A 243793-nucleotide genomic window follows, 5' to 3' on the forward strand; every position below is an offset into this window, starting at 1 on the left:
GTGTTCTCCTGATGGTGGACTCGTGAACATTAACATTAGCCAATGTGAGAGAGGCCTTCAGTTGCTTAGAAGTTACCCTGGGGTCCTTTGTGACCTCGCCAACTATTACATGCCTTGCTCTTGGAGTGATCTTTGTTGGTCCACCACTCCTGGGGAGGGTAACAATGGTCATGAATTTCCTCCATTTGTACACAGTCTGTCTGACTGTGGACTGGTGGAGTCCAAACTCTTTAGAGATGGTTTTGTAATCTTTTCCCGCCTGATGAGCATCAACAAAGCTTTTTCTGAGGTCCTCAGAAATCTCTTTTGTTCGTGCCATGATACACTTCCACAAATGTGTTGTGAAGATCAGACTTTGATAGATCCCTGTTCTTTAAATAAAACAGGGTGCCCACTCACACCTGATTGTCATCCCATTGATTGAATACACCTGACTCTAATTTCATCTTCAAATTAACTGCTAATCCTAGAGGTTCACATACTTTTGCCACTCACAAATATGTAATATTGGATCATTTTCCTCAATAAATAAATGACCAAGTATGATATTTTTGTCTCATTTGTTTAACTGGGTTATCTTTATCTACTTTTAGGACTTGTGTGAAAATCTGATGATGTTTTAGGTCATATTTATGCAGAAATATAGAAAATTCTAAAGGGTTCACACAAATGTCAAGCACCACTGTGCAGCTGTGGAAATTTCTCTTCCTTCAGCTTTATGTCAATATGATTGCCATTTTCAGGTGATATACTGTAATTTACATGAAGTAAGAAGAGTTATTTGGCTAGAAAGATTCAACATCATGTTTGCACTAGTTGACTCAAAGCTTAAGTATTTCTAAACATGGTAGTGAATCGTTATTGCTATGAGCCGCCATCTCATGAGAGTAGTTAGGTTGGATAATTGCTTTTCATGGTCATATAACACTGAAGGAAGGAACAAGCTCATTTTCCAGGGCCAGGTGTTCGGCACACAGCATGTCCTTACAGTTTATTTTTATTTTCTATTTTTGTACACCACGGCACTGTTAAAGTATTAAAGCAAAAAAAAAAAAAAAAATCCTGGGGAGGGGTCATATTTCCAGTGTTTGATGATGATGATGTTGGTCTTTATGTATGAGTTTGCCTTAGACGGTCCTTTATTAGTTCAGTTGTGTGCAGTCAGTGTTTTATTCTGGCAGTGGATAACGAGATGCCAGTGTATAGCATTGCAGGAAATCCCAGCATTCCCTACATGCCAATTCATGTCTCCATACAGACAGTAACCTGAGCACAGGATCACCCTGGGGAACCTGGATCTGTCACACGTCATCTCAAACTTCAAATTATATTCCAAACTGATGTGTTTCTCTATCAGACTGTATCCTCAGAGACTCTTCCCACCCAGCCAACAGACTCTTTCAGCTCCTCCCGTCCAGGAGGCAATTCAGGAGTCTGCAGACCAAAACAAGCAGATACAGGAATAGCTTCTTCCCCACAGCCGTCACCCTACTGAACTCTGCCAGCAGATGATCCCACACCCTCCTTCTACCTGTGTTGACTCTTATTGCACTTGATAACTGCACATCTGGTTCCATAGCTGTACATATTCATCAATATTCTCTACTGTTGGATCTATTTACACAGTCAGTCCTGCATGTGTGTGTATATATGTATATGCTTACATCCACACTTGAGTTTAGGTGTGCATGTATAGGTGTATATATGTATGTGGGGTTAAATTGGGCCGGGGCTCTCCGGGGCTGAGCCCCGGCACATAAGCTCGGAGCGGATGGCATATGATCACGCACACATCAAAAGCAACAAACCCTTTTCACGATTTTCAGTTCTGAATAATTAAATATCGTTTTATTAATCAATAAACCCATGACTTTTATGAGATAGATCATAGTTTTCCTGATAACAAGACGACCTGTCAAAGCTATTTAGAACAGAACTTGCGATCAGAGATTCTGGTTTCTGGAACACTGCGTGGGTTGCCAATTCCGCTTTTTATAAGCGACTTTGGGGTTTCTTTTTTTGTGAGCTCGCTTTAAAAAAAAAATCAGAAGTCGTGGTTTGCGGGTTTTTGGGCTTGTGTTTCAGCGTTGTGACTTGTTTATAATTTTCTCCGTACACCGTCTCCCCTTTTACCTGCATACGATCCTAATCCATCAGAGGTGCTTGAACGAACTGTCTGTGCATTTGGCGAGTTCAATTTCCATAGTCCCCAGTTATCGACAGAAATTAGCCAGGGGGAAGGGGGAGATGTCAGTTAAAGTTAGCTACTGAGATTGACCAAAAGTTGAGCCTAACGTTGCCTCAAGTTAGCTACCTTTGGCAAACATAAACAAAACACTCGTCTTGTGCTCTAGCCTTAATTAACTGTCGATACAGTCAATTTCACTTTTATACAAGAAGGTTAATAAATTGTTTTGTTGTCTTGGATTTTTAGAGGTCAGCAGCTAAAGGTTAAAAATGAGGAAAGCAAAGAGGAGGAAGCTTACAGATTTCTTCAAAAGGTGGGCAGCATCATATTTTTTATTATTAAAAACAAAATATCAAATAATACTGAAGAGGGGAAAAAAGAATACTGATCTAAATATGTCGTGTTTTTATTTTTAGACAGTATGTGTTTAGCAAAACACATACTGTCTAAAAATAAAAACACAACATATTTAGATCAGTATTATTTTTTCCCCTCTTCAGTATTATTTGATATTTTGTTTTTAATAATAAAAAATATGATAATGATTGTTCACTGTATTGTTAATATTATTAGTGTTTTATTATTCATTGTTAATATTTAATTTAATGTTAATTTATTATTATTTATTGTTAATATTATTAGTGTATTATTAGTGTAATTATTATTGTTATTATGTATTCAATTATTTATTTGGCATGTGGTGCTTTTTGTATTGTCTAGAACATACATAAGATGAGCATATTATAGCAGCAAAATAGAAGCACAATCATTTGAATGCAGCAAAACTTTTGCTGCATTCAAATGATTGTGCTTCTATTTTGCTGCTATAATATGCTCATCTTATGTATGTTCTAGACAATACAAAAAGCACCACATGCCAAATAAATAATTGAATACATAATAATAACAATAATAATAAATGCTTCCAGTGTTATAGTGTTGTTTGTATTTGGTTGCATTCACTGCATGAATATATTTGATTGACAATTTGACTGACAGTGTTTTGGCATATTTAACATTTATCCTCCAAAATAAATCAACTGTTTTGGTTTAAGATTGTGCAAGCCTTCAAATTTTCTCACTGAACATTTCTCCTTCACATTTTTTACCTGTAGGCATGTGACAGGATTTAACATGATATTGCTCAACCTACCTCTGTAAAGTCAGCTAACAACTTATTAAAATGCACCAGAATTCAGCAAATAACATGTATGATAATAAAAAACTTCTGGGGGAGGACCCCCAGACCCCCCACTAATCATTTCCTTCAAACCAATGTACAACAACCTGTACAATCTGTTACATTGGCCAACCAATCTACATTCAAACTGCCATAATGTGTAGGGGGGCACTACAAGACACACATAGGCCTACAACACACAGATAAGGTGTATATCTCTGTGCAATATGATATGGTTATCAAATTAGAGGGTTATTTTCCAAAAAGTATACTGGGGCAGGGCGGCAGGGGCAGGGGCGGGTACGAGGCAGAGCCCCCCCACATAACCAATCCCAATTTAACCCCTGTGTATATGTGTATATTCTGAATGCCTATTTAACTCTTATTGTTTGTATATTCACTAGACATCTGTATTGCAAGATAGTTCTTCTGTATATAGCCTTAAGGATAATTATAACCACCCCTTTTTTATAGCCTTACCTGGACATACTTCTCCCATAACTTTTGTACATATACTGCACAGATGTATATGTGTATATTCTGTATGCCTATTTAACTCTTATTATTTTATATTCACTAGACATCTGCATAGCAAGTTAGCTACTTCTGTATATAGCCTTAAGGATAATTATAATTATAACCACCCTTTTTTATAGCCCTACCTGTAGTTACTTCTCCCTTAACTACCGTACATATACTGCACAGAACTATTGAACATCCTATTTATTTATCTGTACATTCTCTACTCACTATAACCATCTCATTTGCACTAGCTGTCCATAACTGCATTCATCTGTACATATTGCTTATCTGTATTATACTGCACTTCTGCTATTTGCACTTCTGATTAGATGCTAACTGCATTTCGTTACCCTGTATTTATACTGAGTAATGACAATAAAGTTGAATCTAATCTAATCTAATCTAATCTAATCTAATCATTTCACAACATCACAAACCAGTCTTGTGACAAAATTCACCAGCTGAATGTTAGTTCAGATTGTAAAGTCAGGGGTAATCCACACATTATAAGAAGATGAAAAAGCCTTTATTTATCCCACATATACTCAAGCCCAGACTTAAGCACAGTGAAAGTCTTCCTCTGCATTTAATCCACCTGAAGCAGTGAACACACGCATGCACTGAGCACACACACATACTGTACCCAGAGCAGTGGGCAGCTATGCTGCTACAGAAAGCAGTTGGGGGTTAGATGCCCTTGCTCAAGGGCAATTCAGCCATGATACAGAGGGAGGGGCAGGTGCTGCTGATTCACTCAACTGCCCTTACATTTTTCCTGCTGGTCCTGGGAATCAACCCAGTGACCCTTTGGGCCCAAGGCTGCTTCTCTAACCTTTAGGCCATGGCTGCCCCCACTGCCCCACAGCCTTATACATAGAGGAGTTAGGTTTGAATAAGGACAATTTCACACTTGGTCCAAATACTCAAGTCCACACATGGAACATGTGCGGGAAAAACATTGTTTTCCCTGACAGAATTCCTTCAGTTGCTTCAAACAGATAGATCTTTTTCTGCTTCTTCATTAGATGTCGTCAGTCAGGTCACCACCAGTCATCAACTGTTTCAACTTTTAGACCTGGTACAGTCTCTTGGCAATGAGTCGAAAGTGACTGTCCAAGTCACTGCCCATCTGAGCAAGGCTTCCAGCTATGGCTATGGAGCTTCCACTACAGCCAACTTGGCACCTTTTCAGCCGTGGCACCCAGTCTCTTCAATGCATCTCTTTTGCCCTTTTCCTTCACACCAACTGCCATCAGTAGCTTATAAGCTGATCTTCCAGGGAAGCCCCTTGCACCAACCCCGATGGGAAATGTCCAGACTGCTCATCCCTTCATCCTCACCATTTCTTCCAATTCATCTTCTATACTGCATTTCTTCCTTTCATATGCTTCTTCAAAGGCCTCTTCCCATGGAACTGTGAGTTTGATCATTATCAACTTCTTCCCTGATTCAGACCAAAGAACAATGTCAGGCAGTAGGTTGGTTGCAACAATGTCAGGGAACACTAGTCTTGTACCCAAGTGCCCAAGGAATCATACACTCCCCAGCCACTTTAATAGGAACTTGTTCTTGATGCTAAGATTCCTGTTCTTCACTGCAGGAGTGGAAGCCAATGTGGTCTTCTGCTGTTGCATGCTGAGATGCTTTTCTGCTCACCATGGTTGTAAAGAGTGATTGTATGAGTTACTATATTCTTCCTAGCAAAAAAGCTCGAGCCAATCTGGCCATTTTCCTCTGACCTCTCTTATCAACAAGATGTTTGTTTCCACCCGCAGAATTCTCACTTGCTCAAAGTTTTTTGTTTTCCACACCATTCTGTGTAAACTCGAGAGACTATTGTGTGTGATCACACCCCAGGAGATCAGCAGTTTCTGAAATACTCAAACTAGTCCATCTGGCTCAAACCAACACCCATGCCACAGTGAAAGTCACACTTTGAGATGACAATTTTTCCCATTCTGATTTTTGAAATGAACATTATCTGAAGCTTTTGATTTGTATCTGCATGATTTTATGCATTGTGCTGCTGTCAAGGGATTGGCTGATTAGAGAACTGTATAAAGGATGGGTGTTCCTAATAAAATGGCCAGTGAGTATAGCTTGTGCAATTCCATGCCTTCCTTTTGTGCACACAGGAATACAAAATGGTAGACACTTGCTTCATCTTTACTGTTTAAGCAGTGAAGAATAGCGCTGTTTGGATGCCTGAAGACATTTCCATGTAAGATCAGGCCCATCTATTTTTCACGATGTTTTCAGCACATGTGCTCGCACTGCAAACATGAGCTCAGTAGAACACTCCAGTCTTATAAAAGTCTAGTTTTAAATATCAATCAGGTTTTCTGTTTTCTCACATATGTAGACCGACCCTTTCTCCACCATCACCAAACTTCAAACAGGGCAAATTGAACAAGTCATATTACTCTGTATGACGAGTAATCAGGGTTCGGTTCTCTGGACCAGGCTTGACTTCAAAAACAACTTTCACACTTCAGTAAACATATCAAACTGTCAGAAAAAGTATGGTGGAGTCTGGAAACATAGAATTTCATAAAATTTCACTTATGGTATGTTACAGATACAAAGCACATCGTAACAAACAACAATAAATGTAACTATAAAGAGACTAAAAATATGGCAGGCTGTTCATTACTAAATTTAAAAATTAAAAACTAATCGTAGGCAAAGAACATCCTGTTATTTGAAATTAATCATCCATGGGGGGAGATAAAAGTAACTCCACTTCATCCCATCACCCATCATTGATTGTTTTTTTATAGCTGCATGACATACAGTGTTTTATTCCTATACTATCCAAATTAAGTGTTTGTTAATAGCAAATGGTGTGATTTTTTATTCTTGTTCTACAACCTCGATTCCAAGAAAGCTGGGACAAAGTACAAATTGTAAATAAAAGCGGAATGCAATGATGTGGAAGTTTCAAAATTCCATATTTTAATCAGAATAGAACATAGATGACATATCAAATGTTTAAACTGAGAAAATGTATCATTTAAAGAGAAAAATTAGGTGATTTTAAATTTCATGACAACAACACATCTCAAAAAAGTTGGGACAAGGCCATGTTTACCACTGTGAGACATCCCCTTTTCTCTTTACAACAGTCTGTAAACGTCTGGGGACTGAGGAGACAAGTTGCTCAAGTTTAGGGATAGGAATGTTAACCCATTCTTGTCTAATGTAAGATTCTAGTTGCTCAACTGTCTTAGGTCTTTTTTTTTGTCATATCTTCTGTTTTATGATGCGCCAAATGTTTTCTATGGGTGAAGGATCTGGACTGCAGGCTGGCCAGTTCAGTACCCGGACCCTTCTTCTATGCAGCCATGATGCTGTAATTGATGCAGTATGTGGTTTGGCATTGTCATGTTGGAAAATGCAAGGTCTTCCCTGAAAGAGACGTTGTCTGGATGGGAGCATATGTTGCTCTCAAACCTGGATATACCTTTCAGCATTGATGGTGTCTTTCCAGATGTGTAAGCTGCCCATGCCACATGCACTAATGCAACCCCATACCATCAGAGATGCAGGCTTCTGAACTGAGCGCTGATAACAACTTGGGTCGTCCTTCTCCTCTTTAGTCCGAATGACACGGTGTCCCTGATTTCCATAAAGAACTTCAAATTTTGATTTGTCTGACCACAGACCAGTTTTCCACATTGCCACAGTCCATTTTAAATGAGCCTTGGCCCAGAGAAGACGTCTGCGCTTCTGGATCATGTTTAGATACGGCTTCTTCTTTGAACTATAGAGTTTTAGCTGGCAACGGCGGATGGCACGATGAATTGTGTTCACAGATAATGTTCTCTGGAAATATTCCTGAGCCCATTTTGTGATTTCCAATACAGAAGCATGCCTGTATGTGATGCAGTGCCGTCTAAGGGCCCGAAGATCACGGGCACCAAGTATGGTTTTCCGGCCTTGACCCTTACGCACAGAGATTCTTCCAGCTTCTCTGAATCTTTTGATATTATGCACTGTAGATGATGATATGTTCAAACTCTGCAATTTTACACTGTCGAACTCCTTTCTGATATTGCTCCACTATTTGTTGGCGCAGAATTAGGGGGATTGGTGATCCTCTTCCCATCTTTACTTCTGAAAGCCGCTGCCACTCCGAGATGCTCTTTTTATACCCAGTCATGTTAATGACCTATTGCCAATTGACCGAATGAGTTGCAATTTGGTCCTCCAGCTGTTCCTTTTTTGTACCGTTAACTTTTCCAGCCTCTTATTGCCCCTGTCCCAACTTTTTTGAGATGTGTTGCTGTCATTAAATTTCAAATGAGCCAATATTTGGCATGAAATTTCAAAATGTCTCACTTTTGACATTTGATATGTTGTCTATGTTCTATTGTGAATTATTGAGATTTGTAAATTATTGCATTCCATTTTTATTTACAATTTGTACTTTGTCCCAACTTTTTTGGAATCGGCATTGTATAATTCTTTATTCTACCAAATTTATTTGATTTCTGATTTCATATCCAAATTCAGGGAATGGCAAGATATTGTATTGCAGGGCAAGATGATGATTTTTAAATGGTCATAATACTCTTCAGAGATTATGTCTTTTAATATTTTAATAGTTACAATGCCATTTTATTTATTTATTTGTTTGTTTATTTATTTATTTATTTTACTCACTGAAATTTTGAAAAGGTTTGAGTCTTAAAAACTGATTGAAGAAATTATTAATTAAAGATTTTATTTAGTAGACGTTTGAATAACCTTTAAGTAGAACTTAAGTAAGTAGATTCAGTAGAACTCTACTTATTTAATCTACTTTAGTAGATTAGTAGACAAGAAAATATCTACTAATGAGTAGACCTTTTTTACTTTTAAATATAACACGATAATGGTACAACCCCAAATCAGAAAAAAAATTGGCACACTATGTTGAAATTGAAATTAAAACTGAAAACAAAGATTTGTAAAAAAAAAAAATTGACCTGTATTGCACTCAAAACAATACAACAGCACATTATTTGATGTTTTACCTCATGGATTTCATTATTATTTTTAATACACTTCAGTTCTGATTCTTGCAACATATTTCAAAAAAGTTGTCACAGTAAAGCATTTATCACTTTATAATGTTTCTATTCCTTCTCACAACACTTAAAATATGTTTAGGGACTGAAGGCACCAAGTGATGAAGTGTTTCAGGTGTTATTTTGTCCCATTCTTCCTGCAAACAGATGCAACAGTATGGGGTCGTCGTTGTCATATTTTTTCGTTTCAGTATTTTCCACACATTCTCTATTGGGGACAGAGGGGACAGACACCCTCTTCTTCCACAGCCACGCCTTTGTAATGTGAGCAGAATGTGTTTTTGCAATGTCTTGTTGAAATCTCATCTCATCTCATTATCTCTAGCCGCTTTATCCTGTTCTGCAGGGTCGCAGGCAAGCTGGAGCCTATCCCAGCTGACTATGGGCAAAAGGCGGGGTACACCCTGGACAAGTCGCCAGGTCATCACAGGGCTGACACATAGACACAGACAACCATTCACACTCACGGTCAATTTAGAGTCACCAGTTAACCTAACCTGCATGTCTTTGGACTGTGGGGGAAACCGGAGCACCCGGAGGAAACCCACGTGGATAACATGCAAACTCTGCACAGAAAAGCCCTCGCCGGCCATGGGGCTCAAACCCAGAACCTTCTTACTGTGAGGCGACAGCTCTAACCACTACACCACCGTGCCGCCTTGTTGAAATCTTCCTAGAAAAGATGGAAGGCAGCATACGGTATGTTACTCCATACTTTTCTGCATTAATGCTCCATCACAGAAACATAAGTTACCTTTTCCAAGGGCACTGACACAACCCCATATCATAACATACCCTGGATTTTGGACTTGTTGCTGGTAACAGTCTGGCTGGTCCTTTTTGTCTTTGGTCCGGAGCACACGGTGTCCATTTCTGACAAAAAAGACTTGGAATACTGGTTTGTCTGACCACAACACATGTTTCCACTGTGTGATGGTCCATCCCAGATGCCTCCAAGCCCAGAGAAGTTGACTGTGCTTCTGGACACAGTTAACATAAGGCTTCCTTTTTGCACCGTAAAGTTTTAACTGGTGTTTGTGGATGTAACTCTGTATTGTAGCTTAAAAAAGGTTTGCCAGAGTAATCTCGAGCCCATGTGGTTCTATCAGCTATAGATGAATGACAGTTCTTGATGCAGTGCCGTCTGAGGGATCGGAGACCACGGGTGTTCAGATTAGGCTTGAGCCCTTGTCCTTTATGCGCCAAAATTCCTCCAGTTTCCTTGAATTGTTTAATGATGTTATTCACCATAGAGGGTGAAATATCCAAATCCCTTCCTATCTTTCCTTAATTTTTTAATGCATTTTTGACAAACTGGAGATCCTCAGCCCATCTTTGCTTTTCAATGACTAGGCCTTTCTTGGATACTGATTTTGAACCAAATCATGATTACAATCACCTGTTGACATCACCTGTTTCAAATCACATCATTATGTAAAAGTTTTACCTCATTACTAGCCCTTAATTACCCCTGTCCCAACTTTTTGGAAATGTGTTTCAGGCCTGAAACACAGGAATTGATGTATATTAGCAAATGAAATGAAGTTGACCAACAAAACATGAAATATCTTGGGTTCATACTGTCTGTAATGAAATACAAGTCAAAGTACACTTAGAAATCACTGCTTTCTTTTTTATTTTTATTTGCATTTTCCATACCGTCCCAACTTTTTCTGATTTGAGGTTGTAGTTTATTAGCAAACCTTCCTTTACAATATTCTATTTAATATTTTCATGATCCATATCATACATCTGTATCATAGAAACGTCTTGAAGTATCATGATATGACATTTTTGTCACATCGATCAGCCTTAGAACAAAGTCATGCTAATTATTACCTTTGCTTCTTCCTCACTTCACTTCTTCCTCTTTTTCTTAAATAATAGTCACCAGATTTCTGCACATGTTTATTCAAATGAGCTCTGAGCACAATATCAAGTGTTCTGTGCATGCTATTTATGTGTTATCATGGTAGATGGAGAACCCTGGGGTTTCTAATCCAACCGCAAGGCATTTTACAGTGAAATGAAAAAGTAAAGAGAATTGTTTTCTCTCTTCACAAGGTGATATTTGAGGACAACAACAACAATAAAAATAACTTCAAATGATCTTTTTTCCCTGAGAGTGTTTTTGAGAGTAGTTGATAATAAACAGCCGAGAACAGTGAATTGCTTCTGATGTATTTTTCATTGCCCTGCTAGGGAAGAAGTACTTTTTGCTTTTTGCCAACCCAGAACTACACTCCTCTGTTTGGGTATAAAACAGTGAAATCTAGCTGTCAATCTGATTATGGCCTGACAGCCAGTAGGCTAAGTGAGGAACAGTGATGTAGCATTTAGACGCTTCTCTCTCAGACAATCCTCTGCAGTGGCAGAAAGAAGACGAAATGCACTGACAAGTGAAAGCACTGTTACTGTCCCAATAATTCACTCAAGTAAAAGTAAAAGCAGGAAAATGACTCCGCTAACAGGAAGTAAATCAACTGATGAAAACCTACTTACTTTACAAATTATTTTAATGTGTGTTTGACACAACTAATTTGAACATGTTCTATATTCTTTTTCTCTTACTAAGCTATGGTAAAGTGAACAACTCCATTATCACAGAATATTTAACAGTTATTCCATGAAATTGAGTCGTACATGAGCCATGTACGATGAGATTGAGTGGAATAACTGTTTTATTCCATCCACATTCACTGGATGTTGAGAAACAGAGCATTTTTATTTTTATTTTTTACAAATTCGATAAATAAAAACTTCATACAAAACGTCCGACAAAATAATTTTGGCTAAGAATGTAAACAGACTGGCAAAATGATAGTAGCAATTTGTGAAAAATGCTACGATAATAATTCTTGAAAAATAAAAAAGATATGTTCATACTATCAAATACTTTCATTCCATAATTTGTTGCTTTTTTGGGGGGGTCTTCTTCCTCTTCTTCTTCTTCTGGGTCTTCCTCTCTTCTTCTTCTTCAGGGTTTTTTTGGCAGTTGGCAAACCAACTTAAAGCTACATTCCTGCCACCGACTGGGCTGGAGTGTAGACCAGGACTGGGGAAAAAAAGCAACAAAAAAGTATATTCTTTTAGCTATTTCTGTTTCTTTTAAACACTTGATAACAATTTTTGGGGTTTTGTTTTCAAGTAAAGTACAGCAACATGTGCCACCATTTTGTTTTTCTCTACTCATGGTATATGAACTGATATCCTAGTAGTAGAGTAGCCAATCAGAGCGCACAATTGCTCATATCCAGTGAATGTGGATAGAATAAAAAGAAATGTAACATTAGCTGACTAGCTAAACTAGCCAAATGATATTGGGGTTTTGCTAGCTTGCTAGGTCACAATTTTACATACACCTAATTTAAATACATTCAAACTCAATTTTACACAATCCATGCAACACATTTTCTGTATTAGGTCAGTTAGAATACAGCCCCAATTCCAAAAAAGTTTGGACAATGTCTAAAACATGAATGAAAACAGAATGTGAAGATTTGCAAATCATGGAAACCCTACATTTAATTGAAAATAGTACAAAGACAACATATCAGATATTGAAACTGAGACATTTTATGTTTTTTTGAAAAATATATGCTCATTTTAAATTTGATGTCAGCAACACGTTTCAAAAACGTTAGGACAGGGGCATGTTTACCACTGTGTTGCATCACCTCTACTTTTAACAACACTCTGTAAACATCTAGGAACTGAGGAGACCAATTACTGTGGTTTTGAAAGAGAAATGTTGTCCCATTCTTGCTGGATATACAATTTCAGTTGCTCAACAGTTTGGGGTCTCCTTTGTCATATTTTGTGCTTCAAAACAGGTCTGGACTGCAGGCAGGCCAGTTTAGCACCTGGACTCTTTTACTACAGAGCCATGCAGTTTTAATATGTGCAGAAAGTGGTGTGGCATTGTCTTGCTGAAAGAAGGAAGGCTTTCCCTGAAAAAAGATTTTGTCTGGATGACAGCATATTGCTCTGAAATGTGTATATATCATTCAGCATTAATGATGCCTTCCCAGATGTACAAGCTCCCCATGTCATGTGCCCTAATGCCCCTTCATACCATCACAGATGCCAGCTTTTGAGCTGTGCACTGATAACAAGCTGGATGGTCCCTTTCCTCTTTAGTCTGGAGGATGTTGCATCCATGATTTCTAAAAAGAATTTCTACTTTTTGTTCATCATACCTTGGGACAATTTTCCACTTTGCCTCAGTCCATCATAAAAGAGCTCAGGCCCAGAGAAGGTGGCAGTGTTTCTGGATATTATTTACAACCATGATTCCAAAAAAGTTGGGACAAAGTACAAATTGTAAATAAAAATGGAATGCAATAATTTACAAATCTCAATAACTGATATTGTATTCACAATAGAACATAGACAACATATCAAATGTCAAAAGTGAGACATTTTGAAATTTCATGCCAAATATTGGCTCATTTGAAATTTCATGACAGCAACACATCTCAAAAAAGTTGGGACAGGGGCAATAAGAGGCTGGAAAAGTTAAAGGTACAAAAAAGGAACAGCTGGAGGACCAAATTGCAACTCATTCGGTCAATTGGCAATAGGTCATTAACATGACTGGGTATAAAAAGAGCATCTTGGAGTGGCAGCAGCTCTCGGAAGTAAAGATGGGAAGAAGATCACCAATCCCCCTAATTCTGTGTCGACAAATAGTGGAGCAATATCAGAAAGGAGTTTGACAGTGTAAAATTGCAAAGAGTTTGAATATATCATCATCTACATTGCATAATATCATCAAAAGATTCAGAGAATCTGGAAGAATCTCTGTGCGTAAGGGTCAAGGCCAGAAAACCATACTGGGTGCCTGTGATCTTCGGGCCCTTAGACAGCACTGCATCACATACAGGCATGCTTCTGTATTGGAAATCACAAAATGGGCTCAGAAATATTTCCAGAGAACATTACCTGTGAACACAATTCACCGTGCCATCTGCCGTTGCCAGCTAAAACTCTGTAGTTCAAAGAAGAAGCCGTATCTAAACATGATCCAGAAGCGCAGACGTCTTCTCTGGGCCAAGGCTCATTTAAAATGGACTGTGTCAATGTGGAAAACTGTTCTGTGGTCAGACGAATCAAAATTTGAAGTTCTTTATGGAAATCAGGGACGCCATGTCATTCGGACTAAAGAGGAGAAGGACGACCCAAGTTGTTATCAGCGCACAGTTCAGAAGCCTGCATCTCTGATGGTATGGGGTTGCATTAGTGTGTGTGGCATAGGCAGCTTACCCATCTGGAAAGACACCATCAATGCTGAAAGGTATATCCAGGTTCTAGAGCAACATATGCTCCCATCCAGACGACGTCTCTTTCAGGGAAGACCTTGCATTTTCCAACATGACGATGCCAAACCACATACTGCATCAATTACAGCACCATGGCTGCGTAGAAGAAGGGTCCGGGTACTGAATTGGCCAGCCTGCGGTCCAGATCTTTCATCCATAGAAAACATTTGGCGCATCATAAAGCGGAAGATACGACAAAAAAGACCTAAGACAGTTGAGCAACTAGAATCCTACATTAGACAAGAATGAGTTAACATTCCTATCCCTAAACTAGAGCAACTTGTCTCCTCAGTCCCCAGACGTTTACAGACTGTTGTAAAGAGAAAAGGGGATGTCTCACAGTGGTAAACATGGCCTTGTCCCAACTTTTTTGAGATGTGTTGTTGTCATGAAATTTAAAATCACCTAATTTTTCTCTTTAAAGGATACATTTTCTCAGTTTAAACATTTGATATGTCATCTATGTTCTATTCTGAATAAAAAATGGAATTTTGAAACTTCCACATCATTGCATTCCGTTTTTATTTACAATTTGTACTTTGTCCCAACTTTTTTGGAATCGGGGTTGTAAAACTGCCTTTTACAACAGCTTAATTTATCTGGTATTTGACTTTATTTTGGTTTTTGACTCAATTCAGTCTGTCTTGAAATTAACTCTTGTACTATTTTACTCAGTTCAGAGCCACAAGCAACTCTGTTATACAATTACTCTGTAATTTTGCTCCCACTCCAACTCCAGATTTTACTCTCTAAACTTAAAATTGAGCAAAATTAACTATTTTTGAAGAAAATACTTTTAACTCTAGAAAAAATTGCTCAGTCATTTTTTCCTGTGTGTGCACTACAGCGCACGCATACCAACTGATCTGCTCATAATAAATAGAAGAAATATTTACACTTACTCGAGTTGATCTTTGGCTGGGTCAAGTCGAAGTAAGAAAAAAAGGTACCACTCATCACCAGTGTCACAATTCTCAAGATTGAATTGAATCGCTGTCCTGAATCATGAAATGAATCATGAATTGAATCACTGTCCTGAATCATCCGAAGCACATAAAATCCCCATGCCATCTCACAACAAGTTTTACCTCCAAATAGCCTGAACTATGTCTGACAGATTTTACCCTATTTATGGTGGGTGTTCCCACTGTGAAAGAGAAACCAATCGAAACTGAAAGACTGAAAGTGATTATCATGTCGTTACCATGTGAATAGTCTTTTATGAATGTCTAAGTGGGTGCTCAGTGCTTCGACTCCGGTGTGACTGAGTAAGGTGATAAGTTTTATGTTTCATCTAATTTAGGTAATTTAAAATATATTATTTGCCAGTGGTCACATAGGAAAGTGTAAAGTATAAACATTCTGTCAATATGTTTATTATGCTTGTATGATGAAAAACTCGCGAAGATATTTATCTTCATTACAGAGAAGAGGAGCTCCCCGACCCCAATGCACAGAAGTACAGAAGCACGGCAGGCGAGAGTTGATGTTCACATACACACTTTTTATTTGGTTATTTTGGCTTTTCAGTTTCATCCATTCATTCATTCAGTCACACAGATGCATTGGGGTCGGGGAGCTCCTCTTCTCTGCTCTCCCCCTCCTTTTCTGCTCAATCCCTGTGACAAACAAACAAACAAACACACCCACACACATTAATGACACCAGGTGTAATGACTTAGCCACTTACCTTCCCCGACCCCACCCTCCATTCACAAACTGTCGCTTGGCCACACCCCCGTTGCCACAGTTATGTTTGGAGAAAGGAAAACACTGCATTCCAGCATAAGAACCTTATCCCATCTGTGAAACATGGTGGTGGTAGTGTCATGGTTTGGGCCTGTTTTGCTGCATCTGGGCCAGGATGGCTTGCCATCATTGATGGAACAATGAATTCTGAATTATACCAGCGAGTTCTAAAGGAAAATGTCAGGACATCTGTCCATGAACTGAATCTCAAGAGAAGGCGGGTCACGCAGCAAGACAATGACCCTAAGCACACAAGTTGTTCTACCAAAGAATGGTTAAAGAAGAATAAAGTTAATGTTTTGGAATGGCCAAGTCAAAGTCCTGACCTTAATCAAATCGAAATGCTATGGAAGGACCTGAAGCAAGCAGTTCATGTGAGGAAACCCACCAACATCCCAGAGTTGAAGCTGTTCTGTATGGAGGAATGGGCTAAAATTCCTCCAAGCCGGTGTGCAGGACTGATCAACAGTTACTGGAAACCTTTAGTTGCAGTTATTGCTGCACAAGGGGGTCACACCAGATACTGAAAGCAAAGGTTCACATACTTTTGCCACTCACAGATATGTAATATTGGATCATTTTCCTCTATAAATAAATGACCAAGTATAATATTTTTGTCTCATTTGTTTAACTGGGTTCTCTTTATCTACTTTAAGGACTTCTGTGAAAATCTGATGATGTTTTAGGTCATATTTATGCAGAAATATAGAAAATTCTAAATGTTTCACAAACTTTCAAGCACCACTGTACATATTAAATAGATATTATTGTAGCTGAACCTGTGCTGAATACTAAAAGTCATGTGACTTTGAAAATATTGCTTAGATTTGTTGAAATTGATAACAAAATCAGAACACGCCAAAATCATTAGAGTGCCAGAAAATACCCTCAGACCCCAGAGAGTTCATGTGAAGATAATTAACAGATAATTAACAGATTTAAGTTGTTCTTTTTTTTAAGATTGTACATATATTTAATCTTTTGTATTTGTAATTATTTGTATCTGTACACAACCCCACCAGCTCTGCTGATCAACTTATCGTGTTTAAATAAATTTATTCATTTATTAATTATGAATTGGAAAATTATCCATGTTTTGAGTCCCCCAACATCTCAAACTACCTGGTGCTGCAGACATCATTCTACATGGACAAACAGATGAAAACCTGTAAGAGCATGGAGCCGTACAACTTGTTATATGTGGCTGGGTAAAAGATCTGGGGATTAGGACACTACGAGACAAATCCTGTATCATTTTTACCCGGGGAAATAGGAGTTTCTGGGATTTTTGTGCGTATCTTTCAGAAGGTTGCTAGGACACTACAAGTTTTAGTATCAGGTGTAAACAAACCACAGCCGCTCAATTCTCAATCTTCCCTGCTCTTCTCTTCCAGCAGGTATCACAGATCCATATAATTTACCCACAAATGTATTCATTTATTCAGCCCGCTACTCAGTGCAAAATGTATACTGTTCTTACTCATCAAGTGACACTGGGCATACCTAACAACCTGTGTTCTCTCTCTCTCTCTTCCCTCCCCCAACTCTGTCTGTCTCTCTGAGTTACATGTCAATCCTGAGATCGAGATGCTGACCTCTTCTGCTCCTCGGACCTGCCTGATCCATCCTGATGCCCTATGTCTGGTTGAAGTCTCATCACATCGCTCCTGTGGAGGACAGCTCCATATGGACAGTCGAAAGTCACACTTGGAAGATGGCTCTGGACACTTACAGTAATACTTTTATGGCTGAGGACTACAGGTGACTTGCTAACTTTAGGACTGCAGTTGTCATGAACAGTTTTGCACTTAAGTTTCCATCAATGAACAGTTTATAACATCAACAAAACAGACTTCATTTTAAAACTGTTAAAATGTTATAATCACGCTATCTGTTATCACCAAAATGAGGGTGGGTTCCGTTTGAGTCTGGTTCCTCTCGAGGTTTCTTCCTCATGTCGTCTGAGGGAGTTTTTCCTTGCCACCGACGGCACAGACTTGCTCATTGAGGATAGATTAGGGATAAAATTAGCTTATGTTTAAAGCATATACGCAGAGCCATGGCCTCACTTTCATTTATAAATGCTTTGAGACCTCAAGAATAGCACAGGAATAGTTTTAAGCATTAACAATAAATCTAATATAGTAATTTTTATGATTAAATTGATTTATATAGGTAGCGGTCTGAGTGAATGACCTTGACGTCCGTAACATCACAACGGAAGTCTATCGGTCTCATCGCTATTTCCACTATACTAAAACACAGAGCTGACTGCAACTCCAATCCTCCATTTTGAGCTAATTTATTGCCATGCCACGTAGATGTGTTGCTGGCTGGTACAGCAACACGACAGAAGGTGGATTTACATTGCATTCCTGGCCCAAGAATGTTCAAACTGCGAAGATTTGGACGCATATTTATTTATTATTATTTTTTATTTTATTTTTTTAAAGGAAAGTGAGTTCAATTGCACCAGTCCTCCTGGGGTGAGCCGAGGGTTGTTGGTAAAACCCGGGATGGAACAGGACGGGACATATCGCTCGGGCAGTGACCTCCTTGCAGTTGTTGTTAAAACCAGTGACACCGTTCCGTCCCGGGTTTTAGTAATTGCCTGAGCCCAGCAGTAATGGTGGACTACACAGTATGAAAAAAGGTGAATGAGAGGAGCAGCTGTCTTATTTCTAAACTGGATATTGCTGCCATCTCACCCTTACATGGAAGACGCGAATGAACGGAGAACTGAACAAACAACTGAAAGTCAGATTGTTTCAAAAACAATCAGCCTTCAAGAAGCAAGAACACAGACGGGTAAGCTCTGACTCTCATTTGGATTAAAAAAAAGCAAAACACGTTGTTTACCTGAATTTAGATTAATACATGTAACTTGTATTGTGTGTTTAAGTTACCGGTAAAAGATTATTTAATTTGCTTCAGAATGTGATCGTCTCAGTTCATCTGATTATTTAATTAGCCTTTTACGTTTTGTCAGTGAAAATGCATGCATGTACTGTACATGTATGTTGCATAAGTTATAACATCTATCCTGTTTTAATTAGAGTCAACCCACAATCAATGAAGTCAAATCAGTCTTAGTTGAGCAAGTCGGTAACGGTATTTCTGACTTTCACCATAAATTTTTATTTATATGACTTTGGTCTATAGCTGTAAAAGGCCTCGGCCTTAAAACCGGTTCCTGCTGTGATGTCACTCACTCAGGGCTGGCTGGCTCAGCAGGGCAGCTCGAATGCCAACTTAGCAGTCGATTTTAGTTCTCAAAAATATATATATTTTTTTATTCCTATTTATGCAGCATACAAGAGTCAAGGATGGAGATACCATCCACTCAGAAATTTATTTAAAAATAAAGGTTCTGCGTATCTCCTTTAAAGTCACTAAAATTCTGTAAAGCTGCTTTGTGACAATGTCTATTGTTAAAAGTGCTATAAAAATTAACTTGACTTGAGGTTAAGCCTCAAAGGGTAACAGTGATGATGATGATGATGATGATGATGATGGTGGTGATATTGTTTAGAAATTGTGCCTTAGGAGGAACTTGTTGAAATCCACAGTTTCTTCTGAGGTCTTGGCTAAGTTACTTGGATATTTCCACATTCACTGGATTTGAGCAATCACGTGCTCTGACTGGCTACTCTACTACTAGGCTATCAGATCATATACTGTGAGTAGAGAAAAACAAAATGGCAGAGCGTGTTACTGAACCAACCGAGGACAAAATAAAAACTACTCAAAAACAAAACCCTCAAAAATACAAAAAAGCAACAAAATATGGAATGAAAATACGTGATGGTAAAAACATATTTTTTTTATTTTTCAAAAATGATTATTATAGCATTTTTCATAAATTGCTATTGTCATTCTGATAGTTTAGATTAGATTAGATTAGATTCACTTTATTGATCCCACATCGGGGAAATTCACGTTACAGTAGCAAGAAAATGTCATACAGATAACAAATAAAAACTGAAATAAAAATTAGACAAACGAAAGATTAAATACAGAGGGCTATTTGCATTATCTACCTTGAAAAGTATAGAAATATTTCCTTATTGAGAGGCTCAGAAAAAAAATTGCACATTACAGGTAGACTCTGTGTGTAATATATATATAAATATATATATATATATATATATATATATATATATATATATATATATATATATATATATGTGTGTAAAAAATATGTATGTAAAAAATAATTTAAGACCTCAATGCATCGATGAGGTAGAGGTAGTAGTGGTGAAGTAATGCAAATAAAACTGACAAACAGGTTATTGGTGCTACATTACAAGTTGTGGGTGTTATACAGTCTGACAGCAGCAGGTATGAATGACCTGCGGTATCTCTCCTTCTTACACTGTGGATGTAGCAGTCTACTACTAAAAGAGCTGCTTAAAGCCCCCACAGCCTCATGTAGGGGGTGAGAGGGGTTATCCATGATTGATGTCAGCTTGGTTAACATCCTCCTCTCACCCACCTCCTCAATGGAGTCCAGAGGACAGTCCAAGACTGAGCCAGCCCTTCTGGCCAGTTTATTAAGTTTCTTCCTGTCCCTCTCTGAACTTCCACAGCCCCAGCAGACCACAGCGTAGAAAATCGCTGATGCCACCACAGAGTCATAAAAAGTCCTAAGTAGTGTCCTGCACACACCAAAAGACCTCAGTCTTCTCAACAGGTGGAGACGACTTTGGCCCTTCTTGTACAGGACATCTGTGTTGTTTGTCCAGCCCAGTTTGTTGTTGAGGTGAATGCCCAGGTATTTGTACTCCTCCACGATCTCAATGTCCAAACCCTGGATGTTCACTGGTGCAATTTGAGGAGCCGTCCTTCTGAAATCGATCACCACCTCCTTTGTCTTGCTGGCGTTGATGTGCAGGTGGTTCAGTTCGCACCAGGAGACAAAGTTGTTGATGACCTCGCTGTACTCCAGATCATCCCCCTCTGACACACGTCCAACGATGGCTGTATCGTCAGAGAACTTCCGGAGGTGGCAGCTGTCTGTGTTGTAGCTGAAGTCAGATGTGTAAAGTGTAAAGAGGAAAGGAGAGAGCACTGTACCCTGTGGAGCCCCCGTGCTGTAGACTACCACATCAGACACACAGTCGCGGAGCCTCATATACTGCGGCCTGTTAATGAGGTAGTCGATGATACATGCAGCCAGGTGGCAGTTGACACCAGCTCCCTCCAGCTTTCCCCTAAGCAGTGATGGCTGGATTGTGTTGAAAGCACTGGAGAAGTCAAAGAGCATGACTCTCACAGTGCTCCCAGTGCCCTCCAGGTGTAAAAGTGACCGGTGTAGCAGGTAGATGACAGCGTCATCTACAACCCCGATTCCAAAAAAGTTGGGACAAAGTACAAATTGTAAATAAAAATGGAATGCAATAATTTACAAATCTCAAAAACTGATATTGTATTCACAATAGAACATAGACAACATATCAAATGTTGAAAGTGAGACATTTTGAAATTTCATGCCAAATATTGGCTCATTTGAAATTTCATGACAGCAACACATCTCAAAAAAGTTGGGACAGGGGCAATAAGAGGCTGGAAAAGTTAAAGGTACAAAAAAGGAACAGCTGGAGGACCAAATTGCAACTCATTCGGTCAACTGGCTAGGTCATTAACATGACTGGGTATAAAAAGAGCATCTTGGAGTGGCAGCAGCTCTTGGAAGTAAAGATGGAAAGAGGATCACCAATCCCCCTAATTCTGTGCTGACAAATAGTGGAGCAATATCAGAAAGGAGTTCAACAGTGTAAAATTGCAAAGAGTTTGAACATATCATCATCTACAGTGCATAATATCATCAAAAGATTCAGAGAATCTGGAAGAATCTCTGTGCGTAAGGGTCAAGGCCGGAAAACCATACTTGGTGCCCGTGATCTTCGGGCCCTTAGACGGCACTGCATCACATACAGGCATGCTTCTGTATTGGAAATCACAAAATGGGCTCAGGAATATTTCCAGAGAACATTATCTGTGAACACAATTCACCGTGCCATCCGCTGTTGCCAGCTAAAACTCTATAGTTCAAAGAAGAAGCCGTATCTAAACATGATCCAGAAGCGCAGACGTCTTCTCTGGGCCAAGGCTCATTTAAAATGGACTGTGACAAAGTGGAAAACTGTTCTGTGGTCAGACGAATCAAAATTTGAAGTTTTTTATGGAAATCAGGGATGCCGTGTCATTCGGACTAAAGAGGAGAAGGACGACCCAAGTTGTTATCAGCGCTCAGTTCAGAAGCCTGCATCTCTGATGGTATGGGGTTGCATTAGTGCGTGTGACATGGGCAGCTTACACATCTGGAAAGACACCATCAATGCTGAAAGGTACAGTATATCCAGGTTCTAGAGCAACATATGCTCCCATCCAGATGACGTCTCTTTCAGGAAAGACCTTGCATTTTCCAACATGACAATGCCAAACCACATACTGCATCAATTACAGCATCATGGCTGCGTAGAAGAGGGGTCCGGGTACTGAACTGGCCAGCCTGCAGTCCAGATCTTTCACCCATAGAAAACATTTGGCGCATCATAAAACGGAAGATACGACAAGAAAGACCTAAGACAGTTGAGCAACTAGAATCCTACATTAGACAAGAATGGGTTAACATTCCTATCCCTAAACTTGAGCAACTTGTCTCCTCAGTCCCCAGACGTTTACAGACTGTTGTAAAGAGAAAAGGGGATGTCTCACAGTGGTAAACATGGCCTTGTCCCAACTTTTTTGAGATGTGTTGTTGTCATGAATTTTAAAATCACCTAATTTTTCTCTTTAAATGATATATTTCCTCAGTTTAAACATTTGATATGTCATCTATGTTCTATTCTGAATAAAATATGGAATTTTGAAACTTCCACACATTGCATTCCATTTTTATTTACAATTTGTACTTTGTCCCAACTTTTTTGGAATCGGGGTTGTAAAACTGCCTTTTACAACAGCTTAATTTATCTGGTATTTGGCTTTATTTTGGTTTTTGACTCAATTCAGTCTGTCTTGAAATTAACTCTTGTACTATTTTACTTTGTCCCAACTTTTTTGGAATCGGGGTTGTACACCAATGCCCGGTCAGTATGCGAACTGCAGGTGGTCCATCTTCACCAGGTGTCGGAGGTGGGAGAGAACAATCCTCTCCATGATCTTCATCAGGTGAGACGTTAAAGCTACTGGCCTAAAGTGGTTGAGCTCCCTGGGGAGCTCTTGGGAAGTGGAACCACATATGATGTTTTCCACAGAAGTGGAACTCTCTCCAGACTGAGGCTCAGGTTGAAGATGTACAGAAGTATGTTTGTTTACATTCTAAGCGGAAATGATTTTGTCAGATGTTTTGTATCAAATTTTTATTTAGCAAATTTGCAAAAAATAAAAATGCTCTGTTTCTCAAAATCCAGTAAATGTGGATAGAATAAAACAGTTATTCCACTCAATGTGGAATAACTGGCTTACATGGAATACATGGCTTCTAGACAACTTGCTGCTACATACCTCGTTGGCTATCAGCTCATGTGCGACTCAAATTCTTGGAATAAATGTTAATTATTAAGTGCAAAAAGGCATTAACTCTAAAGTTAGGTGCTTAAATTCAGTCCCTGGTGCACTCCTAATTAACATCTACTTATGACAATTGGCCAATCAGAAACCTCTAAAAGTCATAACAATTTCTGGTACCATCCAGACTGTTTAAAGAGACAGTCAACTTGGTGTATGTAAACTTTTGAGGCCCTGGAATACAGATGAAGTGAATTAAATCTGAAATAAACCTGTTGATTGTTATAAAATGACCTGTGATATGAATCACAGTGACTGTGATATTGTGGGAAAAATCTGGGATGAGGGATGGGGAATGTTCATCTGTCTCCACTTGTCTCAGACATTCACTACACTGAAAATGACAAGGCCATAAATAATATGGAGGATGTGGTGAATGGTTTTAACCAATTCTTTGTAAATGTGGGACCAGATTTAGCGGCAAAAATAAAGGAACCCGAGACAACACAATGTGGTGACATAGAAGATATGGGGGACAGAAATCCAAGTACAATTTTTCTAACTGCAACTGATGATGAAGAAATTATGCAAATTGTAAGAAAATGTAAAAACAAAACCTCTGCAGACTGGAATGATATAGACATGTTAACAGTAAAGACAGTTATTGAGGGAATTGTGAAACCACTCACCCACATCTGCAATTTATCTTTTCAATCAGGTACATTTCCAGACAAAATGAAAATTGCAAAAGTGATACCATTGCTTAAAACCGGAGATAGACACCATTTCACAAACTACAGGCCTGTTTCTTTACTCCCCCAATTCTCCAAAATACTCGAAAAACTTTTTTCAGATAGACTGGACAAATTCATTGAAAAACACAACCTCCTTACAGACAGTCAATATGAATTCAGAACGGACAGATCAACATCGATGGCACTAATGGAACTAATAGAGGAAATCACAAATTGTATAGACAATAAAAAAATAGCAATTGGACTATTTGTGGACCTAAAAAAAAGCATTTGATACCATTGATCATAGTATATTATTAAGTAAACTAGAAGTGTGGTGTTAGGGGAGTTGGGTGGAGCTGGCTGTCGAGCTATCTAAGAAACAGGCAACAGTTTGTGCAGATAGGTGACCATAAATCTAATTTCATGAACATTACATGCGGGGTACCACAGGGGTCAATATTAGGTCCGAAATTATTCATATTATATATCAATGACATATGTAGAATTTCACAAGTACTGAAATTTGTTTTGTTTGCAGACGACACCAATATTTTTTGTTCCGGTGAGAATTTGCAGCAGACTTTGGAGACAATCACGACTGAAATAAATAAACTAAAACTATGGTTTGACAAAAATAAATTATCATTAAATCTAAGCAAAACAAAGATCATGTTGTTTGGGAAACACAAAATAGATTGTAATGTAGAATTGATAATAGACAATACTAAGATAGAAATGGTACAGGAAATTAAATTTCTTGGTGTGATTTTGGATCATAAAGTCTGCTGGAAACCTCATGTAGGATACATACAAGCAAAACCGGCAAAGTGCTCGGCAGTTCTGTGGAAAACAAAACCTATTCTTGATTGCAAATCTTTGCATACTTTATATTACTCGTTATTTTTGCCATATCTGACTTACTGTGTCGAAGTCTGGGGAAACACCTACAAAACCACTCTGCAGCCGATATGTACAATACAGAAAAGAGCAACGAGGACAATAAACAAAACAGGATATAGAGATCACACAAACTCACTATTCATAAAATCACACATGTTGAAATGTATGGATCTGGTCAAATTCAGAACAGCACAAATAATGTACAAAGCGAGAAATAATCTATTGCCAAAAAATATACAAGGAAGGTTTAGTGAGAGAGAGGGGGGATATAATCTAAGGGGAGACATAAATTTAAAAAAAAACAAAGGTTCGAACAAATATGAAAAACATGTGCGTATCGAGCTGTGGGGTAACTTTATGGAACAGACTGGAGACAGAAATAAAACAAAGTGCAAATATAAATCTGTTTAAAAAAAGGTACAAAAAATATTTTTAAACAAGTATATAGAAGAGGAAGTATGTTAATGGAGGATGATGAGAGATAAATAGAATAGGGTTGATTGTTATATTAGAACTAACTTATGCCGCTTTTCCACTACAAACGCGGCTGAGCCGTGCCGTGCCGAGTCGAGCTGAGTCGAGCTGAGCGGGGCTATTGAAGTTGCATTTCGACTACAACCGCGCTGAACCGTGCTGGCTGGAAGTGGGTGGACACATTGGGTGGAGTTAGCGAAAGTGGGTGGACGTCATGTGATGTCGTTAAGCAGCGCAAACAGTGACATCAGTGACAGTGGCGGAACAAGTCAGAGCCGGGCCGGGGGCGGGGCAAATGACCGGGCCCTTTATTAAAGCTTATCATAACATCATTTTAGGCTACAAAATGTCCGCAACTGCGGTGTTTACCAATTTCAACACTACCGGGTGCAACTATGTTATTTAGTACATCAAGTCCTTCAAACGAACATGTAACTCAGAAACAAAAAACATTAGGATACTGTACATGGCTCATAATAAAACATCAATAGCCTATACTGCGCACATTATTTGAAGGGCATACGAATGAGCGCTCAGAGTGGTGACAGGAAGAGTCAGAAATAAAAGGAGGGCGGTGCAAACCTCACTGAATGCACTGTGTTTACCAATTTCAACACTCCGGGGTGCAACTATGTTATTTAGTACATCAAGTCCTTCAAACGAACATGTAACTCAGAAACAAAAAACATTAGGATACTGTACATGGCTCATAATAAAACATCAATAGCCTATACTGCGCACATTATTTGAAGGGCATACGAATGAGCGCTCAGAGTGGTGACAGGAAGAGTCAGAAATAAAAGGAGGCCGGTGCAAACCTCACTGAATGCACTGTGTTTACCAATTTCAACACTCCGGGGTGCAACTATGTTATTTTGTACATTAAGTCCTTCAAACGAACATGTAACTCAGAAACAAAAAAACATTAGGTGACATACTGTACATGGCTCATAATAAAACATCAATAGCCTACTGCGCGCATTATTTGAAGGGCATACGACGAGCCTTGCGCTCCGCGAACTCGTGCACGATGCTCTGTATGTCACTGATTCAGTGAGCTTTTAAGCGGTAGTCTCACGACCCGAATAGTAAACAATAAACATGGAGGACATGGAGTCGTTAGTGTTGCTGGTCTTGGTGCTGTGGCTTGTTGTCACCGACAACGCCAACAGATACTGGCAAGAGCGTATAGATGAGGCGAGGCGCATAAGGCTTCAGAAATTCTCGTAATTCATAATTATTCTCCTTCCGGGTTTGCGGTGTTTACAGATCCCAGCGCGCTCGCGGGGCGTGTGTGGGCATGTGAGGACACGCCTCCTCACCAATCAGTGCACAGGGGAGTGTCTGCTCACGCCTCCAGCCTCAGTCGGCTCGCTTTGGCTCGCTTCAGCCCTACTCTAAAACGGTGCGAGTTTTAGGGGCTAAGCAGGGCTGAAACGAGCTGAGTCGTGCTGGTTTTTGGTAGTCGAAACGCGAGCCGTGTCGGGCTGAAGTGAGCTGAAGCGAGCTGAAGTGAGCTGAAAAAGGGTAGTGGAAAAGGGCCATTAGTATATGGTATATATGGTATATATTTATTTATGGGGATAGTTTATATATTCATATTTATAGGGATAGGTATGTAGTAGATATTTATTTTTGTAATTATATATTTATATAGATATTTATGAAGTGTATATATGGTATCTCATCTCATCTCATTATCTCTGGCTGCTTTATCCTGTTCTACAGGGTCGCAGGCAAGCTGGAGCCTATCCCAGCTGACTACGGGCGAAAGGTGGGGTACACCCTGGACAAGTCGCCAGGTCATCACAGGGCTGACACATAGACACAGACAACCATTCACACTCACACCTATGGTCAATTTAGAGTCACCAGTTAACCTAACCTGCATGTCTTTGGACTGTGGGGGAAACCGGAGCACCCGGAGGAAACCCACGCGGACACGGGGAGAACATGCAAACTCCACACAGAAAGGCCCTCGACGGCCACGGGGCTCGAACCCGGACCTTCTTGCTGTGAGGCGACAGCACTAACCACTACACCACCGTGCCTCCCTGTATATATGGTATGTAGCATATATTTATATTTGTAATTAAATATTTATATAGATATTTATGAAGTGTATATATATGGTATGTAGCAGTGGCGGCTGCTGGTTTTTAAAACAGGGGAAGCCCATTTTACGCATTCATCATAAAACCTGTAGGCCGGATATCAAAGCATAGAAAGGTGTGCCCCATTAGCATAGTGAACTAGACAACCCTACCTAGTGGCAGAAAGTATTTTTGCTTGTACATTTCATGTTATAGTCTGGCTTGCCAGGCTAGTGCCTCATATCCTTAATCAAAAATATCAAACATCCAAAAATCACTGGCTATTCAACGAAGAGCCTTGAACATCATACCCTGATATGCAACACAGAGTCTTTAACACAACACCCAGCTGTGCAACACATCCTTGAACATCTTCTGCAACACAGTCTGGAAATTCATAACCAGGTAGGCTATGCAACACAGAGAACCTTGAATATTATACCCAGGTATAACCTATAACAGAGCCCACCATTCTCTTAACATTACTGAACAATATACACACTTCAGATTCATGAACATGAACACTATTTATACACAAATTCTGCCCTCCGCTCCTTTTCCAGAAAATGGTCTGTGACCCTGTCATACCAGCTGGTTGTGCTTTCCAGAGACTTTACCAATTTCTGTTAGCAGCTAGCACTGCAGATCCCAATAAGGCTCAAGCTAGCCTACAACCAGATTGAACTACAAATGAAATAAACGAGTGAATTCACGAATGATCAAACTGATAGAATGGATGAAAGTTAACAGAGCACAACAAGTAATATTTACATTTATTTACAGAGTAATGTACAGAGACATCAATGAGAAGAACCGTTTATATGAAAAGAAATTCGGACAGCATTTTAGCACACGACTACACTTTCTCGGCATCCGCTAGGGACTGACTGATCATGCTTCCGTGTTCCTCGCCGAAGTACCGCCCTCCTCATGTCTTTCAAACACTAGCTCCAATAATCCTTTATCAGCCCGGCTTCTTGTCCCTTCCACTGTCTCGTTTAGTCCCAGAGAAGCCCGGCTTCCCTGGAAGTGACGATTTTGTTGATTTTAACCAATAACAACTAGCCGAAATTGGCTGTTCAAAGCCATCTCGTAGACTGCAACGGATACCCGGCTGCCAGTCAGTGTTGCCAGATACTGCTGACGTTTTCCACCCAAAATATGTTCTAAACCCGCCAAAATGCACTTAAAACTGCCCAATCTGGCAACACTGCTGCCAGTCCATAGAGCCCATTGAAATAAGAAAGGTTACAGCCTGGCAGCAAAGGTGATTCTCTTAGCGAACTGCAAGTTCGTCAGACATCACTAAAATAAGTTACAGGATAGTTATGAACATAAATACAATCTTGGGCATATATTATGTTATGCAAGTTATTGTTTTAATGAGAATTCAACATCGTAGACGCCGCAGTTTGGGGAGAGAATTTTAGGGGAAGCTCGGCTTCCCTTGTTGTCTCTGAGAAATCGCCCCGGTATGTAGTATATATTTGTTTTTGTAATTATATATTTATATAGATATTCATGAAGTGTATATATGGTATATATTTTTATAGGTGTATTAATGTAGTTTGGATTTCGGGGTAGTTAAAAAGGGGTGGGAAATTAAAAAAGTATTGTACTTCTTCCCACTCCTTTTTCAAACAATGTGCAGTGTTTTGTAATGTCTTAGCTCTTGAGGTTATTTTTATTTTTTTTTATTTCTCGTTTTCTTTCTTTTGTATGTACAAATAGTTACATACATTTTTTATACATGTTCGAAATAAAAATAAATGTATTTATTCATTCATTCATTCATACATTGCTGCTAAGCATGTGGCATGTAGACTTTCAACCGGATTTATTTTGATTGGTTCTTGAAATATATTTAAAATCCACACATACTCTCTTTGGGTGGCACGGTGGTGTAGTGGTTAGCACTGTCACCTCACAGCGAGAAGGTCCGGGTTCGAGTCCCGTGGACGGCGAGGGCCTTTCTGTGCGGAGTTTGCATGTTCTCCCTGTGTCCGCATGGGTTTCCTCCGGGTGCTCCGGTTTCCTCCACAGTCCAAAGACATGCAGGTTAGGTCAACTGGTGACTCCAAATTGACTGTAGGTGTGAATGGTTGTCTGTGTCTATGTGTCAGCCCTGTGATGACCTGGCAACTTGTCCAGGGTGTACCCCGCCTTTCGCCCGTAGTCAGCTGGGATAGGCTCCAGCTTGCCTGCGACCCTGGAGAACAGGATAAACCGGCTAGAGATAATGAAATGAGACATACTCTCTTTTAATTGGCTTACAGTCTTCCAGAGGAAAACGCTGAATATTTTATTTTTAAAACCATAAAAGGACTATGATTTAATTATAGTTAAAAAAAATAAAAAAGGAGGTTCTGTCTGAGTGAACCATGAACTCAAGTACAGTAACTACAGGACATGTGGTTTGTTACTTTCCATTCTCGGTCCTCAGTGAGTTAAAGTGATGTGTGTAGAAGGCCAGGGGTTTTCGGTCCTGTACATTCTCACACATAAGAACCCAATCTGAGCTCTTTTGTCAGGACAGAGGATGAGGCACTGTCTTTTATTCTGTGAATGATGTGAATATTTGAGAGAATGTCCAATTTACAGAGACAGGCTCGTATTTTTCTGCTACAGCACACAATCATGTTTGAACCCTAATTGTAGTGTACGGACACAGAGTGTTTACAACCTACAGTCTTCGCTTTTATTGTAATAATTTTCCCTACTTTTCTATTTATCTGTTTATTTCACTAGCTAACTAACATGATGTAATACACCATGAGTTGAAATATACTGTGTGCACTTCCACATGCTTATTATTATTATTATTATTATTATTATTATTCTGTAGCACTTCGTATGGGTGGGTGGAGCACAGAAGGACAACAGGCCAGAACTGAGTTCACAAAACTTTTATTGTTGCTTTTCAGCTTTCTTTCACACTCTCCCAGTCACTTGCGCGTACACACACACACAAGTCGTCTGGTTGGGGAGAGAGCTCCCTTCCTCTACTCTCTCTCCTTATGTAAAGCGCGGTCACTGGGGAAGACACACAAACACATGTGAATAGACATCAGGTACAGTGATTCTGCCACCTACCTTCTCTGACTCCGCCTTCCATTCACAGACTGACACTTGACCACGCCCCCGCTGCCACATACCCCCACTGCCCGACTCAGGCCGGGCGGCCGTCTGGCCTGCAGCCGACTCCACCCCCCCCCTTGACAGGAGAGGAAGTCCGCCACGACCATCTGCGCTCCTGGCCTGTGGATCACCTTGAAGTTAAAGGGCTGGAGTGGCAGATACCAATGGGTGATCTGCATGTTGGCATCCTTCATGCAGTGGAGCCACTGGAGGGGCGCGTGGTCCGAACAGAGGGTGAAAGGGCGTCCCAGCAGGTAGTAGCGGAGGGTGAGGACCACCCACTTGATGGCAAGGCACTCTTTCTCGATGGTGCTGTAGCGCCCCTCATGCACCGACAGCTTTCTGCTGATATACAGCACTGCATGGTCCTCCCCCTCCACCTCCTGGGACAAAACAGCCCCCAGCCCTCTGTCCGACGCATCCATCTGTAACATAAAGGGGAGAGAAAAGTCAGGGGAGTGTAACAGTGGCCTCCCACACAGTGCAGCCTTCACCTCAGAGAAAGCCCGCTGGCATTGCTCCGTCCACTGGACCGGATCTGGTGCCCCCTTTTTAGTGAGATCAGTCAGCGGGCTGGTGACGTCCGAATAATTAGGTATAAACCTATGATAATAGTCAGCCAGCTCCAGGAACTGTCTCACCCCCTTTTTGGTCTTGGGCCTCGGGCAGGCCGCAATCGCTGCTGTCTTGTTAATTTGGGGACGCACCTGCCCATTGCCCAAGTGGAAGCCCAGATACCGTACTTCCACCCGCCCAATCGCGCACTTCTTTGGGTTGGCCATGAGACCCACTCGCCTCAGCGACCTAAGGACGGCCCTCAGGTGTTGCAGATGCCACGGCCAGTCATTACTATAGATTATTATGTCATCTAAGTATGCGACCGCGTAGGTGGCGTGGGGGCGGAGGACCCTGTCCATAAGCCGCTGGAATGTAGCAGGTGCCCCAAACAGCCCAAAAGGAAGTGTAACAAATTGATGTAAGCCAAACGGTGTGGAAAAGGTGGGGTTTTTTGGGATAGTGGAGTCAAGGGGCTCTGCCAATAACCCTTTGTCAAATCCAGTGTCGAGTAAAAGTGAGCCGTGCCTAGTCAATCCAGCAACTCATCAATATGAGGCATTGGGTATGCATTGAATTTAGACACCACGTTGACTTTTTTATAGTCTACACAGAACCGGGCCGACCCATCGGCCTTGAGCACAAAGACCACCGGGCTGCTCCAGTCACTGTGGGACTCCTCGACGATGCCCATTTCGAGCATGGCCTCGAGTTCTTCCCGAACCACTTTTTTCTTGTGTTCGGGTAGCCTGTAAGGGCAGCTGCGCACTACCACCCCCGGGGGCATCTCGATGTGGTGTTCTATGAGGTTGGTGTGGCCGGACAGGGGCGAGAACACGTCCGAAAATTCGGTCTGCAACTGGGCAACCTCCGCGAGTTGGGTCGGAGAGAGGTGGTCTCCACAGGGGACCGGAGAGGTATGCGATGTCAATGTTCCCTTTTGAACCTCCGGCCCCAGCTCCGCCTTCTCTGGAACCATGACACCAACACCATGGGGACCTCCTCATTCCAGAGTTTGAGCAGATTGAGGTGGTAAATCTGTAGCGCCCCACCCCTGTCCATTTGCCTCACCTCATAGTCGATGTCCCCGACTCGCTGTGTGACCTCAAAGGGTCCTTGCCATTTGGCGATCAATTTGGAGCTCGATGTGGGCAATAGTACGAGTACTTTATCTCCCGGTGCGAACTCCCTAAGGTGCATACCCCTGTCGTACAGGCGGGTTTGCCATTCTTGGGCCTGCCGCAAATTCTCCTGGGTTAGGTGTGAGTGTGTGGAGTTTTGCGCGCAGGTCAATAACATATTTAATTTCATTTTTGCTTGGGGAAGGTCCCTCCTCCCAATTTTCTCGCAGTACATCTAGGATGCCACGCGGCTTACACCCATATAATAATTCGAATGGGGAGAACCCCGTGGAGGCTTGTGGGACCTCTCGCACTGCAAGGGTTCGAGCCATTTATCCCAATTACGTGCATCCTTGTGAACAAATTTTTTCATTATATTCTTGAGTGTGCGATTGAACCATTTGACTAAACCGTCCATTTGTGGGTGATAAACGCTGGTGCGGATTGGCTTAATTCCCGATAACCCATACAGTTCGCTCAGTGTGCATGACATAAACGAGGTGCCTTGATCAGTCAGAATCTCTTTGGGGATTCCAACTCGTGAGATGACACGGAAGAGCGCCTCCGCAACACTGTGTGCTGAGATATTGTGAAGAGGCACTGCTTCCGGGTATCACGTTGCATAGTCCACCAGAACTAAAATAAAGCGGTACCCTCGTGTTGACCAATCTAATGGCCCGACGAGATCCATCCCAATTCTTTTGAATGGGGTCTCGATTAATGGGAGAGGGTGCAAAGGCACTTTTGGAATGGCCGCTGGATTTACTAACTGACATTTGCGGCATGCCATACACCACCTATGGATGTTGCTGTGAATCCCTGGCCAATAGAACTGGGCCATTATTCGGGCCAGTGTCTTATCCTGCCCCAAGTGTCCAGCCATGGGATTAAAGTGAGCCACCTGGAATACTAATTCCTGGCAACTCTTTGGAATCAAAAGCTGTGTAATCGGCTCCTTAGTCTGAGTGTCCTGCGTCACTCGGTATAATCTATCCCTCATAATGGACAAATAGGGGAAGGACGGGGTGGCGTTTGGCTGGAGCATTTGACCATCGATTACTCTCACTTGGTCAAACGCATGCCACAGAGTCGCGTCCCGCGACTGTTCTAACGGGAAATCCGCAAGGGATTCCCCGAGAGAAGGCTGACGCAGTGATGATGTAGACCGCTCTGTGACAGCTGCTCCTGCCAATGCCACACCGGGACCTCCCCCTGCTGAACAACAGCAGGACCCACTCTTCACTAAATGCCTCATTAAGTCCCAAAATCTCGGCCAGTCAGTCCCCAAAATTATCGAGTGGGTAAGGCGAGGATTAACCGCCACCTTTACACTAAATTTTTCCCCTCGAAAAAGAATGTGGACCGACACTAAAGGGTAGTTGTGAACATCCCCGTGCACACACACAACACCTTCACCAATTGTGCTCCCCCCAGTGCCTCGTCTTGCACCAGGCTTTGGTGGATTGAGGTCTGATTACAGCCAGAGTCCACCAATGCCTGATATATCCCCTTGGACACTCACTGGTATGCAATACGCTCCGGCCTGATCGAGGGCGGCTCCTGGTGCGTCGGGGATCTGAACCACCGCGCCCACCTCCATTGCCGAGCACTGCTGCTGGAGGTGGCCCGGCTCCCCGCAGCGCCAGCAAACCGGCCCGGGCTTTCTCTCTGCACCGGTGCTCTGGGGCTCACTCACCTGAGGGGGGGAAGAGGCAGACACAGAAGTGGGAAACGGGAGGGCACCATGGGTACGGCGGGCCGGCTGGGGTGGAGCCAGCCCCTGCCTCTGCGGTGGGGGAACGGGGCGAGGTCAAGGCACAGAAGGGGAGGGGGAGAGAGAGCGAGAGGAGAGGGGAAGGGAGAAGAGAAGATCTGCTGTCCTGCCATCGGAACAGCCGCCAAATGGTCCTCCTCCAGCTTCATGGCCTGATCCAGCGACACCGGGCGATGGCACTGGACCCACTTTGTGGTCCCTTTGGGTAGTCGGGCGATGAACTCTTCCAGTACCACCTGATCGATGATTCCCTCGGTGTTGCGGTTGTCAGCCCTCAGCCACTGCCAGCAGGCGTCCCGGAGTTGCTGGCCAAACACGAACGGCTGGCCAACTTCTTCCAGGCGCAGAGCACGGAAGCGCTGTCGGTGTTGTTCGGGGGTGCACCCCACACGCTGGAGGACGGCCTGGCAGAGGTCTGCGTAGACCAGCCGGCTGTCGGCGGGGACCTGTAGTGCGGCCAGCTGTGCCTTGCCCGTCAGCAGGGGGAGGAGGCACACCACGCGCTGTTCCACCGGCCAGCCCGAGGCCTCTGCTGCCTGCTCAAAGAGTGTGAGGAAGGCCTCGGGGTCGTCATGCGGGCCCATCTTCGTTAGGGTGAGGTGGGAAGGGCCCGCAGCGGTGGAGGTGGTGGACCCCGCCAACGCGAGGAGGTGCCGGAATGCCTGTCGATCTTCCTGCTGCGCCAGCACCAGGGCTTCAAACCTTTGCTCCTGCTCCTTCCGGAGGGCGATTAGCACCTAGTGCTGGCTCTGCTGGGCCGTGGCGAGGGTGTGGACCAGGTCCGCGAAGGGGGAGGACTCCATGGGGCTGTTCTTCTCTGTGCTCCGTCCCGGGTTTCGGCACCACTTTAGCACTTCGTATGGGTGGGTGGAGCACAGAAGGACGGCAGGCCAGAACTGAGTTCACAAAACTTTTATTGTTGCTTTTCAGTTTTCTTTCACACTCTCCCAGTCACCCGCGCACACACACACACAAGTCATCTGGTTGGGGAGAGAGCTCCCTTCCTCTACTCTCTCTCTCCTTATGTAGAGCGCGGTCACTGGGGAAAACACATGTTAATAGACATCAGGTGCAGTGATTCTGCCACCTACCTTCCCTGACTCCGCCCTCCGGCCACAGACAGACGCTTGACCACACCCCCGCTGCCACATATTCAAAATCACATATACAAACTGAAAAGAAGAAAAAAGTTTGTGATTCTCAAAACTGTATTATTGTATTTAAACTGACAATATCTAATGATGTAATGTTAATTTAATATACACTCACTGGGCATTTTATTAGGAACACTCATCCACCTGTTTGTTTCTTTCTTTTTTCTTTTTCCCCAGCTTTATTGCCCTTCAAAACAACAAAACTACAAATGTACAAGATGTGCAAATGAAACAAAACCAAAAAAAAAAAGGAAGGTCCAAAAGGGTAGGCGCAAACGGGACCGAGAGTCCCATACAAGGCACTTCCCTACTAAAACGTTAAAAATCTCAAAGGACTTAGGCAAAAGAAAAACAAGTAAAATCTATTGTTGCCAATGGCAATCACAATTATGACAGAGGTTCAACGAGTAAAGCCTATCAGTATCAAAAACATTAATTAACTGATCCTTGTACACATTAATAACACAAACCTTGAAAGACTTAAACTATGAAAATTACTAGGTGTAGCTAATTTTCATATGAGGTTCAAGAGTTTAGTACCACAATTGAAAAAAGAAGACTGAAAAGCAGCGGTTTAATAAAAAGGTGTTTCTAAGTACTTAATTTTACTAGCCTGGGATTGTTGTGTGTGACCATACTGTATTTTAAGAAACAAGTATCAGTGTCAATATGTCCAAATGAAGCCTTATAAAGAAAAACTAAGACCCTGACTTTGTGGTCATGGGTAAGAGGTAACAGATCCAATTAAATCAGTCTTTCTATGCAATTATCTCATCAGCCAATCCCTTGACAGCAGCAGAATGCATAAAATCATGCAGATCCAAATCAAGAGCTTCAGTTCATGTTCACTTCAAACATCAGAATGGGAAAAATTGTGATCTCAAAGTGTGACTTTCACTGTTGCATGGGTGTTGGTTTGAGCCAGATGGACTGGTTTGACTTTTTCAGAAACTGCTGATCTCCTGGGGTTTTCACACACAACTGTTAGGACTGGGACTGTTTTGGCCTCTAGAGGCCACTGTTATTTCCATCTTGTCATGTTTGTTTTGGCCTCTAGAGGCCGCCACTGTGTTTTTGTGTTTGTCTTCATTGCCTGTTTCCTGCCCCGCCCTGTTCCTTAATTAGTGTGTGTATAAATACCCCTCTGTTTGTTCCCTTGTCACGGAGTCTTTTTCCTATGCTATGCCTGTTAGTGCTAGTTCCCTCTGTTCCATGTTCCTTGCCTGTGTCTTTGTGGTTATTGTACTTTGCTTTCTTTTTGGACCTTTTTGAATTTTGTTTATACCATTTTTGAGATCTTCTGAGCGTTTGCATTTTTGCCTTTTCTTTTCTTATTTTTGGACTTTGAACTTTTGGATATTTTTTATTTTCCCTTTATCTTCTGAGCTTTTGGATTACTTTTGTTTTTTGCCATGGATTGTACATTTTGTAAATAAATTTTCTGATACTTTTTACTTCTGCCTCACGCCTCTGCACTTGAGTCATCCCCCTGGTGGCCTAGTGGGGGTTTGCTGGATTATCACACCAGCGAACCAGGTTCGAATCCCAGCAAAACCCTAACAGAAAGACTCCGTCATGACCGACTCAGCAGAGGCTTCTTCATCTGTCTACCCGGCCAACGATGGCTGCGTTAACGCGCCTTGGATCCACCATGGACACTCATGGACGGACTCTCGCAAGCCAACGTGAGACCCTTGCTCGCCACAAGGTACTGCTTCAGCAGATTGGGAAAACCCTGGCACAGCTGACTTCTCTGCCCCCATCTCCTCTGCCTGATTCTGCTCCTGCTCCACCATCCGCTCCTGCTCCAGTGCCTCCTGCCAGGCTGCCTTCTTCACCTCACTAACCCAGCCTTCCTGCACCATAGAGGTATGACGGCAAGCACAGTGAGTGTCGAGAGTTCCTTACCCAGTGCCAACTCACCTTTGAGCTTCAGCCTACCACCTACACTACGGATCGCCGCAAGATTGCCTTTGTGATAACCTTGTTAGCTGGTAAGGCGCGGGCCTGGGCCACTGCTATCTGGCAGAGACAGGGACCCGAGTGCTCTGATTTCCAGTTGTTTACTGAGGAGATGCTTCGTGTCTTCGATCAAGCAGACATCAGTAAAGACGCAGCCAGAAAGCTCATGTCCATCCGGCAAGGGGGAAGCGTCGCAGACTAAACCATCTCGTTCCGGACGCTCGCAGCAGTAAGTGGATTGAACGAGACTGCCCTGGTGTCAGCCTTCCACCATGGTCTGTCTGACCCCATCAAAGACGGTCTGGCTTCTATCGGATGCCCTAATGACCTCGAAACACTGATCTCACATTCTACTCGTCTGGACAACAGGATGAGAGAACGCTGCCAAGTCCTGAGCCTCCCCGGCCTCCCTGCCTCTACCTGGAGCCCGTCTACCTCCTCCAGTGACTGTCCAGAACCCATGCAAGTGGGTCGTACTTGCCTCTCCGCATCTGAGAGGGAGCGCAGAAGGAGGGACAAGTGCTGCATCTACTGTGGCAAGCCTGGTCACTTCCGAGCATCTTGTCTCGAACTCTCGGGAAAAGGACCGCCCCATCCAGCCGAGGGAGGGTTGTGACGGGGCCTACCCTCTCTCCTGAACTTCCTGGCCAAGGAGTTTACATCCCGGTCTCCATCTCCTGGGGTGAGTCCGTCCACTCTTGTCAAGCCTTGTTAGACTCCGGGGCGGCTGGAAACTTTATGGATGTTCACTTCGCCCAAAGTATCAATGTCCCGACTGCACCTCTTGAAGTCCCACTGTCTGTGTCTGCCCTGGATGGCCAAGCCTTAGGTGACGGAAGAGTCACCCAAGTAACTTCTCCAGTCTTCCTCCAGTCTCAAGGTCACAAGGAAGAAATATCCCTGCACCTGATTCCTTCACCAGAGTTCCCAGTGATTCTAGGCCTTCCTTGGCTTACCCGCCACAACCCTCGCATAGACTGGGTAAGAAGCCAGGTTGTGGAATGGGGCCCTGCGTGCGTGCCATGCCTCTTGTCTGCTCTCTAGCTCTCCTGTGTCTCTTGCCGAGCCCCCTGATCTCACCGAGCTATCTCAAGTTCCCACAGAGTACTGGGATTTGAAGGAGGTATTCAAATCCCAGTACTCCGAGTACTTACCGAGTGTTTTGGTAAACTGGGATGTATGGATGCTGTCAGTCCCCACTCGTTTGCTCACTCGAGTTTGTTGACGGTGTAGTGGCTGGCTGCTTTATGTCCCGGGGCTCCCTCATGCCTGTGTTACCTTCTGGCTCTCTCCTTTTAGTTATGTTGTCATAGTTAGTTGCCGGAGTCCCTGCTTGTACTCGGTGCAATATGTATACTGCTCCTACTTATTCAGGTGACATTGGGCATACCTAACAACCTGTGTTTTCTTTCCCTCCCCCCCACCCCAAATCTGTCCCTCTGAGTTACATGGAGTCAACAGGAAATCTTTTGGTGGAGAGGGTGGAGACCTCAACTGGCTATCGTAGCCTGCAGGGAATCGGCCGTCAGACATTCTGTCGCATGTCCCAGACCCGGTGAAATGTAACTGAATTGTCTTGGCCAGCCCTAAGGGTCCCATCTGCATCTCATCATTGCTGAGGAGTGTGCTCCCATCACCCAATCAAGCATCCAGCCAGAGCAGGTCATGATATTTTTTACCATATTAACATGCCATTGTTGTGTGTTATGCCTGATGTAAAGACTCTCGTCTCTGCGAGCCTGCCACACAGATTTAATACTTGTCATTTTTAGGGCATACCTAGCAACCTGTGTTTTCTTTCTCTCTCTCTTCCCCCCCCCCCAGTCTGTCCCTCTGAGTTACATGTTGATCCTGGGATTGAGATGCTGGCCTCTTCTGCCCCTTGGACCTGCTTGATCCATCCTGGTGCCCTGTGTCTGGTCGGAGTTTTATTGCACCGCTCCTGTGAAGGACGGCCCCATGAGGACAGTTGAGGGTTATACCTGTTAAAACTGTTAATATTATAGTCAGGCTGTCTGTTGTTGCCCAAATGAGGATGGGTTCCCTTTTGAATCTGGTTCCTCTCAAGGTTTCTTCCTCATGTTGTCTGAGGGAGTTTTTCCTTGCCACCGTCGCCACAGGCTTGCTCATTGGGGATAGATTAGGGATAAAATTAGCTCATGTTTTAAGTCGTTCAAATTCTGTAAAGCTGCTTTGCAACAATGTTTATTGTTAAAAGCGCTATACAAATAAACTTGATTTGATTTGATTTATTCAGCAAAAGCAGGGCTGCCGTTCTTCCTCCGCACCAGGCCTACGACTGTGCCATCGACTTGCTCCCTGGGACTACCCCTCCTCGTGGCAGACTGTTTTCCCTCTCTCAGCCAGAATGCAAGGCCATGGAGGAATACCTCAAAGATGCCCTGGTCTCTGGGTTCATTCGACCCTCCACCTCACCTGCTGGTGCCGGCTTCTTCTTTGTCAGCAAGAAGGATGGGGGGCTCCAACCATGTATTGACTCCAGGGGCCTGAACAAGATCACTGGGCGCAACCGATATCCCCTTCCGCTGATGTCCACAGCATTCGACCTGCTCCAAGGTGCCACCGTCTTCACCAAGTTGGACCTACGGAACGCATACCACCTCATCCGTATCCGACAGGGAGACGAGTGGAAGACTGCCTTTAACACCCCGTCTGGGCACTACAAATACCAGATGATGCCCTTCGGACTCACCAACGCACCAGCTGTTTTTCAGGCCCTAATCAACGACGTCTTGAGGGACATGATTAACCTGTACGTTTTTGCCTACCTCGATGACATCCTTATCTTTTCCAAGACCGTGCAGGAGCACCGCCACCATGTCCACCAGGTTCTCCAGAGGCTGCTACAGAACAATCTGTTCGCCAAGGCCCAGAAATGCGAATTTCATGTTCCCGAGGTCTCCTTTCTGGGTTTTATTATACGGACAGGCCAACTCCAAATGGACCCAGCCAAGACCCTGGCCGTCTGGGACTGGCCCACTCCCAAGTCCGTCAAAGAGGTTCAGCGGTTCTTAGGATTTGCTAACTTCTACCGCAAGTTTATCAGGAACTTTAGTTCTGTAGCAGCACCCATGTCGGACCTCACCAAAGGGACAGGTGGATTTTATGTCTGGTCTCCTCAGGCAGAAAAGGCATTCAAAGACCTCAAGCACCGCTTCTGCGCAGCACCCATTCTGGTCCTCCCGGACACCTCCCAACCATTCATTGTGGAGGTGGACGCCTCGGACAGTGGTGTCAGCGCGGTGCTCTCTCAACGTTCGGAAGGAAAGCTGCACCCCTGTACATACTTCTCCCACCGCCTGAGTCCTGCGGAGTCCCGGTACAATGTGGGGGATCGAGAACTGCTAGCGGTCAAACTGGCCCTTGAGGAGTGGAGGCACTGGCTGGAGGGAGCGCAACATCCATTCCTGGTTTGGACAGACCACAAGAACCTGGAGTACCTCCAGCAAGCCAAGAGACTGAACCCACGACAGGCTAGGTGGGCCCTGTTTTTCAGTCGGTTTGACTTCACCCTATCGTACCGCCCCGGCTCCAAGAACACCAAACCTGACGCACTGTCCAGGCTGTTCTCTGCCACTAACAGGGAGAGTGAAGTCGGGCTTATTATCCCTGTGTCCCGGATTGTGGCCCCTGTCCGCTGGGGTATTGAGGAGGCCGTCTGACAAGCCCAACGCCAGGACCCCGGTCCTGGGACGGGGCCACTGGGCCTCTTGTACGTCCCACATCAAGCCCGGGCCAAGGTTCTCCAGTGGGGTCACTTGTCCCCTCTCACCGCCCACCCGGGAGCTTGAAGGACCCTGGACTTTTTGAGAAGGAGCTTCTGGTGGCCTAGCATGGAGAAGGAAGTGAGGTCATTCGTCCTTTCCTGTGAAGTGTGCACCAGAAGCAAGAACCCATGACAGCACCCCCAGGGTCTCCTGCATCCTCTGACCATTCCCCGGCGTCCCTGGTCCCACGTGGCAGTCGACTTCATCACGGGTCTCCCTGAGTCACAAGGTAACACTGTCATATTGGTCATCGTTGACAGATTCTCCAAGGCCTGCCGCTTTTTACCACTGTGCAAGCTCCCTTCTGCTCTTGAAACTGCTAAACTATTATTCACTCATGTCTTCCAAGTCTTTGGTCTCCCGCAGGACATTGTCTCAGACTGAGGGCCCCAGTTCTCCTCCCGAGTGTGGCATGGGTTCTGCAAGGTCATCGGAGCCACTGCCAGCCTCTCCTCTGGGTTTCACCCACAGTCCAATGGCCAGACGGAGAGGCTCAACCAGGACCTGGAAACCACCCTGCGAGGCCTGGCTATGGATAACCCGACATCGTGGAGCACTTGGCTGCCATGGGCAGAGTACGCCCACAACACCCTGCAGTCATCGGCCACCAAGCTGTCACCATTCCAGTGCCAATTCGGGTTCCAGCCACTTCTGTTCCCGGACCAGGAGGAGGACGCGGGGGTGCCCTCGGTCAACCAATATGTGAGACGGTGTCGCAAGACCTGGAGCAAGGTCAGGAAGACCCTCATCCAGACCTCCAGAACCAACCAGACTCAGGCCAACCGCCATAGAAGACCTGCCCATGCTTTCCGCCCTGGGCAGCGGGTTTGGCTGTCCACTAAGGACCTTCCACTGCAGGTGGAGAACCGCAAGCTTGCTCCTCGCTACATTGGCCCCTTCAAGGTGGTGCGCAGGGTGAACCCTGTCGCCTACCGGCTCCAGTTGCCCCGGACTCTGAGGATCAACCCCACATTCCATGTTTCCCTGTTTTGGCCCATACTGACGTCCATGTATGCCCCTGCCCCTAGGAACCCCCCACCCCCCCCCCGCATCTTCCAGGGTCAGACTGTGTTCGCCATGCATCGCCTGCTTGACTCCCGCTGGGTCCGCAGCAGGCTTCAATATCTAGTAGATTGGGAGGGCTATGGCCCTGAGGAATGCTGTTGAGTCCCCGCCTGGGACATTCTAGATAAAGGACTATGCCGGGACTTCCATTCGGCCCATCCGGATCGCCATGGGAACGTCAGGAGACGCTCCTGGGGAGGGGTCCTGTTAGGACTGGGACTGTTTTGGCCTCTAGAGGCCGCTGTTATTTCCATCTTGTCATGTTTGTTTTGACCACTAGAGGCCGCCACTGTGTTTTTGTGTTTGTCTTCATTGCCTGTTTCCTGCCCCGCCCTGTTCCTTAATTAGTGTGTGTATAAATACCCCTCTGTTTGTTCCCTTGTCACGGAGTCTTTTTCCTATGCTATGCCTGTTAGTGCTAGTTCCCTCTGTTCCATGTTCCTTGCCTGTGTCTTTGTGGTTATTGTACTTTGCTTTCTTTTTGGACCTTTTTGAATTTTGTTTTTACCATTTTTGAGATCTTCTGAGCGTTTGCATTTTTGCCTTTTCTTTTCTTATTTTTGGACTTTGAACTTTTGGATATTTTTTATTTTCCCTTTATCTTCTGAGCTTTTGGTTACTTTTGTTTTTTGCCGTGGATTGTACATTTTGTAAATAAACTTTTTGATACTTTTCTACTTCCGCCTCACGCCTCTGCACTTGAGTCATCCCCCTGGTGGCCTAGTGGGGGTTTGCTGGATTATCACACCAGTGAACCAAGTTTGAATCCCAGCAAAATCCTAACAACAGCAGTCTCTAGAGTTTGCACAGAATGGTGCAAAAAAACATTGAGTGAGTGATTCCTGTTAAAAAAACATCTGTGAGTGAGCTACAGTCCTATGGATGGAAACAAATGCCTTGTTGATAAGAGAGGTCAGTAGAAAATGGCCAGATTGGTTCGAGCTTTTTTGCCAGGAAGGATATAGTAGATCACAGTGGCGGCTGGTAGTCTTTCAAACAGGGGAGGCTGGTCGGTTACGATATTTCCAGATTTTAAAAGAAAAAACATCAATTTTGCCCATACTCTTGCCTCTGATCTGGCTGATTGTTGGCAGCGTCACAAACTGTGAAATAACAGGTTCTTTTGGCCCATTAGCCTACTGTCCAATATACATGATGGTGGTGTTCGGGGGGGATATTTTAACATTTTATATTTTAAAATTATGGCATGTTGTTTAAAAATTGATCATTATTGAAAGCAGCTCTTTGTCAGGAACCTCAGCAGTAGAGCTGGGTGCCACACATTTCATTCAGTGACACTTTCCCTATATTTTACTTATTTTGACTGAGATGTTTTATTGACAATTTTGATAACCCTTCACTTTTAATCCAGGTCTGTAGTGTGAAATGTTCTCGGCTGTGTTTTTGTTTAAAAATGTTTTCCAAATTGTAGCTGCGTTTAATTCATATCCAGAAAAATATATATTCCAATATAATATACTCAGCACAAACATTTTAAATAGATTCTATATTTTTGGTCCATCCATGACATATTACTAAAGTAGCCTATTTACTGTTGTTGATGTGGGTCACTTGCTGTTAGCCAATTCACTTTCTCGTACCAGGAGAGCTGAAAGGAACAAGTATTATTCCCTACCTTTTTCACCAAGTCAATTTGAGGCGTTGGTCTCTTTAATTTTAATTTTTTCCTCGAAAGGAAGACTGGCAAATGGCTTCGCCAAAATTAAATCAGCAATGCTTGGCATCCGTACACAGCTTTCTTGCTAGCTGACTAGCCCCCTCAAGTTCAAGTTCAGTCACTCAAATAAACAAAATTTCTGGAACTAAGATAGCAAACTTGACAACACTATATTTACACTTTATTTACAATGAAAATATATACAAACTAAAAAAGCTGGTAGCAACCGTATGTAATGAATGAAATCGAAATGTAAGTCGATCTCTTACAATACACCACAGCACTTGCGAATCCGCATGTGACTGAACTGATGTTGCCAGATACTGCTGACGTTATCCAGCCCAAAATATGTTCAAAACCCGCCAAAATGCACTTAAAACTGCTCAATTGAGCGGGAAACCCCCCAATCTGGCAACACTGTACCGCTGCCTGTCTATAGTTGAAACGAGCTGTCAATCAAAGAAAATATCCGGCAGCTTTCACCAATCACCAGTCTCCTCGCGGAAACTGCCATGTCCCTCCCATGTGAGGCTGGGAGTCCGTGGGTGGGCATTTTCGCAGTATTTGTCCAATAACCGTCTTGCATTTTGATATTGAAAAGCACATAGCTCCCAAATGCCGTTGAAGTCCATTGAGGCTGGGAGTCCGTGAGACTCCGTGGGCGGGCATTTTCACAGTATTTGTCCAATAATTGTCTTGCATTTTGAGATTGACAAGCACATAGCTCCCAATCCACTGAGGCTGGGCTGCATCGCGCTGTCACGAGGGGGAAAAACTCACGCACACATTAGGCGAACTGGGGAAAGTTATAACGGAATGATTTCACACTGTAGTGAGTTGAGCACATATATTTCTATGATTCTGGATCTGAAATAGCAATGTTATAAGGTCGGCTATAACATAAGCCCAGCGCAATTCATCCTACATGATGTTCGTCATTTTTAGAGGAGGCTGAGCCTCCCTTGTTGTCTTAGAGCAATCGCCCGTGGTAGATCATACAATCACGGTTTACAACCACAGTGAGCAGAAAAGCATCTCAGCATGCAACAGCAAAAGACCGCATTGGGTTCCACTCCTGCTGATCACCCAGGGTTTTCACACACAACAGCTAGTTTACACAGGATGGTACAAAAACCAAAAAATATTGAGTGAGTGATTCCTGTTAAAAATCAGGAATCTTAGAGTCAGGAACAAGTTCCTTTTAAAGTGTTACATGTTCTAACTTTTTTTGTTTTTTTTTTCTCTTTAGCCTAAAAATTAGTTTCTTTAAATCTCTATGCTGATTACTGACACTGGAGACTCCTTCCATAAATGTTAAATAAACATCTCCTTCCTGAACATTTGAAAATGCTAGTGAAAGTGCTTGTGTTTATAAGTGCTAGTTTCTAGTTTCTTGATGCGATTGAAAATCTCCATCTTGGTTGCTTCTACTCTACAAAAGCTTACCCAGGCAACCTTGGCAGCATGAACTACACACAGATGATTTTAAAAATCTGAATGCTTTACTCGGGGCGACACGGTGGTGTAGTGGTTAGAGCTGTCGCCTCACAGCAAGAAGGTCCAGGTTCAAGCCCTGTGGCCGGCGAGGGCATTTCTGTGTGGAGTTTGCATGTTCTCCCCGTGTCTGCATGGGTTTCCCCCACAGTCCAAAGACATGCAGGTTAGGTTAACTGGTGACTCTAAATTGACCGTAGGTGTGAATGGTTGTCTGTGTCTATGTGTCAGCCCTGTGATGACCTGGCAACTTGTCCAGGGTGTACCCCACCTTTCACCCGTAGTCAGCTGGGATAGGCTCCAGCTTGCCTGCGACCCTGTAGAACAGGATAAAGTGGCTAGAGATAATGAGATGAGATGAATGCTTTACTCAGAAAATCAACTGAAGCAGGTGTGTAACCCAACTCTGAATATGCATAACTTTCCCTGTTTAACCCCTTCAGACATAATGTGTACAATTGTACACATGAAGTTTCATAGCATTTTTCCTTGTGTCCAAAGAGATTAAATACTAACAGAATTTCTGACACAAAATCACCAACTCTAAATGTAAAAAGGACCTGTTAGGAAGTCTTATAGCTTGTGAATAGACATGACTCCTGAGGATTTCTGTGTGATGTATGAATGGAGGCTATCCAGATGTTCCAGGCCCTTCTTATACACCATTCCATATAGATGCTACATGACATTACATTGATGGTATTTAGCAGATGTGCTTATCCAAAGTAACCTACAACATACCCAAAGCAGCCTGGGGAGCATTTGGGAGTTAGGTACTGGTACCTTACTCAAGGGCACTTCAGCCATTCCTGCTGGTCCAGGGACTCAAACCAACAACCTTTTAGTTCCAAAGCTACTTCTCTAACCATTAAGCCATGGCTTCTGTTAACAAGTTACTAATATCAGGCAGACTGGTGCTCTTGACTCTCTGGGCATTCTTCACCACCCTCTGGAGTGTCTCCCGATCTGATTCAGTACTGTTACCATACCAGACTTTAATACCGTGGGTCAGGGCAAACTCAGTGATACTCAAAAGAAGGTAGAGGCATTGCTTTGCCTTTTGAGCTGAAAGTGAAGAGTTCAGATTCCTTATCTCCAGAACAGTCTGAGTCTAAGCAGGTCCATTTTATTTTCAAACAAGAGACCATTACCCAGAAAAATTGAAGGAACCTCCACTTTAATAGAATAGCCTTTTAGCCTAACCTTAGCTCCACTACACTAAACACAGTTCCATCTCCGCTCACACTGTCTGCAATGCTTTGTCATTTGGAAAAGCTGCTTATGAAAGGCCATGGATGTTGGACCTGGTGTATGGAGAAGCCCAAGGCTACTTAGTTTTTCACTAATTCCTCTGGTACCACCTGTTCCAGAGAACTGTCACTACATCTTTCCTTTATGTTCAACAGCTACTTGTGATTGTATGGATTCCTGAGTGCACTGTTGCCTGATATTTTGGGTATCAACTGGTGTAAAAACACCCATGTTGGGACCCAGAGTCGCCACTGCAACCATGCACAATGCATACATAGGATTCTATCTATCCTTATAGGCTGTAAAGTTGGTCAAATTCATAAGGTTTAACTTATGCTTCTATTTGGACCATTTTGACAGTGATGTTAAAATTTAATGTGCTGGTTCATCCAGAAAGTCAAGATCAAAACAGCAGAGGGGAAAAAGAAAAGAAAAAAACACATCTGTCTTCCTTGGAGTAAGTTTTGAATCCCTGTGCCAAATGGTTATGTATGTATGTATGTATGTATGTATGTATGTATGTATGTATGTATGTATGTATGTATTTGTAAATTATGAGTTATCTGGAAGAGGCTTTTGGAGAGGCTTTTGATGTCTTGTTCTGTGGAAATGTCTCTAGATCTAACCTCTTTTTTTTGGGGGGAAAGAAAAAAATATGTTCTGCCCACTCTATAATTAATGGTTTTGCATGACATTGACATTTCTGTTTAGACAGAAAGATAGAGAGATTGATAGACAGATAGACAGACATATAACCTTCATTTATGCAGAGCATTTGTTTTCATTTAACAGGAAAACAAGTTACAAAAAATGGACTTGGAATAGGATCAGAAATTGTATGCTGGAAGATGACTATCATAATGTTACAGGAAAATAATCAAGGACAGGGTAGTGTGATGAAGTGGTGTTACTGTAACTATCACATTTTTGAATACTTTCCTATAACTGGAAGTGTTTTATTCATCTTACACCAAACACATTTGCCAGTGGTTAGTTTATTTTAGTTAAGTTACTTACAATATAGCAGCTATTCACTCGCCGGCCTCATTTTTTTTTTTTTAATAAGACAAAAGAAAAAATATTAAATAAACATCTCCTGACTAAAAACTTCATATTAACAATTGGCAATCTGTTTATAATTTATAATTAGTGATGCATCCACTATATAAGTCCTTGTGAATGAGCTGTTTCTATAGAAACCATAACGTATTCCACACACCGGCCACTTTATTAGGAATGCCCAACCATCCACCTACTGTTTTGTACAGTTCTCTCATCAGCCAATCCCTTGACAGCAGTATGATGCATAAAATCATACAGATACAAATCAAGAGCTTCAGTTAATGTTCACTTCAAACATCAGAATGGGAAAAACTGTGATCTCAAAGTGTGACTTTCACTGTTAGTGTAGCAGATAACTGAAACAATCTTTCAAATGGTGATACAAGCACCAAACTTGGCACAAATACTCCTTAGACATTATTCTTTTGAAAAAGTACGCGGGCCACCTGAAATTCAAGATGGCTGCTTATTTTCAAGATGGCCACCGCTGCAGACTTGAAAATGGGATATAATCTGGCCACTTTGACCGATTTGAATGATCTTGGTGTCTAAAAGTAGGTTTTTGACTATGAGAAATCTAAAAATCCCACTCTTAACGTTCTAGGGAGCTCCTTTCTGCCATTTCTAGCAAAAGTATGATGAAAAATATACATAGACCAGAACATATCCTACAAACTATTTTATTTATTTGTTATTTTTAAATGCACAACTGGAATGTTTAGTTATGGTCAATGTTTGTCACTGCAGAGTGCAATGAGTCAAATACAGAGCTCACAAATGCACTGTTCACCCCAGCAGTGAGCTGCATGGTTTCACTTGTCCTCACATTTGCAGCTACATAGTCCAGTGCAGGTGAGACTGAATTGGTAGCATTTGCACCTTCCACGGCATTCAGATTTGCATCTACATTTGGTCAGCTGTTGGCAACTCTCGGCAATAGGTGGAAGCGTTGTCCAGAAGACCTTCCATGTGTCTCCACTCTTTGTCCATCCCCAGTCCGCAGGACTTTGTGTTTCTGGTTGGCGCAGTGTTGACTGACTCCATATACAGCCTGCTTGATAGGCAGCGCACTTTGCATGCTGAAGTAGTGCTACTTGAGTTGGAGGGATGGCCTCTGCTTTCGAGCAAACATATCCAGCCTGGCATCATCAACATGTGCAACTGTACTGGACCTGTCACACATTGTCACCACAAACTTCTCCAGGACCTCCAGATCATCATCTACTGTTGGTGGGTACTGGCTGAGCTTGGCAAAGACATCAGAAGCTTCAGCATACACATCCCAGGTTTGCCATGCAGACTTCTTCCCTTTGCTGCGGAAGCCTGATACAACATCGCAACCAGTGAAGGCATGGAAGAAGAGTATTCCTTTTCTCTTCTCCAGTCCTAAAGAGAGGTGCAGGTCATGTACAGGAATCCATCTCAGGTTCTGTCCTTGGCCAAAGGCCACCCACAACTGGTGCAGACCAATCCCTTGAAGGAGAGGCAGAACACTGATTGCTATGACAAGGACATCCTCTACCTCTACTGCTACACCCTACACCCCAAACTATAATTATTGCTACAGTCTATACAAACATGCATGCTAGCTATGTTAGTGGACTATTTTACAAAAGGCCAAAGTAAGCTTCTGAGTGATTTTATTCTCCCAGATTTGGATTCTACATGGTCAAAAATGTATAATTTGATGCCAGAATCATCCATATCGGACAAGTCTGTGCATAGTTATGGCAAAACGATATATTTCTGTTCTGGACGTGGCGGCCATCTTTAAAATGGGTAGCCATCTTGAATTTCAAGTGGCCCGCATACTTTTTCAAAAGAATAATGTCTAAGGAGTATCTGTGCCGAATTTGGTGCTTGTATCACAATTTGAAAGATTCCTCTGAAATATTATGTTATCTGCTGCACTATGTGGCATGGGTGTTGGGTTGAGCCAGATGGACTGATTTGAGTATTTCAGAAACTGCTGATCTCCTGGGGTTTTCACACACAACAGTCTCTAAAGTTTACACAGAATGGTGCAAAAAAACTAAAAACATAGACTGAGTGAGTGACAGTTCTGTGGGTGGAAACAAATGCCTTGTTGATAAGAGAGGTCAGAGGAAAATGGCCAGGCCTGAGTTATCCAGAAGCACTGCAGTACAAAGATAATCATTAAATGGTAGTGTGAGCAGCACAATGAACACTCTCTCTCCTAGTTTAGATGCTGTTAGCGTTAAGAGGCTTTTGGGAAACCCACCCCAGATTGGTTTGAGCTTTTTTGCCAGGAAGGTTATAGCAACTCATATAATCACTCTTTACAACCGTGGTGAGCAGAAAAGCATCTCAGCATGCAACAGCAGAAGACCACATTGGGTTCCACTCCTGCAGCCAAGAACAGGGACCTGAGAATCAAGATTCAAGATGTTTATTTGTCATATACACAATAACAGACACAGCGGTTTATTATTGGGTAATGAAATTCTTATTTTGCAACTGCCCGACCAAACTATGCTTACTAATATAAAAAGAAATATATATAAAATACGAAATATAAAATATAAAGTGCATATGGAATGCAAAATATAAAAGTAGAATGAAAATAAACGAAGATAACAAAAAAAGGCAATCAAACAATATGCAAACATAGTGGTAGATATACTGTGCAATGTGCAATGTCTTGTGCAAAACTGCAAATATAGAGGTAGATGGTGATTATAATCCATGGTTCAAAAGCCTCAAGAACAAGTTCCTATTAAAGTGTTACTTAAGACTCCATGCTGTATTTTGCAAATGAACAGAAATCCGGTATACACAGTATAGGGTTCATAAAATCAGGTGCATCATGCCATATACCATCACATCCTTTCTAACATAAACTGGTTCACTGAAAACTTCATTGTGATAGAAGAAGGCATTCCTTATTAAATCCCCCTTAACTTGCTTTCAATAAGCATCAACTAATGTCACAAGAAATTACAAAAAAGAAAAAAAAAGATCTGCATGATCTGCTTCTTTGTACCGGTTGCTGCCCTCGTGGTCCTCAGCATCAGTGAAAAACAAACTGCACGCCTTCACAGCATGGTTTGTGAAGCTGATGGGCATGAGCTCATGTCCTGTGTTGAAATTCTCATAATGAGGAAGGCTGTGACCTCAAACAGACGCAAAACGCAAGGAGGCTGAAGCCAATTAGACTCGCATCATTTTCAACAAACTGACATGCTCTGGAATAACCTCATTATACAGAGACCGTATCATCAACCTAGCACTTGATGTGGCTTAAAGTAAGTGACTGTTGACTCAAGAAGAAGCCTTAGCATCTGCATCTGTGCTTCAGTGTTTGGTCATGAATTAGCCAATGTATAAACTCCAATTTCTAAATTTCCATCACTAAATAAGCATGCTGGGTACTTCAGATGAAACATCAATATTAAGTTTAAACACAGCAGGTCCTGACACACAAACCAGAATGTTTGTGCTGTTTGATGGCGATATTGAATTTACCCTTCTTGATTGCTGCATCTGTTACTCATTATTAGCCCATCCGGCTGACAGGCTATGAGTTTATGCCCATCACGTGTTGTCCGGCGTCCATCCGGCATCATCCACATTTCACGAAAATCACTTCTTCTCTCTCGATTCTTCACGGATTTTATTCTTTTTGGCAGGAAGGTAGGTCTGCCTGGGGTGCATATAGCTTCTACCCAAATTTGCATAATTGCAATTAATAATGAGGATATGGAGTAATTAAGCCCTAACAAGTAGTTTCCACACAAATTACTTCTTCTCCCTCAGTTCTTCACCGATTTTGATTCTTTCTGGCATGAAGGTAGCGGTAGCTAGGGTGAATATAACTTCTACCCAGATTTGCTTAATTACAATTATTAATGAAGTTATGGACTAATTAAACCTTAATGAGCAGTTCAACAAAAATCGCTTCTTGGTCAATTCCTCACCATTTTGGATTGTTTCTGGTAAATAGGTTGGTATTCCTTGGGTGGATATCACTTCTATATATAGCTTGTACAGTATATAGTATATATAGCTTACAACATTTATTGCACAAAGTGGCCCACTTTAGATCATTCCTTCTGGACTAGACAGGGCCAGAGTGAGCTACACGGTCACTGACGGTCTCATTTATTTATTTTTTTTAACAAATCCACCCTGCATTTTCATGCAACACATGCTGTATTTCTGATCTGCAAAGGTACGCAGATCCTTTTAGCTCCACTTTTGTGTTGGAGTTGCTGGGATTTATTTGATAAGCTGCACCTTCATCCAACTCAAATGCTTCTTCAAGCACAGCCACCTCTGCAAAAGCTGCTTCTCTCTTTTCTTGTTGCACTTCTGACTCCGCTTTTAGTAGCTTCCTCTACTTCAGAATTCTCTCTCTCTCTCTCTCTCTCTCTCTCTCTCTCTCCTTTGATGTCTATCTTTTGTTATACAAAAACTTAAAAAAAAACTTATCTGAGGCCATTTTTTCCGTGCTCCATTAAAAACATCCTCACACTTGCTTCAAATGCAATCTGTTGCCAATGTAAAAAATGATGAAACAATATGGCTGTAATTACGACACTAAATTGAATGAAAAGAACGCCTTCTTTAATTCATGCACTTGTAATTTAGCCAGACAAAAAAATTATTTATTTTTATTATTTATTTATCTCATCTCATCTCATTATCTCTAGCCGCTTTATCCTTCTACAGGGTCGCAGGCAAGCTGGAGCCTATCCCAGCTGACTACGGGCGAAAGGCGGGGTACACCCTGGACAAGTCGCCAGGTCATCACAGGGCTTTATTTATTTATTTATTTATTTTATCAATTAATTAAGCTCAGTTGTATTCAGAGTAGGGATGAGTTAATACCGGAACGTGCGCACATTGGTATTCAGACCTCAAATGATTTTTACGGTACCTGAACTCTAATCTTCCCACTTTCTTCCTCTGCACTTCTAGTTAGTGTTTTAGTCAACTGATCTCGTGTGGAAATCTGAGTTACAATCCACATACCAGATTTGGCATAGGTTTCAGCAAGAGCTTCAGTTAATGTTCACATCAAACATCAGAATGGAGAGAAGCTGTGATCTCTGGGACTCCAGATCTCCGTGGCTTGGTTGATGGCACCAGATGGGCTGGTTGGAGTATTTCAGAAACTGTTGATCACCTGAGATTTTCACACACAACATTCTTGAGAGTTTACACAGAACTGTGTGAAAATAAATCCTGTGAGTGGAGGATTTTCAGGCTGAAACACTTTGTTGATGACTGATGAGAAGGATCAAGGGAGAAGGACCAGACTGGCCTGTGCTGACAGAAACTCAAATAAGCACTCTTTACAACTGTCAAAAGCATCTCAGAACACACAATACATCAAACTTTGAGGTGGATGGCCTCCCACAGCAAAAGACATCATCAGATTCCACTCTTATCAGCTAAGATCAGGAATCCGAGGCGATCATGAACACTGACTCACTGAAACTGGAAAGTTGAAGACAAGGTGGGGTTTTTTTCTCTAATCATTTATAAATGTTTCCCATAAGAAATATCATGCTGTGGTCCTCAAGTGATAAATCATGTCTGATTAAGATACAGCTCTAAGCTTATCCATGCTCTTAAAAAATTATTTCAATGAGCAATTCATACAAGAAATATATGATATTACATGGTGGTGCAAAGATATGAAGTTTATCTTCGAGTGGTGAATGTATATATTTTCCAACACGAGAAGATAAACTTCGTATCTTCATGCCACCGTGTAATGTTCTTGACATTGTATGGACACATCCACAAAAAAAAAAAAAAAACAATCAGAAGAATTAATTAGAATTAATTAATCAGAAGAATTTTAATTGTGAACCAGTTTGCCGTTTTGACAACACATGTCTAGTTAGTGGGAAAACACTGGGAGTGATGTCATCAGAGTGAAATATCAGAAATTATTATACATATGGGCCACTTTTTCCATGGAATAAAAATATGTATTCTGTTCCCTTCTAGTGGGTTTATTAATGGCATACAATATTATCATATCACTTATCCTCCATGTATTATGCCACTCTCCCCAATGAGCATGCAATATTGTTATAATATTGCATGTTGTCAAGACAACACAATGTCACACATCAGAACTCATGCAAAGATCAAGTGACAATTTTTTTTCTGCTGCACATGTGCACAATCATTTCTTTGTCTGCTGGGAAAGAGAGAAGATGGGGCTAAACCAGTGTTAGATTTAAGCACTAAATAAATAAACTGGAAACTGAAGACGTGCTGAACATCCAAAAGACTGCCAAAACTTTATTATATATTCTTCACACATATTTACAAGAAAAAAAAGCATACCAACAGGCATTGAAAAACTGGAAAAGAGACATGTCAGAGATGTAAAACTTCCACACTAGCGAGTGACTATTTGAAAACAAACATTGCTGCGAGGTTTGCTTTGTTGAAAGCGGAAGAGTTTGAGAGAATTTTGGATGCCAGGTTGCTCTGTTGTGTGTAGTTGTCGATGTTGAATTTAAAAGTAAATTACACAGGGAAAATAATAATAATATTTGGCTTGACTGTGCCAGCATTAACCTGCATTAGCATTGGCCTGCACTAACACTATGCCGGCTAGAAGGCAACTGGACTGCTGTGGTAACAGTGCCAAGTCACAGGTAAGCTCATGTTGGCCTTCGAGAATGCTGATATGAAGAGAGTATGTATGTATAATAATTAAATAATATTGGCTTGCTTTTTTTCATGATCGACCAGATATATTCCATTCAGCTAGCATGATATTAAACTCGTCTTCAACTCATTCAGCATCATGCTAGCTGAATGGAATATATCTGATAGACCACGAAAAAAAGCCAGCCAATATGATTTAATTATTATACATACAGGACACTTTTTAAGAAGAAGCCAACATTTGTCACACGTACTGTACACTCAAGCATAGACTTAAAGGTCATAGGCAAGGGTCGGAGGTGGAATGTAGAATATCCACTTTATTTTCTAGAACAACCACCCAAAAAGCGAATTCAATCTTCCTGGTGTCTAATTTGCACCCTAAAATTGAATAAAACGGTTAAAATATACTGGTTTGCGCAAGTTCCGAAGGTTTGTTTACATCTCACTTACGAACACTTTTATCACCAGGGGGCAGTCGTTGTGACATCATTCAAGGCAAACAGACTGGGAGCAGTTCTGTGTTTACTTGAGAACTGAGCACACATGTACAGACTTTGGTCGTGAGAGTTTGTGTAAAATGTATGAAAGCGATAGCGATTTTGAAGTAGGAACTCTCAAAATTGAATATCGAGAGGTGAAACCATGTATGAACCTATGGCCGTTGCGAAGCCATAGTGGATATAGGTAACAATTATTTGACAGTGTGCTGGTAGGCCACATTAGCCTGCCATCCGCGGTATTTCCCGGTGTCAATATATCGGGCTTGACATCTCATCTTGTCTATCAATGATTTTTTTTCAACTACCGAGCATTTAAATGAAAAAGGTAAAAGGTAAAAATGTTTACCTCCAATCTTCTCCTTTTTGCTTGAGCGTTGCTGGTCCATTTCTCCTTTGTTGACTGCTTGATTTTGTGCTCGAATTTTGTCAGAACAGCGTCAGTTTTGAGCCTTCTCTGTCCGACACTGACACCTAAACTCTCCAACAGATGGGGATTCTTCAAAAATGAATCATCGTCGAAGTGATCGGAGCACAGAGTGGTGTATTTATCCGGCTGCCAACCCTCTCGCTTCACGCACATAATCCACTCTCTCCGCCTCTTCTTCTCTTTTGGAAGAAGCCAACCCTTTCGCTTCACGCACACAACCCATTCTCTCCGCCTCTTCTCCTCTCTCGGAAAAAGGTAAAAACTTCTTTCTGAACCAGTCCCATTGTTACAGTTCACTGCACAACAATAAGGCATGGGGTTTTTTCTTTGGAAATTCCCGAACGCACATCTGCACTCAAGCCGAACGGCAATGCAAGTAAACGGAAGTGGACTCAACTCAAGCAGTTTGTTTGTCTTAAATGACATCATGTGCCGAGTGGTCACGAAAATCGCTGAACAGAAATATGCCGCAATCCGCGCTAACTTATTTTAATTATTACTGATTAACAATACCTCTTGGGACCAGAAGAAAATTACAGAGGGATTTTTTTAACATATAAAGTTTCAAATGTGCATAAATTGAAAACCGTTGCCTATGATCTTTAAGCACATAGTAAAATTTAACATCTACATTTAATCCAACTGAAGCAGTGAACACACACATGCACACACAAGTGAGCAATGAGCACACACACATACCCAGAGCAGTGAGCAGCTATGCTACAGCACCCAGGGAGCAGTTGTATGTTAGATGCCCTTGCTCAAGGGCACTTCAGCCCAACCTCAGGCCAGGGCTGCCCCATGTTAACCTAACTGCATGTCTTTGAACTGCAGGGTAAAGCCGAGCACCCGGAGGAAGCCCACGCAGACACGGGGAGAACATGCAAACTCCACACAGACAGGCCCCCGTCATCCACTGGGCCGAACACAGAACCCTAAACCTTATTTCTGTGAGGCAAGAGTGCTAACCACTACACCACCATGCCACCCGCTTTTTCGATGGAAAAAGCGGGTGGCAGTATTCTATTCCCTTCTAGCGGGTTTCATTCATCTGGTTTGATAGCATGGAATATTGTTCGCATATCGCTTATCCTACATGTATTATGTCACTCTACCCAGTGGAGAATGAGCTTGAAATATAGTTTACGATATTGCATGCTTGTCAAGGCAACATCATGCCACACATCGGAGACATAAAACTTCTGCGCTAGCGAGCGATTGTGACAATTTGTAAACAAACATGGCTGGCAGGTTTGCTTGGTTAAATACGGAAGATTTTGAGAGAATTTTGAAAGAGAACGACGCACTGAACACCCAAAAGGAATGTATAATAATAATAATAATAATAATAATAATAATAGCTGGCTTTTTTTCATGGTATATCAGATATATTCCATTCAGCTACTCGTCTTCAACTTGTTCGATATCATGCTAGCTGAATGGAATATATCTGATATACCACTCAGCGCCAGCCAATATTATTTAAATATGCCACTCAGATCCACGATGAATTTCATGTGAAAAATACGAGTTTTTCAACATGAGAAGATAAACGTCATATGTTCAAGCCAATGTGTGATTTTCTTTTTATTATATTGACACATTCACAAAAAAAAGTACCCAAATTTATCAAAACAGTTCATCGATTTCCTCATGAAGGACATATAGAGATTTATGTCATGGTTTTGGTTCTCCATGTTCCAGATGGAGTTTATATGAAAAATACAAGTGGTGTATTTCCCAGTAAAATACTTGTATCTATGTAATGTTGATTTATATGATTCAGACTTAAGTTCAAGGTCAGAATCAGTTCTTGGAAAGTCTTGGAAAGTACATCCAGGAGCATTTCTAGTGATTAGAAAGACGAGGGGCTAAGTCCAGTTTTCCTGGTGCTTGTATTTTTTTAAGGGAGATTGGCATCGAAAGGTTGGGGAAGTGATATCTAGCTTTACAAGAAATATTATCACCCATGCACATTCAAAGGTTATGACATCTTTATTACTGATTTTTGCACTGCTCTTTTTAAATTTATGTAGTTCACTTCAGCTTCTCTCTCCTTATTATTAAGTTATTATCAACACCCATAATGTCTCAGGAAACTGACGCATGTGTCAACTGACTATTAAATATCACTAGTAAAATTTATCATCAGTTTAATAAAACTATATAATTTCTCACTCACATATACGGTATGTCCTTTAGGACCACAAAGACACACAGTCTAAGCTACATTACTATATTATAACATTCAAAATCCTAGATGGCATCCCATCTCACAAGACTATGAGCATATAAATATGCCTTCGAAGTTTCTCTCACACACACACACACACACACACACACACAATGCCATTTTCTCCAATGCATCCGGCTCAGTTGGCTGCAGCAGCTTAGTTGTAGTGTCTGGTCAACACAAATTTATGTTGAAATTAATACTGCATAACAAAACGAAACAAATATTTTATCCCTATATGTGACTAATATGCCAAAGGCTGGCTTTGGTATGGAGGCTGGCTTGTTCTGCATAGGCTACATAAAACTTTAAATGAAAACTGAAGTCATTTTTAAACTTGCTTTATTTCTTATTTAACATGTTATTCAGTTATGTTTTTGGTTTTAGTAACCTTATATTGTGACTCGTATTGGCAAGTAACTGCAATTAAATATTGTACTTATCGGCCTACAGTGGTGCTTGAAAGTTTGTGAACCCTTTAAATTTTCTATATTGCTGCATAAATATGACCTAAAACATCAATCAAATTTTCACACAAGTCCTAAAAGTAGATAAAGAGAGCCCAGTTAAACAAATGAGACAAAAATATTATACTTGGTCATTTATTTATTGAGGAAAATGATCCAGTATTACATATCTGTGAGTGGCAAAAGTATGTGAACCTCTAGGATTAGCAGTTAATTTGAAGGTGAAATTAGAGTCAGGTGTTTTCAATCTATGGGATGACAATCAGATGTGAGTGGGCACCTTGTTTTATTTAAAGAACAGGGATCTATCAAACTCTGATCTTCACAACACATATTTATGGAAGTGTATCATGGCACGAAGAAAGGAGATTTCTGAGAACCTCAGAAAAAGCCGTGTTGATGCTGGAAAAGGTCACAAAACCATCTCCAAGGAGTTTGGACTCCACCAATCCACAATCAGAAAGACTATATAAAAATGGAGGAAATTCAAGACCATTGTTACCCTCCCCAGGAATGATCGACCAACAAAGATCACTTCAAGAGCAAGGCGTGTAATAGTTGGCAAGGTCACAAAGGACCCCAGGGTAACTTCTAAGCAACTGAAGGCCTCTCTCACATTGGCTAATGTTAATGTTCATGAGTCCACCATCAGGAGAACACTGAACAACAATGGTGTGCATGGCAGGGTTGCAAGGAGAAAGCTACTGCTCTCCAAAAAGAACATTGCTGCTCGTCTGCAGTTTGCTAAAGATCACATGAACAAGCCAGAAGGCTACTGGAAAAATGTTTTGTGGACGGATGAGACCAAAATAGAACTTTTTGGTTTAAATGAGAAGCGTTATGTTTGGAAAAAGGAAAACATTGCATTCCCGCATAAGAACCTTATCCCAACTGTGAAACATGGTGGTGGTAGTATCATGATTTGGGCCTGTTTTGCTGCATCTGGGCCAGGACGGCTTGCCATCATTGATGGAACAATGAATTCTGATTTATACCAGCAAATTCTAAAGGAAAATGTCAGGACATCTGTCCATGAACTGAATCTCAAGAGAAGGTGGGTCATGCAGCAAGACAACGACCCTAAGCTCACAAGTCATTCTACCAAAAAAATGGTTAAAGAAGAATAAAGTTAATGTTTTGGAATGGCCAAGTCAAAGTACTGACCTTAATCCAATTGAAATGTTGTGGAAGGACCTGAAGCAAGCAGTTCATGTGAGGAAACCCACCAACATCCCAGAGTTCAAGCTGTTCTGTATGCAGGAACAGACTAAAATTCCTCCAAGCCAGTGTGCAGGACTGATCAACAGTTACTGGAAACATTTAGTTGCAGTTATTGCTGCACAAGGGGGTAACACCAGATACTGAAAGCAAAGGTTCACATACTTTTGCCACTCATAGATATGTAATATTGGATAATTTTCCTCAATAATTAAATGACCAAGTATAATATTTTTGTCTCATTTGTTTAACTGGGTTCTCTTTATCTACTTTTAAGACTTGTGTGAAAATCTGATGATGTTTTAGGTCATATTTATGCAGAAATATAGAAAATTCTAAAGGGTTCACATATTTTCAAGCACCACTGTATTCAGTTTTTAGCCATGTTGAATTTAGTTCATTTGGTCCATGGCAGGCGTCACTTATCTGCGCGATCTTCACGAGACTTGTGTGAGACTTTGAAACGTGAAGTGTCAGCCAGGTGTCAGTGTCAAATTTTGAAAACTGCTTTCCAAACAAAATATTGCACAAAAATGAGTTTAAATAATGATTACTGCCTACTTTTTTCAAACTTTCCTAATTGCTATCAAAACAAACAAAACTTCTGGCTTGATTACATCAGCATTCGAAAGAGGGCGGGCGCATCTTTTGACAATGTTGGCAGATGTTGGTCACTTTGATTTCCGCTGTACGTTTTATTTCAGTCCTACGATGTCTTGCACATGTAGGTACAATACACAGTCCGTTTAAGAACTACAACAGTCCCTTTAAGGACCACAACTCCCATCACCAGCTTCCGCATTGACCTGCGTCATGCGGGGGCGGGATCACCAACGTCACATCCTACATGAAGGCATAAGAAACCCGGGAACTCCTAGCTCCACCTCTTTTGGCGCCGTGATTCAACACAGACACAAGGAGGAATCGCTCGCTCCATGAGCAAACCCAAAAAGACGTCTTTTTTTTCTTGCAAGAATCAGAGTTTCGCGCTTTTCTTTGTTTACCTTTGGCCATGGTAGACTCTAAGATCGCGCGATTTCAAACTCAGTTTGAGTTTACAACCAGTTTTTCATTTGTTCCTTATAAGTACGTACAACACTGCAACCAGGCAGTTATTTTAAAGTTAAGAAGTGATTGAATCCTTTTTAACTCAAAAGCTGTGCACAGTATTTAATCAGTGACTTTCTTTTCATCACGAGCGACCACGTGTCGTCGGATCAAGAAGTTCTCTGCTCCACGGATTCGATTCACGGAGACCTCCACAACGGCGAAACTCCAAAGTCTCGGAACATCTCTTCATAATCTTGCTAGAGGCAAGATACTGAGTAAGACTTGGCATTTGGGCAAAACCTAGTCTTAGGAATTTAGCTTTTATTGAAATAGTGTGAATTTTAAACTCAGGAACGTTTATTTGTTACACTATAGACACGCAGCGTGTTGAATTGTTGATTGTTCTGTTTTGTTTAATCTCTCAATTGTTTAATAGATAGGCTGTGCATGCTTCTCTTTATTCCTACTAACATATTTAATTCTCTTATTATACATCTTGACCACATCAAGATTTCAGTGGATTCAGTATTGTTATAAGCTAGTGAAATTAGTCTACGGCTAATTCTTTTGTCTACTTAGCAACACAAAGCTAATCTAGGCCTCACCACGTGCTCAAACACACCTCAGTTAGCATCCCATGCTAGCTTCTTTCTTTTGCTAGGCCATAGGCCTAACCACGTGGTCAACTCCTCCCCCACAAACACACCTTTAGCTAGCAACCAGAGCTAAATCCTTTGTTCTCAAACCACATGTGGTGACACACACACCTTAGCTAGCATTCCTTTGTCTTAGCTTAGCCACACGAGGCTAATCTAGGGCCTTTCACACACACAGGCCACACACACAAGCACACATTAGCAACACGTGCTAATCCTTTTGTTCTACTTAGATAACATTCCTTTGTCTCAGCTAGCAACCAAGCTAGGCCTCCACCACGTACACACACACACACACACACACACACACACACACACCATATCATATTTGTATATAATGATTCCATCTGCTATTATCCATTTTTATCTTTGTTATAATAAATTCCATTATTATTGAAACTGTGTGTATTTATTTGTTGTGCTTAATATACTCGAAGTCACACAATCTCCCAAAGAATTCAGAAAGGTGCATATAAGTTATGTAATACGGTAAGTGATCATAATAATTTGGAATATACCATAATTTAGCTGTTTGGTAATTTATTATTAAGCACCAAAATTAATGGTATTAATTAATGAGACTGATTCCATGAGTGATTTAATGATAATATGAGACTGATTCAATTTAAACGATTCAAATGAGACTGATTCAATTTAATTATTAACCTTCAAAATTTAATGAGACTGATTTAATGAGATTGATCACTTAATAATTACCAAATGTACCTACACACAGGTCTCAACAAATCTTGTTTACGGCCATTGCTTTGACATATGGACTGATATATTACATAGCATATTTCAAACACTCATAACTTGCTATAGCAGTGACAAAATAGCTATCAAACATTCATTCCTATATTTAATAAAATGAGATAAAGAGAATTTTGATAATAAAAAAAAATTGCCTTCAGTTCTCCTTTAAAACATATAATTAAATGATGTCAGGGCAACTATTGGTGTCTACATGAACACAAATTGTTGTTGACCTGTTAAATAAACTTACTTGGGGCAAATAGCCCACCACTGTAGATATCCATTAAACCACTTGATCTTTTGCACTCACCTGGCTCACTAATCATACAGACCCTACACTGTAAATACAACATCAGTGGGCTACACGTAGCGGTTTCTGTGCATCAGTATAATTCGATAGGTTATATTGTTGATACATTCTATACACACATCCACAGCCAATGACTTACCATCTGTTTTGATCTTGAAAAATCCAACAATAGTGGGGTTTTTTTGGTTAATTTTAAGTCATCTTCCAACCAGTTCTGAATGTTCTTCTGTTGGTGGTTACCAAAATTTTGAATATGCACTGTGCAGCACTCAATTATATCCCCCTCCATCTTCAGATGCTGCAAGTCAAGTTCCGATCTGTTTCAGTCAGTTGTTTTTTATTAATTTCTTTTTTTTTTGAAGGTGAAAATACCTGGGGCTAGGCTCAAAATATCTGGGGCTATAGCCTATAGCCTGGAGTGATAGGGCCAAATGATGCCACTGAGTACATCTGAGGTCTGACTACCGATGTGTCAAGGACAATTTCATTCTTAAATACACACTATGCACTTAACTCTACTCTGATTACGGCCCTCTGAGAAGTAGATCAATTTGAATTTATTTGATCAAATTATTTAATATCATAGTCTCTTGTATTATCAATTACAAGCATCCAATGAATGCATTTGTAACAAGGCACTGAAAGGCAATACTGTATCTCATCTTTAATTTTGTAAACATATGCTATCAACTCTATTGTGTCTTGAGGGGTATTTTAATTTTATTTCAGGCACAGTCTCTCTCTCTCTCTCTCTCTCTCTCTCTCTCTCACACACACACACACACACACACACACACACACACACACACAGACGTTTATACCTACTGATTCATTCTCTGTTCATTTTTCAGGAGCCATTTGCAATGCCTGAAACGAGCGTCAATCGCTTTGTCAATATCTGTTCAGGCAATGTGATTTTTTTTTTTTGGACAAGCTTTAATTCATACAGTAGATCTTTAAAAACTCACTCCATTTTTTTTCCCTGCAGGAAGAAAACTGAGTATTTAAAGCAGCCCTAAAACCTCACCTAACTGAATACAGATTAAGCGAAATTAAAGACTATATATGCTCATAAAACACAAGTCACAATGAGCTGCTGTGTTCTGTCCTCGCTTTGCATGTAAAATATCTTGCACTCTGGATAGCATGTCTATGTTCTCTTCACATGTTTTAACACAAGATGACTGCATGATGTGCTAGCAGGAGCATTATGGGAGAGCAGGGAGACTTGGGACAAGTTTTCAGCTTTTGTAGATTGTGTGAAAATCTTTGAAGGTAGCATCACATTCATATTGCATTAGAGAGTATTCACTATACCCTCTTACCACAACATTAGTTTCTCAGCTTGACACATGCACTGACCTTCAGGCTTCACCGTTTCTGTCATTATTTTTTCTAGGGAAACATGAGACATTAAGGGAAGACATGGGACTTTATTTTGGGAGACTTGAAACAAAAATAAAATCTCATCTCATTATCTCTAGTCGCTTTATCCTGTTCTACAGGGTCGCAGGCAAGCTGGAGCCTATCCCAGCTGACTATGGGCGAAAGGCGGGGTACACCCTGGACAAGTCGCCAGGTCATCACAGGGCTGATACATAGACACACAACCATTCACACTCACATTCACACCTACGGTCAATTTAGAGTCACCAGTTAACCTAACCTGCATGTCTTTGGACTGTGGGGGAAACCGGAGCACCCGGAGGAAACCCACGCGGACATGGGGAGAACATGCAAACTCCACACAGAAAGGCCCTCGTCGGCCACGGGGCTCGAATCCGGACCTTCGTGCTGTGAGGTGACAGCGCTAACCACTACACCACCGTGCCGCCCCCAAAAATAAAGTCTCATCTCATCTCATTATCTCTAGCCGCTTTATCCTTCTACAGGGTCGCAGGCAAGCTGGAGCCTATCCCAGCTGACTACGGGCGAAAGGCGGGGTACACCCAGGACAAGTCGCCAGGTCATCACAGGGCTGACACATAGACACAGACAACCATTCACATTCACACCTACGGTCAATTTAGAGTCACCAGTTAACCTAACCTGCATGTCTTTGGACTGTGGGGGAAACCGGAGCACCCGGAGGAAACCCACGTGGACATGGGGAGAACATGCAAACTCCACACAGAAAGGCCCTTGTCGGCCACGGGGCTCGAACCCGGACCTTCGTGCTGTGAGGTGACAGCGCTAACCACTACACCACCGTGCCGCCCCCAAAAATAAAGTATCTAGCTTAATCTGACATGTTACATTAATCTGACATGTTACAAGAAGGAATTAAATAAGATAAATCCTCATGCAGGGACACGCCCACATTTTTAACAAAAAAATGTTTAAACAATTTTATATTTGTAAACCACAAAAAAAGAAGAATCTGTAACATGATGAACTGTCCCAACTCTCCCTATCTGGGCATTTTGGAAAAAAAAAAGTCCTTAATTTTTTTTCCTCAGAATTTGTTGAATAAATAATATTATATATGGTAACTCTTGGCTACATACTTTAATTCTTAACAAATCCCCAATTCACCAGCATATACACTACCGTTCAAAAGTTTGGGGTCGCCCAGACAATTTTGTGTTTTCCATGAAAAGTCACACTTTTATTTACCACCATAAGGCCCACTTTACACGGGGACGGTCTGAAACAAAAACACAAAAGTCCGTTTTCATTCTCACTTTTTTCTGCGTCTACACGACCGTTTTCAAGGAGGAAATCTGCGTCTATACGGTGACGCATAAATGTGTGGAATTCAATTGGATGTGCATGCCAGGTGGCTAGGTGGTGCTGTGAAAGACCTCCGTTATGTCTGCACGCATGCGCAACGCCTTCCGTCTTGTCTGATCTGCACATCTGCGCCGCGAGAACTTTGACTACTCTGGCTATGGTAAGTAAGAAAGTAAGTAAAAAAGTAAGAGCATACTATACCCGCCTCTGTTCATTAACGGTTACAGTGGTGCTTGAAAGTTTGTGAACCCTTTAGAATTTTCTATATTTCTGCATAAATATGACCTAAAACATCATCAGATTTTCACACAAGTCCTAAAAGTAGATAAAGAGAACCCAGTTAAACAAATGAGACAAAAATATTATACTTGGTCATTTATTTATTGAGGAAAATGATCCAACATTACATATCTGTGAGTGGCAAAAGTATGTGAACCTCTAGGATTAGCAGTAAATTTAAAGGTGAAATTAGAGTCAGGTGTTTTCAATCAATGGGATGACAATCAGGTGTGAGTGGGCACCCTGTTTTATTTAAAGAACAGGGATCTATCAAAGTCTGATCTTCACAACACATGTTTGTGGAAGTGTATCATGGCACGAACAAAGGAGATTTCTGAGGACCTCAGAAAAAGCATTGTTGATGCACATCAGGCTGGAAAAGGTTACAGAACCATCTCTAAAGAGTTTGGACTCCACCAATCCACAGTCAGACAGATTGTGTACAAATGGAGGAAATACAAGACCATTGTTACCCTCCCCAGGAGTGGTCGACCAGCAAAGATCACTCCAAGAGCAAGGTGTTTAATAGTCAGCGAGGTCACAAAAGACCCCAGGGTAACTTCTAAGCAACTGAAGGCCTCTCTCACATTGGCTAATGTTAATGTTCATGAGTCCACCATCAGGAGAACACTGAACAAAAATGGTGTGCATGGCAGGGTTGCAAGGGGAAAGCCACTGCTCTCCAAAAAGAACATTGCTGCTCGTCTACAGTTTGCAAAAGATCACGTGGACAAGCCAGAAGGTCATTGGAAAAATGTTTTGTGGACGGATGAGAACAAAATAGAACTTTTTGGTTTAAATGAGAAGCGTTATGTTTGGAGAAAGGAAAGCACTGCATTCCAGCATCAGAACCTTATCCCATCTGTGAAACATGGTGGTGGCAGTATCATGGTTTGGGCCTGTTTTACTGCATCTGGGCCAGGACGGCTTGTCATCATTGATGGAACAATGAATTCTGAATTATACCAGCGAATTCTAAAGGAAAATGTCATGACATCTGTCCATGAACTGAATCTCAAGAGAAGGTGGATCATGCAGCAAGACAGCAACCCTAAGCACACAAGTTGTTTTACCAAAGAATGGTTAAAGAGGGATAAAGTTAATGTTTTGGAATGGCCAAGTCAAAGTCCTGACCTTAATCCAATCGAAATGTTGTGGAAGGACCTGAAGCGAGCAGTTCATGTGAGGAAACCCACCAACATCCCAGAGTTGAAGCTGTTCTGTATGGACGAATGGGCTAAAATTCCTCCAAGCCGGTGTGCAGGACTGATCAACAGTTACCGCAAATGTTTAGTTGCAGTTATTGCTGCACAAGGGGGTCACACCAGATACTGAAAGCAAAGGTTCACATACTTTTGCCACTAACAGATGTGTAATATTGGATCATTTTCCTCAATAAATAAATGACCAAGTATAATGTTTTTGTCTCATTTGTTTAACTGGGTTCTCTTTATCTACTTTTGGGACTTGTGTGAAAATCTGATGATGTTTTAGGTCATATTTATGCAGAAATATAGAAAATTCTAAAGGGTTCACAAACTTTCAAGCACCACTGTATATGTGCAGATTCGGTATAGATGTTCAAAGGACTCCTGAATGTTTATTAAAGCTGCCAGAGCAGCTTGAAGGTCCGTTGGATCGATGTAATCAGACATGCTCTTACTTTTTTACTTACTTTCTTACTTCCCGGGCTGGCATGTACAGTATATGACATATGTATGACGTAAACGCGTACCCAACGTGAGCAGATCCGAGCAGAGTTTCGCGTATTGGGTAGTTTAGACGGATATGCAACGGGGGCTGTTTTTAACTTATCCACTCTGGAAGGCGTTTTCAATTTTTTTCCGTTTTTCAGCCTCGGAAATGCCATCCCCGTGTAGATGAAAGGCACTTCCAATAAAATATTTAGTCGTTTTTACCCGACAGCGTCCTCGTGTAAATGGGCCCTAAGTTGTAAAATGAATAGAAAATATAGTCAAGACATTTTTCTGGCTATTTTGAGCATTTAATCGACCCCACAAATGTGATGCTCCAGAAACTCAATCTGCTCAAAGGAAGGTCAGTTTTATAGCTTCTCTAAAGAGCTAAACTGTTTTCAGCTGTGCTAACATGATTGTACAAGGGTTTTCTAATCATCCATTCTGAGGCAATGAGCAAACACATTGTACCATTAGAACACTGGAGTGATAGTTGCTGGAAATGGGCCTCTATACACCTATGTAGATATTGCACCAAAAACCAGACATTTAGTAGAATTTAGCTAGAATAGTTATTTACCACATTAGCAATGTATAGAGTGTATTTCTGATTAGTTTAAAGTGATCTTCATTGAAAAGAACAGTGCTTTTCTTTCAAAAATAAGGAAACTTCAAAGTGACCCCAAACTTTTGAACAGTAGTGTATAACACCATAGAATGGAGGTGGAGCCGAAGTAGAAAATACTTTTAAAGTTTTGGTTGATAAAATATCAAACTGCACAAACCTTACTGCAGTGTCCAGCTTCATGGCTCCAAAAGAAGTAGGTTAGTCTATTGGGGCAACATCTAACTTCTTATATTATCTAAAATCTGATTGGTTTAAATTAATTTTAGGAATACAAACTGTCCCAAGTCTCCCCCATCGCAAGTCTTCCTGCTCTCCCCTACAGTGGGATTTATTTTCCTCAGTTCTGTCAGTGTTTCCACAATTTTTCATGTTCCTGATTCTGAAAAGATCATGTCATCTGTGTCTGCTAATTAATTCACAGAATAAAAATAGATCGTCTAGAACACCTTGGCTGATGTGTGTAGTGCAGCAGGTGGTAAGATTTATGAAAGAGTAGCTCACACTATAGTACAGAATCAATGTGATTCACATCCATCTACAAACAAAAAGAACTAATAGCTTGGATATGAAAGAAATCTGCTGGTCCCAGGGACCAGGGCTACTGATTTGTCAACATCTGTACTTGATTTATGCTGTCCAAGACAACAGCTAAATCTTTAACACTCTGCATATCCCAATAATATCCTGAATCATGTGTCTATGCAGAGCCTACAAGATGTTAATGAAGGGGCAAAGAATCCAAGTCACATCCCCTGATGCTTGATGTACCTCAAGTATCCTTCCTCTATAAACTGCTTCTGTTAAGATCAGTCAACTATTACAGTTAATGTAGTACATGATGATTATACTCTGCTCTATCTGTCCTTCAGTCCAGAGCACAGTCTCAGCATCTTACCTGACAGATTATCACCTCCAAATTAAGCTGAGCTTTTTGTCATCCTGGCAAGTCCATCAATCAAAGACAGTACCAGTGACTAACTTGATTCATTAGCACCACGACTATCAAGGAACCTTGGGGTGACAATAGTGTGGTGTGTTCTGGACTGAAGGATGGGTAGAGCTGAGTATCATCAACATATTAGGGAGGAAAGAAAATCTTGTGAACCTTGATGGCTGAGCCTAAAACTGTGGCATACAGTAGGAAGAAAAGATGATCAAACATAGATACTTGAGGTACAGTACATCCAGGGTGTATTCCCAGCTTATGACCAGTATTTCTGGAATAGCCTCCAGATCCATTGTTACCCTGACCAGGATAATGTGCTTACTGAAGATAAATTAATTATGAATCTTTAGGTGTCATGGCTATAATATTTATATGCTGATTACTGGATTATTGAGGGGGTTTTTTTTCCATTTTTGTAAGTCTCCTATGTAATAGCGGAGGAATGGAGCACCATACTTAAGAAAATATGGTAATACATCGATCTGATTTTTGATGGCTTTTGTGAACAAATGTGTACCACCACAGGGAACCGGATCGTAAGTGCAAGGCAGCATATCTCCTAAACATCTGACCACTGAACAGTGAATTTGTATCTTTATTTATATAAGATACATCAGTTTTTATCCAGCGCTTATTTTTAACTTACTTTTTAAAAATAATGTGGGATTATTTATGAACACATTTTATGGAAAATAGTCACGCGAGTTTCATATAAAACTAGTTAAAAGTTTTATTAGTCCACTATCTTGTTGGACAGGTGACATTTGAACCAGACAACAGTTTGAAATATCAAAATCGCAGCTCAGACCCTCGGAGCTCATGACATATGCTGCATTTGGTCGAGGAGGAAGATGTTCTCCAGTAGGTTTTTTTCCTGAAGCTTTTTAGCCTCCTGGGTTTGTTTGTTTGTTTGTTTGTTTGTTTGTTTGTTTGTTCTTTTCATAGTGGGCAATGTGTCTTTGCATTGTATGCTTTTTTATGTGAATGATTTCTTACTTCGTACACTTGTGTAAACATAATTATTGTATAGCTTAATAGCAATTGTGAGCATCTTTCCTTAGTTGTAGATCATCCAAAACTACTGTGGATTGATATCGATTAGTTCTTATGTCTGATAACACTCAATCGTAACTATATAGTAATGGTGTAAACTGAAAGCTCTGGTCACTGCTGTCCATCAGGCACCCAGCAGAGTCACACCATAATAAATGTTGTGGTGTTGTTTCTGGTGCATGGCATGTGGCATCAAATAAAGGAATATTGATGTATTCATAACTGCGATGTGTTTCTCATTATTGGCCTCACTGTTACAAGACAGTGCAGTGATTTATTGAGGTGAAATACACGACACCTACATAATTCGATGTTTCATATGCTATAATATTCTTATTCTATTCAGGTTGATTTTGTGCCCTTGCAAATATTTTACTGATAAACTCATCAGGAGTTCTGCTTGTAGGCACTGACTAAATATCTATATTATTACTTCATCTAGTTTTTCCATTGGTTCTTGATTAAGGTGTCTTTTACATGCCTCAAATCCCTTGGTGGATCCTCGGTTCCACTTTTAATACTTGTATTGATGCAACTGCTATACACTTGGATTGTAAATTCTTTTAAATAAAACCGTCTGCAAAATTAATAAATTGTAAATGTAATAATTTGATCCAATAATCTACATTGTTTATTACGTTCAAAGACCTATTTTAAATCACTCCTTGGTCTATTTTTCCCCCAATTATCTCCTATACCACATATTATCCTCTGCTCCATAAAAAGCAACCTTACATTTCCTCCAAATGCAGCAACGCAGTGGCCCCTATGGGCCGCCATCTCAAAATCAGCTTCTTTTAATTTCTGTGCATTCCTTCATTGTTTTTCACACATGGTCTGTGGAGATGACATGTTCAGATTGATCGATTGTGGCCTTTTGATTTTATCTGTGTATTACGCTATCTCTGCTAAGAGGGTTTGGATTTTTTTTTAATCATTTTACTTTTTTTTTTCTTTAACCAAAGAGCAACACTGGCAAGAATGGGGCAGAAGTGCACAAGTACAAGTTTCCAGCAGAGTACACACTTCTGGAACTGTGTGTTTTCCTCAGTGGTTTCCCAAAGGCAGGAACAATTCCCTCATTCAGGCTACACTGTTGGTCGGGTTGCCAGATTTCATGCTGTTGTTTCTCTACCTACCTATAGCTTGCACCAAAGGAGTTTATGGATTTTTTTCCAGCAAATGAAATACAGTATTAAACAATGAACTTTTCACAACATCAGGTAGCATGGTGGTGTAGTGGTTAGCACTGTTGCCTCACAGCAAGAAGGTTTGAATTCCATGGTCGACAGGGGTCTTTCTGTATGGAGTTTGCATGTTCTCCCTGTGTCTGCATGGTTTCCTCCCACAGTTCAAAGACACACAGGTAAAATACCCAGCCACTGAGGTTGCACAAGCCAGTGCATACTTAGTGCTGGTCCCAAGCCTGGATAGATTGGGGATTAGGTCCTGTCAGGAAGGGCATATATGCCAATTTGAATATGCAGAACAGATCTGCTGTGGTGACCCCTAAGAGGAGCAGCTGAAAGAAGAAGAAGTGTAAAATCAGTACAGATGGAACAAACAGACTTTAAATAATCATACAGACAATAATTAACCATCACAATAAATGTCACCCAGTGTCTTCTTTCTATCTAATACCATTTCTGTACACTAATATGAAGAATATTTATTTATAGAAATATATTTCAGCATGAATATGATAATATTCAACATTCAGGAATTCTATTCAAAATAATTAAAAATACATATTTTATACTGTTTAATTTAATTACATTTATTTGCCTATTTATTTTTCTTACCATTTAAGTCAGATCACTGGAAACAAATCCACAGGAAAGAACTGAAGATAATGACATCAATGGCAATCGATTGATGACAACTGAATGCAACTATGTATCTCATCTCATCTCATCTCTAGCCGCTTTATCCTTCTACAGGGTCGCAGGCAAGCTGGAGCCTATCCCAGCTGACTACGGGCGAAAGGCGGGGTTCACCCTGGACAAGTCGCCAGGTCATCACAGGGCTGACACATAGACACAGACAACCATTCACACTCACATTCACACCTACGGTCAATTTAGAGTCACCAGTTAACCTAACCTGCATGTCTTTGGACTGTGGGGGAAACCGGAGCACCCGGAGGAAACCCACGCGGACACGGGGAGAACATGCAAACTCCACACAGAAAGGCCCTCGCCGGCCCCGGGGCTCGAACCCAAGACCTTCTTGCTGTGAGGCGACAGCGCTAACCACTACACCACCGTGCCGCCCGCAACTATGTATAATATATTTTAAAAAATTAAAGCCAGACATAGTACTCTGTATTCAATGATATCAGAGTTCTTATGACCCTACGAAGAGTTTGTTGTTGTTGTTGTTGTTAGCCATCTTTGCTGTTTGGTGCAATCTGTACAACCCGCACATATTCATTCGTTAATTTCCTCTGTGATTTAGTGTGGACTGAATTTTTTTTTGTTTTTTTGTTTTATAAAAATCCTGATGTAGATGTCAAGACATCATCTGGGATCAAGTGCAGCTGGTATAGTATATGGGCTCGTCGGGCTAAGTGCCAATTTCAAACAAAAACACATCAGTATCAGATAATTTACTCTTAACAAATGTCTTATTCTAGATTTCTGTGACACGGAGCACCACCAAAGTTCGTAAGAAAACTACACAGATTGAAATGAAGAAGGGAGAAGTGAGGTTGGGGCTGATTTATTTTTAGCCCAGACTGTACTGTAGATTCATTCAGCCTATCAGTGACACTCATGTCAAGTGATTACATAGACCAAGTGACAAGCCCCGAACATGTATTTCCATTTCTGCTGATATTTTTCACACATTCAGAACATTTCATCAGCAGTGATTGAGAAGTCGTGCATGAAATAGGCTACAGTGGCATGCACGTATATAAAAATATCAATTATTTATTCATCCATTGGGCAGCATGGTGGTGTAGTGGTTAGTACTGTCACCTCACAGTAAGAAGGTTCTGGGTTTGAACCTCACGGCCGATGGGGACCTTTCTGTGTGGAGTTTACATGTTCTCCCCGTGTCTGTGTGGGTTTCCTCCCATAGTCATGCAGTTAGGCTAATTGGCTACTCTAAATTGCCCATAGGAGTGAATGGTTGCTTCCCAAGTCCAGAAACGGGAGGATTGCAGCAGGAAGGGGATCTGGCGTAAAACTGTGCTCCAATTAATATGACATGTGGATCAGTAGGGTCCACATGGACCCTGACCTGGCAATAGTGCTGGACAAGGAGGAGAAATAAGGTCTATTCAGCCATTGTGCTGTCACACATTGTAAAAGAATTCTGTTTTTTTTTTTTTTACAGCTACTAGGAAGCAAAGAGGTGGCGCAGTGGTTAGCACTGCTGCCTCATAACAAGAAGGTTCTGTGTTCGAACCTCATGGTTGACAGGGGGAGTTTGCATGTTCTCCTTGTGTCTGTGTGGGTTTCCTCTGGGTGCACTGGCTTTCTCCCACAGTTCAAAGACATGCAGGTTAGGCAAAATACCCAGCCACTGGGGTTGCACAAGCTACTGCATACTTATTGCCAGTCCCAAGCCCAGATAAATTGGGAAGGGTTGTGTCAGGAAGGGCATCTGGTGTAAAACCTATGCCAAGTCAAATGTGAAACAGATCTGCTGTGATGACCTGTAATGGGAGCAGCTGAAAGAGGAAACAGATTAGCAAGCAAGCACCTTGTTCAAATGTGTCAAGTTTTTTTTTTTTTTTTTTTTAGTGTTAACAATATGAAACTATTTCATGCTTCCATGCTGAAGAATTACAAACTACAAACCCATACGGCTTCTCTGTGCATGACTCCGGATCACAATGATGGATGACGTAAGCAGAATGTAATCATTTTCTTTCCTCTCATCCCTCTCATTAGAGGATCTTCATCATATACATGTTAGTGTTACTCAGAATGGGAGATTTGAATAACTCCAGGTTGTTGTACTGTATATCTAGTCTGAACTGATATGTTGGGAAAGATTGTATTATATCCTGATGGGAAAGAGGTTTTCTTAAGTATAAAGGCATTCCAGGAAGCATTCACTGTTTTTCCAAAATGAAAAGTTAAACTTACATCGCAGAACAACAAAGTAGGCTATTAATGACATTTCAAAGGAAGTGCCTGAGAAACTGGGGAGGTTTTGGTTAGTTCTTGAGTTTCTAGCACAGCTACATGTATACATGTTAGGATCTAGAGCATCTTTTGAGTGGCCACAACCCCTCAGAAGAACAGAACAAATAGTTTGTATTATAATGAAGTTTGTGAATGTATGTGTGTGTCAGATTTGTATTGTGATGAAGAAACATCATATTATTCGATTCATATAGAGATCACTCACTATGTTTACCTGCACAAAATATTCCTGATTTTGCCCTTATACAGAAAAAGACAATAATTCCTACAAAGCTGTTTAATTAAAATAATTAGTGGAATATTCCACTAATATTCCCATTTGCATGCTGCCATACATACTCAGTTTGTGTAGTTGGTTTGTGTACAACACAGTGCTACAGGCAAGAATCTGTGTGTCGCAAACTGCCATAAAAACACCAATTGGGACGCATATTCCAAATGTGCTGTATACATGCCCAACTAGAAGGGCATTTAGTAGCTAGAGCACATACCTCCTCCAAGGCACATATTACAGTATCAAAATCAAAATCCAATCACTTGAACAGTGGATAATACTAAAGCTGAACACCAAATTTCATCCAAATCTCTTCACTATTTGAGTTACATTGAAAAGAGATTAAAAAAAAAATTCTGGATCCACATATACAGCTCTGGAAAAAAAAAGAGACTACTTCATTTTTTTCCTTAAATTAGCATTTCTATGTATGGCAGCCATTTCATTTCAGTGTCTGTGCTGGAATTCCAACACAAGCACATCTCATTTTACTCAATAAGGTACTGATTAGGTGATCACCTGAACCAAATCTTATTTAACAAGTTAAAAGTATAAAAAACACTGCTGTGGTCATCACTATCCTTTTGCAATAGGACCAGTTTGGATGGCAAAAATAGTGCTAGTACAACTAGTACCTTAAATTTAATTGGAATACAAAAATATCTATTCATCATGCCAAAAGAGTTAAAAAGAAAATTTTTACTGTAAGTGAGAAAAAGAATGGTTTGGTTTTGGCTTTACTGGCAGAGGGATACAGTGAGCGTCAGGTTGTTGCAACAAAGTTGGCAGAGATAAAGAATTCTTGAATACTCCTACTACTTGAATACTACTCCTCCAATCCCTGTCAAGTCTGATGATGAGGAACTCTATGTCGCTGTTGGCATATTTTTTTTTCAGCACGTTCTTGAATCTGTTCTTCTGAGAAAGCTCTTTTACAGTTGAGGTTCAGGTGCCATTTTTCATGGTCTGCTGCCTTCTGGGACCAGATGGAACTATTGACTGGCAAAGCACTTTGGCTGTCTTTCCATCTTTTTAGAGGTCTGCTGGTAGTATGGTAATGTAGTGGTTAGCACTGTTGCATCACAGCAAGAAGGTTCTTGGTTTGAGCCCAGTGGCTGGCAGGGGATTTTCTCTGTGGACTTTGCATGTTGTCTATGTGGGTTTCCTCCGGGTGTGAACGTGTGTGTGAGAGCACAGAAAGGAACTGGCCATCCTACTGCAGCAATTCTGGCCAAGCTAACCAAATGTGGTCTGCCTCAAGCATCGATTGGGTTCGACAATAACAACAAGAAATCTGCCATGATCATGAAAGCCATCCTTAAGCTCCCTGAAGAGGAGATGTTTTGGAATGTGACTATTGTCCATCCTTGATACATGACCCAACCATAAATATATTACGTTCATTATGTCTTCTTCTTAAATCAAAATAATTAGTTTTTCTTTTGTTTCAGACATGTAAAAGCTTTTTTACCTTTACCTGACATGTTTCGACGGTGTAACTTCCGTCTTCATCAGAGGGACCCTCTGATGAAGACGGAAGTTACACCGTCGAAACATGTCAGGTAAAGGTAAAAAAGCTTTTACATGTCTGAAACAAAAGAAAAACTAATTATTTTGATGACCCAACCATCTTAAGGCCAATTTATGCTGACAACCCAGTCCTCGCAGACGGTGTCGCAGACAGTGTCTGCGTAGCCCCCCCACTTTCGCAGACGCTCTGCGCGCACCTCCCAAAAATTGTGACCACCGCAGAAGCCTCGCAGACAAGAGGGCTCTGATTGGTCCACTCTACATCCGCTGTACACGCACTTCCGCTTCCCTACTTTCCCGGTTTGTTTTGTTTTCACGACCGGCATTTTTAAAAACACGAGCGAAGATGGAGCAGCACGAAGAGCGGTTGATCGAGGAAGTGAGGAAGTACGTACATCTATACGACTCCAGTTCTAGTCATTATAAGTAACCGGAGGATAAACACTCCACTAACCACACCCACCAACTACTCCTAGCGACTTCGCGCCCCCTTGCGTTGTGCCGGTGAATAACATCGCGCACGCCTATTATCCCCGCTCAACAATAAATTACAACTGTCTGCGAAAAGCTGTCTGCGAAAGCCGTGTCGCACAAGCATGCAGAGGCCTTTAGACAGTTACCTCTTAATATCATCTCTACTGTGCTGGTCATTCCTCTCCTAAAAACCTCCTGGTTCAGAATATGTTGCCACCATTTCAAATGCAGTATTGGCCTGAGGCATTGTTGCTGAAGTACCTCAAGCCTATTGATATGAGGGGCTAGTGTGGGCCTAGTCTTGCTGCCATAGAGGAGAGTTGGAAGGACAATAGATTTGTAGACTGCACATTTGGTTGTGATCAGCAGGCCTGGTCTAGTCCAGCACCTTGATGTTAAGGACTTTAATAATATCAACATATCCTACACATAGGGGTGGCATGGTGGTGTAGTGGTTAGCACTGTTGCCTCACAGCAAAAAGGTTCTGGGTTTGAGCCCAGTGATCAACGGGGGCCTTTCTGTGTGGAGTTTGCATGTTTGCCCTGTGTCTGCATGGGTTTCCTCCGGGTGCTCTGGAAATATCAACTCTAAATTTCCCATAGGTGTGTGAGTGCACAGAAAGGAACTGGCCACCACATTGCTGCAATTCTGGCCAAGCCAACCAAACATACTTCTCTTCAAGCCCAGATCAGGTTTGGCAGTGATGACAATGATGATCTCACATATCTTAATCAGAAAATCCAAGTTCAGAATATCCAAACGGAATATAGGCTACTGTTTACGTGATTTGTATCAAATCTGGACAAGTCCCAGGATATTAGTGTGCATGGGAAAGTCACATACCGGTACTGACTGGTTCCATGTGAAATTATAGATGTTTGTCTGAAGGCTTTATTCCATGAGGTAAAATCTCCATTTCCAGACACATGAACATGAGGTCTATTTTCCAGTCCTGACAGATAAACAGGTTCCCATGTGGTCTGAACAGGATTTGAGGCAATACTTATCCAAGCAGTGTGTTATTTAATGCAATCTGGCAACCCAAGCTGTTGGGCTACGGTGCTGAATTGAAGCACAGAGTGATGAGATGAAACTCTCCATCATCAGTACGGTGTCTGAGCGCTGCGCCCGGCATCTCCACTGCACCTCCAACTTTATCTCCTCTATCTCATCACAGGAAGCGTAATGACTGCATCCTCTTTCCGACTGCAGGATTTTTATTTTAAAGCCGACAATCCAGTCCAAAACGTCAGGTATGAGACCTTTATCTCCTTTTCTGGGAAGAAGGTGATTGAAATTCCGCGGATGGATGGAGAGCTAATCGGAAAACACCATAGGGAAGTCTGACATATTATTTATTTATTTATATATATATATATTTTTTTACACAAGCACATTATTCAGGATCTTTTTTGGCTGTTTATATATATTTTTATGTTTTTATTCTTCCTCTTATTATTATTATTATTATTACATTTTTTTTTTCTCGATGAACACGGAAAGGAGGAATAATGTTGATGCGAAACGTGTTCCTGGATCTTTCCTGATCCTCATCATCCAGGTCGATCTGAACCGGCGACATGGAGCATGAGCACTAATCCCCCCTGAATTTAACTGCATCTTCTTTTTTCCCCTTCTTTTTAAACCAAACACGGATTATTTCGGAATTGGGATTTTCTTTGAAACTCCACTGAGGAGCATCAGGAAGGTGTTTCCGACAAAGTGGAAGCAGATCTCTCAACCTGGTGAGTTAAAAAAAAAATTAAAAAAAAATAAAAATCTGAATAATAATTAATTTCAAAAATATATATTTCACATTTCATCAAGCCGACTGGTGGAATAAAACCCCAGTGAAGTTACTGAGTGACGGAGATGTCCGCGCTGCGTGTGCGGCTGCCTGGGGACGGGCTTTAGAGTGTATTATCCTTTTATTATTATTAGAAATGTTATGAAAATGTGAAGAAAATGAACAGATGTGTCCAGATGCCAGGTGCGTTTTTTTCCCCGCGAGCTGCAGGAGTTCGGAGAGAATTATTTCACACATTCCGTCTCTCTCTCTCTCTCTCACACACACACACACACACACACACCTCTCTCTCTCTCTCTCTCACACACACACACACACACACACACACACACACACACACACACACACCTCTCTCTCTCTCACACACACACACACACACACACACGCCTCTCTCTCTTTCTCTCTCTCACACACACACACCTCTCTCTCTCACACACACACCTCTCTTTCTCTCTCTCACACACGCCTCTCTCTCTCTCTCTCTCTCTCTCTCTCTCTCTCTCTCTCTCACACACACACACACACACACACACACACATTTCCGCCTGTGCTGTGTGTTTGTGATCCTCTACAGAGCAACATGTTGCTGCGCAAAGCTGTGACACCGCGTTGCTCACTGTCGATCCTCTTTTCATCTCTCCCTCCATCTCACTGCTTCTCCTCCCTTCGCTTCTTCATGTCCTTCCATTTCTTTATCTCTCTCCCATTCTGCCTCCTCGTCTCTCCTCGTCTTCTCTTTTTCCTCTCTCTCTCTCTCTCTGGCAGTTCTTCGCATTCTTTTTAATCTCTTCACTTCTCTCTGTCTGTCTCTCTTTTCCTTCTCTCTTCCTCAGTCTTACTTTCGTATTCTTCCTCCGTCTCTCCCTATTCAGTCTCTCCGTTTCAGTGTTTATCTCCCAGTTTGCCTTCCCGAATTCTCTCTCTCTCCTGATCCCACCTTTTCAGTCTCTTTCTTGTCTTCTGTTCCTCCCGTTCTTTCCTTCATATTCTTCCCCTTATTCTTTTGAATCTCTCTATTTCTTGCTCATATTTTTCCTTCTCTCCCTCTCTTTTCTCTCTTCCTCTCTGTCGTTCTGTCTCTCTCCATCTCTTTTCTTCTGTCTTCCTCTCTGAGTCTGTCTGTCACTCACCCTCTGCACCGTTCTCTCTTTCCCACTCTGCCTTTCTTTCTCTCTTTTTGTAATTCCTTTTTTCTCTTCATTCCTTTTGTATTCTTTCCATTCCTCATTCTCTCTCCATCAGACCACATCTCTCTCTCTCTCTCTTTTGATTTATCCATTTGTGTTCCTTTCACTGTCTTCTCTCATTCTTTCTTAGTCCTCACCATCTCTCCGTCTTCCTCTTGATTTTACTCCTTCTCTTTCTCACTCTGTCATCTTGCTTCCTTTCTCTCCCCTCTGTTTTCCTGTCTTTTTCTTTTTAATTTCTTTATTCTCTCTGCCTCCTCTATAAATATATCTCTTCATCTTCCTTCATCTTTTACTCCTTTCTGTCTAGCATCTTTTCTTTGTTTCTTTATTTCTCCTCTTGTCTTTATCTGTCAATTATCTCTATTTCTCTTTATATATCTCTCACCCTCCCTTTCTATCTGTCTTTCTTCCTCTCTTGATGTCATCCTTCCTTTAACACTGTCTCCATCTCCCTTTTTGCATCTCTCCATCTCTCCCTCTTTTTCTTCATATCTCTCTGTTTCTCTCTTTCAGCCCCGTCTCTGTCCCTTTCTGTTTCTTTTCACTGCTGTGTCATTCTCTCTTGATCTCCCTCCCTCTCTTCACTTTTCAGTCCTTCACCTCTGTCTTTCTTGTCATCCCTCCATATGTCTATCATTCTAATCCCTCTGCTGATATTTAACACTGTCTTGCCATCTCTCTTTTTCATTTTTTCCTATTAATCATCCTTTCTCTTATCCTTCTTTTGTTCATTTCTTCGTCTCTTTTCTGTTTTCCTCATTCCTTCTCATTCTCTCTAGTCTTTCATCCAAATCTCTCTCTCTCTCTGTCTCAGAATTGTACATCACAACCTCTCTCTTTCAATTTCTCAAGCACTCTGTCCTTCTCTCCATCATCCCTTCCTTTTTGATATTTTTCTTTCTGTCTTCCTCTCACACTGTACACTGTCTCTATCTTCTCTCACTCCCTTTTTGCCCTTCTGTTTTGATTTTCCCTCTCTTATTTTGTCTGTCTCAACCCGTTTCTCCCTTTCTATCTTTGTATTCCCCCATCACATTCTTTTTCTCTCTCCCTCCTTTTGTATCCCTTTCTTTTATACTATCTGTTTCTCTTCACCATCTTCTCACCTTATCTCATCTCTCTCTCTCTCTCTCTCCACTGAGAGAAAATAAACCCATTATACATGGTGAGCTCACTCGCTCTCTCCTCATTTAGAATTATAAATATCAGAGATATTATTAGTCCGATCGCTTTATATGTGACCTTTTCATAGAGAAATTCACAACAAACTAACAAACAGTTTTATATGCATATAATATGGACACAAGTGTTTTACTGGGAAATACACCACTTGTATTTTTCGTACGAGCTCCATCTGGGACATGGAGAACCAAAATCATGACATAAATTTCGATATGTCGCTCGTGAGGAAATCACTGAATTGTTTTGATAAATTTGGGGGCTTTTTGTTTGTGAATGTGTCTGTATAATAAAAATAAAATCACACGCTGGCTTGAAGATATGAAGTTTATCTTATGTTGAAAAACTTGCATTTTTCATATGAAATACATCACAGATATGAGTGACATCATATATAAATACTGGCTGGCATTGAGTGGTACATCAGATATATTCCATTCAGTTAGCATGATATTGAACGAGTTGAAGGCGAGTAGCTGAATGAAATATCTTATATCCTTGACTTCCAAGTGACATCAAAGCAAAATAGAAACCCGGATGTTGGCCATGTTGGTGGATATACAAATGCAGGGTCAAGTGACATTCCATACAAAACATAGTCACGTGTGCGTGACTCTCGTTGTTTTTCCACTGCTTTAAGCATTCTTTTAGCTATGCCATATCTTTGTGCTGTATATGGTTGTGGTTACAACAGCACTCGTGACTGTGGCACATTCCGATTTTTTAGAATGCTGTCCGTGACTTGGAAAGAAGGCGAGGAAACTCTGAGGCTTAGACCCCGTCCACACGTAGCCGGGTATCTGCTAAATCGAAGATATTTTTCCACGTTTTGGCCTGTCATCCACATGAAAACACATCAAAAACGAATATTTAAAAAAACTCCGGGCAAAGTGAAGATTTTTGAAAACTCCATGTATGCCTTTTCGTGTAGACAGAGATAACCGGAGTTTTGCGTTTTAGAACGTCACAATCTGCGCCAAAAAAAATGACAACAAATCTGCCCTGACGTCAAACGTGCGACCTTTGTTTACTGCAGAAGCCAGATTAAGCATGGACTTAAGCTAGCCGCACACCACGGCGATCCACGCGGTACCGAACCGACCCATTTCAGAGCCGACTCCCGACTGTTGACGAGTGCAGTCGCGATTGAAGCGACACGTGACAACTTAATAGCTTTGTGATTGGCTATTGGATATAGTTACTGTTAAATCCAACACTTGAAGATGCTACAGGCTGAATTACAAATGACACAACACGGAATATGTAGCGCACTATCTAGGCTGCATGAGCTATTATTCCCAACCTTAAATAGTGCACTTATATAGGGGAGTTAAAGCGATTTGGAATTCAGCCACACAACTTGAGCAGAGTGGCTTTCCAGCCCACTGTGTCTATGGATAAAGCTTCAGTCTATGGAATTACAGTATATACCTGCATTAGGTGCTACCAACACGTATTTCTCGCGCTAGAAATTGTGTTTAATGATGTCACGTGTTATATGCGAAAGATATGATTGGCTATTGCTAGCGACTCTCGCCGATCAGTCTGGCTCCCGATTAGTTTTTCGAATCGGCTGTGAGAGGAGTCGGTACCATCGAAAACTAGTCTTTACGCCTGACTCGCGACTTCAGTTGGCTCGGTACGCTGAAAATCGGCGTAGTGTGCGGCTAGCTAAAGAGTAATGGATCGGAGTAGTGCCTTGAAAGCGTTAATTATTGTGCAGGTGCTATTTACATGTTTAATTTTAGAAGCCCAACTACTGCTCCAAGAGCACAGGCGATGTGATTAGGGGGTAGGATTTGGGGAAATAATGCCATCTACAGGTTTGGAATGCTTATGAATGTGATTGAAAACGCAGATGTTCGGTTATGTGTGGAAGGGATTTTTTTCGAAGACGAGGTGGTGTGGATAAAACATTTTTATAAACGGAGGGGGGGGAAATGTTCGGTTTTAAAAATACCCGGCTACGTGTGTACATGGCATTAGTACTGAGAGGAGACGAGAAAATCAGGACACTTCATCCAGTGACCATTTCGTCTAACAGTTAAGACATTTCATCCAAAGCCTTTTTCATATGCACTATCAATTATTTTATATTTCAGGTATTCTGGTGTTCACAAACGAAAGCCCCGCGAGAGCGCTGCTCTGCGCCTATAGATTTAACATGATCCAGCTGGCTTTAAAAGTTAATAACTCGGCCAGGGGAGCTCACAGCGAAGCCAAATTTTACAGGCACCTCCCTCTAAACCTCCCCCTTCGAAAGAGCATGGTCTCGGGTTGGTAGGACTGTGCCTCAGCCCGGGATTCGCGAATGAATCCCCCGCGAGAGCACTGCTCAGTGCCTAAAGATTTAATATGATACAACCGGAAACACAGACCTGCAAGACAGCAGCCTGCAATGACGAGGGAGTTAACTCATCGCAGGGTCAGCAAGTGACACGGGCCTACGTGGTTACCCCCCTTAGTACATTCTTTAGTGTCGAAGTGCACGTACTATTGCACTTATTTGCTTTACAGAAATGTGTTTTGCTTCAGTCAAATTCCATTGAGAATTCCTCCTTTTTTCGAACAAACAAATACTGAAATATAAAATAATTGATAGTGTGTATAAAAAAGGCTTTGGACGAAATGTCTTAACTATTGGACAAAAAAGCTTTGGACAAAATGACCATTGGACGAAATGACCTGTATTTGTATCGATGGACAGTAGAAGCATTTTATCGTCAGAAAAGTCTGACTTTTTAAAATAACATGGGTCAAAACCACACATCTATCTTCTCTTTGTATCGAATCTTCACTAGATCGTTCAAATCATGGTAATACTGAGAAAATTCAGCATTGTTTACAGACATGCTTTCAGTGGCTGCCATCCTAGTTGCTTTGTCTATCCACCATCATGGTGGACGCTCATGACGTAGCACATTTTGATCACGTGGTTGCAAGTCTTCTATACCACGAAAAAGCCATTATTATTATTATTATTATTATTATTATTATTATTCATTCCTGAATAATAATAATAATAATAATAATAATAATAATATTAGTCATTCCTGAAGCAAACCTGGCGGCCATGTTTGTTTCCAAATTGTCACAGTTGCTCGCTAGTGCAGACGTTTTATGTCTCTGTGTGACATCATGTTGTCTTGACAACCATGCAGTATCATAAACCTTATTGCATGCTCATTCTCCATTGGGTAGAGTGACATAATACACGTAGGATAAGCAATATGCAAACAATACTGCATGCTATCAAACCAAATGAATGAAACCTGCTAGAAGGCAATAGGACACGTTTTTATTCCCTCCAAAAAGCAGGTGGCATGGTGGTGTAGTGGTTAACACTGTCACCTCACAGCAAGAAAGTTCTGGGTTTGAGCCCAGCTGCCGGCAGGGGCCTTTCTGTGTGGAGTTTGCATGTTCTCCCTATGTCTGTGTGGGTTTTCTCCGGGTGCTCCGTTTTCCCCCACAGTTCAAAGACATGCGGTTAGGTTAACAGGGGGCAGCCCTGGCCTGAGGTTGGGCTGATGTGCCCTTGAGCAAGGGCATCTAACCCACAACTGCTCCCTGAGTGCTGCAGCATAGACCTCAAAACTACAAAATAACGTATGGAACATTTATGTAGTCAACAAAAAAGCATTAAAAACAAACTATATGTGATGTGTCAGATTCTTCAGCATAGCCAGCATTTACCTTGATGATGCTTTGCACACTATTGGCATTATTTTAACCAGCTTCATGAGGAACTCACTTGGAATGCTTTTCAATTAACAGGTGTGCCTCATCAAAAGGTAATTCATGGATGAGTTTTTTTGCTTCTTCATGTGTTTGAGATCAAATGGTATGTAGTAATCAGATATACCATGCACTGAGAGGCTCCGGTTGAAATTATGGATGCTCTGAGATGACTGGCATTGTGCTATTTTCAATATACCATGCACTGAGAGGCCAGTCACTGAAGAGAATCCATAATTACCGGTGCCTCTCAATGCATGTTATATATCTGAATTATATCCCTCATCAAAAAATTTAAAACTAAAAAAGTGTTAACTACAAAGAATTAGAAATCAATCTGAACAAAATTAGAGGTCTTACTCACCATCTTTGTCCAAATCCTCAGTATCTATGAGATTGAATCTCGGCATAAACTCACTGGAGATAGCCATGTTTGTTGTTTACACTGGCGCAACCTTTGGCCTGTGTGTGTGCAATGTACCATGCTATCATCTGCCTCGCTAGTCATGATCATGATACATAGATCTACACACACAGTAGCTCATGGAGCCATAGCTGTGACTCGAGTCAGCCGTATAGCTTGAAATTGTGATGTCACAATTTCCATGTACCATGACTGACTCACACCATATCCATTTTTTTTCTTTTTCATTTTTAATGTCACAAATAAATGGTGGAACTATTTTATGTCCTGTGAGCCATCCTTGGCCAATCCCTGCATGGGAATGTTTTATGAAGGATATAATAAATAATAAAAATACAGTAAATAGCCCTATTCCACAACTGTAGTAATCCACAAATATTATGTCAAGAACCACTCAACTAAGTAAAGAAAAACAAACTCTATTATTAATTTAAGATATGATGTGACTTTTAATTAATACAATTAAAGAAAAAACTTTGGATTAGAAGGTGTGTCCAAACTTCTGACTGGTAATGTATGTTAGTGGATAAGATTAAAAAATGAGAAATCGAATATTTCTGACTAATCATTGCTCAATACGAGTACACAGTATGAATGATAACCAATTTTATTCTGTCCACATTGACTGGATATGAGCAATCGTGCACTCTGATTGGCTATTCTACTACTAGAATATCAGCTTTTATACCATGAGTAGAGAAAAACAAAATGGTGGCGCATGTTGCTGAACCAACCGATGACGAAATAAAAATTCTACTCAAAAACAAAACCCCCCAAATTATCAAGTATTTAAAAGAAACAGAAATAGCTAAAAGAATATAGCTTTTTACCCCCAATATCGCCTATTCCATACACCAGTCCAGTCCAGTGGCGGTAATGCACCTTGACAGTGGTGCTTGAAAGTTTGTGAACCCTTTAGAATTTTCTATATTTCTGCATAAATATGACCTAAAACATCATCAGATTTTCACACAAGTCCTAAAAGTAGATAAAGAGAACCCAGTTAAACAAATGAAACAAAAATATTATACTTGGTCATTTATTTATTGAGGAAAATGATCCAATATTACATATTTGCGAGCGGCAAAAGTATGTGAACCGCTAGGATTAGCAGTTAATTTGAAGGTGAAATTAGAGTCAGGTGTTTTCAATCAATGGGATGACAATCAGGTGTGAGTGGGCACCTTGTTTTATTTAAAGAACAGGGATCTATCAAAGTCTGATCTTCACAACACATGTTTGTGGAAGTGTATCATGGCACAGACAAAGGAGATTTCTGAGGACCTCAGAAAAAGCATTGTTGATGCTCATCAGGCTGGAAAAGGTTACAAAACCATCTCTAAAGAGTTTGGACTCCACCAATCCACAGTCAGGCAGATTGTGTACAAACGGAGGAAATTCCAGACCATTGTTACCCTCCCCAGGAGTGGTGGACCAACAAAGATCACTCCAAGAGTAAGGCATGTAATAGTCGGTGAGGTCACGAAGGACCCCAGGGTAACTTCTAAGCAACTGAAGACCTCTCTCGCATTGGTTAATGTTCATGAGTCCACCATCAGGAGAACACTGAACAAAAATGGTGTGCATGGCAGGGTTGCAAGGAGAAAGCCACTGCTCTCCAAAAAGAACTGCTCATCTGCAGTTTGCTAAAGATCACGTGGACAAGCCAGAAGGCTATTGGAAAATTGTTTTGTGGATGGATGAGACCAAAATATAACTTTTTGGTTTAAATGAAAAGTGTTGTTTGGAGAAAGGAAAACACTGCAATCCCGCATAAGAACCTTATCCCATCTGTGAAACATGGTGGTGGTAGTATCATGGTTTGGGCCTGTTTTGTTGCATCTGGGACAGGATGGCTTGCCATCATTGATAGAACAATGAATTCTGATTTATACCAGCAAATTCTAAAGGAAAATGTCAGGACATCTGTCCATGAACTGAATCCCAAGAGAAGGTGGGTCATGCAGCAAGACAACAACCCTAAGCACACAAGTCGTTCTACCAAAGAATGGTTAAAGAAGAATAAAGTTAATGTTTTGGAATGGCCAAGTCAAAGTCCTGACCTTAATCCAATCAAAATGTTGTGGAAGGACCTGAAGCGAGCAGTTCATGTGAGGAAACCCACCAACATTCCAGAGTTGAAGCTGTTCTGTATGGAGAAATGGGCTAAAATTCCTCCAAGCCGGTGTGCAGGACTGATCAACAGTTACCGGAAACATTTAGTTGCAGTTATTGCTGCACAAGGGGGTCACACCAGATATTGAAAGCAAAGGTTCACATACTTTTGCCACTCACATGTAATATTGGATCATTTTCCTCAATAAATAAATGACCAAGTATAATATTTTTGTCTCATTTGTTTAACAGGGTTCTCTTTATCTACTTTTAGGACTTGTATGAAAATCTGATGTTTTAGGTCATATGCAGAAACATAGAAAATTCTAAAGGGTTCACAAACTTTCAAGCACCACTGTAAGTTGGTTTGCCAACCATGAAAAAACCCTAAAGAAGACGATGAACAAAACCCCAAAAAAACAAAAAAAGCAACAAAATATGGAATAAAAGTATTTGATGGTAGAAATGTATCTTTTTTATTTTTCAATAATTATTATTAGAGCATTTTTTCAGAAATTGCTCCTGTCATTTTGCTGGTCTGTTTACATTCTAAGCGGAAATTATTTTGTCAGACGTTTTGTATAAAGTTTTTATTTATCGAATTTGCAAAAAATAAAAATAAATGGTCTGTTTCTCAAAATCCAGTAAATGTGGATATAATAAAGCAGTTATTCCACTCAATCTCATCGTACATGGCTTATAGCCGACTCGGTGCTATGCGCCTCGTCAGCCATCAGCTCATGTACGACTCAATTTCATGGAATAACTGTTAAATATTTTGTATACTGGTACTTGTTTCTCTCACTCATAATTATTATATTAGCCTTTAGACTATGTTAAAGGACATCCAGAATGTTATGGACATGGTATAAAGAAATGATTCCGCTGTGCTCTGAATGCTCCAGGCCTGGCGTGGCGCAGGATGGGCCGTCTCCTGGAAGTGAGCTGTATGCTCCTGCTCATCCTGACCACCTTCGTGTCTTCAGCCTCCCTCGTTCCTGAGGACTACGCAGCCGACGAGGCCGAGCGCAACACCAACGATGTGCTGTTCGACGACTATCGCGGCAAAGGCTGCGTGGACGACAGCGGCTTTGTGTACAAGCTCGGCGAGCGCTTCTTCCCTGGCCACTCAAACTGCCCATGCGTGTGCACCGAGGATGGACCTGTGTGCGATCAGCCTGAGTGCCCCAAAATCCACCCCAAGTGCAGCAAGGTGGAGCACAATGGCTGCTGCCCTGAGTGCAAGGAGCTCAAGAACTTTTGCGAGTACAGGAGCAAGACATACAAAATACTGGAGGAGTTCAAGGTAAGACTCTGGAAATTGGTTTTCATTCTTGTGTGTGTGTGTGTGTGTGTGTGTTTTAAGCTTTTACTCCTTATACCACCACTGTTTACAATCTGCATAATTGTGTATTGTCCATTTAAGCACATTTTGTTATGTGAATGACCATGAGTTATGCATTGTAATGATCAGCAACTGGCATATACATTTTGTATTATACACATAGTCTAATAATAATAATAATAATAATAATAATGTATATAGCACCTTTCTAAGACTCAAGGTTGCTGTACACATGTACATTTTAAAAATGGCATTCCATAGTTTGTGGTCTACGGCCCTAAAAGATCTGCCTCCATCAGTACCAGTCTGGTCTTTAGCACTACCAGCAAAGCAGAACTGGTGGACCTGAGATCAGCAGCTCAGAGGAATAAGGCAGGACAAGGCCATGTCATGCTTCTTAAGTGAGAAGTAGGACTTTAGTTCTTTGTGAAACAGGTCGTCTGATCAGTGTAGCTGATGGAACTGAGTGAAAGCGTCAGAGGTCTTAGCGTGATGTTATGAAAGCATAAACCAGTGTTTCATCATCTTTCAAACTAACCATGGGTCAAAGTCAGGCAGTGTTGCAGAGTTTATAAAAAGCAACTTTCTTGTGCATGTGTGACCTGATATGTGATTCAAATAAAAGTATATTTTCAAAGATTACACCAAGATTTGTGAACATTTATATAGGATTTAACAATGACAATCAATATCAACTGAGAATTCTGGAGTGGATACAAGTAAAATTTCTGGTTCATCAGGGTTGAAGAAGTCAGTGTCCTTCCATGATTTTGCATTATAAAGAGCTAGGAGGAAGGGCTGTAGTGAATCTTGGTGTAGAGAGATAAATGTGAGTGTCCTCTGCATAGCATTGGAAGCAAAGACCTCAGATCTTTTGTGAATGATCTGTCCAAGGGAAAGCATGTATATATGATGAAAGGAAGGGGACCAAGGACTAATTCTTAATGGACATCTTGTGTGGTAGGGGCAGTAGAGGATTTGTATTTACTAATGGTTATAAGGTGGTGTCTATCTGAAAAGTGAGATGCAAACCAAACATGAGTCAGGGCAGAAATACTGGTCTGATCAAGGAAAGGTGGATGAGCAGAATGTCAAAGTGTCCAAATCTGTACTGAGATTAGTGCTGCCGCGATTAGTCGACTTAGTCGACGTAATCGACCATAAATGGTCGACTGGAATTTTTTTAGTTGATGACTTTTTTTTTTTTTTTTGTCGGCCTGTCAATTGCCTATTTATTTTTGGTCTTCAGTCTCAAATGGCTCATCCGAGTTCAGGTAATTACGCTCCACACCACTAGTTTTGATGTGCGCACCCCATCGGTCAAATTGGCTCTCTTTCCCTCTCCCATTATGATTTTCCTTTCCTGTCGGTTCTGGTTTTGAGCATGCCTTGACATGAAAATGGCAGCGGCAAGTGACTCTGATGAATCAAGGAAGGCGACTTCTAACGTTACGAAAAGACCAAAAGCATCGAAAGTATGGGAATACTTTAGGGCAACTGGTGATAGAGTGGTTTGTACACTCTAAGACTTTGTTGGCTTATCACGGGAGCACATCCACGATGCACGAGCACCTTAAAAGGAAACACACAGGAGCTGTTGAGGATGCTTCAGAAAAGGAAAAGATGACGTGAGTAGCCTAACATTATGATTACTGTTTACACGCCTAGCTAGCGTGTGCTTTTTATAAATCTTGTGAAGTACGATGACCGACTGTCTTTGGATGTTAAGCAGGCCCCCTCGACTCTTTGGTAATGTTTTAGTTGAACAACGCTAGTATGCACGCGCATTTATAGTAATTTAAATGGTGTAACGCTTTCGAGACAGCACCAGACTCGAGACAGAGGGTTTATCGGGTTTATTGAATAAGCACACAACATAGATAAAAGCCATAACTTATGCAACTTGCACACTCAAACACACACACACGCAGGACGAATGTAACTTTTTTAACTTGGTGTCACCATCCCCCGGCTACTCTACCAACCCCCAGCAGTGCCACAAGAGGCTGGCTTTACATTTTCCAACGAGAGGCGCAGCGCAACAGCCAAACATAGTTCATCAGGCTGTGTAGCAGCTGACCCGACAGTTCGGGCATTCAGATATATCGGATATTATGAGTAGAAGTGCTGTGTGCTTGTAGTATTTTAACAGTTTTGTGTGTAGCCTAGTCTATTTTGAATGTTTTAGCGATGCCCCTGACGTACCGGCATCTCATCATCCGGCCAAATATTCTGTGGTCGCGCTAATTGAAGAATTACGGTGCCCATACAGTTCCATGATGGCATCGTTTGATTTTTTTTGGAAATTAGTCGTTAAGATTAGTCGACTAATCGAAAAATTAGTTGAAAGATTAGTCGTGAGAAAATTAGTCGTTAGTGGCAGCACTAACTGAGATCTAACAGAATAAGAATAAAGATGGCAACAGACAGCATCAGCAAAAAAGAAATTTTTAGTGACTCTTAGAAGAGCCGTCTCAGTACAATGAAGAGGATGGAGGAGAAGAAGAAGAAGCCATTATTTGTCACTTGCACACTCAAGCACAGTGAAATTCATCCTCTGCATTTAACCCATCTGACACAGTGAGCACATGCATGCACACGCACAAGTGAGCAATGAGCCCACACACACATACAGTGGGGCAAAAAAGTATTTAGTCAGTCACCAATTGTGCAAGTTCTCCCGCTTAAAAAGATGAGAGAGGCCTGTAATTTTCATCATAGGTGCACTTCAACTATGAGAGACAGAATGGGGGGGAAAGAATCCAGGAAATCACATTGTAGGATTTTTAATTAATTAATTGGTAAATTCCTCGGTAAAATAAATATTTGGTCACCTACAAACAAGCAAGATTTCTGGCTCTCACAGACCTGTAACAACTTCTTTCAGAGCCTCCTCTATCCTCCACTCGTTACCTGTATTAATGGCACCTGTTTGAACTCGTTATCAGTATAAAAGACACCTGTCCACAACCTCAAACAGTCACACTCCAAACTCCACTATGACCAAGACCAAAGAGCTGTCAAAGGACACCAGAAACAAAATTGTAGACCTGCACCAGGCTGGGAAGACTGAATCTGCAATAGGTAAGCAGCTTGGTGTGAAGAAATCAACTGTGGGAGCAATTATTAGAAAATGGAAGACATACAAGACCACTGATAATCTCCCTCGATCTGGGGCTCCACGCAAGATCTCACCCCGTGGGGTCAAAATGATCACAAGAACGGTGAGCAAAAATCCCAGAACCACACAGGGGGACCTAGTGAATGACCTACAGAGAGCTGGGACCAAAGTAACAAAGGCTACCATCAGTAACACACTACACCGCCAGGGACTCAAATCCTGCAGTGCCAGACGTGTCCCCCTGCTTAAGCCAGTACATGTCCAGGCCCATCTGAAGTTTGCTAGAGAGCATTTGGATGATCCAGAAGAGGATTGGGAGAATGTCATATGGTCAGATGAAACCAAAATAGAACTTTTTGGTAAAAACTCAACTTGTCGTGTTTGGAGGAGAAAGAATGCTGAGTTGCATCCAAAGAACACCATACCTACTGTGAAGCATGGGGGTGGAAACATCATGCTTTGGGACTGTTTTTCTGCAAAGGGACCAGGACGACTGATCCGTGTAAAGGAAAGAATGAATGGAGCCATGTATCGTGAGATTTTGAGTGAAAACCTCCTTCCATCAGCAAGGGCATTGAAGATGAAACGTGGCTGGGTCTTTCAGCATGACAGTGATCCCAAACACACTGCCCGGGCAACGAAGGAGTGGCTTCATAAGAAGCATTTCAAGGTCCTGGAGTGGCCTAGCCAGTCTTCAGATCTCAACCCCATAGAAAATCTTTGGAGAGAGCTGAAAGTACGTGTTGCCCAGCGACAGCCCCAAAACATCACTGCTCTAGAGGAGATCTGCATGGAGGAATGGGCCAAAATACCAGCAACAGTGTGTGAAAACCTTGTGAAGACTTACAGAAAACGTTTGACCTCTGTCATTGCCAACAAAGGGTATATAACAAAGTATTGAGATGAACTTTTGTTATTGACTTATATAACTTTTGTTATTTGTTATTTGTTATTTATTTTCCACCATAATTTGCAAATAAATTCTTTAAAAATCAGACAATGTGATTTTCTGGATTTTTTTTTCTCATTTTGTCTCTCATAGTTGAGGTATACCTATGATGAAAATTACAGGCCTCTCTCATCTTTTTAAGTGGGATAACTTGCACAATTGGTGACTGACTAAATACTTTTTTGCCCCACTGTACCCAGAGTAGTGAGCAGCTAAGTTCCGTGCCCGGGGAGCAGTTGGGGATTAGGTGCCTTGCTCTAGGGCACTTCAGCCCAAGGCTGCCCCATGTTAACCTAACTGCATGTCTTTGAACTATGGGGGGAAACTGGAGCACTCAGAGGAAACCCATGCAGACACGGGGAGAACATGCAAACTCCACACAGAAAGGCCCCCATCAGCCAGTGAGTTCGAACCCAGAACCTTCTTGCTGTGAGGCAACAGTGCTAACCACTACACCACCATGCCACCCAAAAGGTTGAAAGAGTGTTGAGATTGAGATTCTGGTTCTCTGGTATAGTTCCACCTTCCAAACAGGCCAGTAGGTGGATTATAAAGTCAAAAAAAAAGTCCCTTCCATGCCAGGATCTGGTCTTCCCAGGCAGTCTCCTATCCCAGTACTACCCAGCTCTTTGAGGCACGAATGCAGCACCAATCTCTATTTCTATATCCCTTGGCCTCTTGCCTATTATATACCTAGAGTTACAGTGGGGGGCCGGTCCTCTAGTAACCATGAGAATTTGACTCCCTACTTGCATCTGTATTGCAGCATGCCTTGCTAGATGGCAGTAGGTACCATTTTTATGATGGTCTTTGGTATGACCCAACCGCAAGTAGAACTCACGATCTCCTGGTCGAAAGGCGAACACACTGACCACTAGGGCAACTCGCAGCAGTTGGATTGGTGATCCTAGATTGCCCATAGGTGCAACTGTGTGTCTCTGGTAATCAGTGTCCCATTCAGGGTGAAATACTGTTCCACACTCAGGGTTTGTATGATAGGATCCTGATCCACCACAACCCTGAAGCAGTTACTGAAGAATGAAGTAATGAATGAATTAATGAACTAGAAGGGCACTTGGTAGAGTGTATACCTTCACCAAGCCACATATTAGAATTGCCGGATGCTTACTATGTTTACATGCATATCCAGATTTGCATCAAAATCTAATCAATTGTTTCTTGGACTATGGGTGAATTTTTTTCAAAATTTCATCAAAATCTGTTCACTACTTTTAGAGTTACATTGGGAACAGACAAACAGAGGCAAAAACATAACCTCCTCTAACACAGTTGGCAGAAGTAATGAATGAATGTGCCCATACAACTCTGCCACAAAAGACCATTTTAAAACTCCATCAAAACCAAATCCCCCGAAGAAGTTCTATTCATGCACATCCAGGCATGTGAACATAATGTGAAAATTATCTCCAGCTCCAATAACACAAACAAACCCTGAGATTTTTTTTTATATTTTGATACATCTGATAATGTAATAGTATTGATAAATCTGAATGGAAACACGAAGAAACTTGGTGAATTGGGAAAAAGCTGCTCTCAGAATTTTTGTTCATTAACAATAGATGTTTGCACAACCCAGCTACTAGGGTTGCATAAGCCAGTGCATTCTTAGTGCTAGTCCCAAATCCAGACAGATTGGGGAGGGTTGCGTCAGGAAAGGCATTAAGTATAAAATCTATGCCAAATCAAACATGCGGATCATAAATCAGATTTCCACACCGGGTCAAGTCAAGGCCTGGGTTACCAATGACTGCCACTGGTCCTGTGAGCCAGCAGGGTGTCAGTGGAACAGGAAGAAATGGAAACTGATTATCCACTGTGCCAACCCGTAATGGGAGCAGCTGAAAGAAGAAGAACAACAACAATAGATGTTACCACATAATTAAGCCTAATGTAGATCCTGAAAATGGTCCAGACGTTTTAGCCCACCTGATTAAATTGAGTAAATATTGGAAGTGTGGTGTCTGTGCCATGTGACTTGGGCAAACACCACACCATCAGAGAAACATCACGCAATAAATGAACTCCTACATCGTCGACTGCCCTTGCAGTGTGTCCACATGTGAAGCCTATCAAAAGCTCATCCATCATCATAAAAAAAGGTCTATCGTGTCCATGCAATGAGCAACAATCTGCCTGACAAAGTAATCCATTTGCTTTCTGCATGCATCGGTGAGCAGATTTCTCCTTGTTTTAAATTTAGCTTGTTTATATTGATCTCATTGAGATGGCAAGCCAATCAATCATGCACAGAAAGCCTTGGCATATCTAAAGAGGCCTGTCAGTCTCGAACAGATGCCTCAGCTTTCAGAGTGTAGCTTTGATGAACACTTTTTCAATCTGCCAGAAACTCTTCAAAAGTTCATGTTAATGCATTAATGCCCTGTGAATGAGTCGTTGACTAAGAGCATACTTCTACTCTACATGACTTTCTAATTGAGCTCAAGACCTCTTTTAATTAATACCATCTCCATCTTCATGTTGCCTAAGCTCAGAGTCTGCAACTTAAAGTTCAGAAGGTACAATATATCAGGATATACATGGGGAAAGTTTCTTGTATTCAGAGTTGAGTCATGTGCTTGCTTAGGTTGATTTTCTGAGCTCTCGATTCAGATTATTAAAATCACATACATGCAGTTAATAAGACTCCAGGAAGGGTCAAACTAAACCTGAAACTTGTCATCTGCGCATCCTGTAATTGTGGTCCAGTGAAACACAGACACTTGAAAAAAAGAGACACTTGGAAAAAATTTCAAAGTGCAGTATGAACATAAAATAATATAAATCATATCAGAATTACAGGTGTGATTTTTTTTAAGTGCTTTTCATTATTTTGATTTAGTATTCATTCATTCATTCATTCATTCATTCAAGATAAGATATATTATAATAATGAGATACTAAGTCAGAATAACAAGATAATAAGTCAAAATACAGACTAAGTAAGCCAAAATAATGAGATACTAAGTCACAATCATGATTTAGTAACTCAAAATAAGACTTTCTAAGCAAATTAATGATATAATAATTTATGAAGTCAAAAATAATGACTTTGTAAGTCAAAATAATGAGATGCTATCTCAAAATAACAGCTTAGTAAGTGAAAGTAATGAGAAAGTAAGTTAAAATGATGAGAAACTAAGTCAGAAAATTATTTTTTATGCAGAGAGACTTGCATAAAATTCAAACATAAAAGTCAAAACAATGAGATACTAAGTCTCATCTCATCTCATCATCTCTAGCTGCTTTATCCTTCTACAGGGTCGCAGGCAAGCTGGAGCCTATCCCAGCTGACTACAGGCGAAAGGCAGGGTACACCCTGGACAAGTCGCCAGGTCATCACAGGGCTGACACGTAGACACAGACAACCATTCACACCTACGGTCAATTTAGAGTCACCAGTTAACCTAACCTGCATGTCTTTGGACCGTGGGGGAAACCGGAGCACCTGGAGGAAACCCACGCGGACACAGGGAGAACATGCAAACTCCGCACAGAAAGGCCCTCGCCGGCCATGAGGCTCGAACCTGGACCTTCTTGCTGTGAGGCGACAGCACTAACCATTACACCACCGTGCTGCCCAGATACTAAGTCAAAATAATTAAATATTAAGTCTTAAGTCAAAATGACAAGTCAAAATAATGAAACACTAAATCAAAATAACAATTTAGCAAGTCAAAATAACGACTTAGACAAAATAGCAAAATATGGTGAGACAAAAAGTGAAAATAATGAGAATGTCTTGAAAGAATGAGTTATTAAATCAAAATGAAGCTTCAGGGCTTCTGTAACTGTTACAGCTTGGACATTTTCTGTGGATGTTATGAAGCTTGTACCTATTTAATGTCTATGCTTTTTCACTCATATAAGCCATTTACGCTGGTTACGTTACACTGGTGATGGATTGTCCAAGCTTTGCATCATACACGGATCTCATCCATAAAATCCCTGACTTTTGACAATTACTGTCCATCCATGAGCTCAACAGTGTAACACAGACGATGTCTCTGGAACAGACATTGTACATACTGTACCGAATGTCTTGTATGCCAAAGCTGGAATGTGATTGTTTGTCGTAAATGATGTAAATGTTGTAAGTATGAATCAGTGGATCAGCTGTGTGAAGAAGCAAAGCTTGATACACATCAGTGCTCACTAGCTTCTGTTTTACAGACTTAATCCAAGCACGGAGTCCAGCAACATGGTTAGTGTCCACATATCAGATGAAATAAACACCACTTATCAGTACAGTATTAGAGTCGTAGTGTTGTGTCACCAAAAACTTCGCTGTGGCTTGTTAGGAAGATTTAAAGGGCAATAACATGAACACCCTGCTACAAAATGTTCCTTTTATAACACAACTATGCACTATGCATACTTTTCATAAAGGAAAAAAATGAAAGACTGGTGAGGGCATGACTGGTTACAGGGACTATAAATGAATAAAAATTATATGGCATTCTTTAGTAAAAATAAATCAGTTAGTGTAGGTGAATTACTGTAATAGAAGAGGAATAAAACATTTCAGAAAATGCTGTTGGAAGAAAATAATCTGTTTTGGAATCGGAACAGGAACTCTGTTTCATTGCACCAGCCTCATCTCATCTCATCTCATCTCATCTCATTATCTCTAGCCGCTTTATCCTTCTACAGGGTCGCAGGCAAGCTGGAGCCTATCCCAGCTGACTACGGGCGAAAGGCGGGGTACACCCTGGACAAGTCGCCAGGTCATCACAGGGCTGACACATAGACACAGACAACCATTCACACTCACATTCACACCTACGGTCAATTTAGAGTCACCAGTTAACCTAACCTGCATGTCTTTGGACTGTGGGGGAAACCGGAGCACCCGGAGGAAACCCACGCGGACACGGGGAGAACATGCAAACTCCACACAGAAAGGCCCTCGCCGGCCCCGGGGCTCGAACCCAGGACCTTCTTTTGCACCAGCCTGTTGTTGATTATTCTCCTATATCAGCATAACACGGGGTGTTTTATTCTCTGTATAATGAATTTTACAGTGGCTAATCTTAAAGGAGACTGGCCTAGTGGTAGCGTGTCTGCCTCTCGATCGGGAGATCGCGAGTTCTATTCACGGTCGGGTCATACCAAAAACCATCATAAAAATGGTACCTGCTACCATCTGGCAAGACATGCTGCAATGCAAGTGGGGAGTTAAACTGTTGTGGTTACCAGAGGACTAGCCCCCCACTGTAACCCTAGCTATGTAAGAGGCTGAGGGCTGTGGAAACGGAGATCGGTGCCGTCCGATGCGCGGGAAGGAAGGAAGGAGGAATCTTAAGGGAAATTAGAACAAACACAAGCAGAGTCGTTGAGTATTTATTTATTTATGCTTTTAAGTTAAGACATAAGAAACGATGCTACGTGCGCTAGCTCTGCCCCATAGCTTTTCATAGCTATGTTTTGCAAAGAATTAAGATAATCTGCGTCCTATATTTTTTGTATTCTGTCATGCCCAAACATCACAACAAATATAGATCAGAACATGAAAAATCCAATGTTCCAGGTTAATACTGATTTAATTTTAATACAAATACACAGCATCAGTCATCTTCGTTGATTATTTTCCTAACATGGATGACAGAGTGTTTTGTTTCGAAGCTAACTTTGCGATTTGGAATGAAAAATGGCAAGTTAATATTTCATACTGACATAATTTCGTTTTGCTTTGTAATTTAGTCAAAAATGAGTGCATATTTAAGAGTTATTCTCTGAAGGTGAACTGAATATCCGTGACATCGAGATTGGTATTCACCAATATTCACTGAGCCTGAGGCAGATAATTGTTTTAGTATAAATACACAGGTGATTTTGAAATTGATAAAATAAATCACAGTTTTACCTTACACTGTAAAAAAAAAATTCTGTTGTTTTTACGGAAAAAAAAAACAACTGGCAGCTGTGGTTGCCAGAATAATGTAAAAAAAAAAAAAACAGCAGAGTGTAAAACACATTACAGAGCAACCTGTAAATTTTACAATTTAAAACTGTTATCCTTTACAAAATAACATTATAAAAATTACATGCTAAACTGATTCAACATCCCTTTTCAGCCAAATTAGCATGACTATGCCTTTTATTAAAGCCATTTTTTTCCCTGTACAATTTACATGCGGTGGTTGCTTATTTTACATCTAATCCCATTCAATTTCACTGAAAAAAATCAGACACAAGACATTATTAAACGGTAAAAGGCTCATTATAAGACAGTAATTTTACTGAATTGTTCTGCTTATTTTATTAAAAGGTTGTTTCATGTAATATATTTTGTAGTATTAATAGCAATGTTTGTAGTGAAATTAACGTCTACATGCTATCATTTAATTTTTTAAGGAATGTCTTCATTAAATGAGTATTAAATATAGACAGACTCACAGACACACCAAGACTCACAGACTCACAGGCAAACACACCAACACAAACTCTGACACAATGTCAAACAAAGATTTTCATTTGTAACGTTTACTGTTAAAACAAAAGAACTAAGCCACCTCAAGAAAACTGTGACTGGGACACAGATACAGGGATGAGAGTGGGCTCTGATGAAAAAAGCAGAAAATCTGTAAAATGTCCTGAGGACGCCCGAATTAATAAGGGGGGGTCCAGGGGGACACCCCCCCGTGAAATTTTTTTTCAAAATGAGACCTTACACACCCTATTTCCTGCAATCTGAGCTGTAGTTAATTAAAACATCTGATGCCTATTTTCATACTTATTGAAATAAAAACACTATTATATAGAACAGTATCAAAATCAATATGTGTATTGCATCAATTCAAAACAATATGTACATTTTATAGGGACTGGTTATTACTCATTGTCAACATCACTTGTTTTTCTAAAAAATGTCCATTAAAATCCAGTTATTTACAGTTCCATTAATAATTCAAATTTTCATATATTCAATATATTGAATTAAATAAAAACATTTATATATCTTATGGAGACTGACCTTTTCCTAATGTCCACATTACTTGTATATGATTTCTTCACAATGTCTAAACTTTAAAGTTATACAGTTATCAACACTGTCAGCTGTAATTCAAATTATCATATTCAATGTATTGAATCAAACAAATGCATATTTTATGGGGATTGTCTTAATCTTATTGTCCACATCACTTGTATGTTTTCTTCAAAAGGAAGCACATATGTCTATTCACACTTTTTACAGTTAAGTTGTTTACAGTTCCCAGTTATTTTTGAAACAAATTTTCATTAGATCATTTAGAATTCTTCTTCAGCTTCTTGGCCAAAGCCAAAAGCTCATCAGTCCTCTCTTTTTTCCTTTTTCTTTCATTAGCCAGCTCCTCTTGTGTTTTTACATGCTCTAACCTACAGTAGCTCTCTTCTGCTCTCTCTCACACTCCTCTCTTGCTTTCCTTTTGCTTTGCTAAACTTGTTTTTATACCAGCATCAATTTCACGTACCTTTGCTTCATCTCGCTTGTCAATAGTATCTGGCATCTTGAGAAAACATGCCGATTAGAGGAGCGTAGTTTTGATATGCAGCTCACGAACATGTGCAAGTTTTGATAAAAGAAAACGGCTGTGGGTATCTTTGTAAAAACTGTTCTGATTGGCTATTATGGTCTTGACATCGATGTTTTGACCAATAACAATGTAGATAACACGAATTTTACATCATATTCAACGAGATTAAACGAGACTAAAGATGGCGACTTACAAATAATGTGTAAGCATCGTTGGAGTTAATTAAGTTTGAACAACATGAAGGAACATACCCCAACCCCCCTCAATTAATTAAAAAAAATTCTCAACAAATTTGGCATAATATAAAAAGGTTGTTTTTGACTCAGAAAAAGCGGAAATCCGCCGAAAAGCGGAAAACTCTCATCCCTGCAGATAAAATGTTTTTTTATTTTATTATTTCGACAAGGTATGCAAAATACTTTTCAAAAACTTTTCAACAGTTGTGTGTTTTGTTTTTCTTAATTTTAAACTAAAGAAAAAATATTTCCTTTCCTTTTCCTCTTGGGAAAAAAAAAACATTTGGAATAAGGCCTTGAATATAAAGAAACACACGTGCAACCAGACTATTACAACTTCAAACCAATATTTTAATATGTAACATAATAATGCAAGCTTAAGTAAAGCCTAGGTCATAACCAGACGTACGATTTTTTGGCCGTGCGATTTTTGGCGTTTCCCAAATCGCTGCGGTTTTTTTTTTGTTCGTGGAGAAAGACGCATGTTGGCCGTAAGTTTGTCTTGCAACCTGAAAAAAACATAAGCGCCTGTAGAGTTTGTTTGACATGACAAAGAACCTCTGCGGCGAGTCTACGGCTCGAAAATCAGCACGTCACACGCGCGCCCTCCGTGCGTTTTTTGCACGTAGACCGGCCGTAGGAGCACGTACGGCCGGTTGTGACCTAGGCTTAACTAAGCAACCATAAGAAACCTTCTTGGATCAAGGTGAGGACTCTGGGGTTCAAGTGTAGACAGGAACTGCTGCTCTTCTCCACTTCCATGCCCTCTGTGTTGATGGAGAAGTAGTATCTTGGGAAACAGAAGAAAAACAGACAAATATATGAATGATAAAATACACAGACTTACAGACACAGAGACAGACACACTGAGACTCACAGACGCACACAGACACCGACAGACTGACTCACAGATGCACTAAGACTCACAGACACAGACTTACATGCACACTCACAAACACAATCAAACTCACAACTTCAAACAAAGATTTTCATCTGTAATGCTTACTGTTAAAGTTTAAAGAACTAACCCACCCATAGAAAAGTTTTATCTGTGACTAGGACATCACCACAAACCATGGCTTACTTGAGTCCAGATTCAGATGTCCCGCCACTCATGATCTGAAAGGTCTTGGATCAAGGTGAGGACTCTGGGGTTCACGTGTAGACGGGAGGTACTGGTCTTCTCAACTTTTGTCCCCTTCTCAGGATTTATGGAGAAAAAGCACCTTGGGAAACAGAAGAAAAACAGACAAACTGTATTAATGATAAAGTAACTTCCAAAACAACAACAATAAAATACCACATCAAGCAACTTTTTTACTTTTTTGTTGTTGTTACAGTTCAATACAGAGAAAATGTTGGCTGAACAATCCAAAATAACACACCTCTGCAGGAACTCTAGGGTGGATGCCAGCTCGGATGTTGAAGCTGTAGTAGCTTCCAAACATCATACATATTGACGACACAAAGGAGGGGATGTTCTCTTGAACAATGGTTCTGTCAACACTGAGCGTAAACCATGTGGAAGTACTGTAAAGCATGATCGCCTTAAAAAAGAAGGAATCACGCTCAAATGTAAGTGAAATGAATGGTTGGGCTCCTGACACTTTTCAGGGCACAGACAGACACACAGACTCAGACACACACAAACTGATTCACAGACACACACAGAGACAGACAGACAAACACATGATTTATACAGTTCACAATAACAAAAACAAGCGCCATGAATTCATCCAGACATAAAAAGAAACAGACCAACAAAAAGTTAACTTACCACAGACAGTAATGGTACGAGTTAAGGGGAGCTTGTCCATCTGGACTTCCCTTGCCAGACAGGTGTCCTCCACATTAGAAAGCATCATCTCTTCCCTTTCCTCAAAATAGGCCATCAGCAGCAGGACCATTTCTTTTGCATCTTTAGAGCAGCTGCTTGATCTGAATCTCTAACACAATCACAGATTTTAGTGACGTCATCATCTGTTAGACTCATGTCATCTTTTAAAAGTGAATGAAGATTACTTAAAGTGTAATCCTGTCCTAACTCATGCAGATTTTGCATCTCTTCAACAATAGTCTGTACTGTTGAAGCTGGGAGAAGGAGCTGCCCTTGCAATCTTAGATAGAATAAACAAATATTCCTGAGGAAGGTCTCACTGAAATTCTGTGGGAGTTCACTGTTTTCTCTAGTCGATGGATCTCGTGAGATTTGGGAAGCATCCTTACATGCAGTGCCAGGAGACTGAGACACTGTTTCCATATACATATCATTTATGTTTTCCACAGAACATGCTCTGTGTTTGCGTGACATATGAGCAGTGAAAGATGATTTCTTAGTGAACACATTTTTACAACCAATTACAGGACATGATACAGCTCGCCCTTCAACTACATGCTCTTTCAAATGGTGTAGGAGCTCTTTTACAGTATGAAACTGGCGTGCGCACAGTGAAACGGCGCATTTCAAATCTGTGACAACTGCTCTACTGTGTGAAGGTTCGGGCACATTGTGTATGCGGTAGAAGTGAGCTTTGAAAGCGGCATACGTGCAAAATGTTCGCTTGCAGTCAATGCCAACACACTGGAAAACACAACGTGGTTCATTTCTATGAACGTGACAATGCAGAACATAGCCTCTCAATGTTAGCAGTGTTTTGCTACAAAAACGGCATGTAATCATGTTAAAGATTGAAAGCACTTGTAAGCTCGCTACTTACGAGCTGCAAAAGTCCAGACTAGTGGCTAAAGTCAGTTAGCTTACCGCTCCTTGTCTCTGCTCCTCCACATTGCGGCTCCTCTGTCCCCGCTCTTCGTCGTCCCTGCTCCTACTCTTCTCTGCTTCTTATCGCTAATTGTTTCTGCTCCTACTCTTCTCTGCTTCTTATCGCTAATTGTTTGTGCTCCTCCTCTATATTCCTCTCTGCGATACTGCTCCTCACTACCTCTGCTCCCACAACTCCAAGTCCGTATGCTCCGCGCCAATTTCTCCCGCGATAAAGGAGCGTCCAATGACAGAAGAGTTCACAAACGGTGCTGCTCTGTGATTGGTACCTGCAGTTTGAAAAATGCTATGCTAAGCTGTGAAATAGATCTCACTTCTCAACAAGTTTATATTGATTCTAGACTTCTTCATGTTATACTAGTTACAGCATTTAACTGGAAATCACAACATATGAATTTGTAAAATGCTATAGGCTGCAGTTTATTTCCATTATTTAAAACAAGCCATATTGTAATTTTAACTGTATTGCGTTGGTTCAAATATTAAAATTTTTCTATGTTTATAATACAGTAACATATAAATTCTACAAGGAAATATGATCCTTTTCACATACTAAGTGTAAAATTAACAATTATTCATTGTTCTGTTTTTTTTTTTTTTTACAATATATTGCTTTAAATTATACACTGATTCATTGTTTTTCTTGTTACAGATTTTTGATGTCATGATTTTACAGCATCTTAATGTTAATTCCACAGACATTTGTCTGGATTTAATAATCACAGATGTTAAATGTTATTTTTACACTGCTAAAATGTAAAAAAAATATATATATATGTTGTGAAGGATACAACTTTTCTCTGTACAAAATGCAAAAATGTGTGTTTTCCACAATAAAATACTACGGAAGCCGAGAGAGGCCCTTCATATAATCCTTTTTTAATTCACCTTGTTATCCCGAGATAACGACATAATTAATTCAGGATCTCGAGAAAACAACACAACTAATTCAAGATCTCGAGAAAACAAAACCGTTATTCCGAGATAACATAATTAATTCAGGATCTCGAGAAAACAACACAGCTAATTCGAGATCTCGAGAAAACAAAACCGTTATTTCGAGATCTCGAGAAAACAAAACAATTATTCCGTGATCTCGAGTAAACAGCTGAGAAATGGTTCATTCAGGTGCGCCAAGAGACTTGTGATATGCTGACTTTGGGGCTATTTCTCATTCTGTATAGACGCAACTTTGGTCATTAGAATGTCTGGAATAATCGATCACCTAATAAGGCAATATTTTGATCAGGGGTTGACACAGGGAGAGATTGCATTAAGTCTTTTAATAAGGGATAATTTCAAAATTAGTCCGCGGCACCTCCGCAGAAGACTGGCCCGGCTTCATCTCTACCGACGGAGATACAGTGATCCAGCTGAGATCATGAAATAATTGTTTTGTTTTCTCGAGATCACGGAATAATTGTTTTGTTTTCTCGAGATCACGGAATAATTGTTTTGTTTTCTCGAGATCTCGAAATAACGGTTTTGTTTTCTTGAGATCTTGAATTAGTTGTTGTTTTCTCGAGATCCTGAATTAATTATGTCGTTATCTCGGGATAACAAGGTGAATAAAAAAAGATTATATGAAGGGCCTCTCGTGGCTTCCGTAAAATACAATATTATTTGCAATTTTTTTAATTTTAAAATTTACAATCATTTTCGGTTCGACATTATACAACAGCATACTGGTAAATAAACATATCACTGTATTTTGCTTTACAGAATTCTTATGTTGTGATTTCACAGAATTTTACTGTTGATTTTACTGACTTTTTTAACAGTGATACCTTGGAATAGTTTTACACCAAACTTCATAGCATCTTTAGTGGTTTTAGGAATAGCATTTTCTTTCATAATTTCTAATTCTTCCTGACTTACAGTGATGAAGCGATTGGCCGCTATTTTGCCTAGTCTCTCGAGGTGATTATCGAGAAATAGTCAGAATCTTTTGACCAATCAGCATATGCAATTTCCGATAATCACCTGCATATTTATACTAAATTAAAATGCTAAATAATGCAGTCGTTATTAATATTGCAAGTCAATATGTGTACACGTGACCTGAGAGTAAAAGTCAGCCATGTGAGTTATTGTCAGAACATGGTGCCTGTTTATGCATTCAGGATGCAAAAAAAGGAATAATTTGAAGAGAAAAAGCCAGAGGGAAGTCAGAAACTTCTGACCCAATCTGCAAGCCAGTACACACACATACACAACAACTAATGCAAGGTTTAGTGTCTATTCATATTACTTATTGACATAGTGTAAATTTCACTTCATCAACATTAAATGTAACCAGTTCCACGAGGCAAGAGACGTTTCCCAAAGTTAATGAACCTCTTGGCAACCACTGAGGGAGAACTTTCATTCCTTTAAGTGCTTTTTTTTTCGACATGCTGAATGATCTAACAGCAAATTTTACTACTTTCAAAATTATAATCCTTGCTCAAAGTGACATATTTGATTACTTTCATATTTCAGCATAGATATTGACAAGAGCTAATTTTTTCCTGTGTTACTCGTCGACTTAGATCGGAGTGACATTTGATCAAATTTGATCATAACATGTGAAGCAGTTGAAAGTCATGCTGTGATTTGTGTTTAATTAAAAAAAATGAATCTCAATATAAGGCTGCTTTGGAAGCCTTTTATAGATATAATTTCTGCAGAAGCATCTGTGTTGGATGCAAAAGTGTTAAGAAGCAGGTGGGGCTTGTGTTAGACGTACATTCACTGGCCACTTTAATAGGAACTTGTTGTTGAGTCTAAGATCCCTGTTCTTAGCTGCAAGAGTGGAACCCAATGTGGTCTTCTGCTGTTGCATGCTGAGATGCTTTTCTGCTCAGCATGTTTGTAATGAGTGATTATATGAGTCCTTCCTGGCAAAAAAAAAAGCGTCAACCAATCTGGCCATTTTCCTCTGACCTCTCTTATCAACAAGGCGTTTGTTTCCACCCACAGAACTGTCACTCAGTGACACTAAACTCTAGTGAATGTTGTGTGTGTAAACCCCCCAGAGATCAGCAGTTTCTGAAATACTCAAACCAGTCCATCTGGCTCAAACCAGCACCCACTCCACAGTGAAAGTCACACTTTGAGCAGGGCTCTACAGTGCGCACATTTCACTCGCATTTGCGAGCGAATTTTTCGGCATACGAACGACGAAAAAAAAACGCGCATTCATGCAAGGGCTTCTTGCGGCCGACAATTTAGGAAAGCACTGAGCACAGATGCGACGAGTTTAATTCTAAAATGTATCAAACGTTAAACTGCAAAGTATGTAAATCCAGCGCTGGATAGCCTACCTAATATCATTTTTTACACTAGAGACAAGAAAATTACATCAATGTGTTCAGGGGAGCCTTGTAGTGATCAATGTGAAAGAATTTTGTGAATAGCTCCTTCCGTTTTCATGTAAATCCCCGTTGTTTGGAGGGAGCGCTCTGAGAAAATCCTGCACTTTCTGTGTGACACTCAGCACGCGGGTGGGGGAGGGGCTGCTCGCTCACACACACACACACACACACACACACACACACATAAGGGAGGGGCTGCTCCCTCTCAGAGAGACACAGACTTGTAGCATCAAGGCAAGTCACACATTCACAGAGTTCAGCTCAGCTCCTGCAATAGCGACTGCTACGCGCACTGCATCACTCTCACAATTTCCCCCAGGGGAATTGTCTCTAGTTAGTTATAGAAACTCAGTTCAGCTACAAAACTCAGGATATTGCACTGTATTTGGTATTGCATTGTATTGGGTATGGATGTAAAAGTGTAGAAATATAAAATATACAAAAGCTATAAAAACTAAAAAGTTGCTCTGTGAGGTTACACTATAATAAGTATTGCACTGTATCAGGTAAGTGTGAGAATATTGTCCTTTTAGGTCCTTGTTGGTGCATTGTTGCACCTGCCAGAAGTGGCATCAGTCAGTGCATGTAATTAGCTTTTTTCACATTACGTCACTTGCAGAAGAACCTCACATCCGTTTTCAGCCTTCAGAGGCGGCATGCTAATCTGCTGGCTAACAAGTAGCAACCAGAGAAAGTCAGTAAACTTCCTTTCCAAAACAAGGCAGATAGGTGACTGGAATGGTCGCTAACAATACGTAATGATAAACAACAATGCGCAGTATTATCAATCTTATCTGTGAATGACACAGTTTTGTTAACATATGTTGCCGCCGTATACCTCTTCCTCCATTCAAAAGGCTGAAAACGAATATAAGTTCCCCTGCAAGTGACGTAATGTGAAAAAGGCTAATTGTTCAAGGTGGTTATGGCCTGTGGGGAAAAAAAACTGTTTTTGAGTCTGTTGGTCCTTGCTTTGATGCACCTGTAACGCCTGCCTGAGGGCAGCAAGTCAAAGAACTCAGAGCCAGGGTGGGAGCTGTCCTTGATGATGTTGTTAGCTCTGCTGAGCTCTGCTCTCTGTTTAGCTACTGTTTGTTCATTCATTCAGTTGTTCGTCATTCATTCATTCATTCATTCATTCATTCATTCATTCATTCGTTCCTCAATTGAATTTTGCGTTTTATGTGTTGGTGTGTCTAAGGTTTGCACTGCAATAAACCTTTAAAATGAAAACCTGCTTGTGCCCCCATTTTTTCCCCTGTGCTCCTAAAATTTTTAACTTAGGAGCACATGTGCTACTGAAAAAAAAAGTTAGTGTAGAGCCCTGACTTTGAGATCACAATTTTCCCATTCTGATGTTTGAACTGAACATTAACTGAAGCTCTAGATTTGTATCTGCATGATTTTATGCATTGTGCTGCTCTCAAGGGATTGGCTGATAAGAGAACCATATAAAACAGAACAGCAAGTGGATGGGTGTTCCTAATAAAGTGGCCGATGAGTGTAGTTAACACCAGGTTAATCAGAATTAGCAACAAGCACAGAAATTTATTTCTGGTTTAGTCAGCATATGGCATATAACTTATAGCATCAGCGCTTATTTAACACCTGGTGTCTGCAGGAGCTCCTGAAAATGAACATCATTCATCATATGTCAGAATGCTTGCAAAACTCCTTTTGCTGGAGAAAGGTGTTAAACTGTGTGCTTCATCATACATAAACAACGATAAACATAAGAAAATGCCTAGTAATAGAAATCAACACTTAAGCTAGCGTTAGCCCAGTGCTATGACTTGAAGACTGAATAAGTAAACTTTAGACACTACTGTCTTCAGAGGGAACCATCAGGGCCTTCTTGATCTTCAGAGAAGGCCCAAACATATCAGCATTTCAAATGTTATATTTAATTTCTTTCATTCTTTAAAAAATTCCATTATAAATATTCTCTTCTACTTGTAATTTGGCTTCATTTTCTATCAAATTTGCTTCAGAAATGAAAGGGTTACACTGCAAAAAATGATATCTCAGCAAGTGAAAATATCTTGAAAATAGTTGAAACGATCTAGCATTTCTTATTAGAAGAAAACAAGACACCAATTTTGAGATTATTAAACCTAGTTCTAGATTGCAACCAACTTATTCTAAGATGTCTTACCAAGTGTAATTATCTTACTGCACTGGCAGATTATTTCACTTGATTATAGTCTAAATGTTCTCAAATTTATTATGTTTTTCCTTATATTAGGATGGCTAGTTTTTGCAGTGTACTGCCCTGAAAACATTAAAATAGTTATCCAATGAGATTTTTTGTTTGTTGTGTCTATGCTGAGAAGAGTTTAGAGCTGGCTCATTCATTAGTTAGGACTTCATTGCCGAGACTGAAGGCCATGGCAGTGTATGTTTATGTAGGAAGTGACGGATGAATTGACCAATCATATTTTGATTGTATAGTAGGACGGACCAAAAATGTATTGCCCTCGGCCTTCTTGAAGGTCAACACGAGCTTAACTGTGAGTTGGCACCATCAGTGCAGTAGTGAAGCTAGTGTAGCGTTTATCAGTAGTGTTAGCGAATGCTAATAAAGTGGTCAAGCTAGTGCTATAGAGAGCAAGTAGCACAGGCTAATGACGAGAAGCGAAGATTTCTGTCTCCAGACTCTTCTTCCACGCACGCTCGCTACAGTATTTTTCACTCAGACATAAGTATTCATTTCCCTTTGTAATTTACTTAGTTTCTTTTAAATTCAACAGTGACAACTACACACAACAGAGCAACCTGGCAGCCTGACGCTAATCCCTTGCAAAATCCTTTGCCCTCTTGCTTTTTTTGGTGTGTCTGGCTAAAGTTTGGCTGAGCTGAAGTCCCAGCTCTAATAGTAATGGTTCACCACTGGCTGTCTCGTTGTATATGAAAATGTCATAACTGTGAGCCCACAGTTATAAAATTAACTTTTTTTTTTGTTGAGTTTTTGACTAAATTTGTTGTTTCTTCTTGTAGTAGACTGGTACCAAAATCCAGAATTGTGACACCCAAAGGTATTTTTGAGACAAAGTCGTCAAACAGTCTTATTTTGTCAATTTAGGTGTGCCGAATTCAAATCTGCAATATGCCGAGCTCTATCTGACCTCTGTTGACCTCTAGAGGTCATTGAACTTTGGGCATGTAAACGTCTCAGCTGAACCCAGTTTCTCAGCTTTCTAAGGAATGAAATGTACTAAAATGATTAATGAAGTTAGCAAATGGACTTGTTTGTTAAATGTTTGGGTGCTGAATTCATTTATCATTTGTAAAACGACATATGACCTCTGATAACCTCAAGGTCATTAAACTTGGCCTATAGGCCTATGCATTTAACGGCATTTTTAAACTGACTTTACTCCCCCAAAAAGAATATGAACAGACAAAAAACAAATAGAAAGGAACAAATACAACATTAAATGCCAGTCCATGTACATGTGACTTACTTTTCACAATGAGAATGCCTAGGCGATCACCTTACATAACATTGCATTACATTTAGCGGTTATTGTTTATACAAAGCTACTGAAAAAAGGACAGATTCAGCAGCATACAAAATGGGGGGCATACAGGGTATACAGGTTAAATCAAATCAAATCAAGTTTATTTGTACAGCGCTTTTAACAATAAACATTGTCGCAAAGCAGCTTGGCGACAAAGCAGGAGTGGGGCGATAAAACTCCGACCAGACACAGGGCACCAGGATGGATCAAGCAGGTCCGAGGGGCAGAAGAGGCCAGCATCTCAATCCCAGGATCAACATGTAACTCAGAGGGACAGATGGGGGGGGGGGGGGGGAGAGAGAAAGAAAACACGTTGTTAGGTATGCCCTAAAAATGACAAGTATTAAATCTGTGTGGTAGGCTCGCAGAGACGAGAGTCTTTACATCAGGCATGACGCACAATGGCATGTTAATATGGTAAAAAATATATCATGACCTGCTCTGGCTGGATGCTTGATTGGGTGATGGGAGCACACTCCTCAGCAATGATGAGATGCAGATGGGACCCTTAGGCCTGGCCAAGACAATTCAGTTACATTTCACCGGGTCTGGGACATGCGACAGAATGTCTGACGGCCGATTCCCTGCAGGCTACGATAGCCAGTCGAGGTCCCCACCGTCTCCACCAAAAGATTTCCTGTTGACTCCATGTAACTCAGAGGGACAGATTTGGGGGGGGGGGGGGGGGGGGGGGGGGAGAAAGAAAACACAGGTTGTTAGGTATGCCCAATGTCACCTGAATAAGTAGAAACAGTATACATATTGCATAGAGTACAAGCAGGGACTCCGGCAACTAACTATGACAGCATAACTAAAAGGAGAGAGCCAGAAGGTAACACAGGCATGAGGGAGCCCCGGGACATAAAGCAGCCAGCCACTGCACCGTCAACAAACTCGAGTGAGCAAGCGAGTGGGGACTGACAGCATCCATACATCCCAGTTTACCAAAAAACTCTATGTCTGAGGACCCTCCAGATCTACTCCTTTACCTCATAAACACCATTAACAAAAGGCTTGACTAAACAGATATGTTTTCAGCCTAGACTTAAATGCTGAGACTGTGTCTGATTCCCAAACATTACTTGGAAGGCTGTTCCATAACAGTTAATCAGGGTTAGTATATATGAGAGTTTTTTTTCTTTGTTGTTTGTTTTTTGTTTTGTTTTGTTTTAAATGGGGTAAAGCCTTTACAAAAAACAAACAACAAAGAAAAAAACTCTCATATATACTAACCCTGATTAACCTGTATACCCTGTATGCCCCCACATTTTGTATGCTGCTGAATCTGTCCTTTTTTCAGTAGCTTTGTATAAACGATAACTGCTAAATGTAATGCAATGTTATGTAAGGTGATCGCCTAGGCATTCTCATTGTGAAAAGTAAGTCACATGTACATGGACTGGCATTTAATGTTGTATTTGTTCCTTTCTATTTGTTTTTTGTCTGTTCATATTCTTTTTGGGGGAGTAAAGTCAGTTTAAAAATGCCGTTAAATGCATAGGCCTATAGGCCAAGTTTAATGACCTTGAGGTTATCAGAGGTCATATGTCGGTTTACAAATGAAAAATGAATTCAGCACCCAAACATTTAACAAACAAGGCCATTTGCTAACTTCATTAATCATTTTAGTACATTTCATTCCTTAGAAAGCTGAGAAACTGGGTTCAGCTAAGACGTTTACAGGCCCAAAGTTCAATGACCTCTAGAGGTCAACAGAGGTCAGATAGAGCTCGGCATATTGCAGATTTGAATTCGGCACACCCAAATTGACAAAATAAGACTGTTTGCCGATTTTGTCTCTAAAATGCCTTTAACTCCTTAAATAAGCACTTTTTTTTTAATTTTGGTACCAGTCTATAGTCTTTTGCCTTTATATATAATTTCTTTAAAATCACAGACTCAAAATGTTTAAAACATGACCGATCTTCAGCATCATAAATATCTTTTTAAACATTTAGCCCACATTGGCAGAGTTATTGTGAGCAAGGATTTTCACTGGCTAAGAAAAAGGCTGGATTAAATAATTAGCTTGGATGGTGTGACCAACACTATTTTGTTAATTAGGGGTTTTGGGATCAACTTCGTCAACACTTAATTCATCCCAATGTGTGTAACGTGAGACTGGTTAGCAGTGTGTTATGATGTAATGTTTTCAGCATTTTCCAGCATAACCCGGGGTTGTAATCTGGATTGTGACTTGACTGGTGTCCTGGTGCCTGGAAGGGATATCCCATCTGTGTTGAACTTCCTTGCAGAAAAAGTAGAGACTTGAAAACTCCAGTGAAAAAGAACTATAAACAATAGCAGACTTTTAAAATAATAATAAAAGATCAATAAATGCTGAACCGGATTTCTGGTTTTCCCCATGGGCCTTTGTGCTTTATTGGTCTTGAGATCAAAAATAAAAATTTAATCTCTCACGATAGACACTTTGAGATTCCAAAATGGATGTTTATCTTCAGAAGAGGTTTCAGCGCAGTATAAAAGGTATATCTGGAATGATTTAAAAAACGGTGCTTACTGAAGTTACTGCTGTGTTTACACTCACTCGCTACTTTATTAGTAACAACCATAAATATACCTGCTGTTTGATGCAGTTCTCTAATCAGCCAATCCCTTGAGAGCAGCACAATTCATAAAGTCATGCGGATACAAATCAAGAGCTTCAGTTATTGTTCACTTCAAACATCAGAATGGGAAAAATTGTGATCTCGAAGTGTGACTTTCACTGTGGCATGGGTGTTGGTTTGAGCCAGATGGACTGGTTTGAATATTTCAGAAACTGCTGATCTCCGGGGGGGTTTCACCAGAGGTGGAAAGAGTACTAAAATATTATACTCAAGTACAAGTACTGTTACTCTGATGAAATTTTACTTAAGTACAAGTAAAGTTACCAGACAAAAAAATCTACTCAAGTAAAAGTAAAAAGTAGATCATTTAAAATGTACTTTGAGTAAAAGTAAAATGTTACTTTTAACAATGGGTGTTTTCTGCCTCCATTGTGTTGTGCAAAAATGAAAAAGAAGAGGAAACAAGGATACATGTACATCTCAACCCAGATGTTTTATTTAAAGGAAGTGTATCAAATTGAATGCTTAGGATAATGCTGCATTAAAACTGAGACAAACAAAAAAGGTCAATATACACAGTCATGTCGTTTACATCGCCCTGACCACACACAAAGCATTGTACACAAAATATGAAAGTGAAATGTTGCACCGAAATCTCGTAGCTTGCCTGTGTGCATTGTGTGTTATTGAACAATTCAATTCAAACATTATTTGTTTTGCTTAGTATTCCTTTCTGGCCTGTTGGATGTAGAATGGTAGGAGGACTGATCACGTCAGGTTGGCGAGCTAACTTGCTTGCATGATTAGCCAACCGAATAACAGACTAGTTACCATTATGTTACAGTACCAACAGGTTGCTACTTCAACATTAGCAATGCCATCCACTATTTTTGGAATATAACCAGCCTATTGTCGGTTTTACTATGGAAAGGAAACATTATGATCAGGGGCGCAGATACGTTTTTTGAACTGGGGGGGACAAAAAAATGGGGGGACAAAAAACTGGGGGGGACAAAGCTGCCAGCAAACCAACCCCAAAATGCCTGTCAAACTTGTTGTGGGTAACCATAGCAACCAAGCTCGAGCTCGCAACCTGTGCAGTCTGCGCAGCTCAACCAACCGAATATCAGTCTTTGTTTTGTTTTATGTGAGTTGTTGCAACTATGTATACACTGCTGTGCACCTCAATAAACCGAATGGTAATTAGTCTTTTGATTTTTCCGTGAGGTTTGCCTTATGCAAAGAAAGACAGCATAGACGTTTTTTCCTCCCTATAAGTGGGGGGGGACCGAACGAGGTGAATTTAAATCTGGGTGGGACGAATCCCACCCGTCCCACCCTCTATCTGCGCCCGTGATTATGATGCCAATGACAATACTTACCTCAACATGCTTGCGCAGATTAGACGTCGAATTTTTGTATGCCGCAATGGTTGTCTTCTTGGGCACACATAATCTGCATTGCATAATGAAACTGTCACCCCTTTTCTCTATGAAGCTGAAGTGATCACGTATGTAGGGCCAGGGGTGCACTTCATTACTGGAAGAAATTGCGTTTTCTGCAGGGTCGTCCACCACAGGTTCCTCGGTCTCCTCCATGTCCGCAGGGGCACTTTATCAACACCCGTGGCCCAGGGGCTAGGCCCCTCATAGGCTACCTGTCAACCCTACCCTTACCATTGGCCAGGAAAACACTCTTATTTTATTTGCAATATGTGTCAAGCATTTACAGTGTAAGCGCGTAATTAGCCTAGAAGCCTATGATAGGTTACGTTTGGCTCAGCGTAGCTGCGCAAGGCCCACGCTCACATCGCTTAACACATCCGACCACAGAGGGAGAGAAGAACGCGCGCATTATCATTACAGAGCCGGTTCTGATTATTACCACGGACAGGACAGTGATACTGCGTAACTTTCACGCAGGGGCATGGCCAGAGATAACCACACAAGCGCGTGTGCGCTAATGTAGACCTATGTGTTGTAAACATAAAACACACACACCTACAGACAAGTCCTTTTAAAAAATAAAATACATAAAAATAGCTCGGCGGCATGAAAACAAACATTCACTGCAAGACAAGGTGCCCTAGAATCACCATCAGTTTTTAATATCTATATGGACTTTGTTGTCAGGATTGCACAGCATGAGATATCAAAACTGTACCCAGATACAGGCTTCAAGTTCAGATATTGCATTCCAAATGAGGTATCCACAAGAGAAATGCGTACGAAAGCACGAGCATCAGGAGAGGGTTGCATAACAGAGATTCTATACGCAGATGATCAGGCCATACTCGCTGGATCCATCAAGGAGCTTCAGAATATTCTTCAGTTGTATGATAAGACCTACACCCGCTTTGGTTTACAAATATCATATGTCAAAACAGAAACAATGGCTTTTAACATCAATGAGGATATCAAATGTAAACCAAGTATCATTTCCCTTGGCGGCACTAATATTAAAAACGTCCGCACCTTTAAATATCTTGGTTATAATGTCAGCAACTGTGATGAATCCTCACACTTCCTGCATGCTAGGATAAGTGCTGCATTCATGAAATGGAATGAACTGAAACACGTTCTAACCGACCACCGAATACTACTAAAAACCCGTATAAAGTTCCTAGTGGCATGCGTTCGATCTCGTCTCCTGTACAGCACACAGGCATGGCAACTATCATCCAGTGAAATTCACAAAATTGAGGTAGTGTGGCACGGCTTCCTAAGGAAAATGATTAAAGGTGGATATAAACGAAAGAATGCCCCTGACCAAAAGAACACTACAAATGAAGATATAGACTGGAGCTACAAGATGTCCAATGCTGACCTCCGGAAACTGACAGGAACCCAGGATATAAAACTATCCTGCTACGTACAACAACTAAAATATATTGCTCACGTTTGCCGGATGGGCAATAACCAAGTGCAAAAGCGGCTCCTGTTTGACAAAAATGGTTACAAATGGACGAAATGGGAAAATCTGCTGGGCATAGACACCCAACAGATAAGACGTATGATGATGGACAAATCAAACTTTGAGCAACTGCTGCAACTGCTACAGCAGAAGCACCCCTAGAGAGTTTAACTTTTGACAGGGGAACATGATGATGATGAAGGTACTTGGCTCGGCGGCCACATGAAACGTAAACACCATGGACAGCGGCCAAACTCATAACTCTACAGACCGAAATACACGAAACCAAGTCCTACTAGGGTCTATTTTACCAATCTGTGTTCAAGCATCATGCAAGTCTTCCTTCTCCTTGAATAAGACCATGCATTCAACTGCCTTTTTGACATGACTGCATCGAAATACCACTTGCAACAATATTTCATGCACTCCATCAAGAAAAAAGTTAAACATGATGAACACGGGCATACCGTTTTGAGCATACGATTTTTTAAAAAGAAACTAGCTACATCAAAGTCCTTCAATAAACCCATCCTTTAACGCAAATGAGCTTAACCTAGTTCAAAGCATGACGTTAGCAGTAGCTGCATAAGGCAAAATCATGTGGGCCTTTCGTCAACAACAAACCACGGCAGGCAAACATTAATAATCAAGCGTCCTTACCTTAAAACGTTGTCTTGACCACAGAACTTCCCAAGTATTTCACTTAAATCCACACGGGTTAACAACACACCCAACACAGCTAGCGAGAAATGTGGATCTGCGCTAGCTTTGTATTGCTATTCCCCTCAGTATGCTTAATCTGTCTGCTGCCCGAACTGTGAACATTATAGGCTACAATCTTTTCAGCAATTTCTTCAGTAGATGCCGTTTTAGACATTTTATTATCCCCATCGAAATATGCTATTATACTAACAGGATTATAACTCAAATCACACGACACGTATTCAAATCACAACTGATTTATTTTACTGTTGGACAGATCATAGCATATCTAGCCTAGCTGCACATAGCCTAGCTGCTGGTAGGCTGATAACTGATAAGTAGCTGATATTCTGAACAGATTGGTGATCCTTACTTTAAAAAAGTCTGTGACTTTAGGCAACGATTCTATCATTACCTGCATCTCTCTTTTTTTCCTTTTATGCGCCCGCTAACATGTGAACGCTTCATCTTTCAAAGCCTCTAAATTTGTGTCTCAGTAGTCTGCAGTCTTTGGCGCGCTTTCGTGCGTGACGTTACATTTTGTTACATTTTATTCTGGTACAGTTGTGGGTGTTCGTTTCACGAACCACATCCACCATGTCTCTTACAGCAGGCTACTGTGCGCTCATTTATTTCTAACCTTATTTCTATTCGTACATTAATGTAGGCCCACGATTCCGACAGTTTATTATTTTATTAATATTACAAGGCCCCTGATTGGCTGTGGCCCAGGGGCTTGAGCCCCCCGAAGCCCCGCCCCCCCCTTAAAGCGCCGGTGCATGTCTGCCATCATCTGTGTGAGACTCGCGTGCGCGACAACTGTCCTTCCCGTGATTCATTTCCAGAACGCATTTCCCCTTCTCCGTTTTAGCCTTTTTTTATTTTTTATTTATTTATTTTTTTTACTCAGTAACGGTTGTGATGTAAAATGTACTGAAGTACACTACTTAAAAGAAAACATACTTAAGTAAAAGTAAAAGTACACTCTTTAAAAATTACTTGAAAAAGTATAAGTACACAAAAAAGCTACTCAAGTACAGTAACGCGAGTAATGTAATTCGTTACTTTCCACCTCTGGTTTTCACATACAACAGTCTCTAGAGTTTACACAGAATGGTGCGAAAAACAAAAAACATTGAGTGAGTGACAGTTTTATGGGTGGAAACAAACGCCTTGTTGACAGAGGGGTCAGAGGAAAATGGCCAGATTGGTTTGAGCTTTTTTGCCAGGAAGAATATAGTAACTCATATAATCACTCTTTACAACTGTGGTGAGCAGAAAAGCATCTCAGCATGCAACAGCAGAAGACCACATTGGGTTCCACTCCTGCAACCAAGAACAGGAATGTTAGAATCAAGAACAAGTTCCTATTAAAGTGGCCAGTCAGTGTATAGCCAAAGAAATTATCTATTTGGAACAACTTTTCAAATCCATTTCCCACTTTTCAAATCCGAAGTTGACATTTCTGAAGAGTTGGAATTCTATGATGTAACCTGTCTTGCAAAAGTATTCATCCCCCTTGGTGTTTGTCCTGTTCTGTTGCATTACAAGCTGGAATTAAAATGGAGTTTTGGAGGGTTACCACCATTTGATTTACACAATATGCCTTCCACTTTAAAGGTGCAATTTTTTTGTTGTTGTTGTTTATTGTGACACAAACAATAAGATGAAAAAACAGAAATCTGGAGTATGCATAGGTATTCACCCCCAAAGTCAATACTTTGTAGAGCCACCGTTTACTGCAATTACAACTGCAAGTCTCTTGGGGTATGTCTGTATTAGCTTAGCACATCTAGCCACTGGGATTTTTGTCCATTCCTCAAGGCAAAACTCCTCCAACTCCTTCAAGTTAGATGGGTTGCGTTAGTGTACAGCAATCTTCAAGTTATGCCACAGGTTCTCAATTGGATTGAGGTCTGGGCTTTGATTAGGCCATTCCAAGACATTTAAATGTTTCCCTGTAAACCACTCCAGTGTAGCTTTAACAGTCTGTTCAGGGTCATTGTCCTGCGGAAATGTGAACCTTCATCCAAGTGTCAAACCTCTGGTTTTGTGAACCTTCATCCAAGTGTCAAACAGGTTTTCCTCCAGAATTGCCCTGTATTTACTGCCATCCATCTTCCCTTCAATCCTGACCAGCTTTCCTGTCCCTGCAGATTAAAAAAAAAAACATCCCCACAGCATGATGCTACCACCACCATGCTTCACTGTAGGGATGATGTTCTCAGGGTGATGGGAAGTGTTGGGTTTGCGCCACACATGGCGTGTCCCATGATGGCCAAAAAGTTCAATTTTAGTCTCATCTGACCAGAGAATCTTCTTCCATGTGTTCGGGGAGTCTGCCACATACTGTTGGGCAAACTCCAAACATGTTTTTTGCTTTTTCTTTTTTTTTTAAGCAATGGATGTTTCCTGGCTACTCTTCCATAAAACCCTACTCTGTGGAGTGTATGACTTAAAGTGGTCCTATGGACAGATACTCCCATCTCTGCTGTGGATTTTTGCAGCCCCTTCATTGTTATATTTGGTGTCTTCGTTGCATCTCTGATTAATGCCCTCCTTGCCCGGTCTGTGAGTTTTGGTGGGTGGCCTTCTACTGTCAGGTTTGTAGTGGTGCCATATTCTTTCCATTTTGCTGTAATGGATTTAATGGTGCTCCCTGGGATATTCAAAGTTTGGGATATTTTTTATAACCCAACCCTGATCTATACTTCTCCACAACTTTGTCTCGGACATGTTTGGGGTGCTCTTTGGTTCTCATGTTGCTTGCTTAGTCGTGTTGCAGAGTCAGGTTGATTTATCCAGACATTATGTGACAGATCATGTAACACTTTGATTGCACACAGGTGGATCTTAATCAACTAATTATGTGACTTATGAAGTGAATTGGTTGGACCAGCTCTTATTTAGGGGTTTGAAATGAAAGAGGGTGAATACCTATGTACAGTCCAGATTTCTGTTTTTCCATCTTAATTATTGTTTGTGTCAGAATTAAAAAAAAAAAAAACATACAAAAAAAAAAACAATTTGCACCTTTAAATTGGTAGGTATTTTGTTTAAATCAAATGGTGCTAACCCCCCAAAAATCCATTTTATTTCCAGGCTGTAATGTGACAAAACAGGGCAAACACCAAGAGGGATGAATACTTTTGCAAGACACTGTACATTTCAACATGGCCGTTCTTCCTTTGCACTATGACAAAGGACAGGAAGAGCAACCTATCACAAAATGCAGCAGGATAGTTGGATAACCAAAAGGTTTATTTATTTTTATTGAAGATGTTTGACAACGTCAAACATTTAAGCTTGAGGTAGGAAGCTGGCTCTCCATCTTTCTGATTTTAAAGGTTATGTTGTGCTCACATGGGTCATCAGTTAAAAACAGTGGCCAAAGGAAGCGATTTTGACTAAAGGTTTGATTCTAGTGGCCAAATGGTGAAATCACAGAATATTTCTTCTATTATCCCCAATAGTACTTTATTCCATGAAGCCTAAACAAACTTTTAGGATTAGTGATCATTAGCATGTGTTGGTATTTTAGCAATGCCATGTCACATTGTTGTCTGAAGCCAGTTTCTTTACAGAAAGCGACAAAGGTATCAATACTCTGCCTTCTAACCCACTGAATGTTAAGGCAGCATCGAAGGTAGATCTATACAGAATCAAGTTTCCTTCTATTTTCAATGCCAACTTTGACAGGAATGCACAATAGGGGTTTCATGGACTAGTGGACTAAATCATTTACTAGTCATTGTTGTGAGAATGGGTCAAGATGGTGGAAAAAAAAAACAGTGAGGCAGCAGGAGTGGTCAGTTTGTTATTCAGAAATGATTTCAGACTGGATGACACCAATTCTACAGTCAGCTGTGCATTGCATAAAGGTGACGATACATGGGGTAACTTTTTGGGCAATGCTGCTGGACAATTGGACTTCGACACTTTCCCACTGAGACTGGGCAACATAATTTCTATCTGAATGGTTTTGATCATTTGGGGTAACTTTTTAAGATTATCCAATCAGAGTGCTAGCAGCGAATCACATGACCACCTGAGAGTTTCTGAAATATTCAACAAAGATGGTGGTGCCTCAACGGCAGTGGAGCGAAGAAAGAGACACGACTAGTATCTTTTTATGCTGGTAAGTTATGTGTAAACCCAAAGTGGTGACTTTACCTCATCAAATGCTTAGAAAACCAACTGACATTATTTTTATGTACTCAGGTTGTAACTAAGACATCCTTTTGTTTTGTTTTTTTCAGCTAAGTGTAAACTGCCATTAGCTAACCACCACTCCATAGAGATTGAAAGGGATTTAGCTAACTAGTGGTGTTTTTTGCTAACATAGTTAGCAGATTGCTAGCTATGTAGGGATAACATTAGCTCTCTTGCATCAAGTGAAAAGTGATGGGCAGCTCATTGAGTTTTCTTTTTGTGAGTTGTAATAGAGATTGTCTGTCTAACTTATCTGATCTAATTCACAGACGGAGTATGACTACTTGTGGAACCCGAGGGCAAAACAGTACAAACTTTGGGATCTAAAAAAGAAAAAGCCTTTCAGGAGCTCTGTCACCTCCTTTTCCTCCTCAGCAGCCAGCTCCTGGTCCATGTCCTTTTTTTCTTTTTTGCTGAGATTAATTTTTTTTTCTAAAAAAAAGAAAAGGAAAAAAAAGAAAAAGGGCGGCATGGTGGTGTAGTGGTTAGCACGGTTGCCTCACAGCAAGAAGGTTCCGGGTTCAAACCCAGTGGCCGGTGAGGGCCTTTCTGTGTGGAGTTTGCATGTTCTCCTTGTGTCTGTGTGGGTTTCCTCCGGGTTCTCCGGTTTCCCCCACAGTTCAAAGACATGCAGTTAGGTTAACGTGGGGCGGCCTTGGGCTGAAGTGCCCTTGAGCAAGGTACCTGACCCCTGACTGCTCCCTGGGTGCTGTAGTGTGGCTACCCACTGCTCTGAGTGTGTGTGTGTGCACGTGTGTTCACTGCTTCAGATGGGTTAAATGCAGAGGATGAATTTCACTGTGCTTGAAGTGTGCATGTGACAAAGGTTTCTTCTTTTTTTCTTCTAAAATTAAATTATGTTTTTGTGATGTCATCTCATCTCATTATCTCTAGCCGCTTTATCCTTCTACAGGGTCACAGGCAAGCTGGAGCCTATCCCAGCTGACTACAGGCGAAAGGCAGGGTACACCCTGGACAAGTCGCCAGGTCATCACAGGGCTGACACATAGACACAGACAACCATTCACACTCACACCTACAGTCAATTTAGAGTCACCAGTTAACCTAGCCTGCATGTCTTTGGACTGTGGGGGAAACCGGAGCACCCGGAGGAAACCCACGCGGACAACATGCAAACTCCACACAGAAAGGCCCTCGCCGGCCCCGGGGCTCGAACCCAGGACCTTCTTGCTGTGAGGCGACAGCGCTAACCACTACACCACCGTGCCGCCTGTTTTTGTGATGTATGTTAGTTATTAGTTATAGCATATGTGATTGAGGCTAGTAGCATTTTTAAAGAGATTAAAAAATTGTTAATAGAATAATGTGGTTATTTTGACTGATAAGTGTTAAAACAATTGCCAATTATCTTTTGACCAGAGTATCGATTCAGTTTTGTTCCAGAAGTGATACTTACGGGTATATGAGCGAAATAAAGGCTGAAACCAAGACAAAAGTGACAGCTGCAAATATTAGTGTCCATCTCTGCGGTGTCTGTCTCCCTGGCAAAAAAATTGCTCTGATTTGATTGGTTGTTGCCAATTGCCTGGTACCCTAATTAGTTACCCTGTGTCTCACCTGGTTGCCTGTTGCCGGCAACAGTGCCCAAAAAGTTCATGTTTAGACTTTATCCATCCAGCCATTATCTATCTTGCTGATCCATCAAGTCAAGTCGTTTATTTTTATATCGTTTTTAACAAGCATTGTCGCAAAGCAGCTTTACAGAAAATTAAAGACTTTAAACATGAGCTAATTTTATTCCTAATCCAGCCCCAATGAGCAAGCCCATGACAAAGGTGGCAAGGAAAAACTCCCTTGGATGACATGAGGAAGAAACCTCAAGAGGAACCAGACTCAAAAGGGAACTCATCCTCATTTAGGTGATAACAGACAACATGATTATAAATAACTTGCATTCTATAATAGTGTCCTATGTAGTCACAAAGTTTAACTGTGAAACCAGGAAATTCATTATAGTTTTAACATGAAGTCTGTTTTGTTGAAGTTATAAACTGTTCATTGATGGAAACTTGAGTGCAAAACTGTTCATGACAACTAAAGTCCTAGAGTTATCAAATCAACTGTAGTCCTCAGCCATTAAAGCATTACTGTAAGTGTCCAGAGCCATATTCCAAGTGTGACTTTTTACTGTTCATATGGGTCCGTCCTCCACAGAAGCAATGCGATGAGACTCCAGCCAGACGTAGGGCATCAGGATGGATCAGGCAGGTCCGAGGAACAGAAGAGGTCAGCATCTCAGGATCAAAATGTAACTCAGAGGGACAGACAGAGTGAAGGGGGGGACAACACAGGTTGTTGGGTATGCCCATTGTCACCTAATAAGTAAGAAGAGTATACATATTGCACTGAGTGCAAGCAGGGACTCCGGCAAAACTAACTATGACAGCATAACTAAAAGGGGAGAGCCAGAAGGTAACACAAGCACAAGGGCACCCTGGGACATAAAGCAGCCAGCCACTACACCGTCAACAAACTTGAGTGAGCGAGTGAGTGGGAGACTGACAGCATTCATACATCCCAGTTTACCAAAACACTCTAAGCCTGAGGACCCTCCAGATCTACTCCTTTACCTAATAAAACTATTAACAAAAGGCTTGACTAAAGAGATATGTTTTCAGCCCAGACTTAAACACTGAGACTCTGTCTGAGTCCCGAACACTACTTGGAAGGCTGTTCTATAACTGTGGGGCTGCCCCCTGATGTAGCCTTCACTATATGAGGTACCAGCAGATAGTCTGCACCTTTTGATCTAAGTAGGCATGGTGGGTCATAACGAACCAGAAGTTCGCTAAGGTACTGTGACATGAGACCATTCAGTGCTTTAAAGTTCAATACTAGTACTTTATAAATCAGTATGAAATTTGATTGGGAGCCAATGCAGTGTGGATAAGACAGGGGTGATGTGGTCATATCTTCTAGTTCTAGTAAAGACTCTTGCTGCTGCATTTTGAACTAACTGGAGCTTGTTTTTGCAATTATTGGAACATCCAGACAGTAAGGCATAATAAAAGCATGAACTAGTTTTTCTGCATCATGTAGTGACATTAAATTTCTTATCTTAGCAATATTTCTGAGATGAAAGAAAGCTATCCGGGTAATGTTATCGATATGAGTTTCAAATGAAAGACTGGCGTCAATGATCACCCCAAGGTCTTTTACTGCTGCATGTGAAGAAACAGAAAGACCATCTAGAGTTACTGTGTAATCAGAAAACCTACTTCTAGTTGCATGTGGTCCTAGTACAAGTACTTCAGTCTTGTCAGAGTTAAGCAGAAGGAAGTTAATAAGCATCCAGTGTCTAATGTCCTTTACACATCCCTCAATTCTATTAATTTATATTAATCCCCCCCCCCCCCCCCAAAAAAAAAAAAAATGTCCCTCTGAGTTACATGTCGGCCCTGGGATCGAGATGCTGATCTCTTCTGCTCCTCAGACCTGTCTGATCCGTCCTGGTGCCCTGTGTGTGGTTGGAGTCTCATCACATTGCTTCTGTAGAGGACGGCCCCATATGGACAGTTGAAAGTCGCACTTGGAAGACACTCTGGACTCTTACAGTAATGCTTTTATGGCTGAGGACTACAGTTGACTTGCTAACTTTAGGACTGTAGTTGTCATGAATAGTTTTACATTCAAGTTTCCATCAATGAACAGTTTATAACATCAATGAAACTGACTTCATGTTAAAACTGTTAATGTTATAGTCATGTTGTCTGTTGCCCAAATGAGGATGGGTTCCCTTTTGAGTCTGGTTCCTCTCGAGGTTTCTTTCTCATGTCGTCTGAGGGAGTTTTTCCTTGCCACCATCGCCACAGGCTTGCTCATTGGGGATAGATTAGGGATAAAATTAGCTCATGTTTTAAGTCATTCAAATTCTGTAAAGCTGCTTTGCAACAATGTTTATTGTTAAAAGTGCTATACAAATAAACTTGACTTGACTTAAACTGGTGTCTCTCATCTGGTTTTGCAGACATATGCAAGTGTGTGTCATCAGCATAACAGTGGAAACTAATACAATGTTTACGAATAATATCACCCAGAGGTAACATATATAAAGAAAAAAGCAGTGGACCCAAAACAGAACCTTGTAGAACACCAAACTTTACCTCCGTATGTCTCGAAAAATCACCATTTACATCAACATACTGATAGCGATCAGTTAAATAAGACCTGAGCCAGGAGAGGGCCATTCCCTTAACTCCCACAACATTTTCTAGTCTATCCAGAAGAATGGAATGATCAATGGTGTCAAATGCTGCACTAAGGTCAAGCAATACAAGCAGCAAGACACAGCCCTGATCATAAGCCAACAGTAGGTCGTTTACTACTTTAACCAGTGCTGTCTCTGTGCTATGATGAGGTCTAAATCCTGACTGATACATTTCATGGATGTTATTCCTATGTAAATATGAGCAGAACTGCTGTGCCACAGCTTTTTCTAGGATCTTGGAGATTAAGGGCAGGTTTGGTATTGGCCGATAATTGGACAGCTGACAGGGATTGAGGTCAGGTTTTTTAATCAGGGGTTTGGTAACTGCTAGTTTAAAGGATTTGGGTACATAGCCAATTCTCAGGGAAGAATTTATTATTTTTAGAAGTGGTTCAATTGCTTCTGGTATTATCTGTTTGAAGAGTCGTATAGGTAAGGGATCTAGCACACAAGTTGAGGATTTTGATGCGGAGATTAATGAAAGTAATTTGATTTCTCTAAGGGGAGTAAAACATTCTAATTGCTGATCTGATACAGTTATATTGTTAACTACAGGGTTACTTAAGTTGTCTGACCTTAAATTAGAAGTTTGAATTTTTTGTCGGATATTTTCAATTTTGTCATTGAAAAAATTCATGAAGTCGTTGCAACTACATATTTCAGGTGTGCATGTGTCTGTGGTGGTATTTTTCCTAGTTAATTTTTGTTACAGTATTAAATAGGAATCTTGGATTATTTTTGTTATCTTCTATTAGGGAGGAGAGATACAGTGATGCTTGAAAGTTTATGAACCCTTTAGAATTTTCTATATTTCTGCATAAATATGACCAAAAACATCAGATTTTCACACAAGTCCTAAAAGTAGATAAAGAGAACCCAGTTAAACAAATGAGACAAAAATATTATGCTTGGTCATTTATTTATTTATTGAGAAATGATCCAATATTACATATCTGTGAGTGGCAAAAGTATGCGAACCTTTGCTTTCAGTATCTGGTGTTGACCCCCTTGTGCAGCAATAACAGCAACTAAACGTTTCTGGTAACTGTTGATCAGTCCTGCTTGGAGGAATTTTAGCCCATTCCTCCGTACAGAACAACTTCAACTCTGGGATGTTGGTGGGTTTCCTCACATGAACTGCTCGCATCAGGTCCTTCCACAACATTTTGATTGGATTAAGGTCAGGACTCTTTAACTTGGCCATTCCAAAACATTAACTTTATTCTTCTTTAACCATTCTTTGGTAGGATGACTTGTGTGCTTAGGGTCGTTGTCTTGCTGCATGACCCACCTTCTCTTGAGATTCAGTCCATGGACAGATGTCCTGACATTTTCCTTTAGAATTCGCTTGTATAATTCAGAATTCATTGTTCCATCAATGATGGCAAACCATCCTGGCCCAGATGCAGCAAAACAGGCCCAAACCATGATACTACCAGCACCATGTTTCACAGATGGGATAACGTTCTTATGCTGGAATGCAGTGTTTTCCTTCCTCCAAACAGAACGCTTCTCATTTAAACCAAAAAGTTCTATTTTGGTCTCATCCATCCACAAAACATTTTTCCAATAGCCTTCTGGCATGTCCACGTGATCTTTAGCAAACTGGAGATGAGCAGATTCACAGATTCACAGATGCCATTCACAGATATGTAATATTTGACCATTTTCCTCAATAAATAAATGACCAAGTATAATATTTTTATCTCATTTGTTTTAGTGGGTTCTCTTTATCTACTTTTAGGACTCGTGAAAATCTGATGATGTTTTAGCTCATATTTATGCAGAAATATAGAAAATTCTAAAGGGTTCACAAACTTTCAAGCACCACTGTATGTTGATCTAGCAGTATGAAGAGCTTTTCTATACTTCAGGGAGTATACTTCTCCTTCCATGCTAATTTGAACACTACCAATTTTGTTTGATGCCATTTACATTCTAATTTTCAAGTGGTCTATTTTAAAGTGTGAGTGTAATCGTTATACCAGAGTGCTAATTTTTTTCTCTCTAATCATTTTCTTTTTAAGTGGAGCTACATTATCTAAAGTATAGTGGAACACTGACTCTAAGCATTCAGTTGCCTGATCAAGTTCTGTGGGGGCTGACAGTGACCCAATCAAATTTGATAACTCTGGGAGATTATTTATAAAACTCTGTGCAGTAGTTGACATGAATGTACGTTTAATACAGTAGCGTGGTGAGGTACATATATTATTGCTCAGACATATTTTGAATAAGATGAAATAATGATCTGCGATAACTTCAGATTGTGGAAGTGTGACTATATTTTCTATGTTTAACCTGAATGTTAGTATTAGATTGAGAGTGTGACCACCATTATGGGTTGGTCCTATGATGTTCTGATTAACCCTTACTGAATCTAAAATGGACATGAACACTGTTTTCAGAGGATCTTCACGGCTATTGAAGTGAATATTAAAATCTGACAACTAAAGCTTTGTCGAAGGAAATAACCAGGTCGGAGATAAAATCTGCAAATTCTGAAAGAAACTCAGAATATGGCCCTGGGGGCCTGTAAATAATAAGTAATGGAATTGACTGGGTAGACTTATTTTTCAAGACTACATACATTATATTAGTATGAATAACTTCAAATGTATTAAATTTATAACCAGGTTTTTGTGTTTATACCTAGATACTGTAATCATTATAAATAACCGTGACACCTCCTCCTCTTCCAGTTAGACGAGGCTGGTGTATATAACTGTATCCAGAAGGAATAGCTTCATTTAATGCTATATTCATTTGGCTTAATCCATGTTTCTGTTAAACACAGTACATTAAACTCCTGATCAGTTATAAGTTCATTAACAATTAGCACTTTAGATGTAAGAGAGCTAATATTTAAAGTGCTAGTCTAACACAAATTACATCATAAAATCCTGGTTTGTCTGTGTGTGATATGCTCAAATAGGTTGAAAAGTTCACCGATAAATAAAAAATTGGTTCGAAAAATATTTTTTGTGCCTGAATTCTGTTCCAAAAATCATTAAAAGCTTGTCCACCATTATTAGATCACAGCAATTTACAGGTCAGCGGCGCTACATGTGTGATGTCATATGTGCCATTGCTTTCTTTTGTGTCCACACAGACTCTGTACTTTTCTCTGCAGTGGCATGCATTCTTGATACTGATCCTTTTGAAAAAGACATAGAAGCTCTTCAAATTCATCCTCAACCTTTGGTTGATTGAGGATGATTTAGAACCTATAGCCACGGAGAAAGAGGCAGACAAATACATAAGCCAAGTCGCTCGTGAAGAAGAGCAATAACTGCTCGAGCGCTTTTCTGGAACACAGGAAGTTAATAGATGGTACAAATCATTGTTTGTTTTTCTTTTTATTTATTTATTTATTTTTTACTGATTTGGTGTTCAACTTTCATACTTATGATAAAGCATTGTCTTTGTAATTGTCATCTTTCTAACCTCACTTGGTAGGTACAAGGCTAAATAATAGCAATAAATAGGCACTTTCACTTTTAGTGCTCGGTGGCGCACTGTGCGCAGCAAGCGTGCAACAGCCAGGAATTTGTGCGGGTTCACCTCCAAGACTAGGTTCCTCATAAAACTACAACCGTTTCTGGTTCTAACAGTACCAATTAGGACCATGGAGACCCTTTCTATATTGCGCTACAATTTTAAGTAGAGGGGTGTGTGTGTGTGTGTGTGTTTGTGTTGAGGCTCAGTGCGCAATCACCATTATTTATTTTAATAAATCAATAATCACGGAATTGGTGTGAAGGAAAAGACCATTGCAAGATTAATTCATAATCATTTTGTGATAAACTTTCCTGTGCATTTCTGAATCTTGCCATTGCCTTTTTGTCCACTGAAACATCTCATCTCATCTCATTATCTCTAGCCGCTTTATCCTGTTCTACAGGGTCGCAGGCAAGCTGGAGCCTATCCCAGCTGACTACGGGCGAAAGGCGGGGTACACCCTGGACAAGTCGCCAGGTCATCACAGGGCTGACACATAGACACAGACAACCATTCACACTCACATTCACACCTACGGTCAATTTAGAGTCACCGGTTAACCTAACCTGCATGTCTTTGGACTGTGGGAAAAACCGGAGCACCCGGAGGAAACCCACGCGGACACGGGGAGAACATGCAAACTCCGTACAGAAAGGCCCTCGCCGGCCACGGGACTCGAACCCGGACCTTCTTGCTGTGAGGCGACAGCGCTAACCACTACACCACCGTGCTGCCCCACTGAAACATGTGCAACATTATAGTACATCTAAAAACATGATTTCAATACCAAATGAATTGACATGCCATCCTGTTATCTCTCTCAACTAACTCATTGGGTTTTTTTCTGTATTCATAGGCTCAGAAAGAGATTCTCTCACAACATGAGCAAAATGTAAGAAGATCATAGGTTTTGGAATTTTGAAAAAAATCTTTTATGGTTGCAGAGATACTGTGATTTTAGTAAAAAATAAATAGTGGTAATTACACACTGACACTTCAGAACTGCTATCAGTGAAAAGGATAAAAGACCAAGGACAACTAATAAATTTAAGCAACAGGCTAAACACAAGCTTGACCCTTACTGTGTGGTGAACTCTTTGGGATGGCACTTCTGACTTCTGTTTCCAGATTGTAGGAACTGCTCCGCGTCCAAATATTGTTCAAATCCTTCTATGTGAATCTGCCTCACAAATTTATCTTTCAAAATGTATGGAGCAGACACCAAATTGTCCTGCTGGCTTGAAGTTACCTCTCTTTGTCCATACAAATCGAACCCATTCATTCCGTAAGTGTCCTGCCGATTTTGGGCTATAATGGATCAAAATTCCACTTCATCAGCTACACTTGAACAGCCTTGAACTACACAACTCCTAGGAGGCATGCTTTGATTTTAGTTTTGTTGTGGAATTTAAAAAAAAAATCGTCAAAAACGTGCTACACTTTTCAAAACAGATGAAGCCAGAAATGCCATGAACTTTCAAGCATTTCGCATATAATGTCACTTCCTTTGAGTTAACAGTAATTTACCAGGAACCCATTCATATAATGGTGGACTCAAACAGCCAAACTTTACCAACTAAATAGAACGTGTTCGTAGTCTCGTTTTAAAATACAATTTGGACAGTAAACTATTTAACATCTCATCTCATCATCTGTAGCTGCTTTATCCTGTTCTACAGGGTCACAGGCAAGCTGGAGCCTATCCCAGCTGACTACGGGCAAAAGGCAGGGTTCACTCTGGACAAGTCGCCAGGTCATCACAGGGCTGACACATAGACACAGACAACCATTCACACCTACGGTCAATTAATGCCGCTTTTCCACTACCAACGCGGCTGAGCCGTGCGGTGCTGAGTCGAGCTGAGTGGGGCTGTTGGAGTTGCATTTCGACTACAACCGCGCTGAACCGTGCTGGCTGGAAGTGGGTGAACACATTGGGTGGAGTTAGCGAAAGTGGGTGGACGTCACGTGATGTCGTTAAGCAGCGCAAACAGTGACATCAGTGATCTTTTAAGCGGTAGTCTCACAATAAACATGGAGGACATGGAGTCGTTAGTGTTGCTGGTCTTGGTGCTGTGGCTTGTTGTCACCGACAACGCCAACAGATACTGGCAAGAGCGTATAGATGAGGCGAGGCGCATAAGGCTTCATAATTCTCGTAATTCTCCTTCTTCCGGGTTTGCGGTGTTTACAGATCCCAGCGTGCTCGCGGGGCGTGTGTGGGCATGTGAGGACACTCCTCCTCACCAATCAGTGCACAGGGGAGTGTCTGCTCACGCCCCCAGCCTCACTCAGCTCGGTTTGGCTCGCTTCAGCCCCACTCCAAAACCGTGCGAGTTTTAGGGGCTAAGCAGGGCTGAAGCGAGCTGAGTCGTGCTGTTTTTTGGTAGTCAAAACACGAGCCGTGTCGGGCTGAAGTGAGCTGAAGCGAGCTGAAAAAGGGCCATTAGAGTCACCAGGTAACCTAACCTGCATGTCTTTGGACTATGGGGAAAACTGGAGCACCCAGAGGAAACCCACATGGACAACATGCAAACTCCGCACAGAAAGGCCCTCGCCGGTCGTTGGGTTTGAACTTGGAACCTTCTTGCTGTGAGGCGACCGTGCTAACCACTTACACCACCGTGCCACCCACAGTGATTAACACCAACACTCGCGGAAAAAAAAGACTTGTCGCAAACAACTTGGAAAACAGGAAGTATGTCACACAGGATCATGGGGGAAGATGGAAGCAATCCCACGGCAAGACGTGGGGTACATTCTGGGCAGGTCGCCAGTCTATCTCAGGGCTTGTGTCAGATTTTATTACCTCTGCCAACTTTGTTGGAGGAAGTTATATTTTTGCCTCCATATGTTTGCTTGTTTGTTTGTTTGTCTTTTCCTAACATAAAAAGCAGTGAACAGATGAAATTGAGGAAAAATGAGCCGTGGGCCAAGGAACAATTGATTAGATTTTGATGCACATCCGGATATGTATGCGGATCCAGGATTTTTTTTGCCTGTTCCCAACTTAACTCAAAAAGTAGTGAACAGATTTGGATGAAATTTGGTGGACAGTTTCAGTATTATTCTGGGTTCAAGTGATTTGATTTTCATGTTGATATAATGTGGCTAGGCAGAGATATGCACTCTACTGTGTGTCCTTCTAGTTTTATTTTTATTTTTTGCTTTAATAGAATGTTAATACTTTCAAATCACACTGTATGACGTATGAAGGAGTGAGAGAGAGGGAGAGATTTTTGCCAAAAGAATTCCTCCTGCAGTTATTTGCTGTCCTTTAAAACTACAGGATTGTGAGATAAAGTCCTTGCACTTTATCTTAGGGAAGTCCAAATTGTATTCCTTCTTGTTTTCAGAAGATGCCTACAATTTTTCCTTTTTTTTTTTCTTATTCTGGCCTTGGACGAGAGATGCCAAAGAAAATGCCAGTTTGGCCCTCGGCAAAGGTTACCTTGTTGGCTCATCTTGTCGGCTTGATCAGGCTGGACTTGAACTTCCAAGTGGTTCAACATCTGGGTCATTATCGAGGGCAGACTCTGCTTTAAACTTTCAGGAGGTCTTTATTGAAGGACACGAGCTTCCACGCTGTGTGCGCCAAGTTTCAGGATCAAATATTTGAGCAGAGCTGTCCATACAAATCAATTTCAAGAATTGGTATACCCTTAAATATAGTGTGTATTATGATACATAATTGGACTGATGTATTTATTCCATCATTAAGAGTGTAGGCAAAAGAAGTATTGAAGAATGGGAATGTTCACTGAAATGCAGCTTGATGCTTTCTTTGCAATGTCCTCAATCAGATTTTGTTTTAACTATGGAAAATAACTAGTTAAGTCTTTTTTTAAATAACGCATCAACTGATGCTTTCCAGATTTTCAAGAAATTCTCAGTCTTTGCTGTTATGGAATCAGTTCTATATATGTATATAAAGAGTCGTATTCAGTACTTCCCACCTTTCTGAGCACTTGTCTGTCTTTATAAAGGGATCTAAAACATCTAATCTGTTGGCTTTCTCACCCATTTTTTTATCATCAGCACAGCCAAGATCTGGGGTTTCAATACACCTTTATATGCCACTACATCAAACCTAGCAGGAGTGACGAGCCTCCACCACAAGCAGAGATGAGAATACATTTCTAATTTGTCCATTTTACAGACGGTTTGTGCTGGGAATTTCATATACTGAGGGTATCGTCTGCTCATTTGTGTCAGGAGAGAATGCCAATCTGTCTCTTTGAATCAGACACAGAGAGCACCATGGTCCAGCTGTGAGATGAGAAACAAAACGGTATTGTGGATCCCGAGAACAGCTCCAATTAAGATGAGCCGACAGGGTAACCTTTGCCGAGGGCCAAACTGGCATTTTCTTTGGCATCTCTCGTCCAAGGCCAGAATAAGAAAAAAAGGAAAAATTGTAGGCATCTGATGTGTCATTAATTACTGAAGATTACTGAGGAAGAAGGGAAATTAAATCCAAAACACAATACCAGTAGAACTCTGTGTTTGTTTCAGGGTCAGTAATGCACCGAGGTGACCGAGCTTTTATTTATAGTAATGCTAATGATTGTAGTCAAAGTACAGTACTGTGCAAAAGTCTTAGGCACCTTATTGTTTTTAGTACAAACTTTGATTTTATGACTTCTACATTAGAGAACCAGTACAAAAACACTTTAGATTATAAACACGTGTTTTCCAGCACAAAATGAAATGTTATAGGGAAAAAAAATGTTTGTATCTGAGCAGCATATTCCACAAGAGACCACTTTTCAAATTAAAGAAGAAAACATAATGAAGGCTTTTGGTGCAAAATTAAGAAGCGAGTGTGACAGTCAAAGTGTCCAGAAGAACTGTGGCTGGTTCTGCAAGATGCTCAGTAAAACCTACAGCTCGTTTCCTTCTAAAACTGCACTCATTGTACCTGAGACTACTATTTTTTCAACAAAGGGTTGTGTCACACCAAACATTGACTGTGTTTCATGCATTACTGCTTACTGATGTTTGTTTTTTTATTTTTTATTTTAATTTAAAAACATTTCATTTCATTATTTTTGAAGGCATCTTTGCTCTACAGCATTTCATTACATGTGCTGAGGACTTTTGCACAGTACTATATGATACTTGATATCCAACAGGCATAAAATATGGCGATGTACTATATAATACTTGGTTGAAATCATGACAGTGGTTTTTCCAATATGAGTTGATGATATATAGCTTGATTTAATGCTACCCTTTTGGAACAAATGGGTTCTGTAGAAGCATTTTTTTTAAAGAAAAAATCAAATATTCATCGCAGCCTTATGTAATTTGTTCATTTATTCATCCTCAGTAAGCACTTTATGCCAGCCAGGGTCCTGGTGGATCCAGAGTCACTCCTGGGAATACTGGGCATGAGGCAGGAATACACCCTGGGTAGGAAGAGTTTATTGCAGGGCACACACACACTCACTCATACACACCTCGGGGTATTTAGTATAGCCAGTCTACCTATCAGTATTTTAATATCAGACATAAAATTACAAATGTTCCATCATGGGGTGGGCAAATAATAAATGTATTAATTCAGGAAGTAAAAGCTCCAGTGTGCTGCCTGGAAATCTAATTGACCAAGCTTAAAAAAAAAAAAAAAGGAAAAAAAATTACTATCGGAAACCGGCTTTTTATATTATATATATAAAAAGCCGGTTTCCGATAGTAAATTTTCCATCCCACACGGGGAGCTTCTTCGGACGCTGTATTTAAACGTACAAACAGCAGTACACAGAGTGAATGAGAAAAGACAGAAAATGAGGGGTGTGTGTGTGTGTGTGTATATATATATATATATATATATATATATATATATAAAAAAATCTCCTTCTCACCCCCGGCGGGGGGGTGGTATCCATGTCATCCTCAAGCTCGGGTCCTCTACCAGAGGCCTGGGAGTTTGAGGGTTCTGCGCAGTATCTTCGATGTTCCTAGGACTGCGCTCTTCTGGACTGAGGCTTCAGATGTTGTTCCTGGGATTTGCTGGAGCCACTCTCCCAGTTTGGGGGTTACTGCCCCAAGTGCCCCCACTACCACGGGGACCACGCAACCCTTGACCTTCCACATCCGTTCCAGCTGCTCTTTCAACCCTTGATACTTCTCAAGTTTCTCATGTTCCTTCTTCCTGATGTTGGCGTCAGCTGGGATCGCCACATCTATCACCACCACCCTCTTCTGCTCTTTGTCCACCACCACTATGTCCGGTTGGTTAGCCAGGATCTGTTTGTCAGTCTGGAAGCTGAAGTCCCACAGAATCTTGGCCCTGTTGTTCTCAGCCACCTTCTGTGGTATGGCCCATTGTGACTTGGGTATTTCTATTCCATACTGGTTGCAGATGTTCCTGTATACTATCCCAGCCACTTGGTTGTGCCTCTCCATGTACGCTGATCCAGCTAGCATCTTACACCCTGCTACTATGTGCTGGACTGTTTCAGGGGCTTCTTTGCACAGTCTGCATCTTGGGTCTGATCTACTCTGGTAGATCCTGGCCTCTATGGCTCTTGTGCTTATGGCCTGTTCTTGTGCTGCCATGATTAGTGCCTCTGTGCTGTCTGTCAGTCCTGCATTATCCAGCCACTGGTAGGATTTCTTGATATCAGCCACTTCCTCTATCTGACGGTGGTACATGCCATGTAGGGGTTTGTCTCTCCAGGTTGTCTGTTCCTCCTCCTCCTCTGCACTCTCATCAGGGTTCTGCTGCCTGAGACATTCACTTAGCAGTTCATCCTTTGGGGCCATCTTTCTGATGTATTCTCGGATTTTCGATGTTTCATCCTGGACCGTGGTCTTGACGCTCACTAGCCCTCGGCCTCCCTCTTTCCACTTAGTGTATAGTCTCAGGGTGCTGGACTTGGGGTGGAACCCTCCATGCATGGTGAGGAGCTTTCTAGTCTTGATATCTGTGGCTTCTATCTCCTCCTTTGGCCAGTTTATGATACCAGCGGGGTATCTGATGACTGGTAGTGCGTACATGTTGATGGCTCGGACCTTGTTCTTACCATTCAGCTGACTTTTCAGGACCTGCCTTACTCTCTGGAGGTATTTGGCTGTGGTTGACTTCCTTGTGGCCTCTTCATGGTTTCCATTAGCCTGTGGGATGCCAAGGTACTTGTAGCTGTCTTGGATATCACCTATGTTGCCCTCTGGTAGGTCAATCCCTTCAGTCCGGATCATCTTGCCTCTCTTTGAGACCATCCGGCCACACTTGTCCAATCCGAATGACATCCCTATGTCATCGCTGTAGATCCGGGTGGTGTGGATCAGCGAGTCTATTTCTCGCTCGTTCCTGGCATACAGCTTGATGTCATCCATGTAGAGCAGGTGGCTGATTGTTGCCCCACTACGGAATCGGTACCCGTAGCCGCTCTTCGTGATGATCTGACTGAGGGGGTTCAGGCCTATACAGAACAGCAGTGGTGATAGCGCATCTCCTTGGTATATGCCGCACTTGATGTTGACTTGGGCAATGGGTTTTGAGTTGGCCTCTAGGGTTGTCTTCCACATTTCCATTGAGTTCTGTATGAAGGTCCTTAGGTTCCTGTTGATCTTATACAGTTCCAGACATTCCAGTATCCATGTGTGTGGCATTGAGTCATAGGCTTTCTTGTAGTCAATCCAGGCAGTGCACAGGTTGGTCTGTCTCTTCTTACAGTCTCGGGCGACTGTTCTATCGGCCAGTAGCTGGTGCTTGGCTCCTCTGGTGTTACTGCCAATTCCTTTCTGTGCCTCGCTCATGTATTGAGCCACATGCTTACTCATTTTTGCCGCAATGATGCCTGACAGGGCCTTCCATGTTGTGCAGAGACAGGTAATTGGCCGGTAGTTGGATGGGATGGGTCCCTTCTGGGGGTCCTTCATGATTAGGACTGTCCTGCCTTGGGTTAGCCATTCTGGGTGGGTTCCATCCCTCAGCAGCTGGTTCATCTGTGCTGCTAGGCGTTCATGGAGTGCAGTTAGCTTCTTCAGCCAGTACGTATGGATCATATCGGGGCCTGGTGCTGTCCAGCTCTTCATCTTTGACACTCTTTCTTGGACGTCTGCTATTGAGATGGTTACTGGTTCTTGTTCTGGGAGGTTGCTGTGGTCAGCTCTTAGGTCCACTAACCATTGGGCATCGGTGTTGTGTGATGCCTTTCTTTCCCATATGTCTTTCCAGTATTTTTCCACCTCAGCTCTTGGTGGGTCTGACCGGTTGTTGTTCCCCTGCCATTGAGAGTACACCTTGGCTGGTTCAGTGGAGAACAGCTTGTTTATTCTCCTGGCCTCTCCTTCCTTAGTGTATCTCCTCAACCGGGTGGCCAGAGCTGTTAGTCGCTGTTTGGCAGTTTCGAGTGCCTCTGGTATGGAGAGTGAGTTGTACTTTCTGGGCGCCCCTTTATTCACCATGTTCCCTTTCTGTAGTTCAGCTAGCTGGCTAACTTCTCTCCTTGCTGCCTTTATCTTGGCCTCCAATCGTCTCTTCCATGGTGGATACTGTTTGTTATGTCCCGAGCCCACCTTGTGTCCAAGCATCTCCATGATTACTGTTGCTGTACTGTGTATCAGCTTGTTGGTCTCAGTGATGGTTCTTGTGGAGATTGTCTTCAGAGCAGCATTCACATCTACTAGTAGATCTTCTGAAGGTACTTGGCAACTCAGCTTCGGTATTCGTCGGGGGCTCCAGGTTTCCAGTTGGGTCACGATCTTCCTTCTCAGGTCAGCAGCTCTTGTGTTGAGGCTGTTAGCTGTTGGGGCTTGGTACCCAATCTCTGGTTGTGGGGATGATGACATCTCCCCGCTGACCTGTCTTCCTGGCTCCCCCTTGCCGTAGCATCGTTGTTGTATTTCATTAATCTCTAGTTGTGATAGCAGATTTCGATTATGGATGTTGGAACACTGGGCTAATAGCTGTTTCTTTGTTAGCCTTGATTGTGGGTTTCGAAGTATCCAATATATATATATATATATATATATATATATATATATATATATATATATATATATATATATATATATATATATATCACACACACAACAGAAAGCCATTACTGTCAAAATATGAGCGAAGTGGCACGAATGACATTTAATTAAACAAATAATTATGAAAGTCAAGTTCATCCAATCAAAAATAGCTACTTTTTTTTTTTACAATGGGAAACTGACCAAAAAAGAACAGCGAGCCAAAGGCCAATCAGAAAAGGGTTAGGAACGAGTAGCACGTGGGCCTCTAAGCTGACTACAAAAACAGTCATTATCATTTAGACCTGAAGGGTGCACTGTTTTTAGTTTCCAAATCCAATCTCTTTCTGCCTCGAGTAGATCCTGAGTTTTGGAACACACCTGTACAATGGTGAAGGAGAAATTATATTGAGAATGTCCATTCGTAGTAAAATGTTCATACAACTGCGTACAATTGTTACCCAAATTTACCCTAGTGTTTCTAATAGCACTTATATGATTATTCACACAAAGTCTAAACGTTTTTGTCTGGCCAACATACTGGGCCTTGCACAGGGTACAAGTGATAATGTAGATACAGTTGGTAGAGACGCAGTTGGCCCCACTACTGACAAGGGCAAAAGTAGCCGAAGTAGTTGTACTAGTGATTGAAGTTTGTGAAGGAAGAATACTACAAATCTGACAACGCGACTTTCCACAAGGCCCACAAGAACCTTGTGTAACTGAATTAGTGTCTGGGTTGGGCAGCTTCACCCATACCAGCAAATTATGTAAATTAAGGGGACGTCGGAAGCAGACCAAAGGTTTCTCAGGTATGCACTTTCATTCTGCTGGAGCAGTGGAGAATAGGGAGGTAGTGTGACAAAATACCATTAACGTCTGGAAGGCCGGGGTGATAGTCGAAAATGCATGGTACACGATTTTCACTTCTTCATTTTAGGAGAATCATCTGAGAAAAATGTTATTATAGCATGTTTAATCTGAGTTTTAACTTTGTGTTTGCTATAACCACGTCTACAAAAAGACTGCTCAAGTTCACAGAGATGATCTAACGCAGTTTCAGCATTCAAGCATATATATAAAATACGAAGAGCTTGGCTGTACAGTAGACTACACTTGACATGACCAGGGTGACAAGATGACGCCAGCAGAAATTGTCGGGTGTCAGTAGGTTTGATGAACAGATCAGTATGGAAAATACCTTCACTATCAAGTTTAACATAAATATCCAGAAAATTAACTCCAACGGGAGAATAATCCACAGTAACCTGATAGACGGGTGGATCTGATTTTACAAAATCAAGGAAGGCTAAAAGGGCCTCCTCCCCATAGGTCGAAACACAAACGATGTCATCAATAAAACGCCACCAAATGAACGGGGAAACAGGATTCTGAAGAATAAGTGTCTCAACTGCATGCATAAAGATAATAGCATAGGAGGGTGCCATCCTCGGACCGATGGCAGTACCTGAAATCTGTAAAAATAACTGGTTGTTAAACTCAAAAAAATTATTAGTAGGAACAAAATGAGCAAGTTCTACAATGTCAGTGCGTCTAGTATCAGAAAAACTGTGCATATTTAAAAAGTCAGACAGAGCTTGTAAGTCATGTGGGATGCTAGGGTACAGAGCTATAACATCTAAAGTGACGAGAAGTGAGCCGGGTGGTACAGAACCTAAATCTCTCAGCTTATTCAAAAATTCAAAGGAGTCTTTCAGGTAAGAAGTAACACAAGGCATTAGAGGTTTCAAAAAACAGTCCACAAGCTGGGAAGCTTTCTCCGTAAACGAGCCACAGCCAGAAATCACTGGACAACCTGGAACTCCAGCTTTGTGGACTTTTGGCAGAAGATAGAAGCGAGCTGGATGCGGATCTTCCGGGAGAGCGAACGTGTACATATCTTCCGTAATGGTGTCATTTTCATGAAGCCTGCAGAGTAGGAACGTAAATTGTATTACAAGTTCTTGCGTCAGGTCAGAGTCTAGTGGGCGATATGTAGAAGTGTCCGACAGTTGACTGAGTCCTTCAGCAATATAGTGAGCCGTATCCATGACTACTACGCTCGAACCTTTGTCTGCATCCTTGATAATGATCTCCGAATTAGATTTTAGTTCACATAGAGCTACCGATTCCAACCTAGACAGGTTACGATGGAACTTTGTGACCGACCTCACCTGTTCCAGAACCTCGTTTTCAACAACACTGATAAAGGACTACAAATATTTGTCTCGGTTAACTGGCGGCATGAATGTAGATTTCAGTTTAAAAGCCACATCCTCTTGTGTAGCATCCGCCAGAGGTGTAGAAAGCGGGGTACAATGGAAGAATTCTCGTAACCGGAGATGACGAAAAAAGGCAAAGAGGCAAGGCAAGGCAAGTTTATTTATATAGCGTATTTCATACACAGTGGCAGTTCAATGTGCTTTACAGAGGTAAAAGCAAAACAGTAAACAATAGAAAATAAAATTACATAAATGGGGAAGAAGAGAGAAAAAATAATAAGAATTAAACAATAGTAGAAATAAAATAATAAAATGAAGTAAAAGTTCAGTAAAAAAAACAGCAGAATAAAATAGAATAAAAGTTAAGTAAAGAGACCTGACTTCACCTTAAGTTTGTTTATCTGCTTTGGGACCGGACAGAATGACGGTCCTTTAGCGAGAAGAGTGAGTTCCTTGTCGGAAAAGAGAGTCAAGGACAGATTAATGACTGAGGCGTACTGGTCCGTGCATAGCTGAACATTGTCCATTGTCGGTGCAAGAAAGCCAGGTTGTTGCAGGTTCTCCGTGTCTCTATTCTCCGTGATTGGTGATAACGTATGCAGTGGCGTTGAATGATGGACAGACAGCAATGGTGACAAAGGTGTCAAAGGGTCAGAGTCCGATGCAGTGTCCATACGGTCACGTGCAACAGACTCAACGCCTTCTGTCATGAAATTCATGGAGCATGGTCTAAAGGTCACAAAGCAGGTATCCAGCTGGAAGGTACCATGCAGACTAGTGGATGAGGACGAATGGGAAGATGTGGCTATATATATATATATGTATATATATATATATATATATATATATATATATATATATATATATATATATATATATATATGTGAGACCATGATAAATAATTTCAAAACTTTTCCCAAGTTTAATGGAACAATAACCTGTACAATTTAATTGAAAAGCAAAGAAATCTGCTCAGGGGAAAAAGATAAAAAATAAAAAACCATACAATAAGCTGGTTACATAAGTGTGCACACCCTTAAACTAATATTTTGTTGAAGCACCTTCTGATTTAATTACAGCATTCAGTCTTTTGGGGTAAGAGTCTGTCAGCCTGCCACATCTAGACTTGGCAATATTTGTCCACCCTTCCTTGCAAAAGCACTCCAAATCTGTCAGATTACGAGGGCATCTCTTGTGCACAGCCCTCTGCAGGTCACCCCACAGATTTTCAATTGGATTTAGATCTGGGCTCTGGCTGGGCCATTCAAAAACTTTTTTGGGGTCATTGTCATGTTGAAAGATGAAATTCCTCCTCATCTTCAGCTTTCTAGCAGACACCTGAAGGTTTTGGGCCAAAATTGACTGGAATTTAGAACTGTCAAGTCAGGATTGTTTGTATAGCGCTTTTAACAATAGACATTGTCACAAAGCAGCTTTACAGACTTAAGACATGAGCTAATTTTATCCCCAGTCTATCCCCAATGAGCAAGCCTGTGGCGATGGTGGCAAGGAAAAACTCCCTCAGATGACATGAGGAAGAAACCTCGAGAGGAACCAGACTCAAAAGTGAACCCATCCTCATTTGGGCAACAAAAGACAACATGACTATAACATTAACAGTTTTAACATGAAGTCAGTTTTGTTGATGTTATAAACTCTTCATTAATGGAAACTTGAGTGCAAAACTGTTCATGACAACTGCAGTCCTAAAGTTAGCAAGTCAACTGTAGTCCATCCATCCATCCATCCATCATCTGTAGCCGCTTATCCTGTTCTACAGGGTCGCAGGCAAGCTGGAGCCTATCCCAGCTGACTATGGGCGAGAGGCAGGGTACACCCTGGACAAATCACCAGGTTATCGCAGGGCTGACACAGAGACAACCAACCATTCACACTCACATGCACAACTACAGTCAATTTAGAGCCACCAATTAGCCTAACCTGCATGTCTTTGGACTGTGGGGAAAACTGGAGCACTCGGAGGAAACCCACACAGACACGGGGAGAACATGCAAACTCCACACAGAAAGGCCTTCGCCAGCCGCTGGGCTCGAACTCAGGACTTTCTTGCTGTGAGGCGACAGTGTTAACCACTACACCACCGTGCCGCCCATTTCATTAGACCATAACACATTTTCCCACTTGCTTTTGGGAGAGTTGATGTACTTTTTTGCAAAATTTAGCCGGGCCTGGATATTTTTCTTTGTAAGAAAAGACTTCTGTCTTGTGACCCTACCCCATATTCCAGACATATGGAGAATACAGGAGATTGTTGCCACATGTAATACACAACCAGTACTTGCCAGAAATTCCTGCAGCTCCTTCAGTGTTGTGTAGGCCTCTTGACAGCCTTCCTGACCAGTTTTCGTCTTGTCTTTTCATCAATTTTGGATGGACGTCCAGTTCTCGGTAATGTCACTGTTGTCCCATATTTTCTCCACTTCTTGATGACGGTCTTCACTGTGCTCCATCATGGTATATCTAATGCCATGGGAAAAATTTTGCACCCTTCTCCTGACTGAATATCTTTCAACAATGAGATCCCTTTGATGCTTTGTAAGCTCTCTGTGAACCCTGGCTTTTGCAGGAGGATGCAACTGAGTAAATGTCAGGAAAATCCTACTAGGACAGCTGAACTTTATTTGGGGTTAATCAGAGTCATTTTAATTGATGGCAGGTGTGAACCCAAAAAGACTGAATGCTGTAATTAAATCAAAAGGTGCTTCAACAAAGTATTAGTTTAAGGGTGTACACACTTATGCAACCAGCTTATTGTACGTTTTTTATTTTTTTGTTTTTCTCCTGAACAGATGTTTGTTTTTCAATTGAATTGTACAGGTTATAGGTCACATTAAAGGTGGGAAAAGTTTTGAAATTATTGATCGTGGTCTCATCTTTTTTACATCAGAAAAACTGATAATTTTTATGGGGTGTGTACACTTTTTATATCCACTGTAGCTATAGCATATGGTGAGTCAGTTAAATGCATTGATACAGACATACACAAGCAAATAATATAAAATTCCTCTATAGAGTGCAACTTATGTCAAAGATGTTACTTTTAATATTATTGTGAATCCATTTGAAAATGTTCTCAGTCATCTGTGCACACCAATTAATCCTATTCATTAAAAAAAAACACTTTAGTAATCTTGTAGTAAACCTACGTGAAAATGTCTGCACAAGCCAAGTCGAACTAAAATTTTCCACCAGACTTCTGAAAGTTTTGGAAACGCTGATTTTCTTCATACTTGCATGCATATGTCGAGCTGTTAAAGGCCCACAAAACTCCATAAAAGGTCAAATCCACTGAAAACTGGGAGCACAAAATGAACAATTTGAGTAAAGGCTGAAAAACAGAAGCAAAAGTTATTTTGTCTCACTTCTATGACAATCAATATACACTCACCAGCCACTTTATTAGGAACACCCTATATCCACCTGCTCTTTTATGCCATTATCTAATCAGCCAATCCGTTGACATAAAATCATGCAGATACAAATCAAGAGCTTCAGTTAATGTTCACTTCAAACATCAGAATGGGAAAAATTGTGATCTCAAAGTGTGACTTTCACTGTGGCATGGGTGTTGGTTTGAGCCAGATGGACTAGTTTGAGTATTTCAGAAACTGCTGATCTCCTGGGGTTTTCACACACAATAGTCTCTAGAGTTTACACAGAATGGTGTGAAAAACAAAAAAACAGAGTGAGTGACAGTTTTGTGGGTGGAAACAAACACCTTGTTGATAAGAGAGGTCAGAGTTAAATGGGCAGATTGGTTCAAGCTTTTTTTTTTGCCAGGAAGGATATTGCAACTCATAGCAACTCTTTACAACCGTGGTAAGCATAAAAGCATCTCAGCATGGAACAGCAGAAGACCACATTGGGTTCCAGTCCTGCAGCCAAGAACAGGAAACGTAGAACCAAGAGCAAGTTCCTAGTAACATTTCTATTAAGCGCAGAAGTAAGTCAGTGTTCGTGAGCTCAGATCTCTGGTAACTTGATCTTTACTTGTTAACGTGTTGTGTTACTCAGGAGTCCCAATGGAGCCATTTAACACCTGGCCAGCTGCAGTGAACTTTACGCCAGCTTTCGGGTGAGTTCAGATCCCCAAGCCTGTGAGCGAGGGCTGGGACATGAGCTCCTAATGATCTCAGCCAAGCTCTTGGGATCATCAAACTGAGAGTGGTGGTGATTAGAGTAATGGCCCTTTTCCACTACCCTTTTTCAGCTCACTTCAGCTCGCTTCAGCTCACTTCAGCCCGACACGGCTCGCGTTTCGACTACCAAAAACCAGCACGACTCAGCTCGTTTCAGCCCTGATTAGCCCCTAAAACTCGCACCGTTTTGGAGTGGGGCTGAAGCGAGCCAAACCGTGCCGACTGAGGTTGGGGGCGTGAGCAGACACTCCCCTGTGTACTGATTGGTGAGGAGGAGTGTCCTCACATGCCCACACATGCCCCGCGAGCGCGCTGGGATCTGTAAACACCGCAAACCCGGAAGAAGAATAATTATGAATTACGAGAATTTCTGAAGCCTTATGCGCCTCGCCTCATCTATACGCTCTTGCCAGTATCTTTTGGCGTTGTCGGTGACAACAAGCCACAGCACCAAGACCAGCAACACTAACGACTCCATGTCCTCCATGTTTATTGTTTACTATTCGGGTCGTGAGACTACCGCTTAAAAGATCACTGAATCAGTGACATACAGAGCATCGTGGACGAGTTCGCGGAGCGCAAGGCTCGCCGTATGCCCTTCAAATAATGCGCGCAGTAGGCTATTGATGTTTTATTATGAGCCATGTACAGTATGTCGCCTAATGTTTTTTTTTTGTTTCTGAGTTACATGTTCGTTTGAAGGACTTAATGTACAAACTAACATAGTTGCACCCCGTAGTGTTGAAATTGGTAAACACAGTGCATTCAGTGAGGTTTGCACCGCCCTCCTTTTATTTCTGACTCTTCCTGTCAGCGTTGCAACCTCTGAGCGCTCATTCGTATGCCCTTCAAATAATGTGCGCAGTATAGGCTATTGATGTTTTATTATGAGCCATGTACAGTATCCTAATGTTTTTTGTTTCTGAGTTACATGTTCGTTTGAAGGACTTGATGTACTAAATAACATAGTTGCACCCGGTAGTGTTGAAATTGGTAAACACCGCAGTTGCGGACATTTTGTAGCCTAAAATGATGTTATGATAAGCTTTAATAAAGGGCCCGGTCATTTGCCCCGCCCCCGGCCCGGCTCTGACTTGTTCCGCCACTGTCACTGATGTCACTGTTTGCGCTGCTTAACGGCATCACATGACGTCCACCCACTTTCGCTAACTCCACCCAATGTGTCCACCCACTTCCAGCCAGCACGGTTCAGCGCGGTTGTAGTCGAAATGCAACTCCAACAGCCCCGCTCAGCTCGACTCAGCTCGACTCGGCACGGCACGGCTCAGCCGCGTTTGTAGTGGAAAAGCGGCATAAGTGTGCATCTTGCAGTACCTCCACCCACAGAAAAACCAAGACACTGTATATAGATCTACAGCTCGGGGGACCTTGGGGTATTGGGTCCTCAGCGCCAGTTGAATCGGATAACTCCTGCTGTTTTTGAGGTGTTAGAACTGTCTCGTCTGGGCTTATTGCCTAATTTTCCACACTTGCAAAGTTGATGTGAGGATGGCTGCACTTCACATGAATTATTTTTCAATTAAGGAGCTCGTCCATACCAAAACATGAACTTCGATACAAAGCACAGGACGATTTGTGACAAAAAAGAATCAGCCAGAAATAAAGCTTAATGAGGAGGCTGATGAATTACACCTGAGTGAAATGATGGATAGCTTTGTGCTCGGCTTAAATGTCAGCGTCCACATCGAACACACAAACCTACATCAACACACCCACACACACTGCCTCTTTCTTTTTTACCTCTTTACGCTCTCATTTGTCAAACACACACACACGCACTCACCCACACACACCCCATATTATAGTTGAGTCACTACTTACTGCTCAGATGCCTACAAAAGATATAAAAAAACACCTGAAATTAAACGCTCCAGATGATGTTCCAGTCCACTCGCCTGAAGAAATGTTTTAATTTCACACACCGATGAGAATCAAACAAGTAGGCCAGCACCAAAACTGGAGCCCTGAACTGGTTTCGATGAGTTAAAATCCCTAGCTACCTGTAAGACGAAATAAAGTAAGTCAGAGGCTAAACACATTTATGACACAGCACTTAGACGGGTCCAAAGCTGGAAAATATGCAAAATATCGATATCACAATGTCGATTGAAAGCCACCCAGAATGTTGGGATTTCTGGGTGGGCGATATGACATCATAAATATCATATAATGATACTTCAGGACATTATAATGAACAATATGTATACATGATAGATTTATTAACAAGCTGCCCACAATTGTGGAAAAAATAAAGGTTCAGGACGTTTCAGCATCAAATCAGTTGCCTTCAGTTAACATGTGGTATACATAAAGAAGAAAACTTGTGATACACATGATATTATAGAAAATACAGGAGATTGTGTATCAGGATAATTTATCAGAATATCAATGTTAATATATATAATATATAATGAAATGAAAGTTTTTTTCAAAGTTCAAAAGGCAATAATGCAAAAATATCACAAAATATTTCAAAATATCACAATATACAGTATGTTTGCTAACAAACTGCAAGCTGCGTATTTTTAATTTAAAAAATGAATTTGGTGACATTAAGTACGTTGAATTAAAATTAATTATTTAACATCAGGGTGGCACGGTGGTGTAGTGGTTAGCACTGTCGCCTCACAGCAAGAAGGTCCTGGGTTCGAGGCCAGTGGCCAATGGGGATCTTTCTGTGCGGAGTTTGCATGTTCTCCCCGTGTCTGCGTGGGTTTCCTCCGGGTGCTCCGGTTTCTCCCACACTCCAAAGACATGCAGGTTAGGCTAATTGGTGGCTCTAAATTGAGTGTGAATGGTTGTCTCTGTGTTTTAGCCCTGTGATGATCTGGCGATTTGTCCAGGGTGTACCCCGCCTCTCGCCCATAGTCAGCTGGGATAGGCTCCAGCTTGCCCGCAACCCTGCACAGAATGATCGGTTAAGGATAATGGATGGATGGATGGATATTTAACATCAAAAAGTAGGATTGTTTAAATTCATAAAATGTTTACAATTTTAAAGAAAATTATTGTGAAGTAGCATCAAATCAGCTTCTTACAGTGTTTATTATTTAAAAAATACAACTTTATAAAATGCTAAAGCAAAACAGACAATATTATAGAAAAGTGAATTGTGATATTTTATCACTATATCAGTATTATATAGAGAAGATATTACATGGTGGTGGTGTGAAGATAAGAGATTTATCTTTGAGTGGTGAATATCTCATCTCATCTCATCTCATCTCATTATCTGTAGCCGCTTTATCCTGTTCTACAGGGTCGCAGGCAAGCTGGAGCCTATCCCAGCTGACTACGGGCAAAAGGCGGGGTACACCCTGGACAAGTCGCCAGGTCATCACAGGGCTGACACATAGACACAGACAACCATTCACACTCACATTCACACCTACGGTCAATTTAGAGTCACCAGTTAACCTAACCTGCATGTCTTTGGACTGTGGGGGAAACCAGAGCACCCGGAGGAAACCCACGCGGACACAGGGAGAACATGCAAACTCCACACAGAAAGGCCCTCACCGGCCACGGGGCTCGAACCCGGACCTTCTTGCTGTGAGGCGACAGCGCTAACCACTACACCACCGTGCCGCCTAGTGGTGAATATATATATATATATATATATATATATATTTTTTTTTTTAAATATATATATATATATATATATATATATATATATATATATATACAGTGGTGCTTAAAAGTTTGTGAACCCTTTAGAATTTTCTATATTTCTGCAAAAATATGACCCAAAACATCATCAGATTTTCACACAAGTCCTAAAAGTAGATAAACAGAACCCAGTTAAACAAATGAGACAAAAATATTATACTTGGTCATTTATTTATTGAGGAAAATGATCCAATATTACATATCTGTGAGTGGCAAAAGTATGTGAACCTTTGCTTTCAGTATCTGATGTGACCCCCTTGTGCAGCAATAACTGCAAGTAAATGTTTCCGGTATCTGTTGATCAGTCCTGCACACCGGCTGAGAGGAATTTTAGCCCGTTCCTCCATACAGAACAGCTTCAACTCTGGGATGTTGGTGGGTTTCCTCACATGAACTGCTCGCTTCAGGTCCTTCCACAACATTTTGATTGGATTAAGGTCAGGACTTTGACTTGGCCATTCCAAAACATGAACTTTATTCTTCTTTAACCATGCTTTGGTAGAACGACTTGTGTGCTTAGGGTTGTTGTCTTGCTGCATGACCCACCTTCTCTTGAAATTCAGTTCGTGGACAGATGTCCTGACATTTTCCTTTAGAATTCCCTGGTATAATTCAGAATTCATTGCTCCATCAATGATGGCAAGCCGTCCTGGCCCAGATGCAGCAAAACAGGCCCAAAACACGATACTACCACCACCATGTTTCACAGATGGGATAAGGTTCTTATGCTGGAATGCAGTGTTTTCCTTACTCCAAAATTAACGCTTCTCATTTAAACCAAATTGTTCTATTTTGGCCTCAGCCGTCCACAAAACATTTTTCCAATAGCCTTCTGGCTTGTCCATGTGATCTTTAGCAAACTGCAGACAAGCAGCAAGTTTTTTGGAGAGCAGTGGCTTTCTCCTTGCAACCCTGTCATGCACACCATTGTTGTTCAGTGTTCTCCTGATGGTGGACTCATTAACATTAACATTAGCCAATGTGAGAGAGGCCTTCAGTTGCTTAGAAGTTACCCTGGGGTCCTTTGTGACCTCGCCAACTATTACACGCCTTGCTCTTGGAGTGATCTTTGTTGGTTGACCACTCCTGGGGAGGGTAACAATGGTCTTGAATGTCCTCCATTTGTACACAATCTGTCTGACTGTGGATTGGTGGAGTCCAAACTCTTTCGAGATGGTTTTGTAACCTTTTCCAGCCTGATGAGCATCAACAACACTTTTTCTGAGGTCCTCAGAAATCTCCTTTGTTCGTGCCATGATACACTTGCACAAACATGTGTTGTGAAGATCAGACTTTGATAGATCCTTGTTCTTTAAATAAAACAGGGTGCCCACTCACACCTGATTTGTCATCCAATTGATTGAAAACACCGGACTCTAATTTCACCTTCAAATTAACTGCTAATCCTAGAGGTTCACATACTTTTGCCACTCACAGATATGTAATATTGGATCATTTTCCTCAATAAATAAATGACCAAGTATCATATTTTTGTCTAATTTGTTTAACTGGGTTCTCTTTACCTACCTTTAGGACTTGTGTGAAAATCTGATGATGTTTTGGGTCATATTTATGCAGAAATATAGAAAATTCTAAAGGGTTCACAAACTTTCAAGCACCACTGTATAATGAGTGAGTGAAATGAATGAGTGATATATTTTTCAACACCAGAAGATAAACTTCATATCTTCGTACCACCATGTACAGGGGTGCTTGAAAGTTTGTGAACCCTTTAGAATTTTCTATGTTTCTGCATAAATATGACCTAAAACATCATCAAATTTTCACACAAGTCCTAAAAGTAGATAAAGAGAACCCAGTTAAACAAATGAGACAATAATATTTTACTTGGTAATTTATTTATTGAAGAAAATGATCCAATATTACATAGCTGTGAGTGCCAAAAGTATGTGAACCTTTGCTTTCAGTATCTGGTGTGACCCGTTTGTGCAGCAATAACTGCAACTAAACATTTCTGGTAACTGTTGATCAGTTCTGCACACCGGCTTAGAGGAATTTTAGCCCATTCCTCCATACAGAACAGCTTCAACTCTGGGATGTTGGTGGGGTTCCTCACATGAACTGCTCACATCAGGTCTTTCCACAACATTTCGATTGGATTAAGGTTGGATTAACTTTGACTTGGCCATTCCAAAACATTAACTTTATTCTTCTTTAACCATTCTTTGGTAGAATGACTTGTGTGCTTAGGGTCGTTGTCTTGCTGCATGACCCACCTTCTCTTGAGATTCAGTTCATGGACAGATGTCCTGACATTTTCCTTTAGAATTAGGGATAAGGTTCTTATGCTGGAATGCAGTGTTTTCCTTTCTCCAAACATAACACTTCTCATTTAAACCAAAAAGTTCTATTTTAGTCTCATCCATCCACAAAACATTTTTCCAATAGCCTTCTGGCTTATCCACGTGATCTTTAGCAAACTACAGATGAGCAGCAATGTTCTTTTTGGAGAGCAGTGGCTTTCTCCTTGCAACCCTGCCATGCACACCATTGTTGTTCAGTGTTCTCCTGATGGTGAACTCATGAACATTAACATTAGCCAATGTGAGAGAGGCCTTCAGTTGCTTAGAAGTTACCCTGGGGTCCTTTGTGACCTCACCGACTATTGCATGCCTTGCTCTTGGAGTGATCTTTGTTGGTCCACTACTCCTGGGGAGGGTAACAATGGTCTTGAATTTCCTCCATTTGTACACAATTTATCTTACTGTGGATTAATGGAGTCCAAACTCTTTAAAGATGGTTTTGTAACCTTTTCCAGCTTGATGAGCATCAACAACGCTTTTTCTGAGGTCCTCAGAAATCCCCTTTGTTCGTGCCATGATACACTTCCACAAACATGTGCTGTGAAGATCAGAGTTTGATAGATCCCTGTTCTTTAAATAAAACAGGGTGCCCACTCACACCTGATTGTCATCCCATTGATTGAAAACACCTGACTCTAATTTCACCTTCAAATTAACTGCTAATCCTAGAGGTTCACATACTTTTGCCACTCACAGATATATAATATTGGATCATTTTCCTCAATAAATAAATGACCAAGTATGATATGTTTGTCTCATTTGTTTAACTGGGTTCTCTTTATCTACTTTTAGGACTTGTGTGAAAATCTGATGATGTTTTAGTGGCAAGGTGGTGTAGTGGTTAGCACGGTTGCCTCAGAGCAGGAAGGTTCTGGGTTCGAACCCAGCAGCCAGTGAGGGCCTTTCTGTGTGGAGTTTGCATGTTCTCTGCGTGGGTTTCCTCTGGGTGCTCTGGTTTCCCCCACAATCTAAAGACATGCAGTTAGGTTGGAGGTGCCCTTGAGCAAGGTACTTGACCCCTGACTGCTCCCCGGGTGCTCTGGTGTGGCTGCCCACTGCTCTGGGTGCGTGTGTTCACTGCTTCAGATGGGTTAAATGCAGAGGATGAATTTCACTGTGCTTGACATGTGCATGTGACAAATAAAGGTTTCTTCTTCTATTTATGCAGAAGTATAGAAAATTCTAAAGGGTTCACAAACTTTCAAGCACCACTGTAATGTTCTTAATATTATTTGGACATATCCACTGCACAAGTTAATCAAAAGGATTTTAATTTTGAACCAGTTCACCATTTTGACAATGTATGTCTAGTCAGTGGGAAAACACTGGGAGTGACATCATCAGAGTGAAACATCGGTGATTATTATACATACGGTACAGGACACTAAACATTCACGTACAGTAAGAGGCTCAAGCTCAGGAAAGTTTGATGCACCAGACAAACAACCTTATTTTTTATCGCATGGGCATTAAATCTGTATCATTCTCTTACCACTATAGAGTCAAAACAGCAGTGCAGAGTCCATGAATCAATTAGAGATGCTTCCCATAGCTGCACTCTTCTTTCATTTTCCAGACTCAGAAACAGAGAACAATAGATATTGACGCACAGTAATCATAAATTAACCTGCTCTTGCAGGAAATTAAGTAATCTGCATTGTAAGACTGATGTATTAGAGCCTACCTTCCTGGTTAAAAGTTTTCCCCAGCTCTCATCTCATTGCTATAGCATTGTCCCAGTTTGGAATTAGTTTCCTGTATACAGGAGTGGGGCGACCTGGTGCCCTCGGGGAATATGAACCATTTTGCGCTGTTAAATGTGTTCTGCTTACAGCATGTCTGAGCCAAGTAATCAAGAGCTTGATGATTACTTCACAAATTGGTTTGGGAGTGGCTGAAATGAGAAGTCAAACATGCAGCACAGTTCTCAGAACTGAAATGGGAGCAAAATTACCAAGCGAAGGAAGATGTGTAATAAAGTGTAGGAGTTCATATTTATTATTTATCAGTTACCATATTGACTGCTGATTTGATTTCTGAACGATTGTAAATATAAAATGTAACTATGACTGGAAAATCCTACATGAGGTACATTATGGACGGCAGTTGGAGTCTTCTGGTTTCTCAAATCTGGGTTTGTGAAATAAGGTTGTGATACCATCATGTTACCGCGAGTTGACCTAATGGTTAGCAAGTCCACCTCTTGACCGGGAGATCGTGAGGTCTACATGTGGTCAGGTCATACCAAAGATCATCATAAAAATGGTACCTACTGCCAGCTGACGAGGCACACAGCAATACAGATGTGAGTAGGGAATCAAACTCTTGTGGTTACCAGAGGACTAACCCACACTGTAACTTTAGCTACGTAATAGGCAAGAGGCTGAGGGCTATAGAAATAGAGATTGGTGTTGCCCGATGTGGCATAGGAAGGACTTTGATTTGACCATCATATTGGGCATTTTCATGATTCCACTGTTTCACTGACTAAGGCCCTCCTTATCAGGTCACTGACTTTTGGTAGATGGCTTCTTCTTGGCCAGTAGGGTCTGTGAAGCATGGGGCTGGTAGCATCATGTTGGGAGAACCTACATGTCTTGGTTCTATGACCAGTGCCCCCTTATCTGTTGACCAGCTGTTTGTGGATGCCTTCCTCCTGGCCAGTGTTTCTTAAAGTCAGGTCTGTGAAGCATAATGGTGGTATTAGAAGTTACTCTTAGCCTCTTGGTTCACTGACTACTGCCCACCTAACATGGTCGCTAACCCTAAGTGAATTGCTGCCTCTTGGCCAGTGGATGTCAAAATGGGGTCTGGATATAACTCAAAAACTGCCTCTACAAGCTGAAATTAAAATGGATTTTTTGGGGGGTTAGAACCATTTGATTTACACAACATGCCTCCAACTTTAAAGGTGAAAATTTTTGTTTTTTTGTGGCACAAACAATAATTAAGATGAAAAAAACAGAAATCTGGAGTGTGCATAGGTATTCACCCCCCAAGTCAATACTTTGTAGAGTCACCTTTTGCTGCAATTACAACTGCAAGTCTCTTGGGGTATGTCTCTATTATGTCTCTACTTGGGTAAAAGCTGTTCTTTAGTCTATTTGTCATCATGGACAAATAGACTAAAGAACAGCTTTTACCTGAGTGTCATACGTGAACTGAACAAAGCCAGTCACGTCCACAGATGCCAGCGGTGTGGACAGAAACAGGACTGAACGGTAACACAAACTGTCTACACCTCTACATGCCTACCTCTTACCTGAATAGTATATGTTTTTACAACCACATGTACCTTATTCTCTCGACCACCTATATTTATTTATTTATTTATTTGTACTGTTCTTGCTCAACTGCACTCTGTCAACATGGGCAAATGTGCAATTATCACGCCTAATTGTGCAATACATTTGCTTATTACTGTGCAATAACCCACTGTATCATAGGTCACACCCTCGATACATAGAACTACTTTATTTTTTTTTAAGCAGTGCTTAAAGATATAAACATAATCATATAAAAAAAAAATAATCTTTTTTTATTGACCTATCTATCTTGTATAGATTTGTTTATCTTTTTACTTGAATGTTTATCTTGTACAGATCTGACTTTTTTCCCCCTTAATACTCAGTGTTTGTATGAATACACCAACTAGATTGCATGCTTTAATTTCACTCTGCTGTACGGTGCAGTAACAAGAAAGGAATCTTCAATCTTGTATTAGCATAGCACATCTAGCCACTGGGATTTTTGTCCATTCCTCAAGGCAAAACTGCTCCAACTCCTTCAAGTTAGATGGGTTGCATTGATGTACACCAAGTGTCAAGTTATGCCACAGATTTTCATTTACATTGAGGTCTAGGCTTTGATTAGACCATTCCAGGACATTCAAATGTTTCCCTTTTAACCACTCCAGTGCAGCTTTAGCAGTATGTTTAGGGTCATTGTTCTGCTGGAACGTGAACCTGCATCCCAGTCTCAAACCTCTGGCTGACTCAAACAGGTTTTCCTCCAGAATTGCCCTGTATTTCATGTCATCCATCTTTCCTTCAATCCTGACCAGCTTTCCTGTCCCTACAGATGTAAAACATCCCCACAGCATGATGCTGCCACCACCATGCTTCAGTGTAGGAATGGTGCTCTCAGGGTGTTGGGTTTGTGCCACACATAGCATTTCCCATGATGGCCAAAAATATCAATTTTAGTCTCATTTGACCAGAGAATCTTCTTCCATCTGTTTGGGGAGTCTCCCACATGCTGATGGTCAAACTCCAAATGTGTTTTCTTAAGCAATGACTTTTTTTCTGGCCACTCTTCCATAAAGCCCCACTCTGTGGAGTGTACGGCTTAAAGTGGTCTAATGGACAAATACTCCCATCTCCACTGTGGATCTTTGCAGCTTCTTCAGTGTTATGCTGCCACCACCATGCTTCACTGTAGGAATGGTGCTTTGGTGTCTTTGTTGCATCTCTGATTAATGCCCTTCTTGCCTGGTCTGAGAGTTTTGGTGGGCGGCCTTCTCTTGTCAGGTTTGTAGTGGTGACCTATTCTTTCCATTTTGTGATAATGGATTTAAATGATGCACCGTGGGATATTCAAAGTTTGGGATATTTTTTATAACCCAACACTGATCTATACTTCTTCACAATTTTGTCTCTGACCTGTTTGGAGGCTCCTTGGTTCTCATGTTGCTTGGTTCTCATTAGTGTTGCAGAGTTAGGGTCCTTCCAGAACAGGTTGATTTATGCAGACATCATGTGACAGATCATGTGACACTTTGATTGCACACAGGTGGCTTTTAATCAACTAATTATGTGACTTATGAAGTGAATTGGTTGGACCAGTTCTTATTTAGGGGTTTCATATGAAATGGGTGAATACCTATGCACACTCCAGATTTATGTTTTGTCATCTTAATTATTGTTTGTGTCACAATAAAAAAACAATTTGCACCTTTAAAGTGGTAGGCATGTTGTGTAAATTAAATGGTGCTAACCCTCCAAAGATCCATTTTAATTCCAGCTTGTAATGCAACAAAACAGGACAAACGCCAAGGGGGAAGAATACTTTTGCAAGACATTGTACATATTTCAGCAATTGGATTATGTTCATTAAATCTGTAATCAGGGGGTCTCTGGAATTTATTCCACAGTTAAATTGGTCCCTGTTTGGAAAAACATGTGATCTAATGCAACACATAGAACTTTAATGAGTGTGAGGATTATCTGGATTCAGATCTCTGTACTGCATTGTAATATACGATAGGTGTGCTCAAAATTCAGTCAAGTACAGAATTATCAGCAACTTTTCACTGCAGTGAGGAAATATAAAATATCTATGCAATGACTGATATCTTGAGCTTGAAAAATATGAAGCATATATTGAAATTGGATTAAATAAGCACATTAATCTATGGGGATAGATTAGGGATAAAATTAGCTCATGTTTTAAGTCTTTCAAATTCTGTAAAGCTGCTTTGCGACAATGTTTATTGTTAAAAGCGCTATACAAATAAACTTGACTTGACATTTTTGACTTGTGCATATTTGTGCAAACTTTGGTGTTGAAAGCTCAGAGCTTTGTTTTTTTCCCTTGGTGATGGATAACAAAAGTGATTTGCATGCTTATGAGCAACTCCAAAATTGGTCAAAGGCAAGAAGAAAGTTTTTAAAGTGTGGGGGTGGCATGGTAATGTAGTGATTAGCACTGTCGCCTCACAGCAAGAAGGTTCTGGGTTCAAGCTCAGTGGCTGATGGGGACCTTTCTATGTACATGTTCTCCCGTGTCTGTGTGGGTTTCCTCTGAGTGCTCTGGTTTCCCTCAAAGACATGCAGATGAGGCTAATTGGTGGCTCTAAATTGACCATTGGTGTGAATGGTTGTTTGTCTCTATGCACGGCTCGAAATTCGTGGTGGTCCGGTCGCCCGAGGCGACTTAATTTGTCATTTGGCGGGTAATTCCTGTCACTAGCCAGCCCGGCTGGCTAGTTGAAAATAAAAAATATACATGAAGTGAAGATTCAGACACACCGTCAACTAAAGCCGCCACATATTAAGCGTGTGCCGTGTCTGTGTTAATCGATGTGTTTATCGGCAGGACGGAAAATACTGAAGAATTCTGAATCATATCGTGTACAAGTCAGGCTGTCATTTTTTTCACTACTGCGCATGCATATAACGCATCTCATTGAATATCGCGGTAATCACGTTATCAAATTCAATAGATGTGGCCACATTATCGCCCATTTAAACACGTGTTTTTGTTGTTGTTTACATCTACATCTGCCAAAGCTACGTTGCGATGTGGAATTTTCTGAAAGGTGTACAGAAACCGCCAGAGACGGGGACAAAGCGACCTCGGTCTGAAGAGGAGAAAAAGGCTGCCGATAAAGCGTATGAGAAGGAGAAACGAGAAAGGACTTATAAGCAAACATGGGAGCAGGGTAGGCCTTGGCTGCGATACGATTTTTATGGAATAATTAATTTTTTTCAAGTTGATTCCTAGTCAGTATGAAGCTCCTAATGCTTTCTCTCTCATAAATGGTTAAATACAGAAAGCATGTTGGACATATTTTGGGTGCTATAGTCATGATAGTAAGTACAACCCCGATTCCAAAAAAGTTGGGACAAAGTACAAATTGTAAATAAAAACGGAATGCAATGATGTGGAAGTTTCAAAATTCCATATTTTATTCAGAATAGAAACATAGATGACATATCAAATGTTTAAACTGAGAAAATGTATCATTTAAAGAGAAAAATTAGGTGATTTTAAATTTCATGACAACAACACATCTCAAAAAAGTTGGGACAAGCCATGTTTACCACTGTGAGACATCCCCTTTTCTCTTTACAACAGTCTGTAAACGTCTGGGGACTGAGGAGACAAGTTGCTCAAGTTTAGGGATAGGAATGTTAACCCATTCTTGTCTAATGTAGGATTCTAGTTGCTCAACTGTCTTAGGTCTTTTTTGTCGTATCTTCCATTTTATGATGCGCCAAATGTTTTTCTATGGGTGAAAGATCTGGACTGCAGGCTGGCCAGTTCAGTACCCGGACCCTTCTTCTACGCAGCCATGATGCTGTAATTGATGCAGTACCGTATGTGGTTTGGCATTGTCATGTTGGAAAATGCAAGGTCTTCCCTGAAAGAGACGTCGTCTGGATGGGAGCATATGTTGCTCTAGAACCTGAATATACCTTTCCGCATTGATGGTGTCTTTCCAGATGTGTAAGCTGCCCATGCCACACGCACTAATGCAACCCCATACCATCAGAGATGCAGGCTTCTGAACTGAGCGCTGATAACAACTTGGGTCGTCCTTCTCCTCTTTAGTCCAAATGACACGGTGTTCCTGATTTCCATAAATAACTTCAAATTTTGATTCGTCTGACCACAGAAGAGTTTCACTTTGCCACAGTCCATTTTAAATGAGCCTTGGCCCAGAGAAGACGTCTGCGCTTCTGGATCATGTTTAGATATGGCTTCTTCTTTGAACTATAGAGTTTTAGCTGGCAACGGCGGATGGCACGGTGAATTGTGTTCACAGATAATGTTCTCTGGAAATATTCCTGAGCCCATTTTATGATTTCCAATACAGAAGCATGCCTGTATGTGATGCAGTGCCGTCTAAGGGCCCGAAGATCACGGGCACCCAGTATGGTTTTCCGACCTTGACCCTTACGCACAGAAATTCTTCCAGATTCTCTGAATCTTTTGATGATATTATGCACTGTAGATGATGATATGTTCAAACTCTTTGCAATTTTACACTGTCAAACTCCTTTCTGATATTGTGCCACTATTTGTCAGCGCAGAATTAGGGGGATTGGCGATCCTCTTCCCATCTTTACTTCTGAGAGCCGCTGCCACTCCAAGATGCTCTTTTTATACCCAGTCATGTTAATGACCTATTGCCAATTGACCTAATGAGTTGCAATTTGGTCCTCCAGCTGTTCCTTTTTTGTACCTTTAACTTTTCCAGCCTCTTATTGCCCCTGTCCCAACTTTTTTGAGATGTGTTGCTGTCATGAAATTTCAAATGAACCAATATTTGGCATGAAATTTCAAAATGTCTCACTTTTGACATTTGATATGTTGTCTATGTTCTATTGTGAATACAGTATCAGTTTTTGAGATTTGTAAATTATTGCATTCCGTTTTTATTTGCAATTTGTACTTTGTCCCAACTTTTTTGGAATCGGGGTTGTATATTTGTTTTCAATACTCATACACCAAGTTGCCAAGTTTTCCAATATATGATTATTTGTTGATATATTATGGTGCTCTGTGTTGTTCTCATTTATGTATTTAACAACAGTATCAAAATACTTGGGTCTTGAAATAAATGCACATTAGTCATGAACAATGATAAGTACTCTCTTTTGTGTTATTTTTGACAAAAGTAAAATTCATACATGAACAAATTTTGGCTAGTTGATTTTCTGTTTGGCTAGTTATTTTGGAAGGTAACTAGTCCAGCTGGCTGGTGAAAAAATATATGAATTTCTTGGCCTGCTATGTGTCAGCCCTGCACTGACCTGGGGATGTGTCCAGGGTGTACCCTGCCTCTTGCCAATAGTCAGCTTGGATAGGCTCCAGCTTGCCTGTGACCCTGCACAGGATAAGTGGTTACATATAATGGATGGAGACATATATGTATATACATATACAATTTTTTTTTTTAGAAATGGAAGGATGGCCTTCCATCAAAAGGTCCAACAAATGTCACAGACTATTTTAGGAGGATGGAGGACAGATAAGCAACCAAGAGGTCAGGTCAGAGATTGGTGTCACTGCCACTGACAGCCCAGTACAACCTGCCACAAGGATGGGTAGTTGGCATTTAAACTGGCTACCCCACTAGCTTGGTAGTCAGGAGGGTGGCATGTCCTCCAGCAGGATGAAGAACAAGACCTGTCAAAGGTTGGATGAGCTCCCTGTGAGCCAATAGCCATCATACAAAACCTACGGATAGGTAGGAGTGGCGACCCCTATGCAACATTAGCTACAGAAAGGCAACATGGTGCAAATCTACCTGAGAAAACCAAGAGGCCAAGAGTATCCCTCCAGATGATCTTACCACCACAATGCTTCACTGTAGGGATGGTGTTCTCTCAGTGTTGAGGTTTTTTTTTTGCCAAATATAGTGCTTTGTACCTAGGCCAGAAACTTACATTTTGGTATCATCAAATCAGAGAATCTTTTTGCCCATGTTTTCTGAGTCTTCAATATGCCTTTTGGCAAACAACAAAAAAACAAGAGTTCATACAGCTCAGCACTTGTCCACAAAGCCCAGCTTTGTGGAGAGTCCATGGTGTGGTTGTTCTGTCAACAGCTTCTTTATTGTGGATCATTGAATCTTGGTGGACAATCTGCTGTAGGCAGAGTTACAGTTGTGCCGTTCTCTTTCCAGTTTTTAAATAATGGATTTAGTGTCACTCCATGTGTGTCCAAAGTTTGAGGTTTCTTTAGAGCCTGACCCTAAAGGCACATTCACACCAAGAGCATCAATTACATGACATTACAGGCACTCTTATCCAGAGTAAACAAGCACACACACATACCCAGCACCTAGGGAGCAGTTAGGGGTTAGATGCCTTGCTCAAGGGCACTTCAGCCATGGATTTTTTTCTGTCAGTCCAGCGAATTGAACCTATGACCCTTTGGGCCCAAGACTGCTTCTCTAACTTTTAGGCCATAGCTGCCCCCCAAAAAAACTGGAAGTTGTATTTTCTGTGTTAGCCAACAACACTCAATGGTAAGGAGCAGTCTAACTGTTGGCAGCATGTCTTGGGCAGTGGAGGCATCAGAATAAAGTTGAAGTCCAGGCAGCTTTATGGTAATGAGCTATGATACAACCAGTCAGAATTTAGAAGTGTGCTCCACTTTAAAGAATACTAGAGATACTAGATTCATTAGTCATGTAAGTTTTGGTTCTGTTCAAACTAATCCCGAATAGAATGGAGGAGAAATAAATAATTGTGGTGGCAGGTTTCCCCACTATTTATAGGCAACATTTTTGCTCTAGAACGCTTTTTTTAAGCAGAAGTACAATTCACTAGCTTAGAACAACACCAATTTGATCAATTACAGTAATTAGCCACTAAACTTCAACCAGGACCAGAAAATCAGCCACTTAAAAGTTGCTCCACAGAAAGTAATTTTATTGTTAAAGAACAGGCTAGTAAACATGTCCTATAAACCGCATGTTGAAATTTGACTAAGCACTTATCATCAACACAAACATCACACCACAAAAAATGGCTTTTAATTCGTTTGTCATTTGTTTATTTTCTTATCAAACATGTAATCATAATTGTTCATTATTTTCATTATAGCCAGCATAAAAATACTGGTTGACATGTTTGTTTGCTTTGTGGTCCCTTTAAATAAAATTTACAAAATGAAGCATTCCAAACAAACTTGTACCGCTTATTTCATCTACGTCACAGAGTGTTCATGAACTTCAACAACTTCGTTGGCAGGGCAGTGTGAATTTTGATGGTCTCGCCACATTTGGTGTGAACAACATACCATAACCGATACATTTACAGAACTTTTTCAGGAACTTGTTTTGATGGTTCTTTTTGTTGATGATCATAATTGTTTAGGTATGTGCCAGGGATTCATAAAACATTGATGTATCGATTATTGATTGGCACACTAGTTTCCTCATTGCATCTTTGAGACATTGATGGTTTAATATTACATTTAAATGTGCAATTAGCATTACTAGTAGTTTCAGATTGTAGTAAATTAGACTACCATTTAATATTGCCTGGAGTAATAGCTTTGGGGGTAACCACATGGGGGAGACATAACAGAGGTGACACTGGAGTGACCTCTCCAGGCTGCAAACCTGGGCAGGGATAAGATGGAAGACGAGCTGTTGCCCATGCAGCAGGTCCCCCCTCTCCACTCCACTGATATAGTCCAAGGGAAGGGCTAGAACTGATACGCTGGGCAGTGGTGTCATTGCAGGAGTTGCCAGAACGAGGCTGTAAACAGCATCAAACTGCCTTGGGGAATCAAGCTCCTGATTTTTCCTGAGGGTTGGCTGCCGAAGCCTTTCCCAAGAATAAGTACAGTGGTGCTTGAAAGTTTGTGAACCCTTTAGAATTTTCTATATTTCTGCATAAATATGACCTAAAACATCATCAGATTTTCACACAAGGCCTAAAAGTAGATAAAGAGAACCCAGTTAAACAAATGAGACAAAAATATTATATTTGGTCATTTATTTATTGAGGAAAATGATCCAATATTACATATCTGTGAGTGGCAAAAATATGTGAACCTCTAGGATTAGCAGTTAATTTGAAGGTGAAATTAGAGTCAGGTGTTTTCAATCAATGGGATGACAATCAGGTGTGAGTGGGCACCCTGTTTTATTTAAAGAACAGGGATCTATCAAAGTCTGATCTTCACAACACATGTTTGTGGAAGTGTATCATGGCACGAACAAAGGAGATTTCTGAGGACCTTAGAAAAAGCGTTGTTGATGCTCATCAGGCTGGAAAAGGTTACGAAACCATCTCTAAAGAGTTTGGACTCCACCAATCCACAGTCAGACAGATTGTGTACAAATGGAGGAAAGTCAAGACCATTGTTACCCTCCCCAGGAGTGGTGGACCAACAAAGATCACTCCAAGAGCAAGGTGTGTAACAGTCGGCAAGGTCACAAAGGACCCCAGGGTAACTTCTAAGCAACTGAAGGCCTCTCTCACATTGGCTAATGTTAATGTTCATGAGTCCACCATCAGAAGAATACTGAACAACAATGGTGTGCATGGCAGGGTTGCAAGGAGAAAGCCACTGCTCTCCAAAAAGAACATTGCTGCTTGTCTGCAGTTTGGTAAAGATCACGTGGACAAGCCAGAAGGCCACTGGAAAGATGTTTTGTGGATGGATGAGACCAAAATAGAACTTTTTGGTTTAAATGAGAAGTGTTATGTTTGGAGGAAGGAAAACACTGCATTCCAGTATAAGAACCTTATCCCATCTGTGAAACATGGTGGTGGCTGCATCTGGGACAGGACAGCTTGCCATCATTGATGGAACAATGAATTCTGAATTATACCAGTGAATTCTAAAGGAAAATGTCAGGACATCTGTCCATGAACTGAATCTCAAGAGAAGGTGGGTCATGCAGCAAGACAACGACCCTAAGCACACAAGTCATTCTACCAAATAATGGTTAAAGAAGAATAAAATTAATGTTTTGGAATGGCCAAGTCAAAGTCCTGACCTTAATCCAATCGAAATGTTGTGGAAAGACCTGATGCGAGCAGTTCATGTGAGGAAACCCACCAGCATCCCAGAGTTGAAGCTGTTCTGTATGGAGGAATGGGCTAAAGTTCCTCCAAGCCAGTGTGCAGGACTGATCAACAGTTACCAGAAACATTTAGTTGCAGTTATTGCTGCGCAAGGGGGTCACACCGGATACTGAAAGCAAAGGTTCACATACTTTTGTCACTCACAGATATGTAATATTGGATCATTTTCCTCAATAAATAAATGACCAAGTATAATATTTTTGTCTCATTTGTTTAACTGGGTTCTCTTTATCTACTTTTAGGACTTGTGTGAAAATCTGATGTGGTTTTAGGTCATATTTATGCAGAAACATAGAAAATTCTAAAGGGTTCACAAACTTTCAAGCAGCACTGTATAGCCAAAAGACAGCAGAGGTTTGAAATAAGAGTTTTCCTTCTCCAAGGGAATATACCGTCCCTTACTCAGTCCCTGAGATAACTTTTAGTAAAAGCAGGTGCACCATGAGAAGGTAGTTATCCAGGAGTTAAGTGACCAGAGCTGTGAGGAGTAGTCACCATAAGCACTCAACAGATCCTGTAGATACAATATAATTGATCTCCATCACTCCTCGGACACATAATTAATCGTATAAGTATAGGTCCTGCACGAGATTTGAGGATGTGCTGCAGCAGTCAGTATTTATATTCTTTTGTGTGTGTGTGTGCGCGTGTGTGTGTAACTCCTGTGTAAAGCGTCCTTGGGTTTGTGAAAGGCACTATATAAATTGAACTTATTATTACAACCCCAATTCCAAAAAAGTTGGGACAAATTACAAATTGTAAATAAAAACAGAATGCAATGATGTGGAAGTTTCAACATTCCATATTTTATTCAGAATAGAGCATAGATGACATATCAAATGTTTAAACTGAGAAAATGTATCATTTAAAGAGAAAAATTAGGTGATTTTAAATTTCATGACAACAACACATCTCAAAAAAGTTGGGACAAGGCCATGTTTACCACTGTGAGACATCCCCTTTTCTCTTTACAACAGTCTGTAAACGTCTGGGGACTGAGGAGACAAGTTGCTCAAGTTTAGGGATAGGAATGTTAACCCATTCTTGTCTAATGTAGGATTCTAGTTGCTCAACTGTCTTAGGTCTTTTTTGTCGTATCTTCTGTTTTATGATGCACCAAATGTTTTTCTATGGGTGAAAGATCTGGACTGCAGGCTGGCCAGTTCAGTACCTGGACCCTTCTTCTACGCAGCCATGATGCTGTAATTGATGCAGTATGTGGTTTGGCATTGTCATGTTGGAAAATGCAAGGTCTTCCCTGAAAGAGACGTCGTCTGGATGGGAGCATACATTGCTCTAGAACCTGGATATACCTTTCAGCATTGATGGTGTCTTTCCAGATGTGTAAGCTGCCCATGCCACATGCACTAATGCAACCCCATACCATCAGAGATGCAGGCTTCTGAACTGAGCACTGATAACAACTTGGGTCGTCCTTCTCCTCTTTAGTCCGAATGACACAGTGTCCCTGATTTCCATAAAGAACTTCAAATTTTGATTCGTCTGACCACAGAAGAGTTTTCCACTTTGCCACAGTCCATTTTAAATGAGCCTTGGCCCAGAGAAGACGTCTGCGCTTCTGGATCATGTTTAGATACGGCTTCTTCTTTGAACTATAGAGATTTAGCTGGCAACGGCCGATGGCACGGTGAATTGTGTTCACAGATAATGTTCTCTGGAAATATTCCTGAGCCCATTTTGTGATTTCCAATACAGAAGCATGCTTGTATGTGATGCAGTGCCGTCTAAGGGCCCGACGATCACGGGCACCCAGTATGGTTTTCCGGCCTTGACCCTTGCGCACAGAGATTCTTCCAGATTCTCTGAATCTTTTGATGATATTATGCACTGTAGATGATGATTCAAACTCTTTGCAATTTTACACTGTCGAACTCCTTTCTGATATTGCTCCACTATTTGTCGGCGCAGAATTAGGGGGATTAGTGATCCTCTTCCCATCTTTACTTCTGAGAGCTGCTGCCACTCCAAGATGCTCTTTTTATACCCAGTCATGTTAATGACCTATTGCTAATTGACCTAATGAGTTGCAATTTGATCCTCCAGCTGTTCTTTTTTTGTACTTTTAACTTTTCCAGCCTCTTATTGTCCCTGTCCCAACTTTTTTGAGATGTGTTGTTGTCATGAGCCAATATTTGGCATGAAATGAGCCAATATTTGGCATGAAATTTCAAAATGTCTCACTTTCGACATTTGATATGTTGTCTATGTTCTATTGTGAATACAATATCAGTTTTTGAGATTTGTAAATTATTGCATTCCATTTTTATTTACAATTTGTACTTTGTCCCAACTTTTTTGGAATTGTGGTTGTATGGAGCACTTGCATGTGACGTCACAGCCGATCCAGATTGTGACAGACGCCATCGTGTCGGTCAAACGCCATATTCCGCCTTCTACTTCTACTTCTGCTTTTACTTCTACCTTTTCTTCTGGAAAACCCTACTATATACAATTCTACTACAATGGCTGCGGCTACAAGCTCTCCCTACCTGTGCACGTTTTTTTATGTTTTTTGTGTGTATTTTTGCGTGTTGTTCGTCTGTACCGGACTTCAATATCCACTACAACGGTATGGACTTACTGGACATTGGTTTCCAGCAGAAAATGACGGTTTGTAGCGATTTCCATTGCATGCACAACATTCCGGACGAGAGAAAAAAAAAAAACACATTCCGGGGTCTCCGTGGATTGTTATTGGAAGCAAAGCGAAGGAGGCGGCGCTGGGAGCAGAAGCAAAAGCGAGGCTACAGGCAGAGCCGGCCTGTTGACTAAGCTCAGAAAACAGCTACTCAAACCTCCACTGCCAAGCCTCTACCTCTCCAACGCCAGATCCATGTAAACAAGACGGACGATTTGGAATTACCTTATTCTATTCTATAATCGGCTGGTCAGTGCTATACTCAATACTTAAGTGACTTACCCATCCAGTGAGGATCATTTTCTTGTTTACAAGATGCCACATCTGAGTCGCTGACAAATCCTGAATTTCTGTAAAGAAAACTGTCCAGAGATTTATAAGCACGCAGTGCTTCACCACTGAACAGCGAGGGAAAGTTGATGAGGTAATCATACACGTCCGGGCATTCCGCTGGCAGTTCAAAATCCGGTCGTGAAAACTCCGTCCGGTAAGCCATAAGGGTCATAAATCTGTAGATCGTTTATTTTAGAGATATATCTAGTTATCTGTTCATTAGAAAAATGAGCCGTGTAGTCCGTCGGTTGAAATTGATCCATTCTGTACACAAGTGCAGCAGTATTCAGCGGTGTTTTTGACCGACAAGATGGGGGTTGTGTACTTTCCGGTCACGTGACTGCAAGATCTCTATTATTATTATTTTCAGGATAATCAACAGGAAGTTTTCCTGATTAGTGATAAATGAAAAAGCTATTGAACGCAACCCTAATATGTTTGCTAACAAACTCTGGGTTCTTTACTCTTTACATAAATTACTCTGGGTAATTTATGAGTTACACAGAAACCACTTCCATATTATGGGCTGCTTTCTGTATTGATGATTGATAGCATAATCTGAACTAAGGCCATTTCAGTTTCAAGTTGTAAAACTACAAAATGTAGGGATGTTCAAGGAGGGGTGAATATTTATGCAAGCCAATATTTATTGCACTTTCTTCTAAGCAGAGGGGATTTACGGAGCATCTTATAGTCTGAAAAATATAGTCAGGAAACCAAATGCAGACAGATCTGATACCTCGGAGCCTGATATAAATGAGGCTGAGAGCTGGACTTCTGCCCTCAGTTGAGAATTCTGCTCTAACAGCTAGACAGATAGATAAGGTTTTCCAAACATTCTGGTATTTGAATGGATCTATTGCTTTTTACTGTTCAGGGGAAGTGTGTGGAACTCGATAATAATATAATACAATAATAGAATAAAAATAAACCAACAAACAGTGAAGAATGTGTTTTAAGGATCATATTCAGAAATAAAGAAATAATACATTTGCATGTTATTGTTCAGAGACCTCCAAATGAACCACAGAATTAAACTCCACTCAGACAGATACAGAGTTAATTTGTATCAGTTTTTATGAACAAGATTTTATGTCTTGTTCTTGTGCATTAGCTGTGATTATCAGCTCTGTGCTTTTAAATTATATATATATATATATATATATATATATATATATATATATATATATATATATATACATACATACACACACACACACACATATATATATATATATACACACACACACACACACACACACATATATATATATATATATAAACTTGCATTATGTGTTATATAACTAACATGCACATTAATATTTCATCAACAGCCCTTGTCTTTTAATTACATAATGTTTGAAAAATAAACGCAGGTTTAAAAGCCTGCACTTAATAATTTCAGAGTCATCAACTCTCCAGAAAGATTTGGCAGCCGATCGAGTACACTCATCCAGAGAGTGCCAGTCAGCAGGATCAACTGTCTATTCATGTGTTAATAACATTTTGGGATTCATGCCGCGCTTCAGGATGACAACCGTGACAAATCCTTGATTGCAAGAGTGCCATCAAAGCACAAAGAGAGAGAAAAACATCTCCGTCACATGGTTAAACTAATTGCCGACTGCTTGCCAAACAGGATGTAATTACTGGTAAACTCCTTCCAATAGATGTGGTTATGACACGATGACAATTTTCCTAATAGACTGATACATGTAAGGTGTAATATTTGCATCTGTCTGTTGAGTGATTGTAGGTTGAGGAGAATTAGGTACCTGAGCAGGTGGAAAAATTCACCACAAATATTGTGACACTTATTTGGGAAGACTCTGTAAGCACACTGAGGAGTATGTCAATCATGACTCCAACTACCCTGCACTTTCCCAATCCTGCTCCTCCATGGGCCATCCCCACTCCACTCCTAGACCTGTCCTCACTGTCCCAATCTGCCTTGTTCCTGTCCCACTCTGCCCAACCTCTGTCCCATTTTGCATTGTTCCTGTTCCCACTCCCGTCTCTGTCCCAGCATGCCCTATTCCTGTCTCACTCTTCCCCATCCATTTCCCACTCTGCCCTGTCTCTGTCTCACCCTGCCCATCACTGTCCCATTCTGTTCAATTCCTCACCCACTCAGCCTCATTCCTGTTGTACTTTGCCCCACCCCTGTACGACTTTGATTCATCCTTGTCCAGTTTCCCCATCCCTGTTCCACTTTCCCCATCCCTGTTCCATTTTCCCCATTCCTGCCCCACTTTGCCCCATCCTTGTCCACCTTCCCCATCCCTGTCCCACTTTGCCCCATTCCTGTTCCACTTTGCCCCATCCCTGTCCTATTTTGCCCTATCCATTTAACATTTTGCCCCATCCTTGTCCAATTATCCCCATCCCTCTTCCACTTTGCCCCACCCCTCAGTGTTTGCCCTGTTCCTGTCCCATTTGGACCTCTTCCTGCTTCATGGAGTTTCATCCCTGTCCCACTTTGCCCCATCCCTGTCTCACTTTGCCATATCACTTTACCACTTTGCCTCATCCTTGTCCACTTATCCCACTCTGCTTCATTCCTTTGCCCTGTTCCTGTCCAATTTGGACCTCTTCCTGCCCCATGCAGTTTCATCCCTGTCCCACTTTGCCACATCCCTGTCTCACCCTGCCATAACCCTGTCCCTCCTTACCCCACCTTCATCCATCCCTCCCAACATTGCTCCCCATCCCTGTCATGAACCTTTCCCACCTTGCCCCATCGCTGTCCCCTGTCCCATTGGTATACATTTCACTTGTTGATTTATAAGCGGTCATGTTGTTATTGAAAAGTAATCAACTTAGAGGCTCTAGCAGTAACTCAGTTTTATTGCACCACACCGTAGTTGATTACTTTTCTCTATACAGCCCCAAGTGTTGTATTCTTTACTTAACTGTGTGTCAGGCACCAGGCAAATAGTTAGTCAGGCGGGTCTAAGAGTCATGTTCACACCCTGCATATGGCATGTCACTGAGTCTGGGAATTGTTATAAACTATTTAGACTCAGTTTATTGCTGTGATTATACAGTGACATGTTTGCTACATTATTTGTGCACTGAACTGTGAATTGGAAATATTTTAGGGCCTAAATGTCTTGTCTATTTTATAGTCAGTTTTACAGCCTATTTTATAGCTCACTTAATGAGTTTTGAGGGTATGGAGCACATTAGCATAGCAATATTTAATTTGTTTATATAGCAGGTTTTGTGTTCTAATCCTACTGACTGAGAGTTTCTGAAGAAATAATCTGGATGTTAAACGAAAAAAAAAGTGCTGATATTCATGTTATGTGTCTGTAAGGAATAACACCCAGTGGGCCATGCTATTATAGGACAATAATCCACACTGGGGTGATGTGATGCAGTGGTGTTACTGTTATCACCCTGACATTGATTATTTTACTTTAACAGCTTGTGCCTAAGTGTTTTATTCTTCATATACAATAACAATTTTCCAATGTTTACATCACCACCTCCACTTCCCTCAGGCTACAGTTGCAAAGGAAAACAGATTGTAGAACAGAGAGGACAATAGTATAGCATGTAGTCTATCCTGAACCTTTATTCATGTGTGTTGTCATGGTGACATCTGTAAATTGCAAAATTCACAATTTTAAACATTAAATGAAAAATAGGTGCCAATGGTTTACTAGCCAATTAGCATACTTGCTAATAGCTAAGGTTATCACAATTAAGCTGGCTCATACTCTACATAGGCTTTAACAAACATCATAAATATAAACAGTTCCATCAGATATTTTGTTAAAATTCCAAGAAACATCTCAGAAGACTAATATGGCATTGCACTTAGATTTAGCATCAATCACTAACCAGGTTTGTATTAATTTAGAAATTACTGATAAAACAAAAAGGAATCTGAGGCTACAGTGGACACAGGTTCACAGAAACTGGACAGTTGAAGATTGTAAAAACATCACCTGGTCTTGTTCAAATATTTGGCTATCCAGTTTGGGTGAGTCTGTGCCCCCTGTAGCTTCAGATTCCTGTTCTTGCCTGACAGCAATAGATCTAGATGTGGTCTTCTACTGTTGGAGCCCATCTGCTTCATGGTTTAACATGTTGTGAGATGCTTTTCTGTTCACTGTGGTTCTAAAGAGTGATTATTTGAGTTATCGTATCCTTCCTGTTAGCTCAAACCAGTCTCTCTTTGAATGGTGGATTGTGATCCCTTCATGCCTGCCCTGTGGAGACTGTTGGTTTGAAGTTTTTCTTCAGAGTTCTCACAATGTATTTGTTGTCACCTGCTGTTGTTTACCTTAGGCAACCAGTTATATGTCTGGTTGTAAGCATACTAATGGTGTCTTTCTTTTTTTTTAGGACATTACAAATTGTTGTATTGGCTATGCCCAATACCTGTGCAATGGCTCTCTTGGTTTTTCCTCTTTTCGCAGCTTCAAAATGACTCCCATAGACAGCGCCCTGGTCTTCATGATGGTTTATCCTTTTGAACAACAAATGCAGTCTTCAGAGGTGAAACACAGGGCTAGAACCAAGCCTAGATAGTCAAAGCTATTAATTCTTTGAACAATTGAACTAACAGAGCCCTCCTGGGCAACAACAAACACCTGTCAGTCATATGTTCCAATATTTTTGATCACTTGAAAAATGGGTGGGTTCAAACAATATGTGCCATGTCCTAAGTTATTTAATATGCCTATCCTTCCTGTTAGCTCGAACCAGTCCGGACATTGTCCTCTGATTCTCAACAGATCAACAAAGTGTTTATCTGCATAATTGCTGCTCTTGATGTTAGTTTTTTTCACACCATTCAGGGTAAACTTTCAAGATTATTATATGAGAAAATCCCAGGAGGTTAGCATTTTCTGAAATACTTAATCCAGCTTGTCTGGCATCAACCACCATGCTGCCACATGATTGGCACATAAATTAGAAGTTGTGCAAGTATTTATGAACACTGTATTTATGAACATTGCTATATATACTGCAAAAGTATTCATCTCCCTTGGTGTTTGTCCTATTTTGTCAGATTACAAACTGGAATTAAAATGGATTTTTGGAGGATTAGCACCATTTAATTTACACAACATGCCTACCACTTTAAAGGTTAAAATTGTTGTTGTTGGTTTTTTTTTAATTGTGACACAAACAATAATTAAGATGAAAAAAAAAACCAGAAATCTGGAGTGTGCATAGGTATTCGCCCCCCAAAGCCAATACTTTGTAGAGCCACCTTTTGCTGCAATTACAAATGTTGCAAGTCTCTTGGGGTATATCTCTATTAGCTTAGCACATCTAGCCACTGGGATCCTTGCCCATTCCTCAAGGCAAAACTGCTCCACCTCCTTCAAGTTAGATGGGTTGCATTGGTGTACAGCAAGCGTCAAGTTATGCCACAGATTTTCAATTGCATTGAGGTCTGGGCTTTGATTAGACCATTCCAAGACATTTAAATGTTTCCCTTTAAATCACTCCAGTGTAGTGTTAGCAGTATGTTTAGGGTCATTGTCTTGCTGGAACGTGAACCTTCCTCTCGGTCTCAAACGTCTGGCCGACTTAAACAGGTTTTTCTCCAGAATTGTCCTGTATTTAGTGCCATCCATTTTTCCTTCAGTACTGATGACCTTTCCTGTCCCTGCAGATGAAAAACATCCCAACAGCCTGATGCTGCCACCACCATGCTTCACTGTAGGAATGGTGTTCTCAGGGTGATGGGAAGTGTTCAAGTCAAGTCAAGTTTATTTGTATAGCGCTTTTAACAGTAAACATTGACACAAAGCAGCTTTACAGAATTTGAACAACTTAAAACATGAGCTAATTTTATCCCTAATCTATCCCCAATGAGCAAGCCTGTGGCGACGGTGGCAAGGAAAAACTCCCTCAGACAACATGAGGAAGAAACCTCGAGAGGAACCAGACTCAAAAGGGAACCCATCCTCATTTGGGCAACAACAGACAGCATGACTATAACATTAACAGTTTTAACATGAAGACAGTTTCGTTGATGTTGTAACTCTTCATTGATGGAAACTTGAGTGCAAAACTGTTCATGACAACTTCAGTCCTAAAGTTAGCAAGTCAACTGTAGTCCTCAGCCATAAAAGCATTACTGTAAGAGTCCAGAGCATCCTCCAGGTGTAACCCTCAACTGTCCTCATGGGGCCGTCCTCCACAGGAGTGATGCGATAAAACTCCAACCAGACACAGGGCACCAGAATGGATCAAGCAGGTCCGAGGGGCAGAAGAGGCCAGCATCTCAACCCCAGGACCAACATGCAACCCAGAGGGACAGATTGGGGGAGGGGGGGGAGAGAGAGAAAACACAGGTTGTTAGGTGTGCCCTGCTCTGGCTGGATGCTTGATTGGGTGATGGGAGCACACTCCTCAGCAATGATGGGATGCAGATGGGACCCTTAGGGCTGGCCAAGACAATTCAGTTACATTTCACCGGGTCTGGGACATGCGACAGAATGTCTGACGGCCCTGCAGGCTACGATAGCCAGTCGAGGTCTCCACCCTCTCCACCAAAAGATTTCCTGTTGACTCCATGTAACTCAGAGGGACAGATTTTTTTTGGGGGGGGAGAGAGAGAGGGGGAAAGAAAACACGGGTTGTTAGGTATGCCCAATGTCACCTGAATAAGTAGGAACAGTATACATATTGCACTGAATACAAGCAGGGACTCCGGCAACTAACTATGACAGCATAACTAAAAGGGGAGAGCCAGAAGGTAACACAGGCATGAGGGAGCCCCGGGACATAAAGCAGCCAGTCACTACACCGTCAACAAACTCGAGTGAGCAAGTGAGTGGGGACTGACAGCATCCATACATCCCAGTTTACCAAAACACTCTATGTCTGAGGACCCTCTAGATCTACACCTTTACCTCATAAACACCATTAACCCTTTGATGCAAAACATATGCATACCCCTTCTAATGTACAACATGGGTCAAAAATGACCCGCGTTCATTTTCCAGGTTATTTCATGCTGACTGAGTTTTTCTTTGCTCTATCTTTTGAAATCAATTTATTTTATGATTTAATATTCCAAGTATTCTTGAAATATCTTGTTTTTAATTACCACAAATCAGTAATTTAATTTTTTCTTTCCTACTTTATGAACAAAAATACTTTTTATATTACTACACATGGGTCATCCAAGTGTGATTTAAAATTAAATGTCTTAATACTATAATAATAATTTGTTTCAAGTAATTACTTTAGCAGTGAATGGGGCCAGTTATTTATTTATTAACTATGTAGTTAGCTAAGCCAACTACAATAAAATTAGCTAACTAAAGTAGAATATGTCAACAGCTCGGTAGCTAATAGAGAATATGTCAACAGCTCGGTAGCTAATAGTAATTACTTGTAACTTTCTGACAAGTAATCTACTCACTCTCAAGGTAACCTAAACATCATTAATTTTTTTCTAAGGTAAATGTTAGAACAATTGAAAAACATTACTTGCATGTATTAGATGGCCAAAGGGCGCCGTGCTGAGCTGTGAAATGTCTGACACAAGCACAATTCACAGTTCCCGCCAAATGCTGTAGTAAATGCATGCGGGTCGGTTCTGACCCATGTGTGTAAACTTGATGTAGAATTACAAAGGCTGTGCTTGTTAATAACTTAAGAAAGGAAAAATAAAAATGATTTGTGCTAAACAAAAACAAGATATTTACTGCATATTTGGAAAAGTAAATGACAAAATGAATTTATTTCAAAAGTAACCTGGAAAATGAATGCAGGTCGTTTTTGACCCATGTTGTGCATTAGAAGGGCAGTGATACAAAAAGGGTTTTTATTCAAAAAGTAAGAAAGAAAAAAATAAAATAAGGATGTATGATGATCAAAAACAAGTTAATTGAGGAATACCTTGAATACTGAATGATGGAATTAATTTATTGCAAAGATATAGAAGATAAAAACTCAGCCGGGTCACTTTTGACCCATGTTTTGCATCAAAGGGTTAACAAAAGGCTTGACTAAACAGATATGTTTTCAGCCTAGACTTAAATGCTGAGACTGTGTCTGATTCCCGAACATTACTTGGAAAGCGGTTCCATAACTGTGGAGCTTTGTAAGAAAAGGCTCTGCCCCCTGATGTAGCCTTTACTATACGAGGTACCAGCAGATAGCCTGCACCTTTTGATCCAAGTAGGCGTGGCGGGTCATAGAGGAGCAGAATTTCACTCAGGTACTGTGGTGCGAGACCATTTAGTGCTTTAAAGGTCAATAGTAGTATTTTATAATCAATACGAAATTTGATTGGGAGCCAATGCAGTGTGGATAAGACAGGCGTGATGTGGCCATATTTTCTAGTTCTAGTAAGGACTCTTGCTGCTGTATTTTGAACTAACTAGAGCTTGTTTATGCACTTATTGGAACATCCAGACAGTAAGGCATTACAATAATCCAACCTGGAGGTAACGAAAGCATTAACTAGTTTTTCCGCGTCATGTAATGACATTAAATTTCTTATCTTAGCAATATTTCTGAGATAAAAGAAAGTTATCCGGGTGATGTTATCAATGTGAGTTTCAAATGAAAGACTGGGGTCAATAATCACTCCGAGGTCTTTTACTGCTGCACGTGAAGAAACAGAAAGGCCATCCAGAGTTACTGTGTAATCTGAAAACTTGACCTTGAAAACATACAACTGTGTGTCATCAGCATAACAGTGGAAACTAATACAATGTTTACGAATAATATCACCCAGAGGTAACATATATAGAGAAAAAAGCAGTGGACCCAAGACAGACTTTACCTCAGACTTTACCTCAGTACGTCTAGAAATATCACCATTTATATCAACATACTGATAATGATCAGTTAAATAAGACCTGAGCCAGGAGAGGGCCGTTCCCTTAATTCCCACAACATTTTCTAGTCTATCCAGAAGAATGGAATGATCAGTGGTATCAAATGCTGCACTAAGGTCAAGCAACACAAGTAGCGAGACACAGTCCTGATCAGACGCCAACAGTAGGTCGTTTACTACTTTAACCAGTGCTGTCTCTGTGCTATGATTAGGTCTAAATCCTGACTGATACATTTCATGGATGTTATTCCTACGTAAATATGAGCATAACTGCTGTGCCACAGCTTTTTCAAGGATCTTGGAGATAAAGGGGAGGTTTGATATTGGCCGATAATTGGACAGCTGACAGGGATCAAGGTCAAGTTTTTTAATCAGGGGTTTGATAACTGCTAGTTTAAAGGATTTGGGTATATAGCCAATCATAAGAGAATAATTTATTATTTTTAGAAGCGGTTCAATTACTTCAGGTATTATCTCTTTGACTAGACGTGTAGGTAAGGGATCTATTACACAAGTTGAGGCTTTTGATGCAGAGATTAATGAAAGTAATTCAGTTTCTTTAAAGGAACAGTCCACTGTACTTCCATCATGAAATATGCTCTTATCTGAATTGAGACGAGCTGCTCCGTACCTCTCCGAGCTTTGCGCGACCTCCCAGTCAGTCAGACGCAGTCAGACGCGCTGTCACTCCTGTTAGCAATGTAGCTAGGCTCAGTATGGCCAATGGTATTTTTTGGGGCTGTAGTTAGATGCGACCAAACTCTTCCACGTTTTTCCTGTTTACACAGGTTTATATGACCAGTGACATGAAACAAGTTCAGTTACACAAATTGAAACGTAGCGATTTTCTATGCCATGGAAAGTCCGCACTATAATGACAGGCGTACTAACACCTTCTGCGCGCTTCGGCAGCGCATTGATATGGAGCTCAGATATCAATGCGCTGTGTTAGTATGCCTGTCATTATAGTGCGGACTTTCCATAGCATAGAAAATCGCTACGTTTCAATTTGTGTAACTGAACTTGTTTCATGTCACTGGTCATATAAACCTGTGTAAACAGGAAAAACGTGGAAGAGTTTGGTCGCATCTAACTACAGCCCCAAAAAATACCATTGGCCATACTGACCCTAGCTACATTGCTAACAGGAGTGACAGCGCGTCTGACTGCGTCTGACTGACTGGGAGGTCGCGCAAAGCTCGGAGAGGTACGGAGCAGCTCGTCTCAATTCAGATAAGAGCATATTTCATTATGGAAGTACGGTGGACTGTTCCTTTAAGGGGAATAAAACATTGTAACTGATGATCTGATACAGTTATATAGTTAACTGCAAGGTCACTTTCATTGTCTGACCTTAAATTAGTAGTTTGAATTTTTTGTCAGATATTCTCAATTTTGTCATTAAAAAAATTAATGAAGTCGTTGCTACTACATACTGCAGGTGTGCATGTGTCTATAGTGGACTTATTCCTGGTTAATTTTGCTACAGTATTAAATAGGACTCTAGGATTATTTTTGTTATCTTCTATTAGGGAGGAGAGATATGTTGATCTCGCAGCACTAAGAGATTTTCTATACTTCAGGAAGCTCTCCTTCCATGCTAATTTGAACACTACCAATTCTGTTTGACGCCATTTACGTTCCAATTTTTGAGTGGTCTGTTTTAATGTGCGAGTGTCATCATTATACCAGGGTGCTAATTTTTTGTCTCTGATCATTTTCCTTTTTAGAGGAGCTACATTATCGAAGGTGTGGTGGAATGTTGACTCTAAGCATTCAGTTGCCTGATCAAGTTCTGCAGGGGCTGACAGTAACCCAGTCAAAGTTGATAACTCTGGGAGATCATTTATAAAGCTCTGTGCAGTAGTTGACGTGAATGTACCTTTAATACAGTAGCGTGATGAGGTGCATTTATTATTACTTAGACATAGTTTGAATGAGATGAGATAATGATCTGAGATAACTTCAGACTGTGGAAGTATGACTATATTGTCTACGTTTAACCTGAATGTTAGTATTAGATCAAGGGTGTGACCACCATTATGGGTCAGTCCTATGACATTCTGATTAATCCCGACTGAATCTAAAATGGACACAAATGCTGTTTTTAAAAGGGTCTTCTGGGTTATCGAAGTGAATATTAAAATCTCTGACAACTAAAGCTTTGTCTAAGGAAATAACCAGATCTGAGATAAAATCTGCAAATTCGGAAAGAAACTCAGAATATGGCCCCGGGGGCCTGTAAATAATAAGCAATGGAATTAACTGGGTAGACTTATTTTTCAAGGCTACATACATTATATGAGTATGAAGAACTTCAAATGTATTAAATTTATCTCATCTCATTATCTGTAGCCGCTTTATCCTGTTCTACAGGGTCGCAGGCAAGCTGGAGCCTATCCCAGCTGACTACGGGCGAAAGGCGGGGTACACCCTGGACAAGTCGCCAGGTCATCACAGGGCTGACACATAGACACAGACAACCATTCACACTCACATTCACACCTACGGTCAATTTAGAGTCACCAGTTAACCTAACCTGCATGTCTTTGGACTGTGGGGGAAACCGGAGCACCCGGAGGAAACCCACGCGGACACGGGGAGAACATGCAAACTCCACACAGAAAGGCCCTCGCCGGCCACGGGGCTCGAACCCGGACCTTCTTGCTGTGAGGCGACAGTGCTAACCACTACACCACTGTGCCGCCGTATTAAATTTATAACCAGGTTTTTGTGTTACACCTAGATAATCATTATAAATAACCGCAACGCCTCCTCCTCTGCCAGTTTGACGAGGCTGGTGTATATAACTGTATCCAGGAGGACTAGCTTCATTTAATGTTATATATTCATTTGGCTTAATCCATGTTTCAGTTAAACAAAGTACATTTAACTCCTGATCAGGAATGAGTTCATTAACCATTAGCGCTTTAGATGTAAGAGATCTAATATTTAATAGCCCCACCTTTAGATCAAAGGTGCTAGCAGCAGCTGTACAGTCAGTATGATCTAATTTTATATTGATTAGGTTACTGGAGCAAACTCTCTGAAAATTTCTACCTTTTTGTTTCGCTCAGGGAACAGACACAGTCTCGATGTAGTGGACCCTGAGTGACGACTCTGTGCAGCTAGCAGACAGTCGGTTTAGCCTGTTTGTCTGCTCCCTGGCCTTGGCTCTGGATTGTCAGGAATTAACTAGGCCTGTTCTGAGACTATGACCTATGCTGCAGGAAATGAGAGCAGCACCTTCCCGAGTGGGATGGATACCGTCCTGCCCTAACAGGCCAGCAGTGCCCTCAAAATTAGCCCAATTATCTATAAAGCCCACACTGTTTTCAGTGTTGGATTTGTGCCACACATGGCATTTCCCATGATGGCCAGAAAGTTCAATTTTAGTCTCATCTGACCAGAGAATCTTCTTCCATGTGTTTGGGGAGTCTGCCACATGCTGTTGGGCAAACTCCAAACATGTTTTCTTATTTTTTTCTTTAAGTAATGGCTTTTTTCTGGCCACTCTTCCATAAAGCCCTGCTCTGTGGAGTGTATGGCTTAAAGGTCCCATGGCATGGTGGTTTGTTGATGCTTTAAACGGGCTCGTGGAGGTTTCCGGATGTTATATCCGCAGCCTTTCTCAAAATGAACCCTCGGCACGTAGATATAGCCTCCTGGGAGAAAGCCCCATTTCAGCGCTTTTCCCAGTGCGTCATTTTGCTAATGAGAAGCAGGAGGCGGGGAAGGGTAGAGGGTGGGGGCGGGTCTTATCATTAATATTCATGACATGTAAACGTGTTACCTCTGATTGGCTAACAGCACTGTGACGCTACCTCCAGTGGGTCAGAACAAGCGGATGTGGGTGTCTTACTATGGCGAGAGAGAAGGAACAAACCGCGAAGGGAAAAATACCGCGTGCTGACGTCATTAAGGTGCGACGCGAGGAAATAAAATAAATTCAACAAATGTTTGGGTTTTTACTGAACAAACAAACAAATAAAATGAACGAATGACTTAAAAAAAAGAATGTGGCTGTCTTTGTAAAAACTGTTTTGATTGGCTATTATAACAGAGCATGCTGCATGCTTTTTGGTTTTGTAGCGCAGAGTACCTGGCTAGGTGGCACGGTGGTGTAGTGGTTAGCGCTGTCGCCTCACAGCAAGAAGGTCCTGGGTTCGAGCCCCATGGCCAGCGAGGGCCTTTCTGTGCGGAGTTTGCATGTTCTCCCCGTGTCCGCGTGGGTTTCCTCCGGGTGCTCCGGTTTCCCCCACAGTCCAAAGACATGCAGGTTAGGTTAACTGGGGACTCTAAATTGACCGTAGGTGTGAATGTGAGTGTGAATGGTTGTCTGTGTCTATGTGTCAGCCCTGTGATGACCTGGAGACTTGTCCAGGGTGTACCCCGCCTTTCGCCCGTAGTCAGCTGGGATAGGCTCCAGTTTGCCTGCGACCCTGTAGAAGGATAAAGCGGCTAGAGATAATGAGATGAGATGAGATGAGAGTACCTGGCTAACTGCAGGAAGCGGTTAGCTGCACAGCTAATGTAGCCATTGCAAGGCTAACGTGGCACCGATTTTAAAACACGGCAAAACATAAGCTCATAAGTTACAGTCAATTTCCAGACTAAACTCAGTTTAACAGAGCATGCTGCATGCTTTTTGGTTTTGTAGCGCAGAGTACCTGGCTAACTGCAGGAAGCGGTTAGCTGTACAGCTAATGTAGCCATTGCTAGGCTACCGTGGCACCGATTTAAAAACACGGCAAAACGACCAGTTATACACTTACTTGTTCGGTGTTTGAGGCTGATGCGGCAGGGATGCTTGGCACGGACCCAGGCTTTAGTAACAGTTGATGTGCAAAACCTGCCCGGTACTGTCCCAAGTTGTGGAAACATTCATCAGTAAAATGCTTCAGACAAACATACACCGTCTTAGGTAGACTCGAAGGCGTATTATTGAAGTAAATAAAATTAAGCCACTGCGTCTTCAGGGGCTCTCTCGTCGGCAGTAAAAACAGACTCCTTTCTGTGTTGTCACATCCATGTACAGCGCAACTTCCATGTTTCGCTCGCTTAGGTGGTGCCATGTTGTTGTGTCCTCTATGGTCTACTCACTACAACTGGGCGGGCAATCCATACGGTGGGTGGGAATCCAGAGGGGGGGCGTGGGGATCATCTCCCTTGCTGACGTCGTGACACCTTGCTTCTCAACGCACCGTTTTGACGCGCCATTCTCAAATATTGGGCATATTTTGGTTTACACATTATGAAATTTCTAGCCACTGGGGTGACTTAAGAAGGTCAGAGGAACTCATTTTAACGTTAAAAAACCTCAGAAAGTGAAAATTTCATGCCATGGGACCTTTAAAGTGGTCCTATGGACAGATACTCCTATCTCTGCTGTGGATCTTTGCAGCTCCTTCAGTGTTATCTTTGGTGTCTTTGTTGCATCTCTGATTTATGCCCTTCTTGCCTGGTCTGTGAGTTTTGGTGGGTGGCCTTCTCTTGTCAGGTTTGTAGTGGTGCCATATTCTTTCCATTTTTCTATAATGGATTTAATGGTGCTCCGTGGGATATTCAAACTTTGGGATATTATTTTATAACCCAACCCTGATCTATACGTCTCCATAACTTTGTCTCTGACCTGTTTGGAGTACTCCTTGGTTTTCATGTTGCTTGCTTTGTAGTGTTGCAGAGTCATGGTCCTTCCAGAACAGGTTGATTTATCCAGACATCATGTGACAGATCATGTGATACTTTGATTGCATACCGGTGGATCTTAATCAACTAATAATAATATGACTTATGAAGTGAATTGGTTGGACCAGCTATTATTTAGGGATTTCATATGAAAGGGGGTGAATACCTATGCACACTCCAGGTTTCTGGTTTGTTTGTTTGTTTGTTTGTTTGTTTGTTTGTTTGTTTTATCTTAATTATTGTTTGTGCCACAAGAAAAAAAAATTGCACCTTTAAAGTGGTAGGCATGTTGTGTAAATCAAATGGTGCAAATCCTCCAACAATCCTTTTTTTTATAAGAAGAAGAAGCCTTTATTTGTCACACGCACACTCAAGAACAGTGAAATTCCTCTCTGCAGTGAACACACACACATGCACACACACAAGTGAGCAATGAGCACATACCCAGAGCAGTGGACAGCTATGCTACAGCGCCCAGGGAGCAGTTGGGGGCTAGGGGCTAGGTGCCTTGCTCAGGGGCCCTTCAGCCCAAGGCCACCCCATATTAACCTAACTGCATGTCTTTGTACTGTGGGGGAAACCTGAGCACCCGGAGGAAACCCACACAGACACGGGGAGAATATGCAAACTCCACACAGAAAGTTCCCCATTGGCCACTGGGTTCAAACCCAGAACCTTCTTGCTGTGAGGAAGCAGTGCTAACCACTACACCATTGTGTAATTCCAGATTGTAATGCGACAAAACAGGACAAACATCTAGGAGGATGAATACTTTTGCAAGACACTGTACAGCTCTCAAATCTGTCTTGGGTCTGAGGAGCATATCTGAATGATCCAGTTTGTTGGAAAGGTCTTCCTATAACAGATAACATTCTTGGCACAGGCAAAAAGCAGAAGCCTCAAAGCATGCTAAGGCAATACTTGATTGATCATGAGAATTACTGTACTTGCAGTACTTTATTTCCTTTATAGCATTGCCCTTTGGTGGCTATTTTATTCTAGTGACCTTTCCCAAAGTGGAGTGTTTAAGTCTTTCTTTAGAGACTGCTGCTCGAGGCTGTAAAGTATTAAATGCAAAACATTGAGCAGAAACTCTTTCATATTCAGCTCTGCCACAATGCCCTAGCATCATTTAGCCTCTGAAATGAGGCTCATACAGTTAAAGGGAAAGTTCACATGCCTCACATCCCACCAGACCGACTGCCCTTATCAACACCAAGCAGAGTATTGTGTATTAGCACCTGAGCTTTGCTTGGTGCCAGTTCCACAAAGTATGAAGAACAAAAGCCATGAGCACTTGTGGACGAGCAGGCCAAGCTCCCAGGTTCAGCATTGTGACCATTTTTAGACACCATTTTAGTCCCTGTTGCCAGTATTGCTCATCATAGGTGGGAACGGTGGGCAGCACGGTGGTGTAGTGGTTAGCACTGTCACTTCACAGCAAGAAGGTTCTGGGTTCGAGCCCAGCAGCCAATGGGGGCCTTTCTGTGTGGAGTTTGCATGTTCTCCCCATGTCTACGTGGGTTTTCTCTGGGTGCTCTGGTTTCCCCTACAGTCCAAAGACTTGCGGTTAGGTTAACTTGGGGCGGCCTTGGGCTGAAGTGCCCTTGAGCAAGGCAACTAACCCTCAACTGCTCCCTGGGTGCTGTAATGTAGCTGCCCACTGCTCTGGGTATGTGTGTGTGCTTATGCATGTGTTCACTGCTTCATATGGGTTAAATGCAGAGGATGAATTTCACTATGCTTCAGTGTGCATATGACAAATAAAGGCTTCTTCTTCTTCAATCATAAACATACAGCCACATCCTGATCAGAGTAATCAGCATTCAGCACCCAGGGAGCAGTTGGGGGTTAGTTGCCTTGCTCAAGGGCACTTCAGCCCAAGGCCGCCCCAAGTTAACCTAACCGCATGTCTTTGGACTGTAGGGGAAACCAGAGCACCCGGAGAAAACCCACGTAGACACGGGGAGAACATGTAGATATACACCTGAAATTGAAAAGGTCATCAGACAGTGGTGGTATTTAACACAAAGCTCTGTCGAAGTGGAAAAGTCAGACACTACATAAAACCTCACAAGTTGTAACACAAGCCTGTTATCAATAATCTAAAAGATTTATGTGATATTTATGAAATAGTTACAGCTTTACCTCTGGCTGTTCCAAAGCAGTGACATTCAAGACTCCTTCCATAAATGTTACATAAACATCTCCTTTAGGAAAACTTGACAATATCAGCAATTACACATTTTTTTAATCATTTATGTGACGTGTCTTCTAAACAAGTCCCTGTGAATGAGTTGTTACTATAGAAACAAGACTCTGTGATGGTCTTAATTATAATAAAAATGGCTTGGTTCATTCATGCGGAAGACGATTTGGAGATCGAGTGAGTTTCTAATCACTGTGATTCAACACACGTGCACAGCTGAGCTTTAGTCAAGGGCTTTTTTTCCCCACCAGAGTATTGCACACACTGCACAGATAAACAACATGGTCGGGGAAACAAAACCAAATTCACATTCACAAAGTTGCAGCCAGCTGCAATTGAGAGTTGTTTACCCTGATTAACTCGCAGGGAAGATGTTTTATTACAGCAATAAGTAAATATGCTCTGAACACCGATGGGGATTATGTTTGTTGAAGATTTTTAATAGGCTCTTGAACAAGCACAATCATGGTCCTGCATGTTTTTTAATTTATTTATTTATTTATTTATTTTTTCAGATTCGATGGTGCTGATCTTTCAGACAGAATATAAATGTCACATTTTTGAAATACCTAGACGGTCGAGTTGAATGATATTGATAAAATATCAAGATTTGATTATAAGACATATCATTGTATAGAGTCCTCTCTGAATGTATTGGAACTGCAAGGCCTTTTTTTTTTTTTTTTGCTTGTTTGTTTTTGGATCAAAAGATGAATGAGATGACAGATCAAAATTTCAACTTTCATGTCCTGACAGTGAAAAAATAGATTGGTTAAACAACTTAGAACATGATGCCTTTGGTAGCAGACCAACCAATTTTTGGCTGAGCAAAAGTATAGGAACAAATAGACTTACAGTATCTACAACCCCAATTCCAAAAAAGTTGGGATGCTGTAAATTGAAACAGAATGCAATAATTTGCAAATCATGGAAACCCTATATTTCATTGAAAATAGTACAAAGACAACATATCAGATATTGAAACTGGGAAATGTTATTGTTTTTGGAAAAATATATGCTCATTTTAAATTTGATGTCAGCAGCATGTTTCAAAAAAGTTGGAACAGGGGCATGTTTACCACTGTGTTGCATCGTCTCTACTGTAAACTTTTGGGAACTGAGGAGCACAATTGCTGTAGTTTTGAAAGTGAAAATGTTGTCCCATTTTTACCTGATATATAATTTCAGTTGCTCAACAGTTCAGGGTCTCTTGTCATATTTTGCATTTCATAATGTGCCAAATATTTTAAATGGGAGACAGATCTGGACTGCAGGCAGGCCAGTTTAGCACCTGGACTCTTTTACTATGGAGCCATGCAGTTTTAATATGTGCAGAAAGTTGTTTAGCATTGTCTTGCTGAAAGAAGGAAGGTCTTCCCTGAAAAAGATTTTGTCTGGATGGCAACATATTCCTCTGAAACATGTTTATATCATTCAGCATTAATGATGCCTTACTAGATGTACACTAATGCACCCTCATACCATCACAGATGCTGGCCTTTGAATTTGCGCTGATAACAAGCTGGATGGTCCCTCTCCTCTTTAGACTGGAGGACGTGGTGTCCATGATTTCTAAAAAGAATTTTCTACTTTTGATTCATCAGTCCTCGGGACAATTTTCCACTTTGCCTCAGTCCATTGTAAAAGACCTTGGGCCCAGAGAAGGTGGCAGTGTTTCTAGATATTGTTTATATCTGGTTTTAACTTGCATTTGTGGATGCAGTAATTAACTGTTTTCACAGATGCTGGTTTTCTGAAGTGTTCCTGAACCTATACTAGTACAGTGATTTCCACTACAGACACATGTCTGCTTTTAATGCAGTGTCACCTGAGGGCCTGAAGATCACAGGCATCCAATGTCAGTTTTCAGCCTTGTCTCTTGCATACAGATATTTCTCCAAATTCTAGAATAGAATGCCTTTATTGTCACTGCACAAATGTATAATGAAATTTAGTTCATCACAGGAGAGCAAAGCCACTGTGTACATGCACGCCACCATTCTTGGGCACTTCAGCCCAAGGCCTTTCCATGTTAACCTAACTAATTGTCTTTGAACTGTGGGGGAAACCAGAGCACCTGGAGGAAACCCACGCAGACACAAGGAGAACATGCAAACTCCACACAAAAAGGCCCTCGCTGGCCGCTGGGCTTGAACCCACAACCTTCTTGCTGTGAGGCGATAGTGCTAACCACTACACCACCGGTGTACCATAGATGATGTGATCCCCAAATTCTTTGCAATTTTCCATTGAGGAACATTATTCTTAAATTAATCCAGCCACTGGGGGTGCATAAGCGTACTCTTGGTGCTGGTCCCAAGCCCGGATAAATTGGAGAGGGTTGTGTCAGGATGGGCATCCGGTGTAAAACTGTGCCAAATCTAACATGTGAAATGAAAAGAGAAATACCATACTGGATCAGTCGGGGCCCGGCTTAACAATGACCGCCTCTGGTACTGTTGGTCAACAGGGTGCCGGTGGAAAGTGTGCTACTGTTGTGCCAAAATGGAGAAGGAGAAAGAGAGGGGGGAGGTGTGTTAGGAGAGAGCATGAAAGATGAAAGTCAAGTCAAGTTTATTTGTATAGCGCTTTTAACAATAAACATTGACACAAAGCAGCTTTACAAAATTTGAACGACTTAAAACATGAGCTAATTTTGTCCCTAATCTATCCCCAATGAGCAAGCCTGTGGCGACGGTGGCAAGGAAAAACTCCCTCAGATGACATGAGGAAGAAACCTCGAGAGGAACCAGACTCAAAAGGGAACCCATCCTCATTTGGGCAAAAATGAAAGGGAAAAGGAGCTTAGAATTGAGGTTAAGAACATTGAATGTGGGAACATTGGCAGAGCGAGAGAGTTAGCAGGTATGATGGAAAGAAGGAAGTTGAACATTTTGTGTGTGCAGGAGACGAGGTGGAAAGGAAGCAAGGCCAAGAACATTGGAGATGGATGCAAGTTGTTTTATTATGGAGTTGATGGAAAGAGAAATGGTGTTGGTATTGTTTTGAGGGGAGAGTTGGTCAACAGTGTGATTGATGTGAAGAGGGTGTCAGATAGAGTGATAGGCATGAAGTTGGAGATTTAAGGAGTGGTAATCAATGTTGTGTGTGTGTACGCCCCACAGGTTGGATGTGAGAATGAAGAGAAAGAGTCTTTCTGGGAAAAGATGTATGAAGTGGTAGAAAGTATACCGAGGGAGGAGCGCGTGCTGATAGGAGCAGATTTCAACAGACATGTTGGCAAGGGAAACAGAGGAGATGAGGACGTGATGGGCAGATATGGTGTAAGAGAGAGAAATGTGGAAGGGCAAATGGTGGTTGATTTTTCAAAGAGGATGAATTTGGCAATAGTCAATACATACTTCAAGAAGAGCAGCACAGGGTGACGTTTAAGAGTGGAGGAAGATCTACACAGGTGGACTACATACTCTGGAGAAGGGGTAACCTGATGGAGATTGGAGACTGTAAAGTGATGGCAGGGGACAACTAGCTAGACAACATCAAGTGGTCGTGTGCAGGATGAGCTTGAAAGTGAAAAAGAGGAAGCGTGAAATAGTGGAGCTGAAGATTAAGTGGTGGAAACTAAAAGAGGTTGAACATCAGAAGGAGTTTAGGGAAGAAATGAGACGAGCATTGAGTGGTCATGGAAGTCTGCCAGATGATTGGAATACTACTGCTGTACTAGTAAGAGAGGTAGCAAGGAAGGTGCTAGGATCGTCATCGGGAAGGAGGAAGGAAGACAAGGAGACATGGTGGTGGAACAAAGAAGTGCAGGAAATTATGAAAGAGAAGAGGCTAGCAAAGAAGAATTGGGACGATCAGGGAGACGAGGAAAGCAGGCGGTTATACAGAGAGACGAGACAAAAGGCAAAAAGAGCGGTAGCGAAGGCGAAAGCAGATGCATACCAGGAGTTGTACAAAAGACTGGAGACCAAGGAAGGAGAGAAAGACCTGTACAGACTAGCTAGGCAGGGGAAGCGAGGGATGTACAGCAGGTAAGAGTGATGAAAGAAGTAAATAGAAATGTGCTGACAAACAAAGAGAGTGTATTAAGAAGGTGGAAAGAGTACTTTGAGGATTTATTAAATGAGGAGAATCCAAGAGAGAAAAGGTCGGATTCATTGGAGACAGCAAATCAGGAAGCAGAGTTGGTTAGTAAGGATGAGGTGAGGGCAGCCATGAAAAGAATGAAGACTGGGAAAACAGTCGGACTAGATGGTATCCCGATTGAGGCTTGGAGATGTTTAAGTGAGACGGCTGTGGACTTCCTAATGAGATTGTTTAATAAGATCCTAGAGAATGAGAAAATGCCAAATGAATGGAGAAAAAGTCTGCTAGTCCCAATATACAAGAATAAGGGAGATGTACAGAGCTGCAGTAATTACAGAGGAATAAAATTGATGATCCACACCATGAAGCTATGGGAAAGGGTATTGGAGGTGAGATTGAGAATAGAGGTAGCAATCTGTGAACAGCAGTATGGGTTTATGCCAAGGAAGAGCACGTCAGATGCCATTTTTGCTTTAAGAATTTTAATGGAGAAGTACATAGAAGGCCAGAGAAAGCTACATTGTGTGTTTGTAGACCTGGAGAAGGCATACGATAGAGTGCCGAGAGATGAGTTATGGTATTGTATGAGAAAGAGTGGAGTGAATGAGAAGTATATTAGAGTGGTGCAAGACATGTATGAGAACAGTGAAACAGCAGTGAGGTGTGCAGTTAGAACAACTGAATGGTTCAAGGTGAAGGTGGAACTCCATCAAGGATCTGCTTTGAGTCCTTTTTTTGTTTGCCATAGTGATGGATAGCTTGATGGACGAAGTGAGGCAAGAGTCACCATGGAACATGATGTTTGCGGATGATGTTGTGATATGTGGTGAAAGTAGAAAGGAGGTTGAGTTGGGTTTGGAGAGATGGAGGTATGCATTGGAACAAATGAAGGTGAGCAGTAGCAAAACAGAATACATGTGCATCAATGAGAATGGGGATGAAAGTGTAGTGAAGATGCAAGGAGTAGACATAAAGAAAGTTGGTGAATTGAAGTACCTGTGGTCAACTGTGCAAGAAAATGGGGGCTGTGATAGTGAGGTGAGAAAGAGAGTGCAGGCAGGATGGAGCAGTTGGAGAAGGATTTCGGGAGTCATTTGTGATAGGAAAGTCCCAGCAAAAGTGAAAGGTAAGATGTATAAGACAGTAGTGAGACCAGCTGTGATGTATGGATTGGAGACCGTACCCTTAATGAAGAGACAGGAGGCAAAGTTGGAGGTGGCGGAGTTGAGGATGTTAAGGTTTGCGATGGGAGTGACAAGGTTGGAAAGGATAAGGAACGAGCACATCAGAGGGACAGCACATGTGGAGAGCTTGGGAATTAAGCTCTCGCATTACACAACTTTTTCAGTCTTTTGTTGCCCCTGTCCCAACTTTTCTGAAATGTGTTGCTGACATCAATTTCAAAATAAGCATATATTTTTCAAAGAACAATAACATTTCTCAGTTTCAACATTTGATATCTTTTCTTTGTACTATTTTCAATGAAATATAGGGTTTCCATGATTTGCAAATCTTCACATTCTGTTTTTATTTATGTTTTACACAGTGTCCCAACTTTTGTGGATTTGGGGTTGTAATATGAAAGTCCATCCATCCATTATCTGTAGCTGCTTATCCTGTCCAGTGTCACAGGCAAGCTGGAGCCTATCCCAGCAAGAGGCAGGGTACACCCTGGACAAGTTACCAGGTTATCGCAGGGCTGACACATAGAGACAAACAACCATTCACACTCACGGTCAATTTAGAGCCACCAATTAGCCTAACCTGCATGTCGTTGGACTGTGGGGGGAAAACAGAGCACCTGGAGGAAACCCACACAGACAACATGCAAACTCCACACAGAAAGGCCCTTGCCAGCCACGAACCCAGGACCTTCTTGCTGTGAGGCAACAGTGCTAACCACTACACCACTGTGCTGCCTAATATGAAAGTCAATAACGCTTAATATTTGGTTGCATAATTCTTGTTTGCAATAAATACATCAAGCCAGTGACTCACTGACATCACCAAACTGTTGCATTCTTTTTTTTCCTGGCTGGTAGCACAGTTTCTTTCAGTTGTGGTTTGCTTTGGAGGAAAGTTTCTCCCTTCAGTCTCCTTTTCAGGAGGTGAAATGCTGCTCAATTGGGTTAAGATCTGGTAATTGACTTGTCCAGACCAAAACCTTCAACTTTTCCCCCCTGATGAAGTCCTGTGTTGTGTTGGTGTGTGTTTTGGGTCATTGTCTTTCTGCATGATGAAGTTCCTCCCAAGTAGTTTGGATGAATCTCTGTGTAAATTGTCAGATACAATGTTTCTGTCAACTCTAAATTCATTCTGTTGCTACCATCATGAGCTCCACCATCAATAAAGATTAGTGAGACAGTTCCAGAAGCAGCCATTCAAGTCATTCAAGCCATGACATTACTTCCACCATGCTTCAGAGATGAGCTGGTATGTTTTGGATAATGAGCAGAGCCTTTCTTTCTCCACACTTTTTCCTTTCCATCACTTTGACAGAAGTTCATCCTGGTTCCAGAGCTCTTGTAACTCATCTCTGTATATCTTTGTGAATTCCAATCTGGTCTTCTGATTCTTACTGCTGATGACTGGTTTGTATCTTGTGGTTTGGCCTCTATAGTTCTGCTCTCACTGTCCTCTTTGAATGGTGGATTGTGATCCCTTCACCCCTGCCTTGAGCCTAGATATTTAAAACTATTACTTGTTTAAACAATTGATTTAACAGAGCCCCCCTGGGCAACAACAAATACTTGTCAGTCATATGTTCGAATATTTTTGATCACTTGAAAAATGGGTGGGTTCAAACAATAGGTGCCATGTCCTAAGTTATGTCTGGATGCAAATATCAGAAAATACAAGTTGAAATTTTGATCTCTTGTCTTAGTTGTCTTTTGATCTCCAACCCAAATATCTTCAGCCTACAGCAAAACAAAAGATTTGGCTTTGGTGTTCTAATATTTTTGGAGGGAACTGTGTATGAATAATGATGCGATTTTTGTGGTTAAAGCAGAAGTTTGGATTTTTTTAACCAGAACGTATGAAACCATGTTATTCATTAGAATAACGTTCTTAGGGATAAGCAATGTTAAACATCTAGAACTGTTTATTGTATATTGAACCATTTATAAGTCTGTCATTTCCATTTCCATTTGAGAGTGCTCTGTGCACATTTTGGCTGCTGCTGATCACCGGAGCTTTTTATTTTTCTTTTTTTTCTCCCTTTGTTTTTCTTTCCATGTTTGGAATGTTTGATGTTTGTTTTTTTTTGTTTGAATGTTTTGTCCGCCAGTTGTGGCATAGCGCCGGACCTAGTTTTGGGCATCAGTTTCCTTTGGGCCTTGGTCTGCTGTGGGTGAAGCCTGTGCTCCTCGCTATGGACCACAGTGAGCTCATTGCTCTTTTAACATCAGGGTTGTCCAGTGCTCTGTGTGGCAGTGCTTCTGTGCTTGGTGCGGTGTTCTGAATGATGTAGCCCGATGACATCATGGTGGCTGTGCAGGTGGTTTGGGACATACCAGCGATCTGTGTGGCAGCGCTTCTGTGCTCACTTTGTGGATCCATAGCATGGTGTTCCGAGTGATGTTGCCCTGCGGCGTCACAACAGCTGTGCAGGCAGTGTAGGATTTATATTTGTGCATCTTTTGGTGTGACTGTGGGTAGCTATGTCATTGGAATTACATCCTGATCCATTTTTGGTGGACTCCCCCACCCCCAAAGTGACCTTGGGCATGAGAAATGTGCTATATGAATTGAACTTATTATTATTATTATTATTATTATTATTATTATTATTGGCCCTTTATGAAAACTCTGTAAAGCTCTGATGTAGAACACGTTTAGGAAGAGAAGAAGCTATAACTCTCTGAAGAACCCCTGAAGAACTCAGTGTATTCACAGAGCACTTACTGGAAATATGTGTGATTAGTCTGAGGTCTACTTTACATATTAAATACAACCCTGATTCCAAAAAAGTTGGGACAAAGTACAAATTGTAAATAAAAACGGAATGCAATGATGTGGAAGTTTCAAAATTCCATATTTTATTCAGAATAGAACATAGATGACATATCAAATGTTTAAACTGAGAAAATGTATCATTTAAAGAGAAAAATTAGGTGATTTTAAATTTCATGACAACAACACATCTCAAAAAAGTTGGGACAAGGCCATGTTTACCACTGTGAGACATCCCCTTTTCTCTTTACAACTGTCTGTAAACGTCTGGGGACTGAGGAGACAAGTTGCTCAAGTTTAGGGATAGGAATGTTAACCCATTCTTGTCTAATGTAGGATTCTAGTTGCTCAACTGTCTTAGGTCTTTTGTCGTATCTTCCGTTTAATGATGCGCCAAATGTTTTCTATGGGTGAAAGATCTGGACTGCAGGCTGGCCAGTTCAGTACCTGGATCCTTCTTCTACACAGCCATGATGCTGTAATTGATGCAGTATGTGGTTTGGCATTGTCATGTTGGAAAATGCAAGGTCTTCCCTGAAAGAGACGTTGTCTGGATGGGAGCATATGTTGCTCTAGAACCTGGATATACCTTTCAGCATTGATGATGTCTTTCCAGATGTGTAAGCTGCCCATGCCACACGCACTAATGCAACCCCATACCATCAGAGATGCAGGCTTCTGAACTGAGCGCTGATAACAACTTGGGTCGTCCTTCTCCTCTTTAGTCCGAATGACACGGCGTCCCTGATTTCCATAAAGAACTTCAAATTTTGGTTCGTCTGACGACAGAACAGTTTTCCACATTGTCACAGTCCATTTAAAATGAGCCTTGGCCCAGAGAAGACGTCTGCGCTTCTGGATCATGTTTAGATACGGCTTTTTCTTTGAACTATAGAGTTTTAGCTGGCAATGGCGATGGCACGGTGAATTGTGTTCACAGATAATGTTCTCTGGAAATATTCCTGAGCCCATTTTGCGATTTCCAATACAGAAGCATGCCTGTATGTGATGCAGTGCCGTCTAAGGGCCCGAAGATCACGGACACCCAGTATGGTTTTCCGGCCTTGACCCTTACGCACAGAGATTCTTCCAGATTCTCTGAATCTTTTGATGATATTATGCACTGTAGATGATGATATGTTCAAACTCTTTGCAATTTTACACTGTCGAACTCCTTTCTGATATTGCTCCACTATTTGTCGGCGCAGAATTAGGGGGATTGGTGATCCTCTTCCCATCTTTACTTCTGAGAGCCGCTGCCACTCCAAGATGCTCTTTTTATGCCCAGTCATGTTAATGACCTATTGCCAATTGACCTAATGAGTTGCAGTTTGGTCCTCCAGCTGTTCCTTTTTTGTACCTTTAACTTTTCCAGCCTCTTATTGCCCCTGTTCCAACTTTTTTGAGATGTGTTGCTGTCATGAAATTTCAAAATGTCTCACTTTCGACATTTGATATGTCATCTATGTTCTATTCTGAATAAAATATGGAATTTTGAAACTTCCACATCATTGCATTCCGTTTTTATTTACAATTTGTACTTTGTCCCAACTTTTTTGGAATCGGGGTTGTATTACTATTACATATACAATAACTGAGCTTTCTATTCAGTGACTGTTTATACTGCGACATTCCTCACATTTTCATTGTGATCTCATATTTAAATAGTAGTCCTGGATATGACTTTAAACTGCAACCGATGGTGAGTTTCAGGTCCGGGAGGACTTGAGTACTGGGGAAAGTGGAGTTACCCTATACAGTGGTGCTTGAAAGTTTGTGAACCCTTTAGAATTTTCTATATTTCTGCATAAATACGACCTAAAACATCATCAGATTTTCACACAAGTCCTAAAGGTAGATAAAGAGAACCCAGTTAAACAAATGAGACAAAGATATTATACTTGGTCATTTATTTATTGAGGAAAATGATCCAATATTACATATCTGTGAGTGGCAAAAGTATATGAACCTCTAGGATTAGCAGTTAATTTGAAGGTGAAATTAGAGTCAGGTGTTTTCAATCAATGGGATGACAATCAGGTGTGAGTGGGCACCCTGTTTTATTTAAAGAACAAGGATCTATCAAAGTCTGATCTTCACAACACATGTTTGTGGAAGGGCATCATGGCACGAACAAAGGAGATTTCTGAGGACCTCAGAAAAAGTGTTGCTGATGCTCATCAGGCTGGAAAAGGTTACAAAACCATCTCTAAAGAGTTTGGACTCCACCAATCCACAGACAGACAGACTGTGTACAAATGGAGGAAACTCAAGACCATTGTTACCCTCCCCAGGAGTGGTCGACCAACAAATATCACTCCAAGAGCAAGGCGTGTAATAGTCGGCGAGGTCACAAAGGACCCCAGGGTAACTTCTAAGCAACTGAAGGCCTCTCTCACATTGGCTAATGTTAATGTTCATGAGTCCACCATCAGGAAAACACTGAACAACAATGGTGTGCATGGCAGGACTGCAAGGAGAAAGCCACTGCTCTCCAAAAAGAACATTGCTGCTTGTCTACAGTCTGCTAAAGATCATGTGGACAAGCCAGAAGGCTATTGGAAAAATGTTTTGTGGACGGATGAGACCAAAATAGAACTTTTTGGTTTAAATGAGAAGCGTTATGTTTGGAGGAAGGAAAACACTGCATTCCAGCATAAGAACCTTATCCCATCTGTGAAACATGGTGGTGATAGTATCATGGTTTGGGTCTGTTTTGCTGCATCTGGGCCAGGATGGCTTGCCATCATTGATGGAACAATGAATTATGAATTATACCAGCGAATTCTAAAGGAAAATGTCAGGACATCTGTCCATGAACTGAATCTCAAGAGAAGGTGGGCCATGCAGCAAGACAACGGCCCTAAGCACACAAGTCGTTCTACCAAAGAATGGTTAAAGAAGAATAAAGTTAATGTTTTGGAATGGCCAAGTCAAAGTCCTGACCTTAATCCAATCAAAATGTTGTGGAAGGACCTGAAGTGAGTAGTTCATGTGAGGAAACCCACCAACATCCCAGAGTTGAAGCTGTTCTGTATGGAGGAATGGGCTAAAATTCCTCCAAGCCAGTGTGCAGGACTGATCAACAGTTACCGCAAACATTTAGTTGCAGTTATTGCTGCACAAGGGGGTCACACCAGATACTGAAAGCAAAGGTTCACATACTTTTGCCACTCACAGATATGTAATATTGGATCATTTTCTTCAACAAATAAATGAGCAAGTATAATATTTCTGTCTCATTTGTTTAACTGGGTTCTCTTTCTCTACTTTTAGGACTTGTGTGAAAATCCGATGATGTTTTAGGTCATATTTATGCAGAAATATAGAAAATTCTAAAGGGTTCACAAACTTTCAAGCACCACTGTAATCACCATTGCTCCCAGGTCCGCTCTGACCTGGAATGGTAGCACCCACCTGGGTTCCAGCTATGGGTTAAATAGTACATCACCAATAAGGCGCTGGCAACAGGGCGCTTTTCAGTGCAATGTGGCAGATGAACCCAACAGGGTCAAAGGCACACCACCAGATGGCTTGCGGAAGAGCCACTCAAATGGCCAATGGATGGCAAGTCTCGGCAAGTCAGTTGTCACTGCGGGGTAACTTCCATACCTGTCAGGTCTGTGGCACTTTTGTGCACCACTTGGCATCAGGTCTGGAGATCCAGAGAAACAACACCATGGGGCATGACATCATTTATCTTACCTGAATGTGCAAGGCGCTTTGTTAGGAGAGGAGATAGGCCATTCATGCCATCGCTGCGGATGACTCTGTCACTCTGGTGCAGGCCTTGTGGCCCATCTGCGTTTCTGTTTCTGTGCATCCAGTCATCATCGCTAGCAATGGACAGCCACTGCTGCCAACTTTACATATCTGTTGTACAAAAGTTTGCACCCTCTCCATATTTTTTAATGGTGTGTGTGTGTGTGTGTGTGTGTGTGTGTGTGTGTGTGTGTGTGTGTGTGTGTAAGAAAATTAAAAGAAAAAAACATTAAAATTTCAATAGGGGCTATTTTAAAAGAGTGTTGATTAACAGTAACTCTGTTAACAGTCCACCCTGTTTTTGATTATTTTGCTATAACAGCTATAGGCCCGGTCCCACAATACCAATAACTATAACTACAACTATAACGATAACTATAAATAAATTGGTCTCCTGCAGTTTATATAGTTGGTGGTCATACCAGACCCATAATGATGCCTATAGCCCAGGCCTGGGTTTATCGGCATCAGTGAGATTGCTTCTGGAGTGATTTTTCCAGACCTGGACCTGATCTGATAAAACATCTGACCAATCAGGTCATTGTTTAAACCAACAACCATGTACATTTATTAACCTGAGTGACAGGACCAACCAATATTATAGTCATGATTATAGTTGTGGTGTGACTGCTCTAGATTGGAACTTAATTCAGGCAGAGGTATAGTCATAGTTGTAGTTATAGTTATCAGTGTTGTGGGACCGGGCCCTGTGACATGCAGTTTCTTTGAAGGTATGTAAACAAGAGTGTGTATGAAATATAATGTCCCATGATAATCTTTTACAGCTGTGTGTGCGTGTGTTTCTCTGCAGCCGTCTCCGTGTGAGTGGTGTCGCTGTGAGCCGAACAGCGAGGTGCACTGTGTGGTGGCCGACTGTGCCATTCCTGAGTGTGTTAACCCGGTGTATGAGCCGGAGCAGTGCTGCCCCATATGTAAAAACGGTAAGGCAAACTTCCTGTTTCATTCAACTGCAGAGGAAAGACATACAATTCCCAGTGGGATTCCATAAAGCATTATGTTTCTGCCTGGATCACAAAATCCATCTTGAGTAATTATAATTATAGGTAAATAGAGTCACTTGCTACAGCATGTACCGTATGGTCTAATGCTGCATATACTGTACATGATGTCGTTGCCATGGCAACACTGTATATCACAGCACAAAATGTATCAGGACAATTAGTTCAGATTGGGGTTGCTGAGGATATTCCATGGGAAACATTACAAACTAGGTGATTTGACACCTCATATGTCCATAATTTAAGACAAATATGGCTAGCCATTCAGTCAGGACAGGGCGGCACGGTGGTGTAATGGTTAGCGCGGTTGCCTCTCAGCAAGAAGGTCCGGGTTCGAGCCCCGTGGCTGACGAGGGCCTTTCTGTGCGGAGTTTGCATGTTCTCCCCGTGTCTGTGTGGGTTTCCTCTGGGTGCTCTGGTTTCCCCCACAGTCCAAAGACATGCAGGTTAGGTTAACTGGTGACTCTAAATTGACCGTGAGTGTGAATGGTTGTCTGTGTCTATGTGTCAGCCCTGTGATGACCTGGCGACTTGTCCAGGGTGTACCCCGCCTTTCTCCCGCAGTCAGCTGGGATAGGCTCCAGCTTGCCTGCGACCCTGTAGAACAGGATAAAGCGGCTAGAGATGATGAGATTCAGTCAGGACAAAAAGAAGAAAGAGTAAAGCCCTATTCAGACTGGATTAGTTTTACGTAGGGGAGGGGCCATGTATTTTTTTTTTTTATAACTCTGTGTGTGTGTGAAGTTTATGCTATATTTTATATTCTATAATTGTAGTTAATGTGGCATGGTGGTGCACTGTCGCCTCACAGCAAGAAGGTCCTGGATTCGAGCCCAGTGGCTGGCGAGGGCCTTTCTGTGTGGAGTTTGCATGTTCTCCTCGTGTCTGCGTGAGTTTCCTCTGGGTGCGCCGGTTTCCCCCACAGTCCAAACACATGCAGGTTAGGCTAATTGGTGGCTCTAATGCCATGTACACACGTAGCCGGGTATTTTTAAAACCGAACATTTTCCCCCCCTCCATTTATAAAAATGTTTTATCCACACCACCTCGTCTTCGAAAAAAATCCCTTCCACACATAACCAAACATCTGCGTTTTCAATCACATTCATAAGCATTCCAAACCTGTAGATGGCATTATTTCCCCAAATCCTACCCCCTAATCACATCGCCTGTGCTCTTGGAGCAGTAGTTGGGCTTCTAAAATTAAACATGTAAATAGCACCTGCACAATAATTAACGCTTTCAAGGCACTACTCCGATCCATTACTCTTTAGCTAGCCGCACACTACGCCGATTTTCAGTGTACCGAGCCAACTGAAGTCGCGAGTCAGGCGTAAAGACTAGTTTTTGATGGTACCGACTCATCTCACAGCCGATTCGAAAAACTAATCGGGAGCCAGACTGATCGGCGAGAGTCGCTAGCAATAGCCAATCATATCTTTCGCATATAACACGTGACATCATTAAACACAATTTCTAGCGCGAGAAATACGTGTTGGTAGCACCTAATGCAGGTATATACTGTAATTCCATAGACTGAAGCTTTATCCATAGACACAGTGGGCTGGAAAGCCACTCTGCTCAAGTTGTGTGGCTGAATTCCAAATCGCTTTAACTCCCCTATATAAGTGCACTATTTAAGGTTGGAAATAATAGCTCATGCAGCCTAGATAGTGCGCTACATATTCCATGTTGTGTCATTTGTAATTCAGCCTGTAGCATCTTCAAGTGTTGGATTTAACAGTAACTATATCCAATAGCCAATCACAAAGCTATTAAGTTGTCACGTGTCGCTTCAATCGCGACTGCACTCGTCAACAGTCAGGGGATATGTGCGTGCCCTGTCGGGAGTCGGCTCTGAAATGGGTCGGTTCGGTACCGCGTGGATCGCCGTAGTGTGTGGCTAGCTTAAGTTCATGCTTAATCTGGCTTCTGCAGTAAACTGACGTTTGACGTCAGGGCAGATTTGTTGTCATTTTTTTGGCGCAGATTGTGACATTCTAAAACGCAAACCTCCGGTTATCTCTGTCTACACGAAAAGGCATACACGGAGTTTTCAAAAATCTTCACTTTGCCCGGAGTTTTTTTAAATATTCGTTTTTGATGTGTTTTCATGTGGATGACAGGCCAAAACGTAGAAAAATATCTTCGATTTAGCAGATACCCGGCTACGTGTGGACAGGGTCTTAATTGACTGTAGATGTGAATGTGAGTGTGAATGGTTGTTTGTCTCTGTGTGTTAGCCCTCCGATGATCTGGCGACTTGTCCAGGGTGTACCCCGCCTCTCGCCCATAGTTAGCTGAGATAGGCTTCAGCTTGCTCGCAACCCTGTAGGACAGGATAAGCGGCTATGGATAATGGATGGATAGATGGATGGCTAGCCATTCAGTCAGGACAAAAAAAAGGAAGAGTAAAGCCCTATTCAGACTGGATTAGTTTTACATGGGGTAGGGGAGAGGCCATGTTTTGTTTTGTTTTTTTTAATGACTCTGTAAGAGTGTGTGTGTGTGTAAAGTTTATGCTATATTTTATATTCTATAATTGTAGTTAATGCGGCATGGTGGTGTAGTGGTTAGCACTGTCGCCTCACAGTAAGAAGGAACTGGGTTTGAGCCGAGCAGCCGACGAGGGCCTTTCTGTGTGGAGTTTGCATGTTCACCCCGTGTCTGCGTGGGTTTCCTCTGGGTGCTCTGGTTTCCCCCACAGTCCAAAGACATGCAGGTTAGGCTAGCTGGTGGCTCTAAATTGACCGTAGGTGTGAATGTGATTGGGGTTTGTCTCTATGTCTCAGCCCTGCAATGATCTGGTGACTTGTCCAGGGTGTACCCTGCCTCTTGCCCATAGTTAGCTGGGATAGGTTCCAGCTTGCCTGCGACCCTGCACAGGATAAGCGGCTACATATAATGGATGGATGGAATTGTCGCTTAAAAAAAATAATAAAAACAAGGAAGGAGTCTCCAGTGTCAGCACTTTAAAGTACAGGTGTAGTATGTCCCTGATGTGGGAGGAATACTGAAGGCGGGAGATGATGTTAACACACAACTTTATTTTCACTTTCCTTATAGTTTTTCAGCTCTGCTTTGCTCATTCACACGCACACACACACACTACACAGACGTGCTCTGGTCGGGAGAGATCCTCTCTTCTTGCTCTCTTCCTCCTTTTCTATCTTCCATCCTCACTGCAAAACACACACAGACACAACATTAATTGACAACAGGTGTACTGACTTTGCCACTCACCTTCCCTGGCCCCGCCCTCCATTCACAAACCAACGCCTGGCCACACCCCTGCTGCCACAACAGGTAAAGCTGTAACTTTTCTGACATCTTCAGAACAGAGGAGTTTTGCAGTTTCTCAGTAACATGACAACTCTGACGAATATTGTTTATGCTGCTACAATGTACATGAAAACAGGAACTAACATTTTGCAATATTAAATGTCCAGTGTAACTCTAAGGGGATAAAAAGCATTAAAACTAGAAACTGTAATTGATGTAATCGATTTTGCGTCATCACACAACCCTGTTGTCGATTATTTTCTTATAACTACAGATGATGTGTTTTACTTCTTACGTAACAGTAGGATTTAAAGGTTATGAAGGTTTGGTATTTGAAATGCACACAAACACAATAAAACAGAAAAGGAGAAAAAAATGTCAGCATGGAGTGATTGTGTAACACTTATCCTCCTACACAGCCCGTGAATGACAGTTACAAATATACAAACAGCTGGATGTTAATGTGGTGTATTGATGAAGCGCATCGCTGACAGATACAGAGGGAAACGAATAAGATAGCCTTGAGCAGTGTGTGTGTGTTCACATAAATCTACACAGTTGACTACAACCTAGAGAAAGTATAGCTGCGATTAGTTCAGACTAACAGAATATATATATATATAAATGCTGAATTATGGCAGGAATCATTACACTATCGATTGAGGCTGTGGTGAGTAGGATTAATTAGCCTATAGAGAGCACTCCTTCTCTGACATCCTTGTCAGCAAAGATCCAAAATTAGAAATATTGGATTCCAATACACAGCAAGGGTGAGAGAGAGAGACAGACAGACAGAGAAAGAGAACGAGAGGGAGTAAGAGAGAGACAGAGAGAGAGAGATGGACAGACAGACAGAGAAGGACAGAGAAAGACACACACAGAAAGACAGAGAGAGAGAGAGACAGACAGACAGAGACAGACACAGAGAGAAAAGGGCAGACAGACAGACAGAGACAGGCAGAGAGAGTGAGAGAGAGAGAGAGAGAGAGAGAGAGATGGAGGGGCAGACACAGACAGACAGACAGATGGATGGACAGAGACAGAAAGGCAGGCAGAGAGAGAGACAGAGAGGGAGAGAGGGGCAGACAGACAGACAGAGAGGGAGGAAGACAGGCACAGACAGGCAGGCAGAGAAAGAGAGAGGGGGGGCAGACAGACAGACAGACAGAGACTGAGAGGCAGGCAGGCAGAGAGAGAGAAAGAGAGAGAGAGAGAGGCGTGACTCAGCTGAGCCATTATCTGTACACAAGGAATCGAATAAAAGGGGCACAAAGAGCTTGAAGTTTTTTCGCACCTGAATGGAATCCGGTAATCCTGAGGCTGGGAGTTTGATGATACAATATCAATATTGTAATGAATTAAGTCATGATGCACTTTTCTGACATATAGCTGGTATCATGAAATATTTTAACCTTTTTAAAATATTTTTAATAATTACAATTAAGTGAATCTGATTTAACATGTTTGAAGCCTCAAAGCAGCAGATTTTCTGTTGTTTGCTGTGGTTATGTTAGACATGTACGGGCAGAGTGTTGGCTCAAGTTGAACTTGATTCAACTTTCAGAGCATAACCCCATGCATAAACCCAATCATCAGGATTAGTGTAGTGTATCCTCTGAGCACTCCTGGACTAAAGATGGGATTCTCATGACAGCAGTGTGTCCTGGACCCAAACTGAATGAGCTTTTCTCTCTTATTTTACTTTCCTCACCCTCCAGTCCCAAAGCTGCTAACAGCAAAACTCTGTTACTGATATCCAAGTTTGTTTGGTTTTTTCATTGTTGTACATTATGTTATGCTACACATCACTTAAGAATGAGACAGAACTTTGTTTGAGTCAGGGAATTATTATGGTCTGTTGTGTTACGCTCTGCCGCTTCGCTTTTACAATGCGAACCCTGTCTTTTTGTGCTGACAGATTGTTTGTTAAATTATATATATATTTGTTAAATTATATGCCTTGATACATAATGATAATTGCCACCTATTAATACTCATATATGAGTGATTCCACGCTTATGGGTACTGAAATGGGGACATGAACTTATTTTTAAAAATTCACCTAAAACCATTTCTTTTTTTTACCATCAGGTCACAAAACATGTAATCTTTAATGAATGATATGTTAAAAGATAACTTTAATTTTCTGAGAGGTAATAAAAACATATTTATATGCCAAAGTCAGAACGTAACAGAAGTGTTGTGGACATATATATTCTCAATTTTAACAATGTAGAATTACTTTTTGAAACATAGGAAGGTGATGTTTTAGCAAATATAATTAATAAACATGTGTAGTAGAATAAACATACACATTCTTTCAATAAGATTAACATGGTATATAGCTAGATTGTAATTAATTTGTAACAGACGCGAGATGGACAATCGTAACAGAAGTAATGTAACAGACATCATTTTGGAACTCATAGGCTTGAGTTTGGCATATAAATATGTTTTTATTACATCTCAGAAAATTAAAGTTATCTTTTAACATATCATTCATTAAAGATTGCATGTTTTGTGACCTGATGGTAAAAAAAGAAATGGTTTTAGGTGAATAAGTTCATGTCCCCATTTCAGTACCCATAAGCGTGGAATCACTCATATGTCAAAAAAATAATGGAATTGATTTCTCTATGGCACATTTAATAGGATTCCAGATGTAGATTTTAGTCCCTAATGAACAATTCAGACAGTAACAGTGGTGAGGAAAAATTCATGAAAATGTAAAATCCTGCAAAAAAAGTGAGTCCGTCTCTTCTCACTGGCGTCTGAGACTTTACCTGTCTGTAAACTAGAACAGAAAGAAAGACAAGAAGACGATGAAAAAGAGGCTAAGCATAAAGTAACGTAATGCTAGCGCAATATTACTTTGGCAGCAACACTAAAAAATGTCATCATAGCAAATGGATCTTAAATATTGTCAAATTTACCTCATATTTCTTAAAATGAACCAAATATAAGATTGTAAAACTTTTCTATTTCTAGACATTTTATTACTCATTTCTATTTTGACATAGTCTTGCTTTAATGGCATAAATTTTGCTAATTTGAAGGATTTATTTCAAAAAAGAAGAAACATGATCAGTCAACAGAATCGATTTTAAACTTGAAAAGAGTAAAAAAGTCTAGAAATAGGTTTAGCAATCTTATATCTTTTGATTGTAATGTAATAAGAAATACTGGATACATTTAGTGATATTAAAGACATTTCACCAGATGTCATTCTTTGCAGCGTAGGAGTTAAGTTCTGATAGCTTTCTTGGTCAAATCCATCATTTTGGTTTAACTGTCTTGATAGTGTTTTCTTTCAGAGTATTTCTAACATGGCAATAAAGAGGAAAGACAAACAGTACTGTGCTGAAAAGGAAAAAATTTGATTATTTCCTTTTCAGCACAGTACTGTGTATATATATATATATATATATATATATATATATATATATATATATATATATATATATATATATACAGTGGTGCTTGAAAGTTTGTGAACCCTTTAGAATTTTCTATATTTCTGCATAAATATGACCGAAAACATCATCAGATTTTCACACAAGTCCTAAAAGTAAATAAAGAGAACCCAATTAAACAAATGAGACAAAAATATTATATTTGGTAATTTATTTATTGAGGAAAATGATCCAATATTACATATCTGTGAGTGGCAAAAGTATGTGAACCTTTGCTTTCAGTATCTGGTGTGACCCCCTTGTGCAGCAATAACTGCAACTAAACGTTTCCAGTAACTGTTGATCAGTCCTGCACACCGGCTTGGAGGAATTTTAGCCCATTCCTCCATTCAGAACAGCTTCAACCCTGGGATGTTGGTGGGTTTCCTCACATGAACTTCAGGTCCTTCCACAACATTTCGATTGGATTAAGGTCAGGACTTTGACTTGGCCATTCCAAAACATTAACTTTATTCTTCTTTAACCATTCTTTGGTAGAATGACTTGTGTGCTTAGGGTCGTTGTCTTGCTGTATGACCCACCTTCTCTTGAGATTCAGTTCATGGACAGATGTCCTGACATTTTCCTTTAGAATTCCCTGGTATATTTCAGAATTCAATGATGGCAAGCCATCCTGGCCCAGATGCAGAAAAACAGGCCCAAACCATGATACTACCACCACCATGTTTCACAGATAGGATAAGGTTCTTATGCTGGAATGCAGTGTTTTCCTTTCTCCAAAAATAATGCTTCTCATTTAAGCCAAAAAGTTCTATTTTGGTCTCATCCATCCACAAAACATTTTTCCAATAGCCTTCTGGCTTGTCCACGTGATCTTTAGCAAACTGCAGACGAGCAGCCATGTTCTTTTTGGAGAGCAGTGGCTTTCTCCTTGCAACCCTGCCATGCACACCATTGTTGTTCAGTGTTCTCCTGATGGTGGACTCATGAACATTAATATTAGCCAATGTGAGAGAGGCCTTCAGTTGCTTAGAAGTTACCTTGGGGTCCTTTGCAACCTCGCTGACCTTTACACGTCTTGCTGTTGGAGTGATCTTTGTTGGTCGACCACTCCTGGGGAGGGTAACAATGGTCTTGAATTTCTTGAATTTCTTCCATTTGTACACAATCTGTCTGACTGTGGATTGGTGTAGTCCAAACACTTTAGAGATGGGTTTTGTAACCTTTCCCAGCTTGATGAGCATCAACAATGCTTTTTCTGAGGTCCTCAGAAATCTCCTTTGTTCATGCCATGATACACTTCCACAAACATGTGTTGTGAAGATCAGACTTTGACAGATCCCTGTTCTTTAAATAAAACAGGGTGCCCACTCACACCTGATTTTCATCCCATTGATTGAAAACACCTGACTCTAATTTCGCCTTCAAATTAACTGCTAATCCTAGAGGTTCACATTCTTTTGCTACTCACAGATATGTAATATTGGATCATTTTTCTCAATAAATAAATGACCAAGTATATTATTTTTGTCTCATTTGTTTAACTGGTTTCTCTTTATCTACTTTTAGGACTTGTGTGAAAATCTGATGATGTTTTTGGCCATATTTATGCAGAAATATAGAAAATTCTAAAGTGTTCACAAACTTTCAAGCACCACTATATATATATATATATATATATATATATATATTTTTTTTTTTTTTTTTTTTGTGTGTGTGTGTGTAGGCACTGCCTAAAAGCAGAGCTCCTAATGAGTTTATGAACAAAATATTTCCAACAGCACAAAATCAACCTGAACAGAATAATAATATTATAGCACCATGAGTCAACCATCAAATTGTGCTGTGTCGTGTATTTCACCTCAATAAATCACTGCATTGTCTTGTGACAGTGAGACCAATAATGAGATACACATCACAGTTATGAATACATATTTATTCTTTTCTTTGACACCACATGCCATGCACCAGAAACAACACCACCACATTTATTGTGGTGTGACTCTGCTGGGTGCCTGGTGGACAGCAGTGAACTAGCGCTTTCACTTTACAGCATTACTGGATGTGTCAAACAGTTGCCTGGTTTCATCAGTCACATCCACACGCTCGCCATTAGGACTAATTACCATGCACCTGTTCCTGATTAGAGCACAATCACAGTGCATGCATATAAGGACTCTCAGTAACACACAGACTTTGTGAAGTATACACTCTATTCCCTGCATCTAACGTTACCAAGCCTTGTATTTTGTATCACTTTTCTGCTTTTGACCCTGTTTGTGTTTTTGGATTGTGAGTATCATATTTCCTCTGATATCCTGTCTGTCCCTCACTCCACTACTGCCTGTTTTTCGACTCTGCCTTTGTCTCCATTTTGGATCTGTTTGCTTGCGTGTTTTCAATAAAACTCTTCCTGTGATTACATCCATCTATTGCCCTTACATGACAGAAACTGTCAACTGTCCAACAAGCTAGTGGACTAATAAAACTCTTTTAACTTGTTTTATATGAAAATGTCATGAATATTTTCTGTAAATTGTGTTCATAAATAATCCTAGATTATTTTTTAAAAAGCAAATTAAAAATATGGATAAAAACCCATCTAGCTTATTTAAATAAAGATACAGATTTCATTGTCCAGTGGTTGTTTTTATGAGATACATTGCCTTGCACTTACGATCGGGTTCCCTGTGGTGGTACATGTACGTTATATGGTCATGAAAGCCATCAAAAATCAGGCTTATATATTAACATATTCTCTTAAGTAAGGAACTCCGCTCAGCTCTAATAATAATAATAATGGCGGCACGGTGGTGTAGTGGTTAACACTGTCGCCTCATAGCAAGAAGGTCCTGGGTTCGAGCCCAACGGCCGGTGAAGGCCTTTCTGTGTGGAGTTTGTATGCTCTCCCTGTGTCCGTGTGGGTTTCCTCCAGGTGCTCCGGTTTCCCCCAAAGGCATGCAGGTTAGGCTAATTGGTGCCTCTAAATTGACCGTAGGTGTGAATGATTATCTGTGTCTATGTGTCAGCCCCGTGATGACCTGGTGACTTGTCCAGGGTGTACCCTGCCTCTCGCCCATAGTCAGCTGGGATAAGCTCCAGCTTGCCTGTGACCCTGTAGGACAGGATAAGCGGCTACAGAGGATGCATAATAATAATAATAATACGCTAAAAAGATGGCAGGTCTATACCTGAATGTAATTACAATTTTGGTGAATTATACGTTTCACTGAGTCATCAAATCTACGAAAGTAACATAAAACCATGTTGTTTCCAAAGGCACCTCACTACATCTATATCATATAATTTATATTTTATGTCAATTTCTATTTCTACCTATTGTTAGGAAACAAAAGTAAGTTCATTAAACCCATTTTTCTGGAATGTTTTTACTTTTTAAGTCTTTTTCCCAGATAGTGTTTAATTCTAAAATAAAAATGAGACAGGCAAAATTATTTACCAATTTTAAGAATTATTTTTTTTATTCTTGACATTATATTAATAAACTTAGGTGTGTTTTATTGTAGGCGGCACGGTGGTGTAGTGGTTAGCGCTGTCGCCTCATAGCAAGAAGGTCCGGGTTCGAGCCCCGTGGCCGGCGAGGGCCTTTCTGTGCGGAGTTTGCATGTTGTCTGCGTGGGTTTCCTCCGGGTGCTCCGGTTTCCCCCACAGTCCAAAGACATGCAGGTTAGGTTAACTGGTGACTCTAAATTGACCGTGAATGGTTGTCTGTGTCTATGTGTCAGCCCTGTGATGACCTGGCGACTTGTCCAGGGTGTACCCTGCCTTTCACCCGAAGTCAGCTGGGATAGGCTCCAGCTTGCCTGCGACCCTGTAGAACAGGATAAAGCGGCTAAAGATAATGAGATGAGATGGGTGTTTTATTGTAATCTTATAAGGAAAATTCTGAAATAAATCTACCCTTATTCAGGATATTTTCATTTTCTATTTTTTTTCCTGTTTTTATTTTGACTTTTTTTTTGAGGGGGGGTGAGTGAAAAAATGTGAAAATGGGGGGGTTAACTACAAAAAAAGATGTAGTATCTTAGCAAGTAAAAATATATTTTTTAAACATATATTTATTTCTTTTTGTTTTATTGTGTTTAAACAAATCCAAGATGATCTAAGATGATAAATTTTTCAACATATTTGTTCATTTGGGGCAGCATGGTGGTGTAAGTGGTTAGTGCTATTGCTTCACAGCTAGAAGGTTCTGGGTTCGAGCCCAGCAGCCGATGGGGTCCTTTCTGTGTGGAGTTTGCTCTGGTTTATGGTGTATATATGTGTTATATAATAAAGAGAAATACTAGATCACATTCTTTTTATTCAAGAAAAGCATATTTTAAATGTGTGTAATCTGGGAAATTTGAGTTGATTACAAAAAAATCCTCATCCAGGAGCTGCGTTTAAAAATAAAGACACGAGAAAGCCTCGTATGTTCTAACTGTAGCTGTAAGATCAGTCAGACGCTGCCTTGGAGCACAACTTGACCTCTGAGTTCTTCGACAACAATCATCTGACTGCTATAAGGAATGGAAGGTAAACAAGACATTGTTGGCCATGTAATTCCTCACAAACACACACACACACACACAGCCTGCAGCTAGTTGCGGGAGCTAATGCGGGCAGACAGGACACAGTGGAACACTCACAGCGGTGGTATTCCAGGAGAACGTATCAGAACCGCTGCCTGAGGGAATCAGTCACTTCACGGATTCTCACAACATGAAGAGAAACGAGGGTTCAAAGCTTAACTCTAAAGCGTTCCGGCGTGTCGATAGGCCTTTACCAGAATTAATTTCCCACTTCCCAGATAATCTTATTAAGTCTCGCATCAATGCATCATGAGAGGGGAAAAAATATACATCCGGTTTTTAAAAAATGTAAGAAAATGAAATATCGTCTCCACCTTCATCAGTAATCGATCTGTTCACATCTAAAGAAGCACTGCTCTCTGATGGCTTACCGCAAGCTGTGGTTTAATCAGGTGGAGATTGCATTGGTGAGACAGCGAGCCAGACAGAGAGACACGTTGAGAGTCACTCACCACTGCAGGAGTGGAGCTAACAGAAGATGGATACCAACATGGAGGATGCCAAGCCTCAGTCAGTCAAAGCATTCACATGTGGCAGCATCTTCTACTACAGCTCCATTCCTCATTTCCTGCTGTGTATTGCTCACATCATCTTCATTGGCTCATCATATTTATACACTGCTGAATTCTGGATTGTGATTGGACAGAAGGGGTTGATTAAGTTTCTAGGACAGTAACTCTGTCAATAGTGCAGCTACAACATACAAAAATACAATACATATTTATATTAATGTTCTTGTTCTAATGCGTTATATCTATAGACCCCTTGTACATGATGTCACACATCACGTGGTAATTCCACCTGGGGGTCAAAGAGACCGTCTTTTGTGAAAGCAAGGCTTAATCTGTCTTCAGTATGGTTCATTTTTGCGCTGTTTTTGGTTGTTCAAATCGAGAAAAAGATAAAAGGTATTACTGTCTCCCCGCTATGAAGAAAAATGTTAACAAAGAGAAGGAAATGCTTCAAGAACAACGAAGAAATGAGTGGTTAAAGAGAATACAAAGAGAGGAGCTAAGCCTGAAAACTCCAGAGAAATTCATGATTGTTTTAATTTTTTTTTGTTTGTTTTTTTTTTAAATAGAAAGTCGTAAGTGAGAATGGAAAAGTTTGCTTAAGAATCTCATTTTATTTTTTCTGCTCGCATTCAAGTTTGCTTCTTCATGAAAGTGTATAATTTTCTTACAGGTGAAGCAGTTTCCTTATTTGACACGGAAAACCCAGATTGGTTTCAAACAACTCGGACATAACTCAGTAAACAAGAGAGAGCACAATATCCCCCATTGGCAACTATATCTATGCTATAAGTGCTTAATACACCCTCATGAAATTGTCAAAGTACAAGTTTGGTAATCAAGGGCCATAACTCTGGTAAAATGCGACTGAATTGAATGAAATTGCAATGTGTAGTACCGACATATAACAAAGAATCCTGTCAAGTTTTGTGAAATTCCTCCAAAAATTGTGAGAGGAGTTGATTTCAAAAGGTGAGTACCCTTCCCGGGACGGACGAATGGACGGACATCGCCCCGACATTATCCCCCTTCGGGCCTTTTAGCCAGCAGGCGATAAAAACCCAACAAGGAGTGACACACAATATATCCTAAAAGAACAGAAAAGATTAAGAGCAGAGAGTGCTGTAGGTTTGTTTCTGTTATCAGAGGAACCCAGTCCTGTGCAAAATGTCACCATGGAGCCAGAGCATAGTAATGAACCTACAGTTCGAGAGAGTTCTACACAAACACACTGAACTTTATGAGCTGTATGCATGTGAAATGGAAATAAATCGACTAAAGCAGAAAAAAACTATTTTGGATAAAATCGTTATTGTCCGTTACACACTTACGGTCGCAACCTGTGTGACTTAGTTATGCCTTTTGAATAGAGAATAAATGAAGAGGGAACTGAACATTAACTGTTTACTGAAATTATTATTGCAAGGGTGATTATAGTTATTATGTGACTATAGCTGCAACTGGAATGTGCTGATTCTGTGAGCGTTTGTAATTATTGCACCATCCACTATTAGATAAAATTAAAATAAAATCTTACAACATGGTTTGAAAGTCTAGAGCAAGATATTTTGTTATTTAACAAATAATAATGCTTCAGATATTGTTTTAACAATAATAAGTATCAATATATAAATGATAGAGTGCAGATAGCTGTGTAACTAGATGTCCATGGAGTTGCTGAGACATGGAGGGGTGGGGATACCATCGAACCCACAGTTCAGGTAGGAGTCCTTTGAGAGTAAATGTTTTGGCTTTCATAACATTCTGTTCCCAAAAGCTGATGTCGGGAAAAAGTCTTTACACAAAGAAGGTTTTCTTGGTTTTGTAGGGTTTTTTTTTTTTTCACTGTTCTTCCATGTTGGGACTCTTCAGGAAAAAGAAGGTATATTCCAACATGTAGCTAATGGTAATGCTTGGCCACAAATCTGCACCGTCACTCCAGTCATTTCGAGGAATTTTGTACGGATCATAACCGCTAATAAATTCTAATTTCCATGTATAGCTATCATTCGCTTCTTCCTGACTATAAAAGTAATCCAGTAGTCGAACTTTTTTAGCTGTACTTTTCTTCAGACAACAGCAACAGAGGCTGGACATCTTTCACTTGGCTTCAGTATGTGAACAGTATGGAAACAAAGTTGGCTTGTCCCCCAGGCATAGGGTAGCGACAGTTGCTAATGTAAACGTGACATCAGTGCAAGGGGTCTATAGTAACTGCAGTGTAGTAAGCAAGTATAAGACGAGTGCAGAGAGAGTACCGTATATGAATCAGTACTTTATATGATCTATACTGTCTGATTATACAGCCCAAATCACAAGTTGGGACATTACACATGTTGAAATTGAAATAAAATCTGAAAACAATGATTTAGAAATAATCTTTGACCTGTATTGCACTCAAAACAATACAACAGCACATTATTTGATGTTTTACTTCATGGATTTTATTTAAAAGGTGTTTAGGAACTGAAGACACCAAGTGATGAAATGTTTCAGGTGTTATTTTGTCCCTGCAAACAGGTCTTAAGGTATGTAACAGTACAGGGTTGTCATTGTCATGTTTTTCATTTCAAAATTCTTCACACATTCTCTATTGGGGACAGAGGAGACATGGCATCTTCTTCCACAGCCATGCCTTTGTAAAGTGTGCAGAATGTGGTTTTGTATTATCTTGTTGAAATCAGGGTGGCACGGTGGTGTAGTGGTTAGCGCTGTCGCCTCACAGCAAGAAGGTCCTGGGTTCGAGCCCTGGGGCCAGCGAGGGCCTTTCTGTGTGGAGTTTGCATGTTCTCCCCATGTCCACGTGGGTTTCCTCCGGGTGCTCCGGTTTCCCCCACAGTCCAAAGACATGCAGGTTAGGTTAACTGGTGACTCTAAATTGACCGTAGGTGTGAGTGTGAATGGTTGTCTATGTGTCAGCCCTGTGATGACCTGGCGACTTGTCCAGGGTGTACCCCACCTTTCGCCCGTAGTCAGCTGGGATAGGCTCCAACTTGCCTGCGACCCTGTAGAAGGATAAAGCGGCTAGAGATAATGAATGAATGAATGAATGTTGAAATCTCCCTGGAAAAGATGTTGTCTTGAAGGCAGCATATGTTGCTCCAAAATCTCAGTGTACTTTGGTGCATTAATGCTCCATCACAAAAGTGTAAGTTACCTTTGCCAAGGGCACTGACACACCCTGGCTTTTGGACTTGTTCCTGGTAACAGTCTGGATGGTCCTTTTTGTCTTTGGTCCGGAGCACACAGCGTCCATTTCTGACACAAAAGACATGGAATACTGATTCATCTGGCTACAATACGTGTTTTCACTGTGTTGGTCCATCCCAGATGCCTCCGAGCCCAGAGAAGTTGACGGCACTTCTGGACACAGTAAACATAAGGCTTCCTTTTTGCACAGTAAAGTTTTAACTGGTGTTTGTGGATGTAACTCTGTATTGTAGCTTAACAAAGGTTTGCCAGAGTAATCCTGAGCCCATGTGGTTCTATCAGCTATAGATGAATGACGGTTTGTGATGCAGTGCCATCTGAGGGATTGGAGATCATGGGTGTTCAGAATAGGCTTGAGCCCTTGCCCTTTATGTACAGAAATTCCTCCAGATTCCTTGAATTGTTTAATGATATTATGCACTGTAGAGGGTGAAATATACAAATCCCTTCATATCTTTCTTTGAGGAACATTGTTTTTAAACATTTTAATAATTTTCTCATGCATTTGTTGACAAACTGGAGATCCTCGGCCCATCTTTGCTCCTCAAAGACTAGGCCTTTCCTGGATACTGATGCAGGAATGCATGTATATTAACAAATGAAATGAAGTTGACCAACAAAACATGAAATATTGTGAAATACCAATTCAACAATTTTGAATGTACTGAAAAAGAAAAAAAGCACTGGTGTATTAACAAGCAGAGTGTTTCGATCAGGATCACCACTTTGTTCATGGCTTGCATGCCCCAATGACCCCTGGAACTATGTTAGCTGGAGTCCTGGTAGGGCCACCCATGCCGAACAGGTTGAAGGGTAGGGAACAGATGAAGAGTGATCCCATCCACTGGCCTTCCAGGTTGGGGGTTGGGCTGTGGGCTGATAACCCTCTCCTGTAAAAAAGAGCCATTACAGAAACCAGAAGCAGAGTGATGAACAAGCAGATGAGGAACCAGGAAAACAACAGCGGTTGACAACAGAAACATTGTGAGAACTGTGACAAAGAAAAAAAAACAGCAGTCAGTGATATCTCAAACAACCTCCACAAGGCAGGAATGATGGTATCACAATCCACTGTTCGAAGAAGAATTCAAGAGCAGAATTATAGAGTTCCAATACTTTCAGAGAGAACTGTACCGTAAGTTCTACTGCACAGCTTGCAGAGATATTACAGTATAAATGTAAAGGTTGACAGTACGTAACCATCTGCTGCTCCTTAGGGACAAAGAAAGCTGGCTGGTTCATAGGCATGACACATGGAGTTGGCATCAAGCGATTCTTGAACAAAACCCAATAGGATGCACTCTCCTTGTTTCTTATCCCTCATGTCCCAAGTGGATGAGTAAAGGGGTTCAGCGGGTTGGTAGTGCAGACCATCACACATCCTCACACCCACCTCCACTGCCCAGTTCTATGTATCTACAGACAATTTGTATCTAGTCGGGGGGTTTTTTGCTGGCAAAACTAACGTAATGAGTGATTATTTGTAACTAATTTCATTATAAAACTTAAATAAAATGATATAGACTGTATTTTGCATAGACGTAGCCCTGATAAATAATACATGGTTTCATTTTCTTCAAGTAATTGTTTTGCGAATGAAGACATTCACATCTTTATTTGTTCTGCAGTATGGGCAAGAGAAGCTTATGCTGTTAAGGTTCATATAGGCCTAGGCCAAAAGGAAATGCACATTATGAGATACGTGGCAATTTATTTTTGCTCATCTTTAAGTTTTCCAACAGACATTTAACTCTTTTTACCAGAAGCCAAAACAATGGAATTGAAGTTATTTCTAATGTCACTCAAAGTATATGCTTGTGGCTTTAAGAATTTGAACTTTTTCATAAGTATTTCTTTTCTTACCAAGCCTACTAGGTTTCAGTGATGAACCGTGACTATTAGAGTTGGGACTTGACCTCAGCCAAAACTTACGTAGTCAGACACCAAAAAAGTCACAGGACAAAGGATTTTGCAAGAGATTAGTGGCAGGCTGCCAGGTCACTCCATTGTGTGTAGTTGTCGATGTTGATTTTAAAAGTAACTAAATAAATTACACAAGGAAATGAATACTGAAGTCTGAGTGAAAAATACTATGGTGAGTGTGCGTGGAAGAAGAGTCTGGCTACTTGCCAGAGTTAACCTGTGCTACTTGCTCTCAATAGCGCTGGCTTGACTGCTTTATTAACATTCGCTAACACTACTGATGAATGCTACACTGACTGGAAGGTTACTTCACTGCTGTACTGATGGCGCTGACTCGCGACTTGTCACTTTCTACATAAACATACCATGACCTTCTGTCCCGGCAAAGAAGTCTGACCCAATGAGTGAGCCAGCTCGAAACCCTTCTCTGCCTAGTGTCCTGTGAGAAAGGGTTAAATCATCCAGCTTGATAGCTATCATGATAATTTGAATCTAATGGCAATTCTTGATAATATCCTCAACTGTTCTTAAAGTTAATTATAAGCAGTTAATGTTAGAAACTTTTCAAATTAGATAAGGTTCATGCCTTTTAAGGAAACAAGACCCTTTGTTTTATATGTGAGGCTTTGCTTATTGAAACATTTGACTGAGGTAGGGCCAGAGACACTCATTCTCAAATTCAACACTGCAGTCTGGTGGATTCTTCATTTTGTGCGAACTAGATTGTGTCGCATGAGAAGGTTGCAGTAGATGACTCATTGTCACAGTCCTTTTTTTCTGCATTGAGGAATTGGATTGGATGCAAAACTGAGCCGATTAGTAACAAGTACTACAAGTACTGTGTACAATGATACACAAATAAAGTAGAAATATACCAAAATAATACTGAAGTACAATTACTCGTGTCCTTTTCCACCCCTAACTCAGACTGAGTGAGAAGTGAAATTTCTGGAAAAATCACTGCACCACTGGATTGCTTTTTAAAGAGCGATTTGTCCTTAAGTACAGCTCTAAATGTTCCTTGAAAGTATAACGTCATAAATAGTGAATTTATATTAAGCTGAAAGTACAGTGACTGCGCTCCAGACCTCAGCAGTTAAACAAGTGGCTAATGGTTTCTGTAAGCAATATGAGGAAAAAGAAATAATGCAATTTATCATGTTTGGCTCAGAAAAAAATAAATGTTCCCCTTCTCCGAGACTAATTACTAGGCAAAGTCACAGAAAGTTTAGGGGAAAAGTAGAGCAGAAGAATAATGTTAAAAAAAGTTGGCGTCAGGACAAAAGGCCTAGTGGATATCCTCTGGATTTTATACTACACACAAGGTGCATGGTATAACTTCAAAAAAAAAAAGAAAGAGAAGAAGAAAAGATTATAATTCCCCAAAACCAAGACACACAGATATGAAACTATTTTTAACACATCAAATATCTGGAACAATAATAAAAAAAAAAAAACAATAAAGAATCACCGACATATGTGTATTACTGAAAAAAAAAACCTTGCTAAAAACCTCCTTGCTTTCTTTCATTGTTGTACTTTTACTGACATGTTACTTTTACATCATTTATTATTTTAATTATTATATTTTTATTCAGGGGGCGGCACGGTGGTGTAGTGGTTAGCGCTGTCGCTTCACAGCAAGAAGGTCCGGGTTCGAGCCCCGTGGCCGGCGAGGGCCTTTCTGTGCGGAGTTTGCATGTTCTCCCCGTGTCTGCGTGGGTTTCCTCCGGGTGCTCCGGTTTCCCCCACAGTCCAAAGACATGCAGGTTAGGTTAACTGGTGACTCTAAATTGACCGTAGGTGTGAATGTGAGTGTGAATGGTTGTCTGTGTCTATGTGTCAGCCCTGTGATGACCTGGCGACTTGTCCAGGGTGTACCCCGCCTTTCGCCCGTAGTCAGCTGGGATAGGCTCCAGCTTGCCTGCGACCCTGTAGAAGGATAAAGCGGCTAGAGATAATGAGATGAGATGAGATTTTTATTCAACATTTTAAATACAATTTTTATTTTTATTAAACTATATTTACTATTTTATTTTTATACAATTACATTATCTTAAATTATTTTACCATTTTATTATTGTCAGGTATGAGGGAGGTGGATGTAAGTGCAGAAGTATCAGTTTAATAACAGTGAAGATATACACAATAGTGAAAGCATATACACAAAGGCAAACAGTCCAAAACAGTAGGCAAAATCCAAAGAACGTGAAATAAGCAAAAGAGTCGGGCGAGGTGCAAACAGGATATCAGAGGCAAAGCGAGAATTAGAATGAGAAACAGGCACAGGAATCAGGAAACCAGGAAATCAGAAACATGGGTAGTAAGGCTCGGTAATGCGTACTGATGCAGCGTAATACTTCGCAAAGATCATGCATCAGCACAGTCCTTAACCCTTTGATGCAAAACATGGGTCAAAATTGACCCGGCTGAGTTTTTAATCTTCTATATCTTTGCAATAAATTAATTCCATCATTCAGTATTCAAGGTATTCCTCAATTAACTTGTTTTTGATCATCATACATCCTTATTTTATTTTTTACTTTCTTACTTTTTGAATAAAAACCCTTTTTGTATCACTACCCTTCACACAACATGGGTCAAAAACGACCTGCATTCATTTTCCAGGTTATTTCATGTATGGCTGAGTGTTTCTATGATATACTTTTGAAATAAATTCATTTTGTCATTTACTTTTCCAAATATGCAGTAAATATCTTGTTTTTGTTTAGCACAAATCATCATTTTTATTTTTCCTTTCTTAAGTGTAATTCTACATCAAGTTTACACACATGGGTCAGAAACGACCCGCATGCATTTACTACAGCGTTTGGTGGGAACTGTGAATTGTGCTTGTGTCAGACATTTCACAGCTCAGCACAGCGCCCTTTGCCCATCTAATACATGTAAGTAATGTTTTTCAATTGTTCTAACATTACCTGAGAAAAAAATTGATTATGTTTAGGTTACCTTGAGAGTGAGTAGATTACTTGTCAGAAAGTTACAAGTAATTACTATTAGCTACCTAGCTGTTGACATATTCTACTTTAGTTAGTTTTACTTTAGTCAGAAGAAGAAACCAGAAGTGATCCAGTACTACAATAAAACAAAAGGAGGAGTGGACACAATCGATCAAATGGTTAGCAACTACACATGTCAGTGGAGAACAAGGAGATGGCCCATGGTTCTCTGGTACAATATGCTGGATGTTGCCATACTCAATGCCTACACCAACTTCACTGCACAACACCCTGATTATATGGGTGGTGCGAGCAATGCACGCCGGCTGTTTATCAAGGAGCTGGGCAAAGAGCTCGTCATGCCATATATGAAGAGGCGCATGGAGGGCACACCCAAACTCCAGAAGCATATTATTGAGGCAATGGGAAGATGTGGGTTAAAAAAAAAAAAAAACACAGCCACCACCCAGCTACAAGAGGACATCAGACAGGAGGGCCAAAGGAAGAGGAAGAGGTGCACGATCTGCCCACTTTCGAAAGACAGAAAAGCCAGCAGCTGGTGTTCCCAGTGCACCAGGCCTGTGTGCAAGGAGCACAAACACTTAGTGATCATTTGTGAGGCATGTAAAAATTGAGATGGCAATTTGTGCTCTAGTGATGTGTTCAATTGTGTTTTATTTTGTTTGGTCACATTTCACCAGTTTACAGTTGTTAAACCACAGATAAAGTTCAGTTCAATAGCCATGTTATCTGTTATCAGGAGGTATGTGTATGTGTGACAAAATGACAAACATGTTGCAAATATTAAATAAATAACTGGCCCCATTCACTGCTAAAGTAATTACTTGAAACAAATTATTATTATAGTATTAAGACATTTAATTTTAAATCACACTTGGATGACCCATGTGTAGTAATATAAAAAGTATTTTTGTTCATAAAGTAGGAAAGAAAAAATTAAATTAATGATTTGTGGTAATTAAAAACAAGATATTTAAAGAATACTTGGAATATTCAATCATAAAATAAATTGATTTCAAAAGATAGAGCAAAGAAAAACTCAGTCAGCATGAAATAACCTGGAAAATGAATGCGGGTCATTTTTGACCCATGTTGTGCATTAGAAGGGGTGTGCAAATGTTTTGCATCAGAGGGTTAAATAGGTGCACATAGCTCCTTAATTGAATTCAGGTGCGCGTCATTAACGGCGTGCGTGCTGGAGTCTGCTCGACGTGTGTGCAGCCTGGGGCGCACCTTCAGGTGCATGCACCACAGCCACAGGACTGACATAACCACTCCCCCACCCCCCTTAAGAGCTCCATCTGGGAGCAAAAATCCATCATTCTTGGCTCCGGTGGGGGTTCAGGCTCAGGACAAGACATAGACTCCTGACTAGGAGTTGGCTTGAGCTCAGGTCTTGACTTGGGCTCTGGGCCGGAATCATGCTCAGACTCTGGGACTTGGGTCCAGGACTTGGCTCAGATCCAGGACTGAAAGTGGACTCAAGCTCCAGGCTGGATTCGAGCTCTGGAGATGACTTGAGCTTTGGGCTGGACTCTGGCTCCGGCTCAGGAGATGACTCAGGCTTGAGCTCTGGATCTGGCTTGGACTCTGGGCTGGTAATGTGCTCAAGCTCATGGCTGGACTCGAGCCTTGGAGATGACTTGAGCTCTGGACTGGACTCTGGCTCCATCTCAGGAGCTGACTCAGGCTTGATCTGGCTTGGACTCAGGGTTGGGCTCAAGCTCTGGAGATGATTTGAGCTCTGGACTGGACTCTGGCTCAAGCTCTGGACTGGACTCTGGCTTCAGACTGGACTTGAGCTCTGTAGAGCACTCGGGCTCTGGGGATAACAAGTTCTGGGCTGGACTCGAGCTCTAGAACTGACTTGGTCTCAGGACTTGGCTCTAGTTCAAACTCTGGACTGGACTCAGAAATGGGCTCAAGCTCTGTCAGTGCATTGCTATGGTCCTGGCTGGGCGGCAGGACAACATCAACAATGTCTTCATAGCCGGGCGGTGGCAGGACGACAATGTTGACGACATCTTCATAGCCGGGCGGTGGAGGGATGATGATGTCTTCATAGCCGGGCGGTGGCGGGATGATGACGACAATGTCTTCATAGCCGGGCGGTGGCGGGATGATGACGACGACATCTTCATAGCCGGGCGGTGGCGGGACGATGTCGACGATGTCTTCATAGCTGGGCGGCGGCGAGATGATGTCTTCATAGCCAGCTGAGGTAGAGGTCGCTCCGTTGTCCTCTAACACAGGTTCTGGAACAGGCTCAGGTTCTGGCACTGGCCTTGACTCTGGCATCGGCACTAGAGCTGGCGCAGGTGCAGGCACCAACTCTGGTGTTGGCTCTGATGCTCTAGTTGACACAGGCACTGGCTCTGGAGTGGACACTGACGCAGGCTCTGACACTGGCTCTGGAGCTGACTCCAACACTGGCACTGGTTCTGGAGTTGACACTGGCTCTGACTCTGGCACTGGTTCTGGAGCTGACACTGATGCTGATTCTGACTCTGCCGCTGGCATTGGTTCTGGAGCTGGCGCTGGCACTGGAACAGATGCTGGCTCTGTCTTGGGTTCAGGCACTGGCTCTGATGCAGGCTGTGGAACTGGTTCTGGTTCAGGTTCAGGTGCTGGCTCTGGAACTGACTGTAGAACAGGCTGTGGGATTGGTTCTGGACTGACGGCCTTTAGGAGGTGCTCAAGAGCAATGGCCTCCTCTACTGCCGCTGCTTTGGCCTCAGGCGTGATAGCCACCTCCCAAAAATTTTTATGGGAGTTCTTCTCTAAGAACTCATAAATAAACCAGAGCATTACCTGAAACTCCTGTGAGCTCTGGAGGCATGGGTGCTCTAATCTTAAGAGGCACTCGGCCCATTGGCATGTTCATTCAGTCAGCCAGGAAATCATGAATGTAACTCAAATGGGTTACAGAGGCTTGGGTTCCTCAAGGTCTGCATAAAAGATGCCACACTGGATGCTGAATCCACATGGGTGATACTCTCCATCATAGGGTGTAGGAGTGTAAACACAAGTACGCTGCCAGAAAAACAAGGCTAGAGTCTGAAATACAGGAACCCGGTCGTGGCGTGGAATTGCAAACTGAATCACTTCCACTACATCTATTGTATGGCGAAGTATTCTGTCAGGTATGAGGGCGGCGAATCAGTTTAATAACAGTGAAGATATACACAATAGTGAAAACATATACACAAAGGTGAACAGTCCAAAATGGCAGGCAAAATCCAAAAAAAGTGAAACAAGCAAAAGGGTCGGGCGAGTTGCAAACAGGATATCAGAGGCAAAGCGAGAACAAGAAACAGGCACAGGAATCAGGAAGCCAGGAACACGGGTAGTAAGGCTCGGTAATGCGTACTGACGTAGTGTAATACTTCACAAAGTTCATGCATCAGCACAGTCCTTAAATAGGCGCACATAGCTCCTTAATTGAGTTCAGGTCTGCATCATTAACAGCACGCTTGCTGGAGTCTGCTCGACATGCACACAACCCGGGACACGCCTTCAGGTGCACGTGCCACAGTGCGCAGGACTGACAATTATTAACATTTTTACCATTGAATATGTTTCTTCATTTGTTTTTTGGTTTTTTTTTTCAGTTGCACACTGTAAAGTGCACTTAATTACAACCCCAATTCCAAAAAAGTTGTGACACTGTAAAACATAAATAAATACAGAATATGATGATTTACAAATCATGGAAACCCTATATTTCATTGAAAATAGTACAAAGACAACATATCGAATGTTGAAACTGAGAAATTTCATTGTTTTTTGAAAAATATATGCTCATTTTGACATTGATGTCAGCAACACATTTCAAAAAAGCTGGGACAGGGGCAACAAAAGACTGAAAAAGTTGTGTAATGATAAAAAATAATAATAATTTGGTTAATTGGCAACAGGTCAGTAACATGATTGGGGAAGAACATCCCAGAGAGGCTGAATCTCTCAGAAGTAAAGATGGGGATGGGTTCACCATTCAGTGAAAAACTGCATGGGCAAACAGTGCAACAATTTAAGAATAACATTCCTCAATGTAAAATTGCAAAGAATTTGGGGATCACATCATCTATGGGGGCGGCACGGTGGTGTAGTGGTTAGCGCTGTCGCCTCACAGCAAGAAGATCCGGGTTCGAGCCCCGTGGCCGGCGAGGGCCTTTCTGTGCGGAGTTTGCATGTTCTCCTCGTGTCCGCGTGGGTTTCCTCTGGGTGCTCCGGTTTCCCCCACAGTCCAAAGACATGCAGGTTAGGTTAACTGGTGACTCTAAATTGACCGTAGGTGTGAGTGTGAATGCTTGTCTGTGTCTATGTGTCAGCCCTGTGATGACCTGGCGACTTGTCCAGGGTGTACCCCGCCTTTCGCCCATAGTCAGCTGGGATAGGCTCCAGCTTGCCTGCGACCCTGTAGAACAGGATAAAGCGGCTAGAGATAATGAGATGAGATGAGATGAGATGAGATGACATCATCTATGGTACATAATATCATGAAAAGATTCAGAGAATCTGGAGAAACCTCTGTAGACAAGAGACAAGGCTGAAAACTGACATTGGATGCCTGTGATCTTCAGGCCCTCAAGAGACACTGCATTAAAAGCAGACACATGTCTGCATTGGAAATCATTGCATGGGGTCAGGAATGCTTGAGGAAACCATCGTCTGTGAAAACAGTTTATTACTGCATCCACAAATGCAAGTTAAAACCAGATATAAACAATATCCAGAAACACCACCACCTTCTCTTGACTCGAGCTCTTTTATGATGGACTGAGGCAAAGTGGAAAATTGTCCCGAGGTCTGATGAATCAAAAGTAGAAATTCTATTTAGAAATCATGGACACCACATCCTCCAGACTAAAGAGGAGAAATCTCTGTAGAGATCTCTGTAGAAATCTCTGTAGACATCTGGCTTGTTACAGTATCAGTGTACAGTTCAAAAGCCAGCATCTGTCATGGTATGAGGGTGCATTAGTACACATGCCATGGGTAGCTTGTACATCTGGGAAAGCATCATTAATGCTGAATGATATATACACATTTCAGAATAATATGCTGCCATCCAGACAAAATGTTTTTCAGGGAAGGCCTTCCTTCTTTCAGCAAGACAATGCCAAACTGCTTTCTGCACATATTAAAACCGCATGGCTCCATAGTAAAAGAGTCAGGGTGCTAAAATGGCCTGCCTGCAATCCAGACCTGTCTCCCATTAAAAACATTTGGCACATTATGAAGTGCAAAATACAACAAAGGAGACCCCGAACTGTTGAGCAACTGAAATTGTATATCAGGCAAGAATGGGACAACATTTCTCTTTCAAAACTACAGCAACTGGTCTCCTCAGTTCACAAACGTTTACAGAGTGTTGATGAAACACAGTGGTAAACATGCCCCTGTTCCAACTTTTTTAAAGCATGTTGCTGACATCAAATTCAAAATGAGCATATATTTTTCAAAAAACAATGAAATTTCTCAGCTTCAACATTTGCTATGTTATCTTTTTACTCTTTTCAATGAAATATAGGGTTTCCATGATTTGCAAATTATTGCATTCTGATTTTTTTTACAGTTTACACAGCATGCCAACTTTTTTGGAATTGGGGTTGTACATTTTAAAACAAAAAAAGGTGCTATGTAAATACATTTTTAATTATTATAATATCAGTGTGGGCGGGACAGTGGTGTAGTGGTTAGCGCTGTCGCCTCACAGCAAGAAGGTCCGGGTTCGAGCCCCGTGGCCGGCGAGGGCCTTTCTTTGCGGAGTTTGCATGTTCTCCCCGTGTCCGCGTGGGTTTCCTCCGGGTGCTCCGGTTTCCCCCACAGTCCAAAGACATGCAGGTTAGGTTAACTGGTGACTCTAAATTGACCGTAGGTGTGAATGTGAGTGTGAATGGTTGTCTGTGTCTATGTGTCAGCCCTGTGATGACCTGGCGACTTGTCCAGGGTGTACCCCGCCTTTCACCTGTAGTCAGCTGGGATAGGCTCCAGCTTGCCTGCAACCCTGTAGAACAGGATAAAGCGGCTAGAGATAATGAGATGAGAGATAATATCAGTGTTGCACTAATTTGGGGAGGGGTGCCAATACTTTCTACCAAGCAACACATGGATTGCAGGCAGCATCTGTACACTTATAAAGTGAAATATATGACTGATGAACCTCATAAACTGGCCAATGAGTGTCTAAGAATTCAAGTAATAATAATTAACCAGAATGTAATGAATAAGTAAAGGGTAACACCCTCCGTGTCATTCTGTTATAGATAAATAATCAACGGCAAGGTGGTGTAATGGATCAGAGTTGCTGTTAATACTGCAAAATTTATTATTTTCCTGCAACAGCACATTCCAGTATTTTTCGACGATTAAAATAGTTCATTTACGAAAGAAGATGCTGTACTTATGAAAGATCTGTTTATAGTTGCGTTTAAAAGTCGTGACATGTCCGAAACAAGTTATGTCCTGTTATAATGTGTTGCTAAATAAAATTATTTACAATGATAAGTGTCCAGGTTGGAAGAATAATTCCGCTTCATAACATCACACAATCGTTGATTATTTTTCTTATGTCATCATAACACAGAGTGTTTTATTCCTTACAAGTGTAACACTAATGTTAATTAAAGCTTTTCTCCTTTTCAGGAGGTCTTATTGTACATACAGTGGATATAAAAAGTGTACACATCCCATTAAAATGATAGGTTTTTCTGATGTAAAAAAAAAAAGAGACCACGATAAATAATTTAAAAACTTTTCCCACCTTTAATGTGACCTATAACCTGTACAATTCAATTGAAAAACAAACAAATCTGTTAGGAGGGAAAACATAAAGGATAAAAAAAAAACTTACAATAAGCTGGTTGCATAAGTGTGCACACCCTTAAACTAATACTTTGTTGAAGCACCTTTTGATTTAATTACAGCATTCAGTCTTTTTGGGTTCAGGTGGATAAGGCGCCATACCATAAATCTGGGGACCTGGGTTCGATTACGACCCGAGGTCATTTCCCGATCCCTTCCCGTCTCTCTCTCCCGCTTATTTCCTGTCTCTACACTGTCCTATCCAATAAAGGTGAAAAAAGCCCAAAAAAAATCTTTAAAAAAAGGGTGCAAGTTCATTAATACTATAAATATGATTTACAATTTCATTATTTAAAAATGTTAAAATAATAATAAGTTACATTTATATAGCGCCTTTCAAGAAACCCAAGGACACTTTACAATTATAGACAAAGAAAAAAAAAATAATAAAATAAATAAATAAATAAATAAAAATAATAATAATTAAAAAAAAAAAAGTAAAAAGTCCACTGAGTAGGGGTCAGGATGTAATTCCCGTGGTGTAGCAGCCACAGTCCCACCAAAAGGCGCACGAAAACGAGTCCCACATCTCCAGCACCACCGCCGTGACGCTGTCAACAACATCGCTCGAACACCACGCCATGGATCCACAAAGCGAGCAGAGAAGCTCCGCCACGCAAAGCGCTGGTGTGTCCCAAATCGCCTGCACAGCCGCTGCGACGCCACCAAGCAACATCGCTCAGAACATCACGCCAAGCATTAAAGCACAGAGCGCTGGACAACCACGATGTAAAATGAGCAACAGGCTCACTGCAGTCCACAGCTGAGAGCACAGGCATCACCCACGGTGAACCAAGGCCTGGAGGGGACCGACGCCCAAAACTGGATCTGGAGCTACACCACAACTGGCGGACAAAAACACTCAAACAAACATCAAACTATACAAACACACAGAAAATTTTTTTTTAAATAAATAAATAAATAAATAAATAAATAAATGAAAATAGAAAAAGAAAGAAAATAAAAATAAAATAAAAAAAGCTCTGGTGAGAAGCGGCAGCCAGAACGCGCACGACGTACTCTCAACCGGAAACGAAAAAAAAAATTACAAAATGCATTTGATTTGCTCTGTAAGGTTAAGACAGGACTTTTAATGTGATCCTGATGCCCACTATTGGGGTGCTTTATTTTGATATGTGGGGAGTGGGAGGAAATAGAAAGGAGATTGGAGCGAAATAGTTTTTTGATCTCTCTCTCCATGCTACACCCTCGAAATCTGTGTATATTTTATGGATAACGTTCTTCATTTTTGTAATGTTGCTTTTAAGAGTTTCAAGTAAACAGTTAAACATAAGAAGTGGACTCGTGGAATTTTTTCAAGTGTTTTTTGGGACGAGGGAGTTTGCTGAGCGTCAAGCTAAAGCTTCAATTGGAACCTAGGAAACTACATTTCAGTCAAAAAACTAGCTCTTCATGGATTATTGGATTCCAAATTGGACTGGCTGGATAAAGAGAACAAAAATAGGATACAGTTTCATGGACTTAAAGACTGTTGTTGGAGAGGAAAACGATGACTGTAAGTTGAATACTGCTACGGATTGGCCGTGCTACTGATAGCTAACTGAGGCTGTAAAAGGACATCTTTCTGTTGAATGACGAAGTGGAACGCTGTGGAAAGCTAAGTGCTAACAGTTAATGTGAATGTGAAAGGGTTTACTTAACATGGAACAGCAAGAAGAGAAACGAATTGTAAAAATGACCGAAAAGGGTATAGAAGAGCATAAGTCTAGACATGCACGTAAGAGCAAGCTAGGCCAGCTAACTAGCATGATTAGGCAGATTGAAGAATTAATGGCAGATGATGCAAATGCTGACCTTGTTAAGAATAAGCTGCGTGTCGACTTCAGTGGTTTGCAGCAAGAATTCGAAGATTTAAACTATAGTCTGCAGCGATTTATGAGCGAGGAAGAATTTTTGGAAAATCAAAAGAATTGGTTTGAGCTCAAACAAGCATCAATGAATGATTTCTTCTGGAAATGTGAGAAGTGGATGAAAAATGTAATGAAGCGCGCTGTGCAGGCTGAGGAAAGTGAAAGAGTGCAAGGTGATAAGTCTATGTCCTCAAAATCTTCCGCTAAACGCTCTAAAAAGGTCTAGTTCATGAAGTTCAAGCATGATTTCAGCGTCCTCGATGAAAATGAAAGCAGAAATTGAGCGTGCATCATTAAAGGCTAAGGCAGCAGCTGTAATGGAGAAGCTGGCAATAGAAAAGGAGGAAGCTGAGCTTGAGGCAGAGCAAAAGAGAAAGGAAGTTGCAATTAGGGCTAGAAAGGAAATGCATGTAATTCAAACAGCAATAGCTGAGTCAGATGCAAAATTGGAAGTTTTGCAAAAATATGAGGATGCGCAGGATGATGTGAGCATTTGTGAATCTGATATACCAGAAGCCAAAGGAATAGCGAAAAGTACTTTTTTGACACCACCACAGCATGCCACGCCTGCATTGAATTATTCCCAATTTGATTCATTTAATCACAACTTGTCAGCAGGAACCAAAAGAGTTTTAATGGATGCAAATAGGGATGGCAGTTACGGAGTAGTGCTTGATAGTTTGTGCAAGGCCATAGTGTCATAGAGTACTTAGTGAAGAATCACAAGGCACCTTTACTTCCTGATCTCACTATTAAAACATTCAAGGGCGAACCGCTGGAATATAAATCCTTTATCAGATCCATTGAACATGGAATTGAAAGCTGCACTGAGGATGACCGTGATCGTTTACTTTTTGCTGCAGTACACAAGTGGACAGCCACATGAGTTGGTAAAGAGCTGCATTCACATGCCACCTTCAACAGGCTATGCCAAAGCAAATGTTAAAGGAATATTTCGGTGATGACTACAAGATTGCAGAGGCATACATAAAGGGAGCCTTGGACTGGTAGACAATCAAGCCAGAAGATGGCGCCGCACTACAGTCCTTCTCATTGTTTCTAACTGGTTGCTCCAACACAATGGCAGATATTAGCTACATGGAAGATTTGGACAATGCAGCTAGCATAAAGGCATTAGCTAGCAAGCTCCCCTACAAACTCAAAGAATCCTGGAGAAAGTTTGCCTGCGACCTGCAAGAAAAGACAAAGAAAAGAGTAAATTTCAAGGACTTTGTTGATTTTGTTAACAAGCAAATTGAGTACTTATTGCATCCTCTGTATGGAAACATAAAAGAAAATGCCTCCAACACAAAGGATTCAGTCCGACAGAAACCAAAAGCACAAAATACGGAAATGCCTAAAGTCAAAAGGGTTTTCACAACATCCATTGCCTCATCAGCGGAAAATAAAGATAAGAAGGAAAATGAGGAGACCTCAACATCAGACAAAACAAAGGCTGTTTCAGTGGATGCCAGTGGCAAACCATGTCTTTACTGCAATGGAGAACATCACAGCTTCACAGTCTGCAGAGGATTCAAGAGCAAGCCACACAAGGAAAAACTTGAGTTTTTGAGAAGCAAAGGTCTGTGCTTTGCATGCTTGAAACATGGTTATATGAGTAGCAGCTGCAGAGAGAAGGCTCAGTGTCAAGAATGTTCTCGTTTGCATCCAACCCTGCTGCACATTACATTCAAAGATTCAAAGGGAGAAGCAGCGAAAGAAAGTAATGATCAGCAAGCTGTAACCAATGCTCTTGTTCAAACGTCAGAAATTTGTGGTGTCACCGGGGCCAGTAAAGAAGATCGTTTTCTTTCAATCATTCCAGTACAGGTCAAGGCACAGAAAGGAACCAACATAGTGACAACGTATGCATTTTTGGATCCAGGAAGCTCTGCTACCTTTGCTACAGAGTCACTAATAAATGAACTGAACATGAATAGATGCCACACAAGCATCTCATTGCGAACAACAGGAAATGAGTCTGTGGTGAACACATGCATCGTGACAGGACTGGAAATCAGTAGCCTGGAAGGTGACCAGTTTATTGAGCTTTCAGAAGTGTTTTCCCAAAAGGCCATTCCTGTGACTAAGGATAATATCCCACGCCAAGAGGATGTCATTAGTTGGCCTCACCTAAAAGATGTGAAACTTCCCGCCATTGAAGCAGAAGTTGGATTACTAATAGGAGCTAACATTCCCAAGGCAATGGAGACACTTCAAGTGGTGAGTAGTGTGGACCATATGCCGTGAGAACAGCATTGGGCTGGACAGTAAATGGACCTTTTAAAAGAGGAAATGATGGACTGAAGACGAATATATCAGCAGCGGTTACAGCAAATCGAATCTCAGTAGCTAGGCTAGAAGAGCTTTGGCATCAACAATTTAAGCTGGACTTTCCCGATGCGGGGCAGAAAGAAGACATTGAAATGTCCAAGGAAGATCACCAGTTTATTAACATGGTGTCTCAATCGTCACAACTGAAAGATGGTCATTACAGTATTTGCCTTCCACTGAGAAACAAATCACTGTGCATGCCAAACAACAGATCAGTGGCAGAGCAACATGCACTGAACTTAAGAAAGAGATTTTCTAAAGATGCAGATTATCATACAGAATATTTTGCATTTATGGAAGACATTGTCAAGAAAGGCTATGCAGTGAAAATAGACAGTGCTGAATGTGAACCAACTGAGGGAAGAACATGGTATCTGCCTCATCATGGAGTCAGACATCCGGTCAAGCGAAAGCTGTGCGTTGTCTTCGATTGTGCAGCGAGCTTTGCAGGAACATCACTAAATCAGCAGTTCCTACAAGGACCAGGCCTGACAAGTTCGCTAGTTGGGGTCCTCACGAGGTTCAGACAAGAAACCATAGCCATTATGGCTGATGTGGAAGCCATGTTTTACCAAGTTGGAGTCAAAGGGGAAGACACAAATCTACTAAGATTTCTCTGGTGGCTGTAAGGGAATTTTGAGAAAGAACTTGCCGAATTCAAGATGCTGGTGCACATCTTTGGTGCAACATCATCACCAAGTGTTGCAACCTATGCCCTGCAGGAATGTGCAGCTGATTTTGAGGATGAATTCGGGCAAGAAGCCGCTACAATGGTAAAGAAAAAATTTTATGTGGATGACTGCCTTAAGTCAACAGCTGATGAAGACACAGCAGTCACACTGTGCACCAACTTAAGAAACATGTTGGCAAAAGGTGGTTTTCGGCTAACCAAATGGTCAAGCAATAGCAGGAAGTTGCTCAACTCAATTCCTGAATATGAGAGGGCACAAGGATTTCAAGACCTGGATTTGAATGTGGACAGTTTACCAATGGAGCAAGCACTGGAAATCCAGTGGTGTCCTGAGACTGATCAGTTTAAGTTCAAGATCAATCTCAAAGATCGCCCACACACCAGGAGAGGCCTGCTTTCCTTTGTCAGCTCCATCTTTGATCCTCTGGGGTTTATAGCTCCAATGGTCCTGCCCGCCAAAAGAATTCTGCAAGATTTATGCTGGCAGAAATACAGCTGGGATGAAAGCTTACCAGATGATGTCATTAAAGAATGGACAAAGTGGACTTCAGACTTGCAACAGTTAGAGGAGTTTGACGTTGACAGATGTATCAAGACAGAGGAGTTTGGTGCACCAGTCTTCACTCAGCTACACCACTTCGCTGACGCAAGTGAAGACGCATATGGAACAAAAAGTTACCTCGTGCTACGCTCTTCAACTGGTGAGACTCAATCCACTCTCTTGATGGCGAAGGCATGGGTGGCACCCTTGAAATCTCCAACCATACCTAGAATGGAATTAACTGCAGCCTCAGTTGCAGTCAAGATGGACAAGCTGTTGAAGAAAGAGCTTGAATTGGAACTTCACGACTCAATATATTGGACAGATAGCACAGTTGTGCTGAAGTACTTGAATAGGGAAAGTGCCAGATTCAAGACTTTCGTTGCTAATAGAGTGTCAGCCATTCTGGAGCACTCTCAAGCTTCACAGTGGAGGTATATCAATACCAGCCTGAACCCAACAGATCATGTCTCCCAAGGTCAGTCTGTTGAAGCATTCTTGAAATGTGAAAGCTGGCTTTCAGGACCGAGTTTCTTGCTCTGCGGTGAAGACCAGTGGCCAAAGAATCTAGATCCTGGAATGATAAATGTGGATGACCCAGAGGTCAAAAGAGTTGTTCAATCACATGGCATACAGATGCAAGAGCTCAAGGACCCGTTGGGCCAGCTGATGATGTATTACTCATCCTGGATAAAGCTAAAGCGTGCAGTAGCCTGGTTTTTGAAATTGAAAGATCTGCTGAAAGAACTGAAGGCAAAGAAAAAGACTGAACCAAGCTCATCAAGCAGGGAAAGAATGAATCAGTTCAAGAAAGATTGTAAAGGAACACGACTTACCTGTGAGGATTTGACCAAAGCAGAGACAGAAATTGTGAAATACGCCCAAAAGCAAGGATTCCAAAAAGATCTGGAAATGCTAAAAGAACAACAAAGGGTAAAGAAAAGTAGTTTGCTTCATAAGCTGAGTCCAGTGCTACAAGACAGACTTATGAGAGTGGGAGGTAGGTTGAGCCGTGCGGCAATGCCAGACGACTCAAAGCAGCAAAAGGACTCACACATCACAAGGCTTGTTCTTAGACACATTCATGATGTTACAGCACATGCAGGAAGAAATCACATGCTGGCTCAATTGTAGCAGAGATTCTGGATCCCTGGAGCAAATGGAGCCATTAGGAGAATCTTGTCTAAGTGCATCGCCTGCAAGAAGCTGCATGGCACAGCTGGCAAGCAACTTGTGGCAGATCTACCAAAATGCAGGGTTCTGCCTGGTAATCCTCCATTTACGAGAGTTGGCATTGACTACTTCGGCCCATTCCTGGTGAAAAAGGGAAGAGGACATGTAAAAAGAAGATTCCTTGCAAGAAGAGGACAGGTCAGAGAGATGTATTCAGATAATGGGACAAACTTCAGAGCAGCTGACAGCAAGATGAAGAAAATTATAAGTGAGTGGAACACAAGTATGATTGAAAAACTCTTACAACAGAAAGGTGTACAGTGGCACTTCAACCCTCCAACAGGTTCTCACCATGGAGGAACCTGGGAGTGGCTCATCTGCTCTGTGAGGAAAATTCTAAATGTCACAGTAAAGGAAAAGCTGATGGATGAAGAGGGTCTCCACACCCTTTTGGGTGAAGCTGAGGCCATCATAAACAGTAGGTCCATAACAAAGGTATATTCTGACATTAATGACTTAGAAGCCTTAACCCCTAATCACCTTTTGTTACTGAAAGTCAAACCTGAGCTGCCTCCAGGAGTGTTCAAGATGATCAGTATGCAAAACGAAGATGGAGACAAGTCCAGTATCTCACGGACATATTCTGGAAGAGCTGGTGCACACAGCTCCAAGAACATCAACGATGGTCAACACCTCAAAGAAACTTCTGTGTCGGTGGCGTGGTGCTGATTGTGGATGACACGTCGCCCAGAAACTCCTGGCCGCTTGAAAAGATCATAGAGACTTTTCCTGACAGGAGAGGCTTCGTTCGTCAGATGAAGGTCAAGACCCAGACCAATGAACTTTTGTGCCCAGTAACAAAGCTGTGCCTGCTGCAAGAATCTGAGGGGGATTAATGGACTGTTCTGTGGAATTGCCCTGTCTGGGGTAGAGGAATATAGTTATGGACTGAAGCAAAGTTGTTGTTCAGTTTTGACTAAGTTTAACTAAAAGCAAGATGATATGTGAATTAGTGTATCATTAGGCTCCTTCAGTTTAAGTTTTGAGTAATTGTTTCAATGGCATTGGTAACAATTAGGGGCCGGAATTGTAGGAGCCTAAATGCAATCTATTTAAGTTAAAATAATTTTACATTTAAAAGGGTACAAGTTCATTAATATGATAAATATGATATATAATTTCATGATTTAAAAATGTTAAAATGCATTTGATTTGCTCTGTAAGGTTATCTTAACCTTACAGAGCAAATCAAATGCATTTTAACATTTTTAAATCATGGTGGCATGGTGGTGTAGTGGTTAGCGCTGTCGCCTCACAGCAAGAAGATCCAGGTTCGACTCCCGTGGCTGGTGAGGGCCTTTCTGTGTGGAGTTTACATGTTCTCCCCCTGTCCATGTGGGTTTCCTCTGGGTGCTCCGGTTTCCCCCACAGTCCAAAGACATGCAGGTTAGGTTAACTGGTGACTCTAAATTGACCGTAGGTGTGAATGGTTGTCTGTGTCTATGTGTCGGCCCTGTGATGACCTGGCGACTTGTCCAGGGTGTACCCTGCCTTTCACCTGTAGACAGTTGGGATAGGCTCCAGCTTGCCTGTGACCCTGTAGAACAGGATAAAGTGGCTAGAGATAAAGAGAGAGGTTAAGACAGGACTTTTAATGTGATCCTGATGCCCACTATTGCGGTGCTTTATTTTGATATGTGGGGTGAAATAGGAAATAGAAAGGAGATTGGAGTGAAATAGTTTTTTGACCTCTCTCTCCATGCTACACCTTCAAAATCTGTGTATATTTTATGGATAACTTTCTTCATTTTTGTAATGTTGCTTTTAAGAGTTTCAAGTAAACAGTTAAACATAAGAAGTGGACTCGTGGAATTTTTTCAAGTGTCTTTTGGGACGAGGGAGTTTGCTGAGCATCAAGCTAAAGCTTCAGTTGGAACCTAGGAAACTACATCACTGTTGTCCCATATTTTCTCCACTTCTTGATGACGGTCTTCACTGGTGCTCCATAGTATATCTAATGCCATGGAAAATTTTTTGTACCCTTCTCCTGACTGAATATCTTTCAACAATGAGATCCCTTTGATGCTTTGTAAGCTCTCTGCAAACCATGGCTTTTGCTGGAGGATGCAACTGACTAAATGTCTGAACTTTATTTGGGGTTAATCAGAGCACGGGCGATTGCTCTAAGGCAACGAGGGAGGCTCAGGCTCCTCTAAAAATGATGAACATCGTGTAGGATGAATTGCTCTAGGCTTATGTTATAGCCGACCTTATAACATTGCTATTTCAGATCCAGAATCATAGAAATATATGTGCTCAACCCAACTACAGTGCGAAATCATTCCCTTATAACTTTCCCCAGTTCGCCTAATGTGTGCGTGAGTTTTTCCCCCTCGTGACAGCGCGATGCAGCCCAGCCTCAGTGGATTGGGAGCTATGTGCTTGTCAATCTCAAAATGCAAGATGATTATTGGACAAATACTGCGAAAATGCCCGCCCATGGAGTCTCACGGACTCCCAGCCTCAGTGGACTTCAACGGCATTTGGGAGCTATGCGCTTTTCAATCTCAAAATGCAAGACGGTTATTGGACAAATACTGCGAAAATGCCCGCCCACGGACTCCCAGCCTCAGTGGACTTCAATGGCATTTGGGAGCTATGCGCTTTTCAGTCTCAAAATGCAAGACGGTTATTGGACAAATACTGCGAAAACGCCCGCCCATGGACTCCGAGCCTCACAGTGGGAGGGACATGGCAGTTTCCGCGAGGAGACTGGTGATTGGTGAAAGCGGCCGGATATTTTCTTTGATTGACAGCTCGTTTCAACTATAGACAGGCAGCGGTTCAGTGTTGCCAGACTGGGCGGTTTCCCGCACAATTGGGCGGTTTTAAGTGCATTTTGTCGGGTTTTGAACATATTTTGGGCTGGATAACGTCAGCAGTATCTGGCAACATCAGTTCAGTCCCATGCGGATTCGCAAGTGCTGTGGTGTATTGTAAGAGATCGGCTTACATTTCGATTTCATTCATTACATACGGTTTCTACCAGCTTTTTTAGTTTGTATATATTTTCATTGTAAATAAAGTGTAAATATAGTGTTGTCAAGTTTGCTATCTTAGTTCCAGAAATTTCATTTATTTGAGTGACTGAACTTGAACTTGAGGGGGCTAGTCAGCTAGCAAGAAAGCTGCGCACGGATGCCAAGCATTGCTGATTTAATTTTGGCGAAGCCATTTGCCAGTCTTCCTTTCGAGGAAAAAATTAAAATTAAAGAGCAGGGTAGACCAACGCCTCAAATTGACTTGGTGAAAAAGGTAGGGAATAATACTCGTTCCTTTCAGCTCTCCTGGTACGAGAAAGTGAATTGGCTAACAGCAAGTGACCCACATCAACAATAGTAAATAGGCTACTTTAGTAATATGTCATGGATGGACCAAAAATATAGAATCTATTTAAAATGTTTATGCTGAGTATATTATATTGGAATATATATTTTTCTGGATATGAATTAAACACCGCTACAATTTGGAAAACATTTTTAAACAAAAACACAGCCGAGGTCAATTTTTAAACAACATGCCACAATTTTAAAATATAAAATGTTAAAATATACCCCCCCAACACCACCATCATGTATATTGGACAGTAGGCTAATGGGCCAAAAGAACCTGTTATTTCACAGTTTGTGACCCTGCCAACAATCAGCCAGATCAGAGGCAAGAGTATGGGCAAAATTGATGTTTTTTCTTTTAAAATCTGGAAATATCGTAACCGACCAGCCTCCCCTGTTTGAAAGACTACCAGCCGCCACTGAATCAGAGTCATTTTAATTGATGGCAGGTGTGAATCCAAAAAGACTGAATGCTGTAATTAAATCAAAAGGTGCTTCAACAAAGTATTAGTTTAAGGGTGTGCACACTTATGCAGCCAGCTTATTGTACATTTTTAGTTTTTATGTTTTTCCCCCCAACAGATTTGTTTGTTTTTCAATTGAATTGTACAGGTTATAGGTCACATTCATTAAAGATGGGAAAAGTTTTGAAATTATTTATTGTGGTCTCATTTTTTATATCACAAAAACCTATAATTTTAACAGGGTGTGTACACTTTTTATATCCACTGTATCCACTGATTAAGAGGGATTTATTCTGATGATATTTCTCAGGTGGAAGGTGTTTCATTTGAACAGTGTAGATCAGATTGGATCAGACAGCTGATATCTGATCATGATATCAGACTTTTTAAAATAATACACTAATAATAATAATAATAATAATAATAATAATATACACTCAGTATTAATTTGACAAAGCCCTCTGTGACTGTGCATTCATTTGCAATGCAAATTCACTTTAGAAGATCGTCTATTCACAATTAAAATGGTTCATAGAGATGAATTCATTCATTAAGTCAAATTATCCTGATTCATTCAGCAGATGATGTCTGTAGACCAATCGGCCTGCTTATGCACATGAAGGGTCAGGGTTATGTTTTTACTCTGATAATAATGTGATTCTAACACTTTGGAGACTTGCAGTAACTCGAAAGATCATTAATGTTAGTTTGCATTGAAATTACAGCCTATTATGTTAATATTTTTAGTATTAGTATATTTTTAATATTTAGTACTAATTTTTTTTTTCTTGCACAGAGGAAATCTTTTAAGTGGCACATGCTAATCAGAGGCATTGCTTATCTCATGGTCTGAATTGTTTAAGGATAAAATTGTGAATCAGTTTTAAAGTTTTTCTGTAAGTGTGGCAGATGAGTGCCTGGTCAGCTTATACTTCAAACTGTGGAAATGTTTTCTTTACCAGAAAGTGCATCGAATTAATAAACAATGGCATTGTTTTATTAATTCTACTCAAGTAGCTGACATCTCAGACACATTATGTTTTCATAACATGACTTCGATTACTCAGAGTACGATCTAAAAAAAAATAAGAGGATGTATTATTCTATGAGTTGCTGAATAATGAGTATGGAAGCCATTTTGTTCAATTAAACCAGTGAGAATTACAGCCAAGAGAATATCAGCAGTATTCTAGACTCCTATTAGCACCACTCACCATCTTCTTGTTCATATCATAAAGTTAGTTTTCATTTTTCAATGACTTTTCTGTTGTTATTCCGTTTGACTGCAAAGAAAATCACTATTTCTTTCTTCAGTCCACATTTTCTATCCCTGCTTTTTTTCTCAGGTTTATTTTGTATCCTTTGTGTACATGTCATGATTGTTTTTTTTTGTTTGTTTGTTTGTTTTTTTGTTTTTTGTTTTTTTTGGGGGGTCTGTTTCAACCCGATGACTGTAACTTTAATAATTTTTTGCTTTCCTTCCCTCTTTGAATAGCTATGGTATTTGTGGGAAAGGATTTTCTGTATTTTGTACATATAATATTAATAAACTCAACTGAGGGTTTGTGTTTAACCCTTTCATGCATAGCATGTGGACTCATGGGTTTGTTTGTTTTGTTTTTTTGGGGGGGGATAAAAGATTTCAATCATTATCTTGATTTCTTTTTGTCAATAGAATATTCACTGTGCTCAATGTATCTGGTAAATTTTTACAAAATTTCTACATCAAATCCTAAACTTAACCTCCAATATGAGTTGCATCGTGCTGTGTAAATTTTGTAAATGGAAAGAATATTACTAAATTGAATGCAAATGGAATTTTCTATCATTTTGAATAATCAATGTTAAATATTTTAGATCTGAATGTTAAGTATTGTTTTATTAATACACTGGATACATACTTTTTCCAGGTATAATGATTTATAAAGTAGTAAAATCTAATCTAAAGTATTTGGATATGGTTTTAGAAAATTTATCCATGAAAAGGTTTTGAAGGACCTCATGTCGGACACTTCTCCTCGAAGAGAAATCCACAGCCGTGAACTACACGCAAGTGACTTTAATAATCTGAAGGCAGTGTTCAGAAAATTAACACAAGTTTGTGCGTAACCCAACTCTGAATACCAGGAACTTTTCCTGTGAAATAATGATAACTTTTGGACTCAGATTCATCACTCACTCACTGACTGACTCACCCACTGACTGACTGACCAACCGATTCACTTACCCACTGACTCACACACAGATTCACTCACTCACTGACTCATCCACTCACTGACTCATCCACTGACTGACTCACTCACACACATTGATTCACTCAGTCACTCACACACTCACTTACACACTCACTGAATCACTCACTCACTGACTCACTCACTCATTGACTTACTCACACACTGACTGATTCACTCACTCACTTACTCATACACTGACTGACTGACTCATACTCATTCAGTCACTCACTCACTCATTGACTTACTGACTGACTGACACACTCACCAACTATAAATCACATAGGTTTTGACCAAAATTTAATTCCCTTCAAATACATTCCAGATGAGACACGATATTAAATCAGACTGCACTGCACATCCATCCATCAGTCCATCAATCAATCTATCTATCTGACCCTGAACCGTGGTCACTCCAAGCTCACAACCGAGCACTTACTTTAACATAGCTATTAAAAATCACCTTAAAAATAATAATAGATTATCTCTGTGATCTGAAACCGTGTTTATTCTCTACACGTAGCTTCATATCCTGTACACAACCTGCAAAGTTACACAGGCTTTAAGAAAGTGAAATCCCCAAACAGCTGATGTTACTGCTTTATTTAATCATGACTGTGACGTCCCTCCTGGGCTGCCTTCATGTTTTCTGTCAATCTTCCCTCATATTAGGTTCAGCGCGCTTGGGGGCAGAGTTTCCTAATTATGACTGAGGTGCAACACCGGCGCGCCAAGTGATTGTCATGGCCTAGGGGAAACCACGACAATAAAGGGAGGCGAGGAGAACCAAATACATTCGTAAGAACTATTTATTTTAACAGAATTGCAAGTTCAAAACAAGTTAAGTGGGGAATGGTCAATTATATTGCGAAGTGAGATATGCTGCATGCGCGTTGGATGATCAAAAAACAAAACGAGGTCTCTTGTAGTTGCAGGAGCCGCTCCTTAAAACACCAGGGCACACCTGCGCGCCGGTGTTGCACCTCAGTCATAATTAGGAAACTCCGCCCCCAAGTGCGCGAAACCTAATATGAAGGAAGATTGACAGAAAACATGAAGGCGGCCCAGGAGGGGCATCACAGTGACACACTCACCGCAAACCACTAATGTCATCAAGCACAGGCCATTTAGAAACTTCAGAGCCGAAGGGTAATGAATTACAGTGATGTTACTGTAGATGAAAGACCTTGAACACAAGCAGGCTCATTGGGTCACGCACAAATTATCTCATCTCATCTCATTATCTCTAGCCGCTTTATCCTGTTCTACAGGGTCGCAGGCAAGCTGGAGCCTATCCCAGCTGACTACGGGCAAAAGGCGGGGTACACCCTGGACAAGTCGCCAGGTCATCACAGGGCTGACACATAGACACAGACAACCATTCACACCTACGGTCAATTTAGAGTCACCAGTTAACCTAACCTGCATGTCTTTGGACTGTGGGGGAAACCGGAGCACCCGGAGGAAACCCACGCGGAGAACATGCAAACTCCACACAGAAAGGCCCTCGCCGGCCCCGGGGCTCGAACCCAGGACCTTCTTGCTGTGAGGCGACAGCCCTAACCACTACACCACCATGCCACCCCCGCACAAATTATATCAAGGTGAATTAAAAATGCTTTGATATTATTATGCTGAAGATGATTCCATAATTGTCGTGATTTAGCCTTTTGTAAAACTTCAGCAAATTATATTGTTTTTTCAACATTGAATGTAAGGAAAATGTGTTCATACAACAACATCTCATATCTACAAGGCTGAAAGTAACAAAGTTTGAGCAGAGAGTTAGCAAATATACAACCCCAATTCCAAAAAGGTTGGGACACTGTGTAAAGCATAAATAAAAACAAAATGCTATGATTTGCACATCATGGAAACCCTTTATTTCATGTAAAATCATACAAAGACAGCATGAGAAACTGAGAGATTTTATTGTTTTTTGAAAAATATATGGCATTTTGAATTTGATGTCAACAACACGTTTCAGAAAAGTTGGGACAGGGCAACAAAAGACTAAAAAAGTTGTGTATTGCGAAAAAAAATTTAATTTGGTTAATTGGCAACAGATCAGTAACATGATTGGGTATAAAAAGAGCATCCCAGAGAGGCAGAGTCTCTCAGAAGTAAAGATGTGAAAGACTGCATAGGCAAACAGTGCAACAATTTAATGTTCCTCAATGTAAAATTGCAAAGAATTTGGGGATCACATCATTGATCGTACGTAATATCATTAAAAGATTCAGAAAATCTGGAGAAATCTCTGTATGCAAGAGACAATGCTAAAAACTGACATTAGATGCCTGTGATCTTCAGGCCCTCAGGAGACACTGCATTAAAAGCAGACATGTGTCTGTAGTGGAACTCACTGTATGGGCTCAGGAACACTTCAGAAAACCATCGTCTGTGAAAACAGCTCATTACTGCATCCACAAATGCAAGTTAAAATCAGATATAAACAATATCCAGAAACACCGCCACCTTCTCTGGGCCCAAGCTCTTTTACAATGGACTGAGGCAAAGTGGAAAATTGTCCCAAGGTCCGATGACTCAAAATTAGAAATTATTTTTAGAATTCATAGACACTATGTCCTCCAGGCTAAAGAGGAGCGGGACCATCCGGCTTGTTATCAGTGCACAGTTCAAAAGCTAGCATCTCTGATGGTATGAGGGTGCATTAGTGCACATGACATGGGTAGCTTGTACATCTGGGAAGGCATCATTAATGCTGAATGATATTATGTTTCAGAGAAACATGCTGCCATCCAGACAAAATCTTTTTTCACAGAATGCCTTTCTTCTTTCAGCAAGACAAGGCCAAACTGCTTTCTGCACATATTAAAACTGCATGGCCCCATAATAAAAGAGTCCGGGTGCTAAACTGGTCTGCCTGCAATCCAGACCTGTCTTCCATTTGTTGCATTATGAATTGCAAAAATAGAGCAAAGGAACAAAGGAGATCCCAAAGTGTTGAGCAACCAAAATTGTATATCAGGCAAGAATGGGACAACATTTCTCTTTGAAAACTACAGCAATTGGTCTTCTCAGTTCCCAAACATTTACAGAGTGTTGTTAAAAGTAGAGGTGATGCAACACAGTGCCCCTGTCCCAACTTTTCTGAAATGTATTGCTGCCATCAAATTCAAAATTAGCATATACAGTATTTTTCACCAAAAAAACCCTCTAAAATTTCTCAGCTTCAACATTTATTAGATTTGGACAACCTTTATTGTCATTCAGTATGCAACAAGTGTACACCAAACGAAATGTGTTGCAATTTGCCTCAGCACAGAAATAAATATGAAGTGTATTAAATTTAATTATGCAGCAGCAAAAATATTATAAAGTGCAATGGTATAAAGTGACCTGTGGAATTAGGAATGTTCAAGGTATAAATAGAAGTTTAGAGTTTGGGTTTGGAGTTCAGCAGTCTGGTGACCTGGGGGAAAAAGCTGTTACAGAACGTGGTCCTGCACCTAATGCTGCAGAACCTCTTTCCAGAGGCCAGAGGGGAGAACAGTCTATAGTGAGGGTGTGAGGGGTCACTGATGATGTTTCTGGCTCAAGACATGCAACGCCTTGGTGCAATGTCCTGAATGGAAGGAAAAGAAGTCCCAATGATTTTCTCTGCTGCCCTCACCACTCTCCTCCTCACATTCTTCCAGTCAGAGGCACTGCAGCCTCCACACCACACAGAGATGCAGCTGGTTAGAATGCTCTCTATGGTGCTTCTGTAGAATGTAGTGAGGATGGGCGGGGGCAGGTGGGCTCTTCTCATCCTACGCAGGAAGTGCAGACATTACTGTGCCTTCTTGACCAGTGACGAGGTGTTCACAGACCAGGTGAAGTTGTCTGTGATGTGCACCCCCAGGAACTTGGTGCTATTGACCACCTCCATGGCCGTGTTGTTGATGAGAAGTGGAGCGTGGCTGGGTTGTTTTTTCCTGAAGTCAACAATGATCTCTTTAGTTTTGTCCATGTTCAGGATCAGGTTGTTTTCCCTGCACCAGCCCACCAGCTGCTCCACCTCCTCTCTATAGGCCAGGCTGTTATCGTCCCTGATGAGGCCCAACACTGTTGTGTCATCCGCAAACTTCACAATGTGGTTGCTGGTAGCCCTGGGGACACAGTCGTGTGTCATCAGAGTGAACAGCAGAGGGCTCAGGACTCAGCCCTGAGGGGAGCCTGTGCTGAGGGTGATGACACTGGAGATGTTCTGTCCGACCCGCACTGACTGTGGTCTTTCAGTGAGGAAGTCCAGCAGCCAGTTGCATAGGGGGGTGCTGAAGCCCAGGGGACCCAGTTTGTTCACCAGATGCTGTGGAATGATAGTATTGAATGCTGAACTGAAGTCCAGGAACAGCATCCGCACATGAGTGTTCTTTTCCTCCAGGTGTGCAAGGCTCAGGTGAAGAGCGGAGGAGATGGCGTCTTCAGTGGAGTGGTTTGGCTGGTAGGCAAACTGGAAGGGGTCCAACATGGGAGGGAGCCTGGAGGTGATGTGCTGCTTTACCAGCCTCTCAAAGCACTTCATCATAATGGGAGTGAGTACGGCAGGCCGGTAGTCATTGAGTGATGTGATATGAGGTTTTTTTTGGCACTGGGTGATGGTGGCAGTCTTGAAACATGATGGGACTTTGGCTTGATCCAGTGAGGTGTTGAAGATTGTCTTTGTACTATTTTCAATGAAATACAGTATAGAGTTTCCATCCATCTATCCATTATCTGTAGCTGCTTATCCTGTACAGGGTCACAGGCAAGCCAGAGCCTATCCCAGCTGACTATGGGCGAGAGGCGGGGTATACCCTGGACAAATTGCCAGGTCATCACAGGGCTAACACATTAGAGACAAACAACCATTCACACTCGCACCTACGGTCAATTTAGAGCCACCAATTAGCCTAACCTGCATATCTTTGGACTGTGGGGGAAACCAGAGTAGCTGGAGGAAACCCACACAGACACGGGGGGAAACATACAAACTCCACACAAAAAGGCCCTAGTCAGCCGCTGGGCTCAAACCCAGGACCTTCTTGTTGTGAGGCAACAGTGCTAACCACTACACCACCATGTCACCCATATAGAGTTTCCATGATTTGCAAATCATCACATTCTGGTTTTATTTACATTTTACACAGTGTCACAACTTTTTTTAGAATTGAGTTTGTAAAAAAAGTGTGGTTAACTAGTATCCATGCTAATGACATACTGACATCAAGGACTTTCTAATGATTACATTAAAATGTACTGAAATGTCAGAATAGTTTATCTATCAAAAAAGAAACTTTTTTTTTCCCAGTTTGAATTCCCTCTGTATAATAAGTATAAACTAGCAAAGTCTGAAGATACAAGTTTTCTGGACAACACACACACACACACACACACCATCTTTATATCTCCAGATCTACACACCACTCATCATCTCCACCACACTTTACTCATCAAGTACAGTGTCACAGTAAACATAAGGTTCAGAGTAAAATAACAGGTGTAATGGTCAGTGGTTGTGAGTATGTGGTTATTGAGCATCAAAGGCTCTTCCAGAGAAAAACAGCTTTTCATTGTGGGTTTTTTTTCACTTCTTATGAGGAGAAGAAAGGTCAGGAGATGAAGGAGGCCTTGAAGAAGCACCACGGACGTGATGAATGAGCACAAATTCATATCTGACAAATTCAGCCCTGTTCCAACAACTGTACAATCCAAACTGAGATTAAAAAGTCGACAGATCACATTTCACGTTTCAGCCTTCAACAAGGATGACTTTTTCATTTTATTTAAAAAATAGACCACAGATGTCCTCTATGAGAATGACCCCATCTCTTCCCCTCTCTGATCTGAAACCAAACCCAAGCCTGAGGTTTTAAAATGTTAATAATATTAACTCACTCATTCTAATACAACCCCGATTCCAAAAAAGTTGGGACAAAGTGCAAATTGTAAATAAAAACGGAATGCAATAATTTACAAATCTCAAAAACTAATATTGTATTCACAATAGAACATAGACAACATCTCAAATGTCAAAAGTGAGACATTTTGAAATTGCATGCCAAATATTGGCTCATTTGAAATTTCATGACAGCAACGCATCTCAAAAAAGTTGGGACAGGGGCAATAAGAGGCTGGAAAAGTTAAAGGTACAAAAAAGGAACAGCTGGAGGACCAAATTGCAACTCATTAGGTCAATTGGCAATAGGTCATTAACATGACTGGGTATAAAAAGAGCATCTTGGAGTGGCAGCGGCTCTCAGAAGTAAAGATGGGAAGAGGATCACCAATCCCCCTAATTCTGCACCGACAAATAGTGGAGCCAGGGGCACCGCCAGAAATTTTGGGCCCCATGAAAGATTAGAATTTTGGGCCCCCCAACTTTGCCCACCCTCGTCACAATTGCACTATTGTCATTATTTGACTTTTGATAGCCCATGGACTTTGAGTTTGTGACTTTGTTAGTACACTTTATGTATTAACTTACCAGGGAATAGATGAAAACTGGTCAGTGACTAATTCTGATGTATTTACAATCACAAATGAAAATTCAAGATTTTGCCACATGCCTTCTTGTGCTAGGACAATTGGTAGTGAAATGTGTGATGTGACACGTTCTAAACCAATGGTTTAGAACATGTGAACATTCCACACACGTAACCATGTCAAACACTTGACTGGTGTCTGTTATTAGCAACACTTTAATCTAGCAAACTGTATATGGTGCTCGCTCATTAAAAACTTCAATCCTAAAGCATTTATGGGTTGTATTGCTGCTTACCTCCTCCAAAGGGGGGTTCAGTGGTTTGGTAGGGCGGAGGTCCCCCTGAGGCTGAATCTGTGCATATTTAGGGCACCCCATTAGTTATGAAACTGGTTATTAGCACTAGTTATTAGCACCAGCATAATGTAATATTTCATCTTGTTTATCACATAAGTCAGTTCAGTTATTAAAATGGAAAAAATGTCACTGTACAAACTGTAAAAGTGTTCTCTTGATAGGCTAATCCAACCATGTTCATACTGTTCATTTACCATTCGCTAATATTTTGAACACACATGTGAGCGATAGCTACCTTTCTTTGGGAAAAACTGAGTGACCAGTTGCCTGCCTCTCCGGTCCCTCTCAGCTTTCAGCTGCCTTTCTTTACATTTTTGACAGCCACTCTTCATATTTAACGATCATAGACTGTACACACTCCACTGCTGGCTGGCTGGCTGCTGCACCGCGACACAGCAATCGCGCTTCTACCAGAACTGGACTGTACAGTACCATTTCGCAAAAGGGGGAGGGTTAAATGACAATATGTTGAAGAACTCAAGAAATAGACAACCTTGTTCAATTAGCTCATTTTACCAGATGGAATATTGCATTGTTGTTATTTCAAAAATCTTATTAAAATCATTAAAAGCATATTATCAGCCCCTTAAAGGGCCCCATGACAGTGCTGGGCCCCTAGAATTGTTCTAACCTTTCCCCCCCTGGCAGCGCCCATGAGTGGAGCAATATCAGAAAGGAGTTTGACAGTGTAAAATTGCAAAGAGTTTGAACATATCATCATCTACAGTGCATAATATCATCAAAAGATTCAGAGAATCTGGAAGAATCTCTGTGTGTAAGGGTCAAGGCCGGAAAACCATACTGGGTGCCCATGATCTTCGGACCCTTAGACGGCACTGCATGGCATACAGGCATGCTTCTGTATTGGAAATCACAAAATGGGCTCAGGAATATTTCCAGAGAACATTATCTGTGAACACAATTCACCATGCCATCCACCGTTGCCAGCTAAAACTCTATAGTTCAAAGAAGAAGCCGTATCTAAACATGATCCAGAAGCGCAGACGTCTTCTCTGGGCCAAGGCTCATTTAAAATGGACTGTGGCAAAGTGGAAAACTGTTCTGTGGTCAGACAAATCAAAATTTGAAGTTCTTTATGGAAATCAGGGACGCCGTGTCATTCGGACTAAAGAGGAGAAGGATGACCCGAGTTGTTATCAGCGCTCAGTTCAGAAGCCTGCATCTCTGATGGTATGGGGTTGCATTAGTGCATGTGGCATGGGCAGCTTACACATCTGGAAAGACACCATCAATGCTGAAAGGTATATCCAGGTTCTAGAGCAACATATGCTCCCATCCATACAACGTCTCTTTCAGGGAAGACCTTGCATTTTCCAACATGACAATGCCAAACCACATACTGCATCAATTACAGCATCATGGCTGCGTAGAAGAATGGTCCGGGTACTGAACTGGCCAGCCTGCAGTCCAGATCTTTCACCCATAGAAAACATTTGGCGCATCATAAAATGGAAGATACGACAAAAAAGACCTAAGACAGTTGAGCAACTAGAATCCTACATTAGACAAGAATGGGTTAACATTCCTACCCCTAAACTTGAGCAGCTTGTCTCCTCAGTCCCCAGACGTTTACAGACTGTTGTAAAGAGAAAAGGGGATGTCTCACAGTGGTAAACATGGCCTTGTCCCAACTTTTTTGAGATGTGTTGTTGTCATGAAATTTAAAATCACCTAATTTTTCTCTTTAAATGATACATTTTCTCAGTTTAAACATTTGATGTCATCTATGTTCTATTCTGAATAAAATATGGAATTTTGAAACTTCCACATCATTGCATTCCGTTTTTATTTACAATTTGTACTTTGTCCCAACTTTTGTGGAATCGGGGTTGTACGTTCTCGTAAGTGACTTAAATACGGAGTAAGGAATAAAACACTGTGCAATGTTGTTATCGGAAAATAATCAAAGATAGCCTGGTGTGACGAAGCAGAGTTAATGTTACCATCCTGAAGTCGATTGTTAGCTCATCTGGTCATAAGGCCGATGAGCTGTTGCCATGGCGTGGTGTCCATCGTCCACAGTTCAGTTAAATCATATTTCCTCCGTCAGTTCTCCACGGATTTTCATTCCAATTGTTTGTTTGAAAGAACTCATTACTTCGCACAAAACTTGGTCATTGTTTTGTCAATTTTTTTCTAACGAGTTAGTAATTAGGCCAAATTACCAAATTTTCCAGGCCTCTCACTAGAATTGTATCTCCTCTCTCATTTCTCATCCGATTCCACTTCTGATTGATGTTTTGGGTAGATCTTCCCTCAGGGAACAAAACTTGGTCATTTATTTGTTGATTTTTCTGTTGTAAACAATTTCTTTACAACTTTGTTTATTTTCAGTTAAATCGTGTCTCCTCCCTCAGTTCTCAATGGATTTCAGTTCTGATTGTTTTATTTGAAAGAACTAGGCATTCTGCACAAAACTTGGTCATTGCTTTGTCAATTTTTTTTGCTGATGAACTGCTAATTAGGTCAACTTAACAAATTTTGGGACTTCTCATTAGAATTGTATCTCCTCTCACAGTTCTCACCTGTTTCTAGTTCTGAATGATGATCTTCCCTTGGGAAACAAAGTTTAGTCCTTTGTTGATTTTCCTGCTGTAAACAATTTGTCGTGGAGGTTGGTCCTCTTTCACATTGTCACATTTCAGTTCTGTTTGATGTTTTGATAGTCATGGTTGTTTTGATGGCAGGCCAGATGAGCCACTACGTCCTTGCCATTCTGGTTCATATATTACAACAATTTCCAACTGTTTTATTTAGAATGACGCGTTGTACTTTTTATCTGTTTCTGGTTACATGTAACACTGAAGGAACATAGTTCTCATGAACACTTACTGTATGTTTGTTGTTCCCTCACCAGCCCAGCGTCTCATTTCCAGTTGTTCCTATTCTCAAGAAACTGCGAAGCGTAAACTCATTGTGTCATCAAATTCAGTTCTAGTTCACTCTGTTACAAAGTGCTAACACTGGAGACTCCTTCCATAAATGCAAAATAAACACCTCCTCATGTTTCGAATCTATTTATCTAGAGCAACCCTGATATGTCTTTGTATGCTGTTATTATAGAAACGATAAGAATGAGAGCGTTAATATAAACCTGGGATTCACAGGTTTATAGTATTATGGTCAGAGCTGCTGTTATAGAAAATTAATCAACACCTTCTGACCAATCAGGATCCAGAATTCAGTGTAATAAGTGCTGTTATTGGTGGATGTGTTTAGGGTAGACTGTAGCTGTTTTTTTGGGGGGGAACAAGCTTTCATCAGTGCATGCCCGTGAAATGGATCTGTGTGTCTGTTCCAACTTCAAACCTCCCTTGGGTGTCTTGAGTCACTCCGCCATCTTGTCAAAAAAAAGTCCTCCTGAGAGCTCTGTCTCATTACTCTGTCTCTCTCTCTCTCCCATGCGACAGGTCCGAATTGCTACGCCGGAACGACGATCATCCCAGCTGGCATTGAAGTGAAGGTGGACGACTGCACCATCTGCCGCTGCCACAGTGGGGACTGGTGGAAGCCGGCGCAGTGTCTAAGGCGCGAGTGTCTCAATGGCCAGACTTCATAAAAACTCTTACAAGTACAAGAGAGTGACAGAAATGTGATTGACAGCAGCGCCCAGACACAGGGACCACCCACCTCAAGGACATGGAGGGACGAACTGACCGGCACGAGCACAATACAGCTGGCTAAAGTGAGGCTGCTGAGAGACACACCACACACTGACACACTTTACACCTCAGAGGTGTTGGAGTGACGGAAACATCAAAAGACGCTGTTGTTTTATTGTTTTTTGGGGGTTTTTTTTCGTTTTTTTTTTCTAATGGCTACATTGTAGGTTTATTTCTCATGTATGCTGCTCAAACAGAGTTTATATATATATATATATATATATATATATATATATATATATATATATAATATACATATATATGTGTGCGTGTGTGCGTGTGTGTATCATGATTCATTGAGGGATGATATTTATTTATTCAACGCAGTTTGGTGTG

The 243793-nt window shown here is 41.2% G+C and overlaps 1 protein-coding gene across 2 annotated transcripts; it reads left to right on the forward strand.

Annotated features, from left to right (window-relative positions):
* The first annotated feature begins 87217 nt into the window (after nucleotides 1-87217).
* On the forward strand, nucleotides 87218-243354 carry vwc2l (von Willebrand factor C domain containing 2 like). Of its 2 annotated transcripts, XM_060928593.1 has the most exons (6): nucleotides 87218-87601; nucleotides 109989-110024; nucleotides 163706-163754; nucleotides 164122-164129; nucleotides 193261-193390; nucleotides 243206-243354. In XM_060928593.1, exons 1-6 carry the CDS (start codon nucleotides 87218-87220, stop codon nucleotides 243352-243354), a joined length of 756 nt encoding a protein of 251 aa, XP_060784576.1. The 2 variants fall into 2 exon arrangements, with proteins under 2 accessions (XP_060784576.1, XP_060784577.1); XM_060928594.1 differs by lacking the exons at nucleotides 109989-110024; nucleotides 163706-163754; nucleotides 164122-164129.
* Nucleotides 243355-243793: the final 439 nt, after the last annotated feature.

Source organism: Neoarius graeffei, chromosome 9 (genome assembly GCF_027579695.1).
Source record: "Neoarius graeffei isolate fNeoGra1 chromosome 9, fNeoGra1.pri, whole genome shotgun sequence".
Taxonomy (NCBI): Eukaryota; Metazoa; Chordata; class Actinopteri; order Siluriformes; family Ariidae; genus Neoarius; species Neoarius graeffei.

Excerpts from the sequence above, each read along its gene's own strand:
- vwc2l (XM_060928593.1), top strand. The coding sequence starts at position 87,218 with ATGGGCCGTCTCCTGGAAGTGAGCTGTATGCTCCTGCTCATCCTGACC. Across the intron at positions 87,602-109,988 it reads AAATACTGGAGGAGTTCAAG|GGAGCCCCGGGACATAAAGC; the intron begins GTAAGACTCTGG and ends CACAGGCATGAG. Across the intron at positions 110,025-163,705 it reads AAGCAGCCAGCCACTGCACC|GCGGCGCTGGGAGCAGAAGC; the intron begins GTCAACAAACTC and ends AAAGCGAAGGAG.